Source organism: Euprymna scolopes, chromosome 6 (assembly GCF_053919585.1).
Source record: "Euprymna scolopes isolate OS-2025 chromosome 6, ASM5391958v1, whole genome shotgun sequence".
NCBI lineage: Eukaryota > Metazoa > Mollusca > Cephalopoda > Sepiida > Sepiolidae > Euprymna > Euprymna scolopes.
Window position 1 is genome coordinate 90,015,211 of NC_136487.1, and position 261,196 is coordinate 90,276,406.

The window sequence follows — 261,196 nt, forward strand, 5'->3', positions numbered from 1 at the left end:
CTATATAACCCTCGAGACCACAGAGAGCTAGTCAATTAAATTTACAAGTGAATAATAATAATAATAATAATAATAATAATAATAATAATAATAATAATAATAGATTTTGAAATGAACTTAACTATAATGATATAAAAATATACAGACGACATTATGCAAATTCAACGACAGCAAAATGCCATAATCTGACACCCACACACACGAAAATAAAAGGTGGCACTAGCATTTGCTGATACTACAGAAAATGCTTGCTAAAATCGAGAAGAATGTTAAGGCTGAAGAGAGAGAGTGTCGTCCAGACCTCCAGAGAGGATCATGAAAAATACCAGAACTTTTAGAGAGTCTTATTTCCACTAAAATTCTAGAGATAACCAACGGTCGTTATTAACAAGAAATCTGTTGTTATGATGGCGTAAAGTGATTTGCAATGATAAAACAAAACGAATACTGCTGAAAATCTGAAGAGACGTGTTGTCAATCAAACTCCCGGAAACGTCACTTGTTATTGCCAGTGACTGATCACTGACAATAGTTTGTATGAAAACTCTTAGTGAATAATAATAATAATAATAATAATAATAATAATAATAATAATAATAATAATAATAATAATAATAATTGTTGTGGGGTACAAATCACCTATATTTCAGAACTAAGTGGAATCAACTAGTCCTATGAATACCACTGGTTTCAGAGATAAAATGGAAACATTCATACCATGTTTAACCGCATGCTACGAACACGTTCCTCTCATGCGACTTTAGTGGCTCCTCTATTCTTTATGATAAATACATATATTTTATACACTTTACACTACTTGTAGTTTCTTTCATTTGTAACCCCTAGCACTGGTCTGCAATAACTAGATGACGAGGACGATACAAGAACTTCCCAATCAATCTACAATAATTGCAAACAACAACTGAATGACGAATATTCGGGCAACGAATTCACTCTAAAAATAAAACAGCCATTGGAAAAGAGCATTTGGCGACTAAGAACAAAGAACACACGCGGATATTCGAAATAATTTTTCCTACACTCGGGAGAAATTCGAAACTTCAAAAGTATTTATTTTTCAAAAGTTCGGTGAAGAGCGGAAAAAAGTACTTGTCTACGTTAGGGAAAAAAAACAACATTCGAGCGTAAAAATCCACAAATACGGGATAAAGAACACTTCAAAAAAAGGACAACAATTCTTGTCGAAAAAAGAATTTTACAAAGACGTTGTCAAAAAGGCTTATCTTTCTGTTAAAAAAAACTACTAAAATGTAAACTAAGAGCTGAAACAGAACTCACAAGACGAATTGCGTGGAGAATTATTATTACTGAATTAACGAGACCAACTTTTCAGTAAGTACAAAAAAAACTTTGTCGTTATAAAAAGCATGTCTTGCTAAAACGTCTTATGCTTAAAAGGCATTAGAGTTCGAAAAAGAAAAAAACTGCAAAAGTATATGATATATTTTATTTTATTGACTAAAGCGGGTATTCGCAGAAATTAAAAAAAAAACGTCGGATTTTTATCCGATTAAAATAAACTTTTCACTGGTCGATGGGACGGCACATCGAAGAAGAAAAAACGATTTCGCTAAGCACGACAAATAAAGTGTTAACGAGAAAAGGACATACTTTTTCGTGCAGAGATCAAAAATAATAGCCAATATTAAATAAATGTTATAAGCTCTCTTCCATAGAAAAGTAACTAATTCTTTTTAAGGAAAAAAGAAAAAAAAGGTGTATGATCAACAAGGAATTGAACCTAGTACCAACACGTTACGAAAATTGAAAAATGACAAACGAAATTTACTGCTTTCTGTATAAATGCAAACACCGAATTATTTCCTCAGAAACATTGCCACACGAGGAAATAAATATACGAAAGAAATATTCGTTAAATAACCAGGTACAAATTTTGTAAAGGATTTTTCCTATAGAATTGATACTATAGGAAAATAAATCAACGAATTCGGTTGTTTTGCCATATTCAGTAATTCCATACTGTCAAAAAAATGGACGATTTTGCAAAACAAATTTTGGAAATTCCAACAAAGTCAACAATTAGCACTTGAAAAAAGGTTCAGAGAAGAGCAATTAGCAATACAGAAGCAAAACGAAGAGAAAAAATTGGCAATACAGAAACAAAACGGAGGCAAATAGTTAAATTTAGTGAAATATCTCGAAGAAAAACGAGGAAAAGAAAAGAAAGAAACAAATGAACAAATATTGGAATTGAAAAAATTACATTTAGAGCAACAAAACCAGTCAGATAAAAAAATGGATTTGATAACGCAAGTTTTAGTGAATAAGGACAGCGGAGAAGAAACGAGCACGGCTTTTCCCAAAATGCGATCTGGTCAATATGCTCATGAGGAAGACCTAACGTTTGAGGCATATTTCAGAAGATTTGAAGACTTTTTAAGGTTGATTGCAGTGCATGGACGGATCAAAATAAGGTTCGTTTATTGCTACGGAAATTAGGTACATCCGAACATAACAAATTCGTGGACTTTATTTTACCAAGAAAAACCAACGAATTGTCGTTTGACGAGGCAGTCAAACTATTAATGGAGTTATACTGTCCAAAAAGAAGCCGTTTTCATAAAAGATGGAAATGTATGAACCTTACAGGTAAGGAGAGTCAGGACTATACGACATTTGCGTCTATAGTTAATAAGCACCGTGACAATTTCGAATGCTTAATATTCACACAAGGTTTGATAACCACAAAAGACGCCAATATAAGACGTCGTGCTCTAAATAAATTGGAATTAGAACCTGATTTGACGCTTCAGAAACTGGCTAAAGATTGTCAGCGGTTCGTGGCAATGAAGCAAGATTCCCGAAGCAGAGAAAACAGGTATTGCGCACATCAAAAAAATACGCTTCACAAATAAAGGACACCCGCCCGCTAGCAATTACCAACGAACGGGCAAAAAGAACCCTTCACAAAATTATCAGGATAGACAAAATCCTAGGACCCTTTGTAGGAAATGTGGAGGACCTCATGGGTACAATGCATGTCAGTACTAAAGGAAAATAACATGTGACCTATGCAAGCGAGCAGGGCACAAGGCCTCATATTGCAGAGCAAAAGTAGCAAAAATAGCTACGTAAAAACTGCGAGAATTGATCCTTCACAAACAGAGAACATAAGGAAATATGTTACGGTGAGAATCAGAAATAAAGAAGTAAAACTGCAGCTCGATTCAGGGTCGGATTTACTGTTTATAAATTATAAATCGTAGAAGAGAATAGGAAAGCCCACGATGACAAAGACGAATAAAGTCGCAAGGTCGGTAACTGGTGAAAAAATAAATTTTGAGGGTGAGCTAGTTATTAATATGTTACTAAAGAGAACGACAAAAAGCTAAAAGTTTTCGTTCTGAGGAACACAACGAACTTATTCGGGACCGATTGGATTCAGGAATTTGAATTATGGGACTCGCCAATGAGTGATTTTTGTTACAAAGTCGAAAACCTAACGACTGAAGCCGACAAACTCAAAACGAATCTCAAAAATTCATTTCCCAAAAGTTTGGATGCTGCACAAAAATGAAGGCGAGATTCGAATTGCTGGACGAAGCAAAAGCGATATTCAAAGAACCACGGATCGTACCGTTCGCTTCTAGGAAAAAAATTGAAAAATAATTAACACTGGGATTTTAACCCCTATTAATTATATTGAGTGGGCAGTCCTCACCGTATACGTGAAAAAAATCTAAAGAGATTAGGGTATACGCGGACTTTTCGGCTGGATTGAATGCGGCGCTCAAGGACCATCACTACCCGCTACTAAACCCAGACGAAATATTCGCTAAGTTAAATGGCGGAAAATTTTTTTCCAAAATAGACTTTAGCGAGGTGTACCTACAAATAGCAGTAGAGGAAGACAGCTTGAAACTTTTGTGTATCTCAACGCACAAAGGACTTTATAAATTCAATAGATTAGCATTTGGTATAAAAGTAGCACCTGCAATTTTCCAACAGGTAATCGATACTTTGCTAAGCGGTTTGGATTTCATATAGGCTATCTGGACGATATTCTTATGCGTAGTCAAAATGTTGAACAACATAGAGATCATGTACTTCAAGTGTTTGACAGAATAAAAGAATATGGCTTCACATTGAAGGAAGCAAAATGCGATTCTTTTTTGGAACGAATTAAAAACCTGGGTCATATAATAGATAAGGACGGGATGAAACCCAATCCAGACAGATCCACAGCTATAAAAGACATGCCAGAACATCATAATGTAACTACATTGCAGAGTTTTTTAGGGATCTCTAATTATTATCAAATGTTCGTTAAGAACATGCATGAATTGCGTGCGCCATTGAATGTACTATTAAAAAAGACAAAAAAAATGGGACTGGACGCCTGAGTGCCAGGCAGCGGTTTAAGAAATTAAAAGATGTATTAACGTCAGATTTATCCCTGAATCATTTCAATCCGAAACAAGAGATTATTGCCGTAATAAGTTCTTATGGAATCGGGGCGGGCATTCTACACAATATGCCTGATGCGTCCACTAAGCCGATCGCCCATGCGTCAAGAACTTTACTTCCTGCCTAGAAAAATTACTCACAAATCGAAAAGGAAGCACTGGGGATCATATTTGGTGTTACAAAATTCCACCGATTTTTACACGGTCGTAAGTTTAAATTACAAACTGACCGTAAGCGGCTTATAACCATCTCTGACTCTAAAAAAGGTCTGCCAACTAACACAGCCAACAGACTGCAAAGAGGAGGGGGACGATTCTACTGAATTACGATTTCAGTATGGAATTTCTTACATCTGCGAAGTTAAGTCACGCAGACGGATTGTCGCGATTAATCCCGAAATTAAGGGAACCGCTAGAAGACACAGTACTAGCGTCACTACAAAGTGAAAAGGACTATACACAAATACTATGTAATACGAGCAAGGAACTACTAGTCACTTTGGAAGATAAAGTAAGGGAGGCTGAAGAAGATATTTTCATCAAAGAAATGAAACAAAAAATTCAATCGGATTAATCGGCGGCGGAAGCTTATTCTATGTGCAATGAGAAGTACCGAGAAAGAATAGTAATCCCAGCTAGACGAGAAAGAGTAGTAATCCAAGCTAGACTACAAAAGACAATTCTAAAGGATTTTCATACGGGGCGAATGAAGAGACTCATGAGGTCCTACGTTTACTGGAAAAGTATGGACACTGACATAGAAGGCATGGTAAAGTCGTGTAAGGGATGCGCATTGGCTGCAAAAGCGCCCCCAATATAATTTAGCCTGTGGCCTAAAGCGGACCACCCACGGGAAAGAATACACGTAGATTACGCAGGCCCACTGGATGGAAACTATTATTTAATAGTGGTAGACAGTTTTTCAAAATGGCCTGAGGTATTTCGATGTAAAAGTCCAACAACGGATTTTACAATCAGTGCTCTTCACGAATTGTTCGCTAGGTTGTGTGTGGTTGAGTGTCTAGTGTCAGACAATGGCACACAGTTCACTTCAGCAGATTTTAAGATCGTCTGCGAGGATTTCCAGGTTAACCACATAACGACGCCAACCTATCATCCCCGATCGAACGGTCAAGCAGAGAAGTTTGTAGACACGTTGAAAAGACCCCTGAAGAACGCTAAACGAACACCCTCAGAAAAGGCGTTACAACAGTTTTTTACAAGTTTACCGAATTACGCCAAATGAAAAGACTCCATTGAAGATGTCGCTGGCAGAGTTAATGTTCACGAGGAAAATTAGGCCGGTCTTCGAGAAACTTTTACCAAAACAGGTTAAATCGCCAAATACTATAGTTCCTAAAAAGAGGTATTTACACAAAAATAATAGCACGATGTGGGAACTAGGAAAGGTCAAGAAAAGGATCGGGCGGATGGTCTACATTATCGAAGGTCCAAGATTTACGTCAAGAAACATTTAAACCAAATTCGGAAACGTATAACTGATGACGTAGGACAACCGCCTGCTGAAAAGAAAAAGTAATGGACCAGATATATGACACGTTCGACTTGGTGACACCACAAGCAGCCGAACAACGCCGGTCCTCCAGGAAAAGGAAAATGACCGACCCGATAGAGATCAACCACAGGAAAAAGAGCTATACGATCATCCCAGGGGAATGAAAAGCTCGGGAGGGGAGATGTTGTGGGGTACAAATCACCTCTATTTCAGAACTACGTCTGCTTTTCATACTTCAGGGTCATCCAACCTAGCAAAATACAAGGTTCGCTTGATCCCTGGATGTCCACTTTAGTGGTGGACTTCCTTGATTCGACCAAACTGAGCAGAACACGCGGCTGTTGCGCAGGCCGGTTGTATGGGTTCGATGGTTCTTCTAGTGGCGTCAATCCATCTGCGGGAAACTCTTGTTAAACAATCGGCCTTGTTCAGGCTGGATCTAACCAGGGAGATTTCCATTGACAGTGCATATTCTTTTTTGACCCTCATGATGGTATCGAACCACCGTCGGATGAGCATCTCGCTCGTAGCTTTAATTCGTACTCTGTCCCTCCCGGTAAGGGTGTCCGAAATCTACTTGTGGACGCAGGCAGAATCTGTAAACAGCCGCAGGGTAGTCGACTTCCAGAGGATCTCCAAGTTCATCCTCTTGATGACAGCATCAAGCACTGCCAGGTTTATATGCTGGGAGTCCCGTTCTGGGCGTAACCAGCAGGCATCTTCCACTATGGCCTCATCATGGACTATTGATACGTCCGTGGTAAAAGAGCTCGTATCAACCCACACACTCTGGTCCCGACTGACGACACACTATCTGCCCCGTGCAGGGTCCTCCTTTCGCACTCTGATGAGGATTACCTCCAGCATTGTGTTTAGAGGAGCGTCGTGTACCACATCATCCCATCCAGTGGTGACCTCAAACATTCTCCTCTTTATGAACGCCACCACAACATGAAGCCAGCCGCCCACAGGGAGGTGTCCAACCAGTTTTCCGCACAAAGAAAATACGTTTCTTCGGGTGACATCGCGAGGCATGTCTGGTGTTTCATTTCCCCGTTTCCAATGCAGGACGCCGTCTTCTCCATGGACCTGTAAACCGAACACTCGTGCGTCATCCTGTAGTCTCTCTGGCTCCTTATTGAGAAATCCAAAGTTGCAGTAATGCTCCTCTACACGCGTCGCGGATACAACCCCTTCATTCACGTACACGTCATCAATATATGCAGATGTTGCCTGCCTTATGCGCCCAGCCTGAGCCATAATGGTGTCAACAATCGTTGCATAATTGATGGCGCCACGTTGAGTCCGAACCCCATACGGGTTAAGCAGTGTCTCTTCCCTTTAACCAGAACTGTCTGATAAGGCCATAGTGACTGATGTACACACACTTGAAGGTACGCCTTACGAAGATCAAGCACGCACACATTAGACCCTGCTTGCCGCCATTCCCGTAATTTATCAGCGCACACATCTGCGCGGGCCGTAAAGGGGTCAACGTGGTTGTTTAACTCCCTATCCTCGACCACCGGCCTCACTTCTTGTTTGTTTGGCTGGAAGACCGCCATTAGTGGGATTAAACACTTTGGAGGCCCCAATGCCTTCTCAGGATAAGGAACCAGCCATCCATTGTCGATCCAGGTCTGTAGTTCCTTGTCATACTTTATGCGAGCTCCGGGGGAAATCTTGTACTCTAGCACTCTATTGAAAAAATATTCTCTGGCGGTTGCTTGTCTGACCACTTCCAAGCCACAGTCCAGGACTTCGTGCACTGGTCGAATTCCGCACGAAAATCAGGCTTATCTAGGGTGAGTGCCGCGCAAATGCACTCTTCGCATTGGTAGAGCGTCATGTTCCCGGTCCCATCTACTACGAATCCGCCCAGCTACATAATTGCGTCCATTCCTAAGAGTAAATCGTACCCAAGTAGCTTCCTGTCCATAACCAGAGCTTGCACGGCAACTTCAGGCCCACTACCGATGCTTATGTGGATGACACTTTCTCCACAAAAGGACAACGATCTCCTGCCTACAGGCAGCACCGGAGTTCTTGTCGTTTTCCAAGTATCGCAACGTTCTTTGCGCACAAGTGTCTTGGCGCACCCGTGTATACAAGCACATGGCACTGACGCCCTTTAGCGCGTACGCTCAGCGCAGGTAACGCCTTGTTTAATCACGATCTGGGAGAAGACTGGCGCTGTAACTTCTTCCCCTAGTCCGTTTCCCGGATAGGCGCGAGCTAGATGTCCCCGGTTTTTGCATTTGTGACACCGCGGTTCACTAAGCTTCTGGGTTGTTCACCGCGACGAAAGGCAATCACTGGCCCAATGGTTTTGGCACCCGCATCTGAAGCAGCTGACACTTCTGGTGTTCTCGCTAGCTGTAGGCAGTGGTGTAGGTGCATATGTGGCCTCTCGAGGTTGCACCGCAGCGATGACATGCTCATCTCTGGTATCCATCAGCACGGCACGAGCCCTCTCAAGCAGCTCTTTCAATGACAGCTTGTCAATTCGGGTTGAGGCTTGCAAAAGTCCCTTTGCATCGCATGGCAATCCATTCACGAAGGCTCCCTTTATCCAACACTCTGGTGCATTTCACCTACCAGGCGTGCTAGCCGCTGCAAATCCATCAAAAACTCATCCACGGTTTCCCCTGGCCGAAGGCGGCGGGCGGTGAACTGTTCCAATGACGTAAACGAATCCGTCACGCTTTATTTCCTCGAGGTCACTCTGTTGGTCCTCCGAAAGTTGCCGATACGTCTCACGAGCCGCGCCCTTCAGTCGCGGTGGCAGTACTCGCTCCACCTTGGTTACAGCTCACACGTTAACTCTACATCCTCTAGCCATTCTATTATTGGAACGTCCGTTGCTGCGCCATTGAACTCGGGGATGAGTCGGAGGTCAAACTGCCTTAGAGTCATGATTAGAATACAGACGAAATAGCTAGTATCAGAAGTCTTTATCTAACGCAAAGCAACAAAACTTTTGGTTAAAAGGTCAAGCAGAGGTTCGCTAGTCACAAGGTGAGTCAAGTAGAGTTCGTTGTTCACAACACGAGATACATGTCGACGTTCTCTATTCGCATGTCTTAAACGCTTCTCCCACTCCTCCCAGCGACTCGCCTTTTATAATGTTTCGGACACACCGAATTTGCATATACCACACGAGACTGCTCGAGATCTACGCATGACCGGGGGATTTAAAAGACAACAGCCGCCATCTTGGACTCGTTTTTCTTTTTCTGTCTTTCAGCCTACCGCCGAAACAGATTCTCGCCTGTTTCTTAGGTAGGTTCTCTCTATGTCTATCACAAAGTAATTACTTATAATAGATGTCATTGGCATCTGTTTATTTTCCTTCCCACCAAAGCAAGATTAGTTACAAAGTCGGTTTTTAATGTGGACGATATCCAGAGACATTCTGGTTTGGACAAGAAATTTAAAAAACAGATGGATTCTCCCTCCACTGATCAAACACAGAACAGATATTATACGTTGATACGAGCTCGAAAGCGAAGAAGTCTAAAAGATTCACGGTATTTTATTAAATATTTGGAAAATTTTAAATAGAAGAAAAACTATTGTTTCGCCGCCTTCTGGACTTGTGCCACCATGTACTGCAATGTCAGATAGCAAGTAAATCATCAGCTAAATAATGAATGAAAACACTTATGTACTTCTGCTCCCAGCCCCGAACGTCAAGTTGCAAACCTGAATCATTACTTTTTATACAATACCGTGACATTCGTTCAGTCTGGATAAAAAGAGGATACCCCCCCCTGTAAGAGTGGTTACGTGTGTAATCGTGAAGGATGTGTGGAGAAATCTATTATCACAGTTCTCTTGAGTTGGCATTATTTGATTTCAATGGCAAGGATAAATCCAGGACGGCTGAAAACAATGTCGAGGCAATAACGTAATAACAAGTCTTTAATTATTTGATTTCTCACAAGGACAAAGGATTTTTATGTAGGGGATATCCAGCTCCCCAAAAGGGACATTATGAGTAGAACAAAAGTAAAAATTGCTCCATCAAACATCGCGAACTGAACACATACTACATTACCATTTAAGGTAGAAGGGGTTTAACACAAAATTAAAATTATTGTTAATAAATTAGAATGTGCTTTGGCAGCATTCAGAATTCAAGACAAGTTTTTTCATAAGTTGTGATTTATGAACGTCAGTTGTTGAATTACTAAAGTAAACGTGTGTGATGTTGTGCCGAAAGGAATGTGTAAAAGCAAAATCCGATGTTGATAAATACGGTGAGCTTATCAGAAAACGGGGAAACGGTTTAATTGATTTCGATAATCGATTACATCTTGGACTTGATTTCGTTCTCCGTTAACTTCCATAAAAAGATCCTGTTGAATATCAGAGCAATAAGTACAAGAGTAATTTAGTCCATCCCAACAAACTTTCACAATCATCTTATAAGGTTCTTCATCTGACAATCATTCCATCTTATCAGTCCTTACCCTTTCGGTCTTCATAAATTATTATATCATTTTGATTCTGCATTATGGTGTTACCTGCTGGAGAAAATGCTGTTCAAAATAACTAGACAATCAGTTGCCGAAGCATAGCAAGTAAGTGGAAATCTTCAGTTTTCTTTGATGTGTGGTTTCTTGGAGAATTACAAGCGAATGTCCTCAAGAAGATAATGGATATGACACATAACCACAAGAAGCAACACCACGCATCGTCTAAATAGATACATTGTTTCATATTCGAGACTTATTCAGTAAATAACTAATGGTGCTGGTACGTTTCACCATTAGTAATTTTCAATTAATACTGTTCGATAACGTTATTTGAATGGAAAAATGTTGAGTGGCACCTGGAGGTCATAAGTGACCCTAAAACGGAAGTTTATGAGACAGTCTTTTCCTTTCGATTTTGACTAATAGCACGAACGTCATTTTTTTTAATTTTGGAAATCATTACTATATATTAGATACTATATAATATTCAATAGAGAATTGGCTCTGTAGTAATAAATACTCATGGAGTATGTTTAAGCGTATTTTACAGCCCAGCAAACTCCACCCGCTAAATCTTAACAAACTTTATAAATTAAAACTAGCGACCAAATAATTTTATCATTAAGAACCTGGTTTCTCGATCATGACGCGAGTGTATAATGATTAATACACGCCACAGACAACCAAAATTGCTACAATAGTGCTTGCCATGTTTATGTATATAATTGAGAAATTGAAATTATTCACCAATATCCAATGACAACCACGACCGAAACATAAACCTCTAATCGTCGGGTAAAGTTGTACGAATCTATTATTTCAAAAAGCGGTATTTTCCTTCATTACAGTTTAAATTCTCTTTTGCCCATCTAAACTATGATCGCGTATCAGTCGACCTTTCCACTTTCGCCATAAAAATTTCTCTCCTCATCTCGCCTTACATATGATTGCTTGATTGTCATTGTTGTCTTTCAAGAAAGGGTAGTAATTTGGACATCATGCTTATCTTTTTTTTTTTAAGAGTCAGCCTTCAGAGTGAGCAGGCTGGCGGGCGAACTGATTGCCTCCCGACACTAACATCGGTCTTCCTAATCCCCAAAGGATTCCGCCAACGAAAATAGTTCCTTGCAGTGATAAGCTTTGGCATACACTTTAGTCTGTTTTACTGTTGGCATGTAATGATATACTTTCAAGATCTCTTCTTTCATGTCTCTTTCCTAGCAATTTCTCTCTATTTCTCTCTCTCTCTCTCTCTCTCTCTCTCTCTCTCTCTCTCTCTCTTTCTATCCTCTTCATCCCTTGTGCTTGTGCTTGTCATTTATGTATTTTAGAAAGATTCTAATATTTGCTCGCGATAAAGGAAAGAGAAAATTTTTAAAAAAAGGCGAAGAAACCTTATTCTTTTTCTTTTGTTTTTTTTGGGGGGGTGCACATGGCCTGTTAGAGCGTGTATGGTGGTGGAGTAGCTGAACATACCAGAAACGAACTTGAGATTCACCGATATAAAATCACAAGGCAAAAGGATGCGGATAAACGAAAGAAATTTAGTTGCATTACGATTAAAATAAAGAATATCAGAGCTAAGCTCGTTGTAACGTTGTGTGCGGACCAACACATGTTGTGTGCAGTTTCAGTCGCAAAGAAGACCAAGACAAAGAATAGGAAATAACTCCGACTCACTTTCTCTTTTGTGTAACGACATTTATTTCCTCGTCGTTAAAGCCATGACGTTACCCACGTGATCTAGAACATTCTCCACGTCTCTCACGAGATTTTGAACGTTATCTCGTCTCTCATGAGATCTTTGTATTTCTCTTTTTTATAGCTCCCTCCTCCTAGTGATGTCACTTCTCGTGTATTTACATCCGCGGATCCGTGCTATGTTTCATCGTATTTGGAAGAAGACCATAAACAAATCCATTAAATATGAATCAAACTCAACTGTAATTTACTGTAAGTTTAATTCAAAAACTATTATACGATACAACGCGCTTGTAGTTCTTTATTTACTTGCTTTTCCCAGGAGATTAGAGTTACACAAGAAGGTCAGTTTTTAATGTAGAAAAAAAAACCAGCTTCATCAAAGTTGCTCTTTAGATTGAGACAAAAATAAAGATTACTTAAGTCTAGAGAGATTTCCTCTTGACTGGCTGAGGACAGAAAGCTAAAATACAGCATTATAACAGATACTATACTTTGCCCTAGCTAAAATTCCAACATCAACGTTTAATCTATGCATTTGACGATGAAAACACTTTTATGTACTAACGTGTCGTCGCAAAGGTCACTTGAGGATAAAAATCACTAAGTTTGCTAGGTGGACGACGAAACAACATTGCGAGGATTGATAAACGATGGTTGAAACTAGGCAGGATTTGATTATTTAAGAGGGTAGCTTAATAAGAATAACATTGGACTTGAAAAGGACACGCAGAAGGGAAACAGACACGCAAAATTATCACCACAGACTGGTAGGTTTTGGATAGAAACTATGTTTATGGAAGTTCAGTTCAGTTTAAGCTACGCAGAGGGAAATTATTTACAACGGCGCTAGTTAGACGAGTTTCTGTGAATGTTTTACTATTTAAAACTTTAGCGAGACAAACCAACGAAAATTCTATTGCGAGCTTAAGCCTGGCGGAGCTATAACGGATAAAGACTCTTACAGATGCATTTTTTTTTGTATTGAAAATTCTACGTGCCCTTCCAATCTGCGTATTAAATGGTTGCTGCTTGAAACAGAAACGTAACTGAGTGACGGAAAGATACACTTAAAAATATATAGTAAATGTGAAGTGGCTATAAAACGATGTTAATCTGCGTTTGTGTATGTTTAGGTCACAGGCTTGATTGTCTTTGCTTTTTTTACTGGAATATATATATAGATAGCGATTGTATCACGCCGCGATACCATTCGAAATTTATCAGCTGTTGATCAATGGAGATAAAAGAAAAAACTTACTACTCAGGGCGCCATTAATTCTGTAAGATTTCAAGTTGTCTAATTTTCCAGCATGAACTTGTTTTAAAAATACTGTCAATTTTGTAAATAGAGAAATAACATTTTGGGATGCCCAACGCCGAGCTAAATATTTCTTCTATTGCCTGCCGGTTGTAAAATACATCTATGTACCCCACAAATCATGCAGAATTGTGCATGTTTACATAACTGCACGAAACTCGAACAGAGAATAAGGTAGATTTTATTTACTATCTAGTCTTCACTTATCAAAGAGCAATTCGAGGATATAGGCTAAGAAGACGGGAATAATTGCCTAATAAATATGAGGAAATTATAGGAGTATTGATATCCATCAATAGTATAAACTGCGTTCGATTATTTTCGAACGGTAAATGACAAATATTTCTTGGTATTCGATTTAAAGACGGCCAAGTTGTAACAGCCGTGTTCGTTGAAATTCCCTCTGATGCCTGGCACGCAGAAAGAGAAAAGAGGCATTTGTTTCTGTTGTTGTGGTAGACGAGTTTTTGTTGTGAGTTTCTTACAAGGAAGAATGAGGGAGTTTGATGGATTAAGAAATACATCATAAAAAACGACGAAAAACGAGAGTAAACGAGAGATTTGAAGTTGATGAATAAAAATTTAATAAGGAATGCGAATTAATAGTAACAGGAAAGATGTATTTGGAGAATAGAATAAATGCTTAATAGGGATATATATATATATATATATATATATATATATATATATATAGAGAGAGAGAGAGAGAGAGAGAGAGAGAGAGAGAGAGATGTGTGTACTTCATTAAGGTCCATTTCAACCCTCAAAACATATATATCGATAGGTTACACTTCAATAACTAAAAAAAGACAGAATCAGTCCACGATCACAATATTTGTTTGCTTTTTTTACTTTGAATTTTCAGATTATTTTACTTATTGTGCTTCACAAGTATTTCGTTGTATTATTAGGATCCCGATTTCGAATCTCGCTAGATTAAGCCACTCTGATGAGTTGTAGACGACGAAACACGTGTCAATAGATAATTTCATTTTAAAAATAATACATATGCCGCTCCCCATTGGGAGCACCAAAATTAGTCAAAGGGAAAATTATTCCCAATATGCATTTAGGTAATAATGAACTTTCGTATAATTCATTTCAAAACAAGTATCGCAAAAACAAACAACATCTACATAAAACGCGATACATTCCAGCTGTCGTGCAGTGTAGCCTAAGGGTAAAAGTTTACGCTTCTGTTCATGGGGTCCCAATTTCGAATCTCGCTAGATCCAACTACTGTGATGAGTCGTAGACGACGAAACACGTGTCAGTGGATAATTTTATATTAAATATAATATCTATATATATATATATATATATATATATATAGAGAGAGAGAGAGAGAGAGAGAGAGAGAGAGAGAGAGAGAGAGGGGGGGAAGGATGAATGATAAAGAGGAATAGGAAGAGTAAAAATAGAGAGAAGGTTCGAAAATTAAAATGTAAACTTAACAAACACAGAATTAAAGATTAATGAACAAAGTTTAACAGATAACAAAACCTAACTGCTAGTACGCATGCGCTACAAAAAGGGATGTAATTCAATCAAACTCGACGTGCTAGTAGCATTAACAGAGTTCGTTGTACATCTATAAACACGAAGAAAATGACAACTGATGTTGATACTTTGATTTAATTACAAAATGTTTAGTTGAAAAAATTATCTAAAACATTTGGAGACGAAATACGTTTAAAATCATAGCACTAAGAAATAAATGAGAGAGAAAAAAAGGCAGTGAAGTTGGGTCTGGAGAGATAAAAAGAAAGTTTACTTAAGCACTCTGAAAGAGAATGGGTTTATACTGAGGAGGCTGTAGAGTTGGAGAGAAAGAGAGATAGATGAGAAAAAGGGTAAATATTGAAATATAATTTATATTATTTTTAATTGAAATTCGTTATTGAGATGAGTATTTTTTTATTAATTTTATTTATAGCGGACCATTATCCTCATCGTTTCACGACGTTTCGGTCAACAATTCCTCTGGCCTTCGTCAGGTGGTAACCGCGACGAATAGGAACTCTGAATCTCTTGATTGCATCCACTACAATTACTGCCTTCTGTAGTTGTTGTCGTCTCACAACGTTTTGACCAAGTAAACTTCTGGCCGGCTTTAGGTAGGATTGAAACGCTATCTTCAGACAATTCTCATCTGGAACCGTAGAGATTCAACGTCTCTATCAACTGCGCCACGGGCCCCGAAGGGTGATCAAGGTTGAATTTTTTGGTCTTATAAATTCATGTTTATTTATTATCGTCCGTGGTCGGGTCTGTACCGAATGGTATATATTATTTTAATTGCAATTCATTATTGAGATGAGTATTATTTATTAATTTTTATTTATTGCGGACTATTATTCTCTTCTTTTTCTTAGTTGTTTCACGACGTTTCGGCCAACTATTCCTCTGGCCTTCGTCAGGTGGTAACCGCGACGGATAGGAACTCTGAATCTCTTGATTGCATCCAATACAATTACTGCCTTCCGTCGGGGTTACCACCTGAAGAAGGCGAGAGGAATAGTTAGCCGAAACGTCGTAAAAAACTAAAAAAAAGATGAGGATAATGGTCGGCAATAAATAAAATTAGTGAAATATTTTTCTTTTCTATTTTTTGACATTGATTATTGCGACTTCCTCTCCCTCTTTGAAAATAAGAAAGGACGCTGGAAAAAAAGACGTTATTTGAGATTAAGAGTTATCGTCATTTTGGCGAGGTTATTAAGAAATCCTTATTGAGATTTTTTTTTTTATTATTTTTGTTGGGTGGGCTAAACATGTATTAACACGAGGCGTAGATTTTGCAGGTTTTCGCTTCGAGATGTAAATGCGTTTATTTGGCGTCTTCAATTTTTTTTTTTTTTTTTTTTTTGCTTTTGCTTGCTATCAAATCAATATATTTTTTATGCAAATGATTATTGCATTTTGAACTGCCTATATTTTTACGAATTAATTTAGTTAAATTTACATTTTCTTTTTTCTTTTCTACATTTTGCGGTGATTATTCGTTGTGCTGTTTTTGTTTTTTGTTTTCTTTTACAGCAATCTATCTATATATCTATAAAAGTGAAAGTGTCTGTGTGTGTGTCTGTCCGTCTGTGCGTCTGTGTACATTGCCCTACGCAATAACTCTGTCAATTTTTAGTCTACAGACTCGAAATTTGATATACAGGGTACTGAGATTTGGGAAAATCGATGTGATCCGTTTTTGGCCAGAAATTTGGCGATTAAGGTGTCATAGTTCAACGATTTGACCTTTGAGAACTCTACCAAACTCCTCCGACAATTTTGGGTCTACGCACTCGACATTTTAGATATAGGTTCCTTGGACATGGACTTAACTTAATAACTTGATTTGAGCTCAAAACAATAAATTTTAAGGGATCATAATAGGGGTCAAAGTTTTTAAAAAATTGACCTCTGCGGTCTCTTCCAAATTACTCAGACAATTTCTGGTCTAAATATTTGAAATTTTACATAAATGGTATTCAGAGATAGGACAAGCTTTTTCATCAGTTTGGGTCGAAAATTTTTAGGTATCAATATATAAATGTATGTATGTATGTATGTTTGCATGTCTGCCTTAAACTTTCAATACAGGTGACGGATTTTACCAAGATCAGTATCGTTTTTAAGTTCGATCTTTCATACGACAAATATCGAAAAAAAATTGGCTAAAAATCATAATATCTTCCCCTTCAACTAGGCACTTTTTTACAGGGGGGTAACTTTTTTTGCCGATATTTTTTAAAGTTATCCTCTCCTTTAGATTGTCTAGCCTTAATTTTTAAAAAATGTTGCTTCCCGTTTGGCAGTGGTCGTAACAGCATGAACGTTAGGTTTTACCTCGTTCTTTTCCTCCTTTGCGGTACGGGTTCGAGCCTGCCTTCCTACTACCACCTTTTTTTTTTAGCTCAACATACACACCGAAGCACCCGGGCAACGCCGGGCTGAAATGCTAGTAAAGATAGAAAGAAAGAGATTCAGGAATTAACAAATATTAAGGAAAAGAAAGAAAAAAGAAGAATCGAAGAAAACAGAGTTTAATAGAGAACGAAAGAGAAAGAGAAATATAAGGAGTGGGGATAAACGTGGAGAGGAAGAAGGAAAACTTAATAAGTAAAAAGAAGGAAAGAGTATATGGGATGAAGAGAGAGAGAGGTGGAGATTAGAGACAAGAAATAATTAAAAGAAGAGAAAGAATTGAAGATGGAAATCTCAAGATGAGGAAAGAAAGCTCATTAAGGAATCTGAAAATGAGTGATAAGTGCATAAGGAAAGTGATGGAGAAAATGTAACCCGTGGATAAAGAACGAAATGGAATAGAAAGTGAAGAGGAACAGAAAAGGGGGAGAGTAGAGACAGGGGCGGGGGGAATAGAATTGTAGATTAATAAAAAAAAAGGAGAGAAATATAGAAAGAAAGAATAAAAGGGTGAAGAGCGATAGTGAGAAGGAATGGGGAAAAGCCAAAAAAGGGAGTAGACGTGGAGATGAAGAATGAAAGCTTTATGGGTCATGAGAAAAAAGAGTATATTAGATAAAGAGAGAGGGGGCTACAGATAAGGAAAGAAAGGGCGTAGTTAATAAAATGTAGGTGATTTTTTTTTCTGAGATTGTTTTTTTTGGGGGGGGGTCTGTTTTAACTTCTGAAATATAAAAAAAAGAACAACTTAAAACGCCGTAAAAGATAAGCCTCTTGGTGTGGTTTTTGTGGATGTTGCTTGAGATAATTTTCTGTGTGAAGATCGACTTCTTGAAGTTATGTTCAAAATACTATTTATTGCTTGCTGTAATACGATCAACTCGTTACTGGCTTCTCAAATTAGTTCTCACGGAATATTTTACATAACTACAGATATCTGAACTTTCGTAACAGCAACAGTCGCCAAGTATTTCTCGCTTTTTTTGTTTTGCTTTTTACTGCAGAGATCAGGGTATATTCTTAATTCAGTCTCGTTTACTGTACTAATTAAATTAAAAGGAGTTCTAGATCACCAGATAATATTCCCGTTTTCTGCAACGGTAAGGCATTATCTTGAAACTCTACATATTAATACTATAAGCGAATGATAAGGATGCGACAGGGCATTGCGAACTCTTTTAGTCGGCAGACCATACCTATAACAGGCCAAGATATCTAACATTTGGGATCTTTTACTGCAGTCAGTATTTTCATTAAAGCCAAGCGGTATCTTTTATAGCGCTTAAACTTCACTTCCATTGCTCCGTAAAAACTTTAATAAGTGTTGAGATGATTACTCGGAATCGGGAAGATCAGAACTGAGGTATCGGAATCGGTATCGAAATCGAGGAAAAAATTGGGCCTAATATTTGATTCCACAAACGATCTTTTTATTTTTTTTAAACCTTATTTTCTATTGTCGGTACTATTAATGGAGTGGTAAACATGTATTGTCTTTAAACTACGACTAAAAGTAAAATCTATATATATTATAATAACAATTTTAGGTAAAAATTACTTCGCACGTACTGGCACGGTAAAAATGGCAAAGGTAAAAAGCACGAGTGGATAATTATAGGGAAACTGGCACAATAAAAAATAAAGATAAAATTTTCTTATATATACTTATATATAATATATATAAATATTTATGTATACAATATATATATGCATATATATGTGTGTGTGCGTGTGCTGTGTGTATGTGTGTGTTGTGTGTATGTGTCTGTAGAATTTTATCTAAGTATCTCTAATCTTCATAAAAATATATAAATAATCAGTGTGTGCAAACAAATTAATATAAATTTATAAATATGATTCTTTAGCAAATCTGCTTTGATTTATCCAAAACTTTGCACCTGCACACACACACACACACACACACACACATATATATATATATATATATATATATATATATATATATATATATATATATATATATATATATGCCGTATATTTCGGCATATAAAACGATTCTTAAAGTAAAAAAAATCATCTTTAAAAACCAATATTTCATGAGATATCGAGTGTTGCAATTTCTAACCTAGTCTAAAAAACATGGTTTCGTGATTTAGCAGTCGTCTTATACAACCGGTATATGATAAATTTACTAAAATTTGCTCCAATTTTGTATCTCGTCTTATCTGACGGTCGCCTTATACGCCGATATATACGGTATATATATATATATATATATATATATATATATACTAGTTGTACCCTGCCACGCGTTGCAGTGACTCAATTTCGTGTAATGGAAAAATTTAATAAAAAGAGAAAATGCATGTTTCTTATATTAGTACAGCAATCCACTGCAAAAAGTGAAAAAGAAGGCAAAAATGATAAAAAAAATTGTACTCTTGCAGAATTTGATCTGGATTCTCGGGAGTTTCTGTCAATCATTCATGGTTTGGACTTGACCAACAATCAGTGGATGAAGCCGAACGTAGCAAAAATGTTGAAACGCTAAATGTTTTTTTTTTTTGTTGTTGTTTTACAAAAATGTGAGTTAGTAATTAATATTTGGTTGATGGTGAGGGGAGGGGAGTTACTATACACAGATTCGAAAAAGTTGTCCAAAAACAAATAAATGAAAGCAAAGGTAAGTTACGTTTCTACCTAATTGGATAATTGTTTAGTGTTTTTATGTAATGTAAAATGTTTAATCGGCTCAAAAAACAGAAATGGTCGCGAACTCTGTTGAATACGTTAAGTTTGGGAAAGTAAGTTGAAAACTAAAAACTATACAAAACAGTGTCTGAAACTCACCGAATATATGTTACCATGACATAGGCTGGCATAATCGGTGGGTTTCTGACAGTATTTTGTATAGTTTTTTTTAGTTTTAACTCAGTTTCTCTAACTTAAAGTAATCAACAGTGTCCACCACCATTTGTAGCTTTCAAATACCCCGATAAACACTGTTTTTCGGGCCGACTAAACGTTACATTAAATGAAAAGTGTTTGTATTACTAAACACAGATACAAAGAAGTTGTCAAAACATAAATATATAACAAATAAATGTTATCAAAGGCAAGAAAAGTAAATGTTCTACCTTACTGGATAAGATTTTAGAGATTTTATGTAATGTATAATCGGTTCAAAAACATTCAATGTTTATCGGTATATCTGAAAAATACAAATGGCGACAGACTGTATCGAACACATTAAGCTTGGGGAAATTTTGGGAAAATGAGTTTAAACTAAAAAACTATACAAAATACTGTTAGGAACTCACTCAATATATGTTACCATGACGTAGGCTGGACTATAATCGGTGGTTTTAAACTTTTGCTCGATACAGGTGACGACTTTTAAAAGTCCCTTTTAGTGATTACCTGGTTTGAGGATATTTGTACAACTAAACGGCAAATCTGCTCCAAAAAATCCGGTATTATTTTACTTTAAGGCCCGTTTCACGTTCATATATAACGAAATATTGTATTGTAGATTTCAGTGTGCTAAGAACGAATCTGCAAACCATTTCCGTAGCAAAAAGAAAGTTTTCATGATATTCATGAAATTACTTTTTCGAAAAGTGTGTGATCACTTTTCAATGTAAATTTAACTTAGAATGAGCACCCACTTTCTGGACACCTGAGAGAGGGGCATTTTTCTGTGTTTCTTAGCTAACAAGATTTTTGTTTGATTTCTTTTGCATGGTAATAACCCCTGAACTCTGGGACTATTTTCCATTTCACAGCCGTAGCCTTCGTTTACGCTATGCGCGAGCATAAACGAAAGCTGTTTAGCCAATAAACATGGGAAAAAATCCCCCTCTCTCAGGTGGCTAGAAAGTGGGTGCTCATTTTAAGTTAAATTTACATGGAAAGGTGATCACCCATTTTTCGAAAAATAATTTCTTCAGATCATGAAAACTATTTTGGTACTCCTTCTTTTACATGGAAAAGTGATCGCCACTTTTTCGAAAAAGTAATTTCTTCATATCATAAAAATTATTTTTTTGCGACGGAAACGGTTTGCAGATTCGTTTTAGCACACCAAAATAAAAAAAAATTGTTATTTACGAACGTGAGACGTACGGCCCTTAATGGAAAATTATATCAAAATTCCGGGGCAAAATAGTTTTCAATAAAAACAGCAAATGAATTCGATAGAAAAAAATGGATGCTATTTTTTTTCTTTTTTCTGTGTGTTTCTTGGTTAAAAAGTTTTTTGTTTGATTTCTTTTGCATGGTATTAACCCCTGAACTCTGGAACTATTTTCCATTTCACAGACGTAGCCTTTGTTTATGCTATGCGTGAGCATAAACGAAAACTGTTAAATATGCATTCGCGTACCAAACTGCCTTGTCAAAAAACCTTTAAGCCAATAAACACGAAAATAAATGCCCCTTCCTCAGGTGGCCAGAAAGTGGGTGCTCATTTTAAGTTAAATTTACATGGAAAAGTGATCACCCATTTTTCGAAAAAAAATTTCTTCAGATCATGAAAACTATTTTGGTACTCCTTGGGCGTTGAATTCCATGGCGACCCGCAGAATTATTTAATGGTCGTTCCCTTCGTACCCCCTAGTCAAGGCTAACGCATGCGCACGGTGGAGTTTCTATACTGATAGGTTTTTTGAAATTTTTTCACTGGATTATTATTGATTGAACACTAACCAGATTATGAAAAAAAATTGAAAAAAAAAAATCATTTCAACATTTGAAAGGGGTACTCACTTTTTAGTTACCACGTTCTGGTAAATCGGTCACTCATTTTTTTTTTTTTCTAAATACGGAAGTGTCTTCGGGAGATATAAAATGGTCGCATGTTGACGAAGCAATGTATCGGGAGGTGTGCGGGATGAAAAATTATTGGTAAATTTTTAGATTAGGTCCACCTCAATTTTCTTTTAAATGACAACTTGAAATGGTTTTCGGCTATGCTGAATACGAAAATCGCATTGAAATTTTGCAGAAATAAGTACTAATCAAGATATAAAAAGTTGTATTATGCATTGTAATCTTTGGCGGCCATCTTTTTTACGTGTATGTATTTGTTTATGGCGCGTGTGCACGTAAAAAGATGGCCGCCGAAGAATACAATGCATAATACAACTATTTATTTCCGCAAAATTTCAATGCGATTTGCGTGTTCAGCATACTCGGAAACCTATAAATGTCGTCATTGAAAGGAAAATTGTGGAGGTGGACCTAATCTAAAAAAATACCAAATTATTAAACATGTCTCCAGCATGTTAGTGAAATTTATAATACTTTTAAAAAAATTTTAAAAAAAACAAAAGTTTTGAAAAAAAACAAAAAAACTCACCTTTCATAAAAACAATTTAAAAAAAAACACCCACAAACTGACTTTTAACTAAATAAGTTAAAAAAAAAAAAAAATTTTAAACTCGAAACTTTATTTTCATAAAAACAATAAAAAAAAAGTCATGTTCAATCTATTTTTTTTCTTTGAGAAACAAATATATTTCTGACTTACAAATGCGGTAGAGGCACATATTATTTTTACTTTCTATGGTTTTGATATACCGCGTTTTTATTGCTTACAAAATGGGTGACTGATTTATCAGAACGTTGTACCTAAAAAGTAAGCACCACTTTCAAATGTCGAAATAATGATTATAGAAATTAAGCATGGGAGTGATGGTTGTACAACGTCGCCTTTCGCATTTTTACAAACATTATTTACGTTAACTCTTTTCATAAATAATTAAAAAAAAAGTAACTAAACCATTTATTGATAATTTGTCACGTGTACAAACATTTATTTATTTACGTAGGCTTAACTCTTTTCATGAATAAGAAAAGTTTTACTCTTTAAGAATAATAAAAGGAAAAGGTTACTGAACATTTATAAAAGGACTTACTTCTTTTCATGAAGGCCAGAGGAATAGTTGGCCGAAAAGTCGTGAAACAACTAATAAAGATGAGAATAATAGTCCGCAATAAATAAAAATGGTGCTAATGCAGAGAGCGATCCGCACTATTTTTTAAATCATATTTCCACGTTTAATTAACGTTTTACGATATGTTTTTTATTCAATTGTAAGGTTAAAGTACAGAATAGGTACAAAACATCCTCCCCTCCCCAGGTTAAGAATGACTTTTTAAATAATAACATTATTTCAGCACGGATCACTCTCTGCATGAGTATCATAAGAATTAATACAAATAATACTTATCTCAATAAGTGAAAGGCTAATTTCTACCGGAAATAAAATGGTAATAATCTCGCAGTTACGAAAAATATTTTTATTTAATTTAATATTTTTATAATTCGCAATGTTAAATTGTTTTAATAACATAAAAACATTCCTTGACTTTAAAAATAGAATTTCTGAAAATTTCAATTAAATTGGTAACATAGAAATATGGTTTTATTCGCTTTTAACGAACCAAAATTACATTTATATATATATATATATATATATATATATATATATATATATATATATAACATAGAGAGGATAAAGACTACTAAACACTAAACTAAAAATCGTTTAGCTTTGACTTTTACAAAATTTAGTCTGAAGTAATATGCAATTATTTTAATCCCTCTCCAAATGATTTTACAAACTTTATTTTCACTCAGTTTGTGTTTTTATTACTTTTAAGCCCGTTTGAAATCACTCACTTTGTACACACAAAAAAGAAGTGTGTGGCTACTATACTGATATGTGTCGATAAGGGTCGCTCCTTGATCGTGATTATACCACTTACTCTTAATCATTACTTTATAATGTTCAGTGTTTAGCAAGGGATATCAACCACCATTGTTTTTCGTTTTTGTTATGACTTGATCGCGGATTGAACTCTGCTCTACTGGCCTATTAGGAAAGACTTTATGACAAATTAGCATCGAAAATTATCTCATAATTATAAACCTGTCCTGGAACAGTTGCTTTAGCAAGGGATTTAAATTACTCAGACAAGTACATTTTGGAAACTGTGCATGAACGTAGTTCGTGTTTATAAATAATAAGTTTGCAGAATTGAAATACAACATACTGATTATCATTGCGTGCTAAAAACTAAGAAATGGAAAAGCAAAGATCAAAGGTATTGATTCCCCTTGTATTGTGCCAACTATTATCACTTATGGGCGTAGATCTAACATGATAAAAATGTCTGATGATTTCGATGACTATTCAACAAGTTTTAAAGATAACATCTGCATTAACATATAGCATTTCCTATTGATATCCTACTTGCTAAAATTCTTTGTCATATCATTATGATTGTAAGAAGGTTAGTTTGTATATATTGCCTTGCGGACGGTCAGAAAAAATATGTGATAATAAATGCTCGGATTTACTCAATTTAATTGCCTGCGGTGTTGAGCGGCCATTTGCAAGAGCTATAATGCGCATGATCGTGACCGGGATATGACCGACTCGATCAAAAGGTCGAGTACGACAATAGTAACAGGGAAGACGATTGCAGTTAGAAACAAGCGTACACGGCAAAAAACAGTGAGTGCAAAAACGTCGCAATTAAAAGTTGAATTATTAGAGGAAGTGAAGAAATATAGATGAGAGAAGAAAACATGGCTGTCTTACCAGAAAATTGTTAGAGATATTTACCTCCGCTAACCCTATCTAAAGAAATGGCAGAAACACTAAAGGACGACCTCCAATCTGTAGTGGAATGGGAACAAAAGTGGATGGTCACATTCAATGCTGCCAAGACTAAGTCTTCTGTAAAGTTTGTTGGTATACAGTCTAGCATCTACATTCCTTGAGGACTGGGGTTTAAAAACTGATTTAATTTAGGAATACATAGGTCGGTTGTCATAGTCAACCTTTTAAAGAAATTTTCAGTTATGTTTATCGTAGAGACTTACTACTTCACTGACATTGTAGTTATTGAAGTTCCACATTTTAGATGGCTTTTGCTACTATCTTTAACGTTAAAATTGAAACATATGGTCTCGGACAGCATTTCTACTAACAAACACCCCGGATATCTTAGCACTAAGTGAGACTAACCTACACTCCTCCATCCCCTCTAACTACTTTAACATGCCCGGATATCTTCCACTCTGCCGTAAGGACTCTGACAGACATATGCACGGGCTTGGAGTCTATGTTCGTAATACGCTCCCCTTGACTAGAGAAACAAAACTAGAATCGGACGGTCAAGCCTTTCTGTGCTTTAGACTTAACACGCAACATAACATTAGTTACTTTTATTTTCTCTACCGCTCTCCCTCGACCCATGACTGTACTCTAATAAACAACGTCTCTGACAGCATAGATACAGCACTTTCTCTCGACACTAGCCCACAAGTGCATGTATTTGGTGACTTTAATGTCCACCACAACAACTGGCTTGGATTTTCTACTTAAACAGATGCAGCTGGTAGCACAACACATAGCTTCTCTATATCTTATTCCCTATCACAGATGGCTACGTTTCTAACCCGTTCCCCAGACCAGCAAGAACAACACGCGTCACTTTTAGATCTGTTTCTGACCACAGTTCCCGATGATTGTGTTCGAATGCCCACAGCCCACTTGGGAATGCTGGTCATGTAGTGATAGTAGTTGAAATTCCCCTTAAATCTAGAGCCAAAACGGAAGAGCCATTGCTCAAAACAACGAGATATTATAAAAAAGACTGACTGGGAAGTCATCAGGGATCTCATCAGAGACGTCCCATGGCCAAGTATCTTTTCACTTCCTGCTGAACAGTGCACAAATGAAACCACTTAATGGTTCAAAACAGCAATTGAAGCACATGTTCCCACGCGGAAGTTTTATATCAAGCCCCACTTTCCCCAATGGTTTACTTCTACTTGTGCAGCTGCCATCGCGCAAAATCAGCCTGCGTACCGCAGATGTAACCGACATAAGTCCAGTTCAAACAGACAGAAATATATAGAAGCCATGAATAACTGTAAGAAAGAAATAGGCATAGCTAAGAGAAAATTTACTGAAACCACCAAAAAACGCATTGAAGCACAGAAATTAGGAACTCGTGACTTCTGGAAAATCTACAACAGTGTAGTAAATAATGGGCAATCAACAATTCCCCCACTATTCAACAATCATGAGGTTGTTTGCTCAGCAACCGAGAAGGCTTACATGCTTGCCAGTCGGTTTGCCTCCAATTCCACACTGGACTCTGCTAACCACCCCCTCCCTGACTTTCCTTTGCTAACAGACGCCACACTAGACGATCTGAAAATCACTACTTCTCAGGTGCATGCTATCATAAAAAATCTTGACACTTCCAAAGCATGTGGACCTGATCTCATCCCGGCAGTGCTATTAAAAAAGTGCTCAGCCGAAGTAGCTCCAGTTCTCTCCAAACTCTACAACAACTGCCTTAATGAATCTTGCTTTTCTGCCTGCTGGAAAACTGCTTCTGTGGTACGAGTTTTCAAGAATTCTGGCGAAAGAACTGATCCAGTAAATTACCGCCCCATTAGCCTCCTCCCACTTTTCGCCAAAATATTTTAGTCCACAATTAACCAAGCTCTAGTCCATTACCTTACAGATGCTAAACTTCTGACCGACCAAGAATATGGATTTAGGCAAGCTCGTTCCACGGCAGACATTTTAACTGTAATCTCTGTTACCATTTACTTGACAATGCAGGGGAAGGTAGCGCGGTAGCTCTAGATATATCTAAGGCTTTTGACAGAGTATGGCATGAAGGTCATCTCAGGAAAATCAGATCATACGGTATCACTGGAAGAATACTTAAATCCTTCTTAGATAAAAGAAAAATCCAGGTTGTCCTCGATAGTCGTACATCTAAATAATATTGCATAAATGCGGGAGTGCCTCAGGGGTCTATCCTTGGATCTCTATTATTCCTAATATTCATAAATGACCTCCCTGACAAAATTGTCTGTGAGATGGGTATATATGCTGATGAGACCACGCTCTATAACAGACACGACAGGAAAACAAATGAATACATATCTAAAGAAATGGCAGAAACACTAGGGGATGACCTCCAATCTGTAGTGGAATGGGAACAAAAATGGATGGTCACATTCAATGCTGCCAAGACTAAACTTGTTTCCTTCAATAACAACAAGAAACCTTCTCTGCCACCAATAGCAATGGTCAAAGACTTTTGATGTGAAAGAACATCTTTTAAACTCCTTGACCTAACGTTCACAGGAAACATAAGTTGAAACAATTACATTGAGAGCATTGCCAGGACCGCAAAGTTGCAATTTGCCGTGTTTTTTTTAAAGAATTTTTAAAGAAATATCTGATTTTTATAAATGTGATAGATAAATATGATGCTTTTGAAAACACTAATCACGGTGCAAAATACAGGTTAGATCAGAAAATAACTTTTTGAATTATGACGTAATTTCGAATGGATTTCATACAATATGGAGAAGTAAAGTCCAGATAAGATTTTGCTGTAACCTAATATTGTCAGGTACAGGTATACTCCTGACTGACTTATGTTCCTGTTTTAAACGTAAGAACGGGAATACTATTAAATCGGTCCCATTCGCATGAATCAGTATGGAACTATTTTCTAAATGCCTTGATTCGTTTCTTCGGTGGTTTCTAAAGACGGATAATCACAAGAGGAACCACGTATAAGTTGCAAAAATCCATCAGTGAAAATGATGCTATGTGATTGATTAGAATATCATTAATGAAAGCAGCTGTGGGTGAAGTATAATCTCGACATTCCCATTTCCATTCGACACCATGTCGTTGTAAATTAGCGCTGGTAAATATTGATTTCTTTTTATTATATTTTATTCTCCAAATACAATCTGTATTTGGAGAATAGGTTAGATCGGCAACGTTTTTTCAGGCAACTTTGTCTTTTGTATATTCCTGTTGGCATCATTCTGGAAACCTGATGCTGCCATCTTGAATTATAAGATCGTTATTTGTTGGGATAAAGTATGGCCTGGCTCGGTTCTGTAGGGGTACTCTTCTACCCATTATCTTCTTCCTCGATAAAGGAGGATTAGTTTATTGCCGGTTAACGCCTTTATCTAGGAACAGCAACAGGTCAGTTCTGGGTTATTTTTATACCTTTCCAGGGGAGTCCCTCTGAGGAGCTAGCTCAGCTTCATATTAAGTAGACTTAATGTCAAACCATTCTATTGTGGGAAATAGATAAAAAAAAAATCAGCCACGGTGGAAAAGATTACCTCGGAAGGAGGGATTACGCAGTGCTAAATTAGTGCTATGGTTGAAAATTGCCTCCAAAAGGGGTCAATGAAAGAATTAGATCCTTTTTATTTTAATAGCAGTTCCGGGAAAACAACAGATAACCCTGCCAGTTAGAAGAGAGATGGCGTGGTCCCCGATATGAAATACATGTTTCTTGTAACAAAAAACCAAAGTCGAATTTATGAAACAATAAACTGTGAAGGTGATTATTTCGGGATATCAAGAGGATTGTTTAGGTTAGAGTTTTGACCCGGGGGTCAAGGGCGGACCCGTCAGGGCCTGAGAAAATCATCAATGAGAATCCTGTTCTGTGGAAAATTACCTGATTTGTATATGAGGGAGAGGTAGCCGATTATCCAATCAGGACGAATCAAAGCGTGACGGATTGGACGATGATTGGTAGACTGGGATCCCCAGGCATGCTCCGACCCACACCAACCCTATATACATAAGCCGATGCAGACGAATAAAAATCTTCTTTTTTTTTTTGGCATTAAGTTCTGAAGTGAGTTGAACTCGGGGGAAACTGTCCACTGCTTCCACACCTCAACCGGTTCGAGAAGCACTCGTCCTTTGATCTATCAAAAGCAAGAAATTGATTGTTGAAAACCATACTAGGACCCTGTTCATCGACTATCGTAACTACCATAAAAGGAAATTGCAACCGACATTTTATTTCTCTTATTCTTTTATTCTCCTGTGAAAAACTGTATATACTTATTTTGTTTTTCTCTTTCGTAAATAATTAATTGCATGCGAAAACTACAATCAGATACAACGTTGTTTACTGTTGCTAATGCTTACAAGTGAACCTAAGAAAAAAACAACCAAGTTGAATGATCTTTCCTTTCAGCGCAAGAAAATGGATAGAAGAGATCATCAAGTGTTGCGTACATCATCAACCCTGTCTTTGTGAGTGCGACTAGAACTGCGTCGCAGGACATTGTTCGATGTACGAGCCGAACCACCCAGGATTGCACTTGTAACTGTGGACACTGTGGTCTTCGTGTTCCATCTTAACCAAGGGAAATCGGGTCGTCGCCAAACGTTATAACTCATCAAATAGTCTGCGATATATTCTTATACCGTTTTAAGTTAGACGTATAGTCATATTCTTCAAACTATTTATCATGGGCAAATATTTTCAGCTTTGGTAATTTTGCCAGTTTGCTAGTATCAGCTTTGTGTTCTTGCTAAAAGTAAAAAAATTATCTGGTATTTATTTCATTAACGGATTCTAAGATAGCCTTATCTAATATTATTACCATGATTCTAAATATATATCAACATATTTAACGGATTAGCTTGTTTCAGTATGATTAACATGTACTGCTATTTACTTACATCATCTTTCCCGACGAGGAATTTAATCAAGCCCCTTCTCAAAGAGAGGAGGCAAATGTACGGAAGAGTGCACCGTCAAGATCACTTGCTGAACCATACCGCACTTAAATATATCGGGAACTACTTTTTATCGACACCACATTAATATGCTTACAGTTCACTACTTTACACACCTTTTCTAACTGTGTATTTACTTTCGTCTAACCGGAGAAGTACGTGACATAACGGCGGGGATGGGTAGTGAATACAGTACTCTTGAAGGTGCACTATGGCTCTATGAAAATAGCCCTAAAAAACCCACTGACATTACCAGGAAGGATCGCATCAGCAATAAACATCTATCTCCTCGATCTTCCTAAGAATTCATGCATGGAAGATGGAGGCGAACGATACATCCACGTGGCAGAAGAGAATCTGGAGAGTTGCTAGTCATAAATTAAAAAGTACATGGCAGTTTATTATCTGTAGAATATGCTTAATTTAATTAGAAATCGAGCTCAAACTGTTTGTTGATGTCATCGTTTAGACCTTTAACGATATGAGTATTATTCATAACTTATAAACATTATTCATAACTTATAAACATTATTCATAACTTATAAACATTATTCATAACTTATAAACATTATTCATAACTTATAAATATTATTCATAACTTATAAATATTATTCATAACTTATAAACATATTCATAACTTATAAATATTATTCATAACTTATAAACATTATTCATAACTTATAAATATTATTCATAACTTATAAATATTATTCATAACTTATAAATATTATTCATAACTTATAAACATATTCATAACTTATAAACATTATTCATAACTTATAAATATTATTCATAACTTATAAATATTATTCATAACTTATAAATATTATTCATAACTTATAAACTTTATTCATAACTTATAAACATTATTCATAACTTATAAACATTATTCATAACTTATAAACATTATTCATAACTTATAAACATTATTCATAACTTTATAAACATTATTCATAACTTATAACATTATTCATAACTTATAAACATTATTCATAACTTATAAACATTATTCATAACTTATAAACATTATTCATAACTTATAAATATTATTCATAAACTTATAAATATTATTCATAACTTATAAATATTATTCATAACTTATAAACATTATTCATAACTTATAAACATTATTCATAACTTATAAATATTATTCATAACTTATAAATATTATTCATAACTTATAAATATTATTCATAACTTATAAATATTATTCATAACTTATAAACATTATTCATAACTTATAAACATTATTCATAACTTATAAACATTATTCATAACTTATAAACATTATTCATAACTTATAAATATTATTCATAACTTATAAATATTATTCATAACTTATAAACATTATTCATAACTTATAAACATTATTCATAACTTATAAACATTATTCATAACTTATAAACATTATTCATAACTTATAAACATTATTCATAACTTATAAACATTATTCATAACTTATAAATATTATTCATAACTTATAAATATTATTCATAACTTATAAATATTATTCATAACTTATAAACCATTATTCATAACTTATAAACATTATTCATAATTATAAATATTATTCATAACTTATAAATATTATTCATAACTTATAAATATTATTCATAACTTATAAATATTATCATAACTTATAAACATTATTCATAACTTATAAACATTATTCATAACTTATAAACATTATTCATAACTTATAAATATTATTCATAACTTATAAACATTATTCATAACTTATAAACATTATTCATAACTTATAAATATTATTCATAACTTATAAATATTATTCATAACTTTATAAATATTATTCATAACTTATAAACATTATTCATAACTTATAAACATTATTCATAACTTATAAATATTATTCATAACTTATAAATATTATTCATAACTTATAAATATTATTCATAATTATAAATATTATTCATAACTTATAAACATTATTCATAACTTATAAACATTATTCATAACTTATAAACATTATTCATAACTTATAAACATTATTCATAACTTATAAATATTATTCATAACTTATAAACATTATTCATAACTTATTAAAAACGTAATGTCCGACAACAGAAAATAAAAATATAGAGATTATAATGCATTAACTTTTGATTCCAAATTTTACCTTTCGCTAAAAATATTTTTCCAAACTTATTGTAAGGCAGAATATTTAAGACTAAGATTGCTAGCAGTAATCATGGCCGACTGAACAGTTTTGGCAAGTAGAATATCAACGGCAAGTGCCAAACGTTTCTGTAGATGTTATCTTTAAATCTGGCTGAATAGTCGACGAAATAAACAGACGCGTTTTTTTTTAATCGTATTTGATCTACACCCATAAGTAGTGATGTCTGGCACAATACAAGAGGATTTAACAGCTTTGATCTTTACTTTTTCGTTTTGAAGTATTTTACACGCAATGATACTCATGGCGTTGCATTTCCATTCCGAGATTTTATTGATTATAAACGGGAACTACGTCAATGCTTAGCTTTTCGAAAATAGATATTTTATGAGTGAACATTTGAGAAAAGAAGTATACTACTTGACATACCCTTTTCTGGATGGGTTCATAATAATAAACTCAGTCTTGGAACCTATATTGATGGATATCAGACTCCAAACTACTTTAACCATCGCTTGTCATGACTAATAAGTTCACCATTCCTCGTCCTAACATTTGTAACATAGCGCATATGACCGTGTATGAGCGTGTATGAGAGTATCAGCAGCAGTCGACGGATGGATAGCAAGCGATTGTATTAGCAGCAGGAGCAGCGTTTGGGCTCGTATGTAAATCGGCAAGTGTGCTCGGGCTTGCGTCTGAAGTAAAAAGGACATCAAGTCGACGCCGAAGGAGATGGACGCGTAAAGTGAAGATGAGAATAGGCCGGCTGTGGCCAATGTGCAATCAGGAAAAAGAGAAATGCCTCCAGATTAGATAGATGTGGCAGCGAGAAACTTTTTAAGTGGTGTTGAGACTGGGAAAAGTAATGCTAATAAATGATTCTGTTAAAAAGAAAAAAATGCTGACCCGGATGTCATTTTTATTTGATGTTGTTTGTTTGTTTATTTGTTTGTGTGTTTGTTTATTTGTTCGTTTGTTTCTTCAACGTTACACACTGACAGGTAACATTAATTGAAAAAAAACGCATAGAATGCGTTGCCAAGTCTGCTTCAAGGAACTTGCAGTCTTCAACTAAGTTAGAAAACTTCTTACTCCTGCAGTATTCTATATTTCTATAAAGCCATCATTCACCCATGCATGAAGTATAGTTATTACATCTCGGCTGGTGCACTGTCTAAAGACATGATCAAAAAAAATAGTATGTAATCTAAGAGGTCCAATACTATGCATCAAATATCAGCCACTGTCCCATCGTCACAATGTTGTATCCATTTGCTTCTTTTACAAGTACTTTAATGAAACGTTCTCCAATGAACTTGCTGCACTAGAACTCCTTAGACGTAAATCGACCAGCAAAATCCCACCTCTTCACTTTAGATGTTCGCAAATACCACTAGGTTTTCTGCTTTAATGGGTTTTTTTCCTAGAATTGCTAACTTTTAGACTACTCTTCCTTCTCCCTTTTTCACTGGCTTTATGAACATGAAGTAATTAAAATGTAAACAACAAACAATCTCATTGCACGTGGGAGGAACTATATATTGAAGCTCAGCCGAGCAGTTTTCACTTTAGTTTTATTTAGAAGAATACCGTTCTAACATTATTTCCATATACCAAAAATACGGCTACATTAATGAACGAACTTTTCTTATTTTTAGAATTAATTTTAAAGTTAAAAACTCCAATTAAATAGAATACTATAGATACTGCTATGACGGAAACAGTGCATAAATGTTCGCTTAGATAAGTTTTCATTTTCAGAGTCAAGCATAATTATGACTTCGTATTTGGTTCCAAGACTAAGGGCTTCTGCAAAAGGTTTCAGATTTTCAGTCAATATTTTAATGTATTGATCTGGCCTCATGATGTCATCCAAAGTGACAAGTTTTCCAGTGCCATTGGCCGAAAAGCAACCCCAAAACATACGGTTTCCTCCACCATACTTCACCGTAGGAACTGTATTCTTTGGGTTGAAGGCTTTTCCTTTCTTCCGCCACACAAACGACACATCTCTGCTGCCAAAAAGTTCAATTTTAGTCTCATCTGACCATAAAACTGAACCCAAAAAGTTGAATCCTTGTCAATAAACTCCCGTGCAAACTCTAAGCGGGCTTTAACATGTTTCTTGGAGAGGAGAGAAGTCTTTCTTGGTCGGTACCCCTGAATCCCGTGTGACTTCAGTGCTCTCCTCAATGTCGGAACAGTAATTTCAATACCTTGATCGCTCAATTGTTGGACTACTTTCTTAGCAGTAGTTTTCGGGTCCTTTTCCACTTCTCGAACGACTTGTCGTACAGTTCTGGGAGAAAGTTTCTTTTTACGGCCTCGACCGGTCAAGTTTTGAATCGTATTGAAAACACCATACTTCTTGATAATATTTCTCACTGTTGACACAGGAACTTCAAAACGCTTAAAAATGGATTTGTATCCACTACCTTTCATGTGTGCATCCACTATTTTCTGTCTAACATCGAAACTGTGTATCTTAATTTTAGCCATCTTTGCAGTCTGGTGTTATTGATAAAGTGAAGGATTGACTAATGCACGTTATTTATAGAAGGCTTTGGAACGTTCTAGAAGATTATGCAATATCCAAATCATAATAAACAAGTATTACTTTGCATAAAATATCGTGAATTCTATGATAAAAATCATTGGTGCCAATAAATTTGAATTCATCTGTTTTTTTTTGCTATTATTAATGAAAAAATTTTTTAAATATTTTATAATAAACACAAAGTGTTTCAGGAGATCTGTAGATGGTCGATATAAATGTCATCAACACTTTCATAAAAAATAATTGGTGAAAAAATGTTTTTTTCTCCAAAAAAAACGCAAAAATTAAAAGGGTGCTAATAATTTCGGCTTTAACTGTATATATTAGACACACATTGTTAAAGACAACAGAAAGTTTCTGTTTTGTAACACCTTTCTTTATTTTGTCAATATTTCGTATTATCTTTTTTATATATATATATCGAACGTATGGATGTATGGTCCAAGCATTTTTCCTCTTGAAGTGTCGGCGGTTTTTTTTAACTTTTTAACTATCCGTGTAATCATCTACACATCGTCACGAACGTGTGTGAGAGGCTCGGCTGGGAATTATGGGAAGATTTATTTTAATAGTGGTTGGGTTGCGAGTGAAGGTGCGAGCGAGGGTCAGTGGGTTTTCTGGTGGTGGTGGGGGGTGCGTTAGTATCATGGGAACAAGAAAGCGTGCCAGTTCTAGGGTCTATAGCAGGAATATGTTGGGCGTGAGGAGAGAGGAATGAGTTATGCGGAACATTTAAGTACGTTGGTACTATTCTGGAATACAACCTGATTAAGGCTGGGTTTTTGCGTTTTTATATAAATAACTTCAAGGATTTTGAGCTTCTTTACATTTGTTTCATGGTGTAGTATTTTAGTGTTGTTATCAAAAATTTCTCTGAAATTCGAGGGAGGTAGTGATGTTTTTTATGTGAGTGTTGGAATATGGCACTAGATTCAACATTATGGCAGATGTGGTGGCGGTAAAATGTAGTGGTGGTGGTGGTATGTCCGACGTTACAAGAAACGCAATCTTTCAATAGAGTCCGCACTGTTTACTGTACAGAATTATTCCCCTTTTCCGTATTTCTAGTAACATTATATACGACCCTCAACGATTTGGAACCCTCGAGACACTTGCAAAATTTACAAAGTGCAAATTTAAAACATATATAAGCCGATTTCGTCGCTGGAAATCCACAAAAATACCAAAATGAATACATCCCTATCAGTCGTTAGCCAAAAGCAGTGGGCCTAACCATAAAACGTGAAATAGAAAAGGGGATTATCAACACTTATGTAACTCTTTCAGAGATTTCAAAACAGAAAATCTATTAAATATTATTAAATCTATAGTTTTTTATGATTAAAATACCACGTTTACTATAACCAAATATTCTATACATTTCATTTATTAGTGCATCTAGTTATTATTACACCTAGGCATCATGTGAGATAAAAAAAAAAGTACAAGCATAAAGGAAACACACACAAACATACACACAAACATACACACAGACATATATATGTGTATATATATATACTAACACACAAAAGTAGTACAAAAGTAGGGTTCAAATCAGTCAAATTCACTTGTTTGTATAATAAATGCAGTGTGTGATGTATTTGTTTTTTGTTTTTTGTTTGTTTGTTTTTTACTTTTTATTACTGTATACCTACTTTTGCACCCACCGTATATATATAATATTGTTTAATTAAATATTAACAATAATTTTTATACTCATATATATATAAAAGGAAATGTTCACATCTTATGAAGTATCATGTATTTATTAATACATTCAAAAGAAATTAAAACCAAACAATGGTGCAATTTAAAATGAATGAACCATTTATTATTGGCTCACAAAGAGCTTCCACGCAGGTCATAAAGATCTCATTGATAACAACCTGTGGTGTTCCCTGGAAACTGAGTGACAGAAAGTGTCTTCCTGTTTCCAGTACCACCACATCTTTCGATAACATTTACAAAGGACTTTGCATTATCGCAACAGTCGCTTACCATTGATTTTTCACTAGCAGCGGCCATTGGTCTTAACTGGAATTTGAGTGGCAATAAGCCTCCCCAAGGTCCTAGTTCTCTTCGCACTTGTCCAGCGGGTGTTTGCTCAGTGCATTCTCATCGGTCTTTTCTTCCTCCTTAAGTAATCGGTCTCACTTTGGTGGGGGTGATATGATAATTGGAGGATGAGGGGGTAGAGAACTTATGTCGCTTCAACGTTCTTGGTTATATGTAACGCTTCATATTTTGCCTCTGCAACAGGTCCGCACATGTGGCTCATGTGTGTTAGTCTCCACATTCAAGTGTTTTCCTTAATATTTCAGCTGTTTTCATTATTGATATTCGTTGTATTTTTCCAGTTATTCCTCTAATTCCAATTTCTCCCATACTTTTTTCCAAGGTTTTCGAGATTGTTCCTAGTGCTCCTACTATTATAGGTATTATTTGGATGTTCTTCATCATCCATATCCCTTTCCGCTCTCTGGCTAGCTCTGTGTATTTGCTCCGTTTCTCTTTTTCTTTGATATTCACACTGTGGTCAGCTGGAGCAACAAAGTCTACGATTTGACATGACTTTTCTTTGTTGTTAATTATTACAACATTCTGTCTTCTTGCTTGGATGGGTTTATCAGTTTGTATGTCCATGTCCCATAGGATTTTGTGATTTTCATTTTCAAGTACTGTTGCCGGCTTATGCTGGTACCATTTGTTTGTGCGTTCAAGATACAGTTGTTTGCATAATTCCCAGTGTACTGCCATTCCCACTTGGTCGTGTCTGTTCTTGTATTCTCTGTGAGCCAATTTGCTGCATTCACTTACTATATAATTTATCGTTTCATCTTTTTTCCACAGAATCTACATTTGCTGCTTTCTTGTGTTTTGTCGATCTTTGCTGTGATTGTGGTTCTATCGAGTTATCCTGTGCTGCAGTTATTAGGGATTCAGTTTCTCGGCTTAGGTGTCCTTTTCACAACCATATCCAAGTCTTTTCGTTATTCTCATCTTTTGTCATCCTTATGAATCTTTCATGTAGTTGTTTTTCTTCCCATTTTTCTTTTTTCGTCCTATCCTTTATCTCTCTGTTTTCTGTTTTGTCGATTTTTTTAGTGTCTCTCGCTGCCAAGATTATTCTTTCCGTGTTTTGAGTTATATTTTCGTTTCAAATTCTTTTTTGTGTCATGCACACAGTTTTCTATACAAACTAGTCCTCTCCCACTTTCTTTCCTTTTCAAGTAGAGTCGGTCAACATCGTCCTTTGAGTGTAGTCCGTTGTGAATGGTCATGAGTTTTCTGGTCTTCTGATCGAGCTGTATCAGTTCTTCTTTGGTCCAGCCTATGAACGGTTCTGAGTATCTTACTAGTGATACTGGCCATGTATTTATACCTTTTAGTACGTTTCTGCTATATAATTTCGTTTCTATAAGTTTATTTTGTTCTCCTGATGTATTTCTTTCCAATTCTCTTTTTCATTTCCGTGGCTCCCAGAACTCTCAAGTATTTATAGGCGTCCTGTTACCCTAGGGCTCTCATCTCCGTTTGGTTGGGTAATTCCATGCCTTCTGTTGTCTCCAGTTTTCCCTTTCTTAATACTAGTAGTGCGCACTTTTTCATACCAAACCATTCGAATATCCTAGCTGTAGATTCTGGTAGTGTTTATTAGTGCCTCTAGTTCCTTTTCGGTCTTCACAAAAAGTTTCAGCTAGTCCATGTATAATAGGTGGTTCATTTTTTTCTGTGTTAGAGAACTTGTATCCAGCTTAGCATATTCTCAGTATATTGTTGAGGGGCATCATGGTTATGATAAACAGCAAGAAGAAGATGCCTATTTTATTTTAATTTCCGTTATGTGTTGTCCATCATCGGTCAGTTCCAGTCTCCATGTTCTCATCGCATTTTCAATCACGATGATGATGCTGCTTGGTATTTTATACATTTTTAAGCATTCTATTGTCCATGTTTGCGGGATCCTGTCGTACGCCTTTTTGTAGTCGATCCATGCCACGGCTAAATTCTTTCTCCTTCCATTTACTTCCTTTAGGATCTTTTGATCTATATATAGCAGATCATGTGTTCCTCTCTTTCACTTTTGGCATCTTTTTAATTCCTCAGTCCACGGTTATTCAGGGAATGGTAGATTTGTTCCCTCAGTTGTTCTGGTATTATTATTATTATTATTGTTATTATTATTATTATTATTATTATTATTATTATTATTATTTAATATGATGAAAATTTAGATATAAAATACATCTTCTTTGGGATAAGAGTTCCGAAGAGATATATCAAAAGTCAGTCAATTGAAAATAATAAATTATTCTATATGTTATTCATTTTAAAATTGCACTACTTTTTAGCTTTCAGTTTTTATCTATATAATGTTCAGCTTGTCCCTTCCCTAGTTAGTTCGTACGTTACGCTTTGAAAAAGGCCAAATAAAAATTTGGAAAACTGCTTTCAAAAATGGCTATAAAACGGCCAAACTAGCAACCCTGGACAAGACTATGTATGTGACCCTCTTTGATGTAGCCTCGTTTTCAAATACCATTATAATAATATATAATCGTTGCTGTAATAGTGTGAGAAAAGAATAATAGTAATTTTGACGTGTAGAGGTTCTTCACCCAAGAGGTCAACGAAACGTTACGTGAAAAAAACAGAACATTCGAAATAAACAGGGCAAAAAAGAAGAACATTGTCTGTTAAGGGGTACTGAACTGAAGGAGTAAATTAACGATTGTCTTTTACTCAATGTGATTTTATTATTTGTATTAAACTATGTGGTATAATATTATTTAGTATTTATTAGTACTTATTAGTTAATCTCATTTGGATCAGTTCTATATATAAAATGCAATTGACATAATGTTCAAAGAAATATACTTATATTTGCTGCGTGTTCTTTTCTTTTTCTCTACAAAATACTAATTTTAGGGGCCTATCCAAAAATACCAGCTTTATCAAACATATTTGTTGATCAAATGCATTTCTCACTTCGTGGAATTTTCACGGGTCCTGCGAGTTATAAATATTTATACATGATGCTTAATAAGATGTGAGCATTTCTTTAGTCATGTGTGTGTATACGCATATGTGTGTGTGTGTGTGTGTGTGTGTGTGTGTGTGTGTGTGTGTGTGTGTGTGTGTGTGTGTGTGTGTGTGTGTGTGTGTGTGTGTGTATACATAGTGAGAGAGAAATAAAGAGGGTGAAATTTAGTAAACTACATTGGTAAAGAATGCTATTAAACGAGCTAAATGTTTTCGGTTGCAATGACTCAATAAAGACCGTTCTGAGTTAAGCGATCATTGGAGAGTAAATTTCCGTGTTATGAATATTGGTAATTGCAAGCAGGTGACGCTACTTATATGAAGGAGGGGGTCTTGAGATAATTTTAGAAATAAATAATATATTGCAGCAAAGCAGTTGATTAATATCACACCCGCAATTTAACCCCCTGTTCAACCTCTCTCTCTCTCTCTCTCTCTCTCTCTCTCTCTCTCTCTCTCTCTCTCTCTCTCTCTCGTCTGAAAAGTCGTTTTAAAGTGTGGATGTACTTATGTCTGTTAAACACTGACATCAATTTTACTTTTGCCAGCAAGGAGTTTCCATCACATCAACATACTTCGGTAAAAGGTGCCTCCTGTTAAAGACATTCAGTTGGGAAAACTGGTTTTTAAATCAAAAGCCACGTTTTGAAGATGAGGTGCATAGAAGATCCAGAATACCTTTGATATCGCTGACGCTTCACTACGCTCTAATTACAGTCATTACACCTTAAATTCGTGTCCGTACACGCACACCATACATACATACATACACACGCACACACATACACACACACACTCACACACTCACACACACACACACACACATATATATATATATATATATATAGAGAGAGAGAGAGAGAGAGAGAGAGTCATCAACTGAAAAACTTTCATATTGTTAGACGTTCAGTCTTGAGAGACAAGCGATACCCCTGTGACAATAGCTGCGCATGTAATTGCAAAGAAATGGTTACGCGATTCCAAACCGCACATCTCTTGAATTGTTCTACTTGATTTCAGTGGCAAGAAGTCCAGCACAATTGGGAACGATGCTCAAATAAGCTGAGAAGACAAAGAACACCTATCATTCACAAATGATCATCAATTTAGCATTAATCAGGCTTAACGTTACTAAACTTTGGTGATCTAATGGCCAAACTATATATAAACGGACGGACAAATATCCAACAGGATGAAACACTAAACATTATACAAATTAGAATGCACATATTCGTGCATATATATATATATATATATATATCTAACAGTAGAAAACTACGAGCTGAAAAGTCATATGGTTAAGCTTAAACATGGAAAAGTAAAGGACTAGTTGTTAAAACTGGAAAAGAAAGAGACAATATATTCTAGAAAAAAATATAATAAATTTAAAACTTAAAATATTGCAGATTATATAATGTTATGAATTGAATTTTAACTTAACGACTAAAATTACTAGAAGCCATACTAATAAAAAAAGAACATCCCTTATTAACCGAATCTCATCATTTTCGGGGAAAATGTACTAACTGTATTCAACAACTAACAATAAATAATGTAAATAATTAAAATATAAAATAAGAAAATCGAAATTAAAAAAATAATAATTCGCCCCTACCCATCCTGCACCAACCTTTATAACCAATAATAAAAAAGTAACTATAAATACACCAAGCCTGAAAGAAAAAGAAAAAGAAAACAACAACAACAACAACAAAAACAACAACAATCGTTCCTGACGACGATCGAATGTACCGATAAAAGTGCTTGAGAATAATATGACTGAGCAACAACTTTTGGGCGTCATTAGCTGGCCTTGACAGAAGGTCCGCCCGGCCTTTTGGCCGGGATCAAAATGTGGCAAGTCTGTGTGTACGAAGAGGAGCCAAATTTGAATACGTGTTCCCCGCCTAGGTGTGGAACGCGCAGTTCTGTAAAGTAAAATTAAACAGGTAGTCTCTCAGCTAGCTGAGTGTGTGTTCAATCCCTCCCCGATTAGGAAGCCTCCAAGATCCCCATCCCCTCTTACCTGCAATTTTTGTTTTCACCCCTTCCTCTAAATTTTACCCATCTTGGAGAAAAAGAAATACAAACTAACCTCCATCCCTTACCCACAAAAATTTTCTTTTCTCCATTCACCCCCATCTAGAGGGCATCCCCACCTAGAGACTGACCAGCAGAAGCGAGGTTACTTTTACAAACCTAGTGGAACGGGCAGTCTATCAACTAGACGGGGTTGGGAGGGTCCTACTAATCACCTTTTGTTTTTTCTTCCCCCGCCCTCGACACAAATGAATTATTGTTACCATTTTATTGTTATCTTTTTTGTTTTTACACGTCAATAAAAAATGTTTTAAAAATTGGGAGTTACTAGGACGTCCCCCAATATGAAAGGGTGAATGCGGTATTATGGTGAAAGAAGATACTAGCTGGGAGAAACTTTCGACTTTGTTTAGTTCTGGAGTGACAAGGATGACCAACAACCCCCAAAATTCCCCCCTTTTGAGTTGGCCATGTGCCTAAGTTTTTTGTTCAACGTTAATTTTGAATGTATTTTTTAACATGAATAAAAGATTTAATATCTCAAAGTGTAGTATCTGTTCCGACAGATGCTGCAAGCAAAGACCAGCTATGACTAGCAAAGACCATATGTGGGGGTAACCCTACATATCTGAACTTGGTCAAGGTAGGGATCACCCTACGACCACAGTTACTATCCAGCTCCCATTTCCCACCTCTCGGGAGCAGGATCCCCCTTTCCCTCCCTCCTCCCTCTCTCTCCACATTAAAAAACGGCCTTGTGTCTAATTTGCTCAGTGGGGAAGCAAATAAATACCGTCATTAGCTGGCCTTCGGGACAAGATCAAAGTGTAGTATCTGTTCTTCAGATGCTGCACTAAAGATAATTTGTACCAGTCAATGGAGGGGAAACCCTCTATACTGGGACAATTATTATTTTTGGTAACCAGAGTGCTCCCTTTTTGCCTACTTTTAGGGGATCTGGTTTTTACCTCACATTAAAAACGGCCTTGTGCCTAATTTGCTCAGTGGGGGAGCAAATAAATACCATCTGTTCTTCAGATGCTGCACTTCTATTTCTTGTTCTCTTTCGGTGGAGGAGAAATCCTTCACGACTGAGACAATTTTTATTTTTGTACCTTTTCTCCACATTAAAAAACGACCCTGGTGTCTAACTCTGTCCCGTGGGGAGGCATAGTAAATAGGTACAACATGCCAGCTGAATTAAAAAAGACCGTTCGGCGAATTAAAAAGATATCTAAAAACTCGGAAAAAAAGAATACCTCTGTCGTGTTCAATCAGACGTGTTTGAATAATCACTTGCTGCCAAAACATATATATATATATATATATATATATATATATATATATATATATATATATATATATATATATATATGCGTACATAAGTTATATAAAGTATGTTGAGAAACACTTTAGCAAGAGTTAAACACATATTTATTATTCGGAAAGGAAATACAAATAGAGGCGAAAGTCTTTAATTCATTAATTACTTTTCTTCTCGTCAGAAAGGAGGAGTTAGTAAAATGCATAAAGACATTTTCTCAGTAAAGTCTTTAAAGAAACTAAGTGCGAAAAGGATCATACTAGCGTGAAAATGAAATGTAGAATAATGAAATAGATGGAGTGAGGTAAAAAGAAAAAAAGAAAAAAAGAAACAGAAGAAAAAAATTGGTTTCACGTGAGAGTGTGTTCCCATAGTTGTTGAGTCCAAAATCCGGTGAATCTGAGAAAATGATATAAATAAAATAGCCATATTTGTAGTAGTCCGTGCACATGTTATTTGAGATTATAAATGGTCCAAAGAATAAATATCCTAGTGGATAGGCACAGATGAAGAAGTCCAGTCTCTGAAGTTATCCAAATAGAAAGCGTTTGGAAGAAGGTGAGGCAGGTGACTGACCAAACATAAAGGCAGTTCAATGCTTTGATATATATATATATATATATATATATATATATATATATATATATATATATATATATACTAGCAAAAGTACCTGTCGTTGACTGGGTTCAAAAACAGCCTACAGAAAGTGGACTCTGATTTATGAAAGTATGATAGGTTATGAAAAGGAAGGGTTGTAAAGAGATAGCTTCGAATTTGGAGGTATCAAAACCAAAGCAAAATATGATGAAAGTATAAATAAAATAGATAAACCCCATAATTTATTATACCATACCTGTTCACACTGAAACACTTATCACAATATTCTGTGGATCTATATTAAAAAAAACTTATTAAACTTTGTGACATATTTCCATTCTATGGAAGTCAGGCGCGAACCTATAATTTTATTATACCATATTTCTTCAAACTGAAACATAATTATCAAAGTATATTTACGCAGATAGATATGAAAAGTCTTTATTAAAGTGTGTGCCTATTTCCATTCTGTGGAGACCAGGCGCGAACGTAAACCCCACACTTTTATTATACCATACTTATCAAATATTATTATGTACATCTATATCAAAAACACGTGTGAACGTTTTTTTTTTTTTAATTTTTTATTTCCATACTTTGTGGACCAGGCGCGAACGAAGACCCCACAATTTTAATGAATCATCATTATGCCAGATCAAACATACCCATTCCTGTGTCTCGATACATCTTCTATCATTATATGTTATCAGTTTTCTATAATAGTCAACCATATAGGAGCCTATTCGTGACCAGACACACACACAGACGTTCAGCTTTATATTATATATATATATATATATATATATATATATATATATATGCGTGTATGTGTTTATGTATGTGTGTGTGTGTTTGTTTTTTGCTTTTTATTTTTAATTTTTAGTATTATAAAAACGCTGTGATGTCTGCATTTATATTTGCAAAATGTAAAATGTACACTAGGAGCGGGGAGGTATATTACACGAGTAAAATTTTCTAAATAGTTTCTATTATGTTTTCCTTATTATTGAAAGTTTAGATGCACATAAAGATTTATATTTCTTTTAAAACAAAGGATATTTGGCAAGGTCTGTCCTAGTTTTTTTTAATAAACAATTTAAAATAGTCGGCAATTGGTATGCGCAATTAAAAGATGGTATAGAAAAACTTGTTGTCAAAGTGTTCCTCTTTATATTAAAAATAGCTTTTTAAAATATAATGTTACTATTAGGTTGACAAGAAAGTTCTTGTGGAATTTTAAATTTTGATTTCAAATGATGCAATATGGTTTTCGTCCTGCTAAATCTACAGCTGATGTGCTAACTGTAAAATTACATAGGATTAGTCACTCTTTTGACGGGTGCTTAGTCTCTTGAACAATAGCTTTTGATATATCAAAGACTTTTGATAATGCATGAAATAAAGATCTGTTTCACAAAATTTCCAGCTATGACCAAGCTGGAAATCGCCTCTCAGCTATTAAATCTTTTGTCTCTGATAGGTTTGTAAGAGTAATTGTCGATGAGCAGAAATCAAAAGCTCAAAGTATCAACGCTGGCATTTCTCAGGGTTTCATCTTGGGTCCACCTCTCTCATCTTCATCAACGGTCTCTTAAATCACATTGTTAGACAATTCGTAGACATTTGTGCAGAGGAAACTACTTCGAAGACCGGTAATGACCAAGATCTTTCTGATTTTTTCCATTCTGACCTTGAGCACGTCCTGCAATCGGAGAAATGGTAGCTGGTTAATTTTAATTAATTAAAGTTTAGTTTTAATTAAACAAGCTTCTCTCTTTCAATCAGAAACGCACTAATCCTAACCTGGACCCAATTTAAAGTAATGGATCTCGTCTTGAAACAAAAACATGCTTTGACAAGTGTCTGGAACTGACTTTCACTCATAATCTGAAATGGAACACACATCAAATCCGGTTCCAAGGTCACCGAACAATGGTTGGAACATTTTACCACTCCGGGAAGTCCCATATTTAAAAGGGGCGTGTCGTCTATAGTATCAGGCATGGTTGACGCAAGGAGGAGCTGCTCATAGCACCCTTTCCTGCTTAGACTGTCGGACTTTCTATTTGCCTCCTCAATTTGAAGTTATTTTTTTAAATTGACGTGAACACTAGAATATTTCAATTAAAAGTCAAATATGAACAGGTAAAATCATAGAAGAATAAAAGGCCAATCAAATGAGGGATAGTTTCTTTAGACAGTTACATTAAATTTAGCTTAAATTTGCAGTTTTTGAAAAAAATACAAGTGCGACTTTCATTTTGCCGCCTGTGTATATATTAAAAAATTTGACTCATGTCCAGGTAACCTACATCTAAATTTTCAAGTGTTTAGACCCAAAATTGGTGGAGAAGTTTGGTAGAGTCTACAAAGGTCAACTTTTTCAACTTTGACCTCTTGGCAGAAAAGTTTCCGCCCAAAATCTGATTAAAAAGCTTGCTACATGCCTGAATACCCTTCAAATGTTTAGACACAACATTTGCTGAATAGTTTTCTATAGATACCAAAAGTAAACCCTCGATTTAAATTCTTGCCCTATGTCTGAATACACTTTATGCAAAATTTAAATTGTTTAGAACAAAACTTGGCTGAGTAATTTGGTAAAGACCGTAAGATGTAAAAAAAAATTTTACTTTGACCCCAATTTTTACCCTTTAATATTTATTGTTTTGGGCTGAAATCAAATTAAAAAGTTTGATCCATGTCCATATAACCTACATCTAAAATTTCAAGTGTCCATATAACCTACATCTAAAATTTCAAGTGTTTAGATTCAAAATTAGCGGAGGAGTTTGGTAGAGTTTTAAAAGGACAAATCGTTGAACTTTGACCCCTTGCTAGACAAGGTTCTGGCCGAAAACCGATTAAAAAGATTTTCCCAAAGCTCAATACCCCTCGTGTCAAATCTCGAGTCTGTAGACTGAAAATTTGCAGAGTAGTTTGGTAAGGAAAAACACAGAAAAACACACACACAGATAATTTCACTTTTATAGATATATAGATTTAATATTTTTCAGATGAAAGTTCTATCTGACATGTACTTTTATATGTGTATAATGTAATAAGATCATTTTAATAAGGAAACTAAAATGTTTTACAAATTTAAAAAAGTATAATTTGGGGGAGTAATAACTATGAGCAAACATTGGGGTACAGAGTACAATTTAATCCAGTCATAAAGGTAAAAGTAATAAAGCCTAAATGAGATTAGGGTATAATTAAATTATAATTAAATAATTAAATTATAATTAAATTATAATTTAATTATAATTACAATTATAATTGTGATTATAATTACAAGTATAATTACAAGTATAATTACAATTATAATTACAATTATAATTGTAATTATAATTAAATTATAATTACAATTATAATGACAATTATAATTAAATTATAATTACAATTATAATTAAATTATAATTACAATTATAATTAAATTATAATTACAATTATAATTAAATTATAATTAAATTATAATTGCAATTATGATTAAATTATAATTAAATTATAATTACAATTATAATGACAATTATAATTAAATTATAATTAAATTATAATTACAATTATAATTGTAATTATAATTGTAATTATAATTAAATTATAATGAAAATTATAATGAAAATTATAATTAAATTATAATTACAATTATAATTACAATATAGATTAAAGTTAGCATAAAAGTACATAAGAAAAGAAAATTTTAAATTTTGTATTTCTGTTTCCTATATTTCTATCTTTCTATTTCTTACTATACAGCTAAGGATTAAGTAGTATTAATTAATAGTGTTACATCCGGTGATACTTCCTTTTGTTTATAGTGCACTATTCCGATGTTTATTCTTTCCTTTTCTTGTTACTTTTTAATGTTATCAACAAGAAAGGACTGGCAACGGAAAGGAAGAGTGAGTAGTGGGCATGTAGGAAAACCTGCTGTCGCCCGGACTCCAGGGAAAACTATCTAGTTTTATCAATTAATAATCACTGGTGTAGTGACTGAAATCACTTAAACCATTTATTGATTTATGTTTTCAAAGAGTTCGCCTTCGTTTTGTTTTGTGACGAATTTTCTTCTATTTTGTAGTTCAGCTGTTTCAGGTGGCAATTATTACTCACGCTAACATCTACTCCCACACCACCATGATAATAAACGTGGCGTAAATAATAATTTTCATGATGGAGGCATAAGCATAGAATCGCTTAATTATTTTTATTCATAAGTTGTCTCTGGGTTACAAAGTTTGTTTATTAATCTTAACGAGACATATTGTCTGATTTCAGACGAACTTTTCTGTACTTAGATGACCAGATAATAAAGTGAGTTGTGTAGGAGGTGCCTTGCATTCGCCAACATAGACTATTCGAAAAAAGACACAGCTTGTATATTTTCCATTAGCAAGGAGAAAGCAAATTAAAATTAGTTTTCATATAGATACATACATAAGTTATAGCATTGTGATAAAAAGAACAGAATATTTACAACTATAAAAGCCAAGTACGTCCAAGGATGGAATAATGTTGCCATATCTGGGCAGGAGCTGCTAAAAACAGCCTATCCTGCCTTGACAGAGTACAAAATAGACTTCGTGGCTTAGTGGGGGATGCCCTTTTCTCTACCCTGCAACCTCTCTCCCACAGAAGAGACGTTGCGAGCCTATCCTTGTTTTATCCTTATTTCCATGGCAGGTGCTCGTCTGAACTTCAATCTCTGGTCCCCCCTCGCCAATCTTTCACGAAAAACACCCGTCTAGCTGAATCCACTGTGAAAAATTTCCCCCACTCTATATCTGTGCCTAAATCAAAACGCGGATTCCATGAACAAAGCTTCTTTCTTATAACTGCACGCCTGTGGAACTCTGTTCCGTCTGCCTGCTTCCCTCCGGACTACAACTTGGATGTCTTCAAGTCCAATGTTAACAAATTCCTAATGAACCGCCCCCTTAATTAAACACTTCATCAAATCTCCACACTAACGTAATGTACTTGCAATAACCCTTATCCCTGAGTGGCTTCCGGGCCTTGATAAGTGGTGATCACTGTGTAAAAAAAAAACTAGAATAGCACTTAGAAGAGCGCGTACATCCGCTACGTCTTATCAGTTGAAGTAAATAAGAAATATTAACATATATGTCTATTTTACAGCAATGACGTCGTTATATACGATGCTAAACATGAACTGCTATTTTACTCATTTTTGTTAGGGAGATAATTATGGGTGCATATATTTTTCAACAGTATTACTGTGTATATCCATAATACAGTATGGTCAATTTCCCCTATTTCATTAACCATTATGGCTTTTAAACTTAAATTTTAATGTTCCGCCAGCAATTTAGACCAATTCGTAACGTTTTCTAAAAACAAGCGTTCGTTTTGTTCTCACCTTCTCCTAACGCAGTCACTCACAGAGGGAACCAAGGCAGGTTCACTCTTTCTCACAACCTCCCATGTCCGTTGACATGGGATAAATTTTTTAGCATAACATTATTTCTATTTTTTCTTTTACGCTATTCCTTTTGTCTCCGTACTCCACATCTCCGGTTCAAATAACGACCGCTCCCTTCAAGTTCTGAATGTTTTGATTTTTTTATTCGTAATGCTTTCTTCCAAATGTCATGCTCTTGGAATATAGCAACAGTTGTTTAATGATAACAGTTGAATCAGTATTAATATTTATGCATATTAATTTATTTTTTATTTAAGCTCTTTCACATTTTCACACCCGTTTTGTATTATCTCCTCTTTGCGATGTTAATTTTGTGCCTGATATTGTAACTCATTATTTGCGACTAATAACAAGTGAAATACCTGTATTTTACCATTCTCAATATTCTTTTAGATAATCTTTATTTCTTATTCCAAATATTCTAATATTTTTGAAACATTGTTTCTACATAGGAATATTATATAAAACATTCGTTACGTTCTTCTAACCTAACCTTAATTGGTACCATCTTTTGTGGGGAAAAATTAGCGAAACGTTGGAATGGCTTTATAATAAAGGATCATTTTATATGATATATACAAGAAACTGATCCTCTGCTCTAAATTCTGAGATAACGAGTGGCCTTCTTTCTGTGCTATATTTCAAAGTAATCACACGTAATCGCATAAAAAAAAATCAGTTTTGGGCGAAGAGTGTTAATCTGCAAATGCATCAAAAAATATCTTTTTTGTTACAGTTTACTTTTTTTAGCTAAAGGAAATAGCGTAACAGCGTTGTGATAGTCAATGTAAAGAAAGAAAACAAAAGTAACGCAATTTTCGCAGCCGAAAAAGTTCAAAACTAACCAAATTTCGTTACGTTAGTTTTTTTTTTTACATAGGCATTGCCACTTATCAAGGCCCAGATACCACTCGAGGATAAGGGTTAAAGAGTGCATAGTAGTCAATTGGGCAATATAGTAATCGTTAGTAATGGAAATTCGATAAATTTGTTAACTTAAGTGGAACAGATCATCAAGACCTTGTTTACTTTGGACTTGAAGACAATCAGATTGTAGTCAGCTGGAAAGCAGAGAAAACGGAAGAGAGTTCCACAGGCGTGCAATTCTAAGACAGAAGCTTTGTTCATGGGATCTACGTTTAGGTTTAGGCACAGATAAAGTGTGTGGGAAATTATTGATAATGTTTTCAGCTAGACGAGTGTTTCTTGTGAAAGTTTGACCAGGGGGTGCATAGATTGGAACTCAGTCAAGCACTTGCCATGAAAATAACGTGAAAGCAGAGACAAACTCGCAACATCTTTTCTGTGAGATATAGGTTGCAGGGAAGAGAAAAGGACATCTCCTACGAGGCTACGAAGTCTATTTTGAACTCTATCAAGTCAGGACAAGTCCTATCTAGCAGCTCCTGCCCAGATATGTCAACAGTACTCCATCCTTGGGCGTACCTGGCTCTTATATAGATAGAGAATTGCATCAGCAGTGAGATATCTACTGGATCGATAGAAGGATCCCACCATTTTTCTAGCAGCTCTGGCAACAGATTCGATGTACGTGTTCCATTTCAGATCAGAAGTATAGGTCAAGCCCAGAAGCTTGTCAAAACATGAGGCCTCACCAAGACGAGTGAAATTCATTTTAATTGATACCAGATGGGGATCAAAACGTTGATGATGTAAAAATAGAAGCTTGGTTTTAGATGCATTAAAAGTAACCAGCCACTCCTTTCCCCATTGTATCACGTGCTCAAGATCGGAGGAGAGAGAATCGGAGAGAACTTGGTCGTTTACTGACTTAGATGTGCTACCATAGATTGTAGTGTCATCAGCATAAATGTCTACGAATGATGTAAGAATGTGATTTGGAAGATGAGATCAGGAAAAGAGTTGGGCCCAGGTTGGACCCCTGAGGGACTCCAGCATTAATACTGTGAGCTTTTTATTTTTGCCCATCAACTACTATTCTTACAAATCTATCAGAGAGAAATGATTTAATAATTGCGGAGACATTTCCAGCTATACCATAGCTGGAGATCTTGTGAAGTAAACCTTTATGCTATACTCTATCAAAGGCCTTCGATATGTCAAGAGCAATTGCCCTAGAAAGGTTGCCTCCGTCGAGAGATTCACTAATCCTATGAGATATAACTGTAAAAACATCTGCTGTAGATCTAGCAGAACGGAAACCATATTGTGTGCCACTAAAAAGGTTATTTTGGCTGAGATGGTTAATTAACGTATTCTATTGTAATATACTTTTTGTTTCCTTTTTTTTTTTGTTTCATTATTTTTTTACACATTTTTCTTCTACGTATTCTGTTTAATAAATTTCGTGGCTAAAACTTTTGTAATTTAATATAACTTAGAAACTATTATTGTTTGCACATATTATTACAACCTAAGTAGTTTTCTTTCTTGTATTGGCTACTGCTAACATTTTTCTTCTTATAAAAACATCATATTCTGCTGACATATTATTTGGAGCAACATCGGTGAGCACATGGTATTTCATTTATATACGCCGATGGAGATATGAAAGTTTGTTGTGCAATTTGCATTATGTTTCTCTGGTTATATACGATGCAGAGCTGTATTCGGTACAATATAAATCAGGTAATAATAAGAAAGAATTAATTAGAATATAATCATATCAATTAAAATCTAAACATTGGTAAATAACGATGAACATAAGCGAAGGTGCGTGTTCAACGGTCTGCAATCTGAATGGCAATAGGTTTCTCTACGCTTAACTACAAAGAGCGGCTTCAATAGCTTAAGATATTCTCACCTGCCATATTAGGCCATCAACAATAATTGGAATCTATTTTTCAAGGAGGTTTTCTCTCGAGTGGCAAGTCGTGATCTACGTATGGATCTGCAAAAGTCGACCGTGGTTAATTCTGTTGCAGATAGACGCGTAGATCACGCGCAGATCATGAATGCATAACAATTCAATTTGCTATCTCCTCTGGTCTATACAGGTGGAATTAAAAATAGGAGGCCTTACTTTTGGAACGTCCGCGTATACAATAATAACAACGAATAAATTCCATTATAATCATACCAACTGCAATATGAGCGTTGGTAGTAATTATAATCGACTTTCATTTCATATTTTTGATTGCATCTCGTAAGTGCACACATGGAAGTTATGCGCGTGCGTACTTCGTTATAAGTCGATTCGTAACATTTACAGATTTAAATGGCGTTGCATTCGGCGGCAATATGGGCGCCTTCTTCTCATTAAGCTTGAACTTTGATGCTTTTATGTCATAAAGGGAGTGTTTTGAGAGGCAAGCACATCTGTTAATGCATCATCACTTACTGACTGACCAATTCTCTTTTCTATCCATTTCTTACTTTATCCCTTTTAATATCTCATTTTATTTTTCTCTATTTCTAGAAGAAAGAAGATGATGGGGTGGAAAAGGTAGAGAGAAAGAAAGTGAGGAAGATAGAGAGATAAAGTGAAAAAGATGAAGAAAGTTAGAGGGAGCCGTATGCTTATACTGTTCCTCTTATTTATTATCGCTATTATTCCTTGTGTTAACTAATGATTCACTGCTTATAAAGACCAAAGTCCATTAAAGGATAAGAGTTATTAAGTTTGTCAAGTAACGGTAAACCATCGATGGGATTTGTAACGATGGTCGGAAGTGGTCAGAAATTAATTATTTAAGAGGTGGATGTTCTAGTCAGCTGGGAAGCAGCTACGTAGTATTTCTAGGAAAGTAACTTTATTTGTGAAAAATTTATAAATCTTTAGAGTGAAAAAAGGTAATTAATCTTCGGGTCAAAATCAAAGTGTAGTATCTGTTCCGATTGTACACTTTAATTTTTTTTGTTCTCAGTTAGAGGAGGAGAAATCCTTCACGACTGAGACAATTTTTTAATTTTTTTTTCCTTTTCTTCACATTAAAAAACGATCCTGGTTTCTAACTCTGCCCTCGTGGGGAGGCAAAGTAAATAGGAATTATTGTAATGAGACCAGTTTTGTTGTGAAGGTTTTACAGAGAGATTTATAGATTGAGACTCAGTCGAGCACCTACCATTAAAATAATTATAAAATTCATAAAGACTAGCAACGCCTTTTCTTAAATTTACCTTCGTTCTCTCCCATCTCTCGTCCAACGAGCACTTCTCTGCCATTTCTCTTCGTTATTCCTCTCCATCTATCTCATGTTTTATTTCTTCATCCAATTCATATAATCTCTCTATTTTCCTTTTCCGTGTTCTCTAATCTCTAACATAACTCTGTTCTCGCCCTCTGACTTCCTCTAGTATTTTCCTTCCTTCTCGCCCCTTCTTTCTTCATATCAGTTTCTTTCCATCTGTCGTACCTCTCTTATCTTTTATCCAGTCAATCCTGTTATTCTTCCTTCTGATCGCCCCTCTTAGTATACTTCTTTCTCTCTGCCTTCTTTTCCTTCTTCATCTTCTATTTCTCCCAATAACTACTTCCCTGCCTCATTCTTTTTTGTCCACTCCCCTCTATCGCACTTTTACTGTTTCCTTTGTATTTTTCCATCTCTAATCAAATCGACTCCTCTGTCGCTTTCTTGAAGCATCTTTCTGTTCTCCTTCTCTCTATCTTTTTAAATGAATTCGCTTCAGATAATGTGTGAAGTCACTTAGTGCAAGGGGCTAACAAGAACGACAGCAAAGACATAAGATCCTTTACAAGACCAAAACTTTAGTTGAAAAAAAAAACAATCAACAGAAAGAGCGTTCTACAAGTTTGCAGTTCTTGGAAAGGAGATAATGTTACAATGATGTACCAACACAGCTTACCAACGAACCAAACGAGCTGGAGCAATGGAAACAGAGAATAAGTCAGACAATCCTTAAAAACACATGCCATAATAGCATTTATAGAAAAGACTGAGACTAGTAACATCGCACCTGTGATCTATCCTCTTCCCTTTTCTTTATACTCCCACTATTCCCTTTCTCTTCTTTCTTTTATTTTCGTTCATCTCACATTCAACCACTCGTTATATCATTCCCCCCTATCTTTATGTGCTTCTTCACCTTCCCTTTCACTCTTTTTACCCTGGGAATAACTATTTTATTTGATTTAAACGAAATAGATGTCCAGAAACTAAAGCCGCCTTTACGAGTTCCAGCAAGTACTGCAAAAAAAGTTATAGAAAACGCGAGAGAATTTTTGCGCTAACTGTCCTGAAGTAACTCAGTCGTTTTGATGTATAACAAACCGGATTCTGAACAGATGCGTATCTTCCATCCGAACCATCATCAACGAGCCTGAGATGATTACGTCAACATCTGACAAAACCAAATTCTTCGCTAGGAACTTTGCATCAAACTTCACCCCATGTGATCAGGGCCGCTTGCACCCTGAAATATCTCTCATGACTGAAAATACTCCGTGCGACATCCATACATCTCTTCGAAATGTTTACAGGCTCATCAAGAACCTTGATTCCAGCAAAGTAATTGGTCCTGACAACATTCCAATCATAATAATAAAAAAATAACTGCAATTGAAATTAGCTCTTACTCTTACAAAACTGTTAAAACGTTAACTTAAGGGGGATGCTTTGCAACATGTTGGAAAACCTCAAAAGTCTGTCCAGCATTTAAAAATAGGAGGGATCCGGATGCTGAATCTTGGTACAATGTAGTCTCCTGTGCGTGATGAGTAAGTTGCTTGCATCTGTGATAAATAGAGAAGTTGTCATTCACCTCAGTAAAAACAGCTTATTCAGCGACACGTAATATGGTTTTCGTTCTGAAAGGTCAGCAGCTGATGTGCTCACGTAATATCACGGGGGATGCGCGAATTTATTGTTGGTGGCTTCATTTCTGGAGCAATAGCTCTTGACATATCTAAAGCATTTAGGGTTTAGCATGAAATCTATTTTACAAGATTACTAGCTACGGAATAAGAAATGTCCTCGCAACCATCAAATCCTTTCTCTCCGATAGGTTTATGAAAGTAAACGTTGGTGGGTAAAAATCTGACGCTCAGAGTATTAACGTCGGTGTACCTCAGAGATCCAATCTGGATCCAATTCTCTTCCTGATCTTTATCAACGACCTTCAAAATCACGACGCTTCTGAATTTTCAGATGAAGATTGGTTATTCGTATTATTTGGATTTATCGGACTAATGTTCTCATCTTGCGTGTGATTTTCACAATGTTTCGGTCAATGAAACCTCCGACCTTCTTCAGGTGTATCTTGTCAATTCGGGAATGTTTCTGTCGAACTCTGAAATTTGGACGGAATTTCGAGCGGAAACCGTTATTTCACAGGGGTAGCATGCGCTCGTTCTGTCAGTCATGACTGGATAGAAGTCTTAAGTAATTCGCAATTGTATTTTTCGGTCGCCCACACTTATGATTTGAAGCTTCAATCTTCAGGATAATATCACTTTTTACAATTGATACTCTACAAGTACTCTAACAATTGCACCACGGATCCTCGCGGACAAGAGCATGCTAACCCCGTCAAGTAATTAAAGGATTCAGCTCGAAATTTCGTCCAAATTCCTGAGTTCGACAGAAACATTCCCGATTCGACAAGATACATCTGAAGAAGGTGGGACTCACATCAACCGAAACGTTGTGAAAATCACACTCAATATGAGAACACTATTCCGATTAATCCAAATAGTACTTCAAAATAATGTTCTATAATCATCGACATCTACGCAGACGGCACAGCCATATATGGCAACACTTTAAAGGCTAGCAATGACCAAGATACTTTTGATTCTCTCTCCTCCGATGTGGGACGTGTGGAACGATGGAGTAAAAAATGCATCCAAATTCAAACTAAATTTTCATCTGTAACGCTGAAATCCTTACTTGGTTTCGATTGAAATGAAAGGTTCTCGTCTTGAAAAGCACTTTGCTGTAACAAACTTCTATGGTTGACCTTCATCCATAGCCTGAAATGGAAACCTACATCAAATCCGTTGCCAAAATCACTGCAAAAATTATGGGATCATATTATCATTCCATGAAAGTATCTCACTCTCAACTCAATCCTCTACCTGTACAAGAGCTAAATATGTCTTAAGATGGAGTACTATTGTACATCTATAGGCCGGTCAATGGCGCGTGGCCGACCCACGTGTTTTACTAAATGTCTTGGGAATGGTCCGCGTATAGAGATATGTCGATAAGACGTCTTTTTTTATCTAGGTGAAGAGAAAAACATATCTGGAATGTTGGGTGTGGCTGTCTCGTTCTTCTCCCAGAATGACGTCTTGAGGGTTTGACATAGTTGGAATCTTCTTCTCCAGGTTCGCTTCGTTTATCAATGTAGACATTTAAGGAACACACAAAAAAAATGACGCACGGCGAATATTGTAATATTACGATTTTCAGACCATCTAATGTGGCGTTTGTCTGCAAAGGAAAGTCAGGAAGGGAGTGGTTTGCTGGGTCCAATATGGAGTTTGAGGCAAACCGACTAGAATATATGTTAGCCTTCTCAGTTGCCGTGCAAACAACCTCATAAGACAACGCTGCGATACACACTTCTCGACAAGCACAAGAATACTTTTCTTCAAATAATATAGAATTGTTAGATCGTCCAGCATGTTCTCCGGACCTCAACCCCATTGGGCGTGAACTTGCATAATAGTGGAGGAATTGTTGATCGCTCATTATTTACTACATTATTTACTAAACTGTTGTAGATTTTCCAGAAATCACGTGTTCCTAATTTCTGTACTCCAATGCATTTTCTTATGGTTTCCGACTATTCTCTCTTAGCTTTCGCTATTTCTTTCTTACAATTACTTCTAACTTCTATAAACTTTTGTCTATTTGTACTAGACTTATGTCGATTAAATCTGCGGTACGCATGCTGCCTTTGACCAATGGCAACTGCACAAGTAGAAGTAAACCAATGGGGAGAGTGGGACTTTCTATAGAATTTCCACGTAGGAACATGTGCTTCAATTGCCGTTTGGAGCCATTCGGTGGTTTCATTTGCACACTGTTCAGCGAGAAGAGAAAAGATATTTCCCTACGGGGCATCTCTGATGAGATCTCTATTGGCTTCTCTGTCAGCCTTTTTATGATATCTTGTCGTTTTGAGCAATGGCTCTTCAGTTTTGGGTCGAATATTTAGGGCGATTTCTACCATTATCACAGTGCGATCAGCATTTCCATGCCCCCATGTAAAACGTTTGCAACAAATACTCGTTTTGCTACAACCATTTCCCGCAAACTCTATTTGTGCCTAAAAGTAAACGAAAATTTCACGAGCAAAGTTTTTTTCCTAGAATTGTCCGTCTACGGAACACAATATCGTGGAGCTGCTTCCAAGCTAGCCGTTTTTAAATCTAATGTAAATAAGTTCTTGTTGGGCCGTCCTTTTAAATAATTAAGTTACGCCATTACTGATCATGTTTTCTCAGCATTTACCTAATACTTAACCCTTATCCTGACCCCCGGTCTTTGGTAAGCGGTGATTCCCAAGTAAGAAAAAATTCCTACTCTTCATCATTTTATCTCTACAGTATAACTCTTTTCTCCTCCCCTCTTTCCTCTCTCTCTCTCTCCCCCCCCCATCTTCCTCTATCTAATTTTTCTCAAAATATACATGTATTTTTTATTCCTTCGATATTTTCCTATTTCCCCCGCCTTAACCATAATCAATCAAACCACTCATCTCCGTTCGACTGTCTCCCTCTCTTATTAGTTTCCCTTCTTTCTCTCTTTTTCTCTTTCTCGCTCGCTTTCTCTACCGCTCTTTCTCCTTAACTGTCTACATGTTTTCCCCTATATTTCACCAATTATATTCATATCAATTTCTCCTACATTCTTTTCAATTACTTGTCCAACCACTCATTCACCCTCCCTTCTGCCTTCCTTATTGCTCTCTCCCCCCTCTCTCTCCCCCCCCGCTTTCTCTCATACTTCTCCAACATCATATCACCGATTTATCCTTCTCCTTTCACTTTATTCTCTTTCCCTTGCTGCTCACTTGTCTGTCAGTCTCTCTTTTCCTTTTGCGAGTTAGTGATTACGAAACTCAAATTCAATCCTTTAAACATTTCGTGCAAGGCTTAAGACTTGTCAGATTGAGAGGAAACTCTTTTCTCAAGACAAACTTAAATAGGAATCATTGTCGTGAAAATGCTGACAATGGACAGCAACGAGAACGACCGATATTTAAAAGCGATTCAATCCCTGATGCGTGCATTGATCATATTTCTCATTAATATCTATAAGAAAAAAAAAGAAACACTTTCAAACTTTCAAACGATTGATATCCATAGAATGATATAAATAATTCATGGCGATATTTATCTAAATCCTCACGACTAAAGAAACTATTAAACATCATAGTTAAGTTCGTAAGCATTAAAATAGAGAGCTTCGGCATGGAATCAAAAGAGCTAACAAATATTTAATTATTAACCTTTTACCAATGCCACAACTATTTTTTCTATAATGGATATTAGTGAGTTGCTTTTATAAATAGATTAATGGGGGCGTCGTTGCCCAGTAATAAAATACTGTTAAACAAAAAAAATAAAAGGCGGGACTTGAGTGCAACCAACCAGAGCGAAACTGAAAGCAAAATTTTGTAAGCAAAAATAAACAAAAATACGTGTTGGGCGCGAACTTGCATAATTTAAATTCGCAGGAGAACATGTAATCGACCACGACAACACAGTTACGACGTTGCAAATTTAACTTTTTTTTAAATTATACAACCAATCAACCGTTGGCGCATGCGCGATTAGCAAACAGCGTCGAAAACATGATTTTTACTTGACCTCCGTCCTTCAAACAAAACATTTCTACATTAAATAATTGACGATTTTTTCTAATTTGTTCTAGAGAATTGTTAAAAAGAGCAATCTCTTGTTTTAAAGCACAATTATTGTTATGTTGTTAAAAGGAGCAATTTGTGCCTGTTCGGTGTTAGTAGATATACAAACACACACACATACTAACACAGAGACATTTGCCTTTATATGATAGAAAACATTCACGCGAAAAGTGTGTATATATATATATATATATATATGTCTACTAATTAAGTTCATGTATATTGTAAACATGAACTAAGAATCTATTGCCTCAAAAGTGCTCAATACAAGTGAAGATCTTGTATATATATATATATATATATATATATAATATAAAGCTGAATGTGTGTGTGCGTGTGTGTGTGTGTGTGTGTGTGTGTGGTCACCAATAGGCTCCTATATGGTTGACTATTTTAAAAACCTGATTATATATAATGATAGAAGATGTATCGAGACACGGGAATGGGTATGTTTGATCCTGCAGAACAGTGGTTCATTAAAATTGTGGGGCCTGCGTTCGCGCCTGGTCCACAAAGTATGGAAATAAAAAATAATAATAATTAAAAAAAAACGTTTACAAGTGTTTTTGATATAGATGTACATAAGAATACTTTGATAAGTATGTTTTAACTTAAGTAGGGATGGTATAATAAAATTGTGGGGTCTGCGTTCACGTCTGGCCTCGATACAATGGAAATAGGCACAAATTTTATTAAAGACCTTTCATATCAGTCTGTGTAAGTATACTTTGATAATTATGTTTCAGTTTGAAGAAATATGGTATACAAAATTATGGGGGGTTCGTTCGCGCTTGACCTCCATAGAATGGAAATATGTCACAAAGTTTAACAAGGTGTTTTTAATATATATCCACAGAATATTGTGATAAGTGTTTCAGTGTGAACAGGTATGGTATAATAAATTATGGGGTTTATCTATTTTATTTTTACTTTCATCATATTTGCTTTGGTTTTGATACCCCCGAATTCGAAGCTATCTCTTTACAACCCTTCCTTTCCATAACCTATCATACTTTCATAAATCAGAGTCCATTTTCTGTAGGCTGCTTTTGAACCCATTCAACGACGGTACTTTTGCTAGTATACATATATATATACTAGTTGTACCCGACCACGCGTTGCTGTGGCTCAGTTTGTTAAAATGGAACACATTCCTCAAGAAAAATTGCATTTTGTTCGTTTATTTACTTTTATTATTTTTTGCAATTTTTTTTATCAATAAAAGTTGGGGGGTCCCAAAATAAATTATTATTTACCATAAAATGTTAGGTGAAACTTTTTTTTGGGGGGGGGGGGTTCAGGAAAACTTTTTTTAAAAGAAATTTGGCAGTAAACGTTTCTTTTTGAAAGCGGATTTTTTTATTATAAAAAGAACAGATGGATGCTTTATATGAACATTGTAAATAGTAAGGTGAAAGTAGAGAAAATTTTGTTTTTTTCTCAAGAGACTACAATTTTTTTTTCAACAGATTGTAAGAAAAACAGAAAACATACTTCCATCATTAATTATGCAAAAAATGAATAAAGTGTAAAACTTTCTGTTATTAATGTTTGGTAAAAAATAAATACAGTAAAATTTGCTAAAGTGTTAGCATATGCTGCATCTTAAAAAGTTGGTTCATGCTGACAATTAAATAAAATAAACGTCTAAAAATTAGTAAAAATAAGTAAAATCATGAATTACGGCTCTTGGGGCGGCAAGTAAGTAGGAACAACACAATCATTTGTGTAAAATAATTAATATTCGAGAAATTGTAAACAATAACAAAAATACCTGATACCAAATGCAGTAAAATTCAAGTATATTTTATACGTGTTGAAACTGTGTTTAAGTTATTTTTATTTCATTTCTTTTATTAAAAGTTGTCTTTCCAACAATTAACTGGTTGCATGGCGTTTAATCATTGGGGACTTCACTCTTGGAAAATTGTATAAAAAGTCTATGACTATCACTAACTCTAAATTTGGGAGTGCAACTAGAACGTAGGGTTAGTGGTAGTTAAGTCATTTGTTAGGTCAGAAATTTCATGAAAAATATTGAATAATTCCGCCCCGTTTTCCAAGCTTATAACTCCTCGAAAAATGTAATGCAAGCCCTAATTTTATTTTCAATTAAAGGGGCAAGGACCAAAGTTTCATTAAAAAATACAACAAAAAAAAACTTGGGACTTTATAGGTAAATTTCTAAAAAACACTACTTTTTTGTTTTAAATTTGAATATATTATTTATTGATCTTTTATCTTCAATTTGTGATATATAAAACTTTGGGGAGTAAATTAATTATATACTTTTTAATAGACATTTGAAAATGGAGGGGCTTGAATAAAAAAAAACGTTTGTCTAAAAAAGTATATTCTGTTTTTTGGAAAGAGCATAAAATTTAACATTGATCCTGGAAATATCGTAAAAATTGAATCAATAGAAAAATTGATATATTTTTAAAGTTTAAAAATGGAAAATACTGAGCTCGTAAAATTCAATTAATTTCGTAAAATTCAATTAATTTCATTACTGTTTTTAAAAAAATTAAAAAAAAATATTTCTATTACTTTTTTTACAACTTTAATAGTTTATTTTGGAAGTATAATCCATAAAAGAAAATAAACAACCCACTTTTAAATGAGAAATTACGAGTTTTTTATATGTTATTCGCAGTTTCGTGTTAGGCGTGTCAAAAATTCATACAAAATTCTGATACAGCTAGTCATTTAAGCCTTACTCCTTAAGCGATAAGCGGACATTTGTTTATTATTATTTTTATTATCCAGTGTGTAAAATCCACTTTGAGCAACATATTTGGAAATTAGAAAAAAAAAAAATTTTTAACTTTGTTTTAGCATGTTAAAAGTATTTAGTTTGGTAGATAATTAAATTCTACTGTGTTTGATATAAGTTTTTTTTGCTATTGTTTCTTACTTTTTAGAATTTTTGACTAAGGGGGGTTGCTTAGATCGTATTTTAAACTAAACTACGGGGGTTGGAATGCCCCTCCAATGTACTTGGAAAAATCGATTTTATAGCGAGATTGAAGAATGGTTAGCCGAAAAAAAAGGTGAAAAACAAAACAAATAATCAATGAATAATTGTTACCAAAGGCAATAAATGCTACTTTTTTTTACCTACATGAATGCGTTTATTTTATGGTTTAAAGTATTTTCAAGCGCTTTTCTTTATTTTTTCATCTGAAATTGCGGGTGTGTGGGTGCAAAATATCTCCAGATTTTCTAGAATTCCCCGCTAGATTGCAAACGAAAACCGCTAAATTTGAAACACTAGTCATGTGAGGCAAGCGGTGATAAATAATTGTCCATAAATAAAAAAAATGGCCTATCGGCACAAAGAAAACCACCTATTTATTGTAGAAAAATTAAGTATAATGTTATAATTAAAAAGAGATATATAGAAACACACATGAGTACAGTAAACATATTATACCAAAATGTCGAAGCAATCATTTATTTAGTTATTTAGACTATTAATTACGAACGAACCAAGAGTTACATTTATATATATATATATATATATATATATATATATATATATATATATAGTTGTGCGCAAAAGTATTCGGCCCCTACCAAAATTGTCTTATTTCTTTGAATGGATACTTCAATAATCTTTAAAACCTTCTTTAACGACTAAGTTCGAATAAACTGTATAGTTTTCAACAAAAAATAATAAAAATTAATTAGTGCTTGATAATATAAATAAATTTATTTACAAAAATAAAAATATGGATGTTACAAAAGTATTCGACCCCTTTTCATTAATACTTGGTTGAAGCTCCTTTGACCTTGATTACTGCAAGTAAACGTTTCCTATAACATCTAACGAGACTTCTACATCTGTCCACTGGAATTTTAAGCTACTCTTCTTGACAGTACTGTTTTAATTCAATCAAATTAGATGGTTTTCTTTTATGTACCGCAATTTTTAAATCATGCCATAAGTGCTCAATCGGATTTAGGTCTGGAGACTGGGAAGGCCATTCTAGAACTTTCACCCTATTATTCTTTAACCATGCCTTAGTGCTCTTTGAAGCGTGTTTAGGATCGTTGTCCTGTTGAAAAGTATACCTCCTTCCATGCCCTAACTGGTTCGCAGACGGAACAAGATTTTCTTTCAGTATGCACTGATATTTTACTGAATCCATTCTTCCATCGATTATGGTTAATCTTCCAGTTCCATTTATACTGAAACAGCCCCACATTATGATTGATCCACCTCCATGCTTAACGGTTGGAACTGTATTCTTCACATTATAAGCAGTATTTTCTTTTCGCGAAACATAGCGTTGCTGGTTGTGTCCAAATAGTTCCACTTTCGTTTCGTCTGACCAAATTATATTATTCCAGTAATCAATATGCATTTCTAGGAACTTTTTTGCAAAATTTAATCGAGCCTTTTGATGAGCTTTGGAAAGTAAGGGCTTCCTTCTGGCAATACGTCCATGCAACCCGGCACGATTTAATGCCCTACGAATAGTTGACAAGTGTACATCTGAGCCAGCATTCTGCAAATCGTTCTGCACGTCCTTTAGGTTAGATTTAGAGTCTATTGAAACTTGTCTAACAATTTTCCTAGCCCCACGTGTCGTAATTTTTCTTGAACGACCTGATCTTGGAAGACTTGATACAATCCCTTTTACTTTCCATTTTTTGATAATGGACATAATAGTCGACCGTGGTATAGAAAAACGTTTGGAAATTTTTTTATAACCTTCTCCAGACTGGTAGGCATCGATTACTTTCTTTTTAATGTCTTCAGAGTACTCTTTGTTCTTTGTCATAGTTGCAGATTTGTTGACGTTGAAAAATAATTTTTTTTTACTTCAAACAATTATTCAATCATTCAATATGGCATTGAAGTTCAATTTGAACTGATTTTAGATTCAGTAGAGTCATAAATATTATTTATAGGAAATAAATACAAGGTCAGACTAAAATAATAAACTTAATGACGCTTTTATTTAAACTTTAAATTAAAGGGGTCGAATATTTTTGCAACATCCATATTTATATTTTTTGTAAATAAATTGATATATATTATTGATCTCGAATTACTTTTCCTCATTTATTGTTGAAAAATATATAATTTATTCATAATTAGCCGTTAAAAGGCGTTATGAAGATTTTTGAAGTATAGATTCAACGATACAAGAAAATTTAGACAGGGGTCGAATATTTTTGCGCACAATTTCATATATATATATATATATATATATATATATATATATATATATATATATATATATATATATTACATAAATATTGGAAAAGGTCTACGCGAATTGATTAACCTTTAAGCATATTCATGTTTCGTCAAGACTATGAAGTTTGCTTGGTATCCTAACGAAAGATGAAAATGTTTAAACGTTGATCGATCCAGATAGACGCCGTATATATATATATATATATATATATATATATATATATATACACAGTCCTGGTCAAAATCATAAGACCACTTAAGAAAATAAGCGTTTACGCATAATATCGAATTTTTAATAAAAAAAAATGGTTGAAACCATTGCCAAAAGGGAAAGTATGATGGAAAAAAATGAAATCTGCTTCATTCGAAACCTTCATCCTGATCTAATAATTATTTTTTTAAAAAACAAACATTTTCACCTGGTCAAAATGATAAGACCACTTTAATAAAATCGACTAGTTTTGAAAAAATGAATACGAAAAGTTTTCTATGTTACTAAAAGCAACTTGTTAGTGGATAAAAAGCATCTTACTAAAAGGGAAAACATTACCAGAGTTTGCGAGAGGAAGGATCTTTGAGCTTAATAGGGGTGGACTCTCCTATAGATCCATTGCAAACGAAGTGAATCGTAGCAAAACGGTCATCACAAATTTTTTAAGAAATCCAGATCAATATGGGCACAAAAAGAGTCCAGGTCGACCAAAAATAATAACCCCATCACTGGATCGCCGTATCAGAAGAAGTTTAAAAAAAACTCCAGTATGAGTTCAAGTCGATTGAAAAGCCAAACAGCAGCAGAATGTAGTCCTAAAACTATCAGAAGGCATCTGAAAATAAAGGGTTTCAATCATTTAAAGCGACTGTAGAAACCACGTCTTCTTGAACAGCACAAAACTAACCGACGTAAATATACCGCCAAATACCAGACTTGGGATGAAGAGAAGTGGGAAAATGTAATTTTCTCCGATGAGAAAAAGTTTAATCTAGATGGTCCAGATGGATTTCAACACTATTGGCATAATAAAAATTTGCCCAAAGAGACTTTTTCAACTCGGCATAGTGGAGGAGGGTCTTTAATGATCTGGGGTGCTTTCTCGTCAGCTGGGATCCTAAAGTTGCAAGTAGTAAAAGGCCGGCAATCTTCATTGAAGTACATTTCAATGCTTGAAAATGCTTCTATCAGGACTGAAAGTCCACGTCTGTGTGGAAGAAATTAGATTTTCCAGCAAGACAATGCTGCGATACACACTTCTCAACAAGCACGAGAATACTTTTCTTCAAATAATATAGAATTGTTAGATCATCCAGCATGTTCTCCGGACCTCAATCCCATTGAAAATCTTTGGGGATGGATGGCAAAAGAAGTGTTCAAGGATGGAACCCAGTATGATTCGATAAAGGAACTTTCTGATTCAGTTTTCAGTACATGGGATAAAATTCCTTCGCAACTGATAAAAAACTTAGTCGCAAGCATGCCGAAGAGAATTTTTTAAGTAATTCGTAATAATGGAGTATTCCTAAATACTGAGACTCTTTTTAGTAATTTATGATTGCCTTTTGTTAGATAAATTATCAGTGGTCCTATCATTTTGTACTAGGTGAAAATGTTTGTTTTTTTTAAATATAATTATTAGATCAGGGTTAAGGTTTCGAATGAAGCAGATTTCATTTTTTTCCCCCCATCATATTTTCTCTTTTGGCAATGGTTTCAACCATTTGTTTGATTAAAAATTCGATAATATGCGTAAACGCTTACTTTCTTAAGTGGTCTTATGATTTTTACCATGACATATATATATATATATATATATATATATATATATATATATATATATATATATATGGAACTAGTTGGGAGATCCGACGTTGCCCGGGATTGAATGATGATCAACGAATATTCCACGCTCTATATTTGTATTGTCACCAAAATCCGTGAAATTGCCCGAGAGGAAGCTTCACATGCCTCTATGCAGTAACTTAGTCCAAAATATATGTTATTCTACATTGCACTCTAGAGAACCTAAAATTATTTTATATAAACTTTTTTCCAGTTAACGAAAAAAGCATTAAGAAATTTACGTACGGGGGTTGAACCATGCAACCCACGTCATGCATAAAAAAAATACGTAAATTTTTAAGTCTTATAAAATTCTTTGCATTAATGAAAAAAAAAAAGAAATTTGCGTGCGGAAGTTGAATCCACAGACTAAGTAATGCAAGAAAAACAAAAAAAAAACACGCTATCAACTTACCCACAGTAGAATTTTCATGGCCCGTTGTTTTATCATTGTTGCTAAGCGACACATGGAAAAAATGGCTTTATCGATGATAGATAAATTAAAATAACGGTTTCGATTATTGATTATCGGTAATTATCGGTGGTATTCTGACACAAAACTCAACTAAGATCACTCCCAGACTTATACACTAAAGTTCTGTAAATTTTAAAGAAAATCTGGTCAGTCGTTTCGGAGTCTATAGGGAACGAACTCACATACACACAGAGACAAAGTTGCATTTATATAATTGTAGATATTGATAAAAATTCTGTGTTGCTCTTGACATATCAAAGGCCTTCGACAAGGTATGGCATAAGGGTCTACTTCACAAGATTTCCAGCTACGGTATAACTGGAAATGTTTTCTCAATCATTAAATCATTTTTCTCCGATAGGCTCATAAGAGTAGTGGTCGATGGACAAAAATCGGAGGCCTAGAATATAAATGCTGGAGTCCATCAGGGGTCAATCCTGGGCCCAACTCTCTTCCTGATCTACATCAATGACCTCCCTAAACACATACTTAAATCATTCGTTGACATCTCTGTTGATGACACGACCATCTATGGAAACACATCAAAGGCTGTAAATAACAAAGTTCTCTCTGATTCTCTCTCCTCTGATCTCGAGCGCGTGGTTCAGTGATGAAGACGTGGCTGGTTACCTTTAATGCATCCAAAACCCAACTCCTATCCTTACATCATCAACGCTCTGATCCCCATCTCGCATCAATTGGGATGGATTGCTCTCGTCTGGGTGAGGCCCCGTGTTTTGACAAACTTCTGGGTTTGACCTTTACTCCTGATCTGAAATGGAACACGTACATCAAGTCTGTTGCCAAGGTCGCTGGAACGATGGTGGGATCCTTCTACCGCTCCAGAAGATATCTCACTACTGATGCAATTCTCTATCTATATAAAAGCCAAGTACATCCAAGGATGGAATAATGTTGCCATATCTGGGCAGGAACTGCTAAAAACAGCCTATCCTGCCTTGACAGAGTACAAAATAGACTTCGTGGCTTAGTGGGGATGCCCTTTTTTCTACCCTGCAACCTCTCTCCCACAGAAGAGACGTTGCGAGCCTATCCTTGTTTTATCGTTATTTCCATGGCAGGTGCTCGTCTGAACTCCAATCTCTGGTCCCCCCTCGCCAATCTTTCACGAAAAACACCCGTCTAGCTGAATCCACTGTGAAAAATTTCCCCCACTCTTTATCTGTGCCTAAATCAAAACGTAGATTCCATGAACAAAGCTTCTTTCTTAGAACTGCACACCTGTGGAACTCTGTTCCGTCTGCCTGCTTCCCACCGGACTACAACTTGGATATCTTCAAGTCCAACGTTAACAAATTCCTCATGAACCGCCCGCTTAAGTAAACACTTCATCAAATCTCCACACTAACGTAATGTACTTGCAATAACCTTATCCCTGAGTGGCTTCCGGGCCTTGATAAGTGGTGATCACTGTGTAAAAAAAAAGGGTTTAGTAATCGACTTATTCGTACAGCGAACAAATTTTCGTGTATGTATGTATTTCGGTTCTTTAAAAAATGAATGCCGGAATCTATATGAATGTGTTGACGAATTTGCGTCGTTCTTTGTATCTCGGAGTTTGCTGTTGAAAATTTAATGGGCAAACAAAGGAATCTTATGCGAAATGATAAAACTCACAGTTTGTTTCTATTCTAAATATCCCAAGCTATTTAAAAAACAAAAATTGAAATATATATTAACGCATCATATTCATACATATATACATACATATATATATATACACACACACACACACACACACACACACACATATATATATATATATATATATATATATATATATATGTGTGTGTGTGTGTGTGTGTGTGTGTGTGTGTGTGTGTGCTAAAAAGTTACATTTTCTGTCTGAGGAACCCGTCGAACAAATTCAATGGGGCGAAATTCAAACAAATGGAACTTGGCAGACATGTCGACTTAAGTGCTCTTGTACGCATGCGCAAATATACATTGATACATTAAAAGTAAATTTTAAACTATTTCTTATCCATCTAACAATAGCTCAAACGATAACGACTAAAGTTGGGGCGCTATACGCGTTGGTTTCAACTTTAGCTGAAAGTACCCAAGTCATTTTTTTTTTTTTTTTACTTTTGAAATCTCTAGTATATATTGGGTACAATATAATAACCAGAAGAAAACTGGCTCTACAATAGTAAATACAGAATCTGCATGAATTAAGATATATTTAAACTTATTTTACAACAGGCAACATCGAGCCGCGTGTTATTTATATGATGAACTCTCCCGTCGATTTCAACGTATGAGCTTTCGCCACAACAATTAAGTTGCTCGGAAATTTGCACAGATGATTTGTTTGGCCTCTCAAAATCTTGACTAATAACAAAGAGGAGACTAACAGGATGATACTTGGTTGGGTCAAACCTGCCACCAGTATTGTTTTAAGATAGGAACAATAGAGGACTCTTTCCAAGAAGAAGAAAATAATTTTAATGAACAAAGATGGAATAATCTTGAGATGATATTAGAAAGTTAAGGAGCACACAGCGTTTGAGAAGGACAGAAGCTATTGAATCAGGACCAGAAAAATAGAGTGGTTAACATCAGAAAGGATCCTTCTGAACAATGTTTTTAGTGATAATTGTAGGATCAAGAGACTTATCAGTTTTTGAAAGAAAAATTAGAACGAACAGTACCAGAAAAATAAATTAAAGAATTGTCGGCAAAACTTGAGCAAAGAGATGAGCATTATCCTTAGAAGATAAAATAACCTGAAGATCATTAAATAAAGAAGAACTAGCAGACTTGTCACTATTAACCTCACTATTATAGATTCTCATAAAAATGATGAGAGCCAACTTTTTTAGATTAAATAGAGTCACGAATCCTTTGTGTATGGCTAGACATAGTTTTAGAAACTGCTCACTTACATGCATTGCTAGCTCTTTTGTGGGGGTGTCTAGAAATCTCAGAACCACCCTGACGATATTGATTAAAGTAATGATTACAATAGAACATAAAAGAAAAACAAGGTGAGTTTGGATTTAAATTTTCTTATAATAATTATATATATATATATATATATATATATATATATATATATATATATATATATATATATACTAGCAAAAGTACCCGTCGTTGACTGGGTTCAAAAACAGCCTACAAAAAATGGACTCTGATTTATGAAAGTATGATAGGTTATGAAAAGGAAGGGTTGTAAAGAGATAGCTTCGAATTTGGGAGTATCAAAACCAAAGCAAAATATGATGAAAGTAAAAATAAAATAGATAACCCCCATAATTTACTATGCAATACCTGTTCACACTGAAAAAGTTTCTGTGGATCTATATTAAAAAACCTTGTTAAACTTTGTGACATATAGTGACCAGACACACACACACACATACACACACAGACATTCAGCTTTATATTATAGATATATATATACAAGTGACCCCCCCCCCAAAAAAAAAGCTAAATGGATGCCATCTAGAACATATGCTGTAGAACGGAGAAAAAAAGGCCAAAAACCCTAGTGTTTTGATGTGATGTTTTGAATATAATAAACTAGTTATGACCAAAGTTTCATTTCATTCGGACAAAACACTAAGAAACGGGGCCTAATTAGAGTTGGGGCCCGTTTTATTGGGTCACCCTATATATATATATATATATATATATATATATATATATATATATATATATATATTGTTTCATGTAGTGAAACACATAATATTAAAAGTAATATAATATATACTAATGGGAAGATTAAGTATGTAATGGAATTTTTGAACGAGCAAATTGTGAATGTTTTGGATTGGCCTTCTCAAAGGCCGGACCTAAACCGGTAACAGATTACAGTCCACAATAAATCATTGTCTTTGCTTTATTAGCGTAGGCGTAAAATACGCTTAAATATAATATTTTAATTTGTCCAGATATCGTATGTATTATCGTGATTTCAAAAGTAAATAAAAAGTATTTGAGTGCCATCAGCTAGAATCGAAACCGAAACTGTCGTATTCAAAGCTGTTGAAGTTACCACTGTAGCAATGTTATACGCATATGTACTGATTAAAAATTAAAAATAAACTAAGATTAATGTACAAAATGTATAATGATTTTTTTTTAATTCTGGCCCCATTTTACCCATTTTTGACCCTTTAAAACTATTTTAATCTGCTAAAGACCCATAAAAGAACGATCCATAAAAAATCCAATTATTTTAGGCCCCTATCACCGCTCTGCATCTTTTAGTTTCGGAGGAGATAGAGTTTGAAAATATGGAGATAGATAGACAGATAAACAGACATATAGCTACATAGCATATTAGTTTTTGTATATATTTACTTCGACAGTACAGAATATGTGAGTAGAGCTTGTAGTAATATGAAAATATATGTCTAATTTGCTTAAAAATATATGTTCATATATAAATATATGTGTGTGTGTGTGTGTGTGTGTGTGTGTGTGTGTGTGTGTGTGCACTAGCGGCCAAAAATCTGAGAGAGTTTAGTATTTTTTTTTTTCAATTTCTCCAGAACATTCGAGGGGGGGGGTACAACTAAACTGACACACATTTAACATTACACTTCATTATAAAGGCTAGAAAAAAGTTATGAGCATTTCAATTTTTTTAATTAAAGTGGACAATGCCGTGGGACAAAGCAAATAAATTTAAAAATAATAACATTGAAACATCAAAATACTAAAATTGGTGGACATACATTTAATATCTAGTAGACAGGCCTTTATTTTCTATAACCGCAGTGCACCTTCTACTGTAAGATTGAATGAGATGGCGACATTCATCACGTGAAACTTTCGCCTCTTCTTCTTTAAGTTTTAGACACAAATCTTCTATATTGATAGAGTTCCTTGCACTCACACGGTTCCCCAAAGTAGACCATAGGTTTTCAATGGGGTTTTCAATGGGGTTTAGGTCCGGACTTTGAGGAGGCCAATCCAAAAATTCACATTTTGCTCGTTCAAAAATCCCATTACATGCTTAGCCTTGTGGCAGGGGGTGTTATCCTGCATGAAAATAGGTTTTTCACACTCAGAATTTCGAAGTATTGGGATGACATGATCTCTTAACAAATTCTTGTATATTGTTCCATTAACTCTGATGTTTAGACGGACCAGCTCAGTCGTTCTTTCCCAAGAAAGCATTCCAAATACCATTACATTACCCTCACCAAACTTCACCGTTTTCTTCGTACATTTTTTTATTAAATCTTTCGCCAACAAACCTCCTTATAAATTTCTTCCCGTCACATCCATAACATTAAACTTACTTTCATCAGAAAAATTACATTTCGCCACTCACATGCTGTTGAGCAAAGCTTAATCTGAGTTTCTTGATCTTGTTTATCAACGGTTTCTTAGCTGGTTATCTCGCAAACAGACCAATTTCATTCAGGCGTCTTGAAACTGTTTTACGAGACGCTTTCATGTCATGATAGGCATGTAGTTCGCGAGAAATGCTGACAGCTGTCTGAAACCTATCGGTCAGTGCCATCTTCTTAATCAATCGATCTTGTCTAGGAGAAGTTATTCGAGGTCTGCCATTTTTCTTCGGTGGTAGAATTTCCCCAGTATTCTTGAAATCCTTCTCCCAGCGGTACTTTTCAACAGCTTCAAGTCATCAGCTATCTTCCGTATTGAATGGTTTTCCACGTGAAGTTAAATTTTTTGACGGAAGCATCAATTTTAGGTGTCATAATGATAGTGGAACCGGCTACAAAGTGATGTAATCTACTTATTCGTCATTTTCGTACTTAGAAAAGTGGGAAAACAGACTAAATAGTCCACAATAAATTATTTTCTTTGCTTTGTCCCACGGTTTTGGCCTCTTTAATTAAAAAAAGATTCAAATGCTCATAACTTTTTTCTGTCCTTTATAACGAAATGTAATTAATACAGTGTATCAACATAAGAGATATGTTAAAATGTGTGTAAGTTTAGTTGTAATCCCCCCCCCGAATGTTCTGGAGAAATTGAAAAAAAAACTAAACTGTCCCAGATTTTTGGCCGCTAGTGTATGTATAAATATTGCGTGTGCTTCATTTGTAAGAAACACATAAGAGAAGTCTGACAAACTCGAATAAATGAACAGAAAAAGAATGGAAGACATAACTAACATGGAGGGCCGAAAGAGTGATAGGAAAATACAGAAAAAGTGAAGAATATAGAGAGGGAGAGAAGGACAGAGAGGATCTCATCTTGATGCTAGAAATTCTTTTTTTCTTGTCTTCTGAAAACGAGGAAATTTGATAGCGCCACGTAGAAAGAAGAGAAACAAAAAAAAATCAGTCGAGAAGTGGTAACTTAGAAAAACGACTGCGGAAGATGAATGGGTGGAGGGCAACGGATGAAGTAAGATAGTGTAGGGGTATAACCTACCTACACAACAGAAAAGAGGTGATTCGAAAAAAACATTTTATACACACATGTACATATATATGCACATAAATACATATATAATACACACACACACATACACACACACACACACACACACACACATATATATATATATATATATATATATATATATATATATATATATATATATATATATATATCAAAGGAAATAAGCTACACATGAGCGTCCATGTTTTGTTCCAACCGGAAATAATCATGATAAAGTGCGCAAGTGTCATTCGGTCGATATACTTTGTGTGAACTGACTTTGCACGTAAATGCAAAAATTGAACATTACGGAAAGGTCAATATATCAACTTTTCACATGGTTTCAACGTTATTTTTGTACCAAATAATACATATTGTGCAAAGGTTGGCTCGAAATATTAAAATTTAAATTATAACACCTATGGTTTTATATGCTTTTATGTTTTCTCTGGTTTTTTTTTGTTTTTTTTTTATTTTTTGTTGTTTTGTTTTTTGTCAAATGCGAATAAGTAAATTATTATGTTTTTGCCAATTAAGACACACACACACACACACACACATATATATATATATATAAATATATATATATATAAATATATATATATATATATATATATATATATACTTAAAAAGCGTATAGTTTTCGATCGTAGGTTTTATGAGAGTTAATACAAATTATTTTATTTAAAATTCATATATTACGGTGTCTGTTCGATGGACCCAAGTTTTATCGATCAAGTTATATTGAATTTCAGGTTAACTTCAGTTGACCAAATCAGATCATTTCGCCAAAACACTTTTAGGGCCAAAACATCAGAGAGAAAAAACGGTACAAGCAAATATCACCGGTTTCGATGTTGTTCCCTTTTTAAATACGTCATATCTTTGTGAAGAACAGTTTGGTTGTATTATTTGTTTAAGAGGGCAGTCGTTTGCATGTTTTCTTTTATTTATTTACAAAGGGTTTTTAATATTGCTTATTGTGTTTTTAGGCGTGTTGTCTGTCGCGTAGGTTTGCTTAGAAAATGTTTAGATTCTAGGGTGTGATTGCAGATACATTCACGTGATATCGTTTATGAGGGGATACAAAACACGTACACAGGCTAAGCGTAAACTGGTGATTTGTTTCCCTCCCGTTTTTGTTTTTTGTTTTTTCTTGTTTATTTTAGTCGCTGCCTTGTTTAATAATCCTGTCAAACAAATATTTAGGCAGATAGAAGAATGTATTCATATAATGTTGATCACTTTTATTCCCATATTAAGAAATAATTTTTGATGACCTACCGCCTATTTCAATATAATATTATGTAACGTTAGACACGTTACACACGTTACATGTAGAATTCGTCACAAACATGAAACAAAGACAGGGGACGAATTCGACATACACTTTTTGTGTAAAACAACAGACATTTATTTATTTACAGGTACTTTCCGGAATAAAACCTTGTCTCTTGTGCAAAGGTTCTCTTGCACTCCAAAGTGCTTTAAAAAATATGTCGTGTCGAACACGGGGTACTTTCATCTTGTCCGGCCATATTAAGCATCTTTTCCTGTCGCTCTCGGGCAACCTCTGTTACACGTCTACCTCTATCTTCTCTGAACGCAAAGGTCCACGGTTTTCTCTATTTATAATCTTTTTCCCCCTTATTCCTCTCCGTGACACTTCGCACACAGGCTCGTTAATTTTCATACGCTGGCTGTTGCTGCTGGTGCCATACGCCCGTTCGCGCAATGTTACATGAAATGGAAAATCTGGTACAAATTCAGGTATTAATTTAAAAAGGGCACTTTGTTAAAAGATGTGGCTTTGTTTAAAACAACTGAACGTGTCTAAATCACGTCCTTCTTGTGAGAAGTTGTAGTTAGTTCAGGTAGAGTGAAAAATCCATTTTATATGATATTCTGCTTGTCCCTTCCTAAGTCCGTATTTTGAAAAGCGCCGAAGAAAACTTTTGGATACCAAACTGCTTCAAAAATGCTAAATTAGCAAAGTTTGGCTTTAAAAAGGCCAATCTGCCAACCTCGAATAAGAATATATTTGATATATACTTCTTTTGTAATATCAGTATTTTAATTATAATATATGATCATTGTTGTGATAGTATGAGAAAGGTTAACCGTTTTATAAAATATATTCCATTGTATTTTATTTTCTGTATGTTTAGACTCATTTTCATGGAAATGTTAATAAATTCATTTTCATAGAAATATTAATAAATTCATTTTCATAGAAATGTTAATAAACTCATTTTCATGGAAATGTTTATAAATTCATTTCCATAGAAATATTAATAAATTCATTTTCATAGAAATGTTAATAAATTCATTTTCATGGAAATGTTAATAAATTCATTTTCATGGAAATGTTAATAAATTCATTTTCATAGAAATATTAATAAATTCATTTTCATAGAAATGTTAATAAGTTCATTTTCATGGAAATGTTAATAAATTCATTTTCATAGAAATATTAATAAATTCATTTTCATAGAAATGTTAATAAATTCATTTTCATAGAAATGTTAATAAATTCATTTTCATAGAAATATTAATAAATTCATTTTCATAGAAATGTTAATAAATTCATTTTCATGGAAATGTTAATAAATTCATTTTCATGGAAATATTAATAAATTCATTTTCATAGAAATGTTAATAAATTCATTTTCATAGAAATGTTAATAAATTCATTTTCATAGAAATGTTAATAAATTCATTTTCATAGAAATATTAATAAATTCATTTTCATAGAAATGTTAATAAATTCATTTTCATAGAAATATTAATAAATTCATTTTCATAGAAATATTAATAAATTCATTTTCATAGAAATATTAATAAATTCATTTTCATGGAAATGTTAATAAATTCATTTTCATAGAAATGTTAATAAATTCATTTTCATAGAAATGTTAATAAACTCATTTTCATAGAAATGTTAATAAACTCATTTTCATAGAAATGTTAATAAATTCATTTTCATAGAAATGTTAATAAACTCATTTTCATAGAAATGTTAATAAACTCATTTTCATAGAAATGTTAATAAATTCATTTTCATAGAAATGTTAATAAATTCATTTTCATAGAAATATTAATAAATTCATTTTCATAGAAATGTTAATAAACTCATTTTCATAGAAATGTTAATAAATTCATTTTCATAGAAATGTTAATAAATTCATTTTCATAGAAATATTAATAAATTCATTTTCATAGAAATGTTAATAAATTCATTTTCATAGAAATATTAATAAATTCATTTTCATAGAAATGTTAATAAACTCATTTTCATAGAAATGTTAATAAATTCATTTTCATAGAAATGTTAATAAATTCATTTTCATAGAAATATTAATAAATTCATTTTCATAGAAATGTTAATAAACTCATTTTCATAGAAATGTTAATAAATTCATTTTCATAGAAATATTAATAAATTCATTTTCATAGAAATATTAATAAATTCATTTTCATAGAAATATTAATAAATTCATTTTCATGGAAATGTTAATAAATTCATTTTCATGGAAATGTTAATAAATTCATTTTCATGGAAATATTAATAAATTCATTTTCATAGAAATGTTAATAAATTCATTTTCATAGAAATGTTAATAAATTCATTTTCATAGAAATGTTAATAAATTCATTTTCATAGAAATGTTAATAAACTCATTTTCATAGAAATGTTAATAAATTCATTTTCATAGAAATATTAATAAATTCATTTTCATAGAAATGTTAATAAATTCATTTTCATAGAAATGTTAATAAACTCATTTTCATAGAAATGTTAATAAACTCATTTTCATAGAAATGTTAATAAATTCATTTTCATAGAAATGTTAATAAATTCATTTTCATAGAAATGTTAATAAACTCATTTTCATAGAAATGTTAATAAATTCATTTTCATAGAAATGTTAATAAATTCATTTTCATAGAAATATTAATAAATTCATTTTCATAGAAATGTTAATAAACTCATTTTCATAGAAATGTTAATAAATTCATTTTCATAGAAATGTTAATAAATTCATTTTCATAGAAATATTAATAAATTCATTTTCATAGAAATGTTAATAAATTCATTTTCATAGAAATGTTAATAAATTCATTTTCATAGAAATATTAATAAATTCATTTTCATAGAAATATTAATAAATTCATTTTCATAGAAATATTAATAAATTCATTTTCATGGAAATGTTAATAAATTCATTTTCATGGAAATGTTAATAAATTCATTTTCATGGAAATATTAATAAATTCATTTTCATAGAAATGTTAATAAATTAATTTTCATAGAAATGTTAATAAATTCATTTTCATAGAAATGTTAATAAATTCATTTTCATAGAAATGTTAATAAACTCATTTTCATAGAAATGTTAATAAATTCATTTTCATAGAAATATTAATAAATTCATTTTCATAGAAATGTTAATAAATTCATTTTCATAGAAATGTTAATAAACTCATTTTCATAGAAATGTTAATAAACTCATTTTCATAGAAATGTTAATAAATTCATTTTCATAGAAATGTTAATAAATTCATTTTCATAGAAATGTTAATAAACTCATTTTCATAGAAATGTTAATAAATTCATTTTCATAGAAATGTTAATAAATTCATTTTCATAGAAATATTAATAAATTCATTTTCATAGAAATGTTAATAAATTCATTTTCATGGAAATGTTAATAAATTCATTTTCATAGAAATATTAATAAATTCATTTTCATAGAAATGTTAATAAATTCATTTTCATAGAAATGTTAATAAATTCATTTTCATAGAAATATTAATAAATTCATTTTCATAGAAATGTTAATAAATTCATTTTCATGGAAATGTTAATAAATTCATTTTCATGGAATATTAATAAATTCATTTTCATAGAAATGTTAATAAATTCTATTTTCATAGAAATGTTAATAAATTCATTTTCATAGAAATGTTAATAAATTCATTTTCATGGAAATGTTAATAAATTCATTTTCATAGAAATATTAATAAATTCATTTTCATAGAAATATTAATAAATTCATTTTCATAGAAATGTTAATAAATTCATTTTCATAGAAATGTTAATAAATTCATTTTCATAGAAATGTTAATAAATTCATTTTCATAGAAATGTTAATAAATTCATTTTCATAGAAATGTTAATAAATTCATTTTCATAGAAATGTTAATAAATTCATTTTCATAGAAATATTAATAAATTCATTTTCATAGAAATGTTAATAAACTCATTTTCATGGAAATGTTAATAAATTAATTTTCATAGAAATATTAATAAATTCATGTTCATAGAAATGTTAATAAATTCATTTTCATGGAAATGTTAATAAATTCATTTTCATAGAAATATTAATAAATTCATTTCCATAGAAATGTTAATAAACTCATTTTCATAGAAATGTTAATAAATTCATTTTCATAGAAATGTTAATAAATTCATTTTCATAGAAATGTTAATAAATTCATTTTCATAGAAATGTTAATAAATTCATAGAAATGTTAATAAATTCATTTTCATAGAAATGTTAATAAATTCATTTTCATAGAAAGCATTTTCACGGAAAAGTTAATAAATTATTTTTAATAGAAAGGTTATAATAGACTCATTTTCATAGAAATGTTAAATTATTCTCAGAGAAATGTTAATAAACTCATTTTCATAGAAATATTAACAAACTCATTTTTATAGAAATAATTATAAACTCATTTTCATAGAAATGCTAATGAACTATTTTACTAAAAATTTTAATAAACTTATTTTTGTAGAAACGCTAAGAAATTACTTTCATAGAAATATTAATGAACTAAAAAAAGAAATGTTTAAAACTATTTTCATAGAAATGTTAACAAAATATATTTAGAGAAATGTTAATAAACTCATATTCATAGACATTTTAATGCACTATCTTCATAAATATTTCAATAAATTTTCACAGAAATGTTAAGAAAACGATTTTCAAATAATTGTTAATAAACTCGTATTAATGGAAATATCAATAATCTATATTCATAGAAATTTAAATAAACTAATTTCATAGAAATTGTAATAAATTATTTGCATAGAAATGTTAACAAACTCATTTTTATAGAAATATTAATAGAATATTTTTCATATACATGTTAATAAACCCATTTTCATAGAATTTTTATTAAATTCTTTTTTACTGAAATATTAGTAAACTCATTTTCATTGAATTATTAATGAACTTATAGTTATAGAAATGTTAATGAACTTATTTAATTGAAATGTTAATAAGCTCATTTCCATAGAAAAGTTAATAAACTTATATTTGATTTTTCTTTCCGAAAATCTAATTTGTTCACTAAAATATACTTTACATTCCGTGGAATTTTCAGGGTTTCGACTAGTAATGAATAATTAGTGTACGTATCGTGTACTAAACATATATGAGCGATATCGGTCTTTAAGAAAATTTTAAAAATAAAATAAAATTTGGAAAAACTGTAATTAATTAATCTGTTTATTAGTATCATAGGTAAATAAGGAAGCAATGAAATAAATAAATGGTCTAGTTTTTTTTTTTTTTCAAAAAACATTTTTATTCGTACAATTGTTTTCAACCCATTATAAAAGAAAAACAAATTTTTCATAACTTGAAGATGTTTTCAAAAGACTACTTCAGTGGACCTTTATTCCCATCAGATTAAACACTCTGAAATAAGAACTCTTAACATCAAAATTATAATCTTTATTTTATATATTTATCCTTTTATATTTTAAAAGTAATCCCTTAAATAATTCCTCATATAGCTAAGTAATGAAAATTAATATTATATGACACTAAAAATATATATATAATTTCATAACATTATTCATAATCTCGTTCTTTGATTAAGAGCAGTCACCCAGAAAAAGTTTAAATAAAAAGAAAAAATGTATCAATAAAAATGTTTTAATGTATTTTTTTTTATTTTAGCCCTAGTAATATATAGACTATTCAGCTATTAACCAAACTTTGTATAAATTTAATGAATTGAAATATGTGTATGGTATTATTCTTTTATTATATATATATGTGTGTGTGTGTGTGTGTGTGTGTGTGTGTGTGTGTGTGTGTGTGTGTGTGTGTGTGTGTGTGTGTGTGTAACCAAGAATAGCGGACGTCGGAAGACGAGTCTGTTAAGCTACATGACGGAAAACATATTGAAAGGGTACGATGCACATACCGCAGTACATACCGCAGTAAAGAAAGGTATTCTGTATGTTTAATACCTATATAAGCATGAGTATATATGTGTGAACTTGTGTAGATAAACATGCGTACATATATGCATGTGTGTGTCTGTAAACAGAGAGAAGGCTAGAGAGAAAATAGTAAAAAAAATGTATATAAATGCATGCACACAGATATAAATATATATGTCTATATATATATGTGTGTGTGTGTGTGTGTGTTTGCGTGTGTGTGTGCGCGTGCGTACGTGTGTCTGTATCTGTTTTTGTGTCTGTGTCTGTGTCTGTGTGTCTGTGTGCCTGTATGTGTGTTTTACTGATTCGAACGTTAAATAGAAAAAAGTGAAGGGGGAGAAATTTCGAGACATTGGCATTCGTATTCCTGCTCGAAGGAATGTGCCCGTTATTTTGTTAACTGACGCCAAGATATAATCAGTGAGCAGCAAACCTCGAAGCACGGAGTAGAATTGCACTGCATTATCGCAGATGTGCCCATTAGAAACAAATCAGTCAAAAGAATCACGACATTTTACACTTTCAAAACTTCACAAAACACTTAGTACTTTTATTCCCTTGTTCACTGTTAGCAAATATTCAAAAGGGCTGTGTTTACACGCATTATTTATATTTGAGAAAAGGACTTCCTAATTTATTTATTGCTTGAATTTTCTGCTCACAGCTTTTCTTATTGTGATACTCACATGCATTCCAGTGACCACACTTTCATGATTTTTTCTGATTATCTTAGGTACATTTTTACAGACTGTTTCGTTCACATTTCGATCCAAGCATTCGTATCTCTTTTGTCTATGGACTCTTAAAAACCCAAAGCAGTTCTTTAAAAAATAAATCAGTTCTCCTTCAAAAAAAAAAAATACTTAGCGAGGCAGTTAAACAATCTCATCTCATCTCCGTCGTCCTTCAAGACACTTAACCACCGAATCTATACGACTTCTCCAGTTCTCTCGATCTTGCATGACAGTTTTCAGGTCCTGAACACTTGTCAATCCTGTGTCCTGTAGAAGGTTGTCAATGTAAGATATTCTTCTTCTACCACGGTTTTGGTGTTTCCTCTTCGCTGTGTCTCATGCAGTGACCGGCTACTCTCATCCTTCTTCTTCATCCTTCAGTTAAACAAAATTTGCAAGAAAAAAAAACATAGACTTCATTTACACTTCAGGATAGAAAATGTTATCTCTAAAAAGGGAAACCATCTTGTTTTATGAATTAAAGTCATGAAAACGTTGCCCAGGATAACTGCCAGGGGAGTTAATAGGTTAAAAGTTTAAAGAATCTATTAAAATGTCTTTATTAATATACAAATGATAATCTTTAAATAGGATATGGAATTTGGAGTTGTCTTGTGCTGGATTCAGTTTCTCGGTTTATGTGTTCTTTTCGCGTCCATATCCGGGTGTTTTCGTTATTCGCATCTTTTGTCATTCTTATGAATCTTCCGTGTAGTTGTTTCTCTTCCCATTTTTCTTTTCTCGCCTTATCCTTTGTCTGTTTTGTTGATTTTTTTTCAGTGTCTTTCGCTGCCATAATTATCCTTTCAGTGTTCTGCATTATGTATTTTCAAGTTTTTTTGTGTCATTCACGCAAATACAAACCAATCCTCTTCCGCCGCATTTCCTTTTCACGTAGAGTCAGTCAACATCGTCCTTTGAGTGTAGTGCATTGTGCATGGTCATTAGTCTCCTGGTCTTCTGATCAAGCTGTCTCAGTTCTTCTTTAGTTCACACAGTGAACGGTCCAGAGTATCTTACTGATGATACTGCCCATGTATTTATACCTTTTACTAGGTTTCTGCTATATAATTTAGTTCTCAGTGTTTTCTTTTTTTTTTTTTTGCTGTGGTATTCCTTTCCAAATCTCTTTTTCATTTCTGTTGCTTTGATAGCGTCTGCTTCTAGAACTCCCAAGTATTTATAGGCGTCTTGTTCACCTAGTGCTCAATCTCTGTTTGGTTGGGTAGTTCCATGCCTTTTGTCGTCTCCATTTTTCCTTTTCTTATGGCTAGTAGTGTGCATTTTCCATACAGAATTCCATTTGGATATCCTGGCTGAAAATCCCGGCAGTGTTTATTAGTTTCTCTAGTTCCTTTTCAGTCCTTGCAAAAAGTTTCAGATCGTCCATGCAGGTGGTTCATGTTTTCCTCTGTATCAGAGAACTTGTATTCGACTTGACATTGATATATTGTTCAGGGGCATTATAGCTATGATGAACAGTAGTGTTGATAGTGAATCTCCTTGGAAGATACCTCTTTGTATGTTAATTTCTGTTATGTGTTGTCCATCAGCTGTCAGTTCCAGTCTCCATGTTCTTATTGCACTTTCAATCACGTTGATGATCCTGCTTATTATTTTATACATTTTTAAGCATTCTATTATCCATGCTTGGGGATCCTGTCGTATGCTTTTTATAGTCGATCTATGCTATGGCTTAATTTTTTCTCCTCCTTTTTACCTCCTTCAGGATTCTTTAATCTATATATAGCAGATAATGTTCCTCTTTTTCCTTTTAGGCATCCTTTCTGTTCCTCGGGGAGAAGCCTACAATTATTCGGGGAGTGGTAGATTAGTTCCCGCGGTTGTGTTGTTCATTATTATTATTATTATTATTATTATTATTATTATTATTATTATCATTATTATCATTATTATCATTATTATTATTATTATTATTATTATTATTATTATTATCATCTTTCACACAGGTCATCAAAGATCTCTCCTTGAAACCGGCCTGTGGTGTTCCCTGGAAGCTGATTGACAACAAGTCTCCCCAGATTTCAAGCCTCCTCCACCTCTTTCGATAGTATTTGCAAATAAATTTGCATTATCGCATTTATTATTATTATTATTATTATTATTATTATTATTATTATTATTATTATTATTATTGTTGTTATTGTTGCTTTTTTGTTGTTGCTGTTGCTGTTGCTGTTGTTGTTGTTGTTGTTGTTGTTGTTGTTGTTGTTGTTTTCCATTAACTTCACAGTGCTGTGATGTTTTACGCCGTTTTTCCCTTCAACAGCGGACTCTTACACCAAAGCTAGTGAGGATAGTCAAAGAGTTAATTAGATGGAAAGCACCTGGCGTAGAATTTTGCTGAACCAAGCAGAACTGACTTCTTGAGTACAGTGATCTTGTATTTGATTCCTAAAGTGTTCGGTTGTTTTATAATATCATCAGGGATTAAGCCAAACACACCTATGATTATTGGATGGATGTTTTCTTATTCCATAATCTAGCATTCTCAACCCTCAGTTTCTGATAGTTTATCGTTTCTCATTCTTCTTTCTTGTTAAGTTGGTGTCGTTTGGGAAAGCCACATCAATTATTTAGCATTTACTGGTCTTTTGTTCACAACTACAATATCTGGTTTCCTGTGAGTTATTTTTCGGTCACATTGAACCATGAAATTCCAGAGAATCTTAACGTCCTCATTTTTCACTACCTCTTCTGGGTGATATTGGTACCATTTGTCCGTCACTTGGATTCCAAATTCTTGGCACAAACTCCAGTGCAGATTTGTACAAACTGTGTCATGGCAACGTTTGTACTCTTTTTAAGCAAGTATAGAACACGCACTAACAATGTTTGGCACTGTTTCAAGAGATAAACAACACAACCTGCACTTATCAGAACAGTCCTTCTCGTAGATGTATTTATTTATTGCATTTGTATTTAGGGCCTGCTCCTGAGCAACAAATATAAGATTTTCTGTTTCTCTTTTCAAGTCACCTTTAGACAGAAAATTTCACGTGTTCTGATATTCTTATGCCTTAGTATCTTGCTCAAATGATCATGAAGTTTCATTCTTACCAACTCAGTCAACTTTTCTGCTTCGATTCTTTCTTTTTGCTTCCGCTTATCTTCCAATGAATCTTTATACAGCTCTTCCTCTTTCGTCACTGCTGTGAGTAACATTCATGACTGTTAACCAAATAGTGATGAACACTTCTACGCTCTCCTCCGACACATTCTTCAATCCCCATTTCTTCCTTGTGATATACAACCTGAGCACAGAATTTGAATGAAGTGCTCCATACTTGACTTACAGTTTTTGTCTGTTTCGATACAGTTTTTTTTTATTTCTTCTTGTGTCGATCCTACAAAAGCTCCTCTGTATCGAATTACAGCAACCATGAATTAATGGCTGAGAACAGGTTCCTACCATTCAGTCTAGATTTTAAGACCAGTTTGAGTCTCCTCATATACACCTCTTTCGTCTTGTCATTTATTTTATTACAAAGCATCGTATCAAGCTCAAGCACCCTTAGGTACTTGTAGCCTTCTGTATCAGGATCTCCTACTTTTTTTACTATTTTGGCAAAAATTATGCCTTACATGTCCCCTCTCTTCCCTCGCTTAAGACTAACTGTTGCACATTTGGAAATTCCAAATTCCATATTTATGTCTTCACTCCACTGCTGTACAGTCACTGTCCATAAAAAAACATTTGACAATCTTTGGTTCATTCTTTTCCAGTTGGTATCCCATCATCGTCTCTCTTAATACATGTGTTAATGGTATAAAAACCATTATGAATAGAAGTGGCAAAAAAGAATCACCTTGGAAGATACCGTGTCTGATGTTTACTGACTCTACTTTTTCCTATGAACTCGATTATATTTTCAGTCATCCCTACTACTTTCAACATTCTGAGTACCCACGAATTCGGTACCATATCATAAGCTTTCTTATAATCTATCCAAGCTACATTCAAGTTTGTTTTTCTCCTTTTGCAGTTCTTTAAAATACATTTATCACTCGATAGTTCATTTTTTGTTCCTAAACCCCTTTCCTTCACGTATTTTTGTTCCGCTGGTAGTGAACTATTTACTTCAGGATGGTCATACACTTTTGAACTGATTATCTGTGTCAGTGTCTAGCAAATCAAGTTCAAGCAAGCAATTGGTCTATAATTTTCAACATCTGGCACTTTAGCAGGGTTTTTAATGATTAAAATAGCCCTTCCCACTACAAGCTATTCTGCTATCTGACACAATCTGACACAATCATCCAAAGAAACAGCAAGTCTCTCATGGATTCCCGTGAAAGATAACAAGTACCCATGAATCCCATCAGGTTCGGGTCCTTTCCACTTAGGTATGAATTTCATTTGTTTTCTCAAATCTTTAACAAAAGTGTGGATATGATATACCCTTCCAGTCTTGCACTTACTCTAGCAACCCAGTCAGCATTAACCTTTTGGGAAGTTTCTCTTGATCAAAACTTTGTAGCTTCTTGAGGGTTAGGAGCCACTGTTTTGGTTTCACCTCATTACATATTTTTAAAACCCTTGACTGATTTGTTTTAGAATAACTTGTCGTTAACCTGCTGACTTCTGTTATTATACCTCCTAATCTTGGAAGCCTTTATCATAATCTGCTGCTTTATCTCTTTTATAGTGGTATGAAACCCTTTGGCTTTCAGTTTTTAACGTATATCCAGTTCTTTTATCCTTAATCGATTTTATCCACTATCTTTTGAATCATGCCTGAATTCGATCAATATCCGTCCTTAATCTCTTTTATTCTTTTTCTTCAATATGGTTCTTTTTTCTGTCTCATTTTTGGTTCTTTCGCCCTACGATTTCACCAACCAATGCAGCTCCTGCCTGCAAAATGTCTCTGACATATGTTATGCTTTCCAGTGACACCTCATTCATTACACTGATCACTTTATTTGTCGCATTCCTTAACATTGTCTGGTCAGTATTCTTGCAATTAAAAATCTTTTCTTTTTCACTACTTCTTATTAATTCATTCAGCCTATTCAGCACATTTAATTCGTCATCTGTTATTTTAGCACTGGAAATCACACTGTCATTAAGTAAGCTATTCTCCTTCCCTTTGAACTGTATCATTATATATCATTCCCATAATGCAATTTCGACTTTCTTCTATTTCTTGGCACACTTGAGACATTTCCCGAAGTGCTTTAATAGAATCAGATTCAAGCAAGATTTCAGCGTAGTCAATGCCACCGGCTGAGGCATTATGTCATTGGCTGTTTACTATTCTCCTCTTGATCGATTCTATTTGAACTGGCGTAAGCCATCCTTTTATATGTATTGTTCTTATCTGATTCATCAGCTTATTTTCCGCCATTTCAAACATACTACCTTCTTCTTCTTCTTCTTCTTCTTCTTCTTCTTCTTCTTCTTCTTGTACTCTTCCTTGTTCCACTTTCTTTTCACACCACCAGATCTCTTCGCTGATTTCCTACCAATGTAATAATTGACTTTCTTTGATTTGGGCAAACTCGATACTACAGTGACAGAAGTGCTTCCCGTTTGACCTTCGGAGGTAAAGTCGAAAAGATTAAATTAGTAAAATATAATTTTAATTGGTACAATAAAAATTAATAAAATATAATTAATCAATAAAATTATTAATAGAAGTTTAAAATTTATTATTTTCAACCTATAATTATCAGGTATAAGTACTACAATAAGAATTATAATTAGCTTCACAGACGTATGTATTGACTAATCTAATTTACTGAACCTACGTATATAAACTTTCTACTTATATTTATTGTTAAATAAACTACTATTTACTATGCATTATTTATTTGTAGATATCAAATATGTGCATACCATTAAAACTAAAGATTTAATTCCACTCATACTATTATTACATTTGGGTTATTCATTTTGGTTATTTTAACTTAATATTTTAACTTTCTCGTCAACTTTTTTCTTAAAGTATATAAGGGATAAATTTACACTGTTTAACATAATTAGGTTTAAGTAATCAGGTTATATATGGCTTGTTATATATGTTATATATATTATATATATTATATATGTTATATGTATTATATATATTATATACATTATATCATATATATAAAGTAATCAGGTTATATATATTATATATGTTATATGTATTATATATATTATATGTATTATATATATTATATATATTATATATATTATATCATATATATATAATTAAGTAATCAGGTTACATATATTATATATGTTATATGCATTATATATATATTATATATATTATATATGTTATATGTATTATATATATTATATATATTGTATCATATATATATATATATTAAGTAATCAGGTTATATATATTATATATGTTATACATATTATATATATTATATATGTTATATGTATTATATATATTATATATATTATATATATTATATATATTATATAATATATATATATTAAGTAATCAGGTTATATATATATATGTTATATGTATTATATATATTATATATGTTATATGTATTATATATATTATATTTATATATATATATATATATATATATATTATATACATATATATAATTTCAAGGTTATGAGGGTTTTTAGAAGCATGAAAACGATGTTGTTTTTTATTATTTAATATTTCATTTTTATATTTCAAGCGGCCTTTGTACACAAAAAGTATCGAAAAGAAAATGAAAGACGGTAAAAAACTATAAATTTTTATTTTGGTCAGCGTTAATTCCTAACAACAATGTTCGAAAGAGTTCACGTGAATTATTTTTACCGTTTGTGGAATAAGAATGTTGTATTTTTTACTTTTTATCTTTAGAAAAATTTTGCAACGCATTAGCGTTCATTTCAACTGACAAAAAAGACATTGATTTCAATATGCGTAATAAATGATTAGAAACTGAAACAACTGTGTTTATTTCAATACTTTCCCGGGAACAAGTGCGGAGGACCGCTTGAAATATAAAAAATAAAATATGAAATCCTAAAAAACAATAGACAGTAAATAGGAATATAGGCGATAGTGCTCTTCTTGGGTGCTGGCTTTTCAAGTTTTTATTTTCCGTCCTTGTTTCACATCTTTTTGCATCAGAAGGGAAGCAAATACCTACAAGTAGATGAAAATATAAGTTGGTTTGCTTAGTTTGTTTTTGCTGGTTCATCGGATTTCACCGCATGACAATTATTACACTTTCAACACTAACCTTAAATTTGGAAATAATGGATATGTACAACATAATTTGGTATCTAGTAATATGCATCTTTGTAATTTAATATATGTTCTGTTAAATGTTCTGTTGAATTAGTTTGTAATTATTTTGGAGATGAGTAAATTGTATAATTTTTTTATTTAATTATTTCGACTATAATCCTCATCTTCTAGTTGTTTTCACGACGTTTCGACCAATTATTCCTCTGGCCTTCTTCAGGTTAACCGCGACAGGATAGGAATATCAAATCCTCCAACTACATCCACAGCAATTGCTGCATTCAAGAGCTGTTGTCATCTTACCACGGTTTGGTTAACTAATCCTCTAACCGGCTTTGGGTGGGATCGAAACCGCTACCTCTGGCTCAATGCTCACCTGGAATCTTAGATATTCCGCATCTCTATCCACTGTAGGACGGGCTCCAAAGGGCAATTAAAGTTGGATTTTTTGGTGTTATAAATACAATTGTTCTTCCAATTGTCGGATACGTGCCGATTATTATATTATTGAATTCGTTTAGAATTATTTTGGAGATGAGTAAATTGTATAATGTTTTTATTAAATTATTTGGACTATTATAACACTATCACGACAACGCCGGCCAGAGGATTAGTTGACCAAACCGTGGTGAGATAACAACAACTATCGAAGGCAGCAATTTCTGTGGATGTAGTTGGAGGATTCGACATTCCTATCCCGTCGCGGTTAACCTGACGAAGGCTAGAGGAATAATTGGGCGAAACGTTGTGAAAACAACAACTAGATGAGGATAATAATCCAAATAATTAAATAAGAAATTGTGTTCTGTTCTATTGAAATGTTTGGTATTTGGGAGTAGCGTTGTTGTGTCAAAAATATATAAAGGTAATAATTAAAAAAGTTATAATTAATGTTTAAAGCAATCGACTAAAATACTTATATTGAGTTCATATGTGGAAGCAGATGTTTATATTCTTCATTTCCCGGGTAACTCTTGCGCATAGTTCTTGTTCGTGAAGCAGCATACTCGTCTAGGTTCGCTTTAGCATTTATTCCGACAGAAAAGGAACAAGCTCTAATGTCAAGCTTCTTTCTATCGTGAGGAGGTATAGTCCGGTTATGTCTTAGGAGGTACACTCTCGCAAGAATTACTTCTAATCTTTGAGGAAAAGTTGTTTCGTTGTCCGTAACTTATGGCGTCCTTAATGGGTTTGTTGATAGCTTTCAGAAGCAAAGTGCACCTTTGAGGCAGATTGCATTTTCCCTCAACTTCCGAACTTCGAAGTAAAAACCGAAAGTTAAATTTGTAATTTCTTAATTTTGACATTAGTTGATCAAGCAGCAGCAAGTCGGTACCAAAACAATTATACAGGTCACTTCCATTTCTCGTTCTCTTTCAGTGGGGGAGAAATCCTTCACGACTGAGACAATTTTTATTTTTGTACCTTTTCTCCACGTTAAAAAACGACCCTGGTGTCTAACTCTGTCCCGTGTGGAGGCATAGTAAATAGGTACAACAATTCGTCCTTTATAACGTCATAAACGGTGAGTGGCTTTTGTCGGCAAAGCTCAAGCTTTATGCGGTCACACTGCTTTTAGCAATTATCTTTCTTCCTTTATGACGTCACCCCTTTTAGTTCTCTCCACTAGGACACTGTCTTTTCAATCCTATTGTCTCGACTTTGTGCTTTTATCAGCCCATTGTTGAAAAGAGATGAAAAGATAAGTTGTTTTTGTTTTTTTTTCGTTTGTCGTTGTCAGTTTATTGGATTTTACCACAGCACAAGTATTACACATTCAACGCTGAAATTTATTGAAGATGAAATGGGTATGTGAAAATTGTATACTTATTTACAGTTTTTATCTCAACTTGATTTGTTAATTTAAAATCCATTTGATTTCTTTTTGTTTGCGCATATACGTGAATGGGAATTTGCTATCAATTAAATTACATTTGTTATTTTCTAATTATGTTCTGTATGTTTGAAATGGCGAGCATTTGTTTTGTAAAACATACATTTACTAATTAGAGAACACTATAATTAATACTTATAGATACTTAGAACTCGAGTAAAATATAAATGTGAGGCTCAGAGGTCGTAGCAGGATATTTTTGAGTTTTACTTTTCCCCAAGAAATGCCTATGAAGGAGTTTCGATAGTGAGGCATAATACTCGCCTAGATTCGTCTCAGCACTTGTTTCGACAGACTAGGAGCTGACTTGCAAGCACCAGCATCTCTTCTGGATACTTATCCAGTTTATGACCCAATCTCCGGCAACTTGCGTCGGCATCTTCTGCTAGATTACGTAAGCAATTAGAAGATGCCAAACGATTAAGTCCAAAGTATAACGCGGCGTTCCCTCTTTTTATTGAGAAAGATATACTTAAAATGGGGAAAGTGGCGATTTCACATTGGTATAGCATGTTTGAAGTCATTTTCAATTTAAATCTTTTCTTCATTTAATTTCAAATTTCATTTGAACGTGTATTCTGGCAGCTGACTGCTTAATCGCTTCGGCATCTTCTGGTTGCTTACGTAGCCTATCGAAAGATACCGACGCGAAGTTGTCGAATATTATGTCATAAATTGGATAAGTACCCTTTTTTCTCGGGTGGAAGTATGAATCTGTTTTGTCTGAGAAGATGCACCACCACAAGCATTACTCTTCACTTAAAAAAAACGGTTTGTTTTTATTGCCGATTGCCTTAAGTGTACTATTTCGCGAAATGCCAATGGGTCTGTTCATGACTATTTTTACAAAGCCAGAGTGTGACTTCGGCAGAACTGGCTTTACCCCCGCCTCGGCGGTTAAATATTTAATTTTGTAACTTTTACATCGGTTAATAAAGCAACGTTAAAAAAATAAAATAAAGCATTTTGGAGATTCTCTGGAAAGAAAAAACAAACAAACCAAGAGGTATTATAAATAGTAAACACAGAAAGGTCTCTAATAAGAACAGTACGATAAAGACAACTGAGATTCACGGGGCATGTCTACAGAAAAAAGCGGAATAGAACAGATTAGCTTGACAGGAAAGGTCATGGAAACAGAGGACGACAACGAGAAACATACGTTGACAGTCTGAACACCTGGGCAACATAAAAACTGATGAGCAGCAATGAATGCCCTGAGAGAGAGATAAATAGAGAGACATAGCCGTCAATGTACCAAACAAGACACCACTTAATGATGATGAATAAAGAAACAGTAGTCCGCAGTTACAACAGAAAAAAATAAAGGAACAAAAATATCTTAACGTTAATATAATTATTTCTGTTAACTAAAATTTATCTTTTATGACCTCATAAACAGTGAATAGCTTTTACAGGCAAAATTTTATTCTTTATGACGTCACACTGCTTTTGACAACCACTATTTTCTTGACCTTCGGGACAAGATCACAGTGTAGTATCTTTTTTGGCAGATGCTGCAATCAATCCTTGTAGCAATCTTTTGGTCCATGTAGGGATAACCCTATATACCAAATGAACTTCACTATCCAACTCCCATTTCCCACCTCTCGGGAGCTGGTCCCCTTTTCCCTTCCCCTCCCCCCCTCTCCACTTTAGAAAACGGTCTTGTGTCTAATTTTCTCAGCGGGGAAGCAAATAAATCCAGTCAGCAGTTACAACAGAAAGAAATAAAGGAACAAAAAAAATCTTAGCGTTAATATAATTCTTTCTGTTAACTAAAATTTATCCTTTATGACCTCATAAACAGGCAAAATTTTATTCTTTGTGACGTCACACTGCTTTTGACAACCACTATTCTCTTGTCCTTCGGGACAAGATCACAGTGTAGTATCTGTTCTGATGCTGCATTTCGCCTTTTCTGTTCTCGGTCAGCGGAGGAGTGATCTATCATGACTGAGACAATTTTAATTTTTGTTCCCCTCCAGACGCCACAAGTTGATTTGTCACTGAACAGGACTTAAACAAATATGTATATCAATCTTTGTAATTTTACATTGTTTTCTCGAAATGCGTTTATTTTTGGTCGTTGATAACATTACGCGTTACAAAAATCACCGCTTCATGTCACGTATACATGGAAAATTGGATTGCATCGCGCGCATTTTACCGTTGTATAACTAAATACTTGGCGTGTTTAAAAAAAAAAGTTTCAAGGCACTGTCATTCAGCAATGGATTCTTAAACATTGTACCTTCAAAAGTATCGGATATTCTGAACGTCTTGTTACCACTTCAACCCTCTAAAATGCAACAAAAATATGGGACAAGTAATGCAGCAATACAAAGAATTTCCTGGATTCATTTAAATCACACTCAGAACAGTAAAACAAAACTATACTACTAGATCAAACGAAGATGTAATACAGTAATAGAAAAGAGTATGCAATGGAATCCGGTTACTCACTTTATGTATGAACCTCATTTTTGTGGCACAAAATGATGCAATGATACGATCTGTGTGATACATTACGCACCTGTGCTTTCGTGTCTGTTACTCCAGTGTTGTTAATTTTGTGAAAGAGTTGCAAGATGTTGAACCAATCTGTATACTACTTGAATAACCGAATCTTAGGATAAATAAACGAACACATATTTACATTTGATAAGCATTTTGAATTTACTTTGTTGTGAAATACAGAATTATTTATGTTTTAAAGTAAAATAAACCTGAAATAGTTCTACTTTATGGACGTCCGCAACCATCTTATAAATCGTATGCAATAGAGAAAAATAATGCTCTGTAATATTTTAATTCAACATTTATAAACTGGCAAATAAGATTAATATAATTAAACTTCAGTTAATGAACCAACCTTTATAAGCAAGCGGGAAAGAAAAAAAGAAAATGTATTATTCATATTAGAGTTAAAACTGAGGCAACCCGATGTTTCTTCTTAATCCCTAGGTCACGATGCAACACTCCAAGTACCTTGGCTCAATAGTCACTCCTAACGACTAGAAGAAAGATTAAAGTAATGTTGGATTAAACAGATCGCCAGCTCTGGCTTCGATCGGAAACCAGACTACGAACCAAAGTTTGAATTTTCAAGCGTAAATGTAGATGTAAAAACCTAATTACTTCACAGGTTTAACAAGTATTTGATCTTACGTACCTTCGTTAAATCCTATAGACATTCTCTAATATAACTCTCTGATGAGCTGCAATCTGGCTCTCGTGATTCGGACATGCTACCCAGCCAGAATGTGGTACTGACACAAAGCTATTGTACTAAATCTTGCATGCGACGATAGAGTCAACTAAAACAGGCTCGATATGATCAAATTAGGCGTACAGCCAAACTATTGTCCACCGGTTTTCAATGCTTTTCTTTACTAACATGATTGATTGTCCCTGACAATGTGTTTTGTATGCTATTACCGGTAATACTATGCATTCATTCAAGACGCTATGAACACTCTTGATGAAGCTGGTGCAACCTCTTCTCGGCGACCGTCGCAATAGATAAATAAGCAAATAAAGCATCATGAAATAGTCTCAATGTAACTGACACAAAATACAGGTATTTTCAACTGTAATTAACGGAACAAAATATTTGCCAAGATGAGTCACTCATCTGTCTACACGAATTAGTTTATTTGTTTCTTAACATGATTTAACACGTCTTTTGTTCCACAACAATCCGAATGTCCACTCTATTCAGTTTGAACAAAAATATAGATGCCATTAGCATTTCGAGTAGACACTTGATAGTCGGTCAAAAAAAAAATCCATGTAGAAACACATCCAATAAATGACACTAATAATACAGAAATACAATTTTCTACTAGTTTTTCTGTTAAATTTTCGATTTAGAAGCGAGTATCAAGGGTCCTCGTGTATTTATTATGGTAACTATATTGAACAGGGTGGACACTCGGTTTGTTTGTTTGTTTGTTTATTTCTTTCTTTGTTTGTTTGTTTTAACTAAAATCTCTTCAAATATGTTAAAACACCAATAACCTTAGCCAGATATCTTGTCTTTGGTAACATTTATTTGTTGCATATCTGTTTGACATCTTTTTTATTGTAAACTGCAGTTAAAATACACCCCCCCCCCCGCCAAAAAAAAAAAAGAACAGAAACACGATGAGTAATTTATGGGACTGACATTAATCTTAGTTGAAAATACCACCCTGTGGGGATTGCATGTGTGCGTATATATATGTGTGTTCTATCAATCATTGAAACGGTGCATCGTTAATAGCATAGTTTGCCACTCGGGTATTCCCTACGTCCCTGCACTCATTGCGTTTTATTTTATTTCTTTTTTTAAGTCATCGACGAATAATCAAAATTAAACTGTATAAACGTCGACTGGATAGTTGAAAGTGTTTCGGGGGAATAATTAGATAAATATGAACAACCAACATATATTTTTATCCCAGGGAAACAACAGATGAGCTAAAACATTGTCACGTTACGTAAACTTGATGCATAATTCAACAGTGATTTATGTCCTGTTTCCAGCAATATAAAATATCCACTATAGCAAATAACATAAATTTCGCAACAGAGATATTTTGTTTTTTTTTTCGGCTATGAGAAAAGTATAGTATCTGTTTTAATATTACACTTCATTTTTTTTTGCCGTCCTCAGTCAGTAAAGAAGAAATCCTTCTCGATTGAGGATTTTTTTTTTTTATTTTAGTCCATATTTAAAGTGCTTCTCGGAAACTAGATTTTCCACGCGTTAAAAAACGGATATAGTGATTAACACTTCCCTTGTGGTTGGGCAAGTAAATACGGACAAAGTAGAGAATAATGCAAAGCTCGAACAATCATTGTTCAAATCTACAGTGTTTACTGCAAATACATGTCGCTTATATTGGAAGCATAATCACGTTTGACACACCGGTTCCCGTCAGATTACCGAAGTTAAGCAACGATTAGTCTGGCCAGTACCAGATGGGTGACAATTTCAGACTTCCACGTGCTGTGTGTGCTCTCCGCTTATCCCGACATTGTTTCCAGTCGTCCTGGACTTCACCTTGCCACTGGAATCAAGCAGTGCCGATTCAGGAGAAGTGTGGTTGGAGATTGCGCAACCCTTGCCACACAATTACATGCGCAGTTGCTCTTACATGGGCTATCCTTTGTCTTTCGAGACTGACCGAAGGCATCGCATCGTAACCTATATTGGAAGAAACGCTAAGTCCAAAGTTACGAAACTTATTTTTTGCTGACACCTCGTTGACCCTCGTGGCGCACTCCAAACGCTTCTACAACACAAGCATTTGAAGGCAAGCGTTTTGTCTAAGAAATAATATAACCAGTTGAACAATAAACGCAAGCATCATGTGTCTGATCTGACTGGATTATAGGGACTCCTGTCTAGATCCCATTAACATGATATTAACAACAAGCGTTCAAAAGCTGAACTCTTACTTTGGAGTATAACATTTTGAGGGCTTACACTGATATGGCTAACGTCTCAGCTTAAGTGTTTCTTCAGAGTCGAGTGATCAGGTTAAGTATAACATCTTTATAATCTTCGAATTTTCATTCAGATAAAATGAATAATTCTGAAATTCATATTTCCAAGATCTTTTTTTTTTTTTCTTCGACTTACCCTACTACACCGATTGGTAAGGACAATAAGGTACGTATGAATTGTACAACCTTCGATTTTCTACGAAGTTGGCTTGGGCTCGCTTGGCAGCTGAGAGAACTAATCTGAAAAGGCTACTTGAGCGTTCCTTATTTTTTAAAAACGCTACGAAAAAATAAACAGTTATCTACCCCTTACTTCTAAACCATAACCATCACCCTAACGCTAAACCCTAACGCTAAACCCTAACGCTAACCTGAGAAATTAAAATTAAATTTTTGTTGCTTCCAATTTATGAAAATGTCGCCTGCTTGGATTCGTATTAGCTAAAAACCGACATTGCATTTGTTTCCTACATTGCAAACGGCATTATCCAGTTATTGACTTCAGCTGCCCGGCGAATCCGAGTAACTTCGTGGAAATTACGGATCGTACAATGCATAATAACAAACCCTTATTTTGGAGCTTCAGGAAACGTTTAGTCAATTCTAAATCAGAGTGATAGTACTTGTCAGTGTCCCACGTATGCGTTAAATATATAAGATCTTTATTGTATGAATTATTTGTCTACAAAATTACAGAAATATACAAACGATTCATATACAAAACATACTTGCATAACATGATTAGCTGAAGATATTTTAAGCGCTCATTTTATGTTTCTTCTACAAATGTCATGATGATAATATAAGCATATAAGTTATATTGTCTTAAATGTGAGGACGGTAAATTTTATGGTTCGTTTTGGAGGTCCCTAGAGAGCCTTGTTTTGTTCAGGTTTTATTACTAAGACATATTTATGGTTCTCTTAACATTTGGACTTGACTGAAATACAACGGAAGGATATTTGTCTAAAAATAAAGAAAGGTATGTTTTTCATTAAGTAAACGTGACTAGTCTGACTCGAAATGAATTTCACTATAAAAAAAATAAGGGAAAATATAACGAGTTTCATCCTTTTATTTTTCCACTGAATCTACAACATTCCGACTATAGGGATGACGAGTGTTAGCATGTATTTTGTTTTGCCAACATGGGGAAATATAATATAGCAAATATTTTCCTGAGAGGCTTTTCACCTCCATCTGACCTGTTATCTCAAAATTCCTTTCACTCAGTAAGTGCTTCTTGGTGATTCTGATTTGATAGCCTCCCCTTGCCAAATTGACGTGCGAGCCGAGATTTTGCGTGCAAGAGATTTCATTGGCCAATTCGTCTGCACTCCATACTTCTGCGCCATTTTGTCATTTCTGCTTTTATTAGATTTTTTTCTTTTCATTTCTTCAATCCTTACTTGACTTTCCTTTTCCCTTTTTTATTAATTCTTCTTTTTTTGTAGTCTTCTCTCTTCTTTCCTTTATTTATTTTCTTTACTTCTTTTAATCTTTTTCTTTCAGTTATTCAGATTTATTTTTTCTGTTTTCTTTTATTTGTTCTTACCATTATACTCTTCTATCTGTATGTTCCCTTCTTGCCCATTTGCGCACAAACAAATTGGAAGAACAAACTATTTTTCTTGTGCACGACAGTACTTAACTATTAAACACGAACGCACACGGAACTGAGAAACAAGTCAGTTTTTTCTTTTTGTTTGTTTTTGTTTTGTTTTTTGTGTTTTTTTTTGTTTTTTGTTTTTGTTTTTTTTGCAGCTTTCTTATTAAGATAATAAATTGGATTCTACTTGGGTTCGGTAAAGTATTTTGATAGTGTTTTTACTGATGATGATGATGATGATGATGATGATGATGATGATGATGATGATGATGATTGCATTCCTTGATACAACAGAAATAATTCGTGCCTTTGTTAAGGTGATAGGAAGAAAGTAGGCGATAAGTATTATCCAAAACCTGGTTAAAATTGCGCGAAGAATATTGGCATATTGACGAGGCTTATTATGATTAAAATCCAAGAAAAACTCGCCGGCCGTTATCAGAATAACTTTAATAATAAACAGTCGATGCGAGAATACTAAATGGGTTGCAATAGTGATCGAAATAAGCGGAGATTACTGGAAATATGGCGGAACTGTTTCCAATCGAACTCCAACAATAACCATCTGTTTTTATTAGCGAGCAATCACTACTTATGAATTAATAAATACTACTACTAATAATAATAATACTCCTACTAATACTACTAATAATAATAATAATTCTGATTTCGTTTATGAACATCTCTCTGGGATTCATTTCCAGAGGATTTCCCTTAATCCCGGCTTCAAACCAGGAGCCTCAAAGATGAAGGGTTTTCCTAAGAATATTGGTGGTACCTATAATCGCAGAGGTTTGAAGGCCGCCTAAAACATCGGGAATTTGTAGTTTTTTTCAATTGTCCTTCCAGACGACTTGATACTATTCCTAGTGTACCAACTACGACCGGGATTATTTGTGTTTTAACCCCGTGTACACGCCTTATCTCCAAGGCAAATGGAGCATAATTGCTCCATTTCCTCATTCTCCTTCTCTCTCACATTCCTGTCCGAGGGTACTGGGAAGTCTACAATCTGCCAGTTTTTTGAGACCTTGTCAACGACCAAATCCGAACAATTATGTTCCAATTGTTTGGTCGTTATGGCACTTTTGTCCTCCCATACGTCTACCTTGCCATCCTCACTTGTTCTCACTTCATGAGACACCTCCTCAAACCATTTTACAGTATACTTCACCCCAACCCTCTTACACCCCTCCCAATATATCCGGAGTCCCATGCGGTACTTTCTCTTTTACGGTACTTTCTCTGGGCCAGTCCACTACACCCTGCTGCAAGGCGCGCAATTGACTCCGAGGTCTTACCACAAATCCGGCATTCTGCAGCAACTTCCTCTCCTAGAACCACTTTTTTGAACAATCATATTCCTAATGCTTACTCTTGTGCTGCACAAACAAAAGCTTCAGTACTCTTAGCCAGATACCCAGCTCTAAGCCATTGCCATGATCTTTCATCAGCCACTTCTGCTATATCCTGGAAGAACCTTCTATGCATTTTCTTCCTATCCAGTTCCTCTTCCCTTTCTCTAGCCATACGTTTCACATAATTAGCCTTGGTCTCACATACCTCCACTTCATTCGCCACAACCTTAAGCATCCACTCCTCACTTCTAATCACATGTTCCTTCAACGACATCTCCTCGGTTCTAACACAATCTTTTACACTTTTGAATCCTCTCCCACCATCTTTCCTCTTTTGATACAGCCTTGCTACGCTACTTCGAATGTGAAATATACCAATCATTGCTAAAACTTTTCTTGTTTTGATATCCATGGCATGCAAATCCTTGCAGACCATTCTAAAATTCCCGCACTGTATCTCAAAACAATGACTGCCCATGCATTTACTGCTTTCATTAAGTTTCCTCCATACAGTTTCGACTTTGCAATTAGTTTCGCTCTTCTAAGATACTCCTTCCTGACTTTTTCTTCATTTCTCTGTTCATGATGCCTACACCCTCCAGCACTCCCAAATACTTATAACCTATATCTTCTATTTCTTTCATGATTTCTTCATTTGGCAGCACTATTCCATTCGAATGAACCTTTACTCCTCTTTTCATCACCAGCACCGCACATTTACTATCCCAATGTCTTCTGAGTATGTCCCCACAAGTTCTACCAGTCTTTCCATTTCCTTTTCATTTCTACCGAATATTTTCAAATCATCCATAAACAGTAGATGGTTGAGGCGTCTGTCACCAGCTCCAAAGTTATATCCCAGCTTTTCCTCTTCAAGAGGATGCTCAGTGGCATCATTATCATTACAAAAAGAAGAGGCGATAACGAATCTCCTTGAAATATCCCACGTTTAATGCCAACCTGTCCCATCTCCTCTCTGTTTTCTGTCAGCACCGTTTTCCATTGAGCCATACTTGTCTCCAAAATCCCTACCACATTCTCAGCAATCTTCATCATCAATAGTGTTTCACGTATCCATGAATGAGGAACCATGTCATAAGCCATTCTGTAATCGACCCATGCTACGCTAAGATTCCTCTTCTTCTTCGCATTCTGCATTATTGCTTTATCAATTAGTAGTTGTTCTTGAGTACCTCTCGAGCCTTTCCGGCACACCTTTTGTTCGTCAGGAAAAATACCATTACTCTCTAGATGTTCATAAATTTTCTCCGCAAATATTCCAGTCAACTGTTTCCACATCAATGGCAGACATGTAATTGGTCTATAATTATTGCATCTGTTCCTTTTGCAGGATCTTTCCTAATCAGTGTTGTTCTTCCCTTCACAAGCCAATCAGGGACATCTCCTGATTCTACAACCCTTTGCAGAGCAGCAGCTATAGGTGGATAAAGGCATGGAAATTGTTTAAACCATCACTCCATCACTTCATTTGGACCACGTGCCTTCCAGTTTGTCATCCTTCGTATGCCAACCTTAACGTCATCGATGGTTATCTCAACGTTCTTCATCTGCTGCATTTCTGATAGCCTATCTCTGACCTCTCCCAACCAGCTAGCCTTCTCATTATATCGCCCTTCGACAGACCGAATTCCACTCCAGAACTTCGTTGTATCTTTAGCATTTGGAGTGTTGTTTTTTCCCGCCTGTTTACTACTATTTAATTCTTTATACAGCTGAGACTGATTGTTCCGGAAAAGGTTGTTCTGTCGAAATGTAACACTTTTTCCAACAAAGTTCCTAATTTTCATACCACCAGTGTGGTTTCAACATTGTTAGAACGTTCATCGTTTCCTTTTCCAACAATCTATACCTCCTTTCAAGCTCGTTCTTGGCTTTCTGTCCTAGTTTAACTCCTTTTCTTATTTCTTCGATTCTACCAATGTTTTTCCGCCACCGTTTAATACTTTCTTCAAGCCGCTCCTGCCAGTGTGGCATTCTATCCTTCAGTTCTCCCTTTTTCTTCTGTAATAAGCCAAGATGATTCGCAATAACGTATGACGCTGCATACAGAAGCCTGTTAAGTTCCGTAATCGATATGTTCTTTCTTATGATTTTGTGAATTACTCCTTGAATTATTTTTACCTCGTTTTTCACCTTCCGCCTATCACTACTCTTCATACTTGGAATCTGTATGATATCGTCTCTAAGAAGAACCTCTCTTAACTTCTGAAGTACTTCTTTTTCTACAGAAGTCAAAGCTCGAACTTCATCACCACTTCTCCATACATCTGCTTCTTTCACTGGCTCCATTGTCTTAGAGTCAATGATCTCATCTGCCTTAGATCCTTAAAACTCTTTCTCATTACTCCTCCTAACCATAGGATTCCATACCTCCTCAGTTGTCCGCCTCCCATCATCGCTTACATTTCCCTTCTGCACTTCCACTCTCTCAGTTCTTCCATCAGAGCTAGTTTCATCAATTTTACTTTCGTTGTTCATTTCATTCCTAACCATGCATTCAATCTCTTCTCTTGCAATCACTGAAAGTAGGTTGTTATATTTAATTTGTTTTAACTGGGATACCAAACTCGCGACACTTCTAGCTACTCCTCCTCTCGATTCCCATTCTTCCTTCACTTTTCGGATATATCCACCAAATTTGGTACTTCCATTTCTTACAAAGCATTCCCACAGTACTTTTCTTTCTTCATCCGCCCACGAGTTTTTTTTTTTTTTTTTTTTTTTTTTCGAATTTCCTGTTCCAACTCCCTTCGTGTCTTGGGAACCTCTCTGGCAATTCTCACCCTCTCTATATCCAGCCAAATCCTCAGAATTTCGAACAGTTGTATGATGAAGACAGGACCCACCCTATTGACCTACCTACCTGACGTGAGGCCATCACAAGATGTTCTAGCCTCATTCACGTCGTTATTTTCAATATTTTGATTGGACATTCTCCCATAAATGGGGTTAGTGAATTTAAGGTTACAGCACCACCGATAGTTTTATCGAGACATCATCTCTAGGAAGGTTCCCCACCAAGGTCAAAGATCCCCTCCCGACCTTTTTCCTACATCACCAACACTACCACCACCAACAACAATAGAAATAAAATCTACAATGATAATGGCAACACTAATATTGGTAGCAATAATATTAACAGCACAAACAACAATAGCGATGACAGCAAAAAACAACACCTACCATTACAGCTACAGTAATAATAAAAACTTACCGCCACTACTACCACCACCATCACTACTACTACTAGTAATAATAGCAGTGGTAATAGTAATAACCAATAAAGTAAATTATGTTTTTTAAATAATAATAATAATAATAATAATAATAATGATAATAATAATAATGATAATAATGATGATAATAATGATAATGATAATAATAAAAATAAAAATAATGATAATAATAATAATAAGTAGAAGAACAATGACAACAATAATAATAATTTCAGTTAGAAAAGCTTACTTTGTTCGTTTTTTTAAATAATAATAATAATAATAATAACAGAAACAGTAACACAAATGTTAGTCATGAAGTGCTACTTGCAGCAGTGGCTGAAGAGAAAGAGCTAGCTAAAAACTACTGAAAGATAAGCAGGAGTACAAAGAAAGAATTGAAGCAGAAAAGTTGACTGAGTTGGTAGAAATGAAATTTCATAGTTCGTTTGAGTGAGATACTAAGGCACTAAAATGTCAGGACACGTGGAATTTTCTGTCTAAAGGTGACTTGATTGCTGCTTAGGAGCAGGCATTTAATACAAATGCAATTTATAGAAACATCTTGGGGGAGGACTCTTCTGATAAGTGTAGACTGTGTGGTTTAAATCATTAAACAGTGTCACACATTTTTTGTGCGTGTTCTACACTTGCTCAAAAATGTGCAAACGTCGCCAGGGCAAAGTGTCTGCAAATCTGCATTGGAGTTTGTGCCAAAAGTTTGGAATCCAAGTGACTGACAAGTGCTTCCAAGCGGTAGTTGAAAATGAGGGCGTTAAGATTGTCTGGGATTTCGTGATTCAGTGTGACCGAGAGGTAACTCACGGGAAACTCGATATTGTAGTTGCTAACAAATTCCAAATTATTGATGTGGCTTACCCAAACGACATCAACTAGGCAGGCAAAATAATGAGAAACTACTGAACTATTAGAAACTGAGAGTAGAGAAGAGGAAATCTTTCATCGTGCTAATCATCATAGGTGAGCTTGGCTCAATTCCAGATAATCTTGAGAAACAGGTGAACTCGTTGGGAATCAAGTACAACGTCACCATACTCCATAAGTTAGTTCTGCTCGACACAGCAAACATCATATGCTAGGTGATTTCCATCTAATTGACTCTTTGACTATGCTCGCTAGATTTAGTGTAAAACCCCGCTCTTGAGTGAAGAAATAAACGGTGTAAAACATTACAACACTGTGAAGTTAACAGAACATCATCATCATCATCATCATCATCATAATAATAATAATAATAATAATAATAATAATAATAATAATAATAAAAATAAAAAATAAAAATAAAAATCAAAAAACTGTAGATAAACACAAGACCACAGAACTCCCTGAAGTTGAGCGCATCAAATGAATTATGAACGAGGGCAAAATGAAACTACCATTCACGAAAATTTAGGAAAAGTAAAATCAGAAGTAAAACTCCTCTCGCGTGTCTCAGCTAATATTACAGCAAAAAGAATAGATCAACAACGTCGAAACCTATATTAGAGGAAAAATACGACTTACAAAAAAAAAAGAAATACTAGGCAACATACATACATAAGATTTTGTCGTAGTAGACATGTATATATTGTTCCATGACAAAAGTAAAGTCAACTACAACATTTTTAGCTGTTACGAAAAATCATATCTACAAACTCGTTTGTTACAAAAATGACGTATAATGTGTATAAAACAACGCCAGTTAAAATACTGTTGTAGAATGTCTTGAAAATATAGAAAACTAGAATAATATCTGTCCATGGTAGAGTAAAATTAATTCACCGAACAGGAGAGTTTTGCACTGATGCTTATCGATATATAATGACACTAAACCTTGCATTCAGAATCCTTATTCCAATTTTTGAGCAAAACCCATTACATGGTTTTGATTCTAGAAAGTCTATAAAATTTAAAGCTTAAGACAAAGAAATTGAAATTCAGAAAATCCGGCATAAGTGTCTAATGATTATGGATCTAATTTACAAAAATAAATAAAGTCTTAAATAATTTATAATTGTATATTTAGTATTGCGTACATTAAATTTATACTTAGTATTAACCACTAAAAAAATGTCACTTAGAATTTATTATTCACTTAGCACTTGCAGGCGATACTAAGAATACAATTACGAATTACTAAGGATTCCGCCAAGCCATCCCTTATCGAACGAGAGCAAACTTCCTCCATGGATTAAATAAAAGGTTCCATTCGAAAGTCCGTATCGATTCTTCAGTCAGATTCCCGTGTTCAACAAGATGCAACTGAAAAAAAAAATCAGGGGTTATATTGGCAGAAACGTTATAACAATAATATTCAAGACGAGAACAATAGTTTGAATGATATAAATAGTACAAAATTAGCAGGGGGACTCGACGTTGCCCACGATTGAATGATCAATGAATGTCTCAAACTCTCATATTGTTATTGTCATAGAAATCGGTGAAATCGACCATTTTTCAATCAAGTCGATTGATTGGCTGCTCTAGTCGGGGACCCATCGCAGTGCACCCGGAGGAAGTTTCACATGCCTCTTGCTATGACTTACTTCACAATACATTGCAGTCTATATTGTACTGTAGAGAACCTAATGGTTAATTTATAAAAAATATTTTTATATATAATGGCTTGACTTAATGATTAAAAAGCAAAAGTCAAGTATCATGCTTTAAGTGTGTTTTAAACAGAAACATCCATTTTGAACCTATCCCTGTCATATCAAAGAATCTACTGTTAATTTTATATGTCTGGCCTTACTGATTGTGCAGTGATAATGGATTGGATTTAATTTTAAAATGAAAAGGTCAAGTCGTGAAATCGTGCTTTAAACAGAAACATTCATTTCGAACGCGCCTATTCTATATAAAAGAACCTACTGTTGATTTTATAAGACCAGCCTTGTGTGGAAATAGTACTTCTCAACTACACTTGAGATGTTAGACTGTATAAGGTGTTAACTTTAGTCAAAATCGCATGCTCCTTCTTTCATCGGATTATTTCGATTATTGATTATCGATACTTACGAATACATTCCGATATAAAACCCCTTTAAGGACACTGTTAGACACGTATATTACCTTCGTGTGAAATTTGATAAAATCGGCCTAGCCGTTTCGAGTCCATAGCGACACGAACTCACACAGACACACACACACACGCACACACACAGCTCGTTTTATATACTAGGAGAGATTATCAATTCTTAATCTATGTTAACTGAAGTAAATATCTTCATGAAATTGGCCCTGGATATGACCTTAAACTATATCCGATAGTGAGGCCTCAGATTGTGGGCTTTGGGGAGTGTGGAGTTATCCCTTATTTGCCATTGCTCCCATTTCTACTCTGACCCGGAGTGGTAGTACCTGTTAGGGTCCCAACTATGGGCTAAATAGACACTGACTTGAAAAAAAAAATAAACAAATATATTCTATTAAAGAAATTTTCTTCAAAATCAATGGATTCTGCATTAAATAATCTGAAAAGGATTGATATGTCGTAAAACAAAAACAGCCAACCAACCTCCATGAAATTCGCGTCGATATTTTCGAATATATAAAACAATTAAATATTTGTACTAGATATAATGATTACTCACCTCAAAACATACGCACTTGAATCAATGATTGCGCAGGATGAAAAATAAAACAGAAGTTTCTCAATCCGTTTTAAGTGTAATTTATAGTTTTTTTTTTACAATAGATAAATGACACTTATGACAATAATTATATATAAAAAACATAAATCACGTTAGGAACGAAAGTGGAAAATATCTTTTTTCTAAGATTTTGTTTACCAGAAATGCTGGGTCAGTAATATAATATGTATTTTACGAATGTTCTCTGAAAGTGAATTTGGGAAGAGGGTATAGATGTATAATTTTAAGTCGAAAAACGAGTTTTTTTTTTTGTTTTGTTTTTTTTTTTGCTCTTTATTAGCCGGTTCATCGCTCGTTGACTTAGTGATTGATATGAAGTGATCTAACATGCAGTGTAATACGAAAAAGTTTCTCGAGTATTTGTGTATTTCTCTACAATATAATCGGTTGAAAAATATATGTGTGTGTAGAGATTATTTACCCCGAATGCCGCTTTAAAAAAATATTAAGCAAAGAGAAAACTGTTCACCTGTGTAAATATACCTAAAAAGTCGATGAAACTGAATAAAATTAAATTTATTGTTTTTGAAAACACGTGTTAATAATTGGCCTAAGTTGCTGAGAAAGCAGGTTTTTATATGTACTTTTCGGCTAGAAATTATTCCCATGAATAGAACAGGAAGAATCTCACTTTACTTCATATTTAAACCAGATTAAAGTATTATGCCAAAATAGTGATAACAATAATAGTTGTTGCAAATGATACTTTACAAATAATATAATCAAATAATAAAAAAATAACAATGAAATTGACAATATAAGTCAAAACAACTAGGAAATATATAGGTTCTGCTAACAAAACATCAGCATTGAATGCACGTACGTATGAATACAGTGTGTATTCACTTGGGTATAAATATAAGGATTACAAATTGGATAATGTCATTTAATCTTCATTGTTTGTTTGTTTTTTAACCAATTGTGTGTGTTTTTGATTTATTTCAATTTTACTTCTTTAATCACAGCAATAAGTCAGAGTGGTTTTTAATTGCCCCCATAACAAGATATCTGCGATGTTCCCATTTCCTATAGCATCCGAATCAACACAACCATACACCCGACTATCCTATGGCCCAAATCGTTTCACCACAACGCCCTCCCTTCCTACGCGCACTATGATCCCTATCGCTGACATTATCCTCCCTCTCTACTCCTTGATCTCTTAATGGGCAGTGAATTGCTCACCGCTCCATTGCTGCCCGCAATTTACCTCGTATAACGGACGACCTATATTTAACAGAAGCCCAATGCCTTTTACTGGCATTTACACACCCAACCATGAAAATTAAAAAACCAAATCAGTGTGTAACAGAAAGGCCCTTTAAGAGGAACGAATTATTGTTGGCATCCCGATTTAGTGAGGCTATGAGAAATGTGCCTTTTAATCCGCACAGACCCTTGACATCGTTTATTGCGTGTGTCAATTGTACGGACTTGTGTGCGAGTGGCAGTCTACAGGAAGCAAGCCTCGACTATATAATGAAAAACATCAGGTTCCTTCCCGCAACTTCGTGACAGAAGATGACCCCCAGAAAATATCACTCGATACGCTTCTTTCTTGGCATTGCTCTAATTTTATTCGTGATGGTACTCTAGAGTTCAGAAATAGTTTGGAAATTGTTTTGATAGACATTATTTTTTAGATAGTCTCATAAATAACAGTATGAAAGGTTATAGTCCGATGAGTTTGAAGCTCATTAAGTATTAAACTTTCTACTCATGAGACAATCGCCAAAGTGTCCTCGCGGCCATTCTCACAAATCATTTGAATTTTTTTTAAATTTCCTAATAAAATCATGTTCATCCCTCACAACACTTATGTGTGGAATGGAGAAAACGCCAACAGAAGCGGCGAAGAGAGAAACAGTGAAAATAAACACGAAATCGACTATACAGTTCAGTTTCAATTGCGCGTGGGGCGCTTGCTTGTTTAATCACACTTAAAGGTTGTGATACAGCGAAACAGTATGTCTATGGATACGCCCTTCTATAGCCAATTGCTATCAGTTTAAATTCAAAGATCTGTATGAAAAATTGAACCATCTTCGACAATTGGTAGTGCATTTATAAACATTGAGATTTCACAATGACTTAGAGCCGAATCTTAGAAGCGCCGAGTGTTGATTAGAAAGTAAAGTTTCTCTCCCGAAATGAAGAACTGTGATACAGCGGAACAGTGTCTGTGGATTGCTAAATGAATAAATAAGCATGACTATCGCCGACCACCTTGTTTATAATCGGCGACTCTAGGCACTTGGCTATGGGTCCTGTTGGCAAGTAGCATCTCAATGCCTTATATATATATATATATATATATATATATATATATATATATATATATATATATATATATATATATATAAGTGAAATTGTCTCTGTGTGTGTACATTTCCCTACAAAATGACTCCGTCAATTTTCAGTCTACAGACACGACATTTGACATAACGGGTATTGAGATTTGTAAAATCTTTTTAATCAGTTTTCGGCCAGAAATTTGGCTGGCAAGAGGTCAAAGTTCATCGATTTCACTTTTGAAAACTATACTAACTCCTCCGCCAATTTTGGGTCTAAACACTTGAAATTTTAGATGTAGGTTACGTGGACAGAGATCTAACTTTTTAATTTGATTTGAGCCCAAAACAATAGATGTTAAGGAGTCATTGTTATAAAAATTGTTGGGGTCAATGTTAAAAAAAAATTGTTGAGGTCAATGTTATAAAAAAAAATTTACCTCTGCGATCTCTACCAAATTACTCAGCCAATTTTTGGTCTAAAAATTTGAAATTTTACATAAAATGTATTCAGACATAGAGTAAGCATTTTAATCGGTTTTTGGCCGAAAATTTGGCTGCCAGTGGGTCAAAGTTCAAAACAGTTGACCTTTGCGGTCTTTAGCAAACTATTCAGCCAATTTTGGGTCTAAACATTTGAAATTTTACATAAAGGGTATTCAGACATAAAGTAAGTCTTTTTATCAGTTTTTTTATTTTTGCGAAAATTGGCTGCCAAGAGGTCAAAGTTGAAAGAGTTTTCCTTTACAGACTTTACCAAACTCCTCCGCCAATTTTGCGTCTAAACATTGTAAATTTTAGATGTAGGTTACCTGGATATGAGTCAATCATTTTGATATATATATATATATATATATATATATATATATATATATATATATATATATATATATATATATATATACATCTGCACATAAAGTTATGAAGGTACATAGAGCCCGAGCAAAGCCGGGCTTATCTGCTAGTATGGATAAAAAACAAAACAAAAGCCTTCTAAAACTGACTGTAGATATGAAAGAGGCGGATTGCAACGACATCTTGTAAAGGTTTCCTTTTTAGTTTTGTTTGAATCTGAGCACTTAGCCTAACTAAGGACAATAAATTATTTTCTGATGAATTCATTAAAGACTTTAGTAAACACAAACCTCTCTCTGTCCTTCTGTCTCTCTGTCTGTCTGTCTGTCTGTCTGTCTCTCTCTCTCTCTCTCTCTCTCTCTATATATATATATATATATATATATATATATATATATATATATATATATATATATGTTTTAAAAGATTGTCTACAAAACTCCTTTGTTAGTTTTAGGTCTACATACATGAAACTTCATATATAATCGAACTCATCCGAAACGTTTTAGGAAAATCGTTGCAAAACTGTGAAAAATAAATAGGTACGGACAAAATGAATGCCGATGCTCAAAATGTATAAACATTTTGACCCCTTTACTTAAGAAATCACCAAAAATCAGGAAATTAACCAATTTTAATAAAATTTTCAGTATTTATTTATGATGATCGCGAAATATAATAAACTAATTATTTAAAATTTATTATTTAAAATAAAATTTAAAATTATTTTAAATCCGAGTTGAAATGTATTATTTTGTTTAAACAAAAAATACTTTTATTAAAGTTATAGTTTTCAGATTTAAATAAAAAACGTAAGATTTTATTTTTGCTGTTTTTATGTAAATAAAGCATCGTAATTTGTAACATTAAAAATAAAATAAAATAATTTTTATAGGAACATTACGAAAAAAGCCCCTAAATTCGTATTAATGAATTCTATATAACTCAAAAAAATTGAATTGCATTGCTTATTTAATATTTTCACACAAAAAAATTATAATTACAAAAAATATTTCTAGTGTTTTTTTTTTTTAATTAAGGGTTTCGCATAATTTTTATATGCAAGATTTTAATAATTTCCTTGCTCGTAAGAATGTGAAACTTTCGGCGTAACATATTTTTTTATATAATATTGAACAATAATTAAGAAAAAAAATTAATTTAAAAATAGGAACAGAAAAATAATTAAATTAAAAAATGCAAAAATTAATACAAACGTTCAAAAAAGGAATGTACGGATGCGCGACTGAGAAAAAAAAAGAACTTCCTCTCTTTTAATTACATGACGTCATTTTCACAGTCTTTCAACTGCCTGAAATTTTGGGCCTTCGTAATTTTCGTGTTTACAAAATTTTAGTTTGTTGCGTTTTGCGAACACCAGAATCACTCGGTTTGGGGCTAATTAATTTATGTTTTGTACAAACAAGGTGGGTTTTTTTTAATTTAATTCAATATCTTAGGACTTTACTTTACTAATTCTCTTTGAAATAGACACAGAAAACTAATATTTATCTTTTGAAGGATTTTTACAATGAATTTATTTAACTTCAAAATTTAGCTGAATTGGGTAGCTCGCTGTAAAAACATTTGCATAACTTTTTTTTTCACGTGTACAAGTATTTTTTTCCTTTTTGGAAATTAAGTTTAATCCTTAATCTTTCAAATACAATTAAGAAACCTACAAAAAAATCACGATAAATCGGCTTTCAAAACTAGGTTCCCCATTTTTGTCCGTCCATTTTTGCCCGTACCTAAAATTAAAGAAATGGAATTTGCTAGGTGAAGATCGAACGACGGCATTAAGAATATGCATGCGTAACATAATAGCTATTGGTTCATGTTTTAATTTTTAGCCTTGCAGCAAGCATGTCTTCATAGCTCAGTCATTAACCGAAGAGGCAAAAATAAATCGATGAATCGGTTTGGTTTCGATTTTCGGTGTTGGTGCACGAGACATTTTTTTTTTAACTTTGTAAATCATTACTATATATTGGGTCCAATATAATATAATACTAAATACGAAATTTGCATTAATCAAAATATCATATTTAAGCGTATTTTACGACCGGGTTATTCCTGGCGTTTTGCTAGTATATATTAAAACACAGACAATGCATATTATTATTATAGGTTTGGTTATAATGAAAATTACGTATACACGTGCTTGTGCATTAAACTGAAGATAGCATTTCAAAGTGAACTAGTGTTTGCACGGATCATTATATTTATGCAGCGGCGTACTTAAATATAATGGCATGTGTTAGTTAACAAATAATACTTTTTTGTGATACAAACCTGTTACAAACTTTTTTTCTGATACAAACCTGTTACAAACGGAAAACGTTCATTATATTAAGGATGTCAAAAACGTACACTAAGTAAATGCAAAGAAATGGTGTTAAGCGAAAGAACGAACATCAAACAAAGATTAAGAAGTTTCGGTTGATTTGTGTATTTATTATGAAAGCCTAGCGACATGATGCGTTTATTGTGAATAATCTATGTTGAACACGTGAATCACGAAAGAACGGCCGGCGAATGTAAAAGACTTGTTTGTGTTTCTGTTTTCATTATCAGCGTTTTAAATTGTGTGTTTATTGAATTAAAGCCATTTCTGTTGCGCAATAACCGAGATGATACCGGACAATTGCTGTATTGTATTTCTTGCGAGCGAGGTGTTCAACCGTGCAACAGTCAGCTCTACTTAACTCTGAAGTCCACGACTAGTGTGCTGATATATTTGCTGAAGAGAATGGAAGCAATAGTTTTATCCATGCTCTTTATTTTTATTTCTTAATTTGTTTATTTAATTTTAATCTCGAGATGTAACATTTTAAATAACAAACAAAATATTAATGCATGCGGGTGTTAATACGTGCTGGCCTTTTTCCACGGCCACCAAGCTGTTCCGTCTAGTCTTCGTCGCATGATTCGCTTTATCGTTTCTTTTTCATCTGGTTGTAATTCATCATCAGTGTTGCTAGACGAATAAAACTTCTTCCATGCAGGAAAGACACAAAAAGGAAGACGTTCGCTGAGTTTCCTTCAAGATTTTGTTTGGAGAGAATTTACTTCGCAGAGACTAATGTTACCGTAGGCCTTAACTTAATTTTTTACCTAAGAAATGCGTGGCGCAGACGGACAGATACACAAGTAACATTCGTCTTATTCTAGATTATTGGCTGTGTTTCATTCGCATGGCTTACCAAGAGCGACTGTTTTGAAAACCTTAGTTTCTTTAACTTGAAGACATGAACGTAATTAAGAGTGAATCGGATCGGAGAAATTGTAGCAATTTACGAATTGTAATCAAACCGATTAATTATTAGCGGAAAAAAATTATGAGATGCAGGCAGATAGCGTAGTCGGTTTGGTTTAATGTTTGACATCAGTGTTTCTTTTGCTATCGTGTCATTTTGTAGACGGGAGTAATTGTTTCTATTTTACTATATAAGGAGAAAAATAAATATTATCATATAATTGTCCTCGTTCTGTTTCGAAATTATATAGTGACTGAGTGGGTGGGTGATCGACAAGGAGTTTTTCATAGTAAAATGTGGCCTCCTGCGGATACATTTTAATCACGCCAGTGACGATCATCGAAAAGTCTTATTAGTAGAAAACTATCGAAATTGTGCATTATATTAGAGCCCAAATCACTTTGTTGTTTACCGACGTTATCTCCCCATATCAATAGAAAAAAGAATAACACTCTTCATAAAAATAGAAGGAAAGAAAAGCTAATAATAATTTGCAACTATCTAGGAAATACTTTTGTCATGTTTTCGTTCTGTTACTTTCCACTTAATTAGTCTCATAATCTGTTTGTTGGGAAAATATAATGAAAGATATTTGCATTATTAATGCATGTTATTTGATTTGTAGTTTTTCTTTTTATTATTTCATAGCCCCGTGGAATAGTGTCTTTTTTCGTATTTTTACTAAAATAATTACTTTGAAAAAATGATTATCAGACCATCTAAGATGTGCATAATTATTCATACGATTTGAATACAGCTCATGAAACGAAAATCAAAAATTCGAAAACAAATAAAAATTAATCCACTTCGTAATTTAAAGCATAATTAATGAGAATATCCCCGAAAACTATTCACGACCGACTAAAAAACATAATGCTTTACTGGTTCGGATTAGTTTTATAAATAGCAGCTAAAACACAACTAACTATTGCTTGATAGAGTTCAAAACCGGCTTCGAAACCTAGTAGGTAATGTACTTTTCTCTTCCCAACAACATCTTTATTACAAAAGAGACGTTGCGAGCCTGTTTCTGCTCTATCGTTATTTTAATGACAAGTGATCGTCTGAGTTCCAATCTATGGTCTTCCTTTGTAAAACTTTCGCAAAAAACACTTGACTAGCTACAACGACTATTAACAATTCCCCCCACTCTCTATCTGTGCCAAAATCTAAACCCAGACTCCATGAACACAGCTTCTTTCTTAGAACTACCCGTCTATGGAACACAGCTCCATTAGCCCGCTTTACGTCTCATTACAATACGGTACCCTTCAAGTCCAATGTAAACAAGTTCCTGTTGAGCCGTCCTGTTAAATAATCCAAATTCTACCCAACCTACACATTTAACGATTACTACACTGCCACATTACACTCATTAACTCTTATCCTCGAGGGCGTTCGGGCCTTGTTAAGTTGTGATTCCCTTATAACAATACTGCGTCTTCTAGGAGTAGCTTCTGTAAAAGGCTGGGGTTTTATTTTTACATCACAATTAGTAGTATTACATCGGATATATTCGAGGGTTTATTATAACATTTGATTTAACTATATACTTGTATTAGCAGTGTTGTTATTTAGACGCACAGTAGTAATAATTTTAACTATCGTATATTTCGTATAAGACGACCCCTAAAGTTACCGGGTGTTGTAATCTTTAGTTTAGGCTAAACAAACATGGTTTCGTGCTTTACAGTCGTCTTATACAACCGATATATGATAAATTTATTAAAAGTCGCTCCAATTTTGTACCTCGGATTATCTGACGGTCGCCTTAGACGCCGAAATATACGGTACTTTCTCCGGATATTTTATCATTCTTCTTATTATTATTATTTCTAGTGGGATGGGGTGTCCGGCTTTGCTCGGTCGTAAAATACGCTTAAATATGATATTTAAGTTTTTCCAGATTTCCTATATCAGCTAGAATCGAAACCGAAAGCAAAACTGTAGCATTCAAAGCTGTGTCGACTTGACACGCATATGAACTGATTAATAATAAACTAAGATGAATGTACAAAATATATAACGATTTTTTCAATTTTGGCCCCTTTTTGACCCCTTAAAACAATTTTAAACGGCTAAAGACTAATAAAAGAACGGTCCATAAAAAATCCACTGCGAATTTTAGGTAGAGTTTGAAAATATGAAGACAGACAGACATAGTGAGCTTTATAAATTAGAATATTATTATAATAAATTAGATTATTATTATAATAAATTAGATTTGAATTTTTTTTATTATTATTATTATTATTATTATTATTATTATTAGCTGTGGTACTTGTACAATTTTGAACACGCTGTAACGTAGTACAGCCTTTGTAACGGTTCCAAGTAATCTTCCGTGCTTTCTTGTGTGTAGGTTTCACAAAAGAACAAAGGAAGAAATTTGGCACAAGTTTTTTTTTCAGTTGAAATATACGCATTTATTAACCGTCGTTTCCATAACAAGCTACCTGACACGTATTTCCCAAGCCAGCAACAATATGTTAGCATTCTTGTTTTTACCCTTTCTAGGTTAATTAACAGTTTTTTCTTTAAATTTGCAGCTATAACCAATTGTTATGCGTGTAATTCGTTTAACGGTTTACAGCCACCTGAAAATCTGGCAAGGGTCCGAAGGATTAGCGTGTCTTGCATTTTATCATGCTGTGACATGTTAAAAAAACTCTGCCATGTCGACACGTGCTTAAAAGTCCTTTCGCCGCTACGTACGTTTTTTTTCTTCTCTTTTTTTCTTACTCATCCACTGCTGTGGCGTCACCTTCGCCACAATTTTGTCATTTGCATACGTCGAAATGCCGTTGCTGCTAAATACATGCCAGTGGCTTTGTTACAACCCCAAGGGAAAAGGCATGCAAAAGTGGGGTCACTGATATCTAGTAAGTTGGAAGCACACATGCATGCACTATATTGCACAATGAATAATATGCTGTGTATTCTCTTAACTATATTTTTTGTCTCGGAGTGATGAGTGCGTATTTGGTTTTTGCTTCTTAATGACGGCTCTGTTCTTTGATGCAGACAAAGATCATTTAAACTTTATACTCGATGGAATTTTCTTTAAAAAATGGAGTTTCAATTCTTTAACCAGAAATTGTGTCTGAACATTTGATTTTAGCACCCCCTATTTCTAAAAATCTTACAAGACGGCTAGGTTAGCTGAAATTTTGACAGAAACTGAATTTCATTTCAATATTTAGTTACATCTTGCGTGACGTAGCTAACTAAATTGCTGTCAATTTTATATACAGGATTATATATGTGTGGCAACAGTGAGGTAGACGCCGACGTGAAATGATGACTCGTCCTTATGTATTCGATTTTTGTCGATTCCATAGCATCACGTTTATTAGGCAGATGTTGCAACTTTTACGAGGTCCTTTCTGTGGGTACCAGATTATATCAGGAAAATTTTACTATTAAAATCAAGTTAGTTATGAAATGCAACTTTAAGTACGGAAAAATAAAAATAAAATGGCCGCGTAATCTGTAGCCGAGGGATTTTGTATGAATGTTGTCAGTTTTCCATGTTATCCTTTTGCACTTTTTCACAATTTAACTTCTTATAAATATTATCATTAGATTTCTAACGAATTGCATACATTTCCTTCTGATTGAAGCATCTTGCGAAACGACTGAAAAAGCAACGAATTTCTGTCATGAAAGAAATAGCATGATTAACAACAAAATTTGGATCGTTAAAACTTAACTAATTATGTGTCAGTGGTGATTGTTTTATTTTATTTAAAAAAATATAATAATCAAGATTTTATGTGAACAAATCAAATGACTAAAGCAATTCTATGATTTTATATCAATACTAGCAAAGATACCCGTGCTTCGCACGGAGCTTTGTTGCGCACTCGGGTATCAAAATCTGTGGGCACCTTTCCAGTAAGTTGATGTTGTAAGAGCAACGATTGCATAAGGTGATTAACATTTTAACTACCTCTTGTAGTGACTGAAATTCAATCAGGAACTTCACAAAACATTTTCATCAAAAAGGAAGGTTACTTGATGTTACATAGTAAATTTTTCATTGAAGTAATTTTCAACTCTTGCTTAAATTTTATCTTGCACATTCAATACTAAAAACTTACCACAATCAGATCATGTCAGTTTTTCCTCATATCCATTTCTCGAACTTTTCACTGAAGAGCCTCAGGGTAAACTACATTTCTGCTGCTTTGATTTGGAGCCAGAATGTAGAGTTTTTCTGAACTTCCTGTCCGGCTGATGGAGACGTAGAACATACCGTGACTGAAGCAGTCTGATGTCAAGTCTACGCCAATGGTGTTAAATGTCTGACCTTGACTTTTGTTTATGCTCATTGCAAAACACACCTTCACAGGAAATTGGAGTCTCCGGAATTTAAATGGAAGTACTGAGTCCGATGGAACTAAGGGGATCCTTGGCAGTAGAACGGTTTCGCCTTTGTAGGGACCACAGGAAATGGTGGCCTCAAGTACATTGGTGTGCAATCTGGTGATAACACCTCTGGTTCCGTTTGTTGTTTTTGGCGGTTCCAAGGATCGAAGAATCATGATTGGCGATCCAATTTTGAGATTTAAAATGTGTGGAGGCATTCCAGATATCTCCAAAGAGTTTAAAAACTCCACAGGGTAGTGAACAGCTTCATATTCATTAGTAGCCGAATCAACTGACTTGTATTGCTTTGTGTCTCCTGGAAATTCATTCATTATTGAATTGTTCAAATGATTCACATTGCTGTTTAATGGCGAAATAATAGCCCTCTCAGCAAGCCAATCCGGTGATTTTCCATTGTTTTGCAGGTCTGGGTACACTTTGTCTTTCAGTTGCTTCTGATTACCGACACATTTACCAAGCGCAGTTGGAATCTTAATTGTGTCAGGTGAAGAAGTGATAGGAAACTGACCATTACCGATTTGGAGAAGCAATTTTGAGAAGTCTGCTGTAGCTGTGTTATCAGAGATATAGGCTCTCATATTAGTAGTCAGTCTCTTCACTATAACGTGCCTCCAGAGATAGGATTGTTTCAAACTTGCATTGACAATGTTAGCCCTTGTGCGATTTTTAACCACTGGGAGGATTTGACGGAAATCACCGCAAAATAAGGTTGGAATGCCACCCATGGGATTCTTGTTTCCTGTGATGTCTTGCAGTGTTCGGTCAATTGCTTCATAAGCACTCTTGTGCGTCATTGGGGCTTCGTCTACAATGATTGCAGAGGTGTCTCTAATTACATTTGCCAAGGCTGAGTTACCAGTAATTTTGCAAACTGGCTGATCCATTCGATGAGTATCCAAGGGTACTTTAAAAGTGCTGTGAAGAGTGCGGCCACCTTGTAGTAGAGTAGCAGCAATGCCACTGGATGCTGTTGCAAGCACAATCTTTCTCATGGATCTAATCTTTGCAAGGATCAAATTGATTACAAAAGTCTTGCCTGTACCACCTGGAGCATCAAGAAACATCATGTTTTTGTTCATTTCACCTTGTGCTTCCAACATTGCCATGAATGAATTGTAAACTTCTCTTTGAGAATCGGTCAGTTTTTCTTGCATATTTTTTGCTTGTAGGGAAAGTTCTTCAAGATTATAAGTAACTTCACGTTGATACTCTCTCGCGAGTCTTTCATCTCTCCCTTGCGTTGGTGCAGGTAATCCATAGCTTGCCAATGGTTGACCGCACATAAGGAGAACTTTTTCTTCAATTAGACAAAGAGTTTTATTGTAGATGTCCTCATTAAAATCTGCTTCTGGATTGTTAACTTCTTGCCTGTATCTGTGAAGAATGTCTTCAGATATTACATCACGAAAAGCCATCCAGATCTCAAGAGGATTTCTTGGCTCACAGGCTGTTAAAATTATCACAAATAGGCTTCGCAAATTTGAAGGTGATTGAGTGGCACTTGCCTCTCCTACTGCTTGATGCAAGTGATGGTCATTTTCTAGAAGGCCTCGAGCAAGGCACGCTGCTCTGTATGTTTCAAACACCTGACCATTGTATGCTCGCAAATTTTGAAATGAAGTTGGACCAGCAACCTCATTGAGCAACAGGCGTAAGAAATAACACTCCCCTGCTTTTGGACTAATCGTGTAGATTCTCCCAATGCATGGTGCCTTCCATACATCATCATTTTCAGTACCTTCAACTTGTACCCCACGCATTCTTCTCATCCATTTCTTTGTCGATTTGTTCCAAGTGTAAAACTCAGGGACTTCTACGTATTTGAGACCCCTTGCAAAGTCATCCTCATGGCAGAGTTGAAAAAATGGTGTCAAAGTTGTGGCAGGCGGTGGACCTTGGGCTCGTTCCAGAGCAGTATCAGCTGAGAACATGACATGCTGCCCATTTTCAAGATGAACAGAAAGTTGTACAATTGGGGGGAAATGTTCATGGATGGGATGTTCCAATATCCTCCAGGCCGCCTCTGAACTGCCGACATACCTTGCATTCTGGAACTGCTGGATCTCATCCACAATGTGACTTTGTACTTGGCCTTGTTGGTTAGCTGCTCCATCAGTTCTTTGTAGTTCAAACACTGCTTGATCACATCCTTTATTCACGTATTTGAGGACATATTTGATGCTTTGGATCGAGCTGCAAATTTCTACGTTAATGTGAGCGTTGAACTGCTGAAGGAGGACCTTGTTGTACGGAACAATCCACTGGTTTGTTATTTCTTGATTAACATACCGACCATTTCTCTTCATCCTTATTGTACCAGTCTGGCCTCCATCTTCTGGTTTTCTTCGCCTGTACTTGGGGTAAGAGTCTTGGCCTTGCTCGGTACACTGAAGAAATTCTTTTGGGTATTTTTTGGAACATTTGTTGTCAATCGTACATGGACAATTTGGATTAAATGGTCCACAAGGTCCATGCACCATATGTGCCATCACTTTAGCATGAAGATCAGGATCTTCCTCTTTGTCAGGGATCTCTGCAGATATGCAGAGATCCATTTTTTCTGGTAGAAGTTTGTCCTCTGGGGCCTGCCAGGTGAGGATGTGTGCATGCAGCAGTCCTCTTTTTTGATATTCAATACTGTACAGGAAAGCCCTCAACCTGCCAAATCCTCCCTTTTTAATAAATTCAAGTAACTTTTTTAGCTTCTGCCTGAAAACCCTGGCAACAATATCTGGACGATCCTGAGGGTCTTGCCCTTGAAGACAATTTTCTGTAATTTCTGTCCACTTTGGATTTGTTGTGAACGTGATGAAGAGGTCGGCTCGGCCCATTCGCCGAACATATGCCATGGCATCACTTTGACGCTCAAACATGTATCGAGGGCCTCCTGTATAAGTTGCCGGAAGAACAACTCGTTGACCAAACTGTTCTGGATTCCCATCCTCCCTAAGAATTGAATCTCTCAAGTTGCTATAATTGTCAGCTCTCAGGGTCTGTTGCTCACGCCTCAGGAACTGTAAACGTTCTGTTTCAATCTTGCAGTACACATCCACCAGCCATTGTTGAAATAGCCTTCGGTACCAGAGAAAATAGTTTCCAGGCCGAGTCATTAAATGGTACGAATAAAATTGCTGTTGGGTAACTTTTCGCCCATTGGATGCCTTCATGTAGATGTTGTAAGATGGAGAACCATAGGGGTACATTAACGGGTACATTAAAGTATCGTAGAGGGGATGTAGTTCGGAGATCCATTTTAATGTATCATTTCTAAAACGCAAGACAATATCCCGGTTAGCTGTTGGTTCATTCTCCATTAATATTCCAATCTCATACGTTGTTGTTGGAGCATTGAATCGCCGTGGATGCTCTTCTTGCGGCCTTCGGTCTTCCCTTATGACAACTTTATGTTCTACCAAGTGTTCTTCTTCAATCCTCTCCTTTGTTGTTTTCAGCTGACAAATGAAGCTGTTGTTCTCATGTAAAAATTCAGTCAGACTTTGGAGAATGTCTCTATTGAGTCTACTGTCACGTCCCCGATTATGTAGTTCCTCTTCCAGACTATCCAAGAAGTAGACTTGAATAAACTTTGCTGTTTCATCTTCAGGTGGTAAAAGACTCCCAATCTGGTGGCAAACCTGGCCTCGAATTCTAAAAGAAGGATTCCACCTATGTACTGCCACAATTTTGTGACCAAATGATGTCATTGCAAAACAATTGTTATAACTGCGTAGATTTTGCAGAAAATCTTTAGAGATGGGACCATTGCCGGAGAGCAAATCTTGAAGCAACTGAGGCAGTGGTGGAAAGCTATCAAGCACAACTTTGCCAGAAGAACAACAACAACCAGGGGTTTCTCCTTTAAATTTTACAGCTGAGCAATGTTGACATACTTTGTCCATTTTTCCTATATCAGCTGTAGTGAGAGAGTCATTTTTGTTGTAGAGCAATCCTTTTCTATTGCAGTGTTCTATTTCATGGTGTCTCAAAGCAGTCATTCGTTGTCTAGCTGCCTCGTTTTCTGTCAATTGCTGGGGCAAAGTCATACTCTCTCTCCATGCAGCCTCTCGTTGTTGCCCTTGGTATAGGCGAAAGCTTCGTTGGGTTTCCGATTCATTCTGATGTCGTTGAGCCACTCTCAACTGACCTTGTGTACGTCTACTTACCTCATATAATTCATTCGATCGTAATATTGCTTCTCTTTCCAGTGCATATCTTTGCCTTTCTTGAATTTCATCTTGTGATGAATTTAACCGCCTTACAGCATGTCTAGTTCTGTCAGCTTCACGTTGGGTTTCTCTTTCCAAATCTGACAGTCTTGCTCTCCTTTCTCTTTGACGTATCCTGTTAAGTTCTAGACGTCTTTCTCTATCTGAATTGTTTTCATTGGAGCGAACTGCAGCAACTCTTAGTCTATTAGCTTCCAACCTTTCCATTCTTTCTTCCTCACTTTCGTTTCTACTTCGTTTGGGTGGCATAATTTCGGTTTTAAACGGAATTGTTTAACGATATTAATGATTGTAAATTAATTAAGCGTAAAGGAAATGTATACTAACTGAAATGGACGAACTATAAATAATATTTCTGAATAGTACAATTATAAACAATTATATTGTACCTATTTACTATGCCTCCCCACGGGACAGAGTTAGACACCAGGGTCGTTTTTTAACGTGGAGAAAAGGTACAAAAATAAAAATTGTCTCAGTCGTGAAGGATTTCTCCTCCACCGAAAGAGAACAAGAAAATGAAGTGCAGCATCTGAAGAACAGATACTACACTTTGATCTTGACCAAAAGGAATGAATAAAAGCGACCTACGTGTGACTCATTACTTCCGGGTGTAAACGTCACAGTCTAAAAGTAATAATTAAAAAAAAAAAGTAAATGTAAAATAAATGTAATACCAACTTAGGTTAACTAAGTAAACAGTACAATTAAAACAGTTCTATTAAAACAAATAATTACTAAGATCTAGGTAATTGTTAGTCTCATTGTTATGGTTTTAAAGAAAAAAATGTGTAAAAAAAGTTCTGCTTTTGTGAGTACGTGTATTTCTTTTAAATTACATAACCTTTTTATTTTATTATTTATATCTCTTTTAAATTTATATATTTTGTTAGTAAACTGGAAGAAATTCAGTTGAATAAAACCTTGTTCGTGTTCTTTACGTTAAACTCATATTTTTATAAAAGGTTCATCCGGTTTAAAGAAAGCACTAAGTTTAAATAAGACTGGAAATAACTAATTCAATATATAAATAGAAAAATGAAATAAATATAAGCTTTAAGTCTTAAGATAGTAATAATCAAAATGTAATAAATTATTTGTAGTTCAAATCTATGATAAGACAGGCTTTCGAAATAGGCTCGACCAGAAAGATTAAATTGGAACGAAATTATAATCTCCGTGCCATTTTCAAAACAACCCCACAAAAGTAACGATATCCTGCAGTTGGTTAAAATGACAACGTTGGTTGTAAGAAAAATGTAAAAGAAAATGCGCTTATCTGTTTATTTTGACCTGTTTTATTTAATTAAAAAAAAATTGGCTATAACTGGAAGAGAGCGTTATGTTTTGGGGGTTGTTTAAAAAATAGAATGGAAATAAAGTTAGTTCCGTTTTAATTGTCTTTAATTGCGGCAAGCGCTAACAAAATCGAAAAATCACTGTTTACATTCGAAATGTTAACTTTTATAGGTTTACAGGTTTGCTGACAAGGCTGGGGGTGTTTAATACAATTATTTTACTAAATTGATTTTTTTCATTTAAAAATAAAATTATTTATTTTTTAATAAAGTTTTATTTTAAAATATTTGTTTTTGTTTATTTATATAAAATTACGATAGTTGAATTGTATTCTTTCAATTATATTGGCAAGTAAAATATAAAAGATTAAAACGGAACGAAATTGAAATTTCCATTACATTTTCAATACAATCCCAAAACATAAAGCTTTGCTCGCCAATGAATGTTTTGATAATATACGTAAAGTGAAATAAATCGAATATAAAATTAAATGAAAATATATTAAATAATTAAATGTTAAATAGATTTTGTAAATAGTACAGTTGAAATGATTAGAATATTTCCAATATGTAATAAGGTCGAGGTAATTAGTTAAAGAGATTTAATATAATGTGATATGCAAATGAGCATAAGTCATTCGATATGGGGGTGGTTTGTAGACTAGTATATAATGAAATTAGGCATAGATTCTTATGTCTCCTATAACAGAAACATCCTAAAATGGGTTCTAATGTTTCTCTACCAGGAGAGATTTACCCTCTTACCTCCTAATATTTCATTGATGATGGAGAGCTGTACACACAGACAGAAACACACGAACCCTATTACTTTATAAAGATATAGATTATAGCAATAGATTTACATAAATAGCGAGTGCGAACACTGGCAAAGCATAATTTTCCCATTATTTTTAACAGAGTTTATACACTTGCATGCATATATATGTGTGTGTGTGTGTGCGTGTTTGTGCGCGCGTCTACGAACGTATGTGTGTAGTACATTGCATTTACTTACTCGTATAATGATTTCAATTATTTGATTCACATGAGATAAGACAAGACGTGATTAATCGCATGAAAGCAATTGTAATGGACCAGTAAATCCAATTTATTCTAATTATTCTAATTATTCTAATTATTATTATTATTATTATTATTATTATTATTATTTGATCACTGAGAATATTATACAAGCTATTATTAGTTATCGCTCACTTGGAAAAACGGGAAATGTTTCCTGAAACTCGAGTGACAGCAAGTCTGTTCAGATTTTCAACACTTGCCTTGTTTCGATCACTCGTTGCAAATCCTTTTGCAATTAGCAATGGTCTACTTTAACGCTGTGTGGTAATACCTGCCAGGATTCTCATTTACAAATCAAAACCATTCTGTTTTGATTAAGGCTAGTGTTATGACGATTAATCAGTAACTGGAATCGGAAAAATTGGAACTTTTTGGTGCATTGGAATTGGAAATAAACTAACCCAATTTTTTATTCCAAAAACGATTCTACTCAGTTTTTGTTTTAATTTTGTATAAATGTTACTAATGATAAAATGACATATATGTATCGTTTTTTAAACAACCAGTTAAAATTTATAACAAAAATCCACGCATCATAAAATAAAAAGACTACGTAAATTGATTTGACTTGCGTAAAAAACGAAACGTTGCATAAATTTGCAAGATATACTTTTAAAAGATGTAATTAGTTTGGAAGCTTCAAAAATATGTTTAAAATTAAAATAAAACCTTTTATCAAAAAAGTACTGATAAACATTCCGAAAATAAAATTTAAAATAAAATATAAATATATAAAGATACTTTGCCCGGTTGTAAAATATGTTTAAATATGATATTTTAATTTGTCCAGATAATGTTTGCTTCCAGAACTCTGAAATATTTGTAGGCATCATGTCCATGCCCTCATCTCCGATTGGTTAGGTAGATCCATACAGTCCATTGCCTCCAGGTTTCCCCTTCTAATAGCTAGCAGTCCGCACTTTGCCCATTCAAATTCCATTTGGATATCCTGGCTGAAGGTTTTTGGTTGTGTCTATTAGTGTTTCCGGGTTTTTTTTGTGTTCCTTCCGAAAAGTTTGGGGTCGTCAATTCGTTCTTTCTTCTGTACTTGTAAATTGCATTCGACCTAGCATTTCCTTGGTATATTATTAAGAGGTATCATGGCTATGATGAACCGTCGTGATGATAGGAAATATCCGTGGAAGATATTTTTTGTATTTTTATCTCAGTTATGTATTGTCCTTCAGCTGTCAGTTCAAGTGTATGTTCTCGTTACTTTTATAATCAAATTGATAATCTTATCTGATATTTTTGCACATTCTCAAGTACTCTATTTTCAATACTTGTAGAACATTACTATACGCTTTATTGTAGTCGATCCTTGTCGTGCCTATATTCTTTTTTCCCTACTTTTTACCTTCTTCAAGATCTTTTAGTGTACGTGTAATAGATCATGAGTTCCTCTTTTTCCCTTCCTAGATCTTTTCTGTTCATCGGTAAGTACTCCACGGTTATCAAGGGAGTGGTAAATTTGTTCTCTCAGTGGTGCTGATAAGATTTTCCACTTGGTTAGTAACCAGGTAATGCACCTGTAGTTGCTGAGAGTGGTTCCCTTTTCCGTGCCTTTTTCTATTAATGTGGTCTTGGTCATCTATTCTGGCAGGTCTGCTTCGCGGATACATTTTTTTCAGTTTTATAAGAAACTTTAACGTATACTGAGTCCTCATTTCCGGATGATTCTAGCGGTTTAGGTCAATGAACTAAACATATTTGTTATGGGAGATAAATTATCTACATTTGAATGAATGACGCTATATTTTTAAGCCATTACATGTTGTTTTATGAACTTACCAACCAGAATTAGAATTAGCAGTGAAAAGTTTAATAAGCAGCCTTCAATTTTTATAATGGCCCAAAAATGAGGATCATTTTACGTTAAATTTATATACAAAACTGATTCCTCATTCTAAATGAAATGTTTTGGATGGGCTTTTGTCTTTGTGACAAGTTTTTTCAAGTGTTCACACTTAATCGCCTAAGAATAGAATCTAATTTTGAAAGGGTTATTTCGTTTAGATAAGACTTGTTAGTTGCTTGTGATCCTATTTACTTGTCTCCTTGCGAAAGCAGAGTAAGACACAAGGTCAGCGATTAATGTTGGGAAAAAGGGACATTCTGAATTTGGACAAAAATAAAAAAAGACTTTGAAATATTAATCTACTAAAATAATATTACATATATTTTCACAGATGATGCACAAGTTTTCGTTAACATTTTCTGTACAAAAAAAAACTCGCTATTAACAAAAATACACGAAAAAGTTCTGTTTAATTGAGAATGGAACGTTTCCAATTTCCGTTTAAATGAAAAGTGTGTTTTAGAAATAAAATACATATTATTTTGGCTTTCTTGTTGTCGGTATTATTATAGTAAATTGTATTATAATCGGGATATTATTCTTTGTTAAATAATACGTAAAACATTCGTAAATAAAACCGTAAATCAAATCACGTTTTTTCCTAATGTTTAGTTTACTAACAGAATATTTCTTTTTAAATCAATAGCTTTTAAATGTAAGCATTATGATCTTGCTTCTTCTCAGTTTATAATTAATTAATTCCGTAGCAATTCATAAAAAATATGTGATATCTAATTTATTTTCTTAACAGTTTATACAAAAATATCTGATATTTAATAAATTTTCTTCGCAGTTCATACAAACATATTTCATATTTAATTTAATTTAATTATTTCCTAGCAGTTCATTCAAAAATATCTGATATCTAATTTCTCCTGGGTTTGACCTTTACTCCTGATCTAAAATGGAACCCATAGATATTAGAAAATTAAGTCGGGTGGATACGTAGATGTATATGTCAGAAATAAGTTTTGGTTAGTGGTCAAGGGATGCATGAAACTGTAATAGGCATGGATGCTTATGTTGACAGGTAAGGGCTATGAAAGGTCACGCAAGAAAAGGTTGAGGGATACAGACATGGGCACCAGGCTGCCGATTGGTTAGAATGAGAATTAACGAGAGTTTGACGAGATCACATTTCTGAGAAAGATTGAGAAAGAGCTTTCAGTTTTATTTTTAGAAGCGAGGACAACGCACATGTGCTTTAACATGTAGCTGTAGGACTCCATCCCCTGGGATGAAGGGCTAGCGAGGATGAAGGGCTAGCGAGGATGAAGGGCTAGCGAGGAGAGCTTGTCGATACGTCTCCGAACTGATGTGTGAAATATAATAAGCTCAACTGTATCAAAAACATAGAAGAGTCGGCGTTTCCATTATTGTGTGTTATTAAAAAGTATTCCTTTGCAGAGAAGAATTGGGTAGAAAGAACAGCAGTGTAGCCGGAAGTCAACTCAAGAGACACATGACCACGAGAGTACGAAGAAAGACAGCGAAGGTACATTAAAATGTTTTTGCTTATAATGGAGAGTATGATTACAAACACTTAGGCGATCTTATTTATAACTGTGGTTAGGACAATCGACCAATGAGAATCCCCCGACCTCATTATAAAAATATCGAATTTGTGATGCAAGTCAATTCGCTGCCAGTCTCCGTCTTAAAACGACTGAATCGGACTACATTGATTCTTCGCACACACCCACGATGGGACGAAGAGGGGCAGCGAACTAAGAAACGTCATACGTAAATATATATTATGAACATTTTTTTTATATGAAAATATATGCAGTTGCTTAAATTAATACATAACTGTGTTCAGTGCATGTAGAACCAGCGTTATGTATACCTGTATTTGTAGTAAAGTAAAAAGGTTGATATGCCCTAACTTGAACGAAGTAAAGAACATTTAACGAAAGCTGTTAACATTATGCATGATCTCATCTCTATTACTGTAACAGCAACAGTATTGAAAGAGTGTAAGTTAGAGCTTGTGAAACCTGATCAGAGTTTGTCTTAATCGGGGATATTAAAACAGGTGGGCGATGAAACTTAAATGCGTCATGTGAAAGTGGGTCATGGCGCCATAAACGGTTTGAAAAGCTCCCAACTTTAGCGATGTCGGTTCGAGGTGAATAGGAGAACTGATCCGGTGGAGACAAGGCGTGAAATGACTGTGCTTCGACAAAGCACAGTCTGGTCGACTGGGTGGGGCTGTGAGTCATTTCGAAACATAACGCTATTAAAGAAGAGGGGCAACAAAATGATAGAAAATATAGTTAAATACATCCATATACGTTTAGTGTTGTTAGACCGTACTTGAATATGAATAATGATTTGCTTATGTATACATACTAGTAGAATACCTGTCCTTAGCCGATCTAATGTTACATTAGTTTTAAATGTTAATGTTTCTTTTTCTTCTGGATCACTTTCGATGCCACATCACTAAATAGTAAATTTTACAAAGAAAAAATAAGATCAATAAAAAAAATAATAATAAACAGCCGCACAAGATAACGCGATTAAAATAAACAACATCAAAGCAAGGATCGACAAGACACAAAAAAAAACAGCAAATACAGACTCTGTGGACAAAGAGACGAAACAATAAACCACATTATAAGTGAATGCTGCAAACTAGCCCCAAAATAACATGAGAATAGATACGATCAAATGAGGAAGGCAGTACACTGGGAATTATGCAGAAAACTGAACCTTGAATATCCAGAAAAATGGTACAAGCAAAAACCAGCAGCAGTACTTGAAAACGAATGTCACAAAATCCTATGGAACATTGATATACACATACTAAGAAAATGTCAAGCTGGATACAAGTTCACTAACATCGATGAAAGAATGAACAACTTAATGTACATAGAAGAACTGTTTGCAAAAACCAAGAGTGCATTAGAGATGCTAATAAACACGGCCAGAAGCTTAAGTCAGGATATTCGAACTAAATTCGGCATGGAAAAGTTGTTCTCCAAGAGAAATTATTGAAGATTGACTGTGTGACTACTCATAGTGAGTAAATAATAATAACGTGCAAACGTTATACATCTTGTGCCTAGAATATATATCCCATAATTTATAATGAGCAGTTCAACTAAACATTTAGCATTTCTTATATATATATATATATATATATATATATATATATATATATATATATATATATATATATATATATGTCCAGGGTGTCCACAAAGTCTGGCTGCATAATCTACACGGTGCCCACAAAGTCTGGCTACATAATCTACACGGTGCCCACAAAGTCTTGCTGCATAATCTACACGGTGCCCACAAAGTCTGGCTGCATAATGTAGTCAGAGTTTGTGGACACCCTGTATATATATTTTAGCGAATTTTTTCTTTCTTGTTAACTATTATGACATCCGGTCTTTTTGCTTGGATGGATTTGTCCGTTTGTATATCCATGTCCCATAAGACAAAATATTTTATTAATGGTATATTTTTGGAACATGTTTACATCATAATGATTACGCTACAAACTTTGTATATTTCCAAGTAATAATAACACAATGTCTATTATACACACATACACACACATATATAGTTATGCAGTAGAACTCCGGGATACATGTGTGTATGTATATGGTAGTATATATATATATATATATATAAAATAATTAAAGCAAAATAATCGAATGCGGAGTCTATTACACATGAGCTATAGGCGCAAACCGGACATTTAGAAACTGCTACGGATGTAAAACAAAAAGAAATGCCATATAGAATCATAAAAACTGAAACTGTATAATTGTAGGTTAATCACGAGCCCCGCCTCCCCCCCCCCAGTTTTTAGTGTCACCATGAATTGTCGCCGCACCAAATAATTGAGAAGGTTCAAGGAGAATGGAAAGACCGAGAAGAAAAAGCCCTAACCGGACTTTCAATGGATGAGTGCGAAGTGTACTGAGACGTTGGGGAGGCTTATTGCCATCCAAATTCAAGTGAAATCCAACGAGAAATCAATAGTAATCGGTTACTGTGATAACACAGACTAATCTGCAAATATTACGGAAAGAGCTGGTGAGTACTAGAAATCTGAGGAAACTTGTTGCCATTCAGACTCAAAGGAACACCACAGGTTGTTCTCAAAGACAAATCTTTGATGATGGCCTGTGTGAAAACTCCTCTTGAATGAATGAATGAATGAATGAATGAATGAATAATAATAAGAATAATAATGATAATAATAATAATAATAATAAGAAGAAGAAGAAGAAGAAGAAGAAGAAGAAGAAGAAGAAGAAAATCATTTGGGGCATGGAAGTACAAACAAATAAACTGATCCAAGCAAGGAGACCGGACGTAATAATGATTAACAAGAGGGAAATAAGCCGATAAATCATAGATTTTGCGACGTAAAAACGAAACAAATATGCGGAACTTGTCAGCGAATTGAAAGGTATGTGAAACATGAAGAAAATCAATAATTATAGGAACAGTCCCGAAAAAAATGAATGAAGACTCGGAAAAATTAGAATCAAGGGGAAGATGGAGACTGTACAGCAGATAGTATTGATGAGAACAAGTGAAATCATAGGGAAAACCATCGAATACAGAATGTAACTCACGTAAATTAAATACTAACTCGCAACACGGAAATTGCGAGAAGAGACACACAAAAAGGAGGAAACACCACATGTAACGAAGAAATCAGAAACTGAAACGAATGTTATACCCCTTCCCATTTCAAAAAAATGCCATCCGCCATTGCTGGTACCGCAGAAACTAGTTGTGAAGAATCAGCGAGAAATCAATGATAAATGGCTGTTATGATAACGCAAAGTTATTTGAAAATTTTATTGAAAAGGATGGAGATTATGTTTTGATTTTAAGGATCTCCTCTATTGATTGCGAGTGTGTCTGCGTATTTATATTCGTACCCATATAAATAAGTGAAAAAAAAATCATATCACTGGGTTTTATATTCCGTCCTCATTATGACACAGTAACCCACGGCTAAATTCTTTTCTCTGGTCCCTGTAATTATCATTATGTCTAATAGATCTTCATTTCAGTGAAGCTCACGTGTAGTTAATGAATGTTTCAATCAGCTAATAAATCAACAAATCATTGTAAAAAAATCACTTGGACAAATAAATCAGAAATTATCTAAAAGAAAAGCGAAGAAATAGAAAATGTTAAAAAAACAAAAACACTATCAATATAGAGATCTAAATAAGCAGATGTTGAAGGATTTAAACGAAATCACGTCTCCACTTTTTCACAAAACCCCAAACGTGAAAGCAAACAAATATCTTCGTTTGAAAGAAAATGGTTACACCTAGAATATAACACAAACACGAAACAACCTGTGAAATGTTCCGGAAGGAAGCCATTAACGTTCTTTAAAAAAAAAATTGAAGATTGCGAAATGCTAACAGCTGCGAATCAAAATTAGAAACATATGGACAAATTAAATTTGAAATCATCAAGTCAAAGGAATAAAACATCGGGATTAAGAACGAGAAAGATTTTTGAATTAAAGTTTTTCTTTGAAATGAAAATATATGGAGTGTTTTGTAGAAGAGCGGCGCTAAAAAAATATACCCGCCACCTAAAAACAAATAAATTGTAGTTAAAATACAAAACATTTTATTAGTTATTCAAGAGAGCGTAATCCTTCCATGTCATTGAATTACATTTGAACTCACTCTTATTGATAGCTGTCCATTATTCTGTGATTCGTTCTACAGTGGCTTTTATTCTGCATTTTAGACAGCGACAAAGAATGAAAGTTTTATCGTTCTCAACACGGAAAACATAAACGCTTACCCTTACTCTAAAGTAAAATTAAACATAACCCTAACCATAACCATAACTCTAAACCTAGTCTAATACTAGCTTAGCCCTAACCTTACGCGTGTTTAGACAAGACTCACAGATGTACGCCATGAACGCATGCGCGTATTGCGTATGATTGGTGTACTATGTTTTCGAAAGTTATTTTTCCAGTAATAACGGTGCTCTTCTACAAAAAAGTTCAAGCTATGTATAAACTTAATCGGACCATAACACTGGTAATAAAGGATTCTTTTTCTGTCCTCCTCTTCCTGTTAACGACGCCGAATTGGTTTCGTCTCTCTTTTGACTTTATTAATGACACGCTTAACAGATAAATAAATTTGTAATCAATATTATCAAAATGCTAGTGTTTATATATTTATATGAATAAGCGTGAAAGTTTTAGTCTTATATTTGCAAGAATTTATCAATGAAAAGTGTATTATTTACAATGTTGCTTCAAGTGACGACAAAGCGAACTCTTTAATGAAAAAAAATGTCTAATTGCTACTCCTACTACTACGCCCTGTCATTTGAATCATTCTTCTCCGTTGATTTCTCTTTGGGTATTCTGTCGTGAGGCTTCAATGTGCGAGCTTTGGTTCCAAGTGAAGCCATCAATTAGTTTCCGTTACACACATATTCAATGTCGCAGCACCTGTCAGTGTTCCATCTGTGAGTTGCATGTAATCAATCTTGTATATGACATGAAACTGCACACGATGTTATTGCACCATTCATTGCAATTTTTCATGCTAGCAATGTTCTGTCTGGCAATCATCCAGCTTGGAATTGTCCGCAAATGTAATTTAACACCATGTTTATTTTAATTAGAATCTGTGGCTTTAAACGTGCAGACACACTATCTATATTATAGTAATTTATTAGAAACATATATTTCATTTTTTTTAATGAAATACACTTCTTTAAGTGACTATCACTCGAAAAATGTACAGAACCATTGTTATCACCGTAATGCAAAGTAGCCTAGTATATTCCTGCATTAACTTGAACACGTAGATAAACTTTCGCCTCAGTATTAGAAGTTTACAAAATAAAAACATAATTTTTTTCGAAAGTAACTAAAATATTTAAATATATTGCGATTAGAATTATATTTATACTCGCTTATATATATAGTTCAAAAGTAGACGTATCACCTGTAAATAAATATAGAATCGCGAAGACACCATTTAAAAACTAAATTTTAATACCTATTTTAATTATTTTGTAAACTATTTTAAATTATTATACCGCATGCTTATCTGAAAACTCGAATTGTCGAGAACGTTGCATGTAGAATCGGGTATCTAATTATATTCAAACTTTTTCCATCATATTTTTCCATATTAGGACTTATACTTGAGTGTTTGGAGCATGCAACTAAGGATTTTATATACCCCCCTCGCATTACCAGAGTATCTTTTTTTTTTAATACAGTGATCACCACTTATCAAGGCCCGGAAGCCACTCATGGATAAGGGTTATTGCAAGTACATTACGTTAGTGTGGAGATTTGATGAAGTGTTTACTTAAGGGGGCGGTTCATTAGAAATTTGTTAACATTGGACTTGAAGACATCCAAGTTGTAGTCCGGTGGGAAGCAGGCAGACGGAACAGAGTTCCACAGGCGTGCAGTTCTAAGAAAGAAGCTTTGTTCATGGAATCCGCGTTTTGATTTAGGCACAGATATAGAGTGGGGGAAATTTTTCACAGTGGATTCAGCTAGGCGAGTGTTTTTCGTGAAAGATTGGCGAGGGCCGACCAGAGATTGGAGTTCAGACGAGCACCTGCCATGGAAATAACGATAAAACAAGTATAGGCTCGCAACGTCTCTTTTGTGGGAGAGAGGTTGCAGGGTAGAGAAAAGGGCATCCCCCACTAAGCCATGAAGTCTATTTTGTACTCTGTCGAGGCAGGATAGGCTGTTTTTAGCAGCTCCTGCCCAGATATGGCAACAGTATTCCATCCTTGGACGTACTTGGCTTTTATATAGATAGAGAATTGCATCAGTATTGAGATATCTTCTGGAGCGGTAGAAGGATCCCACCATCTTTCCAGCGACCTTGGCAACAGACTTGATGTAAGTGTTCCATTTCAGATCAGGAGTAAAGGTCAAACCCAGAAGCTTGTCAAAACACGGGGCCTCTTCCAGACGAGAGTCATCCATCCCAATTGATGCCAGATGGGGATGAGAGCGTTGATGATGTAAGGATAGGAATTTGGTTTTGGATTCATTAAAGGTAACCAGCCACATCGTCCCCCACTGAACCACGCGCTCGAGATCAGAGGAGAGAGAATCAGAGAGAACTTTGTCATTTACAGCCTTTAATGTGTTGCCGTAGATGGTCGTGTCATCCGCATAGATGTCAACGAATGATTTAAGTATGTGTTTAGGGAGGTCATTGATGTAGATCAGGAAAAGAGTTGGGCCCAGGATTGACCCCTGAGGGACTCCAGCATTTATATTGCAGGCCTCCAATTTTTGTCCATCGACCACTACTCTTATGAGCCTATCGGAGAGAAATGATTTAATGATTGAGAAAACATTTCCAGTTATACCGTAGCTGGAAATCTTGTGAAGTAGACCCTTATGCCATACCTTGTCGAAGGCCTTTGATATGTCAAGAGCAATTGCCCTAGAAATGAAGCCTTTGTCAAGAGATTCACTAATCCTGTGGGATATAACCGTCAGCACATCTGCGGTGGATGTTGCAGAGCGGAAACCATATTGTGTGTCACTAAGAAGGTTATTCCTGCTGAGGTGGTTGACTATTTCTCTATTTAATATGGATTCCAGCAACTTATTCATAACACACAGGAGACTTATTGGTCTGTACTGAGAGGGAGATGACTTATCACCTGAATTCTTAAATACAGGGCATACTGATGAGGTCTTCCAGGGAGTCGGAAAGCACTTCTCCTTAAGGCAGCGCTTAAATAGTTTCGTAAGTATGGGAGCAAGTTCTGGTTGAAGCTTTTTTAACACTATAATTGGGATGCCATCAGGGCCAGTTACTTTACTGGAATCTAGGTTCTTGATTAGCTTGGCGACCTCATGCACGGATATTTGTATGTTACCTAGCTTGTTCTGTGTTATAGGAGGAGATATGGGGAGTTGATGGCCTTCGTCGCATAGGGTAGAATTAGCTGCAAAGTTCTTTGCAAATAGTTTGGCCTTGTCTGACGCTGACGAGATGACCTCTGGTCCATTGATAATGGTTGGGATAGAACGCAACACTTCTGTTCAGGATCCTATTTGTTATTTGCCAAAACTGGTGGGAACCAAGCCGCTGATCAGCTGAGTATCATTATAGCTCTGTACGTCACTGTTTGCACCGATGTTCTCTCTGAAAATATGATGCAGTTACGAGCGATTACTGCGAGACAGGAGGGAAAATAAAAAGAAAGAAGAAGGATATCCTATGTTAATGGGTAAATATTTCTCCCTTTCATCCGGAATATAAAAAGTCCGAATCAACTGTTATAAGAAATAATAATTTAATCTTGATTGTATAAATGAAATATAAGCGGGAAGCAATGATATTCATGGTGTTCGTATTTTGGAAAAGTCGAAGTTGCTTTGTTTTCATAAATAAGTTGAGGATTATTATTAGATAATAATTATTCTCAAAATAGTCAATATGAATTAAAAATAAAAAGAGCTATCAGGACTAAATATCAAAATCGAATAAATCAATAAACAGTATTTTTTTTTGTTTTCTAGCAACATAGACTAACGTGTACCCTAAACCATTAAAAAAAATTATGCATGTGCTTTCTGTTACCGTAACTATGTGTTGTGTCTGCACAAATAATTAACAAGCACACGAAAATAAAGGTATAACAATAATATATTAGGAAGAAAAGTTATATACATATTTACATGTCTTCAGATATACTTCAGACGGAGATATTCCGGCAGGTGGCGTGTTGCATGTCTTACTGGAGGCAGCATAAGCGTCTTGCCTATTTGACGGTCGTTGCCGGACTCCCCCGGTATTGGTGATAGATACTTTTATATATCTCACTCACCCGCCTATGTTAATTAGTAGGCGTCTCCACAAGACTGTGGAATACACATGTAATGAGAAAATTGACTCTAAGTTATACATGCACAATAAATACAGAAATAGTTTTATCTCCTATATAATAAAGTAAACCTGATTTTCCCGTGAAACTATAATCATTGGTCATTAAGCACAAGCGCTGTATAGAAATCCTATATACCCACGATTTATTCCAATAATGGATGCGTGCTTCCGGAAATAATCAGTCAGTTTCATTCGAATTCATAATTTCCTACATAAATTCCTTATCTTTATAGATGTTGTTGTTTCACTACATTTCCGCTAACTCATCCTCTCGATTTCTTAAGGTGATCTTTAACCACGACGAGATAGGAATGTCGAGTCATGTAACTGGGATAAGATACAAGACTCAACATTTCTATTCAGTCGTGGTTAATCACTAGAAGAAGGCCAGCGCATGAGTTGGCCGACCGTGGTGAAACAACAACAACTCTGAAGATGGGGATAACAGTCAGCAAATAAATAAATAAATAAGTACACAAATTATGAAACCTCTAAAAAACAAATCATATAGTGTCTCTTAGTGTATGTATAATATGCGTGTGTATATACAGATTTAATTGGACATTTCTGAAAACAGGATAAATACATTTTACATTTTACTTCTTGTAACCGAGGCGAATAAAATCTCTGTTAGCTTGACTCTGACAAAAAGGAAACATGCCTTCTCCATAGTCGCTGTTGTCCGACGGTCGGTTTTTTCCTTGAAGTCCTTTTGTTGAGATACTATTCTTCCGACATAAATGTCATAATAACAAGTTATAATTCTTAGTTCTTTAATTCTATCTATCTCAAATGTTGCCACCTTCTTTTAGCTTTAAACTATTACATCTTCTCCAGTTCCTACAGTCGATGCTTCTACGAAGCGCAGAGACAAAAATCTTTTCCAAGCCAATCTACAGTCAGTTTTGACCGACATTCGTCTGCTTTCTAACTGAAAAACGCTGCCTGACTAAATATTTAACTTGCTGTACTAAATTGCAATCTTTTATAATATAAATATCATATAAATGTTTAATTATTTTAAACTATTCATATTCTAACACATTCTTCTGCTATCGAAATATTTCACATCTCAATAGCATTAAACATATTGCGCTTCATCTTTTGTTTCCTTGTTCCATTAAGTAACCCGACGCTACCTGACATCCATAATATCCAATACTCCTTTTTTAACATTTCTAAAAATGTTTGAACATATCTGACTCTCTCGAACAGGTCATACACATAGAAAGTTGGAAAAACTTTTTATTTGCGCGCAAAAATCTAATACTACCACTATCATCAAACTCCGGAACTTATTTATGGGATAAATCTTCAGCTTCGACCGTCATTTCTTCAGTTTTTTTTTTGTTTGTTTTTTTTTTGTTTTTTTTGTTTTTTTGTATCTTATGATATTGCATTTCATCCTTTACATATTCCCTAACTGAATACGGATCACTCTTTGAGCTTATACTTTTTATATTGGAATAATCGAATATAATTACCGAACAATAAACACATGTAATTAAAACATTGTGTCTCTTATTTCTCTACTCAGTAAAATTCCTTCATTTGCAAATATAACAGAGCCGCCTATTGCAAAGACCTTTATTCCAATTCTTTGAGACTGACATTACATAACCCGTTGAAAGATAACAACTAGTGTCAAACTCGTTTAATTTTTTATCATCTGGTGATATTTACCACTGGAGTTCGTTGCTGCATTTTCAGTGTTTAAAATCCTTTAAATTGTCGGATTCTGTCTGTGTACATTAGGAATTATGAGTAACATTCGTTAACTTTAAATTCTAGTCTTTTTTAGGGGGGGTCGACGATTATAGGTCAAAAGAATGAAAAAAATCAACAATAAAAAATTAAATACATTTTTTTTTAGATTTAAGTTGGGGGCAAATTTCTTATATAAATTTGATGTGAACTGAAGTTAATTTGGACGTATAACCGGACGGTTTTCTAATTTTAAGACAAAAACAATGGGTGGAATATTTTGTTTGTTATTTTGTTTAGATTTGTTTTTTGTTTGTTTTTTTTTGTTTTTTACTTATCCAAATATTTTTTTCAATTTTAAATATAAATGGGAAGTTACTTTTCAAAAAGTGTGATTCTCTTACATTTTCATTTTAATCATTTAATTAGCAACCACTTGACGCAAAAAAAACAACCAAGATAGAAAATACCAGTTCTTGTCTAAGTAAAAGTGACGACAACTTGCGTTAACAAATATCACCGAACTAAACACAAAAGGCTAAAATATCAAATTTTATTTATTTATTTATTGCAGATGTTTTTTGTTATTTTTTTATAAATAAATCATGCTTTTATATTTCCCCGGGCAACATTGGGAAACGGGTCCTGTTAGTAAATAATATTTATAATTAATAAAGCTATGTTTTTGCTTTCTATATAAATGACAAACGTGGTATATATATATATATATATATATATATATATATATATATATATATATATATATATGACAAACGTGGTATATATATATATATATATATATATATATATATATATATATATATATATATATATATATAATATGATCATATTGCTTACTAATCTTCTCTTTCTGTTTGAGTGAAACTATAAAAAACACTCAAATATTCTGTTTCCTTAATTAAAAGATAGATAGATAGATAGATAGATAGATAAAGGCGAGGGAAAGATTTTGACCCATTCACATACACGAATTCAAAATTCTACTTATATATTTTCCAATGACCTCTTGACTGCTTTTCATTGTTAAATTCGACTTTTATAATGTTTTACGCTTTCGTTTAAAACAAACGACCCCTCAAAATGAACAATACACTAAATCTGCCACTTATGAGCAAATGGTGACGTGGAGGATGTAGCTTTGTAATTAGAATCCACATTTCATTGTTAATAAAAAACAATGGTCACATCTCCCAGCGGGTTTCATAACAGAAAGTAAACACAATTGAAAAAATTGTTGTTGCAAAACTGACAAATTGTTTTGTATTTTATACATACATACTAATCCACACTTTCGGTCAAAAATAACGAAAAATTATACTTAGTGTTCGTACTCGTTATTTATCTAGATAACAGTTATATAAAATTATGGAATTAGATCAGTAATTTAATTTTTCATATATAAATTGTTATTATAATTTCTGATGATCCAAATAAAAAATGCTTTTGTCTTTTTTTTTATTAAAGAGTGGAGCATTTTGTCCTGAATTCATTTCATTGTTAGACTGCTTGTTTGCTTTCTCGCTTACTTTAAACATTTGAAATGGGTTCCTCCGTTTATGCTGTTTTTATTGCCTAATTTTTATGTGACGCAACTGAAGTAATTCATTCGATTTCATACGCAAGATTAATAATTAAAACATTGGTAAAGGACGTCGTTTGGTGATAACTGTTAATTCATCGTTTAATGGATTCCAAATTTACCCTCGTCATTCGTTCATCTTACATTTTAAATTGTCATGGCCAGAACTCAAGAGGATGTAAGCCAAAAAAAAACCAGACACCACTTGAGCACTATAGCAACAAGTGTAATGAGCCACTAAGTTACATGATCGAGTTTGCTGAGTACGAAATGCTTCCTCCTATTGAGTTACACTCCTAGAAAAACGAAGACATATCATTTTCTATTCTGACTAATTAAGTGTTAACAAGAAATGGATATTTTGACAGATAAATAAAGACATGGAGATTGGAATGTAACTTTATATAATAATCTAGAGCTGAGAAAATCAGAGCGATTGAACTTAAATCATGAAATTCTGTTTACTAACGCTATCTCGTATATATATATATATATATATATATATATATATATATATATATATATTTAAATAAGGGAGTAGTCACCAACAATGTGTATTTTTTAACATTATTTTATTATTCCGTGTCTTGGTTTTTCATTGAGAATTATGTTTGGATCATTGTAATAATGTTTTTAAGTCATTGAAATCGTTTACGCGCGTTTTAGACGGTCTGTGATGCGTCTTCATCAGAAATTATTTTCAAATGTGTAAAAATGGCGATTTTCGTAGTTAGTTTGAAGTTTTTCCAAGGGGTGGAGGCTTGTAAGTGTTTATTATACATTGGTATGCTGAATTTTTATTGCTTTTTTATTTGGTTTGTCCAGGGAGATTTTGACCTCGCTGTAGTCAGTCGCTATCTCTTTCTGCTAATGTGTTTTTCTTTTCCTTTAGGGTGGGGTAGGGTGTGTGTGTGTGTGTGTGTGTGTGTGTGTGTGTGTGTGTGTGTGTGTGTGTGTGTGTGTGTGTGTGTGTGTGTGTGTGTGTGTGTGTGTGTGTGTGTGTGTGCGCGTGTGTGTGCGTGCGTGTGTTTGCTTTTATTGGTTTGGGAATGTGTATATTGTTTTATAGTATTTTGGGGTTATTTTCTTCCTTAGGAAGGCGGCTGTGGTCCGAGGTCGTTACTAATGTGTATGTGTGGGGAGGGGGGACTGGCTCTTCTGAAGTAAGGGTAGGGGTGCTTTCATTCTATTTTGATATTTAGTTTTTGGATTCTTGGATTTTAGTATTGTGATTTTTCGTTTTAGTCTTATATTATGTTTGTTTAGATAGAGGGGTGTGTTTAAAATAAGGAATTCTTAATGTTTCTATTTATTTGTCTCCCCATGTGGGTATGACCAGACCCAGGATCGGTTCCTAGTGTGGGGAAGATTTTGTTTCCCCAGAGGGGGGGATTGGAGGGGGTTGTAGGTATGGGAGGGGGATGATAGAAGGGAAGATAGTCGTTTCAAAATAGAATGAAAGCACCCCTACCCTTACTTCAGAAGAGCCAGTCCCCCCTCCCCACACATACACATTAGTAACGACCTCGGACCACAGCCGCCTTCTTAAGGAAGAAAATAACCCCAAAATACTATAAACCAATATACACATTCCCAAACCAATAAAAGCAAACACACACACGCACACACACACGCACACACACACATAAACACGCACACACACACGCACACATACACACACCCTACCCCACCCTAAAGAAAAAGAAAAACACATTAGCAGAAAGAGATAGCGACTGACTACAGCGAGGTCAAAATCTTCCTGGACAAACCAAATAAAAAAGCAATAAAAATTCAGCATACCAATGTATAATAAACACTTACAAGCCTCCACCCCTTGGAAAAACTTCAAACTAACTACGAAAATCGCCATTTTTACACATTTGAAAATAATTTCTGGCGAAGACGCATCACAGACCGTCTGAAACGCGCGTAAACGATTTCAATGACTTAAAAACATTATTACAATGATCCAAACATAATTCTCAATGAAAAACCAAGACACGGAATAATAAAATAATGTTAAAAAATACACATTGCTAGTGACTACTCCCTTATTTAAATATACATCTTTCTTTCGTTGGAATTTATTAACCCATTATATATATATATATATATATATATATATATATATATATATATATATATATATATATATATATATATAAAGACCTTGAATATATATATATATATATATATATATATATATATGGAGACCGTGAATATATATATATATGTATAAATATATATATATATATATATATATATATATATATATAACTACTTCATTTACTCACATAAAATTAATATACGAAAATATAGATTTATGCGTAAACTTTAAGTATTTACTTCAAAAGTGCTCAATACGTAGGTAAAGCTAGTTAGTAATTTATAAAATATGGCGATTAAGCTACACTATATATATATATATATATATATATATATATATATATATATATATACTAGCAAAAGTACCCGTCGTTGACTGGGTTCAAAAACAGCCTACAGAAAATGGGCTCTGATTTATGAAAGTATGATAGGTTATGAAAAGGAAGGGTTGTAAAGAGATAGCTTCGAATTTGGGGGTACCAAAACCAAAGCAAAATATGATGAAAGTAAAAATAAAATAGATAAACCCCATAATTTATTATACCATACTTGTTCACACTGAAACACTTATCACAATATTCTATTGATCTATATTAAAAAACCTTGTTAAACTTTGTGACATATTTCCATTCTATGGAGGTCAGGTGAGAACGAACACCCCATAATTTTATTATAGCATATTTCTTTAAACTGAAACATAATTATCAAAGTATACTTACGCAGATAGATATGAAAAGTTTTTATTAAACTTTGTGTCTATTTCCATTCTATGGAGGCCAGGCGCAAACGCAGACCCCACAATTTTATTATATTACCCCTATTTAAGTTAAAACATACTTATCAAAGTATTGTTATGTACATCTATATCAAAAACACTTGTAAACTTTTTTTTCATTTTTAAATGTTTTATTTCCATACTTTGTGGACCAGGCGCGTACGCAGACCCCACAATTTTAATGAATCATCATTATGCCAAATCAAACATACCCATTTCTGTGTCTCGATACATCTTGTATCATTATATGTGATCAGTTTTCTATAATAGTCAACTATATAGGAGCCTATTCGTGACCAGACACACACACAGACGTTCAGCTTTATATTATAGATATATTGAAACCTTGAATAACCGATAATAAAACAGTGCCGAATAGTATGTTACAGAAACAGACTGCTAGTTCTTTGTCGTAAGCTCCTCTATTCGTAGTGTCTAGAAGAATTCATAGATTCACGAAATATGGCCGGTGCGTATCGCACCGTAACACCTCTCTTTTTATCTTTACTCTGTATGGAATCAAGTTTGTAATATTACGACTTGCATTCGATTTTTGCTGTCCAGAAGCTGCTTGCGGAATTGGTATTTCAAATATGTCGAACACGACAACGACTAGTTTGTCCTCTCTGGTATTAATCGCGATAGCATTTGAATACCGTTTCCTCATCTTGTTTGTGTACATTTTGTGGATAAACTTAGGTATACTTACCCTGTAAATCCTATTCCGTTTATTGATTATCTTTCGTTTAATATATATCCTTCATATAATACGATTTATTGTTTTTGAACATCCGAAAGAAAACTTTTTCTCCAACTCAAAAACATATCTTCGTGGTATAATGTTTTATGTCCTGGTTTCGTATATGTTGGCAATAATCTATCCAAGACTGTTTTAATCTTTCTTGCAAAAATTGCGTTGTTGAAGATAGAACGTTGTTATTTGCGGTCACCCTATATATCTGAAAGAAACTCTTGCATTTCTTTTTCTGTAAGTGTATTTTGCACTTTCTGAAGTGATGTGTTGAACGGATCCACAAAACGTTATGCCTGAGCATTGCTTCTCGGGGAGATCATGATATGCTCCCTTACAAATGTTTGATAGAATAGTTTAAATTCATATGTGAATTGCATTTTTTTTTGTCTTACACAATGCACTCACCGATCCAGAACCAGGCGAAAATCCACCTTAAATATTGATTATTCAGTGGTTGTTTTATTTATTAAAAAAAAACTGTCAACAACTATTAGTGAATATAAAACATTCAGTAAGTCAGCAAAATCTCCAGTAATACTATACTACGGTTAGTCCGCTTTCTGCCAGAATGTGAAATTTATCTGAAGTTCTTTCGTTGACAAAGTACAACCTTAGCATAATTTCACCGCATTTGTAGTGTCTTTGCTCATATTTGTCTAATACATATAGCTTCTCGTGAGATTTTTAATTCTTGAAATGCCCGGATGATCAACAGTAATCTTTTCCTCTAATGATGCTTGAATAACACCTCGATCATTGTACATAAATAATTCATCACTAATTGGATGCACTTCTGAGATTTTCTGTTCTCAAGGTTTTAAAAGATCGTCGGTTCTCAAGGTTTTAAAAGATCGTCGACTAACGCCAATTTTTATTTCTTCGAATGTTCCAGGAAGGTCTGTTCAAAATGTAAGAACTTTACACCACATTACCATCTGACAACGAGTTCAGTAGGTTATACTAAAGTCTGTACAAAATAATAATAATAATAATAATAATAATAATAATAATAATAATAATCTTAATAATAAGGAAAGTTCTATGTGTAAACACCCTCAAAGCAACAGAAACGAAAGAGAAAATGAGAAGAACAAGAAAACTCATAAAAACTTAACGACGAGGTGTCTTAAATAAATTTCCAGATTTTTTTTTGTACAGGCATTTAAAATTGTCCTAGACTCTTGAAATTCAGTATGTTATTGCTATACATCTTATGATTTATGGTTCAAATTTTTATGATTTATCGTTCAAACGAATTGCCACATCTGGAATTGGAATACACCTTATTAAATCTCGATTGTACCTGCTGTTGGACGTGATGCATTTTAGACCAATATGCAATAAAATTTTGTTTTAAACTTTAGAAAATGCCTCAGAAGCGTATGGAATACTTCAGACTGCCTTTTGGCCATCTTGCATGAATCGAGCATCAGTTTATGAGTTACATAAGAGATTCAATGAAGGCAGAGAGTCTGTGAGGAATTTAAGAGCTGTAGGAGGAGTAAGGTAGTAAAAACACCAGAGTTGATTGACCAAATAAAGAATTTCATGGGCAAGAACTGTCGTGTGTCCATAGAGACAATAAATATACAGGTTGATGTCAGTGTGGGAATTGTACATACAACTATTCGCGAGGAATTGAAAATGTGGAAGATTTCCAGAAGTTGTTGGAATGTATAACAAGTGCATTGCAACCGGAGGAGATTACTTCGAAGGAGCGTAGAGTTTTATGTGTATCTTATCAATTTAAGTATCCAGAAGAAAAAAGTTGAAAGCAGCTCGTACATAGTGGAAACCTAGTAAAAGGTACAAACACATGGGTAGTGTAACTAGTAAGATACTCTGTACCGTTTATAGATTGGACTAAAGAAAGAACTAAGGCGTCTCGACCAGAAGACTGGGAAACTCATGACTATGCACAATACACTACATCCAAATGATGATGCTGACCCACTCTATGTAAAAAAGAAAGACGGAGAGGAGAAGTGGCTTGCATATAAGACTGTGTAAATGACATAAAGAAAAACTTAGAAAAATACATAATGCAGAATGCCGGAAGAATAATTATTGTAGAAAGACACATTGAATAAAAAAACGAAAAAAAAAACAGAAAACAGAGAGGCGGCGGATACGACAGGAAAAGAAATATGGGAAGATAACAGTTACACAGACGATTCATAAGGGTGACAAAAAGATGATATTAACGAAAACACTTGGGGATGGCTACAAAAAGGAAACCTAAACAGAAAAACGGAATCTCAGATAACACGATTAGAACAAATCATATCAAACCAAAAATCGACAAGACAAAAAAAAAACAGCAACTGCAGACTCTGTGGACAAAAACACGAAAAAATAAACCACATAATAACGAATGCAGCAAATTAGACCAAAAGGAATATAAGAATAGATACGATCGAGTGGGAGGGCAGTAGGAATTATGCAGATAACTGAATCTTGAAAATCCACACAAATGATACAACAAAAACCGGCAGCACTACTTGAAAATGAAAGCCACAAAACCCTATAGGACATGGATATACAAACTGATAAACCTATGCAAGCAAGGGGACCGGATGTCATACTAGTTTACAAAAAATCCTGTCAAAGTCATAATATCTGAGGCCCTTCTAATCGATGTTTAAGAACACGCCAAAAATATAACAATTACGGTGTAGAGCCGCCACTGTTTTTTTATTATTACATTTTTACCCCAAACAAGGCACATTGCCACTTTGGTGTAGGGGGCTACTATCAGGAGCAACAACTAATGGGGTACTATGTTGGGATTTGGGCAGCAAGATGTATGTTCACATTACACTTGAATTTCTGCATGTCAGTACAGTTGGGGAAGCAAGGACCTGGAATTGAATTCCAGAGTCTAGTGGTTCTGGGGAAGAAACTACTGGAGTAGAAAGATCTTTTACATCTAGGGATCTGTACTGTGTGGGGGTGGGATTTAGCTGTCTGTCGGTTTGTTGAGGGTGTTTACGTCGTGGGGATACAAGTGTCTGCAGTTCGCCAGAGCATTCACCATTAAAATACTTGTAGAACAGGCAGAGGGATGCAACATTTCGTCGATGGGACAGAGGCTGAAGCTTAGATTCCAGTTCAGGGCCTATCAGATTGGCGACTCTCTTTTGAACCTTGTCTAGGAACGAGAGACTAGTAGCAGATGCACCAGCCCAAATGTGGCAGCAATACTCTATACATGGGCGAATGGTGGCCTTATAGAGGTACAGGATACTTTCAGGTGTTAGTAATTTTCTAGCACGGTAGAGAGAGCCTACCTTCTTCGCAGCGGCCTTGGCAATGCTTTCAATGTAATTGTTCCAACTCATGTTTCCTGTGAATGTTAGGCCAAGCAGTTTGAAAGATGTACTCTCAGATAAAGAGTCACTGGTCATTGCTATTGGTGGCAGAGAAGGTTTCTTGTAATTATTGAATGAAACCAATTTAGTCTTGGCAGCATTGAATGTGACCATCCATTTTTGTCCCCATTCCACTACAGATTGGAGGTCATCCTCTAGCGTTTTGCCATTTCTTTAGATATGTGTTCATTTGTTTTCCTGTCATGCCTGTTATAGAGTGTGATGTCATCAGCATATATACTCATCTCACAGGCAATTATGAGGTCATTAATGAATATTAGGAACAATAAAGGTCCAAGGGTACGACCCTGAGGCACTCCCGCATTTATATCATATTGTTCAGATCTACGACCGTCGAGGACAACCTGAATTTTTCTCTTATCTAAGAAGGATCTAATTATGTTAAATATTCTACCAGTGATACCGCACGATCTAATTTTCCTGAGGAGACCCTCATGCCATACCCTGTCAAAAGCCTTAGATATATCTAGAGCTACCGCTCTGCTGTCCCCTGCTTTGTCCAGTGAATGATATATACGTCCAGAGATTACAGTTAGGATGTCTGCTGTGGAACGGGCTTGTCTAAATCTATATTGTTTGTCAATCAGAAGTTAAGCATCTGTGAGGTGACGGACTAGAGCATGGTTAATTATGGTCTCAAATATTTTGGCGAAAAGTGGAAGGAGGCTAATGGGGCGATAATTTGATGGGTCAGTTCTTTCGCCAGAATTTTTGAATACTGGTACCACGGAAGCAGTTTTCCAACAGCCCGGAAAGCAAGATTCATTAAGGCATTTGTTGTAGAGTTTGGAGAGAACTGGAGCTACTTCGGCTGAGCACTTTTTTAATAGCACAGCTGGGATGAGATCTGGTCCACATGCTTTTGAAGTGTCAAGGTTGTTTATGATAGCATGCACATGAACAGGGGTGATTTTTAGATCATCTAGTGTGGCGTCTGTCCGCAAAGGAAAGTCAGGCAGGGGGTGGTTGGTAGGGTCCAGTGTGGAGTTTGAGGCAAACCGACTGACAAGCATATTAGCCTTGTCGGTTGCTGAGCAAACAACCTCATGATTGTTGGTTAGTGGGGGAATTGTTGATTGCCCATTATTTACTACACTGTTGTAGATTTTCCAGAAGTCACGAGTTCCTAATTTCTGTGCTTCGATGCGTTTTTTAGTGGTTTCAGTAAATTCTCTCTTAGCAGTCCCTATTTCTTTCTTACCGTTACTTCTAGCTTCTATATACTTCTGTCTGTTTGAACTGGACTTATGTCGGTTAAATCTGCGGTATGCATGCTGCCTTTAAGCAATGGCAGTTGCGCAAGTAGAAGTAAACCATTGGGGAGAGTGCGGTTTGCCATAAAATTTCTGCATTGGAACATGTGCTTCAATTGCCGTTTTGAACCATTCAGTGATCTCATTTGCGCACTGTTCAGCAGGAAGAGAAAAAATATTTCCCCATGGGGCATCTCTGATAAGATCTGATGGCTTCTTAGTTAGCCTTTTTATAATATCTCGTTGTTTTGAGTTTTTAGTCTAGAGTTTAGGGCGATTTCGACAATTATCACTGCATGATCAGCGTTCCCGAGTGGGCTGTCAGCATTTGTTATACAATCATCGGGAACTGTGGTCAGAAACAGATCTAGAAGTGATGCGTGTTGTTCTTGCTGGTCAGGGAAACGGGTTGGAAACGTAACCATTTGTGATAGGGAGTGAGATATAGCGAAGCTATGTGTTGCGCTGCCCGCTGCATCTGTGTAAGTAGAGAATCCAAGCCAGTGTTTGTGGTGGATATTAAAGTCAGCAAATACATGTACTTGTGCGCTAGTGTCGAGGGAGAGTGCTGTGCCTATGCTGTCAGAGACTTTGTTTATTATGGTGCAGTCCTGGGTCGAGGGAGAGCGGTAGAGAAAATGAAAGTAGCTAATGTTATGTTGTATGTTTAGTTTAAAGCACATAAAGGCTTGACCGTCCGATTCTAGTTTTGTTTCTCTAGTCAAGAGGAGGGTGTTACGAATGTAGACTCCAAGCCCGTGCATATGTCAGAGTACTTACGGCAGAATGGGAGATATCCAGGCATGTTAAAGTAGTTAGAGGGGATAGAGGAGTGTAGGTTAGTCTCACTTAGTGCTAAGATATCCAGGGTATTTGTTAGGAGAAATGTTTCAACATCAGCTAAATTAGTTCTAAGCCCACGGATGTTCGTGAATGCAAGCCTCAAGGGAGGAGGCAAGTTGGATTTGCTTGTCTCTAAGCCTGGTTTAAGCTTATTTTTTTTATTGTTCTGTCATCATGTTTTTGAAGAGTTTCAGTTAGGTAAGGGGGAGCTGAACAAGAGGTTATGCAGGGTATCAGACATGCAACAAAAGTAGACCATCAGCTGACCTTTCTTCAACTAGGACTGTGGCCTCAGGAAAGCCCATAGAGGATGAGTGCAGGGTCCCTTTCTATGCGCGACATGGCCACTACAAACATCCCGATATTATACAACTGTTGATAGAGCAGCCGCTTTAAGCGCTGCCAAAGAGTAAGGGGTCCTGTACTAGCAGCCAGGAACTGTCAATCCGGTACCCTGAACCCATCAGAAGAATGTCAACCCAATCTAATTGCACAGGCATATGTGGTACTCAAGCACTCCTAAGTGCCCAGTTTTGAGGGGCGGGATGTGTCGGATGTGGGGAAAATGGCGTTCATTGCCCTAGACAAGAAACAAGATCTACCATTGAATGTTTTGTCGAATCACTATGATAGCGTCTCTGCGCCTGACTAATAGGCAAATAATGAGTATGGAAGCCGGGCGATAGACAGAGCTTATCTACTCCTTAAGCAGTTTAGGTTTGCAGACCGGTAATTTGTTTGAGTCACCAGCTCTAGGAAGGTTGTCATCCAAGACTGAAGAGACCTCCCTCCCCTTTAGTTTAGTTTCAGAGTTTTCCTTCTCCTAGACGGATGATCTGGGAAGATCTACTGGGTCCATCAGCCCTGAGAGGGTTTGCTCCGCGCCTGGGTCCTAATCCAGGTATTTCTGCGACTCCGCGTGGTTAGTTAATGTTACAGGGTTAGTTTGTAGAGGTTATATATCTAATGAATAGTTACACTCCTCAAAGTGATTTAGAGACATTGTTATTTCATTGTTACTAAGAAGAAAGAAAACTCATGCAGTGGAAGCAACTATGAGAGCAGGCTTTTTAGAAAGGCGTTAGTGTGGATTTTAGACTTTTACCTTTAGATTTTTACATTTTTTAATTCATATATTAGCTTAGGTACAGGATAACGTTACAGCGTGAGTAGGTATTAGGAATTGAGCTAAGAATTTTGCCCAGTCACTGTATATTTTAGATTACAGGAGGATTAAAATGTATGTGTATAACGGGTATAACTGGAGGTAAATTTTAAGTCATGGCGTACTCCGTATGTATAATTAAGTAAATAGATATTTGGGCAAATTTTCAGTAGATGCGAATAGATAGAAGCTGTAGGTGTTAGTGTGTTTCTACTATTGAAGGAAGATAATTTCAGTTTTCATTTAAGAGTCATCGAGCGTTTTGCATAACAGGGAGTATCGGATTTGGTTTTGTATTAATCGTTGCAAAACCATCTAGGAAGAGGCATTGTTATGTAATGAAGATCGCTTTGCATCCGGATAGGATAAGAATGAACTCTAATGCATGTCTTAGAGGTAGAAATGTATAGATATTTAGTGATAAGTGTTGGGCGGTTAGCATGTGAAGGTTAGGAGCTGGAGGTTAAGGATTCCACTACTAAGGCATGTGTAATGTAGAGTTTTAGTGGCAGCTAGAGGGGGGGGGCAGATTGTTAGCTTTCAAGGGACGGGGTTATTAACTTACAGAATACAGGAGAGTTTCATAAGGATTTAGAGTTTCAAGTAATGTTTTAGCTTGGGAAACAGAAAAAAATTCTTTTTTTCTTCTTTTTCCCTATTTAGAATGCAGGTTAGACAAAGGCAGTCGTCTTGGAGGTAAAGAGAAACAATTATTACATGGTGATTCGGAATTCGTATTTATAGACAGTCATTAAGGTCAGGGACAAAACATTGCATCTATACAGAAAATGGTCCAAGTGACGCAGCTACGATCACTGTAGATTTCAGCTACAATTACAGTAACAGTTAATTATAAACTATATCCAGTGGTTTGGTAGAGATATCAACGAGGCCTCTTTATTAATACAAGCGAGCAAAGGATAATTGTAGATATTAAGTATATTACTTAAATAAAGTTCCACTCCTTCCGTAATAATTTTTGCTTTTTTGTGTGCCTGTCTATTTTAGAAATAAGGAAAATGTTCTCATGAGCCGCAAATTAGAGACGTAACTTAATAAGTTCGGTTATTTAGTATTTTGTTTCCCATGTCATTTCAAATGCGTGACGTGCAGATTTAAAAAGAAATGTGTTAACATAAAGAATCACCGGAAGACCATGCCGTGATTAACGAGCCAGCACACATCGAAAATAAACATACAAACTTATATATATATATATATATATATATATATATATATATATATATATATATATATATATATATATAAGTGAAAGTGTCTGTGTGTGTATCTGTGTATCTGTGTGTCTGTGTGTGTGTGTACATTTCCTTACGCAATAACTCTGTCAATTTTTAGTCTACAGACTCGAAATTTGATATACAGGGTACTGAGATTTGGGAAAATCGATGTGATCGGTTTTCGGCCAGAAATTTGGCGATTAACGGGTCAAACTTCAACGATTTGACCTTTGAGAATTCTACTAAACTCCTCCGAGAATTTTCGATCTAAACACTTGAAATTTTAGATATAGGTTCATGGACATGGATCTAACGTAATAACATTATTTGAGCTCAAAACAATAAATTTTAAGGGGTCATAATAAGGGTCAAATTTTAAAAAATTGCTTCTCTTTTTACTCAACATACATCTCCAAATACCCGAGTAACGCCGGGCACCCATGCTAGTGTATATATATATAGATAAATAGAGATAGATAGATAGATAGATAGATAGATAGATATGTATGTATGTATGTATGTATGTATGTATGTATGTGTGTATGTATGTATGATACAATGACATATACAAATAATTATACAAACCCATTATATATATGAGTTAGAGAATGCCAGATATCCATACATAGATATATACCTGCAAAAAAGACTAAGAAAAAATGTTGCTTAACTCTCATATATATATATATATATATATATATATATATATATATATATATATATATATATATATATATATTTGAATTTCATTCAGAAAATTTTAATTTTCCAAAACGGAAATTTATTCCTTAACTCATGGATTTTCGGTGTAGACTTAATGTAGGAAATGAGCCTACATCAAAAATCCATGGGTTAAGTAAAAAAAAAAAAAAAAAAAAAAAAAAAAAACTGAATTCTCCAAACAATGAATTTCCGTTTGGAAAATTTAAATTTTTCTGAATGAAACTTAAATTTTTAAAAAAACTATAAAACACATTTGCTCTATCAAGAATATTGAACTATTTTCTTTTTGGCTGAGATAATCTTATATAATATCACCTCCTTAAAATATTTTATAAGACTAGATACCACAAGATTCATTAATCTGTGCTTCTATCCGCATGATATATGTGGAGAGATGAAAAAAGAACAAACCAAAATTATATATTCATAAACGTTTCGTTTTTATTTCAAGAATTGCACGGGGTAATTGATTTGATTTGACGGCGTTGAGAAATAATATTGATTTAGATAAAAGTTTATTTTCCATAACACAAATAAACGTGTGATATGAGATCATGTGGTATTATTTAAAAAATTATTGTACAGAAATTTAGATATGTTGAAAGAAATGAATGGTAAAATTAAAACATTGCAACTTACAATGTAGTTATATTATAATTCATATATATATATATATATATATATATATATATATATAGAGAGAGAGAGAGAGAGAGAGAGAGAGAGAGAGAGAGAGAGAGGGGGGAGAGAGAGAATAGAGAGAGATAGAGAGAGAGTAAGTTATAAAAATATATGTGGCAATTAAGCTACACAGAATATTCCGCGTTTCATTCTCGTGAGCTTTCGTCAAGCTTATGCAAAGAGTTGTGGATACCTCGCGTTTTTATATGCGCACCCGCTATTGAATTTTTAGATAGCCAATCAGCTTCCTAGTTTCCAACGCACCCATCCTAATCAGCCGATGGCCGGGCAATTTCAGGACAAAGGTATAGTTCACTTGGGTTCACCCCTTCCTTTGTGTGGTCTTTTCATGGAGAGAGTATGTATCTAAGTAAGCTGACCTATTGTCAACCTTGGTGTATTTTTTATTATTAAAAAAATGATGACGTCGACGACGTATTTAGATACCTTTTTGGGGGATTTTTTTACTATAATTCGCATATTATTTTAGTTTAAATTCGGCGTTTTTTTGTTTTTTAACGTACTTTTATGGTCATAATATCGGGTTTTGAAATCTGAAGAAGTCATTGTTATTTGGGTTTGTTTGTTTTTTTTTTCGCAAATATTGTGGCCTAGTAAACTATGCTTTTGATGAGACATTTATTTTGCTCATTATTAGTATTTTTTTTCCATTATGGTTGTTGCTTGGGTTTGGTTTATTATCATTATTATTATTATTATTATTATTATTATTATTATTATTATTATTATTATTGGCTCACATGGAGCTTTCACACAAGTCAACAAACGATCTGATTGGAAACCTGTAGTGTTCTCTGGAAGCTGAGTAACAAAAAGTCTCCCTAGACGTCCAGCTCTCTCCACCTCCTTCGATAGCATTTGCAAATGAATTTGCGTCATCGCAACAACCTGTTACCATTGATTTCTAGCTGGCAGTGACCATTGGTTTATACTGGAATTTGAGTGGCACTAAGCCTCCCCAAGGTCCCAGTTCTCTTCGCGCTTGTCCAGCCGCGGTCTAGCCATCGCTCTCTCCTCGCTTTCAGTCCTCCTTGACCCTTCTCGGCTCTTTGGTATCACTTTTCTATTTGGAGGAACGGTGATGAGACCATGGGGGGATGCACTTGTAGATATGCAGCTTCGGTGTTCTTCATTTCCTCTAACGCTTCTTCATTATATTGTCTTTTTGTATTATTCTTCGCATTCAAGGGTTTTCCTTAATATTTCAGCCGTTTTCATTATCGTTAGTCGTTGTATTTTTGCAACTATTCCTCTGGTTCCAATTTCTGACATTCTTTTTTCGAAGTTTTTCGGAAGTGTTACTAGTGCTCCTACTATTATCGGTACTATTTTGATTTTCTTCATCGTCCAAATCTCTTTTAATCTCTGGCTAGCTCTGTTTATTTGCTTCAGTACTCAACAATAAGAACCGGGTTCTTAAATGTGCTCACGTAATTATTACCATAATTAGTTTCAATACATACAGGCACTAGTGTATATATATATATATACATATATATATATATATATATATATATATATATGTGTGTGTGTGTGTGTGTGTGTGTGTGTGTGTGTGTGTGTGTGTGTGTGTGTGTGTGTGTGTGTTCTATACATACATAAAGTTGAGATATTTTTTGCACTAACATTTATATTAAAGACCCATTTCCTTATTTAACAAATATTTGACAAATTCAAAGATATTACTTAGTGATAATGTAAATATATATCCGATTAAAATAATAGTGACTACAAAAGTTGTTTTAATGCGGATTATATATATATACAGTGATGATCATATTTATTGGCACGGTAAAATAAAAGTTAAATTTTGTCTAATAAATTCTAAAAAAGGGATTAAATTAAAGAAAATAACAAAGTATATTATGTATTTTTAACTGGCCTTTCCGATGCAGCAATCGGATTTTAGAAAAAATAAATAACAAAGGAACAACAAACATAATTGCAAAAAACCCTTGTTCAAAATTATTGGCACGATTTATTTAATAATCAATTGTATAGCCTTTGGCCTTGATTACCTTCCTCAGTCGCTTTTCATAGTTTACAACCAAGTTGTTGCACTCTTCAGTAGTAATTTTAGCCCACTCTTCCTGACAATAATCCTCCCATTGAATAAGATTCTTAGGCTTCCTTTGCATTACCCTCAATTTTAATGTTCTCCATAAATTTTCAATTGGATTAAGGTCTGGGCTTTGTGATGGCCACTCCAAAACATTAATATGATTGTCCTCAAGCCATTTCTTAGTCAGTTTAGCCGAATGCTTTGGGTCATTATCTTGCATGAACCACCAACGACGACCAAGTGAGAGCTCTTTAGCAGAGTCTTTCAGGTTTTCATCCAATATTTTAACATAATCTTCCTTTTTTATGCTACCTGTGACCTTAACAAGTCGCCCTGGTCCAGAGGCAGCAAAGGATCCCCAAAACATCAAACTGCCTCCACCGTGCTTCACTGTGGGTATGGTGTTCTTAGGCAGGAAAGCTTCGCCAGATTTTCTGTACATATAAGACACTTTATTATGGCCAAATAACTCTATTTTCGTTTCGTCAGTCCATAGAACACGTTTCCAGAATGCAACATCTTTATCAATATGACGTTTTGCAAAGGCTAGCCTTGCTTTCAGGTGCATAGGCTTAAATAAGGGAGTCTTTCTCGGACGACATGCTTTTAAACCAGCTCTCTTCAAAACTCTACCAACTGTATGTCGAGATACATTCACTCCAGAGGTGCTCTGTTCATCAACAATCTCCCCAACAGAGATCCTTGGGTTTTGTTTTACTTGTCGAACAATTTTCCGTTCATCTCTTGGGGAAAGAATCCTTTTTCTCCCTCTACCCTCTAAACTCATAACGTGGCCTTGCGATTTGAACTTGTTTATTATGGCTCTAACAGTGGATTTGGGAAGGTTTAGCTTCTTTGAAATCTTATCATAGCCCTCCCCATTGGTATGGCATGCTACAACAAGCTTCCTGACGTCTTCGCTGTGTTCCTTAGTTTTAACCATGGCGATTGAAAATTATAATTTAGTCACTTATAATAGTTTAAATAAATCGCTATCTAAAAATTATCTGAAAAAAATTATTCACTGAATTAGCGTTAAACAAGCATAATATGGCTATAAAAAAGTTCAGAAAGCACGTAAACCGGAAATTGATTGATATTATACTGATACTAAAAGAAAAACAAAGCCGTGCCAATAATTTTGAACAAGGGTTTTTTGCAATTATGTTTGTTGTTCCTTTGTTATTTCTTTTTTCTAAAATCCGATTGCTGCATCGGAAAGGCCAGTTAAAAATACATAATATACTTTGTTATTTCCTTTAATTTAATCCCTTTTTTAGAATTTATTAGACAAAATTTAACTTTTATTTTACCGTGCCAATAAATATGATCATCACTGTATATATATATATATATATATATATATATATATATATATATATATATATATATATATATATATATTCGTTTGTTTAGGCAACAATGACTCTGTCAATATATCAGTTTCTTCAGAACCTAGAGGCAAGGCTGTGCGAAAATTAACCATAACATGTCTTGAAACTATTTTATTTCTATTGCTTTTTCCTTTACGCTTATTTTTAATTCTTTTCCAAAGAGGTTATGTGTGACATTTAGACAGAATAATTAGTTTCTAATCTTCCGTGATATCAATCACAGATGACACACATGCACGCAGAGCGTCAAGCAGTTGAAGATCACTTACATTGTTGAAGATCAGTTACGTTTTTACAATTACGCGTTCGGCTTATAAACTGAAGAATAAAAATAAAATAAGTAACGAGAAGCAAGTAAAAAGAGAGATCACAATATCAAAGAGTGTTGTGACTATTAAATAAATGAAATATTCAAGAAAAATCTACGTAACTGGGCGTTTTAAAATAGAAGTGGCGCTTCATGAAGACAATACACACGAATAACTATATATATATATATATATATATATATATATATATATATATATATATATATATATATATATATATTTAAAGTGATGGTTGTGTAGTTCCAACGAGAGAAAAAAATGTATATTTAAAAGAGTGTAGCCATCAACAATTGTGGGTTTTTTTTAAAGATTTTCATCATATTTTTATTTTAAAATATTTTTATAACGCGTTTCGAGCTTAGGGTGTGCTCTCTTCAGATGTTTTCGTAAAAGGTTTTTCTTTAAAATGGGAGTTTGTAAGCTCGAAACGCGTTATAAAAATATTTTAAAATAAAAATATGATGAAAACCTTTAAAAAAAAAACACAATTGTTGATGGCTACACTCTTTTAAATATATATATATATATATATATATATATATATATATATATATATATATATATATATATAGCGTACGTCACAGAAGTTTACAACAATAAGTCATAAATATTCCTTATCTTAACACATTGCTGCAATTTCATGAATGCTAAAATCATCAAAATTAAATTTATAAAATTCTTTTTTTATATATATATACATTTACACATGTATAAAAAACGTTATAGGTTTTAGGAAAACAATTCTGACAATTGTTAAGAAAAACTACATTTGCCTTTAATGTGTTATGCCTTTATTTTAAAAGTGAATACAACTTCCTTATATACTTAGTTGTGAATATACCAGCGACTTCAAAAATGAAAACTAATTTTCATATTCTTTTAAAAACGAGCTTTTATTAATTTACTCTACGTTTTCTTTCTGTTTTTTTTTTTTGTTGTTTTTTTGTTTTTTTGTATTGGGGGGGGGATTTGTTTCATTTCACTATTAATATCAATCTTATTTGTGTATATTTTCTACACCGTGCATAATGCTGAGCAGATGACGCTGTATTTAGAGTAGATATCTTCCTCTATATATGGAACGGTCTCTACTAAACTCATCTGTCAAGTTTTTGTCTACAGGCTTGAAACTTAATATATGCGATATTCGTCTTGTGAAAAAAAAAACGATTAGATTTTTAGGCGGAAAAAAAGCTGCAAAATCGTCAAAATTGAAAAATTGTAACGTGACAAGGGTAGTTAGATATAATGTGTATGCTTTACGCATGCAATTTGTCATGTTTTGATATTCATGTATTGTTAGTTCAGATTGTAGCGAATACTGTTAGAGAGTTTAATGTTTTTGCGTGGATTCTAACTACTGGCAGCCAATTTTTTTAAAAGCTTTTGAAACCATTAATATATATTGACTATAATATAATAATCAATAGAGAATTTTCTCTATAATAATAAATATGAAATCTGCATTGTTTAAAATATCATATTTAAGCATATTTTACAACCGAACACCGCCCACTGACCAACTAGTCAGTTACATAACTTCAGATCAACATGGGAATTATTAAAACTGGAGAAGCGGACACTTGCGACAAATATTAGGTTTTAAGTTTTAGTGTTTTCACCCTTCTCGTCCTTCCATCTTGTTTGACCCTTGGACTTTTTGGTGTAGTGCCAGTCGATGCCGGCCTTTATAGGGGGGAGGGGCAACCTATTTTTTTTTAATTTTGCAGCATCAGTTTTCTTGGTTGTAATTTTGTTTTACTTCTGTCTCATTTTCTATATAACATGTTAGCATTTGTCACTCATGTTGATTAAATTTCACTTTCTAGGTTTTTCTTTAAAATCTCAGCATTACTGTTCGTTGCATAGTGTGCGTCTTCCCTTGATTTCCATTTCTCCTATCTTTTCCAAGCTCTTTGAGATGGTTCCTAATGCTTATACAACTACTAGTCTTATATTGATTTTTTCAGGTTCCAAACTGTTTTACGTGGGATTTCCTCATATTCGTTTCGTTTTTCTGTCTCTTCGATCTTCACCCTGTGACCTGCTAACGACAAACGATACAATTTGATAGAGTCTTTCTTTATTGTTGATTATTATGACGTCTAGTTTTCTAGTTTGGATGAGTTTATCTGTTTTTACCTTCATATCCCAAAAGATTTGGTAGTTTTTTGTTTTCTAGTAGAGCTTCCTGTTTGTGTTGAAACCATCTTTTACACGTGGTCAGTATAATATGTGCTGCTGTGGTTAAAACAAATGTCCACTAAGCATTTAAGATACTTACAAATCGTCGTATTCAGAATTGGAGGATGTAGACTACAAATAATTTGTCTGTAGACAGTCTGAAAGTTTCTGATAAAATTTAATCAACGATTTTCCGGGTAGTGAACGTAACTTTGCCATCAAAAGTTACTTTTGAATGGGTTGGTTTACGAACAAAAGTAGCTTAGAAAATAGTTAAAAAATAGAAGTAATAATTGAATAAATAGTTCGCGAAAGTAAATAATAAAGATTCACCCTAGTACCGCGAAGTAGTACTGGAATGTGACAAAAAAGGGGAAAACAGAAAAATAAAAGCACTAGACACGGTTTAAAAACTTAGAAATAAAAAAAATTGCTGCATGATATGTGGATATCCAATTAAACTGGGGCACAGATAATGCCGATGACCCTTTGTGTCAGATGTTAACCGTAATTGTCTCATATAATCTCGACAAATGGGGTTGAGTAGTTGAGTGACACAATGGGCCGTAACATTTTCGAATAATCTATGTATTCATGTTTTTGTGTGAACTTTTTTTTTACCTCGGAGTAGGTTTTATTATGTTTTTGTATAGAACTTTTCAGCATATGAAGCTATGTAACAGAGTGCAGACGCGGGTATGGCAGCTGTGTGAAAATTACCGAATCATGTTCAAGGTGACGTTACGGTAAGGAAAAGGGGGAAAATTATAAAAGAAGAACGTGTGCGCAAACCGATGATCACGTTACTGACACGTGGGTGACGGTACAAACGAGACGAGAAGTCACACGTGGCCGGAGAGGAGGAATGAAGGTATTTTGTTTAAATCTGCAACAGCGAGGGTGATTTTTTCCTCTTTCTTTCTCATGTTCTATACGACTGAGTCTACAACGTGTTGGCTCCTATATATTAACGATTACGTCCTTGTTCCTGAAATTAGTGGAGGGACTCACTTTTACAGAATATCGTTCAGGCCGCCCATGTTGACTAATGAGAGAACCCCTGCAATTTTAACACTCAGACATTTCTTCTGAGTCTACGCATTGTATCATTAGGATATATCATGTTTCATATTTTGGTGTATGTGGTTACATCAAGCCGAGTTTTAGTTTACATTATATCTTGTCACAAGTATAGTGTTTATTTCATTTTAATAAGATAGTGTGCACTATCACACATTAAGAGCCAATTACAAAAGACAAACTTTTGCTATATATTAAGTATTTACTTAATATAAGTTTTCCTAACCTTTTCATGAAAGTATTTACTTAATATAAGTTTTCCTACCCTTCTGAAATAAAAGGCAGATAGGTTCTCCTCTTATTTACATAATAACGGGAAGCGCTGGGAAATCAGAAACACTAAGTATATTATGTAATTTTCTAACACTGCTAGGTTATAGCTACCACGTTCTAGGTTTTGAAATCCTGTTTTTGTTGTTGTTTTTGTTTGTTTTAAAAGTAAAGGCTTGTTAACTTCTAAGGAAAATCTAAGTGTCTTTTTTGTTGTTTTTTTAATTTCTTTATGATATATTCCTTTTACAGTAAGATTCGTTTGGGGCAAATATATCTTTGTCTCACGCAATAGAAACGTTGATTCGGAGCACAAATTAATTTTATAAAGATATAAAAAAAAAATGCTGGCAGTACTTTCCGTGTGCAGTCTGCTTCACGGCCTGACTATGTTTCCTTAGTAGTTTGGGACTAGATTATTATTATTATTATTATTATTATTATTATTATTATTATTATTATTATTATTATTATTATTATTATTATAACTAGTTCATAGTAGTCTCACCTTTTCTTTTTAGTTGGATGTTTTTCTTGAACATCAGGCCAATTCCTTTGACTTCAGACATTGAAGTTGTACCTCATACTTTCCGCAATTTTTTTGTAAAATAGGAAAAGAAATTGTCTCGTCATTTTAACTAGTTATGTGGCTTTTCGTTATAATCCCAAGCGTGAGAAATACCTTGTTACATTATTATTATTATTATTATTATTATTATTATTATTATTATTATTATTATTATTATTATTATTATTATTTACTCACTAGGAGTAGTCACACAGGCCATTATCAAAGATTTCTTTTTGATAAGAACTTATGGTATTCTCTGGAGTCTGAGTGACAACAAATCTCATCAGATTTCCAGTACTCTTCACCTATTTCGATAACCTTTGCAAAAGAATTAACCTTATTGCAACAGCCACTTATCATTGATTTCTCGTTGGCAAAGACCATTAGTCTTCACCGGAATTTGGTGCACGATTTCTCGTGGCCCAAACAGTAAGTTTCAAATATGTTTCAAGACATTCGGCAGAATTCGAACACTTGCTGACTTGAAACTGATAGAATCATATTATTTTGACTCGACCTTCTGGAATATAATGTATAAATAAATATTACGCTCTTTCTAAGGTCCTGAGCCAGTCCTTAAAAGAAGTGGAGAGGCCCCAATTTGGAATGTAGAGTTGCTCCTAAGTTACCATTGCTCCCAGGTCTACTTTAGCTCGAGATGATAATATATCTTAGGACATCTTGTGCTACCAGATCAGGCTATCTGAAGATACTAACTTCCTGAACAAAAATGAACGTTGAGGTTATTTTTCCTTTCCCTTTACAAAACTAAATGACGTTATGCAAAGTCAAAAACAAAAGCAACCATTTGTTATTTACAAAATAATCAAATCAAACACCATGAATAAATTTTATACAAATGAATCACCACTTATAAAGGCATGAAATCCAGTCGAGTATAAGGATTAAAGGTTTGAAGATGTAAAGAATTTGACAATGAAACACATTTTTATTACTAAATTCGGCATTAAATAATTCGAAAAAAGTTAATAAAACAAACCAACCAAACCAAACTCCATGAATAAATATTTAAAGATATAAAGAGTTTGAAACATAAAGACTTTTTGTGCGTCTGTTTAAGGAAGGGGCGGGGGATAAATATTTACGATTTGATCCAAAAGCTCCTTTGGCATAAGAATTTCATTTATAATTTTTACGAATCTGTGATTTGCATTTACTCGTGAAATACGTGGAGGGACATTTTAGGAAAAACCCTAAGTTTAAAAAAATGTCGCTGAAAAGTTAGATATTTAGCTGTTACTGCAGCTGTTGTTGGTCTTGATGATGACGATTATGATGAAAAATGTACGTGAGTTGGATATGGTAACAGTAGTATGAATGATCGCCTGATGTTTTAAATAGATACGAGAATAAGAAGACTCGACTAATGCACTATAGCATATAATACACACTAAATATTTCGCTTCTTGCTCTAAGTCGTTAGAATTTCAATTATGCTGTGGTAAGCACTTTCATCGTGTTATCTTCCAGGTCAGCTGCGCAACGTTCGCCATTCGGTGGGCGGTATTTAGGAAAATCGGTTAGTATTTTTTCTACATTAGACAATATTTTGCAAAAGACACACTCCGTTCTACACCTGTGTTCGACAGATTAAATTTTGGTTATTGCTTACTGACACATTTTTACCAAGAACATAGGGTACGTATTATTTGGATTATTATAACTACTGTTCTCATCTTAAATGCTATTCGTACAACGTTTCAGCCGATGTAATTTCCGATCTTCTTCACATCTATTTTGTCGAACTTGGGAATCTGCACAGAATTTCGACGGAATCATTTATTAAATCAACGAGCGGAGCGTTCTGTCCGTCATAACCGTCGGGTAGAAATCTTTATCGTTATGTCATTGGTCGCTGTGGACGTAACATAACGGATAAAGTACTAGGTAAAATCCAGTCGTAATTGACATTCTTCTGGGATTTGAAAGTTCAATCATCAATCTGGGCGGGACGAAGAATGCAACTGTGAATTATTTGCCACTTCTACACGCGCATGGCTGACAGAACGAGAGCATGCTACTCTCGATTGATTAAATAAATTATTTCGTTCGAAAATCCGTGCAGATTCCCGAGACAGAAATATACACCTGAGCAGGTCGGAGATTAGATCGGCCGAAACATTAAGCGAATAACACTCAAGATTAGAACAACAGTCTGAAAAATCTAAATAATACAAAGTATCTAACCACATCAAAAACAAATTTAACATAATATAAATTATGCAATGCTTCCTACCATTCCACTGATGTTTGCATTTCGCCTTGAAAGTGTAAATTGGATTTCGGTGGCGTTGGTAGTTGGGGACTGGTTTATTCCGAATGTCTATTTGTAAACTGTGTTCATACCAAACAAAGATAGGTTCTTAGTATGATTTTTGTTTAGAGGGACTGTCTGACTAATGCGCAAATATTCATTTGTCGAAATGATATATGCTCTTATCCATTCCTAGGAGGTTCACCAACTCAGGCTTCGAGAAATACCAATGGGGCTAATCAGACTATTTTTGCGGAGTCAAAGTGTACCTCCCTCTCGTACGTCGGTTTTACAGTTCCCCACCTTTCGACCTTGTGCCACATCGTGATAAATATTTCTCGTACCCAAGCTGCTTCTCGTTCTATTTCTACAGGAGAAATACTTGCGAATACATGCGTCTTATTTTGTTGGCTCGGAGGTTACTGAAGATAGACTGTAGGTCGATTTGCAGAGTGCTGTTCAACTTGGGAATTGAAGCCAATATACAGAGGAGATGAAAGCGTTTATATAATAGTAATATGTGATATAATACTAAAACATTGATAATTTTTTGTTACTGATTTCTTGCAAACTGAATGTATTAGAAAAAGCGAATGACACATATGGAAAATCACTTATAGATATTCGATCATCTGGATAACTGCGCCAATATCTATATGTGATTTTCCATCTTCTCTTCTCTCAGCTGCTATAGATGGAGGGTGCTCATGAACTTTCTAAGCGCTGAACTGTTTTGATAGTTCAATTGAAAAAAACGCACCGATCTTTCCTACTCATTCGCCACATAAAACTTAACGACTTGCTCTCTGGATGATGTCACTGTCGAGACATGTAGTGTCTCTCGAATCTAAATTCCACTTTGCCTAATATTTAACGTTACGTTTAATTTTACCATAGTAATCTTATTTTACAAACGCGCCTCTATTTTGCTGCAATCGAAATAATCCAAATGATACAAATTATCAACCCTTATGTTAAAATTCTGAACCTTATAAATGTTATTTATTTCTTGGAATCTCTGAGATGAAGCTAAATAATTTGTGCATTCATTCTTTACGCGAACTGTTGCATTCATCTTTATAGTTGTTGTTTCGCCACGTTTCGGCCAACTGATCCTTTGGCCTACTTCAGGTTATTAACCGCGATTGGATAGGAATATTGAGTCTTGTAATTGCTGTCTTCCATGGTTGTTGGAAGCCCGGGGTGCAGTGGATAAAGGTTAGCATTGTCTGAAAATAGCGGTTTCAATCCTACCCATGCATTGAAATATCATCTTTTACAGTGTGACATTAAATCTTAAACAAAAAAAATCTTAACTAATTTGAATTATTTCGATTATTCTGACTCATATTCGCATCTTGGTTATTGTTCCCCCAGCATTTTGGCCGATGCAGCTTGCAATCTTTTTCAGGTTGACCTTTTCGACATTAGAGATCTTCATGTCGAACTCTGTAAACTATACGAAATTTAATCCACGGTATGGATTGTTCTTGTTCCGGTAACCATGAGCGAGTAGAAGTGTTAATTATTGTGTTGTCTACTTGAAGAAGTTAGAAGGTTACATAAGTCGAAACGTTGTGAAAACAACAACCACGATGAGTATAGTAGTCCTAATAATTCAAATTATACAATTCCGATCTAAAATAAAAAGTCCGAATCATGAACTCGTTTACAGTTTCACAGGTCAAATATTGGTTGTTTTATGTCTTTTAAACTGTTTTTGCTATGTTATAGGCAAGATTTAATCACATAAAGAAGAAGAAGGAGGAGGAGGAGGAGGAGGAGAAGAAGAAGAAAAATCAAACTCTAACCATAGGATGGAATGTCGAAATGTTTGTCTGCGAGGAACAACAACGCTGTTCTAGAAAGTCAGGAAACTATTAATAATCTTTTTGTCTTTCCTAGCTCCAAAATACAGTTCCCTACTTCTTTATTACGCCCTCGCCACCACCCATCGGTCTCAATATCGTTCTCCTTGTGGTTCCACATTTTCTACTCGTCGCAAACAATTTTGTTTTGTTCTCCTTCTTCTACAAAGAAATCACTAAGTAGCCAATGGTATGCTTTGTATATGCGTTTCTTCTGATAACGAAAGGCTATTTTTAATACCGGCCCAAACCAACGTGTTTGTTGTGTGAAGTCGGTTTAAAAGAAAACTTATTTCGTTTAGATAAAATCTAAGTTGATTATTTCAATGCGGCCAGTAATTCTTTGTTGTTACTGTTTGTTGTATTTTGTTGTTGTTGTTGTTGTTGTTGTTCGGGTGTTTCGTGGTTATTAAAAAAGAAAAAAAAAGAGAGAAGGAGAAGAATGGAAATGCGAAAACAATGAAGGAATAAATGAATGGCGGTTAGAAAAAAGAAAAGAAAACAAATAGACAGAGGAGAAAAAAGATGAATATAGAAAAAGAAGCAAAGAAAATATAAGGATAGAAAGAAAGAAAGAAAGAAAGAAAGAAAGTAGAAAGAAAAACGAAAATGGGAAGGGAGGAATAGGGAAACAACGAAGGGATGAATGGTTGCCGGAAAAAGAAAAGAAAGAAAAATGTGAATGATCAGCATAAAATCTTTTTTCATTTCTTTTTTATTACTTGTAAAAAATAAAAAGAAATAGAAAAAAAAAACATCCTTAAAAACAAGCAAAAAAATACAGTTATGTAGTAATAGAAGAACGATATCTGATTCTGTCGGACGCAAGGTGCAATTTTTCGCTTATAAAACATTTTAACACGCAGATTGACAAATCTATAGCTGAATTGCATGGCATTAGCAATTCTTAAATGAAAAAAAAACTTTCGACAAATGTTGAGGATGAAGCAAAAACAAAACATTCAATGTAGATTAACGACAGTTTATTTCTGGAAAAAGTCGACCGACATTTTCGCCAATGTTATTGTCAGTATCGATTAATTTAACGGACAGGGATTCTAGCTATATCACAATGGCATATTTATTTCTTATGTGGAAAGTGATCAGTTTTTAAGTCGCCTGACAAGGACTTGTAGGGTTAACTCACTATCTGTTCGAAACATTAGCATGTTCAGTAGCGACATTGTAAATTTGTTTATATTAATAATAATTATATATATATATATATATATATATATATATATATATATATATATATATATATATATATATATATATATATATATATATAAAGGAATTTTGTCTCGTGTGTGTCAGAGGGAGAGCGAAAAAGAGAGAATTCCCTAAAAAAAACGAAAATAGCTCGGCCAATTTTTATGAAATTTTATAGGAAGGTGTTTTATGCGCCTGGCAGTATTCTTGAATAGAGTTTGTATCAGATGTCGTCAACAATCAATAATTGCCAAATATCTGATGAAAGAAGGTTTCAGAATTTATTTTAAATAATAAATAAACAATGGCTTATTACATTTAGAATGACCTCGGGGGGGTCGTTTCTGATTTATGTTTGCAGTTTTTAAGATATTGTGAGCGAACTTTGCTGTTTTTTCGTAATAATTGAATATTTTGATATTTTGGAATGGCTTTCATTTAAAATAGAAGGGCTCAGCAAAAAAAAGATAAATTTGTAAAATTTATTTTTTAACGGGTTTAAGATTCATCGAGATTGTCATTTTTGGCGGGTTATTCAATTCAGCAGACGATCTTTTTCGTTCCTTTTGATTGACTGTTTTGGGTCACGTGATGTACACAAGAACATCGATGTTTTCTGATTTAGTAAAATTTACGAATGATGTCAGATTGAAAAATATTTTTGAGCGAATTTGTTCAGTTTTATCCAATCTCCGGAGAAACATTTCCACATTTTTAAAAATGTTTCTTTGTTAAAATCTTTCTCTCTTTTTAAGTAAACTCGAGAAATCGAGAAGAAATAGAAATATATAAACAAGTCAGGATGATTGGTCTTAAAATTGATTTATTTGAGCTTTGCAATATTTGTCTTTTAATATTTTGGAAGAGATCAAAAATATTAAAAGTATTTTCAGTAAATCTTGAATGGCGTTGCCAGAGGAAACTCTTAACTTTCAGATAAAAATCTGAAAGTTTGTAGCCTGTGTGAATAGATTATTAAAAGAGTATGAATTATTTATCGTAAAGATAATTAATAATAATAAAATATATAAGAGAATGAAGCAAGAAGATTGTTTCAGAGCATTCTCTAAAAAGAAAGTTAACAAAAGGTTTCTTGAGCTCAAATGATTTTTAATCCGTAATATACATTTTAAAACAAGGAATATGAAAAGAAAATAATATTTTGCTTATTTAAGGATAGTTTTTTCTGGATTTTTCTTTTTCAGATTGTTAACAACATTTTTCCCCTAGTAAGGGGTGACGCGGAACTGTTTCTTAAAGTTTCCTCAGTCTGGCAAGATTTTCGAAAAGAAGAAAAACAATAACTATTTTCTAATAGACTTTCCGACAAATTTCGAGAAGAAAAGAAAATAAGAACGCTTTTATAAAAGGGAACACACTATTTTCATTCTTCTCTGTAAAGTCTTTCAAAGCCAAAAAAAAGATATCTCTATGCTAAAAGAAAATGTCGTCTGCTTCTAAAAAATGAAACAAAGAAAATATACAAAACACTCAAAGCCAAAATATTTGTTTCTGTAAAAAACTCAAAAACTGTAAGTAGATTTTTTTGCCTTAAATATTTCTTTTGAACAATCGCATTCGGACCTGTATGCATTGTCTCTTTTATTATTTGTCTTTGTTTTTAATAAATCTCTTGTTCAATTGATGCACGAGTTATATACTGATTCAAGTAATTGTGTTGATTTTCTTTTTTATTTTTATTCTAATTCAGAGAACAATAAAACAGACTTGTTTATTGCAATATATTTCAGATTAAGAAACTTTTTTCTTGATTTCAAAATCTTAATGGATATTTTTCTCATTATGCCTACAGTTAATTAATTTTAAATATATTTTTCTCAAAGGAGCAGGTGGTTTTGACCAAAGTTAACACCTTACACATCCTAACAGCACAAGTGCATTTGAAAAGTTTTAATACGCAACAAGAAAAAATGCCCGAAATATAAAATCAACAGTAGGTTCTTTGATATGACAGGGGCAAGTTCGAAATGAATGTTTCTGTGTAAAGCATAATTGCACCATCATACTTGATATTTTTCATTTTAAAGTTAAATCTAAGCAATTATTATGGCATAAGCACTAAAGTCAAGCATAAAAAATCAACATTTCTTTGATATGACAAAGGCGTGTTCGAAATTAATGTTTCTTTTTAGAGCACAATTGAAGCATGATACTTGACTTTTGCATTTTAAACTTTGATTCAAGTCACTATATTTAAAAAAAATAATTTTATAACATCAACAGTAGGTTCTCTACCGTGCAGTGTAGACTACAATGTCTCATGACCTAAGTCACTGAGAGGGGACATGTGAAGCTTCCTATTGGTGCACCGCGATGAATCACAAACTCGAGCAGGCAATCAATCGATTTGGTTGAAAAATTGGGGATTTCACAGATTTCGATGGCAATAAAATTATTGCAGTGTGAAGCATTTGTTGATCATAATTTAATTCCGGGTAATGTCGTCTCTCCCTGCTAATATATATATATATATATATATATATATATATATATATATATATATATATATATATATATATATATATATATATATATATATATATACATATCGGTACACATAAAACTGTAAGAAATGTCATACACCAGCCACTATTACTATGCAATTCCTACAGCTATATAGTTAGAAAATGGGGCCGTTAAACCTGACAGTGGTATGGGACAAGAAGGAGAAAGTGGGAACCCTAGTTGAAGTCATTTTCCTTAATGAAATACTCTCTCAGCCCTATTTAAGAGCTGAGATAAAGATGACTAAATACAGCATATCTTGTGTACGACATAAGAAGAAACTGGAATCTTATAAAAATGGAAAATCAAGCAACAAAATCCAACCCCTTCACTACTTAAGTTCGTTAGATGCCGGTAAATCTAATACTCAAATAATAATTTTCTTCAAACTGCCAGATTTTGGATTTCCATCCCTATTTCCTACTTCCTTGATTGTACTCAAGTTTAAATACAATGCGAGCATAATCTCGCTGCTCAACTCCCCTGTAGATATCATCTTCACGCTTACTTTACGTCTAAGTGGCAAGATGCCTGGTTTGGCGTGAATAAACCTAAAAATAATTTCCACCATTCCAATAACGTAGGAGCTATCGGTCTAATGAAAAGTAATTCCAAAAACTAACTGGCAAACATACCCGGTGAACTAAGTACAAAAGAGATGCAAATAATTGCTTTTAACGGTAGGTTATAATCTTTAAAAGATCTTTCAGTTGGAGTCTCTGAAATATTGCATGAATATCTAGTATCTTGTAGGATGCCCTATCCCCGACAAAAACAAAAGGATATGACATATGAAGTAAAAAGTTGCAATGTCAAGTATTCATTTATTTTTAATATAAAAAATATAATGTAATTATTAGGGCACACATATATCGAAATTGCACTAGCAACACCGACAGTGAATACGTCCTGGCTTTAACATAAAAATACATCCAGCAGTGAAGCCTCAATGCGATAACATTGGGGATTGTAGAGTCACGAGCTTTGATGTCAGTACTTATATGTAATATTAAATGAGAGTTAAGCTGTTCAAAGACGACCGTGGTAGGTTGTTTTCTGTTGAGGTTCAAGGGTTACGTTTGAAAATCATGTGAACCAGAAAAAAGAATACAAGTGTGAATCGCAGTGAGAACAACAGCATCAAATAAGTTAGGGAAGATTTTTTAATCCACTGGGAGTTAACTGAACACAACATATGATATAGGGTATTAAAATATTAGATTGGTGAAAAATAATGTAACTTTTTACATGAAGTTAAACGTCCAAAAACGATATTATTTTTGCACCAACCCAATAGCTAATGCAAAGTGATGCTCTCTCTATCTCTCTCTCTCTCTTTTAATCTATACAGTTCTATGATAACACTTAAAAGAAAAGAAAAAGTTGGTTGTACTCATTTTTCTATACTAATCTGTGATTCAATTGTGGTCCAAGGAATCACTCGATGCTGTACTGTATGTGAATCGGCAATGTCATCTGAAGCCACGAGGATTGCTCGTGTTCATGTCGGTTGCTGTGTCGGTTGCTCTATGTCTACGTCTTGTTTAAATGACAGAACATCTGCATTGACGCAGCTATGTCGTAAACTTGGTAGACGTGGTCAGTTCTATCGGCACCCTTTCCGAACTAGAGAACAATAAAAATTTTCGAATGAAAGGAGTTGGTCACATCATGGGAAGCATTATTTTCGTAAAATTATTTAAAGAAGATAGAAAAAGCAAATAATGTTCATATTTAATGAATAAAATCATTTATCTAAAGCTGACACTTTCGACGTATTAAGTCTTTTTTTAAAATCAATACATTCTTTTTTTTTCTTCGTTTTGCTTGTATTAATCCGCTAGGGATGATCTTCCCGTGATGAAAACAAAGTGTGCGTCCGTTTTTATTGATGAAAGCCTTAAAAAGTAGAGTGTGATTATGTATTTCACGTGGTTGACGCTTTTTAAAACACACATATATATGTAACAATAATAACGATGAGTAGTAGTAGTAGTAGTAGTAGTAGTAGTAGTAGTAGTAGTAGTAGTAGTAGTAGTGTTGTTGTTGTGGTTGTTGTTGTTGTGAAGAAAATACAAGTTGACTCATCTGACTGGTGTAAGGGGACTTGTAAATTTGCTCCGTGTTATTGCCCCTTAAAGGGGGTCAAGCAGCAAATCAACACTGTAGAGATCCACAGATGTCGGAAAACTTCGAGCAGCTTACCTTTGAATTCACTTCCTGCTCCCTGTTTTTTTTTTTTAATTGTACGAACATGCAGAAATCTAAATAAGAACCTCGCTACTCATCTCTACACTTCGAATGTTCCTTATGAATATGGACCCTAATTTGCAGTATCCACATCTGACTTGTTTGAGTGAATAGAATATAAATTAAGGTCGAAATTGAAAAAAAAAATTTGGTCATTAAATCTCTTTGATTTGGTGTAGACTTCAGTCTTTCTTTCAGTCTGTTTGTTTGTCTTACTGAGCTGCCCGATTGGCTTCTTGTGAACTCTTCAAATGTCAATCCTTTTATTAAGAACGTTTACTTGAGATCAGGTTTGTGATTCGTTACCCAATCACAATTCGTTTCGAATGTTCCGCTTTCTTATGGTTTGTCGTGCAAGATCTGAATGACCTTTACTTTACCTACAATAGGTGGGTTTTAATTATGAACACTGATATGAGTCTGGTTCTTATTTCAACATTGTCATGTTTAGTATTTGTTGACAAATAATTATATTCATCAGATATAGTAATTGGACTCTCGTAATCTTCATAACCTGACATAACCTTTCACATTCTAGCTACAATTTGTTATGAAAATCATATCTTGACAATCCTGTTAAATCAAAATGATTTTTTTTCGTTTTGGGTCTTACTCTTTCAAAGTTTAAATATTTTACATTTGAGACTGGAAAAAACAAATTCTCAACTTACCATTTAATCATGACCTTTTACACTGGTTGTTTATAACCAAAATATGGGTTCCGAGGTTGAATGTCTCCCCAATATGAATTTTTTACTTCGTGTGACTAGCACTTTATATTATTACTTGGGCCAGTGCTTGCTTTTATTCCGCTACCATTGAATGATGAAACTAAAGTTTTATACAAAGCATGCATCATCCCCTGATGAAAACCATTATCTAATTTTACCTACATTTCATTTTGATATTTTTACCTTGCGTGAGTTATGAATAACTTCCAAGGAAAGGAATAAGATTTACTAAGAAGAAGCTTTGTTTTTTTTTTTTGTTTTGTTTTTTGTTGTGTTGTTTTTGTTTTGTTTGTTTTTTGTTTTTGCTTTTTGTTTTTAGTTGCATTTTTTTGTTTGTTTTACATCATATCAACTGTTTCGAGTTATTAATGCATACGCGTTCGACAGACGTCACAAAGCTGTAATGGGACAAACAAACATTCTTTTGACTTAACTCCGAGCATCTCAAGTTATTGCAGAGATTACCACCATCATGTCATAGAAGAAGAAAAATAGAAAAAAAAACAAAGAAAAAGAACAAGTGTCCAGTTTTCTGAAGATGAATATTTTACAATTCGAAAATTTTAAAGAAAAGAAAATATAATTTTATTTTTAATAAATAGCAATATTTATTAAAAACAATTTCACACTCGTCTGGTCTTTGTAACTGTTAAATCCATCAATTTAGTTTTTTTTGTATGTTTATTGTGTGTGTGTGTGTGTGTGTGTTACTACATTTATTTATAAAAAGGAAATTTAGAATGAAATTTAAAGAATTCATACATAGTCACAATATGCTGACTTCTTTATATAATCTCTTCTTCTCTATATGTATAAAATTTTAAGATGATAAATAAACACTTCTTATGCACAACTTTTACATCCAATACTTACAATTACAACTAAAGCGTGTTCATGGCACATAATAGATAAATTTTATCCAAGTTTACTAATTCTTTATTTTTATTCCAATGGCAATCTTCTCCTAAATTATTAATCCTACTGAAAGTAGTAAAAGTTTTAACCCTGATGCAATTCACTACTCTCCCATAACCCATATTCACCGCTTACTTTTATTCCAAGGTCCACCTTTTTCGCATGTAACAGATTTATTATTTTACTTTTACATATTAATATTTATTACACAAAATATTACGGCTACAGATTCATTTAACAAACTTTCCTATATTCTTAATAATTTGATGGAATGACAGAATAGAACGAAGCTATCATTTCACAATGCTTGCATGTAATTATATTTCGGAATAGATGATCATAAAAACGAACAGCTCATCTTGCGCTACTTTGAACCTACCCAGATCGAGCAATAACGTGAATACAATATATGTCAGTTATGCATATCGTACTGACGTTTTTGAATTTTTGAGATGAGGATTAGTTATTCGTGTTATTTGGATTCATAGGACTACTGTTCTTATCTTGAGTGTGATTTTCACAACGTTTAGGTCGATGAAGCTTTCGACCTTCTTCAGATGTATCTTGTCGAACTCGAGAATGTTTCTGTCGAACTCGGGAATTTGGACGGAATTTCCGGTCGACATTCCGTTGAATTTTTCAAATTTTTTCTTCATATACACCGTTGTAACACTTTCAATTTTACAAAACACTGGAATACTTGGGTGAGATTTACACCGATAATTCTTTTGGAGCATTAATTAATATAATTTTGAACAGAATAAAAAGGGTTTAGGTGTTTCTATATACTTTGAACCTAACGAGATTGACTTTTTTCAAACTAAACCTGAACTTAACTTACGGTTAGTTTACAGTTAGAATTAAAAAGAACATTCCGATTCAAATTCTATAGAATTAGCCCTTTTCAGAGTAAAATAAAAAGGAGGAAGGTGCCTCTACAGTATTCGAAGATAACCAGATTGACTTCTTTCAAACAAAACCTGAATTTATTTAGGGTCAGTTAACAGTTTGTATCAAAACTAACATTCCTTGAATGTTCGTTTTGATCCCAACCTGATTGTAAGCTAAGAACAAGCTTTAGTAGTAACTGAAAGTGGTGAGCGCAAAACTTGTGTAGAGGAAGTGTTTACTTATCATCCTATAATACTGAATGTAATACGGAAAAAATCGTTTCCATTTTATTAATATTATTTTAAATATATATGTTTTGAGAAAAATAGAAAAACCGAATGAAATTATTAAAATAATCAACGTTTCGTCCTTATTTCAGAGGACATCTTCAGGATATAGAAGTAAAAATGCAAGAAAAGAAAAAGTCATAGATCGTACGAAAAAGAGAACAGTTTTTTAATCCTACCCATGTCGGGAAGGACAAACATATGTGTGCGTATGGGAAGGTTGGGTTGTTCGATGTCTATATATATACACTTTTAAAAATGCGTTAAAATAAATATGTACATTTTTTTTCCTCCTGTAAACTTATTCATTTTGTTGAAATATTTAAGGAAAAACGGTTAGCCAGGATCTGTTTTGATATTTTGTTCTTTGATTATTATTTTCCATATACTAGGGGTTAAATGGTAGAAGCCTTTTCTTTGCGTAATAGTATTAGTATTTAATATTAGTGCTGATTCTAAAAGTCTTCTTTTAGCTCTATCTATCACGTATTTAATAATTTTCGCTTGATCTAAATTAAATGAGTGATCGTGTTCTGCACAATGGCAAAAGAGTGCATTTAGGGCGTTACCATTCCTTATATCTCTTCTGTGTTCGTTAAGTCTTAATTTCAATTTTCGCTGTGTTTCACCTATGTACGCTTGTTGACAGTTGTTACATGGGATGGAATATATACCGGCATCGGATGTGAGGGTTTTGGGAGAGTACTTGGTAGTTTTTAATGTCTGTTTTATTGTTGAGGAAGTTGTTTGTATCAAGTGAAAACCAAGTCTATTAAGAGTGTCGTAGATTTTTGTATTTTTGGTGTGGGTGGGAATGAAAAGATGCCTGTTTAATAGTGAGGTATTTGTTTTATTTTTCTGTCTGTTTATGTTATAGTGTATTTTCGTAGCCTTTTTCTTTGCGTAAGAAATTAAATAGGATGGATACTATAGTTTTCTTAAAACATTCGTAATATATTGAAATTCATCATTAAGATATTATTTTCCCCCTAAAACACACAAATAGAACAAATTAGAAATAAATTAAATTCAGTGGAACCATCTATAAAATTTACACATGAATCCGAACAAGACCACTCTCTAGCTTTTCTAGACATACTCCTCATCAGATCAGAAACCGATCTGAGTTTCAAAGTACATAGAAAGACCACACACAAAAACGATTATATTCATTACTACTCGCACCACAATGATAAAATAAAGACTGGCATGATTATTCTTTTTTTTCTTGCGTACCTTTATAATATGCAGTCCCCAATATCTTAATGATGAATTTCAATATATTACGAATGTTTTAAGAAAACTACAGTATCCATCCTATTTAATTTCTTACGCAAAGAAAAAGGCTACGAAAATACACTATAACATAAACAGACAGAAAAATAAAACAAATACCTCACTATTAAACAGACATCTTTTCATTCCCACCCACACCAAAAATACAAAAATCTACGACACTCTTAATAGACTTGGTTTTCACTTGATACAAACAACTTCCTCAACAATAAAACAGACATTAAAAACTACCAAGTACTCTCCCAAAACCCTCACATCCGATACCGGTATATATTCCATCCCATGTAACAACTGTCAACAAGCGTACATAGGTGAAACACAGCGAAAATTGAAATTAAGACTTAACGAACACAGAAGAGATATAAGGAATGGTAACGCCCTAAATGCACTCTTTTGCCATTGTGCAGAACACGATCACTCATTTAATTTAGATCAAGCAGAAAATTATTAAATACGTGATAGATAGAGCTAAAAGAAGACTTTTAGAATCAGCACTAATATTAAATACTAATACTATTACGCAAAGAAAAGGCTTCTACCATTTAACCCCTAGTATATGGAAAATAATAATCAAAGAACAAAATATCAAAACAGATCCTGGCTAACCGTTTTTCCTTAAATATTTCAACAAAATGAATAAGTTTACAGGAGGAAAAAAAATGTACATATTTATTTTAACGCATTTTTAAAAGTGTATATATATAGACATCGAACAACCCAACCTTCCCATACGCACACATATGTTTGTCCTTCCCGACATGGGTAGGATTAAAAAACTGTTCTCTTTTTCGTACGATCTATGACTTTTTCTTTTCTTGCATTTTTACTTCTATATCCTGAAGATGTCCTCTGAAATAAGGACGAAACGTTGATTATTTTAATAATTTCATTCGGTTTTTCTATTTTTCTCAAAACATAACGTCAACCACCGCTGATATTTTTACATTTCTTATACATACATACACACACACACACACACACACATATATATATATATATATATATATATATATATATATATATATATATATATATATATATATATATATATATATATATAAAGATGATATTAAAAAAGTCGGCCATATTGTGACGATAGATTTTTGCATTAATTCTTTAAATTCCTTTTTAAATTTCCTTTTCATAATTAAATGTGGTGTTACAAAAACTAATTTAAAGGTTTTCAGTATCAATAACTCGACAGGGTTGATATAATGTAAAACAAAATGACGCAACTAAAAAGCAAAAAGAGAATTGATCCTAATTTTTCACTTGATTGAAATATCTCTTTTTGATCATCGATTTTTCAACTTAAACTGAAATTTAAATTACAGTTGGTTTACAGTTATGATTAGTGGTAATGTTACGGTTCAAATCCTGTAGAAGTAGCCCTTTTTGATTATAATTTCAAAGTATTTTAAATACAGGTTGTACGAGAAAAATTAATATTTTTATTGCAGAAATTCTCCTCTGGGCCAAAGTACCGTAGGTTTATAACAACAGATGACGCATACAAAGTTATTATGTCTAGACTTTTAACCACTATTATGTGTAACTTTTGAACGCCATTTTACACACATTCATTCGTTATAGTAAAATCCTACATTACATCCTAGGATTACTATCCTCACAATCGCAACCATATTTAGAGGAAGTAGTTCCTATTTTCCCTCTAAATATTGCGCACACGTTAACGTTTTTATGGGTGATGGATAAATTTGTACATTAGATCCACCTCCACAATTTTTAGTCCTTCTACTGCCCCCAATCACTATCGGGTGGAACACTTTCGACAGATATTGAGTTTCACCCTTCGTAACTGGATCATAAACTCATAGACATAACATAATCTTTCCTTTTTCCGTTTCAAAAATAAGGATGGAATACTGTTGCCATATCTGGGCAGGAGCTGCTAAAAACAGCCTATCCTGCCTTGACAGAGTACAAAATAGACTTCGTGGCTTAGTGGGGGATGCCCTTTTCTCTACCCTGCAACCTCTCTCCCACAGAAGAGACGTTGCGAGCCTATCCTTATTTTATCGTTATTTCCATGGCAGGTGCTCGTCTGAACTCCAATCTCTGGTCCCCCCTCGCCAATCTTTCACGAAAAACACCCGTCTAGCCGAATCCACTATGAAAAAATTCCCCCACTCTTTATCTGTGCCTAAATCAAAACGTGGATTCCATGAACAAAGCTTCTTTCTTAGAACTGCACGCCTGTGGAACTCTGTTCCGTCTGCCTGCTTCCCACCGAACTACAACTTGGATGTGTTCAAGTCCAATGTTAACAAATTCCTAATGAACCGCCCCCTTAAGTAAACACTTCATCAAATCTCCACACTAACGTAATGTACTTGCAATAACCCTTATCCCTGAGTGGCTTCCGGCCTTGATAAGTGGTGATCACTGTGTAAAAATAAATAAATAAAAAAAGAAAGTCTTCCCAAACTAATTCCGCTCAATCTGATTGGCTGAGCTCTGCCCATTCTTATATTCCAGATCAGCGATATTCGCATGCCAAGCGAACGCTAATGTAGCATTCAAATATGGTGTCGTAATGGTACCTACTTTTGCGTAAATTGCTGCGTTCATTTTCTTGGATTAATGGCGTAAGTTTACATTTCCTCTCTCTCTCTCTCTCTCTCTCTCTCTCTCTCTTTCTTTCTCTCTCTGTCTCTCCCTCCATATATTCTCCCTAACTCTCTCTCTCTCGCTCTCTCTCTCTCTCCCTCTCTCGCTCGCTTTTTACATTCCTTCTTATGCCGAAGAAAAAAAATCATTTCACGGCGATGCTGAAGAAAAAACAACAAACATTTCTTTCCCCCTCTCTCTCTCTCTCTCTCTCTCTCTCTCTCCCTCTCTTTCACTCCTACTCACTTTGTACATTTGTTCCAGTAATTAATTATATTTTTTAAACATAGTTACGTTTTATGTACTTTATTAAAATATGTCTTACTTAAATCTCCGCAAATCTATTACGATCATCGCCGAATTAAAAATAAATGTTTTGGCAATATCATCTACTGGATTCTCGATATTGCACATACATTAACTTTTTTATGAGTGAGGGGTAAATTTGTACATTAGGTCTACCTCCACAATTTTCTTTAGAATGACGACTTTTATAGGAAAATCTCATTCAATTTTGCAGAGGCAAGTACTTATAGAGATTTAAAGACCTGTATCATATATACACTGTAATTCACTGGATGCCAGATGTGTACACACGAGTGATAAACAAATCTACTTCTCTCCTAACAACACGTCTGTTTGTTTTTTTTTTAGCATTTGTGAGTAGGTGTGCTGACAACGATTATCACGGTTAAATTTGGGGGAATTACTTCCTCCCCTTCAAAAAGGGGGTTGTCTACTCCGAAATCCATTCTTTACATGGGGAGGTCGATGGTGTCTATTCCGAAAACCATGGCGAGTTTAGGATGTCTATTCCAAATGCCGTTCTTAACATGACAATACTCAAAGAAAGTGAAGTGAGAAAAGTCGTAATTTTTTTGTTTTACACGTTAAAAAAAGACGTCATAAAACTGGAATTTAATTTAATATTATTGGTGGAAGAGTTGAAAAGAAGCGAAAGACTTGAACAACAAACGGAAACATCTAGGACTGCTACAACTAGTTTTGATCACTCTAAACAGTTCATATACAGTGAGAATCCCTAACCTCTAAAACTTCTGTTTTTACTTTCCATGATTTTTCATAATTTTATTAATTCATACTGATTTAACCATTTCCCTGAATTGCTTTTTTTTATTATTCAAACAGTATCTGTATGTTATCGGCCCAGACCAGCACTAATGAAAGCCAAATTATTTCATTTCGGTCACGGTCGCCAATGTCCGCAATTGTTCAGTGACGGCATTGACCACCGCCAACAACCGTGGTTTACCTTTTTTTTTTTTCTTTATTCTTTCATATTTTTCATCATTCAGTTGATAATTCGTATTCCTTAACTATTTTAGTCACGGTGAAAAGATCTCCCACTTGAAGAAGATGCGCCACTCGACAACGAATGTATATGTCGGCAACAGAATCAATATAGTCTTCATCGTTTCGCTTCATTGCAAAATGACGAATACTACCTTATACAATCAATAACTTAGTAATTCTTTTATATTGTATTTACTACTTCATTTCAAAAACATTTCACTGTTTTGTTTTTTTACTGATAGGTCACTACTCATTAAAGCTCAGGGGGCAACACTCGAGGATAAAGGTTAAAAGTCTTGTTTAATTTGACAAAAGAATCATTAGGTAGAATAGGCAGAGGATTACTTAAGAGTATTTGATTATCCATGAAGACGGCTCAATAAATATTTGTTTATGTAAAACTGAAGACGGCCATGTTGCAATTTGCTGGGAAGCAACCTCGCGATATTTTATTCCACAGACGGGATTTTCTTCGAAATAAATTCTGTGTGTTATTGTTGTAGCTAGGCAAGTATTTTCTGTGAATGTTTTACAGAAAGAACCATAAATTGGAGCTCAGGCGAGCACCTGTCATGAGCATAATAACACAGTAAAGAAGTGTCAGAAACATTTATATGTGTGAAAAAGGCAGCAGGCTAGAGAGGATATCACTTCCCACTAGGTTGCGAAATCGGTTTTGTACTCTGTTATAGCGCCTCTACAGATATGATAGCAATACTCCATCTTATATAGAATGTGAAGCTTAGGTCAAACCTCGTTATTCATACGTAAGTAATATTTTGTGTTTGGCAATCATTTTATACTTAATTTCAAAATCATTCAACCTCTCTCTAATGTGTAACAATATTCGGGGTATTGTTTATTTCTGACACGAGGAAGGGAGGCCGTTTATTGTGAGGTTCTACTCATAATTTATTGCAGGCTTTGGCAGCTGAACGTCTTATCCGAAGAACTGTCCGTGTTCATTCGCTTGGTTAGGTTTGAGAAACTCCTATCCAGCTGGGCTTACTTGATCGACAGAATCGTAGACACCTTTATCGAATTAGTTTCTATTGAGGGTTTGTTTTTGTTTTGTTTTTATTTGGGGGCATTTTATATGAAAAATAAGAACATAATAAAAAGAAACATAACTAAATTAGATTAAAAGAGTAAGGGAAATGTGTGTAGAAGGTGAATCGTGACATCTCTTTCTTTCTTCAAGTTTATTTTGATCGCGATCCAAAAAGAAAAAAAAGATTTCAAATTAATTTTGCACGTTTATTAATCTTATCTTATCAATCTATTATTTATTAATGAGGCTGCTTTCCTTCCTTTGTATATCACAGAGTTTTGTTATTCTGAGTTTTTTTTTTGGGGGGGGGTCTCAAGCTGATCTAATAGATCACATACTCTAACCTCTGTTTCATTGCTGAAGTGCATGCATACCTGTACTTGTTTTACAAGAATCTCCCAGTTAATGTGTCTTGACGAATTTTTAGCACTTGTATCCCCTTAACTGTACATGTCACAAGATGCTGGAAACCTTTTTACTCTAATAATGACTTTCCTCGAACTTTGATTACTTATGAAGACGCTATATAACAAGTATTTGCTAACATTGGATTTGAAGACAGCCATGTTGTAGTCCGCAGCGAACCAGTCTCGTGGAAATGTCTTCTATAATTAAGAAGTTTAAGGGAAGAAACCTGTTTCTGTGAATTCTGCATGGTGCTAGGCATACGGATGGAGAAAGAGAAGTTATTTTCGTGTGTGGTAATAAGACGAATTTTTACTGTGAATGTCTTACAAAGATGAATTAGAGATTAAGGGTTGCTATTTTCGTCTTGATATCTAAAAGGCAAACTAAAGTAGCGCTCGGACATTGTCAATAGACAATGTCCGAGCGCTACTTTAGTTTGATAATTACAAAGATTTCTCGTTAAATAATTGACCGAAATATCGCACGGTCTCTTTTATGAACTTGAGTTTATGGTTAGATATTAAGATTATGATTTAAGACTCGGCAACTATACAATTAATTAGAATGTTTCCCTCACTCTTGTGCCGTGTTTTTTTTGTTTTGTTTTTTTTTACAAAGGAGTTATCAAAGTCCAGAGGCCACTCGAGGATAACGGTTAATAAGTGTACAGTAGTCAATGGGGAAATATCGTAGTAATTGTTAGTAGTGGAAATTTGGTAAATTGGATTACTTAAGGGGAACAGCTCATCAAGAACTTGTTTACATTGGACTTGAAGACGACCAACTTGTAGTCAGGTAGAAAGCAGGAAAACAGGACAGAGTTTCGCAGGCGTGCAGTTCTAAGAAAGAAGCTTTTTTTCATGGAATTTACGTTTTTGGAGGTAGGTCCCTCATTCAATAGTAACTCTATTATCTCAGACAATAGGGTGTGTGTGTGTGTGTGTGTGTGTGTGTGTGTGTGTGTGTGTGTGTGTGTGTGTGTGTGTGTGTGTGTGTGTGTGTGTGTGTGTGTGTGTGTGTGGAAGGCTCACACGGTTATTCTCTGGCGAAAGGCTGCAGGTCTCTGTCACGATGTTTGTTTTAAGACGAAGAATAGACGCTGCCAAAACAATCAAATCTGTCTAAATATTCAACTGGGGAAAATTCCCGTGAAGTGACGTAGAAATTTCAGGGCGTTTAGTTTATTCAAATTTCTTTCGCTGCAGTGGCGTTCTTTTAGATTCTGGTAAAATAACAATAGAGAAGGAAATATTGGACTAGCGTTCATTTTGGCTAAATGTGCAAAAGAATACTAAAGGTCGACACTGAAACATATTAGAAAAACATCGAAAGAAAATAGGAAAAATTGCATTATTGGTAGGATTCCAAGTTTTTAATGGAATCAATTATGAAAAACTATATTTGTGATTGTTTTGTTTCTTTTTCTTTTGTTCTTTTTGTATTTTCTTTTTATATAATTTTTGTATTTCTACATTTGGGGGAGATGATTTTGAAAGGAGAATATTATTTATTTTGGGAGGGTTGTGGTATTTTGTTCGCAAGTTTCAAAAGGTAAATATTTTTTTTTTACATAGAATTCACCATTTATCAAGGTCCTGAGGCAACTCGAGGATAAGGGTTACTGTGTGTACAGTAATCAATGGTATAATATCGTAGTAGTCGTTATTAATGGAAATTTAGAAGATTGGATTACTTAAGGGGGCGGTTCATCAAAAATTTGTTTATGTTGGACTCGAAGACAACCAAGTTGCAGTCAGCTGAGAAGCAGGCAAACGGGAGAGTTCCACAGGCGTGCAGTTCTAAGGAAGAAGCATTGTTCATGGAATCTACGTTTTGATTTAGGCACAGTTAAAGAGTGGGGAAAGTTATTGACAGTGGTTCCAGACAGGTTCGCGACGTCCCTTCTATGATAAAAAAAAGTATGTTAAGTTCATTCCTTAGTAGATAAACTCGTGTAAATTCTATAAAATTCAAGTATATGGAATCAACAGATGAGCATGTAAACATATTAGTTAAAATAATAATACAGACAGATTTTTAAAGCCAACTGAAATTTCAGTCGTGTGATCGACCTTAATCTGTGATAGAAAGTTATAGTAAAAATTTATTAATTTAATTAATATTTTCACTTATGTCCACTAATTCCATATGCCAAATGATAAATGACTGCATGCCATTTTAAAATAATAATTAAACAATTTACATTTAAAAGGGAAGTAAATATGTCTTAAGACAAATATCATTTTTTAAAAACATAGTTATGTCCCCTTGTCTTCGGCCAACTGATATTAGGAGAATAACATTCAGTAGACGTTTCTCTCAGTGACTACAATTAATTACACCCTCATTTACAAACTAATTTTTAAGGTTATAATATTTTAATGCATAATTATATTTGTTAATGTCTTCGGAAGCGTTTTCATCCAATTTTTATTATTCATGTGTATATTAATACATATTTGAACAAGTGAAGCATGGATGGTCCCCTGTGAGTGCACAGTGAACAAAGCATTAAAAATAACTAAGTTCAGCATCCCCACCCTCCATTTAGCCCCAAAAGTTCCCAGGGGGTTCAAATCCTGGTGACAATTAACAACCGGTATAGTTTTAGGTCTGAACATATGCTAATTTGAGTTACGCACCATGCAAAAAAGAAATGACTAGCTCCATCATTGGAACCCATGACCACTCCATTTAGCCCTAAAAGCCCCTAAGGTCTTAACATATTTAAATTTGAGTTCAGCATCATGCAAAACTGCTAAATAGACATACACAGAAATCTTTGGACAAATATGGTAAAATAGTTCCAAAAAATGGAGTGTTTTTATTAGCTCTAAAAGAGCCCCTGGGGCACACCCAAGAGTTATTGAAACGTATAAATAAACAAAATTCTATAGAAATCAGTTAGTTACAATTTTTCAAAAGTTTTATAAAAATCCAAGGCATCATTTTTTTAAGAAGCACAAAAGTGTTAATTAAAGCCATTTTTACCCAAAAGGCACTCCTAGGGGACAACCAGAGTTTTCCCAGAAAAATCAGTTCTGTTACTTGTTTTACTCTTCTCATGTTTAATATTTGTGCAAAATTTCCAACAATTCCAAGGCGCAGTTATTGAGAGAAGTGCGAACAAACGAACGGACGAACGGACGAACGAACAAGAGTGAATTTACAGGTCCACCCTCCTTTTATCCGGGGACTAAAAATAAACATTGTTCAATCTCTGTGACAAAGCGCACTCTTTACAACGAGACTTAAAATTTTTTTCTTCAAAATTAAAAACTGTGTTTTTGAAAATCTTTATGCATAACAATTACGACTGTAACTTGATTCGATCTGTGAACGAGCTCCTAAATGCCTTGCATGGAAAATTCTTAAAGTTTTGCTATTAAATGTGAATCTAGTTCATGTTCAATCTCCTCATGTGAGGTTAACATAAAGCCATCTAAATAGTTTTGTAATCCTCAAAATAAGTGATAACCAACGTAAACTAGTTCAGGAAAATATGCAAGATGGGGCAAAACTTCCCAACTAAATTCTCTTACTATATATTTGATCAGTAGTTCTGTGTGTAGATGAACATTATCTTGATGGAAGATGACGCCATTTCTGTTGACCAAAGAAAGTCGTTTTCAGGTTAACATGGGTGAAAATATTTCAGGAAAAAAATCAACCATCCCAGTAAAAATAATCTCCTCAGTGACACGCAATATGGTTTCCGTTCTGCTAGATCTACAGCAGATATGCTTACAGTTATATCTCATAGGATTAGTGAATCTCTTGACGGAGGTTACCTTTCAAGGGCAATTGCTCTTGACATATCAAAGGCCTTTCATAGAGTATGGCATAATGGTTTACTTCACAAGATCTCCAGCTACGGTATAGCTGGAAGTGTCTTCTCAATTATTAAATCATTTCTTTCTGATAGGTTCATAAGGTTGATGGGCATAAATCAGAAGCTCACAGTATTAATGCTGGAGTCCCTCAGGGGTCCATCCTGGACCCAACTCTCTTCCTGATCTACATTAATGATCTTCCAAATCACATCCTTACATCTTTCATAGATATTTATGCTGATGACACTACCATCTATGGTAGCACATCTAAGACCGTAAACGACCAAGTTCTCTCTGATTCTCTCTCCTCTGATCTTGAGCACGTGATACAATGGGGAAAGGAATGGCTTGTTACTTTTAATGCATCTAAAACCAAGCTTTTGTCTTTACATCATCAACGTTCTGATCACCATCTGGCATCAATTAAAATGAATGACTCTCGTCTTGGGGAGGCCTCATGTTTTAACAAGCTTCTGGGCTTGACCTTTACTCTTGATCTTAAATGGAACACATAAACACATACATTAAATCCGTGCCAAAGCCGCTGGAAAAATGGTGGGATCCTTCTATCGATCGAGTAGATATCTCACTACTGATTAATTCTCTATCTATATAAGAGCCAGGTACGTCCAAGGATGGAGTACTGTTGCCACATCTGGGCAAGAGCTGTTAGAAAGAACTTATCCTGCCTTGATAGAATTCAAAATAGACTTCGTAGCCTCGTAGGGAATTTTCATTTTCTCTTCCCTGCAACCTCTTTCTCACAGAAGAGATGTTGCGAGTTTGTCTTTGCTTTATCGTAATTTTCGTGGCAAGTGCTCAACTGAGCTCCAGTTTATGGTCCCCCCTCGCCAAACTTTCACAAGAAACACCCGTCTAGCAGAAAACACTATCAACAATTTCCCCCACTCTTTATCTGTGCCTAAACCTAAACGTAGATTCCATGAACAAAGCTTCTTTCTTAGAACTACACGCCTATGGAATTGTCTTTCATTTTCCTGCTTTCCAGCTGACTACAATATAGTTGTCTTCGAGTCTAACATAAACAAGTTTTTGATGAGCCGTTCTATATAAGTTAACAAATTTACCGAATTTCCATTACTAACAATTACTATAGTGTCCCATTTCTACTGTACACTCTGCAACCCTTATCCTCGAGTGGTCTCTGGCCTTGATAAGTTGTGATGCCTATATAAAAAAATGAATACTGCTTTTCTCACAGTTCACCAAACACACATTTAATCTTTATCGTCCATTGATCTTTGGGCTTGATAACTAGTGACACCTTAGTATTAAAATATTTATTTACTAAAAGATTATATATAAAAGGCGACTTCGGAAAACTATATCTTAAAACTAATCAGTTGAAACGGTTAGTAAATTTGTGAAACTAACGTTTAGTTCTAAAAATCATCTAATATTCTAAGCGTATTTAAATTTGATCACATAATCTCGGGTCTCATACACAAATGTCTTAGTTTCCAGCTTGATATCACATGTTGCCCACACCCGAGTTTCCAAACAACCAAAAGACAAACCAGTTTGTTCAATACGTTTATTTAACTCAGCATCGAACGACTCGATCTTCGAAATCGCACTACCCAGATACACAAACAAATCCACTACAAACAGTTTGTTACCTTCAACAAATATATATGGCTCCTTATACCGGTTGCCAGGAGCAAGGGCAAACATAGCCTTTGTTTTGCCCAAGCATATTGTCAAACAAATGATTCTACATACTCATGCAGAACGATCTATGATATCTTTCATATCACTCTGCGAGTAGGCTTCGAGATTCGCGATGTCTGCATAGACGAAATTAACAATATAGAAGGTACTTGACGAAGTCTTAAATGTTGTGTGTAATACAGCTGAGCTGACGTGCGAAATCGAAGATATATTAAATATAATGCTAAATAGATGAAAACCAGGGGTAGGTATATTACACTGTTTAACCCCATTGTCAACCGCAATAGTTTTTGAGAGGCAACCATTGCTGTTTCATATTGTTCCGAAACTCACGAGGGATAAAGAGTCTTACAACAATAGCAAAGATTCTTTGTTGAAAACTTAAGTTTCGTTAATGGCCGAGTATTTTTGCATGACTTCTTATAAGCATCATTACTTGCTAAAACTGCTCTATCATTCATGCTACGGCATTCGAAAATGCGGTAACTTGTTGGTTTTCCTTGTCGTCACAAATCTTAAAATGTAACGTAATAGGCATAATGCTGTTTACTCTGGTATTTGGATAAAAGTAACAAAAGTAATTAAAGTGTAGCGGGTATTTGTACAGTTTAATCAAGACATTAAACAATGAAAATATCGAAAAAAGTTATATTGTACGTATTCGTTTTGGATTGAAGTTCTCCGAAAAAAATTTTTACTTAATTTGATCTAGTAGTTTTGTTTTCTTCTTTTTTTTTACAGCGAAAAAATAATTCGTTATTATACCATGTTTCGATTTTTAGGAAAAAGCTATGATTTAACATGAGGAGAGGGGTGTTGGCGCTTTAGACGGAGTTATCTCCCCGTTGTGTGTTCTAAAAATCCAAACATGGCTACCTTGAGTGCGCTGTCATAAAAACGTGTTTTTCCTGCTGTAAAAAAAAAAAAAAAACTACCCGATCAAAATAAGTGATTTTTTTTCTGAGAACTTCAGTCCGAAACGGATACATACAATATAACTTTTTTGGGATATTTCAATTTCTTAATGTCTTGATTAAACTGTACAAGTACCGTTTTGCATATTAATGGATACATTCTAATTTATACACTAAACCTTCTAAAATTATGTTTCCTTGTTTTAAAGTGCACTGTAAACGCAGATCTGATTCCAAACTAAATATTAACTTGAGATATGCACCTATGATAATTTTTACATGTGTCCGATTTTGTTTTAAAGCAGTTTGTCATATCAAGAATGATGTTTATTATTATTTGTTTTATTTGGTTGCCATATTATATTCGATTTCTTCCAGATTCTACAGCTTAAAAGCACTTTTAAGTCATGCGTGTCGATAAAAAGAGGGAATGTCAGGGAAGCCATCTAATTCAGCGAAATACTTCAGTTATTGATTTTTTGACAAGATTAAGTAGTTGGTAAGGATCGTTCTTTGCGATTTCAAATTATCGATGCTTTAAAAGATAAAAAGATAGTTGATGTCTCAAATTATCTATAATATAAATCTCACCTGTATGTTTAAATATATGTATGTATGTATGTATGTATGTATGCATGTATGTATGTATGTATGTATGTATGTATGTATGTATAAAACTTTCCACAGAAGCGACAGATCCTGGCAAGATTGATATCATTTTGAAGCTCGATGTCCTGGACGACAAATATCGAAAAATCGGCCAAAAAACATTAATTTCTTCACCTTAAACTCAGCCGTTTTGTACAGGGAGTGGTCGATTTTGTTGTTTTTTTTTACGACGACATTTTAGCAAGTCATCGTCACCGATTGACCGGTTAATTTCAACGGTTTTAATTTCCGCTCGCGTCATGGAGACATCGGCTAAGACGTCAGGTTTTCTTTCACTTTCTTTTTCGCCTTCGCGTCATGGGTTCGAGCCTGCCTACTACCACATTTTGTTTCAACACCTTTCTCCACTCTGGTTGCCTTCTGTTGTCTTGATTCTCTCCCCAAGTTACTACCATTTTTTTAACACCTCTCCCCATGTTCACGGGTTCGAGCCTGCTTGCCTACTACCACTTTTTGCTTGTTGCTCAACACACACCTCAAAACACCCGGGCAACGCCAGGCACCCAGGCTAGTTACGAATAAAAAATGTTGCATTTCGGATTGGAAATATGTTTCCTGGAATGTCTGCCATTATTAGAATTCTGAAAATAATTCAATATTGCCATTTAAACGACCGGTCTCCTTGCTTTGATAAGTTTATTTGTTTCTACCCCCACGTCCCAAAGGATTTTGTGGTTTTCGTTTATTATTATTATTATTATTATTAATAATAGTAGTAGTAGTAGTAGTAGTAGTAGTAGTAGTATCGTCATCATTGTCACCGTCGTTTTGTATTATTATTATTATTGTCATCATTGTCATTATCGTTATTATTATTTGTATTATTACTATAATAAAAATAATAACAACAATAATAATAATGACAATAATAACAATAATAACAATAATGATAATAATAACAGACACAGCAACCATAACAATAACAACAATAATGATACTTATAATAATAATAATAATAATAATAATAATAATAATAATAATAATAATAATAATAATAATAAAATTTTAAGTTGCATTCTCCCAAAATTAAATTTCTTATAGTAAATCATTAGTCTCATTTTATTATTGTTGCCATTAAAGGATATATATTAGTGCATAATATGTTTTAGACATTTTCAAGTTTGATTGAATTTGATTACAATATATTAGATGACTAGAATTATTATGCTAGATTTATATGTTTTTGTGTGAGTGAGAGTGTGAGGAGGAGCCGTCATTAGTGAACGTGTTTGTAGAATACTCAGTAAACAAAGTTTAAAATCGATCAATGTTTGTTTTTGTATATATACCTCATGTTTCATCATTTGAGGAAAATGTTTTTTTCTTGTTTTAATTGCTTTAATTTCATTATTAACCATAAATGCATTATGACTTATATCTCCTCTGAATTAGTGTCAATGGACGAAATGCGATAAATTTATGATAACGTAATCACAATAATTTTTCCATCAAAATATTAGGTATACCTTGTTAATTTGTTTTCACAATTGTGTTCATATTCATAGTTTTCACATTTCATCACTGATATTTCTAACAAAGGGTGGATAATTGCTGTTTTCTTGGTCGGAATCTATGTATCAATCATTCATCGTTGACTAGTTTTTGACCTTATCAGTAATATTAGTTACTCACATCAAGCCAGGGGCCATTTTCCATTAAAAATATACCATTATTCAATATGCAATCATTTACTCCACTTAGGCGAGGACATAGAATGATCACACATAGAAATTTGAAACGTTCTGAAATCAGAGAATCAGCATTTGAGATGAATTCTCGGTTTCACTAATCGTCATCCAGCTACGGTAACAAAAGGGCACACTTTCTAAGTTTAAAATCACAATAATTAAATAATGGCTTCGTGTCACGTCTACGTTTTATGAAGCGACAACATCAAAGCGGCTTTTTTTAGCTGATGTTATGAAGTCAACCGATAAATGACACAGTTTAGCTTGTCAATGAAGAGGCAAGGTTAAGAATAACATTAACTTTATTTCAAGTGACTCGAAAATATTTTACTGCCGATGTAAGCTGAAAAATAAGTTTGAACTACGATGGGTGTCCAATAATGAATGCCCCTGATCGACTTCCAGTTGTTTGATTTAGCTAGAATTTTCTATATGCAATGATTTATATCTCTATGTGTTATGTGGTAAATTATAGCTCTCAATTAATTGTGGTTTCTGATATTATAGATGTTTGAACGGGTGTGAAATGGAGCCTGTTGAGTGTCGCGCAGTAATCCGGTTTTTTATTTGAAATGACGCACACCACGGTAGACTTTTTATGAAATGAAAGAAACATATGGTAACTATACTTCCTTATATGGCCTTGTAAAACGCTGACATCGTCAATTCAAACATGACCAGTAATCTGACCAGAGTCTATATCACTAATATGTTTTTAATAATAGATATGATGTTATTCAGTAAAATACTCAAAAGACACAATACTATATATAAATGTACAGACACAAAAGAAAAATAATCCAATTCATGCACGAATGGTTTGAAATAATATAAATACTAATAGGAGTAAAATAATATAAATACTAATAGGAGTAAAATCTGCAGTCAGGATATTCAAGTGGAATTTGGAATAGTAAATATGCATTACTAGAAATGAAAAAGAGAAAACTTCAAACAGCAAAAGTTATATAACTGCCCAACTGAGAGGCGATGGGTGCATTTGGCAAACGTAATACCCATAACTATCTTGTCGTTTGGAAGCAGGCGCCATCAAATCAACATAAATGAAAACTTATTGGAAATATATAATCACGATAAAACGAATAAATAACCAGATAGTATTCATAGAAAAATATTCTTGGCTCTTCATAAACTGAACAAAAGAACTACGAACCTAATGACCACACACAGTGCAATAAACCCGAAAGATAGTACTGTGTGTAAAATTGGGAGAAGTGGAAAGAGGACCAGCAATTATATAAACCTATGTGGATGATACGACTAATGAAATAGAAAAATACATAATCACAAGTAGGGAAATGTTGATTACAACTGCAAAGAGAACAATACAAAAGGTAATGAAAAGAAAACTGGAAAAGATGTAGCTACGGAAAACATTTATAAGGCTGAACGCAGAAGAAAAGCTCGAAGCACATGGATAGAAAAGGGACACTTTAACAAAAAAATGAATTAGATTTCTGAATCATTATTGGCACAAAACATTTCGATCAGAACTAAAAAGCCAATTTGATCAAAACACAGGAAAACAGTAAATATAGGTTCCGTTTTAAATAGACGAAACAATAAATCACATAAATGAATGCAGCAAACTAGTAACAGTTATTACAGAAAAAGCAAAGCTGTCTGGAGAAGGCATTCCACTGAAACGTGTGCAAGTTGAATATGGAGACAAATGTTATATACAAAAAAATTAATCTTCCTTAGATTTCAATTTCGGGTCAATTTTCTAAGTATTTCGTAATTATTCTTATTCTCCTACAGTTATTTTTATTGCTGCAGTTTTCTGTATGATCCATATTCAGTTCATCTCTTTAGTAAACTCCATGTATTTGCTTAGCTTTTATCCTTCTTGATGATTTTCTATGCACCCCCTGTCATTTTGGGGATGCCGAAATTTACGGTTTGGCAGATTTAATATTTCTTGTAGAATATTATTGCATCCGTTTTTTTTTTGTTTTGTTTTGTTTTTTTTTGTTTTTGTTTTTTTTTTTTGACTGAAAGTGTTTGCCATTTCATGCCCCAGAAGATTTATTATTTATTTTATTCAGGTTTGTTTCTGTACTTTTTGTCTGCATGTTAAAAATCCATTCATTTTAGTTTCTAAATTGCCTTCCCAATCCAGTAATGTCCAGGAATAATGATACACATACGTTTATAGCACCGTTTAATATTTTACTTTTGCAATTATACGTTAAATACTATACGTTTTCAAACGAAACGCGAGGCGCTCCTTCTAATTATACTATTTTCTCACATGATTTTTGGTCTCAGTTACCAGAATAAAATATTAACAGAATTATATTTGCTGAAAAGTTATAACACTCAGTGGCTTATGTTGAGGAAAAATATATCTATATTTACATACAAGGAAATTTATTAAATGAAAACAGAGTTTTTATCTAAATGCCAACATGGAAATAAATTTCTACTATGCCAACTAAAATGATACGATACCTAAGACTGAAAAAAAAAACAATAGAAATAAATACAGAATAAAACTAAATAAGAAACGATAAATGATAATCGATTGAATAAAACTGTATAATTAGTCTTCTGGTGGCTCTGTGTGTGATTTTTATATTTAAATCGCGTATACGTTATATTTTCATTTACTATTCATAGGTTGTTTCTTGAAATGAAAAAATGCTATAGCGTAATGTTCTAAAACGAAGTTTTAAAAAAAACATATTTATTTTAAGTATTTAAGTACGAAATTATACCAGCAAGAATGACTTTCGTTTCTTCGTAATTATCTAATATCATTTTGCGAATAATACACACATAACACTCTGATTATAGAAAATATGCATAGGTATTAATGAAATTAATCGTTAATTGTTTATAAACACAAACTTTAATATCTATTAATAAAATAATCTGATCAAATTTCGTAAGTGAGTCACTAAAAATAAACGTTATTTGTAAAATTTAAAAAATAAAAAATCAATTAATTATTCAATATTTTATTAAGAAGAGATCAAATAAAGGACATCACAGCACGGGTGTAAAGCTAGCATATATATATATATATATATATATATATATATATATATATATATATATATATATACATATATATATATATATATATATATATATAAAAGTGAAATTGTCTGTGTCTGTGTGTCTGTGTGTACATTGTCCTACCAAAGTACTTTGTCAATTTTCAGTCTAAAGACTCGAGATTTGAGGTGAGAGGTATTGAGATTTGGGAAAATCTTTTTAATCGGTTTGCTGTCAAAGGGTCAAAATCCAGCGATTTAACCTTTGAAAACTCTACCAAACTCCTCCGCTAATTTTGGGTCTAAACACTTGAAAGTTTAGATGTAGATTTCTTGAACATGGATCAAACTTTTAATTTGATTTTAACACAAAACAATAAATACTAAGGGGTCAAAATTAGGGTCAAAGTTTTTTTTTTAAAAGTGATCTCTGCTGTCTCTGCTAAATTACTCAGCCAATTTTTTGTTTAAACATTTGAAATTTTACATAAAGTGTATTCAGACATTGAACAAGCTTTTTAATTGTTTTTTTGCTAAAAATTTGGCTGCCAAAGGGTTAAAGTTGAAAGATTTAACCATTGCAATCTCTAGCAAACTATTCAGCAAATTTTAGGTTTAAACATTTGAAGTTTTACGTAAAAGGTGTTCAGACATGCAACAAGATTTTTAATCAGTTATGGGAAGAAAATTTGGCTGCCAAGAGGTCAAAGTTGAAAGAGTTGACCTGTGCAAACTGCCAAACTTCTCCACCAATTTTGGGTCTAAACACTTGAAATTTTAGATGTAGGTTACCTGGACATGAGTCAAACTTTTAATATATATATATATATATATATATATATATATATATATATATATATATATATATATATATATATATATATATATATACATACATAAAGTTATGAACAGTACATAGGGCCCGAGCTAAGCCGGGCTGAACTGCTAGCATTCTATAATTGAAGACAAATCATTTATTTCACAATTACAAAAGTTAGTGCTGAAATAAAATATTACCAGCATCCACAGTAGTCATGTATATGCCTACCACGTACGAACGCTGCTGGATAGCTGAGTGGTTAACAACAGTGACTAACAATCTGGGTGTTGCAAGTTCAAATCCAGCCCGTCCCATCATTTAATCATCTTTATGAAAATGTAAATATTTTCTTAGCGAAATTCAATTATGAAAAAAAAACATAAAGTTAGGTGGAGGATTAATAAAATACAAATGAAAATAGAAACACTACCGAGCAATGCCGAGTATATTCAGCTATATTTTAATAAATGTATGCGTAATCGTTTTACTCGATTATTCATAAATGAACCGTAGTAATGTGTTATCCTTTTATCCTTTTCAGGATGAGGGGGGGGGTCATCACCGAAAACAAAACTGGTAAACTTTCAAGGTAATGTCGTCTTGCTAACTCTTTCCTGTGTTTGGTATACTTAAAAATGTCTAAGTGGGTCTCACGAGCTGAACCAAAAATGAAGAACGAGAAATAAGAAATAAATAAATAAAAAATAAAAAATAAAAAAACGCTTAAAGTATTGCAAAATGGGACGAGCGCGTAGATGTAGTATCTCCCTAAAAGGAGATGCCGACACCGTGACTCACAGACGCCCATCTGTTGGGCTCAGCCCTCATCTGCCGCCCGAGCTGCGCATCCGAATGGTATTTGGTTACAGCTATTACTTGCAACAAAATAAAAATGAGAGCGAAAAGTAGCACAGGTGGCGCGGATCTTCTGGAAAAATAAAAAAAAAAGAAAAACAGGATTTAAATACCAGTTTTATGTTTAGACTTAGTCGATTTTTGTTTCCTGACCTTGCATAAACCGTTTAATGTTACGCCACCGTCCCGATCAACCTGTATGAGAGAGAGAAATTTATTAAAAATTCATTTGAATTTAAATATATCGCAAGTGATTGATTAAAGGGTCATTTGGTATTACCCTAAACTGTGATGTGCAGTAGATGGGCGGGGCCATGTGCATCCAAATGCTAGAGGAGTTATCCAATCATATTCAAATTATCTCCCTTTCGTCGTGTTATTTCTCAGTAATAGGACTTGTATTTGAGTCTTTGTTGCACTGAGCATCACCAGACATCTACAAGCCACCGAATCTAAGCAACATTTAATGGTGAAACCTAAATTTGCGAGCTTTACAAAGTTATGCTATAGCTGATATCACTGACCAAGATGAGGGAGCAAATCCGAATATGGGGTATAATTTAATTCTAAAGAAAGTCGACATATATTTTTTTTAATTCTAAAGATTAAGCAGTATCTATCTATAATTTACTCTCTCTCTCTCTCTCTCTCTCTCTCTCTCTCTCTCTCTCTCTCTCTCTCCCATAAGATATATATAGATTTATATTTGCACATATTTTGGCAACATATGTGCATATATTTTCAAATCACTGAAATAGATTAGTTTTCGCTGTGAGTGGCATGATAATGTTACAACTTGAATAACGTCGTAGCTGAAATATATATGCACATATGTAGCAAAAAGTTATGAAAACTTTTTACTAAAATATACCTCTACTTATTATTGAGCACTGTTTTATAAACACTGTAGTTTTATAGGATAAATCCTATACATTATATGACATGATCCTATTTCTTAAAAAATAGATAATAAATTTTACTGACAAACAATTGTTTTTACCCATCTCGTAAATATACATATTTATGGTATACAAAATTTGTCAAACATTCACAAAGATACTTCATTAGTGTATAACAAACCACAGCCAAGCTGAGAAAATAAAATGTGTCACGTATTCGTTTAATTAATACATATTTAATTTATAATTATATTTCTTCTTTTCATCATTCAAATCAAGCAGAAACGTTTTAAAACTGGTTGTTTTGTACTTAACAGTTCATAATACATCCGTTCTATCATTTAGTTATAACATTGAAACTGACTTCAAATAAACGCATGGAAAATACATACATAAGATAATCATTAATCATACCGACTGTTATCGTGTTAATGTTTAATCATTACGTCCAGTCATGATTAGATCTCTCTATTTTTATTTATAATACTCAATTTATATCTGAATATCTGAATAGTTATTCCTCTGACAATTAATATTAATTTTCAATACAGTTTGGAAAACCCTGCATTGATCCTTTGATTCACTCACTGGTGTTATAGATATATTAATTAACGTTTTATAATTTATTTTTATTTTGGTTTACGATTAATTTTTATTTGTATTAACATTCATTTTTTTTTATTATTGTCATTAGTGTTCTCAGAAATTATAAAAATTCCAAATTCGAAAATAAATCAAATATAATTCCAAATAATGTATATATTTATTTCAAAAGTATCGTTTATTATTATTATTATTATTATTATTATTATTATTATTATTATTATTATTATTATTATGTTGTTGTTGTTGTTGTTGTTGTTGTTGTTGTTGTTGTTGTAGTAGTAGTAGTAGTAGTAGTAAATGCATGGGCTGTCAATATTTTGAAATATAGTGCGGGATTTTTTTAATGGTCTCACAGGGAATTACATGCCATACTTATCTGGCATAGGTATTGTTCTTGGACTTCTGGCCAAGATCAAAGTGTAGTATCTGTTCTGATGCTTCACTTAAATTAATTGGCCCTGGTCAATGTGGGGGGAAACTTTCATACTGAGACAATTGCTATTTATTTTTTGGATACCGCCAGAGTGCCCGTTTTCATGGGAGAGCTGGTCCTCTCCCACATTAAAAACGACCTTGTGTCTAATTTGCTTTCGTGGGGAAGCAAATAAATACCTACATGTCATGGATATCAAGGCAAGGAAAAGTTTGGCAACGTTTTGCATATTCTACCTTAGAAATAACGTAGCTAGGTTGTATCAGAAGAGGAAATGCAGTGGGAAAGAATTAAGAAATGGAAAGATTGTGTAGAGCCGAAGAAATGTCCTTAACGAGAGGAGTGGATGCTGAAAGTTATGGTCAATGGATGGATCTAAATGCAAATTGTTTTCTTTCACTCAATAAACTTATGTTAACCGAACAGAACTTGGCTTTACATCCAGCCTAACTACCTGCTCTACAATCTCAACAAAATCTTGTCCATGATATCGATATTAAAAGAACATCCACTCCATTGGATGAACGCAACACACATTTTGATTTGTAACGGCTATGGTTCGTTCGCAAAAACATGTTCTCTGAATCAATTCCAAACTGAAAAATCAAAAAGATATCGTTTAGTAGTAAAACAGACTATGAGTTAAAGATGAAATCTTCCGCTCATGTCAAAACGCTGCCCAGGTAGGTGCCAGTGTTAGGATCTTGAGTTATAAATAAAAAATAAATAAATAAAAAGGTCAATTATGTCTAAACTATCTATCTACTAATATACAAAAGGAACTTGTCTGCGTTCGTTCCCTATGGATTCGGAAACGGCTGGACTGATATGTATTTAATTTCACACGAAGGTAATTGGATATATTGCACCTAGGAGTGTTATTATATAGGTTTGATATCGGAATGCGTCTTATAAGTATCGAAAATCGAGAAAATCTGATTAAAGTCTTATTTTTCATCAAAGTTAACACTTTTATGCAATCTAACATCACAAGTGTATTTGTGAAGTTTTATCATTGCACAAGCAGAAAGAGCCAGCTTATAAAATCTACTGTAAACTCTTTTTATAAGACAAGGGTGCGTTCGAAACGAATGTTTCTTTTTAGAAAGACAGAAAGGCCCGGTATATGAAATTAAGAGTAAGTTATTTAATATGACAGGGGCACGTTCGAAATGTATGTTTTTGTTTAGAACACAATTGAACCATGATTCTTGACTTTTGCCTTTTTAAACTTAAGTAAAGCCATTATTTACAGATATTTTTCATAAAATCAACAGTAGATTCTCTACAGTCCAATGTAGACTACAATATAGTGTGTATTAAGTCACTGCAGGAAAGCATGTGAAGACTCTTTCTTGTAGACTGTATGGGAGGTTTCTAACTAAGGCATGCAATTAATCGCTTTGATTATCAAAATGGCGATTTCACCGATTTCGATGGCATTAAAGTGTGGAAGGGTGAAACATTTGTTAATCGTCATTCAATCCCTTATAAGTCTTCCTTTTAGTACTTTATGATAAAGAAAACGTCAATGCAAAAAATAGTAACTACATCAATATAATTTCAAAAGTCTTAACATTTTAAATACAAAAAGAGAAAAGTTGTTCTTTTATGAAATAGGTAAGAAACCTACCCTGAAAATTTCCTATCGTTACGTTAAAACATTGCCCAGATAGGAATTTGGCTGAACTCTGTTCAAAATTGAAAATGACAAAAAGCTGTATCGAAAAATGTTATTATGAAAATAGTAAATTTAATTTCAAAAGCCTGAACGTTCTAAATACAAAAGGAAACATTTAAAAACTCCAAATAAACAATAGGTTCTCTACAGTGCAATGTAGACTGCAATGTATTCTGAAAAGAGTCATTGCGGGGAGGCGTGTAATTCTTCCGCCAGGTGCACTGCAGTAGATCTCCGACTAAAGCAGGCAATCAATCGATTTGATTGAAAAATTGGACGATTTCACCGATTTCGATGGCAATGAAAGTATTGGAAGTGTGAAACATTTATTCATTCCAAGGCAATGTCAGATTTCCCTGCTAGCATTTTTATAAAAGTAAAATCAATGCAAGTACAAAAGTTAATGTATATAAGTTATGGTGAAATTATGCAAATTGATAATTATAACAGATGATGATTATAACAGAAACCGTTAGTATTGAGTATATTTGGCTTCAACATCTATCACGATCCAAGTGCATTATTTTGTTTGTTTCTTCATATCAGTAGAATGTTTTGCACGTAAAAATAAAATGATTTAATGATTTTACGTGATTTTTTTTTTTTTTGTTTTGTTCTTGTACGACCTTTACTTTCCGTCACGGATAAGATTTTCTTTGCTTTTCAAATGGGTAGAATCATGTACAAGTACCATATATTCTAATTTAAGAGTAACTTATCTTGCCTTTGTGTTGTACACTACTTTTACTTGTAAGAAAAAAAAACACTAGAAAAGTAACTTATCTTGTCTTTGACAGATAAGTAAGTAATGTTTTCACCTGAAGTGTATTGGTTTAAAAGATCGCCAATCTATACAAGCAGCCTATATCCTCAAATAAGGTACGCAAACGTGATCTACATATAGATTATCATTGCAAGAAAGTCACATTACCTACTAATGTCACGGTATTAATTCTGAAGACACGATTTGGAGTCCTTCCATTGTATTGATTTGCAAAGAGAAATTACTAAAATCGCGTAAATACAAGGAATTATTTTCTATTTGAACACGATAATTTATTGCCGAAGACATTAATATAGAATGCATTTATATTTTCTAAAATCTTATCAATCTATATAATTATAAAACTCAAATGATCTTGTAACGATGTATGCAACCCATTTTCTGGTTTACGACATCCGGTTGCGCATGCGCGCATGGCCTGCGCACTGAAATATTAACGTTATTATTTCGAAATTATTATTTAACATGGGAAGAGTGGGGTTTAAAATAACTTAAACGTAATACAAAAATGAACGATATAAAAAAAGCAGGCAGTATTAACAATTGTTTATTTGGATAATTTAAACGCAAAAACAAAAGAACAACTGGGACGCTGAAATATTAACGTTATTATTTCGAAATTATTATTTAACATGGGAAGAGTGGGGTTTAAAATAAAAAAAACAAAAGAACAATTTGGACGCTGAAATATTAACGTTATTATTTCGAAATTATTATTTAACATGGGAAGAGTGGGGTTCAAAATAAACAAAAAACAGAAGAATAATTGGGACGCTGAAATATTAACGTTATTATTTCGAAATTATTATTTAACATGGGAGGAGTGAGGTTTTAAATAACTTAAACGTAATGCAGAAATGAACGATGCAAAAAAAAAGCAGATATATCAAAATTTGAATTTAACTATAATAAGTATTATGGTATCTGTTTTTTTTTACATGGGGGTCACCACTTATCAAGGCCCGAAGGCCACTCAGGGATAAGGGTTATTGCGTGTACAGTAATCAATGAGCTAGTATTGTAGTAATCATTGGTATTGGGGATTTTGATAGAGTGTCTTACTTAAGGGGGCGGTTCGTCAGGAGTTTGTTTATGTTGGGCTTGAAGACGTCCAGGTTGTAGTCAGGTGGGAAACCGGCAAGCGGCAGAGAGTTCCACAGGCGTGCAGTTCTAAGAAAGAAGCTTTTCTCATGGAATCTACGTTTGGATTTAGGCACAGATAGAGAGTGGGGAAAATTATTGACAGTAGTTTCAGCCAGACGGGTGTTTCTCGTGAAAGATTGGCGAGGGGGGACGAGGGATTGAAGCTCAGACGAGCATCTGCCATGGAAATAACGATGAAACAAAGACAGGCTCGCAACGTCTCTTCTGTGGGAGAGAGGTTGCAGGGAAGAGAAAAGGGCACCCCCACTAAACCACGAAGTCTATTTTGTACTATATCAAGGCAGGATACGCTGTTTTTAGCAGCTCCTGCCCAGATGTGGCAGCAGTACTCCATCCTTGGACGTACTTGGCTTTTATACAGATAGAGAATTGCATCAGTAGTGAGATATCTTCTGGAGCGGTAGAAGGATCCCACCATTTTCCCAGCGTCCCTGGCAACAGATTTGATGTACGTGTTCCATTTCAGATCAGGAGTAAAGGTCAAATGCAGAAGCTTGTCAAAACATGGAGCCTCCCCAAGACGAGAGCCATCCATTTCAATTGATGCCAGATGGGGATCAGAGCGTTGATGATGTAAAGATAGGAGCTTGGTTTTGGACGCATTAAAACTTACCAGCCACCTCTTCCCCCATTGTACAACGTGCTCAAGATCAGAGGAGAGAGAATTAGAGAGAACTTTGTCATTTACGGCCTTTAATTTGTTGCCATAGATGGTCGTGTCATCAGCATAGATGTCAACGAATGATTTAAGTATGTGTTCAGTGCACATTTACCTATAAGTATGGCCAATCACTTATAATTCAGTAACTGTAATTTTTTTTCAAAAATAATCAATTATAATAAACAGAACGACTCACAGAAATCTATCTATATTCTTTTTTTGATTTTAATATACTTTCATAAAAATGTTTTTGTTATGTCAAAAAAAAAACTATTTTCTTTACGTCACAAGTGTCACGCTCATACATGAATTCCATAGCTAATATAACATACTGACCCAACGGGTCACAGATAGTCTAGTTTATTATTAAAATTTAAAATTAAAAAAAGTTAAAACGATATGTGCTTTTTTAAAGAAATATTTATTTACTACTAAATATAAATAACTATGCATTTATTTTAAAAATAAATCTTTGAGTAAGTTTTTTTTTTTTCGTTGTTGTGAATTACTTTTCCTTTTACTTTTTTACGCTTCAGATCAATATATTTAAACCAGGTTTTAGTGAAAAAATGTTTTCCTGACGTGCACGTGAAAAGCATGTGTAAATGAAATCTATGTTGGAAAAATAAAGTAGCCGTCTTTACAAATAAGTAGGTGCTTACTATAAATCAATAAAACAACTATAGCTCAAGTTCATAATGATGGAAACTATATTTTTTCATCAGTTTTCATTTCGTCGTTTCACGTGTATGATTAACTCGCTATGACTTGTTTTTATTATTTCGGAACTTATGCAGAGAAGGTACCGTGCTGAAAGAATGACGTCATTATTTAGAGTGGTTTAAGGTGTATGTAAGGGTAGTACTTTTTGTATTGCACAGTCGTACCCTAACATGCTTGTAGAGTAGTGTAATAACTAGTCCACACATATGCCTAGGGTAAGCACTTAAGTGTCCTTCTACTTGTCGCCAATAACTTCAAGAAGCGATGTAGCAAAATCCCAGCCACGTCACGACACACTACCTCGACTGGTAGGCTAAACTTGGCGAGGGAGAAGTGACAGTTAGTCTAGTTTATTATTAAAATAAAGACTCTGACAAGTCCCAAACAGTACTTCAACGGTCTGGACGGCGGACGGGGGCTGCAACTTATCCATATGCTCCAGTCGTTTTGGATCCCAATGCCAGCATATGGATTTGTGAAGGTAGGTGTGCGCTCTGCCATGCAACATTGCGTACACTTGAAAAAAAAAACACGTATAGGCTCTATGTTTTTACTAGTGAACAACAACCTCACAACAACCTCACACGCTTTTTAGCGATCGACGAATGGCGACAGAGACAGGCTACGTGACGGTTGGGAGCCTTTAGCAGGAATCTGCACGGAAGCAGTGGGTGTGTGTTTCAGTCGTCCAACTTCTGGGTCAAAACAGGGAAGTTATTCGGCAGCTACATCCAAGACTAAGTAACCCTCTTTAGGATCCACTCTGCTCATCCCAAATGGGGAGGAGGCCGGAAAATGTGCTCCAAACATAGATTGTTTTAGCTTTCTCGTCGTAAAAACCGCATCCAGTAAGATCATCATGTGACGGTCGAAATCTAAAGAAATTTGGTGCATGGAACGTGCGAACCCTGATGCACACTTTGATCTCCGAGCGGCCGGAGAGACGAACAGCCATCGTCGAAAGAGAACTCCAAATATTCAACTTTGATATATTAGCCCTGAGCGAAATACGACATGCAAAAGTAGGGTTATTGAGAGAAAAACAGGGATAAGTTGCTTTGTTCTAGAAGGGCCTAGGCGCAGAACAACCATGAATCCATGAATTTAGTTTTGCTATTCGAAATATCCTTCTCTCCAATCTGAAAAGTCAACCAGTCGGAATGAACGAACGGCTCATGACTCTAAAAACTGAACTCTCTCACAACGAACACGCTACCATTATCTCCGCATATGCCCCAAAACTCGCGGCCAATGACATGGGCAAAGAGCTTTTCTAGGTTCAGCTTGACAACATGCTCTTTTTCATTCCTTGCAAAGAGAAATTGATTTTTCTGGGCGACTTCAATGCCAGAGTTGGGCGGCATCACATTCTTTGAAAGGAAACGACGGGCAAGGAAGGAATTGAAAGCGCCAATAAGAACGACTCCCTGCTTCTGACCAAATGTGCTAAACATGATTTGATAGTCACCAATACGCTCTTCCGACAAAAGAATCGTCGGAAAGACACCTGGCAGCACTCAAGATCCTAACACTGGCACCTACCTGATCGTACGCACTAGGGATCGCAAAATAGTGCTCAGCATACGTGTCGTCACAGCGGCTGATGACTACAGGATGGACCACCGCCTGCTCTGCTTTATCATGAAATTGTAGATCCAGCCAAGGAAACGTCGGGGAAAAGTGAATGTCAAGAATGTTGACGTTAGACGTCTACAACATCCCACACACCTTTAAAACTTTCACCGAAAACTGCGTGAGTTACTTTCTCGAACAGCACCGCAAGACGTAAGTGACCACTGGAACTCGCTTAAGACTGCCAACACAACATCTTGCATGGAAATCCTAGGCTTTCAAACCAAAAAAGATGAGTACTCGTTTAACGATAACGATGAATAGTTTACGCGTCAACGATAAAAAGAAAAAGTTTTCACTCCCATTTGAATGACCCGCAGTTAACCTCAAAGAAGCATCTGTATCGGGCATGCAAAGCCGCCATCCAAGAAGCCACACGCTCTCTTAAGAATAATTGGTGGGGGAACAAAACCAGTTAGATCTAACAACTAGCAGATCAACACGGTTTCTTCATTGCTACAAAAGCCATCTATGGACCCTTAACGCAGGGCCAAGTTCTTTCAAAAGCAATTACTGGTAAACACTCCTCCGTCATCGACTCCAAATGGAGAGAACACTTCGAAAAGCCCTTGAACCAAGCTATAATGAGTACGACAAAGATGTCTTGAATGTCATTCCTGAAGCGTCGAGGAATCTTTTGGCAGAATCCCGAGCCTCCAGGAAGTCGAGGATGTGGTCAAATACTTGAAGAATAACAGAGCCACTGGACTTAATCGCATCCTAGCTAAAGTTTGCAAGACTGGTGGTTGGTTGATTGTTTTTGTTTTACGGCATGTCAACCCTTTTCAGGTTATTTAATGCCGAATTCAGTGATTCGGAAGAAAATTTTTTAATAGAATATATTTTTTCAAATCAGTTTCTATTTAACCCATAGTTGGGACCCTAACAAGTACTACCAGTCCGGGTCAGAGTGAACCTGGGAGCAATGGCAATTAAAGGGTGGCTCCACACTCCCCAAAGCCCGCAAGCTAGGGCCTCACCATTGAATATAGTTTAAGGCCATATCCAGGACCACAAGACTGGTGGAAACCTCTTGCTGATCCAACTACTGTAAGAAATTCTTACTCGTTTTTGCCTTTGGTAGAATGAAAGAGACACAGAAAAGCAACAAAGGCTCACCTTAAATCCAAGAATATTTTTATTTACAAGAAGGTAAACAGCAACTGAACACTGCAATATCATTGGTCGAAATAACCGCGTGATTGGAAAACCCAGCGGTTATCGCCCTTGCATTCTGAAATTTCTAACACTACATCAACTTATGAAAACCATGGAAAACCGAAGAATTCCAATAGACTTAGAGATGCTGCCATCGTCAAGATCTAATAGAGGAAGAATAACAAGTCGGAATACGGGAACTACAAAGGCATCTCTCCTGGAAAGGTCGCTGCTCGTGTGCTGAGTGGCCGTTTTTCTCTACTCGCTTAAACAGTTTTCCCAGAAACCTAAGCTGGTTTTCGCCTGGCACGTGGAACTAAAGACATGGTATTCTCAATACATCAACCCCAGGAGGGGTGCAGAAAGCAACATGAACCTCAACTGTTCAATCCCTTTGCGGTAGTCAATTCGTTCAACTTCTGAAGGATCGATTCAGCAACGTGCAGTCGGGCATTGTCGTGAAGGAGAATTGGGCCTTTTCTGTTGACTAATGCTGGGTGTTGTTGTCGGAGTTTCTGATGCATTTCATCCATTTCTTGACAGAACTTCTCCGCGGTAATGGTTTCGCCTGTATTAAGAAAACTGTAATGGTTGAGACCGGCCGCAGAGAACCAAATAGTCAACATGACTTTTTGGTGGAACTCTGGCTTTGGGAAGTGTTGTAGAGTTTCGTTGATGTCTAACCACTGAGCTGAGCATCGCCGGTTGTCGTAAAGAACCTGTTTTTTATCACAAGTCACAAACCGATCAAGTAGTCCAGCGGGTTCAGGTCGGGGAGGAGGGAGGCCTATGATAAAATGGTACAAAGTAGTAGCACTCCTTCTGAAGTCACGCCTGGGTCTATTTGGACTTGTGGGCCGCTGCCGAATCCTGCTGCCACACTCAGGATATGCCAGCGGCCACCTAATTGCACCAGAGAATCATCACTACCTTCAGGACATCGAGCACTTTGGTGTTAACTTTTAAGACGACTGCGAAGTTTGAGGTGGTATGATGTCGTCACTTGAAACAACACGAAAAACTATAACCGTGGCCGGAAACTTTGTTTTTGTCACCCTGAGCACATCCCTATTATTCGTGGCAATCCAGCGATGCAATTTGAGGGTGCTGGCAATAGTTGTATTGCCATAGCTTGGATTAGTAGAGAGCATGAGTTGTACTGCAACGCAGCTCCGATCTCGCTCGTTAAATATTGTGTCACTTTCAGACACGATAGCTCCTATCACGCTTGGTCAACTAGTACATAATCTGCAGCAAAAAACGAAAACCGGTTTTCATCAAACGGAAATGTAATCATGTCGTCTTTTTCATGGCGACAATTTTATCCTTCCACCATGTAATCTATTACACTTTTAAATATAATTATTAATATAATCAGATGCTCAAATAGAATTAATAATTAAATCCAGCACTTTTGATTTAGTACACAACGAAATAATATCAAAAAACGTCCTTTTAAAAAAACACTGTATAATGCGTTGAAGTTGTGTGTGATGGTAATGATGTTGTCTGGCTTCCTTTGTCGAGATAGCCGTCGGTCGATCTCACTTAACCTTGCTCTTAATCTTGACCTCGAAACCTTATGATGTAATTCCTTCTTCAATGACGTCAACAGTCGAACATCAAGTGTCCGTATTCTTTTCTTTTTTTTTTTTTGCCGTAACTTTGTAAAATATTTTTTTTTTATTTCTTGCGTTATGATGAAATTAAAAGGAAAGAGAGAAACGAGGGAATACTTTAAAAAAACACACACACATCTGGCTATGAAGCATGAAAACACATTGCGTATTCAACTTTTTAACAGATGCATCGATTATTATTAGTGTTATGGCTGTTCGTTCGCTCTTTTTATTGAAAATAACGTAATCATACAGTGTGTATAACTTTATCCTTATGAAGTTAGTTATGTCTATACTCCATATATCCGTATGTAGAGGATTTATAGCGGTCGATGTTTACACATCAATGTACAAAATCAAAATGCATAAACGCGTTTTACGCATGTCGTCTGCGCATATGCTATCCTAAATAAAAACAAATAATTATATTTTGGACCAATCAGAAAACTTTCTAAATTTATTTGAAATGGTCTTCCTGGGAGCTACCTAAAACTTTTAAAAGCCAGATTTTCTGCAATAAACCAGTGGAACCCAGTTGACCCGAATCTACGGATCGTTGTCACTGGGCGTCCATAGAAGGGCGCCCATCCCTGCAACATCTCCACTCTCATGCATACAAACGTTAACGAATACACAGACACACACACAGCTCATCGATGTTATCGTTTGTCCATCTGTTAAACATTATTCATTGAAATATTCTTATCACTGAAATATCTTACTAACATGAAAACAAAAGAACATTGACTCTTATAAACAACAAATAAGAAAACAGAATGTTCGTGAATATTTTTAGAGTTATTGTAAAAACAAGGGTGTTAATTAGCTGAGACAATAGAAGTCTGGATCGATCAATTACGAACCGTGAGCTTCAGTGGTCAGGAAAATCGTATTCAAAACTTTTATACTTAATTAAATAAATTGTAATTGCATTGAAAGTAATTGTTAAATAAAAAAAAAAGTGTAACGTTGTCCAAATAGACTTCAATAACGCAGTCGTCTACTTTTCTCAAACGGACTCAACACGTTGTATTGTAGGCACAATCGCAGAGGCAAATAGCTAAAACAGTTAATCGCTATCAGAATATGGTACCGAAAACGCATCTCGTAAATAGTACTCGCACGACGATCATTTTTACAAAGTACAGTTTTTGGAAAAGGATGAAGGAGAGATGGTAATCTCTCGCTTTCGTCGAAGGTAACATACCAACTGCCACGCGTCGATTTCTTTTTCTTTTCTTCTTTCTTCTAATCTTTGCTTCTTGTTCTCTCCTTCGACTTTCCTTCTCTTCTGATATTAATCCCTATACGCATTTGAGTCTGTGGCGTAATACTTACACCACATCTTCAAATGCTAACGCTATGTTATAAAAGTGGGGCTTTATATCAATATCAGTGCGTCAAAAAACTCAACTTTATATGTATATATATGCATGTGCTAGAACTTTTCATTCTAAATGCTATGCAATTACGCACAATGTAAATAATATGCATAAATAGAACTGAGCGTCATAGTTAAATGAAATCAATCGTCTGCTAAGAAACCATGAAAATAAAAAATTAATGAAAGTGCGTTTCTAAAAGGAATATGAAAATAACTTAACTGTTATGCAGTCGCTCGCAAAAACATGCCTGGATATATTAAAAAGATCGGTTTAATATTATTTTTAATTAAGCTTTTAATATGAATGTGTGACAAAAATCTCAACTTTGTATGTGTATAGAATATATATATATTCATATATATATATATATATATATATATATATATATATATATATATATATATATGGTATTTTAATTCATGCAGACTTCGTATTTATTATAATATAGTCAATTCTCTATCCAATATTATATTGTACGTAATATAATATATAGTAACGGTTTCGATAGTAAAAAAATGACTTGGGTGCCATAAGCTAGAATTAAAACGAAAACATACAACTTTCCAGACTCATTCCTTAGCCTCTGAACCACACCCATACGCATAAAAACAGTTTCAAAGTAAACTTGTTTAAATATGAATGTATATTTGTACATGAAAACAGATTTAGTCATCTACTTTTGCCAAGGTCACTGTGTAGTTTTCAATTCTGTGCTCTTAACAACAATTTTTGCCGGGCAAAACCCAAATAGAAAATGTCAACTCGGTAGACCAAATATATAGAGAGGAGTTTGGTAGGGAATTGTTGTACATACATCGACAAGATCACTTATATATATATACACATATATATTTGTACATATATTTTCGTATATATATGTGTGTGTGTGTGTGTGTGTGTGTGTGTGTGTGTGTGTGTGTGTGTGTGTGTGTGTGTGTGTGTGTGTGTGTGTGCTAGAACCTTTAAATTTTAAATTCTTCGCAATTATGCAGAATTTAAAGACTATTAATAAATAGAATTCAGTGTAATAGTGAAATGAAATTAATCATCTAATAAGTAACCATAAAATATGAATTAAGGAACGCTCGTTTTAGTTAACGTTCATGCAATCGCTCGTATATCTATGACTGAGTATATTAAAAAAAGCTTAGTTTAATAATTTTGAAAGAGAAAAAAGTAGATCTGTTCTAAGGCTACACTTAAGTCAATTTGTTCTTAGCCAATGTAAAGGAAACCCTTCTATACTAAGGCAATTTTTTGTTTGTGTCTACTTCCAGAGTGTCCATTTCAGGGGAGCTGATTTTCTACCATATCAAAAACGTCATATTTTGATTTGATGTGCAAGCAAATAAATACCAATAAACAAAGTAGGCTTTTAATGTCAATGAGAGAACGAGAAAAAATCAACTATATCAATAAATAGATTACTGTTCTATATTGAATAGAATCATTGAGTAGCCAGTAGCGGGAATGTAAACTAAAAAAAAAAAAACGAGCGCTATAATCTCTCGTATTGCCGGGACATGTTCATTAGAGTTGTAAGCGATCCGGTTTGAATCTCGAAAAATATCTTTTCAAAATCTGAACGATCAAATAAAGAAAACAGACCTTGCACACACACACACACACGCACACACACGCACACACACACACATTGCTTTATAAAAACAAAAATACAATTATGAGTCAACGTGTTTTTTTTTGTTTCTTTTTTACATAGGCATCACTACTTATCAAGGCCAAGAGGCCACTCGAGGATAAGGGTTAAAGAGTGTACAGTAGAAATTGGATAATATAGTAACCGTTAGTAATGGAGATTCGGTAAATTTTTTAACTTATATGAAACGGCTCATCAAAAATTTGTTTACGTTAGACTTGAAGACAACCATATTGTAGTCAGCTGAAAAGCAGAAAACGGAAGACAATTCCACAGGCGTGCAGTTCTAAGAAAGAAGCTTTGTTCATGGGATCTACATTTAGGTTTAGGCACAAATAAAGAGTGGGGGAAACTAGTGATAGTGTTTTCTGCTGGACGGGTGTTTCTTGTGAAAGTTTGGCGAGGGAGGACCATAGAATGGAGCTCAGCCGAGCACTTGCCATGAAAATAACGATAAAGCAGAGACAAACTCGCAATATCTCTTCTGTGAGAAAGAGGTTGCAGGGAAGAGAAAAGGACATCCCCCACAAGGCCACGAAGTCTATTTGGACTCTATCAAAGCAGGATAAGTCCTTTCTAGCAGCTCCTGCCCAAATGTGACAACAGTACTTCATCCTTGGGCGTACCTGGCTCTTATATAGATAGGGAATTGAATCACCAGTGAGATACCTACTGGATCGATAGAAGAATCCGACCATTTTTCCAGTGGCCTTGGCAACGGATTTGATATAAGTGTTCCATTTAAGATTAGGAGTAAAGGTCAAGCCCAGAAGCTTGTTAAAACATGAGGCCTCCCCAAGACGAGAGCCATTCATTTTATATGATGTCGGATGGGGGTTAGAGGGTTGATGATGCAAATATAAAGGCTTGGTTTTAGATGCATTAAAAGTAACAAGCCACCTCTTTTCCCATTGTACCACTTGCTCAAGATCAGAGGAGAGAGAATCAGGGAGAAATTGGTCGTTTACGGTCTTAGATGTGCTACCATAGATAGTAGTGTCATCAGCATATATGTCTACGAACGATGTAAGGATGTGATTTGGAAGATCATTAATATAGATCAGGAAGAGCGCTGGACCCAAGATGTACCCCTGAGGGACTCCACCATTAATACTAAGAGCTTCTGATTTCAGCCCATCAACCACTATTCTTATGAACCTATCAGAGAAAAATGATTTAATAATTGAGAAGACATTTCCAGCTAAACCGTAGCTACAGATCTTGTGAAGTAAACCTTTATGCCATACTCTATAAAAGGCCTTTGATATGTCAAGAGTAATTGCCCTAGAAAGGTAGCCTCCGTCGAGAGATTCGCTAATCCTATGAGATATAACTGTAAGCATATCTGCTGTAGATCTAGAAGAACGGAAACCATATTGCGTGTCACTGAGAAGGTTATGTTTGCTAAGATGGTTGATTACTTCTCTATTTAACACAGATTCCAGCAACTTACTCATGACGCACAGGAGACATTGGCCTGTACTGTGAGGGAGATGAGCGATCACCTGAATTCTTAAATACGGGGCATACTGATATGTTCCAGGGTGACGGGAAGCAATTCTACTTAAGACAACGTTTAAACAGTTTTGTAAGGATGGGCGCTAGTTCTAGTTGAAGTCTTTTGAGTACTATAATTGGAATACCGTCAGAGCTGGTTGCTTTACTGGAATCAAGGTTTTTGATTAGCTTGGCAATATCACGTACAGATATTTTTATATCACATAACATGTTTTCTGATACAGGAGGAAATATTTGAGGTTTGCAGCCTTGTTCGCAAAGGTTAGAATTTGCTGCAAAGTTCTTGACAAAGAGTTTGTCTTTGTCTGATGCTGACGAGATTACATCAGGTCAATTTATGAGAGTTGGGATAGAGCACATGTTTCTGTTCAGGATTCTGTTTGCTATTTGCCAAAACTGGTGGGAACCAAGGCGTTGCTCAGCTACTTTGGACTTGACGAACTGAGCATGCAACTCTCTTGCGTTCTTTATAATTTTTTACAGTGGTTGCTGACAGTTCTGAAAGTGACTTTAGTCTCAGTACATCTATTACGTCGGAAGCAGTGGAAAAAGTAATTTCTATGCGCAATGACAGCAGCACATTCCGGAAAGAACCACGGCTGGTTGTTAGGTTTTTGCTGGAATTTTTTCGAGGGTATGAAACGGTCTATACCTACAATTAACCGTTCTGTCAGATCTGATACTATAGAGGACACATCCTTTTTAAGCATGGAACGCAGAGGTAGATCTGATATAAATGTGCGGAAGCTATCCCAGTCAGCCATAGTGTATCGATATACTGTACGATGGAGAGGTACATCTGGGGATTTATTACAATTCATTTTTATCTTAACTGATACAACTGAGTGGTCGGAAGATCCAAGTGGGGACAGAACGGAAGCTGAACACAGTTCAGGGCAAGTTGTGGGAAAGAGGTCTAGGAGACTTGCATACTGGCCGTCAGTATCGGGAACACGGGTGGGTTCGTGAACAATCTGAGTGAGGTCATAAGCAATGGAGAAACCATGATAGAACCTCCCTTCATCATCGGTCTTGTTTGAGTGAGTTAACCATTCCACATTGTGAACATTGAAGTCTCCGCAGGCATGAATATTAGCTGAAGGATAAGCAGATAGGGCGTGGTCAATTTTCTCAGATATGCTTTTAAAGATAGTAACTCCGTTGTTGTGGGGGCGATAGAGAGCAAATATAAATGCAGTAGTTTGAGCTAGTGCAACCCGGAAGCACATATAGGGTAAGTTAGGATCTTCTCTGGAGATGTCCCTACCACATGGAAAGCCATCTTTTATATAGGCACATATTCCATGTCCATGGCGATCTTGGGGGAAGTTAAATTAGAGCATCTAGGGAAATGGTCTGTCCAATGCCAGTTTAACTTAGAAATAATATGTCTAGTTTAGTCTCCTGTAATTGGGTTTCAACCTCTGGAAGGTTAGAACGTAGACCCCTGATGTTGGAGAAGATGACCTGGTAGTGGGGGTCTACGTTAGAAGTTGGAGATCCGGGTTTAATCGTGTGTTTTTTTATTGAGACTTTTCATGATGATGTTTTGGAATTTGTGGACTAGGTCGACAGACATGCCTGAAGCAGGGGAGAGAGGGAAAGTAAGAGAGAAATATAAATGAAGAAATATTTTTTGTAGCACATGAAAAGATAAAGCCGTAACAATTACCCACTAATTTGGCATCGAGAGGCCCAACCGGAAGCTACTGCATGGTCCAGAAGCCATTCACCAAATGGCAATACAGCAGCCCCAGTACTTTGCACCTGATGATAGGACAGCCTCCTTAGTGGTTAATCCAAGGTTCGGGTCCCTGACTATCAGGCGGATAACGTCAGACAGATAAAACGTTTACCTCCAGCGCCCTTACTAGTGACATGGCTACAAGGATAGATAAAGAAATAGAAAATTTCCGAAATCCCTGACGGCTGTTCACGCAAAATACTGCCAACCTAGAAAACAGCTTTTTCTTCTCCCTTTGCCAGAAAAATCACTCATTAAAAATGAGGACAAATAAAAAGAAGCGAAAGTAACGGGAGTTGCCGATAACGCATCCACAATGCATTGTCTACGCTCCATTAAAACAAAATTAAGTATTCTACTTAATAAAAGTCTATTTGGTGTGTTTAAGAGGGGCTTAGATGAAAGATTTCCCTTTCAATCAACTGAAAATGAAAACAATTGCAAAATATGCTATGCTATCAACTTGGAAAATATAAACATTTATAGACAAGAAAAAATCCATGATAAAAAAATAAATAAAATAAAAAAATAAAAAATAAAATAGAATAAAAAAATAAATAAATAAATAAAATAAAATATATATTCCAAAGGAACTTGCCAGATAGATTCGATACACGAGAAAACCATTTACACAATTAATAAAACAATGAAATAAAAATAAAGATTAAAAACTAAAATAAATATAATATTAGCACTTGCATCTAGAAAAGAAATATTACAAAATTCATAACTTAACTGCATTAATAAGACGTCCTTCGTGGTTGCAAATAGGAATTGATTTTGTTTGAAATAAAAATGCAGCGTTTTCATTTTTGAAAAGAAAACGGTTATCACGTGACATAGTTCGTGTGATCTTGTGTATTTATTTCTCGAACTCTGAGAATTACATTGAATTATTGTTCACTGTTTTCTATAATTGAAATGTTATTTCAATGATTCAAGATTTAATAACGCATGATAAAACAAAATTTATTTTAACAAATAATACGAAATTAAATCCACGAAGATACATTTCGGTTTACTGGTAAAAAGTAAGCCATTTCAACCTTAATAGCTACAATAAAGAATCTCATGACACTTCAAAATTAAGCAAGGATTTTTTTTAAAGTGACGAATAGAAAATCATTGTTTCCTTTAAAATTCTTAGCCAATTTTATTTTATAAAAGATTGAAAGTGTTGAGAATTATTTACTTTTATAGACATTAAAACATTACTTTAATAAAATTATAGCTTCATAAAATTCGGTTCAATCAATAATCTAATGACCAAACGATATCGTAATAATTTAACTTCATTTCAGAAATACTATTAAAAATAATTTGATAAAAACAATAAAATAATAGCATAATTTCAAAAAGAATGAAATAAAACAAAAGTATAAAAAAGCAATGCCGAATATGTACAGCTAATGTTGACATAAAGATAAATAAGTAATTTTTGTTATGTTTGAATATCAGAATCTGGTTTGTCTTCAATTATCAAAAGATATATTGATAATCCATACATTGGTTAATTTATAGCAAGTTTTATTTAAAGGACAAAACAGAAACTTTGCCTGCTGTTTGGGAGAGAGAAAGGGGGAGAGATATTTCACTACATCAGTTGCCCGATGCGTGCTGTCTCCATTGTGAAGGCAGTGCGCAAAAACACGTCTCTTTTTGTTTAAGGCTCGCCGACTAATGGCAAGGACATCGCCCATGAATCACGTAGTCTGCATAACTTCCATTTGGTGCTCTGCTTTCGAAAACTGACCCCAAACTTTTTCCATTAAAACAACTACTACTATGTAATATTAGATTAGCTATGTACAACAGGTGCATAAAATAGGATTAAGGCGTTTATAATTAGACATCTCATGTTAAGGGGCACGTCTTCTTTAGTAACAACCTCGTTTCATGAATGAAGTAGGGTCAGAGTAAATCTCTGATTCATGAGATTGTTTAACGGGATAGAATCGGATATAGTTGTGTCTTCTCCCCGTTAATATTGTTTGTGATTTGGGCTTGCTAAATTTTAAAACGTTAGACTATATGGAAAAGAGTTTTGAAAGAGTTCCTGCAAGTTAGCAGAAGATATTTAAGCTTTTAAGAAATTTTGAAATTGCAAAATTGTGAAAATTATGTTTGAAGAGTTTGAGGAGGGTGGATCCATTTCCGACCATTATTCTAGTAAGATCCACTCGAGTTGTGCTACTTGTATCTCCAACACGCAGGATTCTTCGGAATTATTCGGTTTCTTTCAACCCCTTTGATATTTGTGGGCGGAAGAGTTTAACATTCAGTGATCGTTAATAATTTTCCCTATGGGAACCGAATACATATTATCTTTAAACTTTTGTTACATGAGCATGCGCTGTCGATTATGTTGTTTGGGTGCCACCGTAGTTATATACTGTTACTGAAGACTTTTTTGGCCAGTGCGTGGGTGGTGACATTAGTTGCTGAAATGATGGAGACAGCCGGCTGTCGATGGGTTAGAGTGGGGTGTTACTATGTGAACCGTTGCTAGGCAACCATAATATAAAAATTGCAATAGCGACATATTCAGGTTAAAGGAAGGAATTCGGGCGTAAGGGACGCCACATGTGGGTTTGTTCATCGTTTCTTTTCTTTCTTATCTTTCTTTTTGTTTTTAGTTTCACATTTCTTATTCCGCATTTTCATTTCTATTGCTTCTCTTTTTTCATTTTTCTCTTCTTTTTCATATTTTTCATCTTTTTCATCTTACTATTTTGCTTTTTCCTTTCTGGTTTCCTTTTGTTTTCTTATTCGAACTAGATATTTTATCTTCAACTTTTTTTTTTTTACCCTGAAATTAAAAAGCTTAAACTTCAAACCAAAAGAACTTCAACTTCAAATTAAGGCGGAATAATTTCAAATAAACAAAGCAAAACTTAAATATAAAAAGTCAAACTTCAAATTCAGAAAAAAAGTCGGCTCTAAAATAAAATTAATGAACTTTTAATTAAATCTGATCGACTACAAATTTGGAAATGGCTGAACTTCATATCAAAAAATCTGAACTTCAAATTAAAACGGATCGACTTTTTAAATAAGTATTTACTTTCAAGTTTATTGGTTCAACTACAAATGAATGAAGGTTTGAAAGGTTTGAAAGATTAAATTTCAGATTTAAATAAATGAACACCAATTAAAAACGGATTGATTTCATTTTTTTATATAAAAGCTAAGGTTCAAATAAAAATGTTGAAGTTCTGAGATTACAATAGTTCCTATTTACAATGCCTCCACACGGGACAGAGTTAGACACCAGGGTCGTTTTTTAACCTGGAGAAAAGGAATAAAAATAAAAATTGTCTCAGTCGTGAAGGATTTCTCCTCCACTGACAGAGAACAAGAAATTGAAGTGTAGCATCTGAAGAACAGATACTACACTGTGTGTATTTATTTGCTTCCCCACTGAGCAAATTAGGCACAAGGCCGTTTTTTAATGTGGAGAGAGAGGGAGGGGGAGAGAAAAGGGGGAGGTGGGAAATGGGAGCTGGATAGTAACTGTTGGTATGAAGTGTTGCCCTTACATTGACCAAGGTCAGATATGTGGGGTTACCTCCACATATGGTCTTTGCTTGCAGTATCTGTCGGAACAGATACTACACTGTGATCTTGTCCCGAAGGGCAAGTACGGAGATTACAATAGTTGTATACATAATAAGCACACACAAACTCAGCAGGTATTTCTAAAAAAGATGCAAAAGGCAAGAGATACAAGTTCGAACTCTGGGTTTAGTAAGAATACTTTTTTGTGCAAATTAGACAAGTCAAGGAATCTATCGGTGTTATATGTTTTAGCGTAACCAATTAATTCTTATCGTGTTATGTTAAAGTTTCTCGTTTCATATTATCATATACGATCATCTTTTGTGATCATTTTGTGGGAATTCATACGTTATTTTCTATTCGGGATCCCCCCCCCCTTGTTTTTGTTATTCGCTGTTTGCTTTTCAATTGCGTCATCTGATTCCCACAACAAAATCTAGCATCTACGTCTGTACATGAAATGCTGCATTCTCTTAAACACGGAATTCACGCAAACAATACGATAATATTAATTATTTAATAATATAGTATTAATAATAACAGTAAAGCTTTAAAGGCTTTAAAAAGAATTAATTTAAAGACTCAAAACTCTAAAGGCATTGAAAGAATTATTTTTTATTTAAAACTCTAACGGCATTAAAAATAATTACCAAAAAATTAAAGATAGAAAAAAGTTAATAAGAAAAGATCTAGATGCATTAAAAAGTATTTTACGTTCAGATTTGCGACTTTTAATATGATTTTTACGAAGTGCTCGTTTAATTTTTTCCACTCGCAAACAAAACATTAAATTCCTTAAAAAATTGAGTTAAAAAAAACGGGAAGAGACTGAGACATATGCATGCAAGTATTATTTGCTTTTCTAAACACTTCTTGTAAGGAAAAAAATACTCGAGCTGAGATCGAAACCAAAAGCTAAAGAAAGTGAGTAAAGTTCTATAGCCATTAAGCCAGCTTGACACGTTTTTAAAAATTGTTCTCGAACCAACTTATTTTTAATATAATTTGAACGATTCGTGCATGCGAAGTCGTTGAACAATTTACTAACAGTTCCAATTTCTGATGATTCCAAGTACCAATTTTTCCATTTTTACCCTTTAGAAGACGTTTTTTCCGGATGAAAACCGATTAAAAAGTTTTTCACGTGTCTGAATATTCTATATACCAAATTTCAAATATGTAGATAAAAAAGCTGTTGAGTATGTAGGTTGAGAAATGTCCTCACACACATTCGCACTTTTATAGATTTATCTATATCTAGATGTGTGTCGTTTGCAAAATAAAAGAGCGATTTAATGTCCCAATTAAGTCTATGAATATTTTAATAAATTAAATATTTATATTAAAACTCACTTATTAAAAAAACAAATATGCCTGTGGAACTCTGTTCCGTCTGCCTGCTTCCCACCGAACTACAATTTGGATGTCTTCAAGTCCAACGTTAACAAATTCCTAATGAACCACTCCCTTAAGTAAACACTTCATCAAATCTCCACACTAACGTAATGTACTTGCAATAACCCTTATCCCTGAGTGGCTTCCGGGCCTTGATAAGTGGTGATCACTGTGTAAAAAAAATAAAAAATAAATAAAAAAGATCGAATAATTTTTAGGTTTGTGTGGAGTTTTTCCAATCGTTTAATTCATATTTTTGTTTTAAAAAATTACATTCATTTTTATTGGCCGTCAGTAATTTGATAACCATTAAAGAAATAAAGTAAAATTGCAGTTTTTATGGCAACGAGAACGTTGATTTAACATGTGAGAGTAGATAAAATAATAAATATATATTAGATGCATTATTCAATGTAATTAATAGAAAGTCGACACAGATTTAAAAGCAGATAGATTTTAAATTTTTAGTTATCTAATTAGTTCTTCAGATGTATGAATAAATGAGCTTAAATCAACATAGCAGCCACGCCGGAAGTCCGTTAGAAACAATGAGCAGTAAAGACTCTTTTGTTAGCGAAAGAGAAACTCTAGTAAACAGTCACGAAATAGTGAAAAATATTTAAAAAAAAATGAAAAAGAAAACAATGAAAATAATGACGTATATTAATGGAATCTCTATGTATATGACTTGTATGCACCGCATAAAATTGAGAAATTCAAGCTTACGTGAAATTTCTTGTAATGGCCACTCGAAGGAGAATAACAGAGTAGAAAATAATAAAGGTACATAACCGTTGATGAGTAGGTATAAAGATTTGGTGCTAGACACGGTAGTGAGCACGTATTGAGACACTTGAATACTCAAAAGTGTGTGCCCGTTTGGTATCAGACTATATTTTAAAGGCAGTAAGTCTTTTAATATCAAGATAGGTACATGGCAAGTAGGCAACATAAAATTTCATCCTCGTGTGGACTCATCAGCAATTGATATGACCGCGTATTTATATATATATATATATATATATATATATATATATATATATATATATATATACACGTGGTATTAAGTTTGTTAATCAACCAATCAGAATCTTTTTTATTCCCGCTCCCGTTTTCAGCAGCCAATGGTCTTGCTTTTATCGGATAAATGATCAATTGACTTGAAATTGTTTACTTTTGGAGTAGAGTTGCCAATCTTTACATATTTCCATAACTTACTACCTAGCTCGGTTCTTTTATCGGACACCGTTGAAGTAAATACAGAAAATCGGTAAATACTATGTTTTTTTTGTAGATACATGAGTATATATATATATATATATATATATATATATATAGAGAGAGAGAGAGAGAGAGAGGGAGAGAGAGAGCGAGAGAGAGACTTGTTGCTGTTGTTGTTTTTTTTCCAAACGATAAATACGGTTAATAGCGGCTTCGCCTCGAAGCTCATTTTTTTTTTTTTTATTTATTTAGAAAGTCGCCCATAATTTGTTTGGACGTATATAACATTTACTGTTTTAAAGATAATAAATAAATAAAACATGTCATATATATATATATATATATATATATATATATATATATATATATATATAAAGAGTGAGAAAGAGAGGGGGAGAAATATGTGCATATATACAGACATGCACGCATCATTCTTCTCTCATATACGTGTGTGTGCATGCGTGTGAGTGTATGTGTGTATTATCCTCGATATGAATCTATGATAACAACATATACATTCCTGATGATGAGTTTTGTTTTCTTCACAATTTGATCGATGGTAACTGGTGTTTAACAATTATTTATTACGATTCTCCACTTTCTATTCCCGGGAGAAACATTGCAATCCCATCTTTTATAGGAGTTTTAGATACACATACATAAATATATATATATATATATATATATATATATATATATATATGCACGCACGCATGTATGCATACTGATACATGTATACATTTATATGTATTTTCACATGAAAAAATATATATATGTATATATATGCATATATATTTTTTTCATGTATATAGATTACGCTTATGTATTAATATTAGTTACATGGAGTCATTGCACCGACATTAAATCTGAGATACTTCAGCATCATGTGAAATGGAATGGGCTGGGTTTAAGAATGACTAATGACCGGATTCCTGAATAACTATTATATGGAGATTAAGCTGAAGGAAATCATTGATCACACGTAAACGAAAACTGGGTATACATACTGTATAAAAACACATTGATGAGAATAAATGTCATAGGTAATAACGAGGAAATGACTATTGTTTGTGTTGTCTTGAAATTTCATTATTGTTTGCCTCAAAAATATATATTAGCACCGAAACACAATGGGCCACTCTGCTGGGGGTTAGATTTTTAAGGGTCTATAAAATTTGGATTTGTGCAACACAAAGTTTGTTCACATTACATTTAAATTTCTGTCTGTAGGTATGGTCGGAATAACAGGAAGTGGGGAAATAATTTTAAAGGCAAGCAGTCCGAAAAAAAGAAACTAATAAAATAGAAAATCTTCCAGCATCTAGTGACTTTTACAATGAAGACGGGAGATATTGTTACTGATGAAGTAGATCAGGGATATTTACATTGCGGGATACAAATGCAGTAAGTTCATCGAAGTACATTCCGTGGAAGTAATTGTAAAAAGCGTATGTTGCAACACTGCGATGATGTAAAAGTATCTGCAGCTTGGCAGACAGTACGGAACCTACTAGATTAAAAATTCTTTATTGCACTCTGTCCAAGAAGCTAATGGTTGGTACGTCAGCCCAAATATGGTACCAGTACTTTCACGTATAAGTGAACGGCGTCTTTATAAAGATATAGGATAATGGCAGATGGGTGGAATTTAGCTTTTTTGCGGCAAATTTGTCAGCATCTTTTATATACTTATTCCATTTCATGTTGCCTAAGAATGCCGGATAAAGGAGATTAAATGTTGGACTTTTATGAATGGTGCTATCAGCCATGACAATCAGTAGATCTTTTGTGAAAGAAAAATGGGCACAAGGGTGAGAGTCCATTTGAAAGTAATCGCATCCACTCTACAGCTGTTTGAAACTCTAAAGATATGCACATATTGAAGTTTGGCATCATTCTGTCTGAATCTTTGATAACTCTAATTGCAGACTCTACGTTACATGTCAACAAAGATATCACAAATGCCAAAAAGTTTGTGAACAATGTTTCTACATTCAGTGTATGCAGGAAAGTGTTATTTTCTTTGGAGGTCTCGAACGGCACATGGAAGTCCAGCAAGGAATATATTTCTCCCGCGAAACTCATCAGCAAGGCTAAAAAAGGCATTCAATCTTAATATTTTTAATGAAAAAAATATCAGATGATTATATTTGCATTCGTCATACATATGTATACATATACACAGACATGAACAAAGTAAATATGTTACGTAGTGTTATTATTACAATGATGAATGTATGTTCTTTTGTTTCCATGTTAAGAAGGATAAGAGTCTTAAGAGTGTTCATGGAAGTAAGAGATCTTTGAGGTTCATGTGTGTGATCATGTTGTGAGATATGGAGACATTAGCAGGTGTATATTAAGAGAGAGAGTGAGAGTTTATAATTGAGAGAGAGTACATATAATTACACTTTGAGAGGGGATTTGATATCTAGATAGATAGACTGATAGATTGGCATTTATACCAATAGATTGAGAGGTTGACATTTATGCTTTTGACAGTTTTGTTTGAACGGGAGTGTTTATATAACATAAATAGACACATATACTTCCTAACACATATTTTTTAGATGATGAATTTCAAATGGTTTTTACACATAAATAGACAATACCTTTTTATGTAATGATGGACACAGGAGACGGCAGTTATAAAAAATATGATACGCATTTATTCTTCCACTTGACCGGTCAATGGCTTTGCATTCAGAAATTCAAAGTTTCTTTCCTTACATCTTTTTCTGTTTAAAACCCTCTCGCTTCACGAGTCCAAGGTTCGAACTGAACCTTCTCTTCCCTGGTCAGACTCTCGTCTGACTCTGACTCTCTGCCTCCCTTCTTCTGACTTCTCTAACTAACTAACTCTCACTTCCTATATTGAGAAATCCATGCATGTCCGGCCAACGTGACCACAACTCACGTGCCATCAACACGCGCGATCTGCACGTTTCGAAACATTCTGATTTCCCATTTTCCTTTGTTGTTCTCACAAAGGAATTCAACCTACATATCTAACTCATTCAACCCATTTTCTATTATCCAACATTCTTTCTACAATAAATAGATTCCAGCCAAAATTATATTTATTATTTATTTTATCAGAATCAACAATTTACTGAACATTCCATTTAAAACCTATTGTTCTTAAAAACTTATCTCCAGGGTTCGATTCCCGTTTTCTCTAATTTTATTTTCATTTACTAATTCTCTTAATTTTTACTTGCATGAAAAAGGGGACAACCATTTTTCATGTAACAAATAAACACTCCATAAAAATAATTCATACACGTTTAAAGACAGCTAGCAATCCGGTCGTACAAAGCGTTAGTGACACTTTGAAACGTTGAAATTTTATATTAATGCACTTTTATTCCAACGTTGAAATTTGTTATTAATGCACATTTATTGAAACGTTGAAATTTTATATTAATGCACATTTATTGAAACGTTGCATTTTTATAATAATACACAGTTATTGAAACGTTGAAATTTTATATTAAGGTACATTTATTGAAACGTTGAAATTTTATATTAATGCATATTTATTGAAACGTTGAAATTTTATATTAATGCACAGTTATTGAAACGTTGAAATTTTATAATAATGCACATTTATTGAAACGTTTAAATTTTATATTAATGTACATTTATTGAAACGTTGAAATTTGTTATTAATGTACATTTATTGAAACGTTGAAATTTTATATTAATGCACATTTATTGAATCGTTGAAATTTTATATTAATGTACATTTATTGAAACGTTGAAATTTTATATTAATGCATATTTATTGAAACTTTGAAATTTTATATTAATGCACATTTATTGAAACGTTGAAATTTGTTATTAATGTACATTTATTGAAACGTTGAAATTTTATATTAATGTACATTTATTGAAACGTTGCAATTTGTTATTAATGTACATTTATTGAAACGTTGAAATTTTATATTAATGTACATTTATTGAAACGTTGAAATTTGTTATTAATGTACATTTATTGAAAAGTTGAAATTTTATATTAATGCACATTTATTGAAACGTGGAAATTTTATATTAATGCACATTTATTGAAACGTTGAAATTTTATATTAATGTACATTTATTGAAACGTTGAAATTTTATATTAATTCACATTTATTGAAACGTTGAAATTTTATAATAATGCACATTTATTGAAACGTTGAAATTTTATATTAATGCACATTTATTGAAACGTTGAAATTTTATATTAATGCACAGTTATGTAAACGTTGAAATTTGTTATTAATGTACATTTATGGAAACTTTGAAATTTTATATTAATGTACATTTATTGAAACGTTGAAATTTGTTATTAATGTACATTTATTGAAACGTTAAAATTTTATATTAATGTACATTTATTGAAACGTTGAAATTTTTTATTAATGCACATTTATTGAAACGTTGAAATTTTATATTAATGCACATTTATCGAAACGTTGAAATTTTATGTTAATGCACGGTTAATGAAACGTTGAAATTTTATAATAATGCACATTTATTGAAACGTTGAAATTTTATATTAATGTACATTTATTGAAACTTTGAAATTTTATATTAATGTACATTTATTGAAACGTTGAAATTTTATATTAATGCACATTTATTGAATCGTTTAAATTTTATATTAATGTACATTTATTGAAACTTTGAAATTTTATATTAATGTACATTTATTGAAACGTTGAAATTTTATATCAATGTACATTTATTGAAACGTTGACATTTTATATTAATGTACATTTATTGAAAGGTTGAAATTTTATATTAATGCACAGTTATTGAAACGTTGAAATTTTATAATAATGCACATTTATTGAAACGTTGAAATTTTATATTAATGTATATTTATTGAAACGTTGAAATTTTATATTAATGCACATTTATTGAAACGTTGAAATTTTATATTAATGTACATTTATTGAAACGTTGAAATTTTATATTAATGTACATTTATTGAAACGTTGAAATTTTATATTAATGCACAGTTATTGAAACTTTGAAATTTTATATTAATGCACATTTATTGAAACGTTGAAATTTTATAATAATGCATATTTATTGAAACGTTGAAATTTTATATTAATGCACATTTATTGAAACTTTGAAATTTGTTATTAATGTACATTTATTGAAACGTTGCAATTTTATATTAATGCACATTTATTGAAACGTTGAAATTTTATAATAATGCACATTTATTGAAACGTTGAAATTTTATATTAATGCATATTTATTGAAACGTTGAAATTTTATATTAATGTACATTTATGGAAACTTTGAAATTTTATATTAATGTACATTTATTGAAACTTTGAAATTTTATATTAATGCACATTTATTGAAACGTTGAAATTTTATAATAATGCACATTTATTGAAACGTTAAAATTTTATATTAATGCATATTTATTGAAACGTTGAAAATTTTTATTAATGCATATTTATTGAAAGGTTGAAATTTTGTATTAATGTACATTTATTGAAACGTTGAAATTTTGTATTAATTTACATTTATTGAAACGTTTAAATTTTATATTAATGTACATTTATTGAAAGATGTAAATTTTTTATTAATGCATATTTATTGAAACGTTTAAATTTTTTATTAATGCACATTTATTGAGACGTTGAAATTTTATATTAATGCACATTTATTGAAACGTTTAAATTTTTTATTAATTCACATTTATTGAAACGTTGAAATTTTTAATTAATGAACATTTATTGAAACGTTGAAATTTTATATTAATGTACATTTATGGAAACTTTGAAATTTTATATTAATGCATATTTATTGACACGTTGAAATTTTATATTAATGCACATTTATTGAAACGTTGAAATTTTATAGTAATGCACATTTATTGAAACGTTGAAATTTAATATTAATGCACATTTATTGTTTCAGATTGCAGTATATCTATCTCATAACGCGGGTCCAAGAAACATCGAACATTTCTTGTCTCAGATGACCACATTAATCTAAACTTAATATTTAATCTGGTCGTAATCAATGTTAAATCGTGTCAAATCTTAAGATTTAATGCTGAAATGTTTACAAAGTGATTGTCAAATTCATCAGCGAGGGAGAATAATCAATAGTGCCTTGCCTAGGTTTATCACCACCATCTGATAACAGCCTTAATAATAAGGATGTCTGTGTATTTTTATGCGTGTGTACATAGATATAAATATATAATATATACATATGTGTGTACAATATGTGTGTATAATATTTATGTATATCCCTCCTCGTACATTTTTTTTTCTTTCGTATGTTCTACTTCTTGCCTCTTTGCGATAGCAACATTGTAAGCCACAAAGTTTTCTCTCCAAAACACTTTCTCCTCCCGCTTATTCCATCTTTATAAAGTCGTCCTCACTCAATACATTTTATTTACTTTTAACCACTCGTCACGGTTTCTGAAATTACACCAATGCTCGAACCCACGCACACACACACACACACACACACACACACATATATGTGTGTGTGTGTGTGTGTATATATATATATATATATATATATATATATATGAGAGGGAAAAAGAAAAGAGAGCTATGTGTATTTATCATCCTTTTAATATATATCTCTACTTACATATAATATAGCACTTCGTCAGTGTGAATTCGTTCTCTAGAGACTCCGAAACGGATGGACCGTTTTTTTTTTGCTTTTTTTTTGTTTTTTTTTTTTTTTGTTAATTTCACACACATGTGCTTTATGCGCACGGGAGTGTTCTTAGATAGGGTTTGTATCAATGTACCCTCGATAACTATTGAAAATAGATAATCAAACAAATCCCACTAAAGATAGAACAGTCCAATTTTTACCTAAGTTAACACTTTTATACAGCCTGACATCGCACGTGCATTTGAGAAGTTTTATCACAACACAAGCAGAAAGATCTGTCATATAGGTTCTTTGATAAGATGGGTCATGTTCAAAATTAATGTTTCTGTTTGCAGCACCACTGAATCATTGAACTTGACTTTTGGATTTTAAATTTCAATTCAAAATAATTTCAGAAAATCTACAATAGTTTCTCTAAAGTGTAATGTAGACTACAATAACTTGTGAACTGCGGGGAGGTATGTGAAGCTTCCTCCAGGTGTACCCCGGGGGGTTCTTTAATAGTGTAGGCAATCAATTGATGTGATTGATGAATGGGCGCGATTTCATCGGTTTCGATCATAATAAAAGTACTGGAATGATCCCCCATTCAATCCCGAGCAACGTCAGGTTTTCCTTCTAACAGTATACAAGTATATAGGTATATGCAATTGAACTTAATTCAATATCGCTTAATTCGCTTTGCAGTTGTTTTGCTTTTTTAACTTTATAAAATAATTCTGATAAGGAGTCTAAATTAAACACACACACACACATATATATGCATATACATATATATATATATATATATATATATATATATATATACATATATATACATACATATATATATATATACAAGCAGACTCCTATGTCTAAAGAGATGCACACACACATACACACATACACATATATTATTCAAATAAGCTAAACCATGCGTATATATACACACACAGACACATATTTATAAACATATATAGATACATACACAAGACGATGCAGTAAATCATAGTATATGCCATATATAAACAGTTGTAAATATATACTAATATATATATATATATATATATATATATATATATATATATATATATATATATATATATATATATATAAATGGGCTTTTATGTCGATTACTACGTATGACGTTCACAGTAACTAACTTGTCGGAAATCCACGCAGATCACAATGTGGAACGATAAAAGTGTCGCCTTAAACGAAAATAAGACTACGGCTTTTGCCTTCAGCCTCAATCATCGCCCCGATACGGGTTCGGAACTGGGAGCATACCTTTTCCTTTTCAACAAGCGCATGCGGGATCTCGTCGAATACTCGACGGATGGTGGCGATCAGGCTGGCTTTGGACATGTGGAGGTGATATTGGTGATGTTCTCGACGTATCATCAAATGAAGTAGTCCAGCGGGTTCAGGTCGGGTGAGGAGAGGGGTTAGTGGGAGAAGGGTACAAAGTCGTAGCCAATCCTGTGGACTTGTGGGCCTGCGCCGAGTCCTGCTGCTACACCCAGGGTCTACCAGCGGCCACCTGATTGCACCAGGGGATCATCACACTCTTCAGCACATCCAGGTACACTTTGGTGTTGACTTTCAAGTCGACTGAGAAGTAGCATGATGTGACCCTTACTTGAAACCACACCAAAGACCATAACTTTGGCCGCAAACTTTGTTTTCATTACCCTAAGCACGTCCTGTTATTCGGGACAATCCAGCGATGCATTTTGAGGGTGCTGGATCCTCTTGTCAAAACTTGGATCGGTAGAAAACATGAGTTGTACAGCGGTGCATCTCTGAACTTGCTTGTTGAACATTGTGTCACTTTCAGGCATTATACAGGGTGTTTCAAAAGTCTTGGGAACATTACAAATGCTTATATCTCATGAACTATTCCAGGTAGAAAAATGAAACTAGTGCCATTTTAAAGCTTGCTTAATCAAGTTTTTGGTCATGCTAATGATTTTGGTCTTATGTTTCCAGGTGCAGTAATAACGTTCTTTTAACAAGACAAGGCATTTTGCGTCCTCTAATTTGCAAAGACTGAATCGTGGACATGTGTTCAGCGTGCATTTCGCAGGAAATTTAAAAAAGAAGCCCTTGAAAGGAAATCCATTGTCAGATGGCATGCTAAATTTGTGAAAGATGGGTGTTTGTGCCCAAGTAAGCGAACAGGTCGCCCTTCAACTTTAGAAGATGCAGTTGAGTAAGTTCGGACAGCCTTTCAGCGGAGCTCCCGTAAATCAGTGAGAAGAGCCAGCAGGGAACTTCAGCTTGCTCCAGCAACTGCTGGCGTGTCTTAAGGAAACGACTGCAAATGGTACCTTACAAGCTCAACTTGGTCCAAAAGTTGAAGGACACTGATAAGCCACTTCGCCGTGACTTTTGCATTGCAATGCAAGAGAAGTTGGAAGATAACGGCTTTGATGACCGGCTTGTTTTTAGCGATGAGGCGACTTTCCATCTGAATGGCAAAGTTAACAAGCATAATACTCGCATATGGGGTACTGAGAATCCTCATGAACTTCTTGAGCATGAGCGAGGTTCACCAAAACTGAACGTGTTTTGTGCAATTTCCAAGAAAGGTGTTTATGGACCGTTCTTCTTTGAAGAGGCAACTATCACTGGTGAATCCTATCTCAACATACTGGAAGACTGGTTAATGGCTCAGTTGGAAGAAGCAGAATCTGATGACTTCATTTTTCAACAAGATGGTGCACCACCACACTGGAGTCTTAGAGTAAGACAGTTTCTTAACACAAGGCTGCCTGGTAGATGGGTTGGGAGATCTGGGTGAGGTGATGACGTTCTCATGCCCTGGCTTCCTAGGTCTCTAGATCTTACCCCGTGTGACTTTTTCCTTTGGGGCTTTGTCAAGCAACAAGCCTATGTGCCGCCCCTTCCAAGAGATATTGACGAACTAAAGGCTCAAGTAACGGCAGTTGTGGGAATCATTGACGTCAAGATGTTGGAACGCGTTTGGCAGGAAATGGACTATCGACTAGATGTCTGCCGTGTGACGAATGGTGCTCATATTGAGCAACTTTGAATATTCCACACAAAACTTGAACCTTTAACCTTTCCAACGGTACCAATTTCATTTTTCAACTCCTAATAGTTTTTGAGTTATTAAAAATCGTTATGTTCCCAAGACTTTTGAAACACCCTGTACAAGGCTCTTATCGCCCTTGGGATTTGTACACAACCGGCCAACTATTACATGGTCTAAAACAAAAAAGTAAAACCGGTTTTTCTAAAACGGAAATAGAATCATGTCGTCTTTTTAGGGCGACAATCTTATCGCTCTACCTTGAAGTGGTGAAGGCTTTGCGTAGAACCATCCACACTTTTTTTGAACAACTGCTAATAACCACGTATGAAGTTCGCAGTAACTATATATATGCTAATTTCAGTTGGTTCAAATGATTGCCACAGACAGAGTGGACAGAAACCCGCAGGTTTTTCATCACAGTTTTGCTTTTCATAGAAGAATGTCTTAACGAAGATTGTGGGTGCACTTCTCCCAGAAATTGAAAACGCACCCCCAGATACCAGCCTGGAATTTCTACGTCTCGGCACAATATATATATATATATATATATATATATATATATATATATATATATATATATATATATATATATATGAGAGAGAGAGAGTTATGTGTATGTATCATCTTTTTAATATATATATCTAATAGGAATTGATACATAGTAATGCCCATACATGTATAAATATTAAATACGCAAACTAAACACGTACATATAAATTACAAACACACATATAGACGTAAATATATACATATATACGTTAATATATCTATATTTACATATCTATTTATGAGTTTGTGCATGTATACGTATGTTTAGCTTGAAATATATGTGCAAGACGTGCTGAACTAAGTTTTAAGAAATAAAACTAGTCGAAACATTTTGAAAGTAGACATTGCATTTCTAAAAATTTTCGCGATTAAATCAAGTTACTTCAGCTAAATCTAACTACTTGAGAAAAGTGCTATTTAATTTTCATGTTATAAATGAGGGAGATTTCCATTAGAAGTTAAAAGAATGATAATTAGGGTTACATAAGAAATTGTGACTTCATAGACAGGAAATTAAGTGTTAAGTATCAGATAAGCAGATAAAATCTTTCTCTTTTTCTGAACCGCAAAAGAGCGATCGTTTTTTGAGACAGCTGCTACCAACCCAAGCTTATGGAAAATGTGTTTGTAGAAATCCTACAAGGTATGGTGTATATTGCAAAGAAAAATCCAAAACTCTCAAATCAAGTGATTGGGTGCTATCATTGTACAAACGTGTATAACGATAAAACGGTAAAAGCGGTAGATAACGAACTGCTGCTACGTGTTATCTATACAACGAGACACCCACTGTCTATGTGATAAGCTGCCTGAGCAATTTGTTCTACACTGATCGATCACCATTTAAAAAGACCAATTACTAATCGAAGATAAAGCTTATGCGTGAGATGGACAGAATTTGATTACTTATGAGAGCGATTCGACAGAGATTTTTAATATTTAACTTGAAAACTGTTATGCTGTAGTCTGTCGGAAAGCAGCTGCGCAGTAACTGCTTGGGCCGCACAATCTCATTTTTAATTGATGTGGATGGTAACATATTCTTAATTGTGTTCATCTGAATTTGCCAGATGCCCTTATTTTTTCATGTATTTTTCTCTTTTTCTCAACCGTTTATCTTTCATCATTTACTTGTCTTTCCATTTGTTCACAGAATGTAATAGAATTCATATTATGTACAAAATCAAATTCAGTTTCCGCTTTCATGTTTTTTTGGTTTTGTATTTTTTGTTTTTTGTTTTTTCGCGTGACTTTGTTTCGTGACGTCATTCATTATCTTTGTTGTTGTCGCCATTTTGTTTATTTATCTAACATTAACCCCTTTTGGTATCGTCTTATGTTATTTTTTATGTCAGCCTTCCCTCCCTTCTCATCTTATTCCAATTATTAATCTTAAACCGACGCGTTAGTCTCTCACTAGTATATAATGTTCCTGATTTTTTTCCTTTCTTTTATTCTTTTTTCTTTTGACGCTCCCCCTTTGAAACCAAGATTTCATTTTTTTTTTCAACAAGTGTACATCTTATTGTAAAGAAAAGCCGGCTCCTCTTCTGAATATCCGAAGTGTTTATATATATATATATATATAACAATTTTTTTACTATAATAATTAAATTACCTACAGACACTAGTGTTTCATCCTTTCGGGAATCTTCAGTGCAGGGTGTCACGATTAATACCAGTCGAACGATTCGAACCCCGCAACACGAGACATCTATGGCTCGATTAGCGAAGACCTAAACAATTCGGCTACCATTAACCGCGTGAAAATAACGTTGAATTTCAACATTTTAATTTTAAATGTTCATTTACGTTAGGCAGACAGTGATCTAATCGTTATACGATGATCTATGCATAAGAGCTAAATTGGCCGACTTTAATTCAACTGAAAGTGCTCAACGATAAGAAACGAATTTCTTAAAGGGGCTGTCATAATAATTTTTTTACTATAATAATTAAATCCCTACAGACACTAGTGTTTCGTCCTTTCGGGAATCTTTAGTGCAGTATATATATATATATATATATATATATATATATATATATATATATATATATATATATATATATATATATATATAGATAGATAGATAGATAGATAGATAGTCTTGGAAGTTTTTAACCTTTAAAACTATACAAAAAATATTTTTATCATTCGTTAGAAAACCATCTACTCAGTATATATATATATATATATATATATATATATATATATATATAACATATATATATATAACATATATATATATATAACATGAATATCCGAAGTGTTATATATATATATATATATATATATATATATATATATATATATATATATATATATATATATATATATATATACAATTTATAAATGTTAAATATATTGCTCTTGTGAAAGTGAGTGGACGATTACCTGTTCATCACACTTCTTTTTTGTTTTCTAGTTCTTGTATCTTTCAGTTCTTTCCATATCAACAAGCCTTGTTTTCGATAATCATATAGTTTCACAGCCCATATAATTTCATAGGAAAGGCGATATGCAGTAGCTCAAAAATTGTATCATTTATTACGATTATGCATACAGATTATGTGGACGTAAAAATCAATTTAGTCTTACATATGACATAGAAAAACTTTTTGATTTAGCCGACGCACAGTTTTTCCTGTCAGATGGATGTTTTAAGGTAATTGATCAAAAAGTTGGAACGAAGAATCGTTATAACGAAGTGAATGGAAGTTGGTTCTAATATTTTGCTATCCAATTTCAACATCGCAAAATATTTTAATTGTTTTAAATAAATTAGTTTCTGTAACTTATTAAAAGATTTTACTTCTTTTATAACTAGAAGTGTTTACTTCGCTTCGCCTTAACCATTGTCCGTTCCAACTTTTTGATCAACTACTTCATGAAACGTCCATTTTTGATTTTGCTAAGAAAAAATTGATTTAAAAACTAACATATGAAATATTATTTTATTTTGACGCCAATACGTTCATCATGCCTTTATTTTAAATAAAAATATAATTTTTGTGCTACTGCATATAGTTTTCCAACAAAATTACATGGCTCAGGAAACTATGTGATTGTCTTTTTCTTTTCTTTTTTTTTTTTTTTCGTAATGATTTCTCTGATGTGAAAATATTTTGGCTTTTTTTCATATCTGATGATATGCCGAAACGCCATATGAAATTGATAACGCCTTTTTGTATTGTCGACAGATTGATTCTATCGATAGGATAATAGTATTATCCTATCGATTTCTTTAGATAATTCAAGTTATAATAAATTTGACTTGAATTATCTGAAGAACTCGGCAGTAGCTATTGTCCTCTCGATAGAAACAATCTGTAATGATTTAAGCAAAAAGAAAACCCGAGTTTGAAGTAATAAAAACACACACACGCATACACACACACGCACAAACAAACACACACACACACAAACACACACACACACACACACACATATATATATATATATATATATATATATATATATATATATATATATATATATTCTGGGAAGTCGTCAGGATAAGCAGCTGTTTGTCACTGAAGTTGTTGCTGATCTTTTCATGGCAAAGACTTGAATAAATAAAGTAAATATAAAGAACAATAAATAACGGTATTATGTGTTTCTGGTGTTTAGCTAACTCTTTTCTCCAATCTACAACAATGTACATCAAGATGATCTGCAGTTTCGCCACTCAACCTCGTACGGGTGTCGGACCCCGAAAAAGACGTTTGATTACTTTGATGTCCTGCACTCAAAATGCCAAATCGACATCGCTCCCTGCTACGTAATTCCAGCGTGGCGTCATATCCGGCAAAATATTCATAACTATAGCTTTTTAACTTCTAATAGAATTCACCACTACCTGAACCATATGATTTTACAGTAGACTTATGTGGAAAAATACCGTTTTTACATTATATTTACACGCGTGTTTTCAATCTTTCAACACCACTAATGTTTCCAATGTATGTGATAACTACGATAAAAAAAGCTATCGTTATCACATGTTTGTGTGTGCGTGTGTTTGTGTGGTACCTATGTCTTTATAAAGTTATTTTAAAAAAAAAAATAGATATCTACAGACACATGTTTCGTCGTCAAATTGCCAATCAGCAAGGATAAACTGAACGAGATTCGACACCTCAACCACCATTACCGTAGTCCGGTGCATTTACTGCCAAGCAAGGAAGTTTAGTTCGATACACATGGACATTTATCGCACAAATGTATACATTATTATTGTTTAAGACGATGGCGATAAAAGGAAGAATTTACATATCTACGACGAAGCATATTCCTAAATGCTACAGAGAGTTATTTACCTGACAATGTGTGTCGCCCTTCTCTACATGAAAGTGTCTATATTTTTAGTTTAAAATATAATTATCCACGGAAACGTGTTTCAGCGTTTATGAACTGCGATATTGTCTCTGATGTGAAAACATATCTCAAGAAGTTTTATGGAATAGACAAAGCTCTTTTAAAGAAGAAAAGTCACAGAAAAAAAAACAGTCCAAACAAAAATCATGATCAAACAGAATTATCTTGTAAGAATCCAATGGTGGCATTAATTTTCTTTAATGGAATTTTGTAATTTAATTGTGTGGAAAGCGTTCTATAAACATTCTTAAGCAGCAGAGACGACATTTTATTTTAGAAATGTAAAAATAAAATAGTAATATGCAATATGGACAATTCAGCTGTTTTCCCGATTTGGGAATTTTATTTGGACTCTGGCTGGTAAAATTTAGATCCAGCGGCTAGTGTTTTTATCTGGAAAAACTGGAAATTTCGTTTGCAATCCATGCGTCCGCAATTTCAGATAGCGTATAGCGAGAAAGGGGATATTTCTGAAGCATACTAACATCGACAAATATATAACAGATTAGTGCAAAAATAATTCCGTTTTTTTGGAGTTCAACTTCATGTCAAAAACATTATTTTTGCGCCAACCTAATAATAGTAGTACACCATAAACAAATATATTTGAGACTGAAAACTATCCTGACGACTTCCCAGAATATATATATGTATGTGTGTGTGTTTGTGTGTGTGTGTGTTTATTTCAAACTCGGGGGGGTGCTTAAATCATTACAGATTGTTTCTATTGAGAGGACAATAATATTATCCTGCCGAGTTCTTCAGATAATTACAGTCAAATTTATTATGACTTGAATTATCTAAAGAAATCGATAGGATAATACTATTATCCTATCGATAGAAACAATCTGTAATGATTTAAGCAACAAAAAAAGCAGGTTGAAATAATGAACACTAAAGTATTGAGCACTTTTCCGTTTTTTTTTACTAAATATACTTACTAATATATATATATAGGATGACCCCACCCCTACCCCAGAAAAAAATGGCAATTTTTGAAGTGCGCATTGACAGATATGCGATAATGACAAGTAAACATTTCGCCATTTTAGTAACGATGGACCAGTGAAACGGGCAACTGCGGGTGTCATTCATAAAAAATCTTTTATAAAAACTGAGATAGTTTGACAGCTGCACAGAGGGAGTCCCAAGTTACAATCAAGCACGCGAAAACATGCGATAAAATGTTAGATCAATAATTTTTAAGAGACTTGATCTGCCCTAAAGACACCAACAGGATTCCACAGAACATTGATAAAGTATACGAGTCTGTCTCGCGGAGGCCAAGGCGTTGAATTTGTAAGCAAGCAGCTGCGATTGAAATGTCCCGGGAGAGTGTTCGCAGAACACTTAGTTTACGTTTGAAATTCCATCAATACAGGCTGCAGATAGTGCAACAAGTGAGGGAAAACGATTACCAGCTGCGATTAGGATTCCGTCAACAAATGATAACAAGAATAAACAATGATAATGAATTTCTAAGCAAGTGTAGTGATGTCAGATAAGTTCCATTTTCATCTCGTAGGTTACATGAATAAACAGAACTATCGTTACTGAACATAAACTAATTCTAATGATTTTTTACATGCTAGCAAGATGACAAAATAATGTGTTGTTTCATTACATTGGATCATCGGATTTTTTTTTTAATGAATAGGGGATCTCTGACAGTCTCACGGAACCATTGCATAGAGATATTATAAAACATCGTTACATTTGAATTGAAGAATTTTACACACTTCAAGAAACCTGGTTTCAATAGGATGGAGCACACACTGCACAGCAATCACTGAAAGCTGTTGCTGTGGTTACTTTTGCTTCTGCTTGTTCTGCCTTTGTTTCTGTTTATTCACAAGTGGGTGCTGTTCCACTTAATGTGTCCCATTTGTTCTGCTGGAAGATTATGTTTCATTGGAAATGGATTGCTTTGGCACCCCAAAATAACATGTGGGAGTCTCTTGTATGATTCATCTTCACGTGCATGCGCAATTTCCAATGTACTGCATAGCCTATTTTTAAAGGTTCTAACTCAGGGGTTACCAAACTACGAACGGCGAGTAAAAAAATCTGGCATATCGGATGATTTTGTTCGGTCCATTAATTATATAATAAACCTAGAAATATACCCATCCCAGAACGTGTGAAACGTAGGGTAGCGGTGGCTAAGTGGGTAACGACACAGACTGACAACCTGTGTGAGCCAAGTTCGGATCTAGTTCGTTCTACAGAAACACTGTTACTTAGGAATGTTGGCAACCTTCACCTGGTCTCTCTTTTTCTAGAAAGAGCTCTAACTATAATGATACCGATACCTAACTGTAACTATAATGATACCGATACCTAACTGTAATGATACAATGTCAACCACAGCATTATCTGATTCATACGAAATGAACGCACGAGTAAAATTACTTCCATGGCAGAACAGCTTTGCATCACTTACAAAGATATAATAATCAAGATATAATAATATTAAGCCTTTACTCTAGAATCCTTATTCTAATTTTATCAAAATTATTACATAATTTTCATTCTATAAAGGGTCTCAAATTTTAGGGGGCTTAAGAAACACTTAAATTTTGGGAATTATGCTTTATCGGTTGTCAATGACTATAGATGAAATTCCATGACGATCTTGTATATTTTCATTTTCAAATGGAAGATTATGCCCATATTTATGCACCCTTAATAGATTTAAAACATTCGAAAGAAACTGGCATTTATGGAATCTTTATTGTTAATATATGTTGTTTAAATTTCACAAAAAATCAGAGTTATCTGAATTTGTATAAACGACTCAACCCTTTTTTACCTCTTTTACATATAATTAAATTAAAGTATATATTATAGCTAGCATTATAGCTATATTATAGCTAGTATTATAGCTATATTATAGCTAGTATTATAGCTACATTATATAGTAGTATATATTATTATTATAGTAGTATAGCTATATTATATAGTATTATATAATATAGTTATAGTATTATATTATACTATATTATAATATAGTTATAGTATTATAGCTATATTATATAGTATTATATATATTATATTATTATAGCTATATTATATAATATTATATATATTATAGTAGTATAGCTATATTATATAGTATTATATATGTATATATATTTTATAGTATTTTAGCTATATTATAGCTATATTATAGTTGGCATTGCGAACTGCGCTCCAAACTTTATAATAATCAGACTACTAGTTTAAGAGTGGACCCTGCACATACTATATACATGCATTTATATAAGCATATATACATACTTAACTTATCTTTACTATTATAGAAAAGGAACTTTGTCTGTGTGTCTGTCTGTGTGTAACTTCCATACGGACATGATACGGCTGGGCCGATTTTGCTTTAAAGTTCAAACATGGGAGTGTTCTTACACAGGTTTTGTATCGGAATGCATCTAATAATTTTTTTAAATATCGATAATCGAAAAAAATCCGGTTAAAGAAGGAAGTCTGATTCTGACCAAAGTTAACACTTTTAAACAATCTAACATCACAAGTGCATTTCAGAAGTGATGCTTGAATTTTGTAGTTTTTAAAGTTGTATAAACTTTAAATGAAGCCACTATTTACAGATAATTTTATAAAATCAACAGTAGGATCTCTACAGTGACGCTGCGGGAGTGTCCCTTATTGAAGTAAGCAATCAATTTGAATGGATTGGACTGAATTGAATGGGTTTAACGACATTTTCAGCCTTTTTTTTTTGCCATTCAAAGTCGGAAGAGTTTTTCAAAAGAGATTAGTTGTGTGCCTATTTCAGATGTCGTTTTATAGTTGAGTATATATATATATATATATATATATATATATATATATATATATATATATATATATATATATATATATATATATGGATGTCTTTAGGTTTTCTTAGATTTTCATATATAGATTTACTTTTTTTTAGGTATGATAGGATATTCATTGGGTTGACTTTTTCAAAAAGGTCCTCCATATTGTTTTCCACGTAGTATAGTTTTCTGGTTGGGGCAAGGTCAGTACATTAAACTAGGATGTGTTCCACTATGAGCCTCTCTTGGCATGGGATGCATTCTGGTGCTGATTCTTCATTGAGTATATATCAGTGGGTTATATTGGTGTGTCCTATGCGTAGTCGAGTCAGTATTATATCTTCTCGGCGTGATCTTTTTCTGTTTAGACATCGTTCCTTAAGTTTAGGTTTTATGGAGTATAGTTTGCTGCTTGCATGTTGATTCCATCGTAGTTGTCATTTTCTTTCTATGTGTACTTTTATCTGGGGTCTAAGGTCAGTATGAGGAATCTCAGTTGAGAGATGTGAAGATTGTTTTTTTTTTTTTTTGCAGCTGTATCTGCCCTGTCATTGCTTTTGATTCCCACATCCAGACAAAAATAATGTTTTTGGAGGGTATTGATTTTTTCTAGTAACTTTATTGTTAGTGGATTCTCTAGTTTAGGGTTTTGTATAGATAATAAGACTGATAGAGAATCGGTGAGGATGACGAAGTTTTTAGTAGTTTCCTCTGAAATTATGTCAAGTGCTAGGTCAATAGCTATAGTCTCTGCAGTGAATATAGATGCTTTGTTTTTAAGCTTTTTCTTCATTGTGGTATTATGGTAGGTTGTTGCACATCCGGTGTGATTGTTGTTTTTGGACCCGCCTGTGTAGAGAAAGGTGTAGTCTGGATATTGTAATTTTAAATGTTGAAGTTTGTTGTGGTATTCAATAGGGTTTGTGGTAGATTTAGGCTTTTGTTTAGATTCAGTTTTATTTCTGCTTGTTTCATGGTCCATGGGGGAGTTTTAGGTAGTATGAAGTTGTAAATGCTGGAGATTGGTATTTTGGATTCTTCAATTCTTCAATGCTTTCCCTCATTCGGAGACCAAAAGTTTTGATAGTTTTTTCTCCTCATGTTGAGGAGTTCATGTTTTGGATAGAAGGTGCATTGGTATGCAGGGTTGTTTGGGCAGGATTTGAGTTTAAGTAAGTATTGAAGAGCTAACTTTTCTCGCCTTAGGTTTAGAGGGGGTCGTGCGCTTCTGAGTATAGACTGTTCACGGGGGAGGTTCTGTATGCTCCTAGGGCCAATCTTAGGCCGGTATGGTGTATAGGGTCTAGACTTTTTATATATGATGTTCGAGTTGATCCATGTATGAAACAACCATAGTCTAACTTTGAGCGGACTAATGCTCTGTAAAGTTTTAGTATTGTTCCCTGTCTGCACCCCAATCAGTATGCGCTACTACTCTCAGAAGGTTTAAAGCTTTGTTACCTTTTTTCAGATAATTTATGTGTGGGATAAATGTCAACTTTCTATCCAAAAATAATCCCCAAAAATTTTTACTGGTTAGTAACGGGTATAGGCGTTCCTTCCATGGTTAGGACAGGATCATTGTGCATGTTCTTTAGTTTTCAGAAATGCATGCATTTCGGGTTTTTGTTCCTCGAGAATTTAAATCCATTTTCTTACGTCCATTTCATTATTTTGTTTAGGCACAATTGAAGTTTCCTTTCGATTATGGGTATATATTTCAATATGCAACATATTAAAAAGTCATCCACATATTGGGAGCAGTCTACCCCAGGATTAATGTTTTTTACAATGTTATTTATTCGAATACTGAACAGGGTCACTGATAGAATACTCTCTTGAGGTACTCCATTTTCTTGTTCCTTCAAATCCGAGAGAGTTGTACCAACTTTTACTCTGAACAGTCTGTTTTTTAGAAAACTTTCAATAAAAATTGGCATCCAAGCTCCTTCAGATCTTTTGTAACAACATACTTCCATACAGTATCATAAGATTTTTCCATATCAAAGAACACAGCTGTTAGATGTTCTGTCCTTAGAAAGGCCTCTCTAATGAAGGTTTCCAGTCTGACTAGATGGTTTATTGAGCTTCGATTTTTCCTGAATCCTGATTGAAATTCCGTGATAAGGTTCTGTTTCGAGGAACCAAATTAGTTTTCTGTTTATAATCATTTCCATGGTTTTACAAATGCAGCTTGTTAGGGCTACTGCCTGAAATTCGACGAATATGAAGCGTTACTTGATTGGGATTGGATGTTTGAGTTTTCAGATTTGGAGATTGGTATTATTGTGACCTCTTTCCATGTCTCAGGTATGTTTCCACTGGCCCATATAATGTTGCAAATTTCAAGTATTTCATTGAGGTTTCTGGAAGTTTTTGGAGGATTTCGTATGGAATTTCATCGGGCCCTGTAGTTGTGTCATGGGATTTAGCTAGAGATTCTTTTAGTTCAGACAAGGTAAGAGGTTGGTTGTATTTTTCGGTATTTTGTGATTTAAATTGGATCTTCGTCTTTTCTTCTCTTTCTCTAATCTTTTTGAATTTCTCTGTTTGTCGCATGATAATATTTTTGATAAATTATCTGCCAGGTTATTGGAAATGTCTTTTTGATCTGTGAATATTTTGTTGTCTTTAGAAATGTGAGATATTTGTGTACTACTATACTTCCCTTCTATTTTCCTCATCATATTCCAAACCATTTTTGCCTTGGTATTCACATTAATTTTGGATACATAATTTCTCCATGGTGTTCTTTTGGATTCTTTTATGATTCGTTTGGCTTTTGCTCTGTTGTTGATGAAGAAATCCAAGTTTTCGCTTGTTGGATTCTTTTTGAATTTTCTTAAGGCAGTTCGTCGAGCTCTGGTAGCTTTTCTGCATTCTTTTGTGAACCAAGGTTTGTTGTGAATGTTGGTTTTGGTTGTTTTCGGTATGGTATTATTTGCTATGTTTGTCAGCGTTTTAATGAAGTAGTTCAAATGATCATATTCATCTTTCTTTTCGATTATTAATTGATTTTTGCACTGTTCCTGGAATACTTCCCAATCCGCTTTATGTAGGTTTCATTTGGGTGTTTTTTGTTCAGTACTAGTACTTAGACTTTCCAGAATGATTGTGAAATGGTCACTTCCACAGGTGTCATCATGTACTCTCCAATCATAATATATGGATGGGTCACATAGGGTAAGGTCGATGGCGGTGAAAGTACCTGTTGCCGGATACATATAGGTATAGTTTTGATTATTAAGGAAGCATATATTATTTTTGTTTATTATGTTTTCTATTTCTTTTCCTTTTTTAGTTGTCTCTTTACTTCCCCATATTACATTGTGACTTGAGGTCTCCCAGCAGAATAAATGGTTTAGGGAATTGTTTTATTAATTTAGTTAATTCAGTTTCATTGACGGTATCTCTTGGGGGGTGTAGATTGAGCAAAGTTTTATGGTTTTATGTAGAGTCACTGAAACTGCAATTGCTTGCAAGTTTGTGTTTATATTTATTTGTCTTTGGCGGCTTCGTTCTTCACGAGTATTGATGTGCCTCCAGAAGCTCTGTCCGTATCTTTGTTTATGTAGTTGTAAGATGTGTAGTGTTTTATGTTGATAGTATTATTTTCTTTCAGGAAGGTCTCCTGTAGGCAGACAATTGCTGGGCTTATGTTTGTTATTAATAATAGTTCATTTAGGTTTTCTTTTGTCCCTCTGATGTTCTATTGTAGTATTTTGTGGGTCATTTGGAGTTGTGTTCTACTTTCATTGTCTCCAATCCTTCAAATCTATTTTCAGTTGAGTCCTTGTTCGAGATTTGGATCGGGATCTCTCTTTTCCTGTTTTTTTTGTTGTTCTTTTTTGTTGTTGTTTTTTCAATACCAACACATATATACTAACTCGAGTTTGTTGTCAGTTGTATCTGTTTCATGCATATGACCATTTTGATTGTTGATTGGAGTAGTTTTTTTACTTGCATCTGCATATGTTTTAGTTTCAATCGTTTTCTTGGACTCTGGGTAGGATATATTCTTTGTATGTTTTAGTTTGGTCACTTCTTTTTCTTTTTTCCATATTTCACAGTATCTAGAGCTAGCGCCATGGTTTCCAAGGCAGTTGGCACACTTGAAATCTTTTCTGCAGTCAATGTGTGGACCGCTTTCCCCACATCTTCCACACACTGGTGACCGTGTGCACCGATTTTGATGGTGGCCAAACTTCTGGCACTTGAAGCATTAGAGTGTGTTTGGGATGTAGGTTTCTACATTTATTTTCATATATCCAACTTTCACTTCTTTGGGTATGGTGTTGAAAACGAAAGTTAGCATATATGTGTTGGTATTGATTTTCTCATTGTCTTTCTTGATTTGGACTCTACGAACATCTAATATATGCTGTTCCTGGAGGTTTGTCTTGATCTCCTCCAAAGGACAAAGTGAGAGTTCGTGACTTTTCACAACTTCTTTGCAGGTGGTTAGGGTTGGATGAAGGTAGCATTTGATTTTAATATTTTCAAATATTTTTAGCTCCAGTATTTTCTTGCCTTGTTCTTCATTATAGGTCTCAATTAATAGGCTGCAATTAAATTGTTTTTGATAGATTTGGGTTTTAAAGTTTTTAAACTTTTTTCAATTCTAAATGGGGACAACTGGCTCAAAGGAGTTTCCTCCATTGATTCCATGATAATAAATGTTGGGGAATTTCTCGGTTTTCTTGGCTCTTCTTCAGAGCTGCTGGTGTTAGAGACTTCAGAGTGTGTTTTTTTTGGGGGGAGTTGGGTGTTTTTTTGTGGGAAATAAGCCATATTATGATTTTTTTCATCATCTTTGCTCCCCACCCGCCTCGGAGCCCTATATAGGAAGTGCCTGGAGGGAAACCTATTCGCCCAGCCACAAAAGGGATACAAAGATGGTATACTCGATTTACATGATATCTTTCCGGAGCACCTGTTTTCCTTTGATATTACTATGGGGTACGTAGTAATTACAAGGGTTTGCAGCCATGTCATAGATATTTCACTTCGTCGATTGACCCTCAGCCACCGCTTTCCACCATATATTACGAAATAGTTGTTATTTGTAGGAAAGGGATAAGCATATTGTGTTAATGGTAGGTTTATGAGGTGAGCAATATATGGTGGGTCTTGGTGTGTCCAGCCGATTGGTCGGATCGGGCCCTTTCGACCGCTCGTCTAGCCTAGTAAGGGCCAAAGTGGTGTGTTGGGAAGTGAGGGTACTAATACCTGACCTCCAAGTCACTCAACCACCAGGATCCCGTCATAAAGGTATTACGGGTCGCTACCTGCGGCCAACAGGTACCCCCATTGAGGGACTTCTACTCTCTGCAGGGGGGTAATCGGCATATTCTGATGCCTGCCGAGAGGGTCAAGCGGAATATGATCAGATCTTGAAGAACAATTTTTTAATAGAATATATTTGGGGGGAGGGTCGGTTTCTATTTAACCCATAGTTGGGACCTTAACAGGTACTGCCACGACCTGGAAGCAATGGCAATTAAAGGGTGGCTCCCCAAAGCCCGCAAAGTGAGGCCTCACCATCGGATATAGTTTAAGGTCATATTCAGGACCGTCAATCAATTTATTTTTAAAAAATATGGCGATTTCGCCGAGTTTGATGACAATAAAAGTATGTGAGGGTTGGAGATTTGTTGATCCTTATTCAATCCAGGACAACATTAAATCTCTCTGCTAATATGTAAATAAAGATATAATGAATGGGAAACGAAAATAGGGAGTGATTTTTCTGTTTAGGGCATACGTTAAAAACAGTAGTATGTGAAGATTAGAAGCGGGCGTGTAAAACATTGTAAAACGGTGTTTTCTCACAGCGGACTAGAGTAAGAATACGGTTAGAGTAGTGAAAACTTCCATTAGAAGTTAACAAATTAGAATTATGACTATATTTTATGTCACGTGGCAGAGAAACGAGATTAATTGTCTTTTAGATATAGGACATCTAGATGACCAAGCGTCTTTTCTATATCCATCATTCTCTCGGGAAAATTCAGTTCCTCTTGATGTGCATTGCTATAAATTGGTGTTACATGATAAGGGCTGTCCCCTTTTCATGTAAGTATAAAAATAGAGAGATTAGTTAAAATGAAAATAAAATGAGAGAAAACAGAAATCGAACCCTGGACATAAGTTTTAAAGAACAATAGGTTTAAATGGAATGTCCAGTAAATTGTTAATTCTGATGAAATAAATAATAAATAAACTATTCAATTGTTAGAAAGAATGTGGATAATAAAATATGGGTTAAATAAAGTAGATATGTAGGTTGAATTCCTTTGTAAAAACATCAAACAAAAAAAAGGTTATTGGGAAATCATATGTCGGAAACTTGCACAGTCGCGCATGTTGAAACACGTGAATTTTGCTCACGTGGTCAGACATGCATGGATGTCTCAATATAGGAAGTGAGAGTTAGTTAGTTAGTTAGAGAGACAGTCAGTGAAAAACTCAGAGAGAGTCTGGAGTTTGGAATTCGAACGTCTAGGAAGCGAGACGGTCACTTTGAAACTAAAATGTGAAGCTTTGAATTCTTGAGAAAACCACGGCCGGTCGTGAAGAAATAGACCCATTATGTGTTTTGATAAAATGTCGTCTTATGTTTGTGATTCTTACAAAAAGGTAAAGTGAATTGCTATTATATGTCTGTGTTATAAAATGTCGTGACATACACATCTCATATCCACAATGTGAATCTACATCTCATGTCTACACAATGTCTGAACAGTGAACACTATCTCATCATTCAAAGAGCTTTCTTCTTCTACACGTCTAAGGAATGAACATTTAATATATAAGAATCGTAATAACATGAACAATCTCTCATAACATGAACAATCTCTCTAAGTGTCTTACAACAGCATCTCTTTATCTCTAAGACTCTCTTTTAATATGTAACATATACATATTTTGGTGCCCGTGAACCAGTTTGCATCAGCGATGCAAAAACCGAACCTGGGGTCTATATAACATTGGTGAAAAGGTTAAACTAAACAGAAGAAACAAATCATGGCGTTATTGTTGCTTTTTATAATTGTTTCTGTTATTCTACTATATTTGCTGTAACAACATCACCAACTACATCAGAGATTAACAGCTGCTTTGTGTCAACAGCACAACATCAGCCAGTTGTTAAGTGTCACGTGTTATCTCCCCAACCCCGGTGGCTGCTCTCGTGGTCGAGACTTTCTTCGGTTTTGTTTTTCTAAGAAAAATAATATTAAACATTTTTTTTCTTTGCTCACCCCTTCTTGGTATTACATCACTTTTATCCCTTCTCTATTTCTTCCTATTTTTATTCTTTATTTTTTTTTCCTTTCCATTTATTTTATTCTGGTTTGCTTCATTTATTTTATTACAAGATCATCACTGGTCTGTCAGTGTCCGAAGCCCGGAGAAGTCCGAAGGAAGAAAACTGAGCAACCAGAGTGGACGCAAGTCAAATTGTGGACGTAAGTCCATGAAAGAGCGGAAAGAACTGCGACGCGGCTGGGGCCAAGGAATCAATGTGAGGTCATGCCGAGGTCGTAGGGAACACTAGCAGCAACCAAGAAGCGTGGAGGAGGAAAAAGAAAGAAAGAGGGGTAGTGTGGGTTTGTGTTTCGGCGAGAGAAGGCGACGTTTTTTTTTTTCTTGGCTCATAGAATCAGAGGCGATTAGGCGAATGATACCTTAAAGAGAAAAAACGTTATACAGTTGAATCTGAGTTATCCATGAAGTGTGATGAAATTTTCCCCCTTTTTTACTGGGTACCGAAATGAAAACAAACGGAGAAGACAATGAAACTTTAAAAAAAAAAATGTTATATGCGTAAACATATTACCCCGAAATGGAAATAGCAAGTTTGTGAATTTCTCCTCCTCTATCCCCCACCAAAAAAGACTTTTATGTTGTTGCAATCCGGCAGATACTCGACCGGAGTTTACTGTGTGGATAGATCATTAAACGAACTGCTGACCCCATCTCGAAACTAATCTCCCACCACCTTTTTCCTCTGGAATTAATGGCAACAGCTCTTTCTTTTCCGTCATCAATGAACTCCTTTTTTGCCACTTTCAATCCTGTGTTATTTTTTTGTTTGTTTGTTTATTTCTCTTTATACATAAAATAATAAAACTCATATAAAAAAGAATACATGAACTATATCTCTACCTCCGACCTCATATTTATATTGATTTTTTTTTTTTTTGCCTGCTCTTTGCATGCTTCGCTTCTCAATTTTTTTATTAGAGACTCGGGTAAATTCAATAGACAATTAAATTTGCTTATACTCGACTGGATTCAGGGAACCAGCCGAGTATCCATCCTTGGTGATAAATTCCTTTACTCTTTCCCAAGCCGGGTGCACGCATTAACCCTAAGTTCGTGTGTTGGTGTTAAAGTTACTACTGTCCATCTAAACCCGGACCAAGGAGATAACAGGCCACCCATTTTCTTCATATTAAGTCTTTATTCTGACCTTTTTAATTAATTTTTACCCTAGTCAGCTGATTCAGATTACTTTATTTTTTTTATTTTCGAAAAGGCCATCTCAACTTGACTGAATCAATTGCAGAAGTGGACGACCAGCTCTTGAAACTCTTTTCACAGATTCTCATGTCAGATAGTGATATAAAACATTGCACATGCAAAATTTCAGCTAGATCAGATAATTGAAAGTTGGTCAAGAGAATTACTTATTGAATGTCCCTCATGTTTGTTCCTTGTGTTTGGTTTGATCGTTTTACAGCATATCAACCCTTTTTTCTGGTTATTTAATGCCGAAACCAGAAATTTTAGAAAAAAAGGTTTTTTATTCTTCAAAGTGTTTATATTTTCAAATATTCATTTCTGATGATTTGATTCTTTTGTAGAAAAATAAATTGTCTTTGTTTTTAGTTTTGCAGAACATGATTGAGTTTTGCAAAGTGAACGGGAAAATCTATTACATTAACGTTTGGTGTTCATTGAAGTCAGGAAGCCAATATCTTCAGACAGCCTGATCTGGTAGCACTAAACTAACTGACTTATTCCTAAATAATTAAAAACAATGATTTTAGTAAAAAGAACATCACGAAAGGAAATATAGTGGTAGGAAAATATACGTTCTTTTTTTCTCCAAGAGGAAGTAACGTTCTAGAAAGGAACGATGTCCTTGTTATTTATTTTTAGGAAATATATTTCTGAATGTGTATAAATAAGAAATATTGGTTCTTCTTCAGATAAAACACGTCGCTAAATCGGTAAATACGCTACTTAAAATTAAATTTATGAAAACACTTTCATGTTAAAATAAAAGCGGTTGTCAAATTTTGCGGACAACAATCCATTTTTTTTTATTTAAGAACTTCAATTTTTTCCTTCGAATGAATTTTTTTTAATTCATATATTAATATCAGTTAGCACGACATCTTGCAGGATAAAGGAGTAATAATATTTATTAAAATGGCGTATCTCAACTGACGAACACAAGCGAATAAAATAATTCAATTTCTCAAATAATAAACACTACTGGGTTGTTTTTTGTAAATTTTAGTTATCGCTAGTCTTTACCATCGCACGTATTTCCGAAAATTTTCTATAATGTTATTTTTAGGACGCGTATTTGACAAGGAGTGTTGTGTAAAGAAACACCTAAACATTTTTTATAATGTTTTGGTCGGGAAATAATGCCAGAACATCTGGGTCAATCATTTTCGCACGTGTGTAATTTTATTGGAAAGTTTTATCTTTCCCACATTTCTCGATTATCACTGCAGTTTGATCCTAACAACAATCCGTGTGATCTCTCTCGGAGACAATTTAGTCAGATAAGTCAGTCGTCTATTGGGAGATACACACATTCATGCTCTCTCTCTCTCTCTCTCTCTCTCTCTCTCTCTCTCTCTCTCTCTCTCTCTCTCTCTCTCTTTATCTATCTATCTATCTATCTATCTCTGGGCTTTATAGCCTCTCTTGGGTGCTTCTTTCTGTCCCTTTTGTTTTCTAGTTCAAATTGGCATTCGCCCGCTTTGGGTATTTTTGCAAATGACAAGCCCAGGTCATAGGCATGTATATCACTTTACTTTCTTACCCGGATCTCGATCTCCAGCTAAGATTAAAACGCGAGCAGATTGGGGTGGGTGTCTGCCTCATTTCCTTCTAAATTTTCCGTCTAGGTAGAGGTTTGGGATAAATATAAAGTACGTCCGAGTGGGATTTGTTGTTCGGCTTCTGTGTTCCAGGAGGATAGTTGTAAATAGGTTCGTCTTTCTTGGGTGAGAATAGCCTATATAGCTTGATGTATAGGCTATCACAAATAGCTACCTGAGTTTGTTGGAGAGCTATCACAATTAGTCTTCTAGGTTCGATAGTAGGCCAAGGATGTGTGTGAGCAGCGTGTAGGACTGGCAAGGCTTTTTATTTTGTTTGTTTTATTTTTTAGTTTTTAGTTTTATTTATTTATTGCAATTTTTTTTCCATTAACAGTGGAGCTCATTTATAAAACACCCAAACTATTTACATATGGGCGAAATGGTTTCAATATCGTCGAAATGTCATTGAAAATTATAAAAATACGGTACTTTCGACATCACCCTGTACAATTTACTGTTTATAATAATATTCTTTTTGAAATAAAAGTCTATCAGATTTTTACAATTAAAATTGATCTTTTTTTCTTCAATAAGAATAATTTTCATTGTCAATTAAATATTTTTAAATGAATAAAACGAATATTTTTCTTGTAATAATAAAATTCTGTCTTACTGTAAAATGACTGTCGACTAAACATTCTTCAAATCAATAAAACGATGGTCGCTTTTTAAAATTATCTATTTAAAATTGTATTGATTTAATCGACGAGATGACATAATTTGATTTGGGAACAATTCATTTTAAAATTGGTAAAATGCGAAATTGTTTATCTTAATAACATCACCATCACCAAGTATCATCCTATCTGATTGAAGAATTTCATCCTTTTTATGCATGTGAAAAGGTGATAACGTACGTAGGAATATGAAGTGCCTTAGCTTGTTATTAATAAAGATAGGCACACACATAAAATGGTGAATTCAGTTTAGGCGCTCATTTTTGACTGACAAAAGAGTGACAATAGAAAAACTGGGAATTTCTGAGGATGTAACACAAATATTTGCGTATGGTGGCGTTGTCTTTCTAAAAACAGTAAACGTTGGTTTAACAAAATGTTAACAAGAAGATCACTGAACAAATGGTTCAAAGATGTCTATTTATGTAGGAACAAAGGAATAAAATTTGATTTGCAAAAAAAAAAAAAAAATCCCTAGGGGAAATACCAGTTGGTTTATTGTAAAACAAGTGAAGCATGCATGGTCCCCCGTGAGTGTACTGTGAACGGGGCATAAAAAAATGACTAAGTTCAGCATTTGCTCCCTCATTTAGCCCCAAAAGTCCCCAGAGGACGTCAAATCCTGGTGAAAATGAACAAACGGTGCAGTTTTAGGCTTTAACATATGTAAATTTGAGTTCTGCACCATGCAAAAAAAAAGATTAAGTCCATCATTTTAAACCCCCCCCATTTAGCTCCAAAAGCCTTCAAGGCCTTAACATATTTAAATTTGAGTTCAGCACCATACAAAATTACTAAACAGACATGCACAGAATATTTTGGACAAATCTGGTAAAATAGTCTCGAAAGTGGAGTGTTTTTATTAGCCCTAAAAGAGCCCCTGGGGCACACCCAAGAGTTATCGCGAAGTATAGACAAACAAAATTATATAGAAATCAGTTAGTTACAACTTTTCAGAAAGGTTTATAAAAATCCAAGGCATCAATTTTTTTTAATAAACACAAGAGTGTCAATTTTAGCCATTTTAACCCGAAAGGCATCCCTAGGGGAGCAACCGGAGTTTTCCCGAAAAATCCGTTCTGTTACTTTTTTACTCATATCACGTTTAATGTTTGTGCAGAATTTCAAAAAATTCTAAAGCGTAGTTATTGAGAAAAGTGCGAACAGACGAACTGACGAAAGGACGAAAGGACGAACGGACAAGGGTGAATTTACAGGTCTACCCTCCTTTATTTGGAAGACCAATAAACGTATTTATTTACCGATTTTTTTTTTTCTTTCATCATGAAGATTGATAATTTGTGTTATTTGGATCAAACTTGGAAATCATTCTATCGAACTCGGGAATTTTGCAAGCCCGTGGCGCAACGGATAATGTGCTAAAGTAATAATCAGTTCTGAGAGACAGTCTTCTGGAGATTAAAGGTTCAATCCTCAGTTGAATACTAAGAATACAAGTACGAAGCACTTAAGACTTCTACTTAGTTATAGCTGACAGGACGAGAGCAAGCTATTGAATTGTTGATTAAATAAAGAGTACTGTTCGAAATTCGGTAGATTCTCGAGTTCAACAGAAGGATTCCTGAGTCCGACAATATATCTTTGAAGAAAGTCAAAGGTTACATCAACTAAAACGTTGTGAGAATAACATCCCAGATGAGAACTGTAGTTGAAATAATCACAATAATGCAATAAATGCATTTCTAGAATAACTTTTTGGGGTGCTTATGCAGAATACGGATTATGTTACGTTTAGATGGGATTTTTAACTTAAATTCAATTTTTACGGTATCTTTTTTATATAAAATTGTTACGTGAAAGTACAGAATAGTTTAAAAAGAAAAAAGACCTCCTTCCACGTATTAAGAATGGGTTTCTAAATCATAACTTCATTGTAGCAGCACAGTCTGTATTTTGCGTAAGTACTTACTGATTTTTTACAATTTTAAAATAATTGTTTTGTCGCTAATAGATTATCTGATTCCATAGTCTTTGTAAGATATGGCGAGATATTTTAGAGTCCAGTATCTCTTTTTTATATTAAATAATGTGTGCCTTTTTTAGTACGGAATGTGTGTGCGTTTGTTTTACAGCGTACTAACTATTTTGGGCGGTCATTTACAACTGAAACACAATACTTACTCTCCACAACTAATCGAATACGATTAGTTAAACAAATTCAATAGTTTACCTATCTTTTTTTTTTACATGGAAGTCACCACTTATCAAGGCTCGGGGATAAGGGTAAGTAGCTTGGAATCATGATGTCATATATTTTCCATCGATATTACCGCTAATTTTAACACAACAGACCCAATAGCAAGAAAACAGCATTGGCCTTTAGCAAAGAGTAGTAGCTGTTCTAATACTACACTTCATCTTTTATTTCCTCAGTTAGTGTAGAAGAAATCTTTATAGATTGAGGCAATTTTTATTTTTGCCCCAATCGAGGGTGAAACTTTTGGGGGCGCTGGAGTTTCCTCATATGAAGAACCGACCTCGGAAAAGTCAAATAAACAGAGACTGCATATTACGTAACGGTATCCATTGAATACACTCACCTGCTTCCCACTGCAGCAAGGTTCGAATGATGTCATTTTATAGTAAGATAATTTAGCTCCCCCTGATGGGGCACACTGGATGATTGTAAAAGTAGCTTGTATCAGACCTGTCAGCATTCTCCAATTGGATAGTCTTAGGCGACTAAAAATAAATATGCTTTCGAAAGTGTAAGCAATGTCTGAGAAGATAATTTACTTATTCTCTAATATAACTATAGTCTATTCTGTTTTTAGACTGAAGGACAGCATTTAGCCCTAAAGCCGTATATATGAAATGCTTATAGAGGGTTGATGTATTGTTTCTTTTAATTTAAGATCTACCTAATCTGCACCTCCAGGGAGAAGGTAGGATATAGGATCTGGCATCAAAGATAAAAAGAGGAATGAAAATACAATGTTCAGGAACTACTAATCCTAGTTTCATTAGGGCCTTTTTATGAAGCGGAATGCGTTGTTGGTGCTATTTCGGGGTTTCCTGTATTTTCATTCTTCACAAATAACTATATTTTATTCCAAGAGAAAGTTGGGGAGGATATTCCTACTTCTCGTGGTGTTAGTGCATGCGAACTGAACTGTTCTCGCTGGAATTTAAACTCGGCATACCAATCCCATAAATCGCACCGATAATTGTTTCCATAGTTCCACCTCCAGGTTAGCCATAATTGAAAGTATCCATAACAGTTTGTCTTCAGGAACAACAGACAAGCATTCTTACAAGCACACAAAAAATGTTTTCATGTGTAAAACGAGCATACAGTTGTGTATACGAGATTCTTTTTTATTTCATGCTAGTGCATGTGTGTATGTGTATATGTGTGTGTACAGTGGAAATATCATGGTGAGACTTCTTACTGTCGGTCTTTGGTTGTTGTTTCTTTATTAAGTATGTCTGACTTCGTTTTGATTGCAGCTATAAAGTTCTTACTGTATTCTTAGCTATCACGTCCTCCTTGTGGTTCTAGCTATGAAGTTCTCATTGTAGTCCTAGTCCCTTGTGATCTCAGCTATGAAGTTTTTCTTGCGTCCTAGTTATGATACCTTCCTTGTGGTCCTAGCTATGAAGTCCTCTTTGTGGTCCAAAAGTCCTCGTTGTAGTCTAAGCTATGAAGTCCACCTTGTGGGCCTAGCTATTAAGTTCCTCCTGGAAGCAACAAGGATCAGCGATTACATTTGAAGTCGGGAAAGGTTTTGCCTAGAACACACAAAGAAATGATACAGAAGCAACTTTTCCACTGTCACTCCGTTAATTACAGTCATCGCAAAATATTAATAAGATTTGTCAAAAAAAAGAAAGAAACTACACGGTGAAAAGATTTATAAATCTGAGAAAGATTCAGTTTTGATGGCGTCTCTTTTTCTATCTAGTAAGGAAGAATGCAAGATAGCGACGATGATCTATTGTAGCCTTATCTCTTCAAAATTACATAAATAATGCGATTAATCTACACACAGTAGCATGTAATTTAAACAACATAGTAAATAGGTTCATTAATTTTTATTTTTGCGGACCATTATCCTCATCGTTTCACGACGTTTCGGCCAACTATTCCTCTAGCCTTCGTCAGGTGATAATCGCGACGGATAGGAACTCCGAATCTGCTAACTGCATCCACTGCAATTACTGTCTTCCGCAGTTGTTGTCGTCTCACCACGTTTTTGGCCGATATTATCGACTGACAAAGGTCAGAGGAATAGTTGGCCGAAACGTCGTGAAACAACTAAGAAAAGGTGAGGATAATAGTCCGCAATAAATAAAAATTAATAAACAATACTCATCTCAACAATGAATTCCAAGGTGTTCGAAAATATATATATAGTAAATAGGTGTTCGAAAAAATATTTTGCTAAAGATTATGATATACAAGGTGCTTTAAATAAGTTTCCATACTTTTTTTCATATTTGCACTTTTCTTGATAGTACACACATGAAACTCTAGTCCTATTCAAAGTAATCTCCTCCAGCTGCAATGCACTTGTTGTACCATTCAAACAAGTTCAGGAAGACCTTATACAAGCTTTGTTGTGTAAGCGTGTCAATGACCCTCGTCACATTCACTTTTATCTCCTCAATTGTTTTATAATGGCAGCCTGTAAAAGTTTCCTTGAGCTTTGGGAATAATCAAAAGTCACAAGGAGCAAGATCTAGTCAATAAACTAAAGAACTGTCTTGATGCCCATCTTGGTCAAATAATCTATGATCAGAGTGGAGTTCTCTGAGCACACTGGGACAAACTTTGAGCAAATCTTCCGCATCTTCAGTTCCTCGCAAATAATTGTGTGACAGTTCCCAAACTTACATCAAACTGTACACTTATTGTCTCTATAGACCCACGACTGTCCTTATCCATTAACTTCTTATTTGACTAATCAACTCTGGTGTTCTAACTTCCTTACACTTCCCACACCTCTCATCATCCGTCACAGACTTCCTGCCTTCCTTTAATCTCTTATGCCACTCAAAAGCTGATGATCGATTCATGCAAGCTGGTCAAAAACATTCTGAAGTATTACATACATTTCTGTGTCATTTTTTCCAAGTTTAAAACAATTTTATTGCATATTGTTTTCCTAAAGTGTCCTCACGTCCAGATTGCATTTTTTTTTAATTCACCAACTGTGACAATCAGGCTTTGTTAGGGTGTATTCCAATTTCTTCTGCAGCTGTTAATTTGAACCTAGAATCATAAAAATTGATCAATCATCTCATAAGATGTATAGCAATAACACACTGAATTTTCAAGATTCTACAACAATTTTAAATGCCTGTACAAAAAAGTCTTGAAACTTATTGAAGGCATGGTTTTAAGAAATAAATAATCTAATTTCACTGTAAACATCTGAAACTTTTTATCTGGTAGTTGAAAAAAGTTAAATTAATGATTTTTTATTAATGTCATAAGCAGACGCATCTTTTATGTCACTATTAATTTTTTTTCTCTATTACAACACTTTTTTTAAACGGAATATGCAGGAATACTATGTAGTGAGTTGAGCAACGAAGATGTCTGTTCAGATTATACTTGAACATCTGCAGGTGAGTACAGAAAGGAAAACAAGGACCTGGGAGGGAATTCCAAGGTCTAGCAGTTCGAGGGAAGAAACTATTTAAGTATAACGCTTTCCGTCATCTAGAAATCTGTACAGTGTAAAGGCGGGAGTTTACTGCTAGTCGGGTAGTCGGGTTAGTCGTGGTATTTACGTCGGTGGGGGGCGCAAATGCGCGGAGTTCGTTGGGTAACTTTCGATTAAAATACTTGTAAAACGGGCACAAAAATGCAAAATTTCGTCGATGGGACAGAGGTTGGAGTTTGGTTGATAGTGCAGGACCTATTATGCTGGCGACTCTTTTTTTTTAGCCTTGTCTCTAAATCAGAAACTAATAGCAGATATACCGACCCAGATGTGGCAACAGTACTCTATGCAAGGGGAAATAGTGGGTTTGTAGAGGCATAGGATATTCTCAAGCGTGAATAACTATTTAGCACGGAAGAGAGAACTCACCTTCTTCGCAGCAATTTTGGCAATGCTCTCTATTTATATGTTCTAATTGATGTTGCCTGTGGACGTTAAGCCGATGAGTTTGAAAGAAAGGCTTTCAGGTAGTGTACCAGTAGTCATGGCTATCTGTGGTTGAGAAGTTTCTTGTAAGTGTAACTATTAACAGAAAGAAATTCGGTCTTGGCGGCATTGAATGCTATCATTCAATTATGTCCCCATCCCACTACAGATATGAAGTCTTCCTCTCAGGTTTCCGCCATTTCTTTTGATGTGTGTCAATTCGTCCCCCCCCCATCTCTGTTATAGAGAGTAGGTTCATCAGCAAATATACCCATCTCAGAGAAAATTTTATCGGGAAGGTCATTTATGAATATCAGGAATAATAAAAGCAAACAAAGGGAAAAAGTTAATGGGGCGATAATTTAGTAAGTCAGTTCTTTTGCCAGAATTCTTGTAAACTGGTACCATAAAAGCAATCTTCTACCAGTCAGGAAAGCAAGATTCGGTAAAATATATATTAGTGATGGGAAGATTCAATATTTTTCCTTATTCCGATAAAATTGCCGATTCTGATAAAATTACCGATTCCGATTCTTTATAAAACTCTAAATATTAAACTATAAATTTCTTATTTTTCATGAGTACCGTAAAAACAGATCTTAAATGTGCGGATATTTTGTCAAACGTAAAAACAAACTTGTAGGGTGGGGGGGTGATAGATTTTAGTTTTACTGGTGGTTTAAAATCAATAAATATTTATTGCTTTATTATTCGTACAAGCAATGGAAGATTTTGCTTTGAACAAAATCAAATAAAAATGATAATTAAAGAATCGTTTTTGGCATCGGAAAATATATACAATTTTTTCCGATTCCGATACCTCAAAAAGTTCCGACTTTTTACGATTCCCGATTCCGATTTCGATTAATCGTCCCAAAACTAATATACACACACACACACACACACACACACACATATATATATATATATATATATATATATATATATATATATATATATATATATATATAACAGTGACGTGGCGATATTTCGGCCTCTAGTTATTAAAAACTAAGATCTCTTAAGACGAAAAATGTGTCTATTCGTTCTGTTGTTCATATTTAAAAAGTAAGAAGAAAATTTCTTTCTTATGATCTTACCAGATTCTACAAGGATAAGTATTCATCGAGTTTAGTGGAATTTAGTGTTGTTATCAGAAGCAACATCACTGGAGAAGCTAATGCTGGGTAGCCATATTGAAAGGATCTCATTTAGATTTCAAATACTATGTCATTTTGAAAATTTGTTCAGGGTTTACTTGTAGGGAAAGCGTCCTCGTGGAAGATTCGAATCTCGGTTGACAGAGCTAAATAGAGGTTAAGTTAAGATAAAAATTATTCTATGATGATAATTACAACGAAGGAACGTGGAAAAAATAAAACTACATTAAATCGGAAGAAGATTTTATCTTATCTTACAAAGAAAAGGTCGCAAATACTTAATATAAATAATCTCTGGAATCGTAAGATGAAAGGGTATGAAAAATCAACACTTACATCCCTACAACATATGTGGGGATATTTATTAGATGCTCAGCGATAGAATACCCATATTCAGAATGTCTGACGATCTAGCCTACCCCTAACACAAATATATATTTATCAAGGGATTCACCACTAATCAAGGTCTGAAGGCTATTCGAAGATAAGGATTAGTGACTATAATGTGGTTGGTGTAGTAATCGGTAGTGGTGGAAATTGGTTACAATTTGATCATTTAAGGGGACACCTTAACAAAAACGTGTTTTCATTGAAATCGAAAATGGACATGTTTTAGTCAGCTGGAAAGCAGACCCGCGATCCAGAGTTCCACAGGAGAGCAGTTAATGGAATTTGTGTTTAGATATAGGCACAATAGGAAAAATTGTTGACAGTGGTTTTAGCTAGACAAAGGTTTCTTGTGAATGTTTTGCAGGATGAAGGGACATCAATTGAAGCCAAGTCGAACATTTGCATGAACGTAACGATAGAGCAATGATAGACGCGAAACGTTTCTCTTGTGAGAAGGTAGTTCACAGAAAAAGAAGAAAACGTCATCTATTAGGTTTTGAAGCCGATTTTGAAGCTTAAGGCAGGAAAGTGTGCATTGAGCAGCTCTCCCCGTATGGTTTTTATCGATGAAAGCAAGGCCTTATCATCAAAGAAAATGGTTTTTATTTAGAAAATAACAGTTATTTCTTCATAACTATAAAATAAGGGCATCGGTAATATGTTAATAAGAAAATCTAAATTTTATAGATTAATAAATCTATTTATAAAAGCTATCTGACTTACACCAAATATTTTCAGGAGAAATATTTTTTTCATCCTTGGAACATTTAATATCCATTGAGTTTAACACTTGACTATACAGCTAAAATATGTGAATTTTATATATATATATATATATATATATATATATATATATATATATATATATATGATGCCTGCATAAGATTGATTCCACACGTGCGGATTGACATCAATGCTTTTCTTTGGGATAGGTGCCTACTATAAACAATGCAATAAGTAAACTTTAAATATCTGCATTTCGTTTTATCAATATTTTTCTTTTACTAAATTCTTTTTCCATTCCAAGGAAAAAATGTTTCTAACTATACAGGGTGACCCCCCCCCAAAAAAAAAAAAGAAAATGGGCCCCAACTCTAATTAGCCACGTTTCTTAGTGTTTTGTCCGAATGAAATGAAACTTTGGTCATAACTAGTTTATTATATTCAAAACATCACATCAAAACACATGGGTCTTTGGCCTTTTTTTTTTCTCCGTTCTACAGCATATGTTGTAGATGGCCTCCATTTAGCTTTTGTTTTTTTTGGGGAGATCACCCTGTATATATTTTCTCTTTGATGTGTTGTTTACTGGGCTTCCGCTATTCAGCGAAACACGTGTAAGAAGTACTTGAGATGTTTTTTATAATACTGAAATGTTAGGTTATATTAAAATTAGATAACTTTTCCGTCAATTTATTCCAAAAGGTTTGTCATTTTATAAAGTCAAGTTTGGCATATGATATCTTTCAGGTGATGACCATTTCGGCAACGTAAACTTTCAAAACTAACTGTTGTTGCTTCCCAACCCTATATATATATATGTATATATATATATATATATATATATATATATATATACATACATATATATATACATATATATATACATATATATACATATATATATACATATATATATATATATAATTTATATAATCAGAAAAACAACACCTTTTATTTATTAGTACACAATTTTTGTTTTTATTATTTTTTAAGACATGTTATTATATATTTTTTTCCTCCTTAGTCTGACAGCTGTTTCGAAGGGTAAAAAGACAAACGGTTGTTTTAATTATAGCATACCGAATCTTCATTATTTACCGTTCTCTTCAGAGACAATTAAAATCAAATTAGTTACAGTCAAAATTTGTTTTTAAAAACTCACATGGGGATGGAATTTTTTTATCGAGGTTGCCATCTTTAAAAATTTTTCCATGGGATTTTTATATATCTATATTTTCTTTTTGTTAGCCTTATTTTCGTATTTTTTTGGTTTTTTAATTTCTTTCCAATTTATGTATCTAATATCCATTATGTTAATTCTGCATTCTTATTTTGTTTCTTCTTTTATTACGTTTGATTTATTATTTACGAAATTATTTAATTAATTTTTTAACTTCTTCTTAAGCTAGTAATTTTTCCTTTTTTTTCCGTATCTCTTGGGTGTTTACGTTTCATTTTATTTTTTTGGCCGTCTATACATATTTTTCCTGTTATTGTTTTTTTTTCGTATTTATTTTATTATTAGGCTAAATTGGTTATCATTATGTACATATTTATTATTTCTTATTCTTATATTATGTTTTTTGTTAATTATTTTCGTTGTTTCCAATTTATAATTTTTAGTGTCAAGTTTACGGTCTTTTCTGATTTTGCGATTAAAGGGAATTAACTCTATCAATTCTTTGTTTCTTATTTATTCAGTCATTAACTTACATCTTTTAGAATTTGTGCATTTACCTTATAATTTAGTAGTCAAAGGGAAATAACTTATTTATTTTTTGTTGTTAATCTTTGTCATTTTTGCTAATTTTAATTTTTTTATTAATCATATTATTATTTATTGATCATGTGTATTTATGTTGTGTTCAGGTTTGTTATTTATAAGTTTATTTGCTATTCTAATATTTTTTATTCATTTATCTTAAAACTCGGTTTTTTATTTGGTGAAAAGAAAATATTTTTGTTCAGTTTTTTGTCTATCTATTTGTTTACTTATTATCTATATCTTGATATTAGGAACTTATTTTTATGCAGACATATTTGTATGTTGTCAGTACGGTGATTTAACAATGAGCTTTTATCAGATGTTAGTATTTTGTAGGATTCTAGTAAACATAAGGAACATTTGCCTGATTTTGATGGATGATAACTTTTTGCCCTACCTATCACGGACAATTTCAAAGTGTACTCTATGTTTTTGCTTTTTAACTCACGTATCCATTCCCCAAGTGCAGTGTCATTATTATTTTTCTTTCTATTTGTTTCCCTCCCACTATGGTTATTATTAGTATTATTAGTGTTTGCTGTGTTATTTATTATATTTTTGCTACTATTATTGTTTTTGTTAAATGATGAAATATGATTGTTTAGCCGGGTTTTAAACTGAGTGCTCGTACTACCAATGTATGCTTTTATACCTCTATTAGTTTTAACTTCACATTTATATACGAATTTATTTATATATGAATTCTCATCGAGCTATACTGAAGTTAATATTGGTACAATTATCAATAAAATACCATTTAAAAGGTATTAAAATTGATTGTTAAAAAAATACATATATATATATATATATATATATATATATATATATATATATATATATATATATATGAATGATTATTTACTATAATAATTATTAAATGCCTAAAGACGCTAGTGTGTCATCTTTTCGGGAATCATCAGTGCAGAGTGTCACGATTAACATCGGTCGATAGATTCAAATCCGGCAACAGAAGCCATCTCTGACTCCATTAGCAAGGACTTAATCCATTCGACCACCGTTAGCCGCGAGAAATACTGTTGAAATATAAACATTTATTTTTTTAAATGTTTTAAACGCCTTCCAGAGTGATCTAATCATTATATGATGATTCGCGCATACGAGCTAAATTGACCGACGTTATTTCAACTGAAAGTGCTCAAAGATAAGAAACGAGTTTTTAATATATATATATATATATATATATATATATATATATATATATAAATATATATATATATATACTAGCAAAAGTACCAATCGTTGACTGGGTTCAAAAACAGCCTACAGAAAATGGATTCTGATTTATGAAAGTATGATAGGTTATGAAAAGAAAGCGTTGTAAAGAGATAGCTTCGAATTTGGGAGTATCAAAACCAAAGCAAAATATGATCAAAGTAAAAATAAAATAGATAAACACCATAATTTATTATACCATACCTGTTCACACTGAAACACTTATCACAATATTCTATGAGTCTATATTAAAAAACCTTGTTAAACTTTGTGACACATTTCCATTCTATGGAGGTCAGGTGCGAACGAACACCCCATAATTTTATTATACCATATTTATTCAAACTGAAACATAATTATCAAAGTATACTTACGCAGATAGATACGAAAAGCCTTTATTAAAGTTTTTCCCTATTTCCATGCCATGGAGGCCAGGCGCGAACGCAGACCCCACAATATTATTATACCATCCCTATTTAAGTTAAAACATACTTATCAAATGATTCTTATGTACATCTATATCAAAAACACTTGTAAACGTTTTTTTTTATTATTATTTCCATACTTTGAGGACCAGGTGCGAACGTAGACCCCACAATTTTAATGAACCACCGTTCTGCTAGATAAAACATACCCATTCCTATGTTTCGATACATCTTCTATCATTATATGTAATCAGTTGTTTAAAATAGTCAGCCATATAGGAGCCTATTCATGACCAAACACACACACATACACACACAGACATTCAGCTATATATATATATATATATATATATATATATATATATATATATATATATATATATTACAGGTGTTTTAACGTTTAAAACTATATGAAAAAAATATATATAAGAACTACAAAAAACTATTTAATTTTATATTTTTTATCTTTCGTTGGAAAACTATTGAGTCAGTAAGTAATTTGATCACCTGCAATCACTGCATCAACTTGTTCTCTCTCGAATTTACAATAGTCCTAATGTTAATTTAAGGAATCATCAGTTGTTTACCATGAAACTGTTTTGGAGATTTAAAAACAAAACAGTGTATTAAATCATGGCTCCCAATCAGTGTTGATCAAACACCACTTCACTTAATCACAAGAACAAAAAATGTTCCAGATATTGGATCCAATTACCTACTCATGATTAATTTAGCTAACCTATTCATGTTATAAAATGTCTTCTTTACCTGTGAGATTCGTCCCTGATTCCAAATTCAAAATGGATGTATTTTTTAATTAACCAGTGTTGTATTTATAAGATTAGGATAATTCCATTTTACTACTTTATCACCCCCTACTGTTATTAGTATTTTTATATATTTACATTCTTATTTATTTATCAAAAATATATAAAAGTTTAAAATATTTATATATATCTATACACAATTCTTTTTTTAAATAATAGATTTTATACATTACTAATATGGTTTTGGATTTCCTTTATTAATATATTCTGGTCAATTTTATACAATTCAAAAGCATCAGTATAACGAACAACTGCTTTATTTGTTTAAATATTTTAGTTTTATCCCCACCTTGTTTAATCATCCTTATTACTAAGCTAGAAACTGGGGTAAAAATCTATTAAGTTTAAGGTAACGCGGGGTATTCTCAGAAACTATGACATAATTGTTCCATAAAACATAAGTACAGGGCAGGTACAATGCTTGTGCGGAATAATACTAATTATTTGAAAAGGGAAGAGTTTCTTTTATCAAATTTTTTATAGACAAAAATTCCATCCTCAATTTTTATATCTAAATCCAGAAATGTAGCTCGTGTTCCTCTATGTTCATACATGTAATTCTAACTCCTTTAAATATAAGATGTTTATTTTTTCAAATATCAATAAATCTCCTACAGCCATGAAAATTAATATTATAAAGTTTGGTTGGTTGGTTGGTTGGTTGGTTGGTTGGTTGGTTGGTTGTTTTTGTTTTACGGCATATCAACCCTTTTCGGGTTATTTAATGCCGAATCCAAAGATTTGGAAGAAAAAAATTTTAATAGAATATATCTGTTGTTTTCAAGTCGGTTTCTATTTAACCCATAGTTGGAACCCTAACAGGTAGTACCACTCCGGGTTAGTGGACCTGGGGGCAATGGTAATTAAAGGGTGGCTCCACACTCCCCAAAGCCTGCAAGCTAGAGCCTCACCACTGGATATATAGTTTAAGGTCATATCCAGGACCCCCATTCAGGGACTTTTACCCTCTGCAGGGGGGCAGTCGGTGTATTCCAATGCCCCACCGACAGGCCCTATAAAGTTTGGATATATGATATATGATTTCTTTTATTTGTGACGACATATATATATATATATATATATATATATATATATATATATACTAGCATATATATATACCTGGCGTTGCCCTGTCGTAAAATACGCAAAAATATTATATTTTACTTCATACAAAAACTCAAATACGTGCATGCGAGTATTGATTTTTTTTTCTAAACCGCTCACTTGTTGTAAGTAAAAAAAAAACGATAAAAATACTCGAGCTGAGTGCGAAACACAAACCTAAAGGCAATAAGTCAAGTGCGATAACCATTAGACCAGCATGGCACGTCCTGTAAAAGGTGTTTTCAAACTACTTATTCTTTACATAAGTAATCTTTAATGTGAACTATTCATACATGCGTATTCGTGAAACAGTTAGCAAACAGATCAAAATTAAATAACTCTTCCGTACTTATTTTTCAATTTTGACTCCTTAGCAGCTTTTCCCAGGATGGAAATCGAGCAAAACGTTTTCCACGTGTCTAAATATCTTATATCTCAAATTTCGATCAAAAATTCGTTGAATATATGAATTGAGAACTTACCTTATACACACACACACACACACATATATATATATATATATATATATATATATATATATATATATATATATATATATATATATATTGTGTGTGTATGTATTCAGGCAGTATTTTTTAATTTAAGCAAACTTTTGATAAATCTTCTAGTTAATTATACCTTTTTATTTTTTCAATTTTTCTAATGATCTTTTTTCGTGTTAAAAGCAAAAACTAATGTAGGCTTCATATGCATCACGACGTTTTCGATTCTTCGTCGAATCATATCAGGTGAAAAAGCAAATGAACAAAATAAGCGCGAGAATAGAAGAAATTTTCAAAACGTGAATGCCCGGTCATAAGCGTCCAAAACAGGACACTTGATGGGGAAGTGTTCCCACTGCCTGAGATCCCCAACCGTTGGTCATCAGGTCGGTTGTCGCTGGCTGGGCACCACCGGGTGTATCTTTCTGTGGTGGGTCATACATTACGACCTCTGTATGCGTGGAAGAACTCGGGAGTAAGGGAGAAGGCACCTTAGGGTGGGTACCCAGCTCACGTTCCTTGCCCTTTGGTGAACATTCAAACCCCATCCGTGTCCCTGTCTTAACCGGTGGGAGAGGGCAAATTAACGGCCGCTGACCAGTCACAGAAAAACAAGTTATAATAGCTGAGAAATAGGCATTTGAAGTAAGTTCCAGAATAGACGTTAAGAAATTCCAATTCCGTGACGCCAGAATCAGCGTCACGAGATAAAATTGCATTACGTTAAACTTTTTAAAATGTTATTACTGATTTCATACGCATTGCTGTTAATTTTAAATTGTTAATTGATTTTAACAATGGTTGCTTAAATACACACGCACACATACATATATATATATATATATATATATATATATATATATATATATATATATATATATATATATATACTAGCATGGGTACCCGGTGATGCCCGGGTCGACATGAAGTTCCGTTTGGAACAAACCTGCTATACTAAGGATATTAATCATTTTCATTGTGGGCAACGTCGATACCCCCGCAACAATTTCAAAAATAAAGAACAGATAAGAACATGTAAATGTAATCGCCAAAAAATAAGTACATGATACCATCTCCACCAGATATTTCGCCAGAATGGATACAAAGAGATGAAGCTATTCTCCTAGTATTGAGTACTTTTTGTTGTTCGTGCGCTGGACCCCAACCTGGCCAAAAAAATAATTAAAATAAATGAATCAAAACAATTTTTGTTTCAATAAAAATAGCAGCGAGTGCTGGAGCGATCGAAAAAATATCCGTGTAAGCAGACTCCAAAAAACTTTGCCCACTGTAGAAATAATAATGTTTATAAACATTAAAGCGTTTGAAAGGTTTAAAAACAAAATGGAATTCCTTTTATTGGCTTGTTTTTGTTTTGTTTTTTTGTAAAGGCACTTTTTTCACTGGCTTTTTTTTTTCGTAAATAAAATAAATTTTCAACCTGTTTTTATTTGGGGGGGGCAATTCCCGGAACGCTCAAAGATTCTGTATAGTCGTTTAAAGGATAATAAAAACAAACAAATGAGATATTCACGTTTATTTGTTTTATTTTATTTATTTATTTATTTATTTTTGTTTAATATTTAATAATAAAGAAAAACATCTTTCTATCTACACGATTATTATTATTATTGCAATACCAAATTACTTTATGTGGGGAAGAGGGTTTTTTTATCTTTCGAACTTCGGAACATAAAACATCTCATCAGTGGAAATAACTCTACTCGTTTCTAAAAAATCAATGACGGAAATAATAATTCACAATAAATTAATGTAAATATATTATCAATATAATTGTTATTTAAAGTTGATGAAATAACAATCTTAAATAGAACACATAAAGCAACTCTCTCGCTAGAAACTTAAACTACCATACAGCTATTTAATAAAATCGATTTTCCTTAATATAATATGCAAATGAGGTGACCTCTTAATCGTATATTTTGAAAGAACCAAACTATATATAGAAATAAATGAAAAAATAAAGTGATGGACTTTTTGTATATCTTAATCAAATTGTGAACAAACAAACAGACAGGAATACGAATTTATATATATATATATATATATATATATATATATATA

General features: G+C 34.1%; 1 long non-coding RNA gene across 1 annotated transcript; it reads left to right on the plus strand.

Moving 5' to 3' along the window:
• The first annotated feature begins 89,700 nt into the window (after positions 1-89,700).
• On the plus strand, positions 89,701-242,270 carry LOC145277774 (uncharacterized). Its single transcript, XR_013868204.1, has 2 exons — positions 89,701-89,866; positions 241,435-242,270. It is a non-coding gene; the product is annotated as an uncharacterized LOC145277774 (long non-coding RNA).
• Positions 242,271-261,196: the final 18,926 nt, after the last annotated feature.